Source organism: Balaenoptera borealis (assembly GCF_965194805.1).
Source record: "Balaenoptera borealis genome assembly, chromosome: 16".
Lineage (NCBI taxonomy): Eukaryota > Metazoa > Chordata > Mammalia > Artiodactyla > Balaenopteridae > Balaenoptera > Balaenoptera borealis.
In genome coordinates, this window is record NC_138872.1 from 53,142,844 (window position 1) to 53,431,201 (window position 288,358).

The following is a 288,358-nucleotide window of genomic DNA, read 5'->3' on the forward strand; positions in this document are numbered from 1 at the left end:
GTTCTTCCATGCATGAGCAGCAAAGGAGGGCCCTCCAGGCCTTGGCTGAGCCCAGCTGCCACCCCAGCCCCCCCCCGCCCCCGGCCACCAGGACCGCGGCCCCCACCTTTCCTCTGTGAGCAAACAATCAGAATCATGTCTTACAAAGAACAGACTCCAAAAATATATATAAATAAATAAAAACCTTAAACATTCTTACAGGGATCTTAAAGAACAGAATACATGTTAAAAACTTCAGTAATTTATATCAATTTTAAGCGGTACTTTATATACAATGGGGGAAAAAAACACATGCATAGTCCAAATACAATGTTGAAAACAGCATTTTCATAACAAAAGAGCTGGAACACGAAGTGTTAACACCATGTACATGAATTCAAGGACCACCCTTTTTGTCTGTTGCACACAGTTTATTTAACAATATGATATAAGAAATGAGTTGGTACTTTACCATTCTATACAGTGATTGAATCTTCTTGAATTTTCTTATTTATAGTAATTATAGCGCTTGCATGATTTACACTAGAATTGCTTTTCCTCATTTCAAGTTTCACATAGAAGAAAGAAAAGAATGCTTCTTCTCTATTAACATTAGCATGGTCTAAGAGAGTGATCATCCCTATTTTTTGTCTAAAACCAGTTTTATCAGAGAAACAAAGCAACAATTTCTACATCTGCAAGACAAGAGTTTGGCTTAAGCCAGTATGTATAGATAGATGTGTGTGTGGGTGTGTACGTGTGTGCGCTCAGGAGCCAATTCCTATCATCCAGGGGTAATACTTGGAGACGCCCACAGAGTTCACTATAGAAAAAATCTTCCCGCAACGTCAGAAAGTTATCGGGATACATTATAAGCTTGCATTATTTCAGGAATCAGTTTCTGAATATTATTTTTCTTCTCACTTTTAAACATAAATGTTTAAAGTCTTGAAAATACAAATAAAAAATATGAATATAATGAACTTGTTTTTCCCGTTAAAAAAAGGCATGAGTCACCAGCAATGACGACAAAAAGAATCCAAACAAAACCCCCCTCCCCCCAAAACAAAAAACAAAAAACAAAAAAAAAAACAAAAAGAGAGAGAGAGACCAGATATTTAAATCAACTGGTTTTTAACAAAAAAATATATTCTTTGTATTGTTTCTTTAAACAGCAATCTACCCTTCCATGACTTGGAAGTAGCAGTTCCATCTAGGAATAAAAAGAGCCCAGATGCCTCGATTTCAGTACAAAAGGTCCAAGAACATGAAAGGGAAAAAAAAACAAGTGATGCTCTCACAATGCTACAAACCCTCCACAAACTTTTCTAGGGTGTCTCCCGTGGTGTCGCCAACCAGGGACAGCTCATTGGACAACGCACTCCTGTTGGGGGTGTTCAGCTGGGGGAGCATTGCACTCTGTTCGGGGTTCCCCAAGTGTCCCTGATCTATGGAGCTGGCCATGGTGACTGCGAGTCCTGGGTGGGGGGAACCAGTCTGGGGCGAGACGTGGTGTGGTGAAGGCTGGGGCTGTATCCGTGGCGACGGGCTGGAATGTGGAGGCTGGGACTGGGGCCGCGGAGACTGGACAGGGGCCGGAGACCGCACCTGGCTACTGAGGGACGTGGCCATCTGCTGGCCGGGGAGGTGCGAGGCCTGCGGCTGTCCTGAGAGCATGTGCTGCTGGGGGCTCATGGGATTCGGCTGGCCCGGGGACCCAATCTGCTGCTTCATCTGCTGCTGCTGCAGAATCCGCTGCTGCAGGGCCTGCTGGATGTTGGGGGTGCTGTCTGCGCCCAGCCCAGGCTGCCCCATCTGGCTGAGCTGTCCCATCTGGGCCGCCATCTGGCCCATGGAGCTGCCCTGGATGGGGAGGTGCTGCTGCATCCGCTGCTGCTGCATGGCCGCGGGGTAGCCTCCGGGTCCCTGAGGCTGCTGGAACTGGCCGTGCCCCGCCATGCCCCCGGCCATGCCGGCACTGCCCTGCTGCTGCTGCTGCTGCTGCTGCTGCTGTTGCTGCTGCTGCTGCTGCTGCTGCTGCAGGAGCTGCCTTCGCAGCATCTCTCTGTACTGTGGGTTCATACTTGCCATGCTGGGGTTGTGCCCCGGGTTCATGATGTTCAGGGCCTGGCCCTGGGGGTTCAGGCCGCCCATCGCCGGCTGCTGTGGAGGCACGCCGGGCCGCGGCCCGCCGGCTTGCATGGCATTCAGGTTCTGCAGGCTGGGCTGCTGGTGCAGGCCGGGCTGGGGCTGCAGGCCGGGCTGGGGCTGCAGGCCGGGCTGACTGGCCACGTACTTGGCCGTGCGCTGTTTAATGAAAGCTGCCATCAGCTGAGGGTTGGACTTGAGGATGTTGAGCACCTGCTGCTGCTGCTGTGGGGAGCTGGGGGACTTCAGGGTCCGAAGCAGGTCCTGCAGGGCGCCGGGCGAGATGCTCCGGGGCGGTTGCACGCTGGGCATCCGCGGCCCGGCCACGGCCGGCTGGGCCTGCATGGACATCACGGGTCTGGGCATGCCTGGCATCGGCTGCTGCTGGGGGATGGGCGCCTGCTGCCACTGCCCAGGTGGCAGGCTGGGCACGACGGGCCCGCTGACCTGGTTGGGTCGGGGCACGTTCAGGCCCACGGGGGCCATCTGGCTCACCGGCGTCACCATGCCCGTGCGCCCCGGGGGCATGCCGTTGTTGATGTTCACCCGGTACAGGTGCTGCTGCTGCTGGGCCTCCCGCTCGATCTGCCGGGCCGCCTCTACTGCCGCGGGCGGGGGCTGGGCGGGGGGCGGTGGGGCCGGCACCTGGTTGGTGGGCTTCCCGGTGGACACCGTTGTTGGGGGCTGAGTCCGGGCCACACTGGGGAAGCCGGCTGGTGACATGTTCACGGGCGACGGCTGCGGCTGGGCGGGGGGCTGTGGCGTCTGGGGCGTGCTGGGCTGCTGCGTGGGGGTCCCGGGTGGTGCTGAGGTAGGGGAAGGCAGGCTCTGCTGAGGCACGTTGCGGGTGTTCATGGTGGCCATCCGCCGGCGCATGAGCTGGGCCTGCTGCAGGCGGTGCTGGATCTGCTGCTGGCGGAGCTTGTGTTTGATGTTGAGGCAGAAGGGCACGGGGCACTTGTTTTCTTGGCAGTGTTTGGCGTGGTAGCAGCAGAGGGCAATGAGCTGCTTGCACACTGGGCAGCCGCCGTTGGTCTTGCGCTTGCAACCCTTGGTGTGCTGCACCACCCGCTTCATCTTCTGGCAGGACGGCAGTGAGCAGTTGGCGTTGCGGCACTGGCAGGCGTGCACCAGGGACTGGATGCAGCGCTGGATGCTCAGGCGCCGCGACTCCTGGGGGCTCTTGGACTGTGGCTCACCCTGGCTGCTGCCCTCGTCGTCCAGGCCCAGCCCCCACTTCACCATCTTGTGGGTGTGGCTCTTCGTGTTGTAGCAGTTGATGCAGAGGTCGTAGTCCTGCGGGCGAGGACAAGAGACAAGCCAGCGTCAGCACGCGGCCCCGACCACCGGCTCCCCACCATCCCCACGAGGCTCACAGATGCCAAACGTGTCTGCTCCCCGGAACCTTCACTCCCGGGAACACTCCACAGCCCAGAAATTCCAGAGACCACCGGTGCACCTAGTCGCCCTCTTCTGGGGGCCCCTCTGCCTTCTCCCAACCTGCTGGCTCACAGTGTGTGCAGCTTCGTGAGCACCCCGAGGCTGGGGCCCCTATGCTCTAGGGCTGCTGCGGGTGCCCTCGGTGCATCCCCAGAGCTCGGGCGGGCACTGGGGCTGAGAGGCCTTTACCAGGAGGAAGGCCCTGGGCTCGCACCATAGCAACATAATGCCCCCTCCCCAGGTTTCTAAAAGCTGCACCTGGAGACGGAGACCACAAAGCACTAGATCTGGAGGATGAGCCCTGTGACCAGGACTGCTAACCTTCTCACAGCAAGGACGTGAAAATCCCCACAGTGGGAAATAAGAGAGAGGACAAAAGGAAGCTGGAGAGAGTGGCAGAGAGACGAAGGCATTATAGAGAACCTCTCTGCCCCCAGAGAGCACAGAGCTGCTGCTGTGGAGCGCTCGACTATGGGGACTATCTAGGCGTTGACACCAGCAAGGTGAGGACTGGGCAGGAGGGGAGTCTGACCATCTGCGGGGGGAGGCAGAGCACGTGATACCCCGTGCAAGTGACCCGTCTGTGCCAGGGACAGGCCGAGACCGCCGCAGAGGGGGTGCCGGTGTGGTCTGACCACAGGATCCACCAGGACAAGGGAGGAGGGGTTCAAGACCCCTGACCAAAGGGACCCAGCCTGACAGCAGCAGGGAACCCCGACCTCTTGGCAAGCCTAGACTGGGAGCACCAGAAGAGGAACCAGTCAGAATCCCAGTGGAACCAAAGCACCACCGTGCTCTCTTCTCTCTGCCCTCCCACCCTGCACCGAAAGGCCTGTGCACGTGCCTGACACAGAGCTGGTGTTAACGAAACACAACAAATAAAATAACAAAGTGCTTGTGATCATCTCCGCATCCTGGAAAGGTCAGCACAAATGTTGCCTCCCAGGGAAGCTCACTGGCTTCCCTCCGTCCCCTGAAGACCAGCTCCCCCGCACCCTGGACACATGCCGTTGGGACGAGGTCGGGACCAGGCTGCCCCGTGAGCAGACACCGGCTGCTCCTTGCCCTGGACGGCTGGTGCTAAGCCCCAGAACAGGCACAGGGCAGGAACCCCACCAACATCGAGAGAAACCCTCTCATTCGTGAACCCCAAAACACAATCTCAAAACCAACAGTGGACTAGTGGAGTGGACAGATGAGCATTCATCTGGTCATTTTCTCCCTAGAAAACGCCAACTGTCTAAGAGTTGCCCTGAAACACACATGCACAGCCCGAGAGCGCCGTGGGCCTTGCCAGCTCTGCCGGCAGCTCTGCGCGGGCAGGTGCCCCGCGCTCACCTCGCACACGGTGCAGTGCCAGCGCGTCTCCACGTGGTGCTTGCACTCGTTGCAGGTGTAGACGAAGCGGTCCTGGCCCTGGGTGTGCAGCTCCACCAGCATGCACAGCGTGGACCACTTGGAGCGCCGCAGGGAGGAGAACTCCCAATGCTTGTCCCGGGCCAGCGTGAGGAAGGCGTCCCGCCCATCCATGAGGTCACAGCTGAGCAGGGGGTCGGGGTCGACAATGGGGGGCAGCGTGTTGATGACGGGCCCAGCGTGGAGGTGGATCACAAAGAAGACCTGGGGGACGGCAGGGAGGAGCAGTGTCAGCCTCGCTGAGAGAAGGACCGAGCCGACTCCTGCTGTCCCCGGGGCTGAACTGCGTTGGTGACAAGCAGCGTGGTGTCGCCAGGCCGGGCCTCCTCCCCCTGCACTTGGTCCGCCCCCACCCCACCCCGCCCACCCCCACCTCTTTGTGCTTCTCCATCGTGGCATAGAGCTTCTGGGACAAGTCGTTGGACACGTTGGGCATGCTGGGCTTTTTCTTGTTGGCTCGGCTGATGCTGCTTTTATTCTTGTTGGTTTTCTTGTTGTTCTTTTTCTTGGCGTTCTTGCTGTCGCCCTGGCTGCCCTGTAATAAGACTCAGAGCTGTCGGCCCTGCCTAGCCTCCTGCTCCAACGTCCAGCAGGGAGACCACCAGCTCCTGCTGCGGGGGCTCCAGGGAGCTGGGCCTGAGGCAGGAGACCGCCGAGCAGACCCCTACCGGCCTGCGCACAGGCCATGTGCGTGGCTGTCAACACTGCTGCCTTCAGAGGAAACCGCTGAGGGGAAGGAGGTGAGTATGGAAGCAGGGCCCGGACTTGGCCAGGACTGAGTGGGTACAGTGGTGACAAACATAAAGCAAGCACTGCCTGTGCCACAGCAGCCGCACATCACATGGAGGCTGGAGGGAAGAACACACCTGGGATGCTAGTTGGGATCTAACCACTGAGGGGGTGGAAGCCGTTTCTCCTGGTCCTATGTTTTCTACTGGCTGGAGGCAGGCACTCCTCCTCGACGGGCACACAGCCAGGGCTGTGCCCCCCTCAGAGCCCCTCTGTGGCAGCTGGCCGGCAGCACAGACTCTCCTCCCAGCACCCCCTGAGCCCTGGATGCCAGTGCTGACTCAGGCCACCTCCTGTGCCTGGGTGGCCGTCCGGCAGAGGCAGAGGAACCTGGGTTCACTGATCGGCTGTGGTCTTTCTCCCACAGGCACTCCAAGTTTCCACTGAAATCCAGCCCACCCTTCCAGGTCAGCTTGAGGGAGGGACCTGCCGGCATCTCTGCAGTCCCTGAGGAGCAGCATCTCCAGCCCTAAATCACCCCATGTTCCAGGGGATGCCGGGTCCTGCCTCCAGGGAGGTCCAGCAAAAGGCAGGCAGAGAACGATGACCACAGCCCTTGACCTCTCCTCGGGACCCACCTGTGACATGAGTACTTGTCACATCCTCACCCACGCGTTCTCCATTTTGGAAGGGGCTAGGGATGCTGTCTTGCAAAAAGGACAAACCCTAAAGCACATGCTGCCTGGCACGAAGCAGCCATGCAGACATTCAACCCTAGACCCCTGGCTCCGGATGCTGGCTCCACATGCAGCCCCAAGCCCTCCTGAGGGCCCCAGGCCTGCACGGCTGGTAACAGGCATCTCGAGATGAACACATCTGCAGCTAATTCTTGACTTCTTCCCCCAAGTGTGCTCTCCCTTCCTTCTCCCCTTCAGGGAGACGCAGCAACACGGACTCAATTCTAAGGCCCCAGACCCAGCAGGCAGCCTCGATCCAGGATCTGCCTCATGCGCCACAAAGATGCGCCCTAAGTTCTGAGGTTGTTACTCTCAAAACACGTCATACGCTGCTCACTGCCGAGAGCTACGAATCCAACTAAGCCACCACCACCTCTTACTTGAACATGTGAAACACGGCACGGCTCGGGCTCTGCCACGTTCCCCCTCCTGCTGGAGGCTCCTCCTCCTGGATCTTCTGGGCTCCTCTCACCAGTCAGTCTCTGCTCAGATGCCACCTCCCCAGACAGGCCCTCCCAAAGGTGCTGCATCTGCCCTCTTCCCTCGTGTCTGTCCTACACCATCTCAGCATGCACCACACACTAGGACACACACCCCTTGAAGGCAGGGATGGAGACCTCTTTAGTTCCCACCGCACCCCTCAGGACGGTGCCCGCACATGGCGGGGGCTCAGTGACCAGAGTGAGTGCACAGACGCATGAACACCCAGTGAAGAGTGGGGGGCAGTTTACCACAAGGAGAGTGAATGAGGCCTGGCAAACAAGAGTCTCCTCCTCAAGTCATTTCTAAAGTGAACTGACTGGTTCCTGATCATGATACCCGTCTCCATCTCCATCTCTATCTCCAGCACCTCTTCTGGGCTCCCTGGCAGGGCGCCCTCCTCTCTCATCTTGCCATGTCTCAGCCCCGCTGTCCTGCCCAGAGATGCCAGAGCAAGCCCCTCTGTCCACCTAGTAGGTGATGTGTCTCCAGTTCGCCCAGCACCCAGTGTGGGCTGTGCCCCCAGGCCCAGGCCTGCCCTGTGGTGGGCGGTAACACGGTGAGGTTAGGTATGAAAACACCACCACAGACAAAGGAGGCCATGTCTTGAGAACTGAGCAGCCCACACTCACTCCCTGACCTGCTGTAGCGCAGCCTTTAGCACATGCGCTGGGGCCCTCCCTTGGGCTTTACCTCTGGGGTCTCACTGGCCGCGGTGCTCTCCTCCTTCTTCCTCTCTTCTTCCTCCTGTTCCAGCTCCTTAATGCTCTCCTCCAACACGTTAGGCCAAAAGTCACCCTCGAAATAGGGCAGTTCCTTGGCACTGGTGAGCCTGTCTTCAGTTGCTTGTTTGAAAATGTCCTGGAAAGTGAACAAGCACAGCGGTGAGATGAGTCGGGCTGGGTGACAACACTCTGGGGAGGGGGCTCGGGGCCACGACGTGGAGAGGGGACCGCGCACTCCTGAGGCGCATGGTTTCACAGGCTCTGCCGCCACTTCTCTTGGACTGCCAACTGCAAATCTTGACGGACAGCAGAGAAGTTGCTTCTTAGTTTATGATTTTTTTAATTTTTGCTTTCCAATACTCATAAGTAGATATAATTCTAACCCATGTGAGCACAGAGGGAGACACGTGAAGATGTGGGAGTCAGTGGTGAGGAGGCCCCCCACCCGCCCTCAGCGGTGTGGGCACCTTATAGTCATGGATGATGCGCTCGGCAAAGGCCTTGTCCAGCATCTTCTTGTACCACTCCTGCAGGCGCTTTGGCTTGGGGATTTTTTGATCCGGGGGGTGGCAATGGAAGATGTAGTCGTCTCCTTCACTTGGGGGACAGGCCCAGATGTGTCCTGTTACATACCTGCAGGACACACACACAATTCAGATGGAAGCAGTGAGCAAAATCATCCCTGCCTTTGAGGAGTAACAGCTGAGGAACACGGACCAAAGGACAGAAATAACTATGAAGAAAAACAACAAAAAAGAAATTACAAAATGCTTCTGGCAGAACACGTGAGAGGCCCAAGAGAGGTTCCAAACCATTGTGCTGGGGAAGGGGGTTAGGGTAAAGCCAAATCTCTACAGAGTGCAAACGCAGCCTGGAAATTGGCCCTACGGTACCTCCCTCTTGGGTGTGCATGTCAGGCAGGGGCTAACGCTGCAAGGGAACCTGTGACACAGGAGAGAGCCTGGGAAGACGGCAACGGGTCAGGCGTATCAGACGGCTTGTCCCCAGGGTGGATGCACTGAATTTCCTATCTACTTTCTCCTGCACATTGGAAAGGAAGTTGAGTATTTCTTTCTAAGGGGTTAAAGACAAAATAGATCTCATTCATTCTGCTCAAGACACTTCAATCAAACATCTCCTTTCCAAATTTGGGAAAGAAATGTGATCTAGAACGTAAGAAGAGAGACAGGAAAAGAAGTCAGACACAAGAGACCACATCTGGTAGGATTCCGCTTCTATGAACCGTCCAGAAAAGGCACATTTATAGAGACAAAAAGGAGATTAGTAGTCACTGGGGGCAGGGGTCCAAAAGGGATGAACAGCAAATGGGTGCAGGGATCTTAACAGGGGTGGGGGGGATGAGAATGCTCTGAAACTGATTTACCGTGACAGCTGCATTACTCGGTAAAGTTACTAAAAATCACTGAATGTACACCTGAAGCAGGTGAATTGTATGATACATAAAATATGCCTCAATAAAGTTTTAAAAAAACAAGACTAGAATGTGAGAAAAACACAGAAGGCAGGGAAAGCACATGAGCTGTGCTGGGAGCCCCAGACCCAAGTGGCCCAACAGAGCATCTGGCTGGAAGGGTGCTCTGGAGACCCCTGAATCCGTTTAAGGACATTAAAATAAAAACACAAAAAACCTTAAGAAATACTTGTGTTATTTCACAAAATACACAGTGAAAATTAAAAGCGGAGTTTTTATTAGTTCTGAATAATTTGAATTAAACTCACCCCAATTTCTTCACGTACTCTAAATATCCAATAAGGATCTCATGGTAAACAGCTGTTCGGAGGCATCGGGGTCGGAAGAAATGAATACTGTCCAGATAAGATATGTACACACGCCTGGGGGGCAGGGTGAGGAAGAAATTAATTGAAAGTTCAGGTTATCTCCCAAACTTGAAACCAAACACCAGCATCTAAAAAAAGCTCCAGAAATAAATTCTGTTTTGATAGCATTTACACTGGCCACAAACAGGACATAAGAAATCTGCCATCACCAAGCTCTGCTACCAATCAATAAAATAGAATTCAATTTCATCACTGAACTACGAAACAATGCCATCACTCACCACGGGGGAACCGTGGAGAGATCAGGGCAAATTAGGAAAAGCCACTTCTAATTCCTTCTCACCCAGATTCTTGACTGAACATGAAATAACTCTCAGCAGAGGTGTGACATTTTCATAAGTGCATCAAAGAGAAGCCCGGCCTGTGTAGCAGTCCCCACCCCCTCCTCCATTGGTTTACCTGCCCCAGGTAAGACAGGGGCAACAGCAAGACCAGGATCAAAACCCACGTGTGCTTACAACACAAAGCACTCTACAGTCATCAAAACTCTTCACTTCCCACTGGCTTAGCAAAAAACAAACTAACGAAACTAACTAGTAGTTCTCTAAGATGTTTAGAGCCTCGGTCGCTAGCACAACACGTGACACGCACCCCGAAGGAGCTAGAGGATTACCTTGTGTTTGGAGGGGGGCAATCAGAGCCATACTCTTGGACGTGCATCCCAAAGAAGCACACATCCACTCCATCAATTTCCTCAAAGGCAAAGAGTGCTTTGGTTCGATACGGGAAAGATTCAGACATTTCCCCAGAATCCACAAACCTGAAATAAAAGAGCCTGATGTTTGCATGCATCACCACCATTTACAAAGTGCTTTACAGGCGAGACCTGCTGCCGTAAACCCGCTCAGTGCAGAGAAGCTGGAGGCGAGGTCCCCCCTTCTGACCACTGGCCCAGAGCTCCTCCACTGGCCCAGGCAGCTCGGAGCCTTGACCCCATTCTTTGTGACACTGCTTCACTCAGACAGGAATTCCACCTCCCCTGATGAACGTGGGATACTGACAGAAGGGTGGCTACATGCTAACTGATGAAAAGCTTTCAAATTATGCAAACTCTAAAGCTTTGCCAGAAAGCAAGGCTCTGGTTAACCACGTGGGGTGCCCACTGGAACGTCTGCACACAAACCGTGACTTCATCCCGGGCTTGACCTCCACCGTCTTGTCTGAGCTGGCCACTACGCGGACAAACACCTCCCCGGCTTCAGGATGATTCTGTCGCCGCAAAAACTTGTTGACTCGGTCTTCCAAGTGGTTTCCCAACCGTGTGGTCTGCAGTCCTGCAAAGTCCAGCACAAGCAGATGAGAGGGCTTCGGGAGGGTTGAGGTCACAGAATCCACCTTTTTCAGTGTAGTCTGGTATTTTAAGGAGTAACATTCTCCAAATACAGAAGGGGTCTAATGTGTCCTATGAGGTAAGAAGCATTTTATAAAAGAAAGGTGGACCCTGGAATCTCAGGCATTCCACGCATTGAAAACTGTCAAATGCCCAATATTTCCATCTTCTTCTAACTGTAAGGGGCAGAAGAGACACAAAGGTGGACCCAAATCTGAAAGAAGATGGGCTCTGGGGTGAAGCAGGGGAGCAGGCACGAGGGAGCTGCACTGGGTCCACCCTGCCTCCTGCCCCACATGCCCAGCCCCTAGTGAGACAGAGATCTGGCCCTGGCTGCGCCCACACAGCTGCTCAGTGTCACAGCTGTGCCCCAAGGCTGGAACGCACACTTGAAGAACTCTTAACAGAAATGGGGAGCCTGCCACTGCTTTCCCTGGAAGGCAGGGCTGGCACAGCCTCACAGACAGGATGGCACAAATGCCCCTTCCTGCCCAGCTCTGATGAGAGTCCTGGTGCAGAGTCTGAGACAGCTAAGCTAGCATGCAGCCAAGGGCTACCTCGCTCTGCGAGCATTCCAATCCTGGGCGGCAAGGGACGCTGTCCCAGGACGGAGACCTGCCTGGCACCATTGCTGGTGGGCTCCTCCGCCCTGCCCCTCTGTACCCTCCCTCTCCCAGGGACAGGCCAGGAGTTACACAGCATATAAATACACATACAGTCATAGCATAAAAAAACTCTGTGCATATGGGGATAAAAGACTAGACGGGAAAGCTGCAAAAGGTTAACAGTGACTACAGATGACAGGATTTTAGAAGATTCCTTACTGAGGTTAAGAAATATCTGCAAAATTTAGGCTTTTTAAATTTAGTTTCTCTGCAATAAACATACCAATGGTAGAGTTTTTTTGGTATATAAATTATACCTCAATAAAAGTGATTAAAAAAAAAACTTAACAATGGCAATGAAATAAAGACCCCATTAAAAAATAAGAACTTTAAAAGCTATAAAAATAAGCGGAAGTAGAATTATGTTTCACACTCTGATACACGTGCACACTTTCCACAGCTGTTTAGTCATGCTCTGGATCCCCTTATTTCAACCTCCCACAGCTGAGATAACCATCCTGAGAAAAAGAGAATTAGGTGCAAAGGACTTAGACCATCTCATCTATTCTTTGTGAAGCCCAGAAGAAAATTCTCACGTTCTCACCCCCCTGTACTCCCGCCCATGCCGCTGCTGAGCAAGTTTTGTTCCCTCATGAGGTGGCTTCCAATCCAGAAAGGGAGGACACAGCTAAGAAGGGCCACCCTGCGCTAGTGCAGGGAGCTCCCCCTTCCCTTGTGAAACTACGATTACACACACTATGATTTTCACATAATGAATAGGAGTAAACCTTCAAAATTAGGTCTTTACGTTTTTTCCCCAAATTACCTGAATTACCTGTACTAAAAATACAGGTTTTTTTTTGAATTTTATTTTTTTTATACAGCAGGTTCTTATTAGTTATCTAGTTTATACATATTAGTGTGTATATGTCAATCCCAGTCTCCCAGTTCATCCCACCCCCCACCCCCCGCCACTTTCCCCCCTTGGTGTCTGTCCATAAATGTGTTCTCTACATCTGTGTCTCTATTTCTGCCCTGCAAACCTGTTCATCTGTACCATTTTTCTAGGTTCCACATATATGCGTTAATATACGGTATTTGTTTTTCTGATTTACTTCACTCTGAAAATAGTTATTTTATTTTTTTTTTAATACATTTATTTATTTTTGGCTGAGTTGGGTCTTCGTTGCTGCACGCGGGCTTTCTCTAGTTGTGGCGAGCGGGGGCTACTCTTCGTTGCGGTGCGTGGGCTTCTCACTGTCGTGGCTTCTCTTGTTGCAGAGCACGGGCTCTAGGCGGGCAGGCTTTGGTAGTTGTGGGGTGCAGGCTCAGTAATTGTGGCTCGCAGGTTCAGTAGTTGTGGCGCACGGGCTTAGTTGCTCCGCGGCATGTGGGATCTTCCCGGACCAGGGCTCGATCCCGTGTCCCCTGCATTGGCAGGTGGATTCTTAACCACTGCGCCATCAGGGAAGCCCAAAATACAGTTTTTAAATGAGACAATTATGACGGTCTGGTCACAAGCACCAAACTGAACGCCATGAAGAGGGCTGGAGAGGTGCTCCGCTGTGTCCCCTGAGAGAAGAGCCATGGGCTTTACACACGGGACGGCACCGTGTAAACCTGGAGAGCAGCCAGCACGTGCTCAGAGACTCAGTACTGGGGAAAGAAGGGCTGTTCTCATGCTGCGGTGCCATGCGAAGGTGTCCTCCAGACCAGCAAGTACAGGCACTGAGGGTGGGCATTTCTGCAGCAGCCCCTCCCACTGGACAGCAGGGCCCAGGCCACCCTCACTGTGATGGTGCCTTGGGCTTCCCACAGGGTGGCCACGTGCTTTGGTTTAGGTTCCCGTTTCCACTCCCCACAGCCCATCGTGCTGCAGCGGACGGCCCTGTACGTGCCTTTAAGCACATGAGCAAATATCTTTGTAGGAGACGTGCGTCAAAGTGGAACTGCTAAGTCTAAAAATGGACATTTTAAATTGTACCCCACCAGGTATATTTTTGACCATGGGAGCCTTATATTTCCCTTTATGTGATCAAATCCTTCAGCCTTTTGCTTTCTGACCTCTGGGCTCTATCTTTTTTAGGAAGGTTTTTCATAACTGAACACAGTAAAAACACTCTCTTACTCTGACCTCCAAAGCATTTGTAGTTCTTACTTTTCGTCCCTTTAGCCACCCGAGTTGCGTTGTGCATGTGGCGTTAATGGGGAGGTGGTTTTGGGTGGATAGTCAGTTGTTTAGTATCACTCTCTGCCCAGCAGCTGGAAGATATTTTCAATGCAGTTGTCCCTCCACACCCACAGGGGACTGGTTCCAGGAACCCCTCAGACACCAAAATCCAAGGATGCTGAAGTTCCTGACATACAATGGTGCAGTACAGAAGGCCCTCTGTACCCACAGGTCCCACATGCGTGGACACGGAGTGCCCACTGCACTAAGTCAGTGCAAATGACGCAACCTCTCTTTTGTGACCGACAGACACTTGCAGAGATGATGCTAATACACAATCAAATCAAAAACCAAGGGGAGACACACCACCTCTAAGGTCCTTTTCTGTAAGTGAAGGTTCTATATCTTTGAAGCTCATTTGCCAAAGGTCCACATATCCCTCTCCACCATTCTCTGGACACTAGGGGAGGGTGGGGGCTGGGCCAGCTCTCAGGTTCTCCTACCCGCCCCCCCCCCCCCTCGACCCCTCTCTCTTCTGGCCGCAACTGCTCTTCTATTGAAGCCTAGCTCTCCTGGCAATTTCTGTTTTGGTCACCAAAGCTCTGGCCCAGGAGATTGATTCTAAGTAGCTGACTGCTTTAGTGGCATCACTCAGAATGGATCCTTTAAAGTAGGGGTTCTCACCTGCATGCCCCCAACCCAGGACATCTGGTAATGTATGAAGACGTTTCTGATGGCCACCATTCATGGGGGGGGGTGGGGCGGGGAGTGTTACCAGCATTTAGTGGGCAGCAGCCTGCTGCTAAAATTCTAATTAAGCACAAGACAGCCCCCATAACAAAGACGTTTCTGGCCCAAATGTCAGTATAGAAACCCTGATCTAAAGAGAAATATTATAATAGCTGGTTAATTCATCAATATTTCAAAAGATTTTATAAGAGTGAGTTTAAGTGATAGGGTAACTGTGGATTTTGGTAATGACAGAGTTTGAACGTGAATTAACGCTGACTTGGAAGGCTTCAGAGGGGCTTCTTCCTTGCCTGCCACCCTTCCCTCCTGCCCGCGGACCTCTCCCTCCATCCCATCTCTCTTCTACTCCAGCTCCTCAGGTGGCCTGGCTCTTGCTGGGGAGCCCTAAGCGGTGTGCTAGTTGCCTGTCCTACTGGAGAGAAGTGAGAGCAGCAGCCGAGTTGACAAAGACGACACACTGTACACTTCTGAAAAGTGTCGTCTCTAAAAAAGTGAAGACTACCTATGAAAAGTTACTCCTATAGCAACAGGGCGCGCTCTCTGTTCCTCGCAGACACCAGCAGCCACTCCCAATGCGGCAGCGACACACCCAACCAGCCCTCGTGCAGACCAGGCTCCTGCCAGTCCTGGTGATGTTGGCTGATTCCCAGAGGGCCCCAGAGGGTCACTCTTCCCAACAGTGGGGCCCACACCTACTGATGGGCAAACAGCCGCCCCCGCAGGTACCCAGGGCTGAGTATGCCCAGGACGTGTGTGTGTTATTTCTGAGCTACTTGAGAAGGATCTGCTGACAAATTTTCTCTCTCAGAATTCACAAAGTTTACTATATGTGTTTTAGATGAAAGTTTCTAAACTTTCTAAAACACAGACTGATCATAAAGCTGACTTTCATATAAAGATCAAGGCAAATTATTCTCTTCAAGGGTAAGACAAAAAAATACAAAAACCCTTCCACAACTTACTCTTAGCACTGAATTTGTTTTCTTTACGAGTTCTGCCCGTTTTCTTCAAGCAGTTGTCGCACACAAAGCTGCAAAAAAAATAATGGGTGTGATCAGATTATATAAAACAGTATATGTTGCCAAACCAGTGAAATGCAGCATTAAAATACTTCGTTGGCAATTAAAATCGCATCATTATACAAAAGTGAAGAGGCAGACTGCTTTGATTCTACAATTCCTAAAGCGGGCAAACACTTAAGACTTAAATTTAGAACAAACTGCCATCCATCTAAATTGCCGGATTCTTGCTGACAACAATGAATGAAACGCAGTAGCAGCCAGCATCCTCCCCTCTACTCTCTGCATAACTGCTTTCCCTTTCCCGAGATCACAGGAAATCACCAGGAAATTACTCACCCTGAAGGCCAAATGATATCATAGTGGAGAACACAAATCTGATGCATCTTCCGGCCACACTCCTTGCAATCAACGAAACTAGAAGACAAAGAAAGTGCACTGTGACACACGGAGCCACATACATAATGGAGCTTCTACAGAGCCCGTGTGGTGTGCTCACACTTCGTCCCCTTGATGACTTCAAGAATCTGCAGCATTAATGCATCTCTTGACTAATTGAGCCGTATTTTAAAAAATGCATCAGTATGATATTTTCTATAGGAAAGACTGACTTTCTCCCTTTCTTTGTACAAATGCCTCTTTCCTCTCTTCTCCCAATCTGCTTTGCAACCAGAAGTGAAAATTTATTTCTAAAAATTGCTATGACGAAGGCCTATTTTACAGGTCAGTATTTCTGATATTACTACAGATTTTCAAGACCAGTGCTTGCTCTAGATGACTGCACATGCCTAAATGGACTTAAATAACAGAGAACAATACCGTCAGTGTTACAAACCCTTGTTCTTAAGCCCAGGCGCAGGAAACGTATGCTGAGTCAGTTACAAGGGTGGGAAATGACGGCCTTTCTTAAAGTAAACACTAGAGAAGTTGGGATGCACCACGCCACCTGCCCTCTGCACAGCTTCCGCCATAGCTCACCTGGGCCCTGTCACCTCACCTAGGAAACTTAATCGCCAACATGCTTGAAGGTCAAAACCTATTTTTTCAGCCATGCCCTTAAAGCCACCACAACTTATACCCTGTGGAAGGCTGAGGGGCTAGAAAGTACCACATTTCTCCAAACAGTCCTGGGTCCCGGCTCTTCCTGTCATGCTAGATGCCGGTCCCCGTAACCTGACGCCTGCTCTCACTACTGCTGCTCGAGTCCCTGGCCCCTGACCATCCTACTGCCCTTGCTGAGCAAGCCTTCCACCATAGATCGAGCCCAATCCAGCTTCTCTGCCCCTGCTCTGTCGGAGAAAAGGACACACAAAGGCAGACTGTGCAGAATGGCAGCGACCCTCATCGGCCATCCTCAGTGCTCTCTGCTGTCCTGCCCCAGCTGCTGCCCTTCCCAGTACACACAGGAGGGAATCCAGCACCCTCTGCCCCCTTGTCCTATGGGGCTCCATCCACGGTCCCTACATGCCCTGCCCTTGAGCTCACCTGCAGTGCTGCTGAACATCCCATGTCCTTTCATGTCTTTGTGTCTAGAATGCTCTGCCCACCACCCCCAACACCTGCTTCCAAATGAGTGTCACCTTCTCCACTGGGCCAGGGTCCCCCACTCTGGACTACCTTACTGCCTCCTGCTGCCTGTGCTATGATCTGTCTGTCCTACTGGAAGACAAACGGCTGGAGGACAGGCCCCCTTTATTCATCTGTGTCTTCCCCACTGCCTGGCAACTACTGCTTCAATGTAACGTATTCTGAAATTGAAAAGTGAGTATAGCAACTAACATAACATTGTAAATACTCCAGTATAAAACAAAAATTTTGGGGGACTTCCCTGGTTGCTCAGTGGTTAAAACTCCGCACTCCCAATGCAGGGGGCCCGGGTTCAATCCCTGGTCAGGAAACTAGATCCCACACGCATGTCGCAACTAAGAGTTTGCATGCCACAAATAAGGAGCCCACAAGCTGCAACAAAGGAGCCTGCCTGCTGCGACTAAGGAGTCCGCGAGCCACAAACTAAGGAGACCACCTGCCGCAACTAAGCCCCAGCACGACCAAATAAATAAATAAATATTTAAAAAATAAATAAATAAAATTAAAAATTTTAAAAAACTGAATATAAACCACAGAGAAACGGGAAAACTGTCGGGGAGGACACAATGTGAACAGGGAGACAGCCAGTCAGGACAAACAATCCACTGACACTAAAGAGACAGGGAGCAGGGAGCAGCCTCCTCATGCACCAGGCACTTTGCTAAGTAATCGTGTTCCCCCTGCAACCCCACCCGGGCACTGCTGGCAGGAGAGACTAAGTCAGCTCTCAATGGGAAGTGGAGTCTGTGTCTTCCGCCGGAAGCTGGGAAGTTGAGCCAAGGGAGGGGAGAACCTGTTTCTCAGCTCTGGACACACCACAGCCACATTTACCAAACTCCCAACAGTGTTGGAGCCTGTGCTCACCAAGCAACCCTGGACGGGCGTTCACCGCAGTGACAGAACAAAATGGGCATCTCCACACACTGGGGTGCCTTCAGGACTCGTCTTTGGGGACCGGGGAGGAGCCACCACATGGAAGGAGCTCTGAGGCCTCTTTAAGGGGTTATTACAAAGCAAAATTTACATACTGAGTATTCTCACTGATCACTGGAGGAAAGGAAAGTATCTGACAATGACCTTCGAAAATATACCATACCAAAGATGGTGACAAGAACATACAACACTGGGCTTCTCATTATTTATTTTTAAAAAGTGGTTTCTAAGAGTTTTTCTTTCTGAAATTTCCCTTTAAATGATACTAGCACCCCTCCACCAAATATTCCTACCTTTAGTCTCTAAAGATTCACACTAAGTGGCTTCTTAAAGACGATGACGAAGTTATGACAGAGATTCTAATAGAGCCAAAACATCCATCTAATCTTACATTAAAGGGTGTTAAAATTCAGTAGCTGGACAGCATGCTACAGAGACATACATCTTTTGTGTGAGTTAAAACAGAATCCACATCTGAAATAACTTCACACAAAAAATTCCACCCAGGGTAATATATTTATTTCCAGCGTCTTCTCCCGCAGCCCAACCATAAGGAGGAACTTTCCTGATCTGAAACTAAAACCTAAAAGTCAGAAAGAAAATAGCTGTATACTCACGGTTCAGGATCTAAGGTATCATTTTTCTTCTTTTCAAACTGATCCTTTGAAATTGTCCTTGTTTTTTGGGGGAGGGGGGAAAGGAAAAATGTTAATTAACTAAATTTATCTGTTGAGTATAAACTATAGGGTCTCTGGGATATTATTCTGTAACTAGTTCTTCACATAAAAAGTAAAATGATGGCCAGCTGAAATCTCAAGTAGATGTAATAATGGCATGAACATACAACATTTAATTCTATAGAAAGCACTACCTTTTATTTTTCTCTGCCTTCCCTGGAATATTTCCTCCAAACTATCATCAGCACTTATTACAAGATTTAATTTAAGGTTAGTCAAAATACAGTGGCAAAATTATGTTGAGATTCAAACCTGTTAATTTCTAATCAAATCTACATGGTGAATGACTGCTGAATTTGACCAACACTGGTATTATCAATTCTTCTAATTACAATATTCCTTCATTGACACAAGTCAGCATGTACTTGGGGATATTTTACTTATTCTTAAAGGGCTGACTATTTCATTTTTGTGGTACTTTTATTAGTGTATATATGAATTACTTGATTCACAGAATTATACAATCCAGTTATTAATCACACAATTGGACTAAAGAATTAAATTGACAAGGGATAGAAAAATAAATTGAATATGTAGAATTTCTGTCATTTTGGTTTATATATCTTACAGGTGGGTATGGTTTGTTGTGCGACTGAATAAAGTAAACTTGAGTTGCACAGTAAGTGTCCAACAGTGCTGGAAACTGTTTCAGTGGGAAGCCTTTTTGCCTTTGGGGGGACAGTCACACAGGAGACTTCCCAGAGTGGCAGGAATCACAGCAGAGTCAGGAGAAAAGAAAGACCACAAAACGCTAGCAGTCCTAGGCAGTTATGGTGGCTGGCAGGTTTTTAGGTATCTCGAGCATGTAAATGAGCTGACCATCCAATCTGTGGATTTGCTTTTGCTTTTTTCTCACCACATTCTGGCCATTTGCCTACTCAAAAGTAACTCCATCAGAGGATAAGCATCAGGGAGGAAATGGTGAACTCAGTGAGGGAATGAACAAACTAACTCATGCCTGTCCATGCTGGAGCTGTGAGCAAGAGTCCAACCTCCAGAGAGGAAGGAGATACAGGTACTCGTTGGGGTCTCACCACCTGGGTTCTGTTACCTCTGCAACTTAAAGGACAGAGGTTTCAGTGGAAGATCAACTAAATGCTACAGACGGGGTATACACACAAGACTCATTTTTGCTACTGCCAGTTAGTTCTGTGACTTGGGTTACCTGGTTTCTCAGGTGTAACTGAAAATTTACAATCTTCCCAAATGGAAGGTGACAGCCATTAGGAAAAAGCAAGTGTTTTAGAAGAAGAGATAGAGCAAGGTCGAGAGAGACCACTGCACTGCAGTGGGGGCTACAGCATCACAGTCTCAAGCAGAGGGAAGAATGTGCAAGTGGCGCTGGGATTCAGCTACAACAGCTACATTGTAAAATATGAATGTGGGTATAAGTAATATGAAAAATACACTACAGAAAAGTCACAGTGGGTGGCAGTGGTGCTTCCCTTTTAATCACGGATGAGAACAAAACAACAATTCAGAGTCACCCCCAAGAGAAATGACAGGATGGTACTTACGTCTGGGGTTGTGAAGGGTCGTCACCCAGGGTAACATTCTCCCCCTGGATCTCTGTGAAACACTTCTCACAGAAATGATACCTGTCAGCAAGAAGGCCATACTTGGGTGAACTGGTCCATGATAACACACAGCCACCCAAGCAACGAAGCCACCAATCAGAGCAGGGCAGATCACCACGACGAAGGGGGGGCGTTGTTGGTTGATTGATGGGTCAGTGAGGACAATGAAAGGAACAGGGGCAGGTGGGGAAGGGCAGGATTAGAGAACAGGGGAGGGAACAAATAGCACAGACATAAAGGTAAGACGCAAACACCAAGACAACACAGAGCAGAAAGCCAAGGCAAAGCATTGATTAGCATTCGGTCTCATTGCACACATCCCAGGCCATCATCACTAACAACGGGTTCGTCCAGCTCCAAGATGCAAATGTTTTCAAGGAGTTGTTAATACTAGAATTGCAAGGAGCCTAATTTTAGGAGTTTGGATTTTGTTATTACTTAGAGAAAACCAGATATAACTAAAGGTTTTGAGATGGAAAAAATTTACTTTGAACAAAACAGTCTGACAAAAGGCCTTAAAAAAGCAATTTAAACTGAAATAGCTTTTTTTCAAAATGGAAAATTTATGCTTGACAGCAATTCATAGATTTTATTTCCGGTATTAAGCCAGATCTTTAAAGGTATGAAAATGTTGAGCACTCAGAACTGGTTTTAATTTTCTCCTGTTATTTTTCACATGTTAATCACTCAGTTAATTGGGTTACAATAGAAATGAAACCAAATCCATATTCTAGACAAACATTTAACAGAAATGCAATCGGGGTCAAAGACTTTCCAGCCATTTATCAGTAAGAATATACAGAGAAAAACTGTGATATATTGTATAAACAATACAATATATGTAAATCCATGAACAGTCTTAAAATTCAATTCTAAGCTTCAATTTAAACTTTTTGGTATTGGGACCAATCATTCATCAATCTGAGATACTCAGTGATTTCTCTAACTTGGGGACAATCCAAGTTAAGCAAATTTAGAGACTTAATCTTTAAAGCACAATCTGCATTTGAGAAATTATCCATCACCCCAATTTCTTAGAGTATAGAGCCTGGGCTCAAGCTATCAAATAAGAACAGTTAAAATAAAAACTATTAAATGTTTGGAAAGGACACAAATGAGAAATCAACAAAAATGCAGGCTGATGCTGCATAAACAAGATGGGCACAAAGGAATACTGTAGAAGTAAACAAGCTGAATGAGGTGAATTACACAAGCAAAAGGGATGAGTACAAGGTACGACGGCAGCACAATAAAATGCGGTTTTAGTGCTCAAAACTATGTCTACAAGATGCCAAGAGGATTAGTGTTAAAGACACTGTGACGAGGCTTGGAGCGCCACACTGAACCACGTGGGCAGAAGGAGATGCGGCAGCTTGCAGCTACACACAGACACAGACACACACGCACACAAACACACATGCGCGCACAGCTACAAACAACTGAGATTCAGGCCACTGCCTGGCCAGTTTGTCTTCATTACCACTAAAATAGGTCCCCACAAGTTCTAATTCTAATCTTAATTAAACACATTGAGCATTCTGTCTGCTATATTTCACTGACTAAACACACATAGTGAATTAAAAGTATAAAACTTTAGAGCATGCACACATCTCAAGATTATTCAATTTTTCAGATTTGTTGATGAGGAACATGACAGATTCACTGTGTGTAGCAACTGGATTAATAAGAGTTTCTTGCTGGGACCAGTTTATTTAGAATTAATTCAATCAACAAAGTCTGCCAAGATTAAAAACTGACCAGGAACAAACAGATTAACACTGCTGTTTTTAAAAATACTTATCTCTTTCTCTGAATGAATTACAGTAATATTCTGGCTATTCACTATTTTGTAAATATTTTTATGGAGGCTTGAAATCATGTAGTAAAAGGAATTTCCATGTGTAGAAGGGCATGATCATCGCTGGCAAGAAAGAATTACACTATAGAAACTATAAACCAATTAAGCAGCAATCAGAACAATATGCAAAAAAAAGATACCCCTTCAACGCCAAATTGCTTCCTTTTAAAAAATGAATGAAAGTGTTCCAATTTATTATGATCAAACTCAGCCACTGTGGGCTAGCTCAAAGAGGACTACGGAACACACTGTGAAATTAAATTGCCATGGTAATTACATGTGAGTCTAAACGGTTTTAAAATCCTGGACAAACTAAACTCTTAGCTTTTATTCAAGCAGAACATCAAGCCTAGCAACATCTGGGGAACAAGAATCATAAACCCATCATTTTCCACTGGAGGAAACTGGCCCAGAGTGAAGCACTGATGGCTGAATGGCAGCCCCTGGGGTGGCTGCGGAAACCTACGCCCTCTGTGTATAACTAACTTCCATTCCCAAGAACCTCAGGGTCAGAAACTGGGAGGGACAGAGTGTCTGTCCCAGAGCAAGGCCAGAGATGTCAGAGAATCAAACCTGTTCAGGTGTAAGGGGAAAGGGAGGGGCCCTGGCCTCTCTTTAGCTCCCTTCTGATATGATGACAGCCCACTCATCTAGTCAAGTAGGCTAAAACCACTCTGGTAATCAGTGGATGACAGATGTTAATGTCAGACTTGCCCCTATCTTATACCTAGTCCAAACTTTATTCATCCTGGAAATATATAATGGTTCAGAGATTCACTTTTCAACCATAAGAGCCTAGATGACCTTCTGCCTTACGAGAAGGAAGCAGTTTGATGAATATGGAATTATAAAGGAGAAACACTTCACATAATCTGATGATGATGTACATCTGGGTACCTAAAGTTAGCACAATGTAAATAACTGCAGAGTTCATCTGTAAGGGTAATTTAATGTATGGAGTAAATTTTCAAATGCAGATTGTTGTAAGTACCATATCAGTATATATAAATAACTGGGATAATAGATAATATCTATTCTTATCTATCGATAATAAACTGTTAAAATTATAGAACAGTTTTCCCAACATGACTTACTTTCAAAATTTCCAAGTGTGGAAACAAGTGAAAATGTAACCATATACTAGCTTATCTATTAGTTTCACTTGTTTAAATGGTCTGTAGAATTTCCTATTCTAAGTGCCCAGTTTAGGACTATAAGTACCAAAACAATTATTCAAAAGAACACCATGGTGTTCATTAACAGTCAAGGTTGAGAATGAAAATGTAAGTGGTTGAAATGTCCATCGCAGAATTAGACCACTGCTTTCACAGACTCACAACATGGTATCTCTTCCAGTTCTGTATTCCAGGAAGCACACCTTGTGAGATTCAGCTGAGGAGCAGTATATGCTCACACTCTTAAAATGTATTATGTGTAAAAGAGAACTCCTTTATTTACGTTTCTACTCTTAAGGAAAACAGATTACTTTTGTGCAATAAAAATTAAGTCCTATATAGAAGTAATATTGGACATTTCAGAACTTTCAAAACAATCCTTTGTTTGCACCCCATCAACAAGCTCCTCTGAGGAGGCAGTAGTGCACGCTGATGCCATCCATTCTATCGAACTTGAATTGCTCTCAAGTGAAATATGGCCAAAATCTATGCAAATCAGCCGAGGCAGGGTCCAAAGGACCCAGGAACAGTGAAAAGCAACAATGAAAAGGCCCCCAAATTTAAGAGATGGTGGCAAGCAATCTGTTGTCTGCTCTTCCTTCTAGACCCAAACTGTGATGGGCACTTAGCAGTGGGGGCATTTTTCAGGGTATAGTTAATTTTAACCTGTTCTCTTAAAATTTCATAGCTGTATTTTGCACCTAACAGTTTCCAAAGCATTGTCTCCTTGTAGACTGACAACTAAGGGTGTCAGGAAAGGTGTTACTATGCCCATGTCATGGACAAGGTTAAGTTTGATACATTACAGAATGTGCAAAAGGTCATGGGCTAAAACTGTAAATGGAGGGGCCAGAGCCTCCAGAACAACACTTGTCACTATAGGAGAGATTCCATTTGGGCCACAGTATCATTTCAAACTTTTAGTTTTAAAATGCTTCTATCAATAGAAGAGCATGCTAAGGCAGAAAATGAATTCCAAATGTTAAAATATTTTCAGCAGGACGGCTGTGCCAGCTGCACTTCCAGTAGAGGTGCCTGTCCAGGGACACCCATCCTTCCCCTCAAACCAGCATTTCACTACGATAAGTGAGCTGGACAAGACTTAGAAATCTTATCTTAAGATATTTTTAGGTCAACAGTTCTTTTTTTTTAAAATAGAATTTTGATGGGAGTCGTTAATTACCTTGAATATGTTTTTTTTTAATTTTATTATTTTTTTTAATTTTAATTTTTTTGGCTGCACTGCATGGCTTGCAGGATTTTAGTTCCCCAACCAGGGATTGAACCCAGGCCATCGCAGTGAAAGTGCTGAGTCCTAACCACTGGACCGCCAGGGAATTCCCTAGATATTTTTTAAAAATTAAAATAAGTTTAAAAAACATAATCGGAAGAAAAGTAACTGCGAAATTCCAAATTATTCAGGCCTCTGCATGTACCTTTGAAAAAATAAAAAAGCCCTGTACTTATCTTCTTCAAAGTATTAGAACATATGTAATTACTATAAGCAAACAAGATAAAAATAATCAAAACATCAAACCCTAAAGCTGACATTTAATACTGGAACCTAAAAACAAAGAACAGGCATGAAGCCTCATCTTGGTCACATAAAGAATTTAGTTGCCAATTCATAGAATGGAGGCAATGTAATTGAATTTGACAAAGAATTACAACCTATGTTTCAAGGCAGGATGCCCTCATGCTATGGCAACATGTAGTCACTTAAAGCAATGGATACAAAGTAGCTTAATTTTCAAAACAACCCCCCAAACCAGGAAGTTGTAATTAGGTAAGGGAATCAACAACAAAAATTATTTTCATTCTTCCTCTACTTAAGATAGGAGATCTATTCTATAGCCATCTCCACATTTCAAGAGAATAGCAAATACTTCAAAAGCATACCTACTAACCCCAAAAAGGCCACCTCATGAAGGGAGTCATTCTTAAACTCAATGAAAAAACCAATCTCATTCTTACTGTGCTACCGATTAAAAAGAAAAAGTCTATGGTTTAAAATTTTTAAATGAATTAGAGCAAACACAAGTCTTTCCATCAGACTGTCCAGGCCAAATTAGCTAGGCAAATATTTACACACAGATTGGTAAAATACAATGTTTCAAATTTATTATCTTAAAAAAGGCAGTCAACCTTTGTAGAGTTACTCTCCACTTCAGACTCTTTCTCATATGGTTACATTTTGGCTTAACACATGTACCTGATCCAACTAGTGCAGCAAGCAGTTTGGAGCTTAAAATTTTATACTATACAAGCATGCTTTTAAGTTAAGAGACCATGGGCCTATCTGAGTGACTGAGAAACAATGAAATTTCGGCCCTTTTCACTGAAACTTCAGGAAAGAAATAATGAAATGTACCCAAGCTACAATCAGACAAGCATGCCTCGTCCTAAGACCTTCTTTTTCTCCCATGATTCAAGAAACTGCTCAAGGCTTACCTATTCTGATAGCTGTAGTAGGCAGCATCGCGAGGAATTGTACACAGCTGCTTCCCGTAGCAGCACAAAGTCTGTGGGGAAAACTCATACTGCAAAAACAAAGGAGAAAATACTAAAAATATATCCCATTTACTGTCATGCAATGCTCTGCCCAATATGGAGTTAGATTTAGCTAGTAAATTATTTGTTAGTATACTGGATAGTCTTCTAACGATTCTCACATCTATTTAAAGACATTTCTGGATACAATAGGACAGAATTAGTGTCTGAGAGACTTTTTTTTTTTTTAAATAAATTTATTTATTTATTTATTTATGGCTGCCTTGGGTTTTTCGTTGCTGCACGCGGGCTTTTTCTCTGGTTGCGGCGAGCGGGGCCTACTCTTCATTGAGGTGCGCGGGCTTCTCATTGCAGTGGCTTCTCTTGTTATGGAGCACGGGCTCTAGGCGCGCAGGCTTCAGTAGTTGTAGCACGTGGGCTCAGTAGTTGTGGTGCACGGGCATAATTGCTCTGCGGCATGTGGGAATCTTCCCAGACCAGGGCTCGAACCCGTGTCCCCTGCACTGGCAGGCGGATTCTTAACTGCTGCGCCACCAGGGAAGACCCTAGTGTCTGAGAGACATTTATTACAGATAGATGAATGGATACACTGGGGCAGCCCGGAATGCTTATTAATCCAAGGCCTTCCCCCATAAGCACCTCTAGCTTCAGATAATCAACTGTTTTACAAGAGACCAGACTCCATCTGGGTCCTTCTCAGTACACAGGTGTGGCCAAAATATTGAGTCTATTATATCATCATAATACCCTTTTTGGCTGGATTAACAAGGGTAGTTCATTTTCCAGAAAAACTTTCAACTGTACCTTGCGTCCACAGCAATATCCAAGGGATTGCATGACAGGGTCAATTTCTTGCTCAAAGACCTCTGCGAGCTTACTGCAGAACTTATAGACCCGGGATGTCTTCCGATTGTAGAGCCAGGCATTGTTGAACATGAGCCAGACGTCATCCACATACTGCCAGGGTTCCTGGTACTGCCCTGTATCCAGCTTCCGCTTGATGGTGGAAAGGTCCATGGGATTCTTCACAATGTCAAAATAATCCTGAAAGACAAAATGGTCTCAGTCTAGCAGATCCCCCAAATTCCAAATGCCCATCTTATCTGGCAGCTTTATCTTAAAATAAAATTGAAGAAAGTACCAGTATAACTTCCATTTCTAATAGTGAAAAATGGGACTTGAAAAGAAAACAACTTCTGATCTTCCTCTGATTTTATTATCTAATATTATAATTAATATTTTCAAGTGTGATCAAATTACTTCAAAAGCAAAGTTAAAGAAAAAATAATATTAAAAAACTTATTTAATAAAACATGTCTTATAATGTCAGATTTTAAAAATAAGATTTTGATCCACCGAACTAAAATGGTGAACATATTTATCAGACAATATGTTTTTCTAGAGATTCCATTCTTGGTCCTAGCAACCAAAATGAAATTCCAAGACAAACACAAACACAAAAGCAAAAATAGTAATACTGCTAAACAGAATCTGTTGGGTCACCATGGCCTTTGCAAGAGCACCCAGGGTTTCAAAGTGAGAGGCCCATGTGTTTTATAAGTGATGTTCACCAATTATTTAAATCCATTCCTGTAGAACACAGTCTTACCCAAATACAAAGCAAGGCTACAGAGGCTGTGCGCCCCAGGGTGTGCTCCCCCCATCTCACTGCAACCCTTCCATGGACCCTGGGGCTTATACGGAACAGGGGGGAAACACACATTTCAGTCAGTAAGACAAAGGTGTATTATTGTTTTGACAGAAAATATTTTTTTATATTAGGGAAAAAAATCTTATTTTTCCCAATTTTAAAAGATAAAATGAGTACCATGGATACCCATGAATTACAGTGGTAAAGTTATAATGTTTTTATGATATCGACTTACTGGAATTCCTAGGAGCTGGGGATCTACAGGCTGCCGAAAAGGTAGGGACTCTGGATCCTGTCGATACAGCGCTTCTAGGGTTGGCATCAGAGCCTGGCGCAACTCCTCTGGCTTAAAGACTGCAGTGAAAAAGCGCAGGAAACGACACTATTGACAAGGCACCCAGACTCTTCCTCCGTCACTTTTCAAATGGAAGCCTGGCTACTTCTGAGAAGGCCCAAATCATTTCCCTCCCAGCCGTGAAGCTTCCAGGAGTCGATGGACATTCTAAAGCTATGATTCAGGGATTCTGAAAACACAGTCACACTAGAGTTTTTAAAAACTGCACCCACATCATGAGGCAAAAATACCACACTGAGAAGTTTGCTTGTTCAACAAAAAGATTTCCGATGCCAAAACTTGGTTGGAACAGAAAAAATGAAGCTAACTTTCTAATCTGCCTCATTGATCAAATGGGTGGGTATAGAGCCATTTTCACAGGAAGGGGCCTTTCCTCCCCTGAGGAAACTTTTGTGTCCTTGGCTGAAGTAAACTCAAACCACCTGAGAGGAACGGTTTTGTATTACAACCTCACAAATAAATGTATACAGTAAGAGAGCTACAAAAATAAGTAGCTCTCTTATTTTCCCCAGAAGTTCTGTACTGTGTACCGTCCCCTTGCACATGTACTAGTGCCCATGTCTCCAACCTCTTGGCCCACCCATTTCCTATGATGCCTTCTGTTGTCACCAATGTAAGAACAAGCATTGGCTGCCAAATACATTCAGGACAGTCACTCATACAAACCCCTCGTGAGTTCTAAGAACATGGGAAACATGCCTGTGAAGGTGACACTGAGTGTCACGCACCCCCTCGCTCACATACGCTCCTGCCCACAGAAAAATGATCAGAGGCAACCACTGCAAAGAGGTTCTGATGACTTAGGTTCTAAGTGATGTGAGGTTTCCACTTTGTGGTTTTTTGAATTTTGAAAGACTTTCTACAACAGATACGTAACAAACTGTAATTTATAAATCAGACTAAAATACCATAAAAACCTAAAGTTCCCGTTGGGAAGTGGTATGCATTGAGTATATCGAGAGATGAAAACACTGGCTGAGAAGTTTCCAGAAACTTTATTGACATCAGAGCCAGGGAATACCCAGGTATCCTGACTGACCTCCTGAGGAAACGGCCTCCTGCTCTCCAGGACACATGGCGGTCAGCAAGCATGGGAGACACCCAGTGTAGACACTCCCATGCAGGTGCAAAGGCCTGGTCTAGGGAACAGATGTGCCCTGTGGAGCCTTGTGAAACACACACAAATCCTGCCTTCAGCTAACCTCTTTTCTTCCAGTCTGTTTTTACAGAGATGAAGCAGCGTTTGGTTTTCTTTGAATAACTCTTTATAAGAAGACAATTCCTTAGTTAATCAATAGCTTTTTTATTCTTCTAGACCAGGGGTCGCAAACCACGACCCACAGGCCAAATCTGGCCAGCTGCCTGCCTTTGTATGGGCCTGGGAGCTAACAATGGTTTTTAAGGTTTTTAAACTTTAGGGAAAAAAAGAATACTATTTCATGATACGTGAATTTACACAAGATCACTTTTTAGTCTGACAAAATAAAGCTTTATTAGAACACAACCATCCTTGTTGTGCAGGTGTCCATGGCTGCTTTCGCACCACAAGGCAGGGCTCAGCAGCTGCAACAGAAACCTTATGACACACAAAGCCTAAAAGATGCACTACCTGGTGGCCCTAGACAGTCTTCTGAGGCCCTTCTCCAGACCATCTCGTCTCCCAGTGCTGATCAAAACTAACATGGCCTTACATGTATCTCACTTTGGATGACCGTTCATTCATTCACTGAACATTTAATACCTATGCCAAGGAGAAGTCACTTTCAAACTCCTGTCTTTAACAACCACACTGATGTAATAAGACTCCAAATGAGTGGAAGTAGCAGTCAGAAGCTGTATTTGAAACAAGTTCTCTACCACTGATTAGTGTGGTGTGCTATGAGCAAGTCACTCCACTTCTCTGGCTCAAAACCTTCTCAGGACAATCAGGTGGGGACCACATCAGCAGTCCCCAAAGCATGGCCCACGGATACCTTAGGGACCCTCATGCAGTCTAATATGGTAGCCAGCAGCCATATGTGGCTACTTGAATCGAAATGAATTAATATTAAATAAAATTAAAAATTCACTTTCTCAGGCACACTTGTCACATGTCAAGTACTTAGGAGCCACATGTGGCTGGTGACTGCCATAACAAGAGAGTGCAGATATACAACATTTCCATCACTGCAGAAAGTGCAGATATACAACATTTCCATCTAGCACTGCCCTAGGCCTTTCCTAGGGGTCTGTGAAATCCATTTCCATGATCTAAAACAATTTTCATGATAACTCTAAGTTGTCATTTGCCTTTTGCACTGTGTGCTGACATTCACACAGACGGGGCAAAAACAACAGTGAATAAAATCACTAGCACTGCAGCATGACCAGGCCGCAGCTCCAAACTCGACTTCGTGGTCGCCCCGTTCTTTGCTGCTGCTGTGCATACACAGGAAAAAACGTCACCTGCACTTATGAGTGTCCTTGATGAACGAGTCAAAATTCTTACTTTTATTAAATCTCAGCCCTTGGCTACACGTCTTTTATTCTGTACGACAAACTGGGAAGCTGTCATAAAGCACTTCTGCTGCATGCAGTGGTTGTCTTGAGAGAAAGCACTTGTGTGAGTGTTGAGAGCTGAAGTAACTGCTTTTTTTCATGAAACACACAAAACTAGAAAGAATGGCTGATAGACAAGCTACAGGTACTCAGATCTGGGTATGTGACAGACATTTGCTCAAAAATGAACAAAGTAGGCCAGTTACAGTTACTTCCAGGACAACTGACGCTATGTGTTACCAATGATAAAATTTTGACTTACATCAAAAATTAGAATTTTGAAAAACCTGTATCATGCCACATGAGCTTGACAGCTTGTCCAAGTTTACACGACTTTCTGAAGAGACTCATAGTGATATTAATAAATGTGATTTTTAAAAATATCACATAATGAAGCATGCCAACATTTGGAAGATGAGCATAACTCAGTGAGCCAAATTCCCAGATGACCAAAGGACAGTGTTACCAAAAAAAATCATGCAATGGCAAAAGATCCATTCAAAGTACAAGACGGACGATGGATGCTAACGCCACAGAGTATGAGAAATTCAGGGCTATGGATTCAGATTTCCCACTGCAACTAGCCTTTAAGAAACTTCTACTTGTTGAGTTTTGGTGTAGCATCAAAAAAGAATATTCACAATGTCCTGAAAAGACTACTAAAATACTCTTCTCTTTATTAACTACTAATCTGAGTGGGTCTGGATTCTCCTCATGTACTTCAACCAAACGACAGAACACAACAGCAAAGGCAGAGGCAGATATGAGAATCCAGCTGCGTTCACTTAACTCTCCGAGTAACAAAATTGTAAAACACAATGTCATCATTCCAACTATTTCTGTTTTGGAAGTTATTTTTCATTAAAATGTGTTATTTATGGGTGCCATGTAACAGATTTATTTTTAAATAAATATTAAAAAAGACATCTAATAGAGTAAATAGTGATAGATGATCCATACAAACAAAAACTTCTCTGGGTTCCTCAACTTTTAGGAGTATAAAGAGGTCTGAGACCAAAAACTTACGGCCTGCTGTCCTCTATGATCTCCAGGGTCTCTTCCAGCAGCAAAACTATACAGTATCAGCCTTCCTAACACTTTTCTGCCATCTTTCCTAACTGGATCACCTGCAGCCCTGAACTACCTGAGCCCCGTCTCACATTTCTAACGGTCACCTGACAATTTGCTGACACCCTTACCTCCGTACTTTGGACACATCTCAAATAGATTCTATCCAACTTCCACCGTGAGCCTGGCTCATCCTGCTTATTTCAGAACCCAAAGTATCTTCACTAACCTGCCGCCCTCCCTCTTCCTGCTGCACTAGTCACTGGGTTCTACTCTCCCACCCCCTGACTTTGGGCACTTAGTTTCCTATCTGTATCAGCAGAAACCTACAAACTTCAGTGCATAGGGTTGCCATAGCGATAATTTCCCTAACATCAAGCTTCCGGTCATCTTCCTGCTGGAGTCCATCAGTGGTTGTCCACGGCATGCCGAGTAAAGCCAGCACCACCCCAGACAGGCGGCTCATGGGCTGCCCCTCAGAGCCCTGGTCGCTTCTCGTTCCTACCACAGACCCCTGTGGGCTCACACCCTGGAGTTCAGCTCACTGTCACCATTTCTAAAACTTGCGGAATGGCAGGCAAGAAGGATAAAAGAAGGGATGGAATTCCTTTTCTGCTTTAGCTTTTAATCCACAGAATGCAATCCCAACACAATGGAACAGCAGCACCATCCAGTGAGTTTACGAGAACATGACCTACTTTTTTTGCGAGGCTGAGAAGGAGAAGTGGACTGAGAGGCTGTCCCGTTGGTGCTACTCTCTTCTTCCTCTTTAGCTTCAACTTTCACTTCAGGTTTCTTTTCATCCACTTCCATTGGTTCCGACTTCTGCTCTGTTGTGTCTGTTTCTTCTTTAACTTGAGAAGATCCTTGTAAGTCCTCCTCCATCATCTTGAGAAAAACAAAATTACAGACAATGATATATGAATATGAAAGACCTTTATTCTAACTCAGTCTTATTGGAAGGCTCTTAAAAATCTCTATGGGCTTGTTAAAACCTTTCCCAAGTCAGAGCTGCACTGATCATTCCTTTTCTCTCCCACAAGAAGGGGTGGAGTGCCTGTTGAGTCACTTCAGTACAGCACCAGTGCATTACAGTCCTAAAAATTTAAAAATTTTTACATGCTAGATAGAGTGCTTAAAAAACTTGTATACACAACGTATACACCATTAACTGCTCAATAGTTTTACATATATTTCTAGTTTGGAACAAGAAGTGCCTCGAAAATTGTGGGAAGGATCAGAAATTCAACTGCTCAGAGGGCCAGGCAGGTGAAGCTAATGACAGCAGCAGGAGCTGTGGTGTGAGGCCGTGGGGAGCAGTGGACACTCTGGCAAACTAGAGAGCTCACGACCCATCTAAGAGCCACAGCTGGTGCTCCCACCTAGACTGCTGCCCCACAGGAACGCAAGCACAGTGCTGGCAGAGCTTCTCATTTTTCAAGAAAAGCCAGAAATCTAGAGTTTTATTTGTAATTTCCCATTTTAAAAATAATTGTGTGGGCCAAACAAAACACATTTATAGGCTGGATTCAGCCCACGGTCTGTCAGTTTCCAACTTCTGCTACAGGTTAATTAGTAAAAGAACACACCTCTTGTGCAGTCTAACTCTGCAGAATTATAAATGAATGAAGGACGGCAATGAAAAAGTTGCTGGATGATTTAAACATTTAAAATACAAGCCAGCGCTCTTCACTTGTGGTAAAATAAAATAAACCCATACCTCATATCTAAAAATAAATAACCAATCTGTTTTTAATCTCTTTCCAACGTGAACCACAATCGAACAGGATACTGAAACGGAAAGCAGGGACATCCACGGTGGACGCCTGGTGCCTCCCCCGAGCACACTTCAGTGATGCCTCTGTGTGCAGTACATCTATTCACTCCCAGGAGTGGCACCTACCGCAGCCCCAGGCTCTGCCTTGGGTTCACTGGCATCGGGCTCGGTGTCCTCGGTCTTGACCTCAGCCTTCATTTCCAGCATTGGTACATCGGGTCCTGGCTGCTGGGAGTTGGTTTCGGCGCTGGCCACTGAGGATGGAGTGGGGACTCTGTTATCAATGCTGGCTGCTGCCTGGGAAAGCTGTGGAGAAATCAAAATCATTTATCTCTGTAAACGATATAAATGATCTTAAACCCTGATGCTCACCCAACACACAGTTTCGCGTTAATCTTTCTCAATACTAATCTAACAGGCACCCCTATTCGAGAGAAATGAAGAATAAGCGTTAAAATAGGAGTTCCAGAGAAGTCAAAATCAGGTAGAAATACAACTGACTTCTTGCCAACAATGCAGAGATGGAAGAGCAGAGCTTTCTACCTTTTGATAGAAAATTATTTTCTGGGAATTTTCTACCTAAGTCACAGAACCTCCTATTTTAAATTTAATTCCTTCCAACAATGACATTAATGGTTATGGTAAAGGCTGAATAATAAATATATAAGTATATACGCTGTAGAAAGGGGAATAAAGTATCTATATGGAATAAGAATGTATAACTAGCCTGTTAATTGTAGGAACAGTGGTGGAGGAGTAAACAAACATTAAGAGAAGGAATCCCAGAAAGAATTCTAAATTTTCAAAGATTTACCCAATGGAGTTTTAAGTAAACAAACAAAAGAAACATAAAATTACAAAGGGATCTTACTTAGAGATAAGAAATATAAAGTAAGGATCAATAAGCACACTCCCTATGGAGAAATACAAACAGTAATGTCATCTTGGGGGTTTCTGTTGGGGTTCATTTTGACATTTTATAAATAAATATCCTCAGTCCCCACAAATAAAAGATAATGTATTTTAGGGGGAAGCAGGTTTTTAAGTCAGACTGATAAGAAAACAGACACTAAGACTCTGGTGAGAACTGGGAGAAGAATGTGGAGGTGAGCAGCAGCAGCCTCAGGCCCTGCGTCAGTGGGGACAGCCCAACCTAGGAGAGCACCGGACCGGGTGCTGCCAGCACAGCGTGGGACATGGGACACAGGACGTGCTGTGACCCTGCCACCTGCACCTCCCAGGAGGAGTGGGTAAATCTAAGCCACAGAAGTGTTAACCTGAGCATGCCATTTTGTCATGAAAAAGAAAGGGCTTTCAGCTGGAAAACAAGGCTGATAGGCAAGGTCAAAGTACATACAACTAGGAACTTGACTTGTTTACCAAATCCTCATCACTACTAAAACTCAGAAGACGTCAATCTAGGACAGATAATGGGGGACGTACTGCTCCTATGGACAGACAGCTTATAAATTCTACGGAGGACCCATGTATGAGTTCTTTTAGTTGTTGATTTCTACAAACTGATTTAACTGGGGAAGATAATCATGTCATGTCCTGCCGAACAGCCTTTGGAGCCAATGCTGGAAACAAAACACAGCTCGTTATGGTTCAATTAGAGTGCAGATACTTTTTGCAACTGCACCAAGGCCTGCAGTGACTTCATGACAGATTTTTTTTTTTATGGGCAAGTTCTCATCTAAGAGTCTTGGCCAGAAGACGACAGGCCGAGGGGCTCACCGGTGTGCCAGGAGGCTGGGTGTGCACAGGTGTCGGCTGCTGCTGTGACGACTGAGGGGTGGCCACGGACGGAGGCTGGACTGGGGTCTGAGGCTGTGGGGTCACCTGGGCCTGGGCTGCCGCCTGGACTGTAGGGGTGCTCTGGGTTTGGCTGGCACTGGGCACTGAGCCGGGAGTCGGGGTGGGAGTCTGCCCGGAAGACGACACAGGAGTTGATGGCTGGGTGGGAGCTGCTGGCTGGGGAGGAGTCATCCCAGGTGCCGCCGGATGCTGAAGAGACGGCATGCCTGCGGCCGTGGAAGCAGGAGGTGGAGTCTGGTGTAACGGTGACTGTGTCACTGGTGGGCAAGGCAGCTGGCTGGCCTGGGGCCCAAGCATGTTCAGAGGGTTAGGAAGAGCAGCACCAGGCACCTGTCCCTAACAGATGGAACAGAGTATGTTAAAATTATTTCCCCCATTTGAAAATGTGGCAATAGACTTAAAAGACTTAAATGTATGAAAATCTAATCATGGTTTCTTGATGAGGTCTGCTGACTGCACGGGAATGTTCCATTTGTAAAAAGTCATCGATCTGCACACGTATAATAACGTGCACTTGTTTCTCATGCTTTGATTTATATAAGTGTGGAAATCTCTGGCTTAAACAAACACATATACACTCCACTTACTAGCTTCGTGCTCCACAATATCCACCCACAGCTTAGACCACTGGAAAAGGTATTTGTCTTTTTTAAAAAAATGAGTTATGGAAACACTGAAATGTTTCAGTACAGTGGTTCTCAACTAGGGACATGTTTCAGAATTATTTGTGGACCAATTAAAAATCTATTCTGAATCATTGGTCTAGAGCAGGGATCTGCAAACTATGTAGAGTTCATGGCCAAATCCAGCTAGCTACTGGTTTCTGTCAGTAAAGTTTTACTGGCAGGCAGCTTCGCCCATTCACTCATATGTGAATGCGCATGTCTACCGTTGCCTTTGCGCCACAACAGTGGAGCAGAGCAGTTCAAACAAAGACCCCATGGCCCACCAAGCTGAAAATATTTACAGGACAAACCTGATAACCCCTGTCTGGAGCAACGAAATTTATGGAAATTAAGAATTAATTAATAAGTATTTAGTGAGTGAATCTAATGTAGTCACTGCCTTTTACTCAATGTTACTTCATGTTAAAAAATTAAATAATGAATTTTATCTCTTGGGGGAAGACTTGGCCTGTTTTAAACACATGTACATTTGTATACAGCAGCAATCTGGTGTACTCTAGCAATTAACAAAAGGGGGGAAAAGGCAGTAAAATGAATGGAAAATAGTTCTCACCAGCATTAGACTGAATAATTAAAAACACATTCAATAAGAAGAGAACTACTCAAATGATCCAGTTAGCCGGACTTCACCTGGGCAGTTCAGACAGACAGACAACAAGATACAAAGACCAAATCATTAAGAGTGAACTCATGGGACCTTTCCTCACTCCCTCTTTAAAGTCCAGTGTCTCTCAGGATCACACATGAAACTCAGAATTTACAATGCACAAACAAAAACCAACAAAATGACAACTAAAAACCCAAAAAACCAAAACAAAAGCACACAAACCAAAAAACCATAATCCATTCCACTTTTGTATGAAGTTCACCCCAAGACTGTATGACTAATTCCAAACAAGGTAAAAATAACGGAACCGAATGGGGGAAAAAAAAAAAAATCAAGAGATGCTAGTACATGAAATGTTTTGTCTAGAATTCTAATTTCTGTGAACTAAGACATGCTGAGGTCAGTGGGAAGCTGGGGCTACATCACTGTAGGTGGCTCACAGCCCCAACGTGAACAGTACCTGTGACACGCTGGCCTGGGCCGCCGGCTGCCCCATGCCCACGCTGTTCACGTTCAGCGCCCCGCTGGAGGACGGGAACTGGTTCTGTGGCAGGAACTGGTTCTGGGCAGGCGCCTGGGCCATCATGTTGTTGGCGTGTGTACCCATCATGTTCGGAGGCTGAGGCATTCGGGAAGGAGAAATGGCCATCTAAAAGACAATAAGCGTTACTGAGAGTTCAGAGGGCTTCAAGGGCCTGAGTCTTCAAGGTAAACTAGAAGAGACAGAGATCTTCAAATCCTCCTCCCTTGCAGGAAGGGACCCACCACTCACTAAGGCCTTCTGGCTCCCAGGCACTCTGCATGCTTTTCATGCAAGGTCTCTAATGAGCCAGCTTCACACTGTCCTCGGAACAGAAACCAATAGTATGCTATAGTTTAAAGTTCAAAATATGCCTTTTATGAGTTCTCTGAAGTGTTTAGAAGGCAGCCGCAGGAGAGGAAGTTCTGAGAGTCAACAGACGCTGACAAGTCCCTCTCAGCCACATATCTGAGGCTGCCAACCCCATCTTCCAACAAAGTCACAGGTGCCTATGATTTGTCATTTCAATAAAAATAAGTAATGGTCAAATAATTCTTGTAGTAATAAGGACAGAGAGAGAGAGAGAGAGAGAGAGAGAAAGAGAAATATGAAGGAAATAAAGCATAATCCAAATCCAAAGGAACAAGTACCACAGGATTCCCAGATGATCTACAAGTTTCCTGCTGAGAGAATTTTCCTTATTCGAGCAAGGCCTTCTCAGCACAGCTGAGGCAAATAGAAGCACTTACCCCTGGAACGGAGCCCATGCTGTTCATTGGGACAGAGTGGTTCATGGGGGACGATGCACGAGGTCCCATGGGAGCTTGTGGCAACTGTACATTCCCCAAGGATATTGGGTTAAATGAATTCATCCCTGTAAATGTACCCACAACGGTTCATTAGGAAAATCACTCACAGGAAAACAGAATGACAACTCACCAAATAAAACTCTAAGCCAAATAAATGGAACACACACACAACATATACAACTGAAAGGAAATCACTCAGTTAATCAGAAAAGATGGTTAAATAACAGACTGTTCATATCCAGAAAAGACGGCACCAATGCAGTGGTGGTGAGGGTGACAGGACGGGGTGGGTGGCGGGGCAGCATGAGCACAGGAAGGCAGACAGTCAGGTGAGCCGTGAGCACACGAGGCTGGGGCAGCGCTCGGCACCGAAGCGTCCCAGCGACAAAGCAGATGGGGGTAGCGTGGGAAGGCGCTCCCACCATCTACGGAGGAGGTCAGCTAAGGCCAGGGCGCCCGTCTGAGCCAACCCCTCAGAGCCTTCTGGAGCACCTGACTCCCATCTCCTCTCCTGCAGGAAGCCTGTTCCCATCACTCCAGGCCTCCCAGCCCTTTGGCTGGGTTTACATTTATTGTTAGAATCTGGGGTAAGACTCAAAACATGGTTTTAATTTTGCAAGCACATTAAGCATCTAGAAAGTGCCCAAGGGTTGGCAGTTCTCAACCTCAGCCTCCTCTCCGTGGACTGGAAAGATCTCACTTTCACAGCTACCTTGGCCTTTCCAGAGGTGCCACAGAATGAATGACACCTCACTAGCTGCCACGCGTCTCCAGACCACGAGTCTCTCTCTTTGTAATTTCCCACAATACTCTGTAAGCTCTGAGCTCAACATAAATGCTGGTTCAGTAAGTCTTAGGCCCGACACTGGCATTTAAAAGAATCCTTGAGGCGCTGCCTTAACACTGTGTAGCATGAGAGGCCGTCAAACAACATGTGCCTCCCTCAGCACCACCAAGAAATGTCATCCTAAGTAACTAGGCACCAGCACAGGCCCAGGACTTCCCAGGAAGCCTATAATACAAAAGTGTCCCACTCTCCTTGAGGGTTTTATTAACAAGAGAAGATTTTATTAAATAAAAGATGTACGAAGAAATGGCACCATAAAAAGTCCCTCTTTACAGACGCAGACATGTCGGTAAGCGGGGGGTGCGAGCGCGTCCCCAGAAAACGCCTTCCACTCTGCCCAACAGCCACCTCCTCAGGCCCCAAAGCAGCAGAGTCCTCCACGTCATCCCCGACACAGCACTCAGCCACTTTCCGAAGGCTCCACCTCTCTGACTTCGTGATTTCTTTCAGCCTTCATATCTAGTCCACCTAAACAAGTCCCTGAAAAGTTTCCTCCACAACATCAGTTTATCTACCAGGTCTTTATCAGTACGCAGTATGGTCACCACGGCTTTTAAAATGACCTCTTCTACCCTCTTGAACTACTCTACACACGGCAGCAAGGCCTTGCTTTGGAATCTTCTGGATAACGTCACCACCTTATTTTACAACCTGTAAAAACATCCTACTGTTCAAGTCTCAATTTGACAAGAGCCGTAAAAGCTTTGAAATGACCCTCACCCCCAAACTCCCAAACTAAAATGACTGCTTCAACAACCACCAATAAAAAGATTGCCAGTAGCACAGCCTGATGAGGGTTCTCTGAGCACAAACCCTCCTCGGCCAGCCGCAAGCAGGCATGGTTACCTGTGCTCACAGGGCCCAGAGTAGCCCCCACTTTCCTCACCTCACCACCCCCCCCAGTGCTCCTGCCCCAGGATGGGCTTGATGCTCAGAAATGTTCCGAAATGTTTCTTTGCCCCACCTACAATACAATGCTTTTTTTTGGAGACTCTTCCTAAGAAGAATGTCCTCTCTTGCCCATCAAAAAAAAAAAAAAAAAAAAAAAAAGTTAACTCCTACTTCTGATCTCCTTGGAGAGCTTTCCTGTATCACCAAACTTTCAAATGCAACAGATATTCATACTACCTGTGGACATGAACTCTGCTCATCAGCAAAAAGGAATGGAAGGAATAAGAGGAGGAGCTACAAAGAAATACAGAGGGAAGAGGACAAACCAATAAACTTTGTGGATGTAGAATGTTAAACCAAAATATGATTCACAACAATAGTTAAATACCTTGAGAAACCTGCATGCGATTCACTGGCAGAGGCATGGGCCCATCTATAATGGCAGGAAAAAAAAATGGGTTATTTAAAATAATCCTTGGGACTTCCCTGGTGGTCCAGTGGTTAAGAATCCACCTTCCAACGCAGGGGACGGGACGCGGGTTCGATCCTTGGTTGGGGAATTAAGTTCCCACACGCCGCAGGGCAACTAAGCCCGCGCGCTGCAACTACTGAACACGCGGGCCACAACTAGAGAGCCCACGCACCACAACCAGAGAGAAGCTTGCGCGCTGCAACAAGGAGCCCACACACTGCAGCAGAGGATCCCGCATGCTACAATGAAGATCCCAACGAAGATTCCGTGTGCCACAACTATGCAGCCAAAAATAAAATAAATAATTAAAAAAAAAAAAGTTTAACTTAATAATCTTTCAAACTTAAAGAGAAAACCAGGTCCAAAAGTGCTGTGCATTCTGATGCCAGCACACCCGCCTTTCCATGAGAGAGACTCAATGTCTAAACACAGGCCACTGCAGAAGGTCACAGCCACTACCACACAGTTTTCACAGCATAGGCTTCCAGAGAATATAATTCTATATGCTTAGAAATACACACCAAATGCAGAAGGAAAAACAAGGAAACAGACTAAGGGCTGGAAATGAAGTCCTTACTTGGAGGTCTCACAGGCTGTGCCTGTGGTATCCCAGGAGGCTGTGTCCCGGGGGCTGGTAAGGCTGGCTGGTTACCCAAGATGCCTTGTTTGTGTAAACGTGATCTCCGTTTTTCTTCTAGTTCTTTTTGTATCTTGTAGATTTTCTCTGCTAGTAAGTGATAGTACTCATCCTAAAAAGCAGTAACATTCAATACTAGTTATTTGTAAAAAAAACAAATGATCTGGTTTTGTATGTTCTAACAAACTAATGAACTTTAAATTAAGTACACTGGCACAGGTAAGCATTCAGCACTTCTGATAAACCAGTGCCCAGTGATGTTACAGGAGTTATCAGATAGGAGGTACTGAGTGCTCATTACATTCATTCCACAGCTGAACCTCTTCTTGGACACTCACTGACACTGGCAATAACACAGACAAGCACTGTGAACACTGCCGCTATAAAGTACACCCACGGATTAAAAACATTTTATATACCTCATTTACCGCTGTAGCGGAGACATCTGTACTCTGTAGTTACAGAACAAGAGAGTTGTACGGGGACCTCATGTCTTAACTGGGAAGTCTCCCTGGTCAGTGCCCTCAAGTGATGAGTCTACCAGACTACCAGATGTCCCCATTTCCAGACAATAAGGCAGACAGATGCAGTTACAGCTCCCATAGGTGCTGTGCGTGGCTAGAACACAAATGGCAACCTACCCTGCTGTTGGCAGACTCATACATGTCCCCTTCCACTTTCTTAGCGTAGGCCACCAGGTTCTCCATGCGGCGATCCTTCAGGGCTGCAGGGTCAGGTGTTGGGAAGATGGCTTGGACACTGAAAAGACAACACACACTCTCAATCTACTTTCAATACAATGTCTGTCCTGCCACTTTATATGTGACACGGAAAGAGAAGAAACAATCGTCTACCTATGGGCGCAATACACTGCTGACAGAAACCCCCAATCTCTCTCGCCTAGTTCATGAATACACAAATGAAGTCGCTCTCTGGAGACAATACTGACCTGTCAATTTATCTACAAGTCAAACACACCCATATTTTGCTATTAACAATAATAAGTGCTGGACCATCTCAAGAATAATACGATTTTGAATTCCTAATTTTTAAACTACTTATTATAAAAATTTTTGATTAAAATAATGAAGGAGAAAACAAATCTCCAAGGGTTGAATCAAGTTAACCTCACCTTCAATTTAACTTAAATAACTGGAGAAAGTTAACTATTAATTTCCTGTATGTTAAACTGTATGATAGTAGTGTCATGCCATCTGTATTTACTAGGCCCAAATTCCTCCAACTCTCAGGGGTCTCCACAAGTATAACCTTGAGCCACAAAATAAGGCTAAGCTTCTTAGCTAATCCCAGGTCCCTGGTGCATCCCAGAGCTTAGAAAACAGGCCTGGCCCCCTGCAACATGGGTCACAGTTCATGTCCCTCTGTAGGACCCACTGGGAAGGCAGGGTCTGGGATTCTCTGGCCTTCCTAAACAAGCATGTGACCCCCTTCAGCTGCTAGGTTACAATCACCTGGGACCCAAGAGAACACTCAGGAATTAAATCAGACATCGATGAAAATGCAAAACTGTCACATCGCCATCAGTCACAAAATGTTTCCACCACATGTGAATAATGGGCGAGGTGGCCACGTACAGTTTATGCACTAGATGGCTCCTCAGGTCCTGAGTGACATGTTCATGCCAGCCTTTCCGAACGCCAGTGCTGGAAGGAGGTGCTGCTGTGGGTATAGTGCTGAGGGTTCCAATGTTTCCAGAGTTTGAGCCGTCACTGATCAGTGGGCTAAGGAAAGAGTAAGATTTATCCAACTAAGGTTCGCCAACCATATGGAACTTTAAACTGTATTGGAAGGAAGGGAGGGAGGGAGGGAGGGAGGGAGGAAGGAAGGGAGGAAGGAAGGAAGGGCGGGCATCACACATTTAGAAAGAATCAAGAGCTTCCCGTGGTTACCAGTACACTTTCACGTGCAACTGTCACTCAGATAGGAGCCAAATCAAACACGGGTCTTACTTTGCGGCCCCAAGGGAAGTTGGAAGAGCTGATTCTGAAATCAAGTTTGGTGGCTGCTGATCTGTTGTTATTCCTCCTGATGGAATGTTCATTGGGTTATTTCCTTGAAAGACAAAAAGAAAAGAGATCAACCAACTGCTGAATTATAATATACACTTTAAAGTCCTGATAACAGATAAATAAAAAGTCACATATAAATAAATGATTCTTATAATAATAAACGCTATGGCAGGAACTCTGGGAGTTATATTTTCAACAACGGTGATCAAATTGTATAAATTCAGTTGCAATCTCCTTCCCACTGCACTTTATAACCAAAGAAAGGCATTTCTATGGAGGCTGGCTGGCATCATGAGTGCCCTGTGGCTGCAGAAAAAAACCAGAAATGATCCATCTGCAGATTCAGATTTTGATTCTGGTTTCATTAATATCATGACTTAAACAAGTAAGCTAACCTGTCACATACATGTTCATCATCTTTTTTTTTTTTGCATATCAGAAGGTAAAAATCATAGAAATTAAGTGCAGGTGAAGAAGATAAAAGGTCAACTTATCTACAGTATTCATTCTAAAGTAAGAAAAAGGTGAGATACAGAGAAGTTAATAGTCTTGTTCCAGATTATACCACCAATAGGAGTAGAGTTAGATTATAATGCAAGTTTCAGGGCTCCAACCCAGCCTCCTAGCCAGCAGGAGTTAGAGATGTATTAGGGTGATTATTTCCCAAAACGCAACAGATGAGATGTCTTTAACTGGACATTTTTAAGGTTAAAATATTTGATTAGGAAAAGAACAAAACTAGCACAACAACCTTGATTTAACTTGCTGACATAACTGTTTGGCTTAAGTCTGAGTTTAAAAGGACTATGCCAATTTGAAGAGAAACATTAAGGAGACAGTATGCAGAGACGGCAAGAACTGTGGAGAGGTGTGACTGAATGATGAAACACTGGCAATTAATGGGTTGAGATGACACTAGGAAACACTAATCCATGGAGAAGTCTGAGACAGAAGAGATTTTCTAAGATTCCTGTTAACCTGCCCATGTCCAGGCTGGTCACCTCCAGCCATGAGGTAGCCCATAACCAAGATGTGCTAAGAGCTGTACCCACCTTCAGGCTCTTTGTCAAATAAATGGTCTACTCAGAGTCAGTGCAAGTGGTACAACCCTAATTCTAACTTGTGAGATTCTGTATTCTGAGCCATATGAAATGCCCTTTATGAAAACTGTCCAGACAGAAGCAACAAAAATATTGGTTCATTTGCAAATGCTATTCATTTTACAAGCCTGTAACATCTTCAGTGCACCCAACACTTTAGCCGTTTCCTGGAAGTTTTTTATTTCAATCATTTAAAAGATATCATCACCATAATATATACATATATTAACTTGAATTTAAAGTAAAAACAGTAGCTAAAAACAGTAACTGAAAACAGCCTTGGGTTCCAGGAAGACTTGTCATTCCCAATGCTGCATGTGGACAAAGAAATTCTTGAGACTTCTTTCACCTACCCAGGGGGTTGAGAGTCCTCATCTGCTGGTGAGTTTGAGGCTGTGCTGGTTGCTGGCCAGGAACCTGAGGCTGCAGCTGCGTCTGGGGCTGGTTCAGGTAGGGGAGTCCAAGAGCAGCATACGCTCGTTGCATGGAGCTGGGGTCTATGGGATTTGGGTTACTTAAAGAAGTGGCATTCTGTTGGCCTGTGCCAACAGAACCAATTGTGTTTTGAATTCCACTAGCTGGAGACCCCAGGATGGCTATAACAACAAACAGACAAACAAAAAAGGTAAGTAAAAGGGAGAAGTCCGCAAATGATTTAAAAACTACTGAAAAGCAAGTAAAATTTTATCAGAAGACCACCTATGTATGTCACGAAGCACTGGAACAATGCTACCAGGAAAGGAACTGTGCAGAGAGAAGGATCCCATTCTATTCATCTATTCTGCACAGCAGTAGTTGAAGAGCAAAAAGCTGAAGAAAAATTCAAGCTTCTATGTTAGAAAACAACAGACCACAATATCAGTGATTACCTAATCAAAGTCATCATGTATTAAATCTAGAGACTCATAAAAGGTCGGTTCTGCGGAAACAGCAAACGTGTAACAACAGAAAGTTTCTGATTCTTTGGGGGTCATCAGCCACCACTGAGATGAGCTAAGGAGCCCCCTCCTGCTGCCGCTCCCCCAAGTCCTTCACTTCTCTCCTGCATAGGTACAGAAGGATTAACAGAAGGAGCAGAGGTGATACCTAGTTGGTCAGTTTTGTTACTTACTAATAACTTGAGATCTATGACACGACCTTCCAAAAAACAAAAGTGCACTTCCTTGAAACTGCGGCGTACAGTGACCAGCTAACACCACACCTTTCTCTCCTACGAGTTTCCTATGCAGGAGGGCACCATGCTGAGCTCTCTGCTATGTGAAGCTGTTCGAGAAATGCTGTACTTGACAGAGTGACTATCTAGCTGAAATGAGTGATGGACCGAGGCTTGGCGTCCCCTCAGCACCGCTGATACTCAGAACTGAGTATCAAGATGCTCGGCCTCGGCAGCCAACCTCGGCTCCCATGGCCTGGCCTGCGGCTGGCTCGCAGGGTGTTCTCTCCAGCTACCCTTCTTCCTGCCTGATCCCCAGAGACTAAAGGAAAAATCTGTGGCAACATAAAGAGCCCCATTTCCAAGGGCTTCAAAGTTAACAGAGATGGCCCCAAACATCCATCCGTCTGTCTGTCCATCCATCCATCCAAATGTCCTCATTTGCTGAGCACTCAACACATGGCAGAAGTTTTATGTCATACCATTTATTCTTATTCTTAAGGAGCTCCTTTCTTTCCAACTTCCTAAAACTTTATAGTCATGTCATAAACAGCAGCTTATAAAACTGATACTATAACATATGATCTCTGATACATAAACACTATCACAAAGCCTTTCTTTAAAATTCAATTACCTTATGTGTAATAACAATAGTCTCACATTACCATCAGTGCAACTATAACATAAACAACTCAAATACTTATCAGCGTAACTTAATTAAACCAAAATGTGTTAAAAAAAAAACAACTTGATAATTACACATTCCATACAATTAATTTTTCTAATAAGGATATTCAGATCTCAAACTCATTAATGCTCATTAGACACAATTACACACACCAAGCACCTCATTATTATAAATGAAAATCAACTCCCAAGGTACACTTTATGACAAGCATGTAGCTGAAATAAGTCATGTATACCTTATGAAAGTATTTTTTTCCTAATAGCTAATACTCCACAAAACTTTAAACACATGACATTGTACTCCTGAAACTGACATGCTAAATTTTCTAAAAGAACTATGATGTAAAAAGGAAAGTGATAATGGTAGGATGACTTATTTTTCTATCACCTTGTGGTGTAAGAAAGAACAGGCACAGACTACATTGATACACATATTGATCAACTGTGGAGGGAGAGGAATTTAAAGAAACAAGGTATACGTGGCCTTCCGTTTCTGGGTGAAGATGCATTAGCGACCACTTCTTCCTACTATAATCCATTCGCGTCCACACTTCCCCAAATGCCATCCTTTTAGCCAAAATTCCCCATCCTAGGACAAATGCCATTCCCAAGCCCAAGGCCACTTACGGGGCAGGCAGCACGTCTCGTGGAAGCTGCTGACATGGTCAATGCATTTTTTGTTTGTGTTAAAAGCATTTATGTCCTAAATGTAAACATTACTATATTTTTTATTTTCAAAGAAAACACATCTGAAGACAAGCAAGCATTTGGTAATTGACATTTCTAACAATTTAGAGACAAAGGAAAACAAAATACAAACAAATAAAAAGCGTCTCTAACATATATGCATGGCCCAATTTGAGTCCAAATGCTGCTATGAGATAACACAAATTATCTCATGAGGGTAAGGGAACACAGGCGTTTCCTATGGGGGTGACAGCTGATTGAAAGGGGTAAAAGCGCTAGATGCTCTAGCTCTCCGTGAACATCTGCTGGTGTCTTGGGCAGCAGTTAGTCTTCGCTGAATTCCCCCAGCGCCTCCTAGGCCTCTGCTTCTCTGGGCATCTGAGCTTCCTGCACTCTCTCGCTCACTCATTCACTCAACTTGCTGCACAGACTGCATGCAGACTGGATGCTGGGGACTCTGCGAGGCTCCGGGATATGCACTCACGGAGCAGAGGGTCTGATGGGAGAGCAACAAATTTCTCTGATAATACTGACAAATGTAAGGCTGCAGCTCTGGACCCCATATGAGATTCAATGGTGCTCATCTCCTCTTCCCTGCACGGTGCCTAAAGGGTGGACCAGTGTGCGATGCATCTGGATTCTTCCCATGTGGTGGCGTCCAGCACAGGGAAATGAGGTGCAGGTGAGCTGCGGCAGTGTAGCAGGCGCCCTCCCAGCACTGAGGGCTCTAGGGCCGAACAAAAATGAAAGGAGTGCTAAAACAGCAAGGCTTCATTTATCTGGTATCATTGAGAATGCAGCCTGCTGTACTGATGTTTACCCTTTTTTTTTTTGGCCGTGCTGCAAGGCTTGTGCAATATCCGTTCCCTGACCAGGGGGGGATCAAACCTGGGCCCCCACAGTGAAAGTGCAGACTCCTAACCACTGGACCACCAGGGAATTCCCATTTACCTCTTTAAATGTCAAAACCTCTTGTTCTTTTTACCATTTTTACATCGTTTTCTTTCTTAGAGCTCAATGCTATGTTTCATACACAATCCTTAGAATATCACATCACACAGTGTCTCAATACATCTCAAGACAGTGTGGGTTCCTCTCCCTTGAGTATCAGTCGGCATTCCTGCTACGTCAAAACACCCCCAACCCCTCCACTGGCACACCGTTCCCCTTCTGTTGCAGCTATACCAAGAGCCCATGACTTAGGAAATAAAAGGCCAAGTTTCATAGCTGGCTCTGCCCAGGACTCACCCACCACTTTTCAAGGCAGTCCTTCCCCAGTGAGCACAAAGCCTCACGGATAGGGTCCATGTACGCTATACACTGCTGCTTTGCAACATTCAATTCACCAGAAGTTCCAGTCTCCAGTCATTCTCAATAAAACTGTGCTCAATTTGGAAATCCAATGAAAACGGACACACTGAACTCCAAAGCTTTGTGAGGTTGGTGGGGGACATGCCACGGAGCAGGCAAAGCATCTACTACCTGGTCATCACTTAGATTTCCACTGAAAAAGCCAAGCTGAAATTTACTCAGACCCGCAGACGTCTCTGCAGAGCTGCTCCCACAGCACGGGGCTTCACACACGCTGTGCACCAGGACCCCCCTTCCTCTCCAGCATCTTCATGTGCACAGCACAGGGCACAATGACAAAGGGGAACACCCGAGCCCCAGGGCCAGGCCTCCCATCACAGACACCACCAAGCAAGAATGCACGCCCTGCAGCAGGTTTTCCTCAGAAGCCAACGACTCAGAACTGGCAACCCTGTGTCTCCCAGAAGAGCAAGGACAAAGCTATTCCGATGAAGTCTATCACCAGCGAAGGTTTGGTACTTAAATCAGGGCAAACAAGCCCAATGCTCTGTCCCTACAGCCAGAGGCTGCCCTGCCCCCTCCGCTCCCCACCCCTAGCCGAGGGCTGTCAGAGGTGGCTGAGGGTCTCTGGGGAGCCCTCAGGTGGAACAGGCGGCCATCCCACAAGTGCTCGCTAACCACCAGGCAGGCGTCTTGAGGGCACGTTTTAAGGAAGACTCAACACCCTGAAGGAATACATTTCAAACAATCAGAGGGGTCTCAAGTTGGAACACACAGCAGGGCCAGGTAGTGAGCATCAAGCCAGTAGAGGTATTCAAGTCACAGGTCTGGGGACTGCCGACTGAGACCCTGTGGAGGCTCACGTCGAGGTGCAGCCCAGGGCCCAGGCAGCCCTGGGCAGTGAGTGGGCTGGTGTGGCTCTGGGGCTGACCCTGGGGCACCCATTCTGACAGTCCTTCTGGTCTGAGTTGGGAAACCCGTGGTTTCCCCCAGAGAACAACTCACACCTTCTCAAAAGTTCCAAAACAGACACTCCGCCCTTGAAGGTATTCAGAGCAGCATGTCCCGATCACCTGGGAATTTGTTAAAATGTAGTCTAGTAACACAGGAGGTCTGGGATGAGGTCCAAGTTTCTGCATTTCTAACACACAACCTGGGGGTGCCCGTGCAGCTGGTCTGAGGACCACATGCTGAGTAGCAATAACCCCACTGATGAGGCAACACGAATTCAAATAGGGAATTCGGTCATGTGTTCCCACAGCCCCTGTCCCCGTTGCCACCCTGTACAGTACTGGAATTTACTGGGAGTCAGATGCCAGGACTGACATTCGGTATATACCTTGCAAAGTCCTAATTATTCAATAAAATCTTATTATCTCTATAAGGGATGGGTAACTCAAGATCAGTGATTGCAGAATCTCTTGAAAACAACTCAAGGAAAAATTAAACAAAATCTCAACACAGGCCAAAGAGGTCTGAGTTTCCTTTCAATGACCACTGTGTAGGCTCCACTGGTGATTCTGGCAGGTTCTCTCAATAGAGACATCAGTGAGAGAAGTTAGATAAGTAGGATGTGTGCACCAGGTAGGGTGAGCATCTGTGGGAAACTCTGCCTGGAAAGCACAGCCTCAGTGGACACAGGTGTGTCTCAGTCCCCAGGGGTCCTTACCACCCACTACAAACCTTACTATAGCACAGGAACCTCTGAATCCAGTCAGATCAGTGCCCTTGCAGGCATATCAGCTGTGCTGTCTAGAATGCTCTTCCACTGTTATTTTACTGAAATTGGGCTTCGCCCAGCCCCACCCTCCAGCACACTCTGATCCTCCCTGCCAGGACTGCTGATAATACTGACTTGCCTCTACCTCACTCCTCTGACTGATGCCACTGTCACATCATTTTTAATGTACAGCGGACCCTTAAACAATACGGGTTTGAAGAGCATAGGTCCACGTACACACAGATGTTCTCCAACAGCAAATATGACACCCACACATTGTCATCTGCAGATGCAGAACCAAAGACATGGAGGAACCAAACTGCCAATGCAGTGGGAAGGCCGTGGTTTGATTGACTGACTGACTGATTTATGCTGCGCTGGGTATTACCTGTGACGCGTGGGATCTTTTAGTTGCGGCATGCGGACTTCTTAGTCTCGGCATGTGAACTCTTAGTTGCTGCATGCATGTGGGATCTAGTTCCCTGACCAGGAATTGAACCCAGGCCACCTTCACTGAGAGTGCGGAGTCTTACCCACTGGACCACCAGGCAAGTCCCGGGCCATGGATTTTTGACTGTGCAGAGGTTTGGTGCCCCTAACCCCTGAGCTGTTCAAGGGTCAACTGGATATATTCTAACAGTGGAGCTGACTCTCAGCTGCTAGAGGGTCAGATCCACACTTCCTCTCTATTGCCTAAACCCCGTTTCACACATGATAAGCACAACTTGCTTCAGGAGAGGAGGAACAGCAACAAACATTTACAGAAAAGATATTGCTGCAACTTTCTTGCTCATCCTATCAAAGTCCTTTGTACTCACAAAACTATAGTGCTGGAGCCAAAGGAATAGACTCAGAGCAGAAACGTAATTTGAGAAGCATGTAAAAAAACAAAAAAAAAGAAAGCACTTTCATTTCTTCCATGAAAACTTGCCAAAACCTTGCATAAAGTTAGTCTACACCTTCTCTGTGACTTTATATTATAAAATCACCCTGGTAACACCTTACATTATGACTAGGAGAAACACTGTGGTTTACCACTTCTGAGAGCACGCACTGGATCAATTGTCACAACAGTCAGGCAGTTATAAGGAGTTTTAAAAAAAAAAAAAAAAACCCACATTCATTTTTCTTTTTCTTTTTTTTTAAACAAAAACCACACAAAGTGTTTCTTAAAAAGAGAAATCTTTACAATTGTCATGGCAATACATATTAAAAACCAAAAGAGCTCAGAAAATCCACAGCCCCAAGTTAAAAGTTAAGAACGATGTCTTAATTCATTACTCACGGAATTAATACTGTACAACCACAAACTCGACAAATGAATATTTTGGCACTTAAAAAGCCTATTACTAAAATACATCCTAAAACACAAGAAACTAACCATCACAACATACTAGTTAAAAAAAATGTTTTACACTAACTTGAAGGAAAACCAGACTGCATTCCACTAGAACTACTGTCCCAAATATCTGGTTCTAGAAGACCCAGACTCCTAGATCTTCACTTTATATAAGAGATGTCCTGGAAAATTGTGTATTAATTCAATTTTTGGTTAATCAAAGTAAAATTTAACTGATTTAGGAAAGTGACTTTTAAAGGAAGCTTAGTATGACCCTTCTGCAGGGAGGGAGGGAGGATGACAGGCCTGTGGCCCTGGACCATCTCTCCTGTGCCGTGGACACCCAGCCATGTGGGGCAGGCTCGTGAGGGACCCTCCTGGAAGGCAGGAGCTGGGCTTGTTGAGAGGAAAGCATGTGGGCTGCACAGTGCTCTGAGGAACAGTGTGCTTGTCCATCTTTCCTTGTGCCACATGGAAACAACCAGAAAGAAAAGCAGCACATGTTCTGCAGGCAGAAGTGGGGTCTGAGGCAGGTGATCAAGAAGAATGAGAGTAACGAACACATTAACGACAAACAGGGGAGCGTGGCAAGACGGCACAGATGAGGTGGAGGAAGATGAAGACGACGGTGCTGGAGTCACGGGGAGCAGCTCCAGCCCAAGGGGTGACACGACATCCAAGGGCACGGCCTATCTGCCCAAACTGAGGGACACACCCAAAGACCACAGTTTCACCTCGGAAATGACAGGAAGGGACTTAAAATTCGGGAGAGATGCTCATCCGTTCCCTGCTCTGATGCCTACAGGGAGCCCCTGGGAGCCTCACGCAGGCCTCCTAAGCAGGGCGCTGCTCAGCCGATCAGCTAAAGGCTACAAAGATAGACTGGAAAGATGACAAAACGACAGCACGGTCAAGATGCAGCCAGTCCTGGTGCAGAGACTCTCAATTTGTGCTGAATAAGCTGTTAGTTATGCAACTAGGTCTGGGAACTGCATCTCCAAGGAGGAAAACCTCCTAAACGTCTGCACGGGGGATTTTACCCTGACCCCCTGACTGACTCTTCTAGAACACGGAGTCCTCAAAACTTACTTTAGAGTAATTCCAAAAGAAGTGTCCAGTCTACTCCACCCCTCACCCCGAAGTCGCCGCCATTATAGTGACATGACACTCAAATCTTCAGATACTGAGTATCTGTCAAGAAACATGAAGAGTCATCATGTTGGCTCTCGGCTCTCTGAACAAAGCGACGCTCCTCTTTTGCACTCACTGCTCTGCTGTGACCAATTCTAGTGCTGGGGGTGGAGGGTGGGGGGGATTCCAAAGCGACCATGTCACTGAGCACATGGAGGACCTGTCTACTCGCTAAGCTGAGCTTCACCCTCAGGTCTCCACCTTGGTACCTCTGCTCCCACTATACTTTGCGGTTAGTAGTTTCTGCCCTGCTTCCTACCTACTCCTCTGTATTCTCTTTAGAAATAGCTTATCATCTCATCGCCAAGCTTCTCTACCCACAATGCTCACTTACTTTGTTGGTTTCGCTTGTCACTGGCATTTTTCAAAGGGAGGCAAACAGGACAGTCATGTCGTGTGCAGTTCTTCCAATGAGAGATGATTTGTCGTGAAGATGCACAATGGGCAACTATGACCAGAAAAACAACGAGATGTTATTTTTCTATCCAAATCGTCACGCTTTCAATTACACCTAAATTATAATGCCAGCTTCCATAAAAAAATGGTAACAAGTGTAACCACAGCACAGTGCAGGCAGTCCTCAACTTACAAACAGGCTATTTTCCAAAAAGTTTGTAAGTCAACTACTGAGAGTTCCAAACAAAAACTTCCCATAGAAGCAATGTTATGAATGATGGTGAATAAGGTTCAGCCCATAAATCAAAAACAAAACAAAAACTACTCGACCTGAAATACTGCACAACTGGATTGAAAGGCAGAACAAATAATAATTCTGCGATGTCACTGTTTACAATAAAAATCTTACATTATGTTTAAGGATGAAACCATCTAAATACTATAGCTGAAGAAATATAGACAGAAGCAAATGAGAGGTCTGTGGAGACTCTGACGGGGACGCTGGGCACTTCTCAAAGTACTTGAGAGGGCAGCTGTGCCTGGTCCCTCTGTCTTTATTTTTACTTCCATGTGAAGGTGCTGTCACTTCTTTCTAAAGGTCTAGCATGACCCTCCTCTGCTTTTCCATCAGGATCAGGGTTACACCTGGGACTCACAAATGTCACATGGGAAAGAGGGAGATCAGGGAGAGACTCTCCCCAAGGTTTAGGAGCACAAGTTTGAAGAGGAGGAAAGAGAATAAAGATTAAAGGAAAGTAGAGTTATTAGTAAGAAACAGTCTCTTCGGGAGAACTGGGGTGTCTGCTATAGAAGAGCAGGCGGGGGGCGGGGAGGGGCACGTGACTCGCCTGAGTCCCCCTCCTGGAGGGGAAGGAAGGAGTGGCAGGGATGATACGGTGCATAGTTCCCCACGTCACAGACAGTCACCCAGGACAACTTCACCAGTATCCCAATGAACCTCAAGACGAAAAGGTGGAGGAGCAAGGCAGTGGGCCCCTGGCAGTGTCGGCACACAAAACGACTGCAAGACAGATGCTCTAGGTTCTGGGAAGGGCGTGTGCATGCGTGCATGTGTGTGAGCTACACTGTCCAAAAGAAAACGGTGATCTAGACAGTTATGACGAAGACAGTGTCAAGAAGGGACAAAAGTCTTCCGTGAGAGAGGAAGGCAGAAAAGAACAAATGCAGGGCACAGCCCCAGCCAGCAGAAGTTCACAGAATATTATAAAACCAAATCGCCTTTCTCCTCAGCAGGTAAGTGTCCAAAGGCATCTGACTGGTCGGCGTGTGGGGACGTAGGTGGTGGGAACCTTATTAACAAGAGAGGTGCCTGAGAATAGTAGACAAATTTCGTCCTAAGCTCTGTCCCCAGGACTTCAGAAAATGGCACTTACCTTGACAGGCTTTCCCAGCCTGACAATGTGTCATGTGATTCAAAACATTTTTCATGGTTCGACAATGTGGGAGAGAGCAGGCCCGAACCTCTCCATTTGCTTGTTCTCGCCTCTGACATTTATGAGCGTGAAGCAGTAGAACCAGCTGCTGCTGTATCAGTTTGCGTTTTTCAGGATCTGCAGTAGGGCCCGTTGCAATTGCCTGTGTGGGTCCAATTCCCACTGATGTTTGCATCTGAGACTAAAATAAAACAAATTAATAAAAATATTTTAATAAGCTTTCAGAGTTCCAATTCACGTTCATTAATTATTTTTCAAACTAATGTTAAAGCTGATGGATAGTATCAGCCACAGAGAGAAGGCAGCTGATGAGGTTCTCTTTAACTCATTGGCAACTTTAAGGAAGATCCAGAGGCACAGAAATAAACCAACTCAGAAGCAAGGCTGGTTAAAGTTCACTTTTGTATGATCATCTGAGAGCAAGAAAGCGATTGCTTATTCTAAACTGTAATAACAAAAACCCAATTCACTCTACAATACATACAAGTGCACGAAAAGCTGTTACTACATGAGGTTCAACCATATGAAACTGTTGTTTCTCTAGGCCCAAATGACCAAACATTGGCAATTTCATATGATTCAACCTAATTAAGAAGATTGCCTGACCAATCACAACCCACTGCGAATATCTGATGGAGCATAAGAATCACAGCCACCCTTTGGATTTCATAATCTTGTGACCAGAAGGCCAATACTTGCAGCATTCATTACCTCTCCTAAAAGAATAAGACAGGACTTCCCGGGTAGCACTGTGGTTGAGAATCTGCCTGCTAATGCAGGGGACACAGGTTTGATCCCTGGTCCGGGAAGATTCCATGTGTCATGGAGCAACTAAGCCTGTACGCCACAACTACTGAGCCTGCACTCTACAGCCCGCGAGCCACAACTACTGAGCCTGTACGCCACAACTACTGAAGCCCGTGAGCCCTAGAGCCTGTGCGCTGCAACTACCGAGCCCATGTGCCCCAACTACTGAAGCCCGAGCACCTAGAGCTCGTGCTCCGCAACAAGAGAAGCCACCACAATGAGAAGCCTGCGCACCGCAATGAAGAGTAGCCCCTGCTCGCCACAACTAGAGAAAGCCCATGCGCAGCAATGAAGACCCAACGCAGCCAAAAAATAAATAAAATAAAAAGTTAAAAAAAAAAAAAAAGAATAAGACAGCACTTATCTTGAATACAACCACCCAGTACAACTGTTAATGTTTATGAAATGCTTTGCCTTCCATTAAAATTTCTACGCAGACATCTGACAATATTTTTTCTAAAAGTATTCGATGATCTGCTAAAGATTCAAAAATAGAGTTTAGCTGCTCTCAGCCTTTCAAAGTAATAGGCATGACCAACCACATCTCTAAACTGCAAAGAAAATGGAAAAGGTGACCTGTGGAGACCACCTTCTTACTCTTTACCAACTACCAACATTCTTCACACAAATTTACTAAAGAAACTTGTGAAATCAGAGAAATGTAATGTTCCTAATATGCAACAATATAATCCACAGTTCAGGGATTTCTAATCTTCTGCTCTGACAGTCACACTCCTGGCCTGATTTCACAACACTCAGTGCCTCCCATGAAGTACACCACCACTCTGATTTTCCAAATTAAGAATCAAAACTATACACCCGCAATTAGGGGAAAACCAAGTATAAAAATATTTCTTAATGAACCAAAGCTCATTTTTTAAAAGTTACAGGGTTTTGTGCTTTGGTTTTATCTTGATGAGAACTCAGAAAATAAGTGTGTACAAAATCCGCCTGGCTTTCCTCAGGAGCACAACCCCTGGAAGCCTAACTAGGATCCAAAGCAAAAACAAAGTTCAAGCTGAGAGGTCGAGCTTCCTGACTGGTAGAGAAAACAGCCTCTTTTCCTTCTGTCTATTTTTTCCCTGATTATAAAAGCAATATATGCACCCGGTAGAAAATGTGGAAAGCAAAAGAACTAAGGAAATAATTAACATGTGAAATCCTGACAGCCAGGAGTCCACTACTGAAGCGTAGACAGGTTTTTCTTCTTCCAGTCTTTTTTCCTAGGCACATGTGTACGTATGAACCATCTGGCTTCGTATTTACTCCAGGTTCTGTCCCATACCATTAAGTTGTAGTATGATGTGTAGTGAACATGTGGCTATACACTTGTTTATCCAATCTCCCATGATTGGGCATAAACTGTACCCTCTCCTTTTTTTCTGGTACTTTAAAATAAAGCTCCAATAGCCTGTGACTATGCCCCCAGCAGCATTCAGTATCAATGTTAAATGTTTCAGAACTGATCAAACTTATTCCCATGGACTAGAAAGTCCAAGTGGAAATCAATAGGAATAGAAGAATATGAGAAATGTAAGAAGATCCTTGTTTAGGTCTCTTCTGCATTTATAAAAATTTCAAACATATGGAAAAACAGAGAGGAAAGGATACCATTATCACATCTAACAAAATGAAGGATTCTTTTTTTTAAAAATAAATTTATTTATTTATTTGTTTTTATTTTTGGCTGTGTTGGGTCTTCGTTGCTGTGCCTGGGCTTTCTCTAGTTGCAGCGAGCGTGGTCTACTCTTCGTTGCGGTGCGCGGGCTTCTCATTGCTGTGGCTTCTCTAGCTGCGGAGCATGGGCTCTAGGCGCGTGGGCTTCAGTAGCTGTGGCACTCGGGCTCACTAGTTGTGGTTTGCGGGCTCTAAAGCACAGGCTCAGTAGCTGTGGCGCACGGGCTTAGTTGCTCTGCGTCATGTGGGATCTTCCCGGACCAGGGCTCGAACCCGTGTCCCCTGCATTGACAGGCGGATTCTTAACCACTGTGCCAGCAGGGAAGCCCGAAATGAAGGATCCTTTAATATCTGCTAATATCTAGTCCCTATATAAATTTCTCTACTTGCCCCCAAAATGTCTTTTAGAGCTGGTCTGCACAAATCAAGACGCAATTCAGACCCAAACCCTACATCTGGTTATTGTCTTTAAGGTTCTTCATCTCCTGCCACCCTCCCCCATTTTCTCATGGCACTGACTTGAAGAATCAAGCCATTTCTTAAAATACAGAAATGCTACATACAAAAAAAAAATATACAAAAATCTGGTAAAAATCTCAACCTTATGATTAAATTATAAAAGACTTTTTAAAGTTATTAAAAATTAACACATTGCTTCTCATCTGGGATGTTCTTAATATAGCATATTTTGAACTATACGTGACAGTATATTGAAACCTCAACATGTAGAAATAGCATGGCTGGAAACTACACAGCACATTCAAACCTTGGTCTATACTTGGTCTCTCTGTAGATGCTTAATAAGCTCTACACACTGCTTACATGTGTCTCAAAAAACATAATGGATGGTGAAGTTGAGTCTGCAGCAAAATGGAAGAGAAGACATGTCTCGTGTCCCTGTGTTTGGCCTTCCCCATATAACTCCATGTACTTGCTCAAGGCTATTCCAGTTTGCAAAGTGCTTACAAACTTAGGGAGCATTTAAGTTCCTCCTCTCTCAGACCAGTGTTCAACAAGACAGAAGAGGTGTATGAACTCCTGCAGAAATCTGTCAGAAGCAGCCTTCAGACTCTACCAACTTCCCTGCTCAGTCCCCACTGTCCAGGCGGGCATGGAGAATGTAAAAAAAGCACTTAGACAAGAACCTCCCTTTAAACATACAGAACAAAACCTGCATATTCCCCCCAAAGTAATTTATAATTTTATGCAACTATTTATTTTTGCAATAGCCAAGAAAATTTTGAAAAACAGTTAAGAATGAAGGAGGAATCTATCCTGCCAGATACCAAAACTATAAAGCTATAGATTTCTTTACATAAGTCTAGAAAAAGATACATGTACATATAAAATTAGTGTATTATACAGGTGGTATTTTAAACTGGAGGGTTGTGGTGGCAATCTTTGATCCGTGTATCACCTTAAAATATAAAATAAATTCCAGGTGAATTAAAGTGAATAAAGTATATTAAAATGGATAAAAATACTAGAAAAAAATATTTTTAGTATGACAATAAGAAAAACTTAACATAAAGAAAAACAGAGCAAAACTTAAAAAGTGAAAAACAGGGAAAATGGTTGTTTTTGAGAAGTGGAAACAGTGAGTCAAAAGATAGGGCCATTATTAAAGCTCCTTATATATGTTGCTAAATTGTTTTCCAGAAAGGTTGTGGCACTTTTTATTATATAAAGAACTCAGGGGACAAAAAAAGATACTACTACATTAAAAAGTTGGGCAAAAAAAAAAATGTACAGATACCTCACAAAATAAATAAACAACAAACATAAAAAACGTTCTACACCTCAGTGCCAAGACAACTCAATGGAGAGAAGAATAGCCTTTCCAACCAACAGTGATAAAAAGGATAGGACAACTGGATATCCACATGCTAAAGAATGAAGTAGGACCCCTTCTTCACATCATACTCAAAAATTAACTCAAAATGAATCAAAGGCCTAAATGTGAGAGCTAAAACTATAAAACTTTTAGAAAAAAAATCACAGAAGTAAACCTTCATGACTTTGGATTAGGTAACAGATTCTGAGATATGTCACCAAAAGCACAAACCACATCAATGAAAAAAATAAATTGGACCTCATTAAAATTAAAAGCTGTTATGCTTTGAAAGATACCATCAAGAAAGTGAAAGACAACCCAAAGAATGGGAGAAAACATCTGCAAATCATAGATGTGATAAGGCACTTGTATTAAAAAAACCCTTAAAACGGATTAAAAAAAAAAAAGAACCTAATTTTTTAAAATGGACAAAGGATATGAACAGACATTTTCCCAAAGAAGATATACAAATGGTCAATAAGCACATGAAAAGACGCTCAGCACTATTAGCCATCATCAGAACCACACTGAGGTTCCATTTTACACCCACTAGGGTAGCTACAATTTAAAAAACGAGACAGTAACAACTGTTGGTGAGCACGTGGAAAAACTGGACTCACACACTCTGTTGGTGAGAACGTCAAATGGAACAGCAACTTTGGAAAACACTCTGGCGGTTCCTCAAAAGGTTAAACCTAGAGTCACCATATGGCCCAGCAATTCCCCTCCTAAGCATATACACCCAAGAGAATTGAAAACATATGTTCACATTAAAACATGTACACAAATGTTTGTAGCAGCACTATTCCTAACAGCCAAAAAAGTGTAACGAACTTAAACGCCCATCAACTAATGAATGGAAAAAAGTGATATATCCAAAATGGAATATAATCCAACCACAAAAAAGGAAGTACCAATACATGCTACAACATGAATGAACTTTGAAAACATTGTGCTAAGTGAAAACAGCCAGTCACAAATGACCACATATTGTATAATTCCATTTCTATGAAATGTCCAGAATAGGTAAATCCATAGGGGCAGAAAATAGATTAGTGGTTGCATCTGGCTGAAGGTCTGGGGGAAATGGAAGGAACTTGCTAAAAGTACAGAGTTTCTTTCTGGGATATGAAAATGTTCTAAAATTGTGGTTGGCGGACTTCCCTGGTAGCACAGTGGTTAAGAATCTGCCTGCCAATGCAGGGGACACAGGTTCGATCCCTGGTCTGGGAAGCTCCCACATGCCGCGGAGCAACTAAGCCCATGTGCCACAACTACTGAGCCTGCGCTCTAGAGCCTGAGAGCCACAACTACTGAGCCCATGCGCCTCAACTACTGAAGCCCGTGCGCCTAGAGCCCGTGCTCCACAACAAGAGAAGCCACTGCAATGAGAAGCCCACGCACTGCAACGAAGAGTAGCGCCCACTCATTGCAACTAGAGAAAGCCCGTGTGCAGCAATGAAGACCCAACGCAGCCAAAAAATAAATTAATTAATCAAAAAAGAAAAAATTTTAAAAATAAAATAAAATTGTGGTTGGTGATGGTCGCACAATACACTGAATGCCATTGAATTGTGCACTTTAAAAGGGGGAAGGAACACTGTATGGGACATGAATTATATCTCAGTAAAGCTGTTTTAAAATGAGTTCTATCTCACTAATCAAAGAAATGAAATTAGAACAAAGAGGCATCTTTCACCTATCAATATGACCATGATAAAAAAAAATGGTGGGGCTTCCCTGGTGGCGCAGTGGTTGAGAATCTGCCTGCCAATGCAGGGCACACGGGTTCGAGCCCTGGTCTGGGAAGATCCCACATGCCGCGGAGCAACTAGGCCCGTGAGCCACAACTACTGAGCCTGCGCGTCTGGAGCCTGTGCTCCGCAACAAGAGAGGCCGCGATAGTGAGAGGCCCGCGCACCGCGATGAAGAGTGGCCCCCACTTGCCGCAACTGGAGAAAGCCCTCGCACAGAAACGAAGACCCAACACAGCCATAAATTAATTAATTAATTAATTTAAAAAACAAAACAAAACAAAACTTGTCTCATTGTTTCTGTCTGGATTCCTGGTTCTCAAAAACTTCCCTCCCTTCCCTCTTAAGAAAAAAAAAAAAAAATGGTATCAATGAGGGTACAGAGACAGCAATTTTCAGAGATTTTGGTGATAATGCAATTTAGTACGACTCTGGAAAGCAACATGTATCAAAAAGAAAAACGTGCATTTCTTTTGATCCAGTAGTTCTACTTCTTATAATTTATTATTAGGGAAGTAACCGGACTAGTGTGCTAAAATGTATGTACAAAGACAGCCACCACGCCTTGATTAAATCACTGAACACTGGAAAACTCCTAAATGCCTATCAAAGGTGGACTAATTAAAAAAAATTATGGCTACAGACCTCATGAAATCATATGCAGTCATGAAAAGTAAGGTGGACCTCAAGTGACCCCAGTCAAAGCCACATGGAACGTAAGGGCCCAAAGCCAAGCCCTATCCAAATCCTTGACCCACCAAAAATTGTGAGATACAGCAAAATGATTATTTGAGGCAAACAAAATTAGTAACAATAATAATGTAGACCTTCATGCTTTCATGAAAAGCTGTCTATAACATATTAAGCTACAAAGGAAAGTAATAAAATAGTACCATAAAGTCATTTGGTTTTTCTTTATTAACTTTATATTTTGTACCTGTTCTTAGAAAAACTTTGTTAAGATTATTTGGTGTAAAATAGATAGCTAGTGGGAAGCAGCCGCATAGCACAGGGAGATCAGCTCGGTGCTTTGTGACCGCCTAGAGGGGTGGGATGGGGAGGGTGGGAGGGAGGGAGATGCAAGAGGGAAGAGAAATGGGAACATATTGTATATGTATAACTGATTCACTTTGTTATAAAGCAGAAGCTAACACACCATTGTAAGGCAATTATACTTCAATAAAGATGTTTAAAACAAAAAAAAAAAAGATTATTTGGTGGTTATTTCTGGGCAGGGGTGGGATCGTGTTTATAATTATGTATTGTTTGAATGTTTTACAAGTGTCCACTATTTTTATAAACAAAAAACATTCCACTTTGCGGGGGGGGGGGGATCAGAAGAATCAGGAGAAAACAATGAACAATTAAATATAAAAAATAAAATTGTAAAGGTACTAGAAAGTATTAAATGAATATTTTGTAATGCAAAAGTGGTAAAGGCCTTCATAAAAATATGTAAAGCAGTGGCTCCTAACCAATCCCCAGTAAAGCCTCTTCAAATACAGATTCCCCATTTGTCCCTTCCAGAGACTATGATTCACAAATCTGGGGCGGAGCCAGAGGCATTTCTATTTGTTAAAGTTCCACAGGGGGTGCTTTATTATATTTAGCTTTCTACTTTTTAAAGATTTTCCAAAATGAACATGTATGTACTTTTACAGTTAGAATAAAACAAACCATTTAAGAGCAAAAGGGCCACAGGTGATTCTGATGTAGCGGCAGCCATGCATAACGGGAAGGCGCCAGGGCCAGGCCACTGTAATGGCAACCAACAAACTAGGAAAAATATCTGGAACACACAAGACAAAGCAAATAACACTGCAGGTATTATTCTTTTTCCTCTCCTTGGCCAGTCTTTATTTCTCAAGGACTTTGTGCCAGGCTCTGTGTTCAGCGCCCAACAGCATCAGCTCACTTAATACCCACCCCCCCCCCCAAGGGAGGACTAACTCAGGGCCCAAAGTGGCACTGGGCAGTGGTGGAGAGGGGGATCTAGCAGTAGAGTGCCCATCTTTTTTTTTTTTTTTTTTAAATTAATTATTTATTTTTGGCTGCACTGGGTCTTCGTTGCTGTGTGTGGGCTTTTTCTAGTTGCAGCGAGCAGGGGCTACTCTTTGTTGCGGTGCGCGGGCTTCTCATTGCAGTGGCTTCTCTTGTTGCGGAGCACGGGCTCTAGGCGCACGGGCTTCAGTAGTTGTGGCAGAGTGTCCACCTTTTAACCCTCCTGCTGCCCACCTTGTCAGAGGGTTGCCCACCTTGCTTTATAAAGCATTCTAAGAGAATCTAACAGAAAAACTGGCCAAGGACAGGAACTAAGCAACTCAAAAAATAACAGCATACTAAACATAAGTACTTTAATTCTTACCAGTAATCAAGAAATGCAAATCAAAATAAAAAGACACCGTTTCCTCCTATCAAAGGACAGAGTGATAATCCCCAGCCTTGGGAGCATCGTGCAATACTAGTGACCTGGTTCGTGGCTTTTGTTGGAAGGCAATACAACAGTATCCATTAAAGGCCTTAAAATATATGAAATTTGCATTTCAGTAACTCCCATCAGATCACATGCAATTCCTAATCATGGAAGGGGGAGGTTACCATGGTGCGGGAGTCACATTGGTGCAATCGTGACCCCCCCCACCCCTGCCTGTCAACATTTTGAACGATGAGTAACAGCAGGTGAACACAAAGCACACGCTCTAAGGGCTGTGGAGGGTACAGCCCACTCACCCCTTTTCAGTCTTTGCTAGATCTTTGCTCTTTGCATGTGTCACTTGTCACCATAACTCAACCATCATTTTACACCCCTGTCCATCACACGACCTTGAAACGCAAACATTTTATATTTATTCTGGTGTATTCCTTAATTTTTAAAGCAGTTTGATGTATTTTTACTAGGGTTGTGCTATTGTTACATAGGTCTGAGTAATCAGCCCCAACCCCATTTTTTAAAATGCCCTTTATTCTATCCTAAGGATAGAATCACAGATATGCACAAGGAGTATGTATAATAAAGTTTATTCTGGCATTCTTTCTAGAAAAGGAAGTTATTTTCCATGAAGCGTCCAAGAACAGATTATAATGTCTGCAAAGGACTCTGTAATGCAAACAGTAAGAAGCAGACACTGACCAAGACAGAAGAGGGAATGAAAGTGCTTCCTCCTGACACACAACCACTGCCCCCAATTCATGTCAGGCTGGGATTCCTAGAGATGGCCCTTCAGGATCAACCTGGCCCAGACCTTCTACATTACTGATGGAGTCCAGACCCACACTCCTCTGACATACTCCCCTGACCCACCTGGAAACTTTACTTCTCCCCAACCTCCACTTAAAAGTCAGAAAATGACACCAAAGCAAACACCAGGTGGGACAAAGCGTTGTTCTGCAATATTTGCTTGTTCTGATTCCCCCAGAAGGACCCTAGAACAGCTGGGTACACAAAGCTTTGCAGTCATAAAATAAAGAATATGCTCATTAAATGCAGAGCTATCAAACTAGGAAGAAGTGATAATCACCTGAGATGATAAAGATCAATTGGTAAGAAACAGAACATAGTTGTTTAGATAGAAGGAATATTGTTTCTTGTGTTTTCTCCTTTTTGCTTGGTGTTCGTTGATTTTTTTAAAAAATAAGATTACCTTACAATTTAAGATTTAAATTCAATAGGGAAATAATTTAAAATGAGCAAGCTGGACCAGAATGATTTCTAAGCAATCTTCCAAATCAGAAACACTGTGATTTCACAGCAGAAAACAAATGGCTAAGTCAAGAAAGAAAACTCGATGGGTAAGCCAGAGGGCAAAGGCACAGGACTGACAACTGGACAGACCCACTCTCTCCCCTACCCTAAGGTCACTCTTTCCGACCCAGAGAGTCAGTCTGCTATGGAGGGCTGAGTGGTCAAATGCACCTGTGCAAAGAAACCCTAAAAGGTAAAAGCTGCTGAATCTATTCCAACAGCCAAGGTGACAGGCCAACCAGACCAGCAGGTCTTAACTGAGTTAAGGGGTCTTCACAGCATCAGGTCCATTCACCGAATGAGAATTACCAATCTACTAAAAACTTTTAAGGAATAATCTTCCTGACCACCAATATATATGAACATATTCTTCAAGAACATTTATTACAGTAAGTTTTTGATAACTTGGCAAATTAATCATTTGACTGAAAAACTAGTTTTTGGTGACTTGAGCCTTAGGGCCATTTCAGATAATTGTGGAAAAAAGTAAAAAGAAGTTAGGGTAATTAGGGCTGCAAAAAGACTGTTGTGGTTCCTGGCTCTTCAGACACAGTATTGCACTTACATCTTTGGTAGCTACGACTATCTCCTTCCAGATCCATTAAATGTGTTATCTACTGAGTTCTTCTTCCTTTTAAAAAATAGATTTTTTATTTAAAAAATTTTTTTTAATTTTTTTTTAATTTTTTTAATACAATCTTTTAAGGTGTGTACTGAGTTCTTCTTAAAATGGTCACTTCATTTTCCAGAAACACCTGTATTTGCTGCTATCGAGCAGGCAGAAATTCCAGCACTAGTATGTGGTGGGCGCAGCTTGTTTAGGCATGAAGAACCTTCCTACCGAGTCTCTACTTTACATGAAGTGAGAGGGCTGAATGTCTCTGGAGATAATTTATGTTGTTTTACCCAGAAAGTTTCATTGAAGAAAAGGCTACGCTAATTAGACCCTAGAAAAGACACTGTTGGTTAATGGAAACTCATCTTGGAAAGAAGTTAAATGATCTTGATTGAGCACTTGCAATACATACAGTTGGTTCCTAATATCAAAGAATACTGTTAATTTTCCTCCATTTATAGTTTCCTGATATTCGCAACACATCATATTTTGTGCTTAGGCTATGTTTCCCAGCTGATATTTATTGCCAAAACAAAAGGGGATGAGTTAAAACAGTAGAAAGGATTTATACAGGTACTAATAAGAATTTTAGAACTAAAAGTTATTCTTCAAAGCCCTCACATACACATTTTCTCAGAGATCTTCAAGTTACAGGTGAAGGCAATAAGTTGAGAATACGAAAGGTAAACTCCTAAAATTACAAAAACACTTGGATGGCTAATAATTACAGGCAAGCGCTCACTTCCCAACCTTGTCCCCTGTTTTCCAATTCAATTACTGAGGCATAATTCATTGCCACAGAGTGATCTTCTACAGAAACTGCTCTCACAGTGAAGAGCTGACAAGACTCTTCACTCGTCGTTTCCAGACAAGGACGAGAGTGCCGGGAAGCCCTCTCCCCAGTCCTAGGGTTGAGGGAAATACTAGACCACCGGTGATTTTAAATTCATGCTTGTGAAGTACAAGGAGCTAGTGGACAATGGTATGCGAACATGAGCACCTCCGCAGGGCAACTAAAACTGTGAGATGAGCCAATCAAAGACAACAACAAAGAGGAGACCCTTGGGTTCACAAAGTTCCATCAGTTCAAGTCTTGCTCCCTCAGTGATCAGAAACTGGACATGGAGGACAGAAAATCATGAGAGAATAAGACAGAAAAGGTGGAGGGAGACAGGGAAGCCTTCTGAAGTACTGAAGTGGACTCAAGACTAACAAAGTAGCCCACTCCACAGTGGGGCAGCCGGGCATCAGGTCACTGACACTGCAGGGGACAGTGGCTCTCAAAGACTAATCTACATCAAAATCACCGGAGGAGCTTATTTAAAGCTGCAGTTCCAGTGCAAAAGAAAGAACAAGTCCACCTATTTGGCAATTATCCTGAACCGCCTTACAGGGAAGTAGGTGGCATACACTGGACAACTGAGAAAGAAAAAACCTAAGGTTTCACAAATAACAGTGACAGACAAGAACACAGATTCCTCACCCTCTTCTAAGAGATTCTGAACCAGGAGGACAGGGTGGGGCCCAAGAACCAGTCCCACTGATGCAGTGGGTCCACTGACACGCTGAGAAACAGAGAGAACTAACCCCAAAACACACAGCTTGCCCTGGAAGAGCCGTAGCTAATGGCACTACCCCACATCTTTGTTATTCTGGCAGGACACAGAACACAGTTCTACAACCCTCCTCTGCATGGATAGTCAGTACCAGCGACAGTTTCCTTCACTTTAGAGACATGAATCAGCAGCTGCCTGGGGGCCTCGTCCAAAGCCTCCAAGTTCAAATTCTCTGACACACGACCAAAATCCTAACACCATTCTCATGAGCTATTTTATTTTATTCTTCCGTGAGCAATTTTAAATAAGCAGCACTCCTGATGATTTTCCTCCATTACAACTTTAAGAATGGCAAAGTCTCCATAATACAGTTCTAAGTTTTTCTCAAAACAACAACGTAACAAAAAACCCCAACACGTATGAACTTTCTATTAGAAATAACGCTTGTAAAATAAACTCAAAATGGATTAAAGACCTAAATGTAAGGCCAGACACTATAAAACTCTTAGAGGAAAACATAGGCAGAACACTCTTTGACATAAATCACAGCAAGATCCTTTTTGACCCACCTCCTAGAGAAATGGAAATAAAAACAAAAATAAACAAATGGGACCTAATGAAACTTCAAAGCTTTTGCACAGCAAAGGAAACCATAAACAAGATGAAAAGACAACCCTCAGAATGGGAGAAAATATTTGCAAACAAAGCAACTGACAAAGGATTGAACTCCAAAACATACAAGCAACTCATGCAGCTCAATATCAAAAAAACAAACAACCCAATCCAAAAATGGGCAGAAGACCTAAATAGACATTTCTCCAAAGAAGATATACAGATCACCAACAAACACATGAAAGGATGCTCAACATCACTAATCATTAGCGAAATGCAAATCAAAACTACAATGAGGTATCACCTCACACGGGTCAGAATGGCCATCATCAAAACATCTACAAACAATAAATGCTGGAGAGGGTGTGGAGAAAAGGGAACCCTCTTGTACTGTTGGTGGGAATGTAAATTGATACAGCCACTGTGGAGAACAGTATGGAGGTTCCTTAAAAAACTAAAAATAGAACTACCATACGACCCAGCAATCCCACTATTGGGCATATACCCTGAGAAAACCATAATTCAAAAAGATTCATGTACCACAGTGTTCACTGCAGCTCTGTTTACAATAATAGCCAGGACATGGAAGCAACTTAAGTGTCCATCGACAGATGAATGGATAAAGATGATGTGGCACATATATACAATGGAGCGTTCGCCATAAAAAGAAATGAAATTGAGTTATCTGTAGTGAGGTGGATGGACCTAGAGTCTGTCATACAGAGTGAAGTAAGTCAGAAAGAGAAAAACAAATACCGCATGCTAACACATATATATGGAATCTAAAAAACAAAAAAAAAGGTTCTGAAGAACCTAGGGGCAGGACAGGAATAAAGATGCAGACGTAGAGAATGGACTTGAGGACACGGAGAGGGGGAAGGGTAAGCTGGGACGAAGTGAGAGAGTGACATGATATATACATTACCAAATGAAAAATCGATAGCTAGTGGGAAGCAGCCACATAGCACAGGAAGATCAGCTTGGTGCTTCGTGACCACCTAGAGGGATGGGATAGGGAGGGTGGGAGGGAGACGCAAGAGGGAGGAGATCTGAGAATATATGTATATGTATGGCTGATTCACTTTGTTATAAAGCAGAAACTAACACACCATTGTAGAGCAATTATATTCCAAAAAAGATGTTAAAAAAAAAATAGAAAGAAAGAACCCTTGTAGGAGACCGCAATGGGGAGCCCCACAGGAGACTCTGTGAGAGAAACTGATGATAAGGTCCCTTTGGTCACCAAACTTTCTTAGATTAGATAAGCCCAAGATGTGTCCCACTTCGAAACAGTGCTCCTTTAAAACAATCCCAGACCCATCATGAACGTCAGCAACGACCTAATTGACAAATCCAGTGCCAAATGATGTCTGAATTTCCCTCCTTCCTGCAAATGCTCCCTTGCTCTCCGTGTTATGACTTTTTCAGGTGAAAACGGCAAGAAGGGTAATGTCACCAAGGAATCAGGCGGCCTCCTCTTCCAGAGGACTGCCCTGGAACAACTCTCCCCCACTCCACGCACTCTCAGGCAAATCTCTCCTTTGAGAAGGTCCACATGGACCTTGAAGTCAGGCCACAGAAAGACAACCCAACTTATACCCCTGCCCAAACCTGTTCTTCTTTGTCAGTAAAATTTACATAATTTTGAAATTCTTATATCCATGTGAGCTATCCTAGAAAACTGGATAGTGAACATATATTTAATAGTTGTCACTCTTATTAATTCCAATTATGAACAAGTAACATCGTTAGTATACATACTGCGTCTTATTAGACCTAAAACTTGTTTCTAAAATACATCCTGATTTCAAAGATGCTACAACTGTGAAAAAAATTTGCATCTCAGAATCATGAAATACAATGTAATAATATGGTAAAAGTTCTAAGAAGCTTCAAAAATCTGTAGAAAGTTAAGAAATTACAAATAAAATGGCCAAAGACAGAGCTGCAACAAAATCCATGTGAAAATTTAGGGAGATGTGGTATTTGCTTTTGAATATTGTCCTGGGGATATATATGCCCTCAAAAGGACCCCATTTGCAATAGGGTCTCTGAACCTTTTGGAGCTCCAGGCAGCACATCCCAGAGGCAGCCCATAGACCGTGGTGATCAACAGGTCTCCATGACTATGGGCCACACTTAAGTCTCACGGAAGATGTTCCACGCTTCCTGACCGTCCCACAGATCCCCTGCATATTCCAGCGACGCTCTTTGGCCTTCATCTCACTCACCATCTCAGCAGCCACCATCTCTGCCTGTCCAAACGATCTCCTCTCTCGGCTTCAGTGACATCAGTCCCTTGCTGTCCCCTTTGCCAGCTCCTCCTCTGCCTGGTCTCTCTCCCTGTGCTCCCCTCCGAGCCATGGCACCCACTCCACAGCCCTTCTACCACAGCATGCTTACCGTCAGCTCCCGATGGACAGTGGCTGCCCTACTTGTATGTCCACCCATCTGCCTGGCCTCTTCACCTAGACATCTCACAAGCATCTCAAGAGGAGCATGTCTTAACCGGAATTACGAATGCCCTCCCCTTCATCACCCTTCTCCCAGTCTGTTCCTCCGCTAGCTCTGTAAATGGTCCCGCCTCCCACCAAGTCATCTCACACGGTGACCCCACACATCCACTCTAGTGGCAAATCTCATCTGGTCTCCTGTCCCCTCTGTAATCAATGGCCTCCAGGCCCCCATCTCCACTAGCCTAGAGCACTGCAGTGGCCACTGCCACCCATGGCCCTCCTTGAGACGGCTCCTGCCCAGCCCCCAATATCCACTTCACACCGCTTTCCTCTCACCCTTCCCACTGGACTTCTGCTGGCTCCTACACAAGCCAATGCTCTCCCAGTGCCCTGGGGTCTCCGTGGCATCTGCTCATCCTTCCAATCTTGCCCTTAAAACCCCCTATTTGGTGCGGCCTTCTCTCTGATGGCTCCACCTAAGTAGGTCCCTGTGTCAACCTCAACCTCTCCGTGCTACTCAGACCTGTTGGAGCAGTTTGCGTTTGTAATTATTTGTTTTCCATCACCACCACCCCCAATTTCACGAAAGAGGGGTGAGCTCTACGTAACTCACACCAGCACTCCAGATGCACCTGGGCTCAGAGAAGGTGCTCAACAAATGAGACGAGTTAAAGGAACGGCCACATCCCCTCGTTTCCTGAGCATCACCAGTGCTGCGGGAATCCTCTAGGAGAGGAGACAAGCACGAGTCCCTCGGCCAGTGACCAAGTGTCAATCGTCCCACAAAGAGCTCAACCAGGGCACCAGGTGATTCGGTATCAGAGTCCTGAGCTCAACTGTTTGGCATGCTGAACCTAGCTGGGCTTTAAAAGACCACTCCCCAAAGCATGACAAAAAACACAAATATGTTCAAGGCTCCAAATTTTTCTTTTTTTTTAATTAAAGAAATTTAGACCTTTGGTAACTGCTCTCCCTCACTGTACAAAAATCTCTGGGCTCCAAGGGGCCAGAAACAATTTAGAAAACTCAAGGAAGACAACAAAACATGTTTGAGGAACTGCAAATAAGGAATGTAAACACACCCCAAAGGGCTCGGAGCCACTAAAACATGACACCAGGACATACTGAAGAAGCTTTGGGCCTTGCAGACAAGAAGTTACATAGCCCTGAACGAACCTAAAGCCCTCAGACCCTCAGCCTCTACATCTGTAAAATGGGAGGTGAATGATGTCTTTCAACAGGCTGTCGAAAGAATAAGGTAAAACACAGGGTGAGAAAGCACTTAGAAAGATATTGGGCAAATTATGTGCACTTGCTGCCCTGCTTCTCTGTCAGTCCCCTCTGGTTCCTGTGCTGCGCCCAATAGCGTGAAGTCCGTGGCTGGGTCACCTGGCCTGGTGAAGCCTGCCCCGAGCCCCGCGGTAAACGTCTGAGGACTTCACTCCAAAGGCACCAGCTGCGGATCTCTCCAAGAGTCCACCCGTGCCCCTGTGGGAAAGTGGTGGCTAGGCTCCCATACACCAAGATACTTCCCCAGTTCACCATGCGGGTAGCCTGCTAAGGCCAAGGCGGGGGGAGGGGGGAGAGAACTGGTTTTATCTGTTAGACGTCACAGACAGAAGGATGAGATGTTACTGCTACTGCCTCCCCCAACCATTCCCCGGAGCAGGGCTTTCAACTGGGGCCAACTACAGGGGGGTCGGTGTGCAGGGCTGTGAGCATCGAGTGGGTGAAGGCCAGGGATATTGTTAAACATCCCACAATACACAGGATGGCCCCCACAACAGAGAAAGATCCCACCCCAAACGTCAACAGTGCCAAGGGCGAGAGAAGCCTTCCCTAGCCCAAAGGGCTCCAGCCCAGGCACAGGTGGAGACAACCAGAAGCCTCTTTCCAGTCTGGTCCGAACCTGCCCTTGACAAGCACACCACTCTCAGGAATTCAGTCCCCTGGAGCCGCAGAGGCAGGAAGAGGAACCTGCAGTGAAAGGATTCTGCCACTAAGTTGGGGGTAAAGGAGAAAGGATGAAAAAGTGGGCCTGGAGAAGATCTAAAAAAAGAAAATGGAAGAAAATGTTAGGTCAGGGTTTCTCAGACTACAAAACACAGAATGTCTGTGAAAAGCAAACACTCTTACTCTGAAGCCAAAATGTGCTCCAGGTCACTGACCAAACCCAGGTGACAATCAACAGTACTGAAGTCCACGCTACTGCCCTCCCAGTGAGGACTGGAAAAGGAAAGGCAGGCAAGAACAGGAAGAGCAGGGCTGGGGATCCTGGCCTGCCGCCCCCAGGGCTGAGAGGAGTCGTGTGAAGGGAGCAGTGGGCTTTGTTGTAAGTTCTGGGTCTGTATGGCCAGGAACAGGGCAATCCTGGCAACAAAAAGTTACTGGAAGGAGAGAAGCAGATCCAGGAAAGTTACAGGGGGATGATCAGAAGAAGAAATAAAGAAGTAAAAACTTGAAAACAGATCTCATTGCTTGTACCCTTTCTTTTTAAAGAAGGAAGAATGTAGCAAACTGAGAGCGAATCTGATTAGGATACCTCGGGAATCTGACTAGGATACCTCAGTATCACTCCCTTCTCTGATGTTTTTTTTTTTTGGCTGCGTTGGGTCTTCAATGCTGTGCACAGGCCTTCTCTTGTTGTGGTGAGTGGTGGCTACTCTTCGTGTGGTGCATGGGCTTCTCACTGCAGTGACTTCTCTTGTTGCAGAGCACAGGCTCTAGGTGCACGGGCTTCAGTAGTTGTGGCTTGCGGGCTCTAGAGCGCAGGCTCAGCAGTTGTGGCGCACGGGCTTAGTTGCTCCGCGGCATGTGGGATCTTCTTGGACCGGGGCTCGAACCCGTGTCCCCTGCATTGGCAGGCAGATTCTTAACCACTGAGCCACCAGGGAAGCCCCTTTTTCTGATTTTTAACAAAAACAAAGAGAAAGAGATCCAACTCTTCCTGCTTTCAGCAGCCTCAAAACTTCTAAGTACTGTAAGCAGTCAATTCCTTAGTTTTGGCAAACGTACCAAGATTACAGAAGATGTTAACATCAAGGGAAGCGGATGATGGAGATAGAGGAATTCTTGGCTGTACCTTTACAATAAATACTTCAAATTAAAGTTTTTTAAAAATCAAAAGACAAAAAGCAACTTTTTCTGAACATAATCCCCCAGCTGTCTTCTGAGCCTTCCCAAATCACTCTGCACAACTATGTGGATGGCAGCCCGGGCAGGGCAGGCCAAGGGGAGAGGAGAGTGGCTGCTCCAGGCCCTGACGCATCGCTAAAGGCACATCAGAGACGCAGAAGCCATGTATGCACGGTGAGGTCCGACAAAAGAACACACTTCCCCTTAGCGGCCGGAATTAAAAGAGATGCCATTTTGTGGCACAAAAGGAGCTATTTTCCCATTAATATCTGGGTTAGTTAGGTTGAGAGTTCCAAGGGTAGTTTCTATTTTATAGGTAGGAAATCTCAAGGAGAATGAAGACCTGTGAAACCATCTGTCAAGTCAGACAGGACACACACATCTCACAGACAAGGTACAGTTCTCTGAAGATAAATGTCCTTTGTAACAGAAATGGATGGACTGCTACTGACAGCTTCAACCACTAACAGACGGGAAGTGTAAAAAAGCCTATCTCTCCAATTCTCTTGGCTCTATTGCTGAATCAAGAGGGTGACTCTGGAGGAAAGTCAAAATGACTCACAGACATGAACCCTCTCCCTCCACATAGGGACCCCGGGAGGACTAGCTGAATCATCTTAACTAGCCCCTTACGGGCAGCTCATCACAGAAAATTAAACTCACTGAGAAAGCGTACGCATAAGAAATACAGGTTATTTTCCTTTCACCCATGATGCACTTTTAGTTGCAGATCTTCACTGTCAGCACGATAAAATCCACACACCAAAGCACCCACTGGAGACCCACAGCTCTGAGACCAAGGGCAACTTACCATGTTTGGCACGTTGGTGACTGAAGCATTCTTGATGTCTGCAGCGAAGGGAGGCAAGCTATTGACCATGCTCTGCTTGCCGGGCAGCTGAGGGTTCACTCCAGGGGCTCCCATCTGCTGCCCTCCAGTTTGACTAAAGGGTTGTCCAAATGGACTTGTGTTACCAGTCATTCCCATCTGAAACAAAAAGAGCAATGTCAGCCATCCTGACGCGACCACATATGAAAGGAAGAGCCTCAGAAACGCTCACTCTGACCCACTGAAGCAAAAATCGTTACTTCCTGTAAAATCTTCATTTCAATTATAAATTAAAGGCTCATTCTCAGGGTTCACAATTAGGATCATGAACAGAGCAACTTGCTCAAACAGCTACAGACTAAAGGCAGAAGACTAGTGAAGCTGCTCCCAACAACCCCATCTGTCCCCTCCTCCTAAATATCATCCCAAGAGCCAGCACTTTTCCACCCTTACCCCTCAGCCATACTCCTCACGCCAAGCCCCCTACCCTGAGAGTGGCACCGACCCATTAAGATCATTTGGAAAACAAAATCTTCCAGAATAACTGACAAAGGGGAGCTCCTTCAGTTTAATCCTTAATTACTCTATAAGTAATTAGTTTCTTTCAGCTACCACCCCCCAATCAGATTTAAGTTTCCATTAGTTCAAAATGCACAGTAGAAATATTGACAAAGAAATCATATAATGTCTGGGATCTGCTTTAAAACCTAGTGAGGCAAGGGGTAGCATCGATGAAAAAACGACTGGACAAACGTCGGTGACTCCTCACCAGGGGACAGGTGTGGGGGGTTGTTATACTAGCCCCTCTAATATTATACGTATTTGAAGTTTTCCATAATAAAGTCTTATCTAAATTACAGTGAAATAAAAGAAACTGTATAGTAGATAAAGCCAAGAATGGAAAGGAGGAACCCCACCTATGCCACGGAGTGGGGCAGCAAGCAACCACAGGAGTTAGAGATCCCCTCCAGTCAAGAGCCCCCGGCCAGGTTCCCGCCAGACCCCTCAGCTCTAACCTCCACAGGCATGAATCCGGGAATCCCCACAGTGATGCCCTGCTGCTCAGCCGCCCCCTCTGGAGAAGCAGAGTCTCATTACTAAGAGAGTGGCTTTTTTAGTCTGCCTGCTTTGCTTTCTCACGAAGTTGCAACAATCCATCTGCTGCCTACTGCCTGCTCCACTTTTCTGCTGTCCTGGTGCATTTGATGTTTAGAAACTGGGAGGAAGGAGTCTCCTGAAGGGAAGACAGCCCCTTCCCTAGGGGACAGAGTTTCCATTCAAGAAATCACAGCTCAGTTCTCTCCACCAACCTCACATGGTGACTGCACCAGCCCGTTCACACTGGTTAACTCACGTTCCTTCTATGGACCTTTACCTCACTTGAAAGATGAGTATCTTGCACAAGACAACTGCATTACTTCTTTCAGCTCTAAAATTCTAGGCTGCAAACAAACAGATGCTCAACACAATCGACCCTTTCCTGTTGAAATGTCCGCATAAAAACACAAATAAAATCAAACTACTGTAACCAAAAAGATCTTGTTCTGGCATTTTCATATGTACTGGTGGTTTCCACATATAGCCCTCACAGCGGTACTTCTCAATTTTTTGAAAGTGAACACATTCTAGCTGCCACTTTTGCCTTACTTGCTTTACTCGAGTAAACTGAAACAAATTTAAATTCAACTGAAATTCAAAGTCAACTTGAGAAGACTGAAACAAAAACAAATTCTTTACGAAGCCCACCAAGTAGGCTCAACTCTGAATTCAGATGATTTAATCAAGGCAAGACTTAATCAGCAAACTTTTAACATAAAGGACATTTCTGATTCTCAACTAGGTTCCTTCAGTTGTTATCTGAAACTCAGAAAAACTGAAGCAAAAATCTACATTTTCAGGAAGTGTTACACTAAATTAAGTCCACGTAATGATTACTTCTTGTAGAATTCTGCATAAACTCAAACACTGCTCTCAGAGCCCCAAGAATTTGGGGAAAAAACATGGTTATAATTTCCATTTCCTAAATTTCTTTTTAAAAAATTATTTATTTTATTTATTTACTTTTGGCTGTGCTGGGTCTTCGTTGTGTGCGTGGGCTTTCTCTAGTTGTGGCGAGCAGGGGCTACTCTTCGTTGCGGTGCGCGGGCTTCTCATTGCTGTGGCTTCTCGTTGCAGAGCACAGGATCTAGGCACACGGGCTCAGTAGTTGTGGCTCGTGGGCTCTAGAGCACAGGCTCAGTAGTTGTGGCGCACAGGCTTAGCTGCTCCGCGGCATGTGGGATCTTCCCGGACCAGGGCTCAAACCCGTGTCCCCTGCATTGGCAGGCGGATCCTTAACCACTGCGCACCAGGGAAGTCCCCCATTTCCTAAATTTCATTTAAAATTTCTCTACTTAGGACCAAACATGTCAGAAGACACATGCATCAATTTACTCTCCATGAATCCGTGCTCACAGTCAGCCAGCGTTTACCTAGCGCCTGCTATGAACCAAGCCCGGTTCAGAACACGTTCGGATGCAATTTTCCTACTTGTCATAGAGCTCGCTCCATGTAACCACCAACCTGATAAACAAGAAAAATCAATGTTGTTTTGGAAGTTTCTAGTACTGATGAATCAAAGTGGATGGCAGCTGGGGGGTGGGAAAGGAGAGGCAACTGTCCTTCCACTGACGCCAACTGTCCAAGGCAGTCAGCCCTTTGGTGTAGAGAGGGACATAAATACCAAGAGCTCAACGAGCTTCCAAAGGGGACCTGTGCGGCTCAAAGTTCACCAGCCCTGTTAAAAACGTCTAAGGCTCTGCGAATATTGGGACGGCGTTCACACGATCACCTTGCCAGGGTGAAAACTGGGTGGATGTGTGGTCTGGTCAGTTGGCTACTACTTGCCTGGTGAGCCTCTGGGACAAAGCACCAAAGTGCTGTGGACACTGACAGATTTCATCAGGAAATCGTTCTCACCTTTTCTTCTTGGCCATTCCATAGTGAAGGAAACCTCTCAACATGGTTTCAATCCTCATGGGGCAAGAACCAAGGTAAAGTCAAAGATCACAGACAGCAGGTAAGGAATGGCCAGCTCACAGGAGGCTATGTGTCTAAAAAAAAATTGGGGGAAAATCCCACCCTCAGCCTATGACAACACACTCCAAGGATGAACCAAAGCAAGTCACAGCCACCTTCAGGATCAGGCTCCAAAGTCAGGGCTCAGCTCCCTGGTCCAGGGCCAGTCCCTCCTTAATATCAGAGCTAACAGAGGCCCAGGTAAGGACAGCCCTCTAACAGGCCACCCAGCCACATCAGCCAACTAGGCCCCGTGGTCCCAACTATCCCCCAGCAGAGCCTGGTAGAACCGGAAGGCTGCTCCAGTCCTAGCCTGCAGTTTTGAGTAAAAACCCTTCACTTCTAGAGATGTCTAGATTTCTGATTTCCTGTCTGTATCTCTTCTCCTTTGATCAGATCGAACATTCCCAAGTCTAGCTAACACATATTTTTTAGCACCAACGTGTTCTTTAGCTCATGATGAAACAGTATAAATCGAGATGTTTGTCTAACTCCACTTAATAAAATCAATGTATTTCTTTTATTTTCCCAACAGTTACTTAGTAGCAATTTAGTAAACTTTATTTTCAACTGAAGTTTATCATATTTTGGTTTAAGGCTGCTACAGAACCAGCAAACAATCTTTTCAATAATATTCAAAAAGCAGAACAGCAGAAATAGGCAACTGTTCAGTTAATGGTGCAGTTTATGTAATATATGAACAAATTAAAGCCTACAGAATAAATATTTATATTCTGCCTCATTCAGCAACAGCCCATACATGTTAAGATATCCTTTCACTCTATTCTTCCAGAGCCCTTTTAAGCATTTAATTCAAGTTCAATCTTAGAAAACAGGAAAAGTTAACTATGGTAAGTACTGAAAAAAAGGCAAGCTCCCCCATAAGGAAATCTAAATTAAATAATGCTTTATAGGTCTACCAAGTATTCCCATGAAAACGCATTCTTGTAACCAAGTCTATCAATCAATCATTTGAGAACCTACTTACTCTGTTGTTTGTCTATCACTTCAATGAGACAATAAAGACACGTAAACTACAGTCCCTGTGTACCAGGGAAGAACAAACTAGGTAAGAAGGTAAAAAAGACAACCTCCCCCAAACCCCACAAAACTAGTGCCAGATCCTGAGGCCTACCCCCTGCCCAAGGATGGGATTAGGTATTAGCCTTGGCATGACTTTAAAGCATGAGACCAGACGAGGAAACCTGTCTTTAGGGTTTAGTTCAAACAAACCTGAACAATGCCTACACGAGCCTCATTATGAAACAAAGATAGTGTCCGCAGCAAATTCTGTTGACAGCACCTGGCCCATCAATCAAAAACTGCTGAAGTTCTGAGCTGTCAGGCAAGAAGGTGAATGACAGACATCACAGAAGAAGAACAGAGTAGACGATGCTTCTCTACTCTGACAGACACATACTACAGATATGCTATGGAAGGTTCAAAACAGGACACGACTCTGTGGCAGTATTTGTCATAATAATATTTATGACAACCCATCCTAAATCTATCTTTGGCACAAAACCAGGATGAAACTTCTTGCCTTCCTGGAACATATGTCTCCTCTGTGTCCTTGGGCCCCAGTACATAGTGGGTACTCAATTAGTATTTGGGGAAAGAACCAAATAAATGAACACTCCAAGAGACCCACTGCATCATGCAGCCCACCCCTCGGAACAACAGAAACCCCAACATCAGCCCTGAGGGCAGGGGGGGAATCAAAGAACCGTGCCCCAGTCACAGAAGCCAAGCACAGATAAGGGTCACCACTGGGTGTAGCGGGCACTGGGAGAGGCAGCAGAACAGGCTCCTTTCTGTTTTCTCAACAGTCACCACGAGGATCTCAGCTACTAGCTGCAATGGACAGGCTGTCAGTCCACTGGCCTGTGCTCAAAGGTTGAGTACAAAGAGCATATGCACTCGGAGTTGGTTTTACAGGACAAATGTGATTTTGTGCCCCATGACAGCACAGACGGGAGCCCGGCCTGGCTGTACAACAGGCACTCTGTGCTTACGTGCACTAGGCCAGCAAACCTTTGGCTTTGGTGCAAGGCCTCAGCCAGGCCCCAGCCCAGAGCTTCCCACTGGTACACTGCGATAATGGTCCATCAGCCTCCATGGTCACCTGTGGCTGCAAACGGCCTCCTCTGCTGACCTCAGTGTAGGACAAATATTTCATTTTCTACTTGTGTCATGATATGACAACTATCAACATAATAAGAGAACAAGCCGTGGGCTGCAAAAGAGCAGGGAGATTCTCTCCACCACACTGCACTAACCCGGAGAAGATCTCTACTACTTACCTAACTCATCTAATCAAATAAGGTAGTAATTGAAAACCCAAAGAACTAACTAGGGGTGTTAAGGAGAAGTAACAATGATCATGTAAGTTTCTCCCCAGAATAGGTTTCTAAATAGTAGCAAGCCAAGTATTCCTTTTCTTGCTCTTTTGTAGGAAAGTGGGACAGAGAATCCCTTTCTTTGCAGTTAGGGCCACCACAGGTTGTACCTCCTCTACCATCATCAGCAGCCCAAACTCCCTTGGGATGAGACAGTGGGCCTGGGCCTGCCTGGGCAGTCCATGGCAGGCAGGGGTGCCTGGGCGGAAACGTCTGTACACATTTTGTGTGATGTGCATTTTTGAGAGAAAAGGTCCATTATTAGATTCTCAAAAGGGGTCCTAAGATCCCCTAAAGATTAAGGATGCCTGCCCTTGGGGAAGGCAACTCCCTCTTCCCAGACCTCACACACCCCCGCCACATACGGGCCTTTCCCAGTAGCAGACTCCCGTCCAGAGACATCAACCACTCACGTAACAACCACCCTCACAAATGAACTCTCCCCAATTTCCATCTCCAAACATCCTCTTGAAATGCACACTCACAGGAAGGATCAGATCATAACTATTTTTGAGCTAAAAGCTTGATGGGGGACACACTGTGTGACCATTTGAGAATATCGGGAAAGGGAGGTAAGAGGGAAGATGTTCAGGACTGGAGCAGGACAGCCAGAAACACGCTTCCACTTCATGATTTTACTTAGAGTCCACCAGGGCTTCAGAAATGCTTCAAGTGGCAACAAATGTTGAGTTTGATGTGGTTTCAATGAGCCCACTAAACACGCTTTTTCAAAAGCTGAATTCTTCAGCAGTTTTCCTCACACCTTGATATACACTTAAAACCACACTACACAGCAGAGCAATCAGAGGAAGTACCGCCGTGTGTGTGTGTGTGTGTGTGTGTGTGTGTGTGTGTGTGTGTGTGTGTGTGTGTGTGTGTGTGTGTGTGTGTGTGTGTAACTGGTGTGATGCTGGTCAGGAAACAGACAGAAAGAAAACAAAATACGGCCTTTCACGATAAGCTTAGTAGGGACGATAAGACAGGTTAGAATTGTCAGCTGGAAGGCCTCAGAGACTTATCTAGTCAAAATTTACACTCCGTGGATGAGGAAACGGTGGCCCAGAAAGCTTAGGAACACAACAAATCAGCTGGCGAAACTGCCGTGATGCTCGCCCTGTCCTGCCCCTCCTAGAGGCGCCACCGCCGCTGCAGGCTCGTTGCCCCCTCGGCTCCTCCAGGCCCACCCGGAAATGCACTGCCCAGACTCGCACTGCCGAAAGGGACAGGCTCAGTCCACCAAGACCAGGCGTCAGCAAACTATAGCCCCAGGGCCAAAGCACCCCAATGTCTGTTTTTGAAAAAACAAAACAAACAAAAGTTTTATTGGAACATAGCCACAAATAAGATTTCATTCTTAGAGACAGTAGGACGTTGTGGTTAAGTATGGAGGACCTGGTCTGCGGGTGGCTCTGCCACTTGCCAGCTGTGTGACCTTCGGCAATTTACTTAAACTTCTCTGTGCCTGAGCTTTATCACCTGTAAAGTGGAGATGATAGCACCTCCTCTCTTAGGGTTGTATTAGAATTAAGTGGATTCACGAACATGAAGCACCAAGAAGAGCGACTGACGCGTAGCAGGTGCTACAGGTGCTGGCTAGTATGTTATTATTTGGCTTTGGGGGGGAATCATGTTACACTAGATGTAGTTTCTTTCCTAAGTATGCTTAGGACACTAATTTAAAAACTGAACATTTTTCAGAGACTGTGTGATGGTGGAGTGGTTCAAACAGGTAGGATCAGAGGGAGAAGCCAGCTGGGATTACTGGCATTTGATTATGAGACATTTGCAGAGACACATGAAATAAACTTGTGACAAAAACAATCTTGTGCATTCACCAGTTGTAGAAATACTTTTAACAGACAACTATGTTCAAATTGTCCTAGTAAATCACAAAATTTCCAGTTTCACTCTAGATTGTTTTCCAGCTTAAAAAATAATTAATACTCAGAACGTTCACTTGGAACTTAAAATAGATCATAAGCTGTAACAATATATGATCCAAATACCCTAGCCTAACCTTCCTGGGTTGAAATTTAAATCAAAACATCGAAGAATTGAACAAGAAAGAACATTTTCACAAAAAAAGAGATTGATGCGACTCCCACTTGCAAGCCGGCCACGACAAAGCAACGAATGTTCCATGTGATGTGGCTTCAACCTAACCTGACAGGTTTATTAACCTGAAGTTTTTAGCATCTTTCTTCACATGCTGGTACACATATAAAACCACAAATTCATATAAAGTATGTAAAAACAATACAATTTAGGATGCCATGAGCAAAAAGCTGCCAAATAATTTAAGAGTCACAAGTATTCACTCTTTTCAATGACCAAAAAAACCAAATGACAAACAAAAAAACAAAGCCAAAAAAAAAAAAAAAAAACCCCAAAAAACCAGAACTACCCCAGAGTATGGCCATATCATTTGTAAAGCCAAAAGCATTTTCTCCTGGCAACCTAACATTGTTGGGAGAAAGCCAAGAAAAGCAGTTTTCATGGAAAGACATGGCTGTGTTCAGCTGTCTGCTATCACCCGCTTGCTCTTGGAATCCTTCCAGTACCTCAACTTGGCAGATAAAGAGTAAGTAGAGATATGCAACAAATCGCAATGCCAACGCCATTGCCTGGCTGTCCAGTGTCACCTGCAGTAAGGGAACTGGGAATGAGGACCCTGGGCGTGTGAGCAGCCCGCCTCGCTGAACTCAACTCTCAGAAGGACGCCAGTTTTGAAAGCATTCAGGGAGATACACAGCCCCCAAGTCTGAACACTCTCCTTAGACTAATAAATTGCAACTGGAAGATGGGCAGAAGTATTTACTGACTCTCATGGTACTGCCCTTGGATGATATGTGAGCAGAATGTGACTTAGAAAGAACGGTGGAAACTCCTAGAAGGAAGGTGACAGGACAGCAGATCACTGCCAAGACCTCAGGCCTCATTTGTAGTTGCCCAATTGTTCTAGAAACTTCTAGCAACAAAGGCAGTGCCCTAACACTGTTGGTATCCCTCACAGGTCACAAAAGTTAGACACACCAGCTCTCCAGGGTACAGTCTGCATTAATTCACAAGCAAAAGCACCAGACCAAGGTCAGTGGGGAAACTAATCCTGACTCTGCGGCTAATCAGCTGTGTGACTGAGACAAACCTCTTGTTCCCTCTAAGTTTTAGTTCTCCTCAGCCGTGACACACGAAGCATTTAGATGACCACTAGGTGATCTTTAAAGTTCCCTGTGATGCTGAACTTCCCTGGTGGCTCAGTGGTTAAGAATCCACCTGCCAATGCAGGGGACATGGGTTCGAGCCCTGGTCCAGGAAGACTCTACATGCCACAGAGGAACTAAGCCCGCGTGCCACAACTATTGAACCTGCGCTCTAGAGCCTGCGAGCCACAACTTCTGAGCCCACGTGCCACAACTACTGAAGCCCGTGCGTTTAGAGCCCGTGCTCCACAAGAGAAGCCACCGCAATGAGAAGCCCACTTGCCACAACTAGAGAAAGCCTGCGCGCAGCAATGAAGACCCAACGCAGCCAAAAATAAATAAATAAATTTAGTTTTAAAAAGTTCTTTTTGATCCAAAAAGCTGGTGACTTTCTTGGTTTTAAACAATCAGCCCTTGAATTGTATGATGTCTGTACTCCTGGAAGGCCCACCTACCCGTAATGACAGGCAGATGGGGACACGATTCTGTGTGGCCATGTGCCGGCCCCTGGACTGGGAGGATCTCATTAAGTCTAGGCTCCCTGTGGGGTGGCCAGCGGCCTGTCCAGGAGACTGGGATTTTGTAGGGCGCTCCCTGCCACCCGCACTGCACAGGCCCCCATGCTTTCCACAGCTTCACATCCTCCACGCCATTTCCCAGATCGCGTTACAAGAAGTACCGCCAAGCCAAGGTGAGGGTGATAAAACTTAAATTGACTGCCTTCCCTAATTCTTCAAGTCCTAACATTTTTTAGGTGGGAAAGCAGCCTCTTTAGGATTGCATCAAAGCCAAGTCAAGTCAAGCCAAGCCCACAGTGGCTATGGAGAAAGAGGAAAGAGGAAAAGATGATAAAAGAGTAGGAGAGAAAAAGGAAAAAGAAAAAAGCATTTTATTTTATAAGGAATGAATCTGTAGAAAGACGAATTTTAATTTACACTGCAGCTCAGCTACAGCACAATGGAACAGAGAGCCAAGTTTTTAATAAACCTTACCCCAGCCCTCTACAGGGCAGCTCTCTCCTGTTAGGCCAAGAAGTACCCTCCTCCATGGATTTACAATCCACTTGAAAAATGATGAAACAGAGCAGGCAGAGGCGACAACAGAGGAACAAGGTGACGTCCACACAGATAATGCGGGAATTCAGGGGAAGGAGAGGTAAAGATGGGACCGAACAGGCAAAGAAGGCTGTAGGGAAGAGAGCCCATGATTATTTCTAGCAAAATTTAAAAGAGAAAGAAAGCTGACATTTAAGAGAATTTTGTTCTTCCTCTCCATTGGGGCAGCAAAACTAAACAAGTTCTTGTAACAGACAGGCGATCAGCTTCACTGCTGGGGCAGGAGGTGAGTCCCAGGAGGCAGGGTGAGGACACAAACCCAGTGTTTTCTGGGGCCTCCTCGGCTGCAAGAAAAGGAATGGAGAGGATGAAGTCCCACCCAGCTTATTAAATGCCATAAATCTCAAACCGTAAAACACACTCAAAGACATATCACTCTTTCAAATACATGTGGCTCTACTTCTAACCAAAAACTGAGTTGTGTAAAGTCCTAACAAAAATATACTTGGTATAGTAAAGTGTTCTTAGTCATGTCCACTGGTGCAGAGACATGGCTTTGAGGACACACAGAGGTACCTTAACACTCTACAGACGCTGCGCCTCACTCCTGAAGATAATGTAAGTGAAAGCACTTGGAAAATGAAAGTGCAAAATCAATGTAAGGCAGTAGCGGTGGCATTAAAAGTAAAACAGTTCTTTTACTATAAAAACTCACCCATTACTGACAAGGGGAAAATGTTCCTTGTACAACATTAACTTCTAAAAAAAGGATTAAAAAAAATATAATCCCTGTAACACACGCACACGTGCGCACACACACACATACACACAGAGCAAGACAGAACACCAAAATATTTAATAAAGGGCTTAGAGGTGGTTTTTATTTTTTAAACATTTTCTATATTATTCAAATTCTCTGCACGAAACATTGTTTTATCTAAGGAGGAAAAGTTATTATTTTTTTTAATTTTATTTATTTATTTATTCTTGGCTGCGTTGGGTCTTTGTTGCTGCACGCAGGCTTTCTCTAGTTGCAGAGAGCAGGGGCTACTCTTCATTGCGGTGCGTGGGGTTCTCATTGCGGTGGCTTCTCTTGTTGCAGAGCACCGGCTCTAGGCACGCAGGTTTCAGTAGTTGTGGCTTGCGGGTTCTACAGCGCAGGCTCACTAGTTGTGGTGCACGGGCTTAGCTGCTCTGCGGCATGTGGGATCTTCCCGGACCAGGACTCGAACCTGTGTCCCATCCATTGGCAGGCGGATTCTTAACCACTGTGCCACCAGGGAAGTCCCTATCATTATTTTTTTAAATAAATTTATTTATTTATTTTTGGCTGCGCTGGGTCTTTGTTGCTGCACGCGGGCTTTCTCTAGTTGCGGCGAGTGGGGGCTACTCTTCGTTGCGGTGCGTGTGCTTCTCCTGTTGCAGAGCATGGGCTCTAGGAGTGCAGGTTCAGTAGTTGTGGTGCACGGGTTTAGTTGCTCTGCGGCATGTGGGATCTTCCAGGACCAGGGCTTGAACCCGTGTCCCCCTGCACTGGCAGGTGGATTCTTAACCGCTGCGCCAGCAGGGAAGTCCCAAAAAGTTATTTTTAAAAGCCATTCTCTGCTCAAACATTATGACTGCCCACAGTGACAAGATGACACACTGTTGGGCTGCACACCTGTACTTAAAATATTAACTGCTTTTTCTTTTTTTTTAAATTAAATTAAATTAATTAATTTATTTTTTTGGCTGCGTTGGGCCTTCGTTGCTGTGCGCGGCTTTCTCTAGTTCCGGTGAGCAGGGGATACTCTTCGTTGTGGTACGCAGGCTTCTTATTGCAGTGGCTTCTCTTGTTGCAGAGCATGGGCTCTAGGTGTGTGGGCTTCAGTAGTTGCAGCACGCAGGCTCAGTAGTCGTGGCGTGCAGGCCCTAGAGCGCGCAGGCTTCAGCAGTTGCAGCACGTGGGCTCAGTAGTTGTGGCACGCAGGCTCTAGGGTGCGTGGGCTTCAGTAGTGTGGTGCGCAGGCTCAGCAGTTATGGCACACGGGCTCAGTAGTTGTGGCTCGTGGGCTCTAGAGTGAAGGCTCAGTAGCTGTGGCACACGGGCTTAGGTGCTCCGTGGCATGTGGGATCTTCCTGGGCCAGGGCTCAAACCTGTGTCCCCTGCATTGGCAGGCGGATTCTTAACCACTGCACCACCAGGGAAATCCCTAAAATATTAATTTTAACCTGTCATCAGACACTGAATAAAACTAGGTAGATCAAACTGATTATGACTGTCAAGAGATTACTCTTGGGTGGTAATTTAAATCAAATTCACCCCGGTTATAACATGGTTGGAAGTTGTCACACTTTGCTCTAATGCATTATACATGTGACCAGAAAAAAAGCCTGAATGAGGCTCAGCCACTCAGACATCTACCACTACTATTGGCAAAGAAGGCTGGAAGGAGGGAAAAGAGATGCAAACATAGTCAACAGCCAATCAGGATATAAAAAGCTGTATGTTGCTTTAGTAGCTTATGTTTATCAACAGAAATTTCGTGAGTGACTCCTGATACAACAAAGGCACAATTATCCTGCTACCTGAATCTTGGTTCATATTTCAGGCAGCAGGGATACCATTTCATCTCAATCTATCTGGTACCTGAGCTTTGGAGAGCAACAGGCAAGAGACTGGATCATGAGGGATTTACCAGCATGTGTTTGGCTCCCAGGTTTCGACAGTGAGGTACATTTACAGTTGGAAAGTACCTATTTCAGGAGTAGCACCTTTTCCAGCAAGATGATCCAACTGCTATCACATCTGCCCAACTCTCACTAAAGCCCACCTGCCTCCTAGCTCTCAGCTGTTAGCAATGATGCTCTGATCTTTGGCACACTGGAAGCTGAAAAGGCAGTGGTAATATACACGTTATCAATTATTAGAATGATGTCTATTAAGCATCTTCCAGAAGGGAGATACTACGGGGTGGTGGAGGTGCACAGCATGCAGGGCCACGTCCTCTCGAGCCCAAGGCAAGAGACACAAGCTACAAGGAAAACACATGTGCGCTGTCAGCAGGTGGCACCAACACTGACTGCTAAATGGAGTCTGAAGGGGGAGAGGGGGGCCCTGGCCCTGTGGGCAGACAAACCGCTCAGGTGGTCTAACTTGAGGTGGGTCTTGAGAAGTGGGCTAAATAGTAACTGTAATATTCATCAGTGACGGGTGCTGTTTGGCATCATCACCATGAATGAGAATATGGTAAGACATTTCTAGAAGGGGCCTGGGTATCCACTAGGCCTAGAGAAGTTACTCTTGCAGTTTCAAAGTCTCTCTCTACTCAGATATCCACAAAAATCGGACTAGATGACCAGCCACCTGGCTGGGAGGTGACTGATAGATCGAAGGTATTAATTAAAACGAACATCAATACTGGGAAAAGCAGGAGTAAGCTGGTTATTAATGTTGATAATTACTTATAAGAGGTAAGCTCTGTCTCTGAAGAGCATCACTTGCAAAATCAACAGACAGGAATGAAAGCTGCTATGACGTCTCCAATCAGATTCTGACAGACTGACCTGAGAGTCACCCAGATTCTGACAGACTGACCTGAGAGTCACCACCTTCCGTCTTCCGGCCACTCCCATCTCCGCACACCTTTCCTTCAATGAATCCACATGTGGCAGTAGCACAGCTAGGTGCAGCCACACCCTGACAACTTTAAAAGTACAACTGCCAAGCAGGCCAGCATCTCCCATTCTACAGCCAATCTCCAAGCAAAATGTGCCAAGTTCTCAGGGGAGAAAACAACGCTCTGAACCTCCCCTTGGTCTGTCCCTTATCTCCATGCCCCAGTGCTTTCCCCCATAGCCCTATCAGCATGGCCGCTCACCAATGAGACCACACACCCCTGCACACCATGCACAGAGGGCTGCTCAGACTTCCTGTTTCCAACTTAAATGGAAGAGCACATAGGAAAATGCTCTGAAAACCACAAAGCACTGTGCAATCTTGAGGTGCCTTTAAGATCTCTTTCCAAAAATAGAGCACAGAAAATCTCTAACATCAGACAGGATTCTCTAAAGTGAATAAATTTTCTACAATACTGAAAACAGACGGGCATACATTGTAACTTGTAATTTACAAGGTCAATAATTCCAATACGATGTATGAAGTTGGCATTTCCCAGTATTATCTATCTCTTGCCTTGTTCTAGGACTTAAGATGGTTTGTTTTCCAGTTCATTCTTCAAACACTGGGCAGAAAAACAGAATTAAACGACTCATTATTGAGGGCATGAAGTTTCCACTTGGTAATAACAAAGCAACCACGGCAATCATGCCATTTTTCAAAAGCTACAAACCCAAGTGCCACATTCTTACCTTAAAGTATACAATAATATGCACAGATGTAATTATACAGAACTATGGCTTTGGACTTACAATCCACTGATAATTACTTGCATCTCCTGAACAGTAAATGTCATCAACAACCAATTCATAGCTCTGATCTGGTGTTGTTTAGAGCACTCTGGACACTTGTTCACTAGAACATTCAGGAAAGGTGCTCGCTCACTCCTCAGCAGACAACAAAAGGGGGAAAAAAAGGAATTTTTGCACAGAATGCATTTTACCAACTGTAGCAAAGATGATCAAAGAAAAATAAAAAATGTTTGGGGGAAACTCCATTTGTGAGTAATTTTTATTTTAACAATTATTAAGACAAAAACCTCTTGTTTCTGAGATTCAGCTACACCCACTGCTTTAGGTTCTTGTAAAAGGCAAAGTTTTCAGAGTGTCATGTGTATACTCAAAAATCTGCACAAATACAGAAAAATTTTAATACAAAAAAATTAAAGAAGAATTTTAAGTCATATGAATAGATGTTAAAAATGAATCAAATCTATATGTATCAATTTTAATAATAACAAGTTTTTTTTAATGAGATAAATACGTATAGCGTACCATGTATATCGTGTATAAGACACTTAGATTTTTAATCTGTTAGATTTGATTTCATTTATTTTAAAAAACTATGAAAAAGAGACAAATCTCCCATGAAGCGTTCCAAATAAGTTACACAGACACCCCACCACAAGAGAGATAGAGCCCAACCCCACTCTTTAAGTGGGGGCTGTGCATGGTGACTTCTTTCCAAGAGGACAGGCTAGAAGGGGGAGGGAATGGAACAGTACAGCAGAGACACGAACTCAGCCAGGTAAGCCACACAACCATGTGATCAGCCATGATGACAATATGCACCCTTTGCCATGTGATAAAAATGGCACTTTAGGACTTCCCTGGTGGCGCAGTGGTTAAGAATCCACCTACCAATGCTGGGGACACGGGTTCGATCCCTGGTCCTGAAGATCCCACATGCCTTGGAGCAACTAGGCCTGTGTGCCACAACTACTGAAGCCCGTGTGCCACAACTACTGATGCCCGTGTGCCTAGAGCCCGTGCTCTGCAACAAGAGAAGCCACCGCAATGAGAAATGCGCAGCGCAATGAAGAGTAGCCCCCACTCGCCGCAACTAGACAGCCCGTGCGCAACGAAGACCCAACGCAGCCAAAATAAATTAATTAATTTTTAAAAAATGGCACTTTATGATCTTCCTTCCATAACCCCGTAAGTCTAAAACCCCAGTCCTACCACAATAAAAACATAAGACAAATCCCAATAATGGGGCATCCTAAATACACCTGACCAGTCCTCCTCAAAACTGTCAAAGTCATCAAAAACAAGGGAAGTCTAAGAAAATGTCACAGCCAAGAAGAGCCTAAGAAGACATAACAAATGTAATGTGGTATCCTGGATGAAATCTTAAAAAAAGAAGAAGGACATTAGGGGAAAATTAAGGAAATCTGTATGGATTTCAGTTAATAATAATGTATCAATATTGGCTCATTAATTGTGACAAATATACAAATATAATAATATGGGAAACAGTAATGGGGGGAGGAAGAAATATAGGAATCCTCAATACTATCTTCCAATTCTTCTATAAATCTAAAACGTTCCAAAAAAGTGTCTACTTTAAAAGTGAAAAGGGAATTCCCTTGGTGGTCCAGTGGTTAAGACTTGGCACTTTCACCACCATGGGCCCAGGTTCGATCCCTGGTCGGGGAACTAAGATCCCACAAGCCATGTGGTGTGGCCAAAATAAAAATAAAAATTAAGAAAAAAAAAACCAAAAACCAACTGTGAAGAAAATCTGAAAAATATCAACATGTGTTAATTCTGACTAACGGAAACAGAGATGTTGATTATATCGTTCTTTGGTGTGTTTTGAAAATTTAAAAACCCCAGAAAGTCACAAATGAAACCTTTCTTTGCTACAGTAGTAGTATTGTTTAAAAAAAATTTTTAAGAGACAAGATCACTTTAAAAAATCACATAAAAAGTAATTATAACTATGCTGGCCTCCCACATGGGAGGTAAACAATTTTTCACTAGCCAGAAAAATCAACTTCTTTATGGGTCTTGCAAAACTTGCTTGGCTGAATTACTATTTCAGATTGAGAGCCACAGCCCAATGAGACCACAGGCAAGGCCCACAGTATACATGTGTGTTTCCAGAAGGGTGTAAGCAGCAAATCCTTCTGTACAACAAAAATACTCCTGGGAAATTAGACTCACTCTCCAAGTTATCTATTCTATAAATTTTGTAGATGGGGGTAAAACCTGATCCATACACAGAAAATTAGGTATTATGCACTTCCCCGTCTTATGTTGAATCCTGGTATATTACAGACAAAATGGTGTAGTAGAAAAAATACAGACCTTGGAGTCAGACATGGATGGGTTGTAAGTCAAGTCTGCCACTTTCTAACATGTGTCATCTTGAATAATTTCCTGGGAGACAGAAAAGTGGCTCAGAATATTTTATTCCATGTGCAAAACAGATATGGCATGTACCTCACAGGATTATTAAACATGAGACGAATTGAGATCGTGTTGCAAAGCACCCAGTGCAGAGCCCAGTACAATCGGCACCCCAGCCCAGAAGTGTCATTCCTTGCCTGCTCTTCTCTTACCATAATTCAGAAAGAGTAAATACAGTAATTGTTATCCTTGTTCATAAAAGGATCATACTGAAATTTTATGTTATAGTCATTATGTAATTCTGAAAAAATGCCATAAGTATTACGTGGTAATCAACATAAAAACCCTAAATGTTTTAACTTGGTGACAGATGGACAGCAAATTACTGTCTACAGTAAACGTAACTCTTTCCAAAATATTGCAGAAACATTTTGGAGAAGTCAATCCTTGAAGTCATGCTTTGGACCCATTTACATAAAGAATGTTAGGTTTAGTACTTCCCAACTTTCTACACTGAACAAGGAAAGAAACAACAGATAACTTTTGAAGTGTGATATATCCAATCACCAATGGGCACCCATTACATACCCTAACTTACGCTCACACCATCAAGATGGAGAGACCTCCCAGTGCCTGGAGGGCACAGCCACAACAACTGCCCCTCCTAGAGCTGGTGAGAAAAGCAGACTCAAAGCACCCCACTCCCAAGACCTCCCAAAGCAGAATTTGCACCTTAACAAGATCCCCAGGTGATCTGCAAATCATTAAAGTTTAAGAAGCCGTGCCCTAATCTGTGTTAAAGTCTGAGAGACACGTTAATAGCTGGGCTTGAGAATGGTTCCTAAAATGTTTGCAGTGACGGAAAAACACCCAAGAGGAATACAAAGAGTGGAGTCAAATGTCTCCCAGAACAAATCCAACACTCCCTAAAGGAAGACAACAAAACTTATTCAACAACATATCCACAATATCCACTACGTAATCAAAAATTACTAAACATGCAAAGAGGCAGGAAAATGTGACCCGTAACTGGAATTATATATTTAAACAAACGAACAAAAGACTGCAAATGAAACAAACACAGAGATGACAAAGATGCTGAAATCAGCCTTCAAAAGAAGAGCAGGAAAGGAACAAAGAGAAAAAAAAAAGAACAATATGCAGAGGGACAAATAGAAAACAAATGGCAAGATGTGGACCTAAGTCTAACTGTATCAACATTTCATGTAAATAAACTAAACCCTCCATTTAAAGACAAAGATTGTCAGAATAAATTAAAAACAAGTTCCAACTATATGTTCGTTCCAAGAGACACACTTTAAATATAAAGACATAGACAAAAGGGTAAAAAAGATATCCTTTGCAAATATTAATGAGTGGGAACAGCTATGTTAATGAGACAAAGAATATTAATAAAAATAAAGAGAAACAAGTAGAATGATAAAAAAGCTCAATTCATCGGGAAAACATAATAATCCAAAATGCATATTCACTTAATAAAAGGGCATCAAAATACATGAAATACGTAATCAAATTTCATTCTACTTAAAGTAAAAATAGACAAATCTATAATTACAGTTGGATATTTTTAATATTCTCTCAGTAACTGATAGAAGAGACAGAAAAAACATCAGTAAGGACGTTGCCGATTTGAATACAATCAACTTACTCTAATTGACATTTACAAACGCTACACCCTACAACTGTAGGAGGCACACTCTTTTCGAGCATATCAGAACATTCATCAAGACAGACCATATGCTGGGCTATAAAACAAGTCTCAGTAAATTTCAAAGGACAAAAATCATATAGAGCATGTTCTCTGACCACAATGAAATTAGAAATCAATAACAAAATAATATCTGCAAAAATCCCCAATATTTGAAAATTAAGCAACACACTTCTACATAGAAACATGAATCAGGGCTTCCCTGGTGGCACAGTGGTTAAGAATCTGCCTGCCAACACAGGGGACACAGGTTCAAGCCCTGGTCCGGGAAGATTCCACATGCCGCAGAGCAACTAAGCCCGTGCGCCACAACTACTGGGCCTGTGCTCTAGAGCCCGCAAGCCACAACTACTGAGCCCATGTGCCACAACTACTGAAGCTCGCGCACCTAGAGCCTGTGCTCCACAACAAGAGAAGCCACCGCAATGAGAAGCCCACACACCACAACAAAGAGTAGACCCGGCTCGCCACAACTAGAGAAAGCCCGCGTGCAGCAATGAAGACCCAACGCAGCCAAAAATAAATAAATTTTTAAAAAAAGAAACATGAGTCAGAGAAGAAATTACAAGTAAAATATAAAAATATTCTGAACTAAATGATAATAAAAACCTATCAAAATTTATGAAATGCAGTGTAGACCAATCAATGATCTAAGCATTTACCCCAAGGGGTTAGAAAGAGCAAAGAAAACCCAAGTAGAAGAAAGAAAATAACAAAAAGAGAATCAATGATATATAAAACTGAGAATATTAACAAGTCAAAAGTTGGTTGTCTGAAAATACCAATAAAGTTGACAAATCCCTACCCAGACTGATCAGGGAAAAAGGAGAGAAACATAAAATTATAAATATCAGATTGAAAGAGGGGGCAATGGACATTATTACAGAGTCTGCAGACATTAAAAGGAAATTAGGGGAATGTTACGAATCCTTTTATGCCAAATAAATTCAAGACCTTAGACGAAATGGATAAATTCCTTGAAAAACACGAATTATCAAAATTAACACAAGAAGAAATGAAAAATATGAATAATCTGTACCTATTAAACTAATCAAATTATAATTTAAAACCTTATCACAAGGTAAACTCCAGACCCAGATGGTCTCACTGGTGAATTTTATCAAACATTTTAAGAAAAAATACTAAACTCAGAAAAGAAAGGAAGAGGGAACAAACCAGTGTAGTCTTGATACCAAAACCGTATCAGGACACTGCAAGAAAATTATAGACCCATATCCCTCATGAATATAGACGCATAAATCCTAAACAATATTCTAATAAATCAGATCTGGGACTTGCCTGGTGGCCCAGTGGTTAAGACTCCTAGCTCCCAATACAGGAGGCCCGGGTTCAATCCCTGGTCAGGGAACTAGATCCCGTGCGCCACAACTAAGACCCAGCGCAGCCAAATAAAAACAGGAGGGAGGGAGGGAGGACGAAAGGAAAATCCTAACTCGGTTTAAAAAATAAATAAATAAAATAAATCAGATCCAGTAGTACGTAAAAAGGTTAATACATCACGATCGAGGGAGGTTATCCCAGGAATGTATGGTTGGTTCAACATTCAGAAAGATGTACTTTACCACATTAATAGAATAAAGAAAATCCACCTGATCCTCTCAATAGATACAGAAAAAGTATTTGATGAAATTCAGCAATCACCTATGATAAAAAGACTCGGCAGACTACGTAGAGTAGGGGCCTTCTTCATCCTGACAAAGGATACCTTTAAAAGCCTACAACTAACACCATGCTTAATAAATGACTGAATGTCTTCCTCCACAGATCCAGAATAAGACAGGGGATGTATGCTCTCAACACTTTTATTAAACACTGAAGGTCTCAGGCAGAGCAGTAAAGCCAGAAAAATAAAAAGCATACCGATTAGAAAGGAAGAAGTAAAACTGTCTTTATTTTACAAGGACAACATGACCTAGAAAATTCTAAGGCATCCACCAAATAAGTAGAACTAACAAGTGAGTTTAGCAAAGTTACAGGATATAATGTTAATAAAGAAAAACCAATTATATTTCTCCATATTAGCAACAAACAAGTCAAACAATGACACAAAATCTAGAAATTAAACAGAAATGAAAATGAGAAATTAAGCAACCCAATTTTAATACTTACTATAAAGCTAAAGAAATAAACAGATCAATGGAATGGACTAGAACAGGGGTGGCAGACTTTTTCTGTAAAGGTCCAGTTAGTAAGTATTTTAGTCTTAGCAGGTGACCTATGGTTTCCATCCCTCATTCTTTTATTTATTTGTTTGTTAGTTTGTTTTTTAACCAATCGTTTAAAAACATAAAAACCATTCTTAGGTTGTGGGCCAGATCTGGCCCATGGGCTATAGTTTGCTGACTCCCAGACTAGAGTCCAGAAACAGACCCCTCCTTATCCAGTCAATTCCATTCCTAGTTATTTATCTAAGAGAAATGAAAATTTATATGTCCACACAAAGACTTATACAAAAATGTTCACAGAAGCTTTATTCTTAACAGCTCCAAACCGGAAACTACCACAACATCCATGAATAGGAGACTAGATAAGCAAATCATGGTATATTAATACAACAGAATACTAATTAGCAATAAAAAGAACTACTAAATTCAGGCAACAACATGGATGAATCTCAAACACACACCGTGAGCAAAAGAAGCCTCACCAAAAACAAACAAAAAAACCCACATTACAGAATTCCATTTATATGAAGTTTGAGAACAGGTAAAACTCATCCATGGTGAAAGAAATCAGTAGTGACAGCAGACATGGGGGTGGAGAGAACAGGAAAAGGGAGGAATACAAAGGAACTTTCTGGGGTAATGAATATGCCCTGTATCTTGATAAGGGTATGGGTTACATGGGCATGAGTTTTGACAAATCAAACTGTAACACTTAAGATCTGTGCATTTCACTCTATGTAAATTATACCTTTAAAAATATTAATAATGAAAGTAAAACGATAAAATATTTAAAAAATTAATACATGTAGGTCTTTAACCCCAGATCCTAATTGTTGACCTTTAGTTAGAAAGTAACAAAGCTGATTGGTTTTTCTTACAAGTATACTCTTCAAAGTAGTCACCCTGGAGACATCAAATCAAAGTACTCAAAGTTGCTATTATGCAAAACATTCATTCAGTTTGTGCTACAGAAAATAATCAGTTACAAAGTTAACTGGAAAAAAAAGAAATATAACTCCAACTTTGACTTTAAAAAGAGATAGATAATTATAGATAAAAGACTGCTAGGGAAAACATCAAAAAGTTAACACCAATTATGAACTGGGTGATAAGATTATGGTTTCGTGTCAAAACTTTCAATTTTTGTACAATCAACTATTTTTATTACTAGAAAATAATTCTCTGAAAACAGTAGAAAAGCAGTCTCATTATCACTTCAAATGTGATTATCTCAAATCCTTTATGTAAGAAAGCACCTAGCCAGCTAACTAACCAATCTTCTCTGAAAGTTTTTCAGTAAACCCAGACACTGTGCTAAGAACTATACATACACCGTCTCATCTAATCAGCACAATTCTATGAGGTAGGTATTATTACTATCCCCTCTTAATCTATACAATTCTCAAAGGCAGATCCTATTATTATCCTCATTTAAAAGACAAACAACTAAGACCCAGAGTGATTATATTATTTTCCCACAGCTAATAAATTAGTGGAGACTGAACTTGAACTGAGGCAGCTTACTCCAGATCCCAACCTCTGCTCTTAAGCACTTGGCTGTACTGCATCTGGGGAAGGCAGTTTGAGCTGCTGAAGTGGCTGCTGCTGCTACTAACGATGATGATGATGACGACAACAACAACAATCACAGGAGCAGCAGCAGGTCAGTACAATCTGCGGGTAAAGCCACTAAATAGACATATACAACCTCATTTAATCAAAAAAAATTAAAAATAAATTCATGGATAATTATCATGGGAAGTTCAGTACATCCTGAATCACATATTCTCCATTAAAGTCATGATACAATTATTGAGCCAGTACAAGACTGCTTAACATTTCTACCAAAAACCTGTGCCTGGGCTTCCCTGGTGGCGCAGTGGTTGAGAATCTGCCTGCCAATGCAGGGGACGCGGGTTCGAGCCCTGGTCTGGGAAGATCCCACATGCCGCGGAGCAACTCAGCCCGTGAGCCACAATTACTGAGCCTGCGCATCTGGAGCCTGTGCTCGGCAACGAGAGGCCGCGATAGTGAGAGGCCCGCGCACCGCGATGAAGAGTGGCCCCTGCTTGCCACAACTAGAGAAAGCCCTCGCACAGAAACGAAGACCCAACACAGCCATACATACATACATACATACATACATAAAAAGAATGTAAGCAGACAAGAATAGCATTAAAAAAATAAATAAAAAATTTTTAAAAAATTAAAAAAAAAAACCCTGTGCCTACAGGAGCTATATAATTATCACACAGCACACTGTATTAATTCAAAGCTTTCAACCTTTCCATTCTATAAACTGACCATTTACTTCCATTATGATCTTTTTCAAAAAGGCCAAATTAGGATTTACTTAATAAAAAACTTCCTTGTTTCCTTTGCATTATTTCAAGGATCAGATGAGATGACATTACATGAGAAAGAGAAAAGGATCAGACAAATGTACAGTATTATTTCTCTTGCTATTGAATGTTAGAAATTTCCAATTATCATTCCAAAATAGAGAAGGTGAGTCACTTATTCTGAACAGCCAATTTGGCCCTACTCCTCTCTTACTGACCATATGCGGCTAATCTATCCCTTCAGCACGCCAATTCTCGGAGTGTGGTCGCTGATCAGCACAACCACGGTCACCTGGGAGCTGGCAAGAGAAGCAGATTCTCAGGCCCCACCCCAAACCTACTGAATCAGGAACTCTGGGGAGGCCCAGCACCCTGGGTTAACAAGCCTGCAGTGCCTGTGCTGGACACCAAGTCTGAGAACGACCACTTTATCTTATCTGACCAAAATGTTGGTTGACTGGATCCAGGGGGGTCTGGATCTAAAAATCAAAACCTTCACCCCAGAACTCCCCTGATGGCACAGTGGTTAAGAATCCGCCTGCCAATGCAGGAGACACGGGTTCGAGCCCTGGGGCGGGAAGATACCACATGCCGTGGAGCAACTAAGTCCACATGCCACAACTACTTAGCCTGCGCTCTAGAGCCCATGAGCCACAACTACTGAGCCCTCGTGCCACAACTACTGAAGCCCACGTGCCTAGAGCCCGTGCTCCGCAACAAGAGAAGCCACCACAATGAGAAGCCCACGCACCACAACAAAGAGTAGCCCCCACTCACTGCAACTAGAGAAAGCCCACGCGCAGCAACAAAGACCCAACACAGCCATAAATAAATAAATAAATAAATTTATTTAAAAAAAAAAAACAAAACCGTTCACCCCTCAGGGAGAGCTCTACGGAAAGCTAGCTCCCCGTTTTCTGACTACTTTCTAAAAAAAGAACAATATTCAAAAAACCTTATAAAAAAATAAGCCCTAATCTAACCCCCTGTGAAGAAGGCTTACCACACAAACTATTTTGGTCCCTTATTTCCAATACATTACTTATAAGAAAGGACTGAAAGTATTTCTAAGGCTGTAAAACCATTTATCAACCTCAGAACTATAAAGAGTCTGGACCCCTTGCCCAGATACGTCACAATACCTTCCTCTTTCCACCAGTGTCTGGCTTCCCTCTGCCACCTTCTCTGTGCAGAGCAACAACTCTCAATACCTCTAGCCAGGAGAAGAACTTGAGTGTACGGCTTCCAATTCCCACTTAAATTTATCTTTATTTTTTTTAAAAGAGATTTATTATTTATTTATTTATTTATTTAATTTCTTTTTGGCTGCGCTGGGTCTTAGCTGTGGCACATGAGGTCTTCATTGAGGCGTGCGGGATCTTTCATTGTGGTGCGTGGCTCCTCTCTAGTTGTGGCATGCAGGTTTTCTCTTCTCTAGTTGTGGCACGCGGGCTCCAGTTGAGGCGCACGAGCTCAGTGGTTGTGGCACGTGGGTTTAGTTGCCCCGCGGCATGTGCGATCTTAGTTCCCTGACCAGGGATTGAACCCGAGTCCCCTGCATTGTAAGGCGGATTCTTTACCACTGGACCACCAGGGAAGTCCCCTTAAATTTATCTTTAAATATCTTTTTTTGCTTTCCTCCTAAAAGACAAGTGTTTGGGTTATTTTCTGTAGAAAACTAGAGCATGCTACCGAAAAGATAACATATGAGGTTTCCTACTGTTGAAATGGGGGCACACAGAATGAAGGGAACAGAGGGAGGCTGAGTAACTTTCCACCATCACACAGCATAGCCAGGATCGGATCCCACGAAGTCTGGCTAAGGGTCTCTTAAATCACTAACCCGTGCAGCTTGTTCTTGGATCAGTTTTACAATCTATATTTTAATAAAAATTCTTTTTATCCAGGCTTTACAATTAATTAAGAGTTATACAAAAATTCTTACAATTTTGGACTTTCCTGATGTTTGTGGTTATTTCTACTTTCTCATTCCTAATTTTGTGTGACTCAAAGAAAACATTTAAAATAGAAAACATAAGCCATTTCAACAACATGGCAATAATGTTAACATGGCATGATATGTTTAATGAAATAATTTCTCCTCTCCATTCTGTGTGCCTCCATTTCTAATCTGTAACATGGGAATTGTACCCACTTTATATTTTTTAATGAGAGTAGAAGTTACACATTTTGAGTTTTTCTTCAGAATAAAAATATATTTAGACTTTTCTAAAAGAAAAATATATTGACTCAAGAGACCAATAGTCTAATGGAGTATTGTCAAAGATCTTAAGTCACCCTCGAGGAAAAAAGCTTCAAGCCCATACAGTTGTACAGATGGTTTCTCAATTCTTCAAGGAACAGATCATTCAATTCGAAACTGTTCCAAAGAACAGATGTGAACAGCTTCCAAACTCTTTCTGACCAAATTAACACAACCCTGATATCAAAACCTGACAAAACACAAAAAAAGAACTACAGATCAATCTCACTGTTGATTAGTGAGAAGCAAAAATTCTAAATGAATGCTAGCCAATAAAATTCAGCAAAACATTAACTTTCAATTTCACAATTACAGAGATGGTTCAGTTGGATAGTAGGAAACCTACTGAGATAATTTGTCACATAAATAAAACAAAGGAGAAAAAAAAATCACAGGGTAACCACTATAGATGTCAAAAGGGAATTTGATAAAATCCAGCATCCAATAAATGAGTAATAGATTACACCCCAATTTTAAAAGATTGAAAACCAAAGCTCACATTATACTTAATAATAAAACACTACATACATCTCTATTTAAGTCAAATACAAGACAGGGATGCCCAAGAGCATAAACACTGGTAGAAATACTGCCAAGAAGACAAAAGTATCAGTAAGGCAAAAGATGACTGCCTACTAGGAAAACCCAAGAGAATCACCTGAAGAAATATTAGAATAAACAAGAGAACTCCATAAAGTGGCCAGATTACCAAATTGACATGTATATATCAACATCTTTCCTATATTAAAACAATAGTCAATTAGGTAATGAAATAAAACAACTCATCTCTAATAGCAACGATAAACCCATTAATACATCCAGAAACAAACTTAATAAAAAAGGTGTATTACCTATATAAAGAAAACTATAGTATGCTTCTGAGCAACATAAGACTCCATAAAAAGACAAACCTTGTATGTACAGGATAAGACAACTTGGAAAGCCACAAAACTGTTAGAATGTCAAAATCCCCCTTAAATGGTTTATAAAATTCAATATAATCCCAATCAAATCCCAAGACTTTTGTTTGATTTTTAGGAATCTGAAAAACAGTCCGAAAGTTTATTTGAAACAGAGGTTCTCAACCCCGGCTGCCATGAAAATCATCTGAGGAACTATAAACTATATCAATGCTCATGCCATGCACCAGAGATTCCAACTTAATTGGTCTGCAGTAGGGATGAGGCATCACATTTAAAAAAAAAACCCCAGGTAATTTTGATGCACAGACAGGGTTGAGAACCATACATCTAGAAGAGTATCTTATAAGGACAGCAAAGAAAAAACTGGATTCTTGAAAAAGAGTGAAAGGCAACTGGCTCCATCATATGTTAAAATTCATTACACAGCTAGGATAATAAGTTTCTGGCACAGAATAAATAAAGATCTATGAAACAAAAGAAAAAGTCCAGAAATAGACCTAAACTCTGTATATTTGAAAGCTGAATAAAATATATACCAAAAATGATGTCACTGCAGTGGGGGGAGGGGGGAGGGGAAAAGCTGGATTAGTAGTATCTAAATAAATGGTACTGGGATGACTATAATTTGGAAAAATGTATATAGCTAGATTTCTGTATCTCACTCAAGCCAAAATAAAGTCTGAGTTAAAGATCCAAGGTATAACGGGAAAAAATACAGAATATTTCATAATTTTGGAACAGAAATGCATTTCCAAACATGACGTAAAACCCAAAAGCCATCAAGAAAAAAAATGGATAAATTTGTTTCTATAAAAACTGAAAACATCCATTTGGTAAAAACTCCGGACTATCATATTGTTAACCTATGTGGCCATTCTCCTGGTAAAACAGACTTTAGTAAATAAAAAAGGGGGAAAAACTTTCACTCATTAAAAGACTTTAGCTTTTTTTTTTTAATTATAATATTTTCAGTCAAAAAATTGAACCATTTCATATTTTTAAATTATTATGCTTGATTTTGCTTCTCCCATCCTGCTTTATGCTTTTTGTTTCTAATTTTTTTGTCTTTAGACTTTAGCTTCTAATATACAAAGAATATAAAGAACACAAACCAACAAAAAAAAAATGGGAAACCATGCAACAGAAAAGTTGACAGAGAATATAAGCAACAGCAAAATACAAATGCCCATGAATTTCTGAAAAGACATTCTGCCTAAGAGACAATCTGCCTAAGAGAACGGCAAATCAGTAAAAGAATAGTATCAGTGTTGGTGAGAATTTGGGGCACAGGGATTCATTCACTTTGGTGAGGGTGTAATTTGCATAATGTTTTTGGAGAGGATCTGGCAATATCTATGCTTATCAAAAATGTCAATATCCTTTAATCCAGAAATTTCACCCCCAAGAATTTATCCAGCTGATACACTCAGCTGTACAAAGATATATATATAAGTCAAAAATTGTGATAGCAGCAAAACACTGGAAACAATCTAAATGTACAGATATTGGGGCACTAGTCCTATAAATTAAGATATAGCCAAATCAGGGACTTTCCTGGTGGTGCAGTGGTTAAGAATCTGCCTGCCAATGCAGGGACACAGGTTCGAGCTGTGGTCCGGGAAGATCCCACATGCCACGGAGCAACTAAGCAAGTTGTGCACCACAACTACTGAGCCTGCACTCTAGAGCCCGCAAACCACAACTACTGAGCCTGCGCGCCTAGAGCCCGTGCTCTGCAACAAGAGAAGCCACCGCAATGAGAAGCCCGTGCACTGCAATGAAGAGCAGCCCCTGCTCGCCGCAACTACAGGAAGCCCGTGCGCAGCAACGAAGACCCAATGCGGCCAAAAATAAATAAATTTATTAAAAAGAAAAAGAAAAGATATAGCCAAATCAAGGACTACTACTGTACCATAGCTAGTAAGAAGGACTGAGAGCTCTATCTAACATGGAACAACTTCCAACTTACGTTGTTCAGGGGTGGAAAGGAGGTGTATGTCTACATTTATACATGGTGGGGGTTGGGGGGGGAGACACAGAGAGAGATGTTATGCCATACTACTCTTCATGTTTAGAAGAGATATCTACATACACACACACACACACACACACACACACACACCCTTTCTACACCTCTATATATACAGACCATCTCTGGCAGGATAGATAAGAAATAGTTGCCTTTGGTGAGAGAATTTGGGAGAATCAAGGGTCAAAAATTAAGGGAGACTACCTTTTCAGTTCTTATCCTTAGTGCTATTTTTAAAAAATTTGGCTGTTAGTTGTTAAACCATGTGCATAATTACTTCTAAAAACAAAACGTTTAACAAAGTCTTTGACCCAGTAACCTCACTTTTCAGAATTTATCCCATGATGCGTGTGGATATGCCTACACAAGGATATATTCACTGCAGCACTGTTTGTACTAATGAAAAGTCAGAAACAATCCAAATGTTCATCATCAGAGGAGTACATAAATTATGGTGCATCACAAAATGCAATACCTTGCTATCAGTAGAAAAAAAGGAAAAATCTGCACACACACTGGCATGGAAAGGCATCCAGGGTATATAGTTATGTCAAACAGCAAGGTGCTTATGTACTGGGTTGGCCAAAAGGTTTGTTCAGTTTTTTCCTTTTTTTCCCCATAAGATGGCTCTAGTAGTGCTTAATTGTCTTTAACTTCATTTGAAACAATTTTGTTAGATTGTATTGTAAAAGCTGTCATGTCAGCGTGCATTTAAAAAAAAACATTAAAATTGGTGAATTTTTGTGTAGCCATTTTAATATTGAGGATGAAAGAAAAAAGCAAAATTTTTGGCATATTATGCTTTATTATTTCAAGAAAGGTAAAAGCGCAACTGAAACGCAAAAAAAGATTTGTGCAGTGTATGGAGAAGGTGCTGTGACTTGATAGAACGTGTCAAACGTGGTTTGCAAAGTTTCATGCTGGAGATTTCTTACTGGATGATGCTCCAGAGTTGGGTAGACCAGTTGAAGTTGATAGCGATCAAACTGAGACTGAGAACAATCAACGTTATATACCACACGGGAGATAGCTGACACACTCAAAATATCCAAATCAAGTGCTGCAAATCATTTGTACCAGCTTGGTTATGTTAATCGCTTTGATGTTTGGGTTCCACATAAGTTAAGCAAAAAAACCCTTCTTGACCATATTTCTGCATGTGATTCTCTACTGAGACATAACAAAAACGTTTCGTTTTTAGAACAAATTGTGGCGGGCAATGAAAAGTGGATACTGTACAATAATATGGAACGGAAGAGATCATGGGGCAAGCGAAATGAACCACCACCAACCACACCAAAAACTGGTCTTCATCCAAAGAAGGTGATGTTGTGTGTGTGTATCTCCCTTGGGATTGGAAGGGAGTCCTCTATTATGAGCTCCTTCTGGAAAACGAAACAATTAATTCCAACAAGTGCTGCTCCCAATTAGACCAACTGAAAGCAGCACTCGACAAAAAGTGTCCAGAATTAGTCAACAGAAAACGCATAATCTTCCATCGAGATACCACAAGACCACATGTTTCTTTGATGACCAGGCAAAAACTATTACAGCTTGGCCGGGAAGTTCTGATTCATCTGCTGTATTCACCAGACACTGCACCTTTGGATTTCCATTTATTTCGGTCTTTACAAAATTCTCTTAATGGAAAAAATTTCAATTCCCTGGAAGACCGTAAAAGGCACCTGGAACAGTTCTTTGCTCAAAAAAAAGTTTTTGAAGATGGAATTATGAAGTTGCCTGAAAAATGGCAGAAGGTAGTGGAACAAAACGGTGAATACGTTGTTCAATAAAGTTCTTGGTGAAAATGAAAAATGTGCCTTTTATTTTTACTTTAAAACCGAAGGAACTTTTTGGCCAACCCAATAGTTTGGTTCCATTTCATACTAAAAAAGAATCTGTGTTAATATATCTGTATAGATAGAAGTGGTTATCTGTAAAGAGAGAGGGGCTGCTCTCTTTTACTATTTAAATTATTTTATAGGAAATCTGCATTTCCTTTGTAACAATAATTTTTAAAACAAAATTACCTTTTTAAAAAAGTTTCTTTTCCCAAGTGCATTTAAAAATCTTATTCTGCTTAAAATGAACTTGTCTCTTACTCCTACTATTTGTCCACCACTATTAGTTCTTTTGTCCCAACCAAAGGCCATGACAACCTTTCAAAAATGCCAGTTCCCACTCCTCCTTCGCCATCAGCCTCTTCAGGGTACCTACAGGGGACAGAGATGGCTGCCCCCAAAGCACTACTGCGGCTCACTTTCCACACGGTGAGCACTAGCTAAGCGTCGTTTGAAAGAAAGATCACCCTGTACAAAGGAATGAAAAAGTTGGGCAGAGGAACATGGAGTGAAGAAGACATTATCAGCAAAGCCCAGACTATAGGAAACTCCCAGAACAAAAAAATAAACAAGCAAAACAACTAGATTCTCCTACAAATACGTTATAAGACTCCTAGAGATTAATAAATTCTTAAGAGCCGTATCAAGTGAATAAAATATAGGTTATTCAGAGCTGGGGGAAAAAAGTCTGTAATAACAAATCATGACATATGCAACCACTGGAAATCTGAATATTTAGTGGACATTGATGACATGAGGAAATCATTTATTTACTTGTGAGAGTGGCACTGTGCTCAGGTATGCCAAGTCTAACTTCTAGGAATATATATATATTCTATCAATGGCTCTCCAAGTGTGGTCGAGGGACTCAGTCCCTTTCAGGGGTCAAAACTATTTTCATATAATACTTAAGACATTATTTGCCTTTTTTGCTCTCATTCCCTTACAAGAACACAGAGGAGTTTTCCAGAGGCTCTGTGACATGTGATATCACTATACTTAACGGCTAATGGAATGTGTGCTTGTGTTTTAAAATTCTGTTTTAGTATCTAATGTGGCTAATATGGACAGATATATCCACGTTTTAAAGAAGTCTCCTTGGGACCCTCAATAATTTTTAAGATTACTCAGGAGTCCTATGTCTACTTTTGCCATGTGACTTAAATTCTCCAAAACAGTTTTTTGTAACTGGGCAGTGTGGACAAGAGTGATGAGTGAATTAGGAAGGAACAAACATCAATCTATCCATGAACCTTAAGCCCACAGAAATCTTTTCTCAACCCAACTCCGAAAGGCACATTCACACACAGACCCCTCTTCAAATGCCAGGGACAACTAAAAATTAAGTTCATATTCCCCCTTAATAACACTTCAAAAGAGATAAATGCAATTTTAACATTTGGAATTACTTCACCTTTACTTAAGTGAAAAAAAAATTCCTCTTCTTATCTAAGCCAGTCACAGGGTTCACAGCTGTCACCTAATGCTCGCATCAACCTTGTGGGGAAACTGTGCTCTACTGTGATCTCTCCCTTTCCCTTATTTGGGAATAATCAAATCCAAAGAACAGGCCAAACTGTTTTACTGTTCTGGAATCTGCTGTACCAAATACTGCCTGAAACAGGTGCACTGGTGGCTGTAGCTGAGAAGCCTTTTCTCAGTGCATCTCGGTGTTTGGCGCTCCAGTGGGATCAGCCCGCGCTCTTTCCCTTGTCAGCTCTCGCTTTCCCAGTGGTCTCCTATCTACCCTGGCATCTGCCTTCCCTGTTCTCCACATTCAGTTCCTACACGACACACCAGTTGCAAGGCCTTTCCCTGGAGCAGAGCTCTCAACCCCGCACAGGCGTCACACCATCTGGAGTCAGTAGCTTTGCACTTCTAACAAGCTCCCAGGTGATGCTGATGCTGCTGGTTTGGGGACCCCACTTTGAAAACCCTTGCTCTGAGTTTCCTCTGGGACCCGAGGCCCCATGCTGCCCCCTGGCTCTGCCATGTTATCTCTTCCCTGTTAACCACAGCAGGTAGCTGACCAGCTTGGAACCCAGCTTCTTTGTTGGTAAAACGGAGACTGTGACAAAAGACACTTCACCAGTTGGTTGTAAAAAGGGAAGGGCATGAAGAGTTAACGACTTGCTCGGCTGCGTGAAGTGAAGGTAAAGAGCCTTTACCGGATTCACTGATGCAACAAAAAGCTGATTCCCAGCAGAAGCTGCCTCTTTCAACCATGTGGTTCTATTTCCACACATTCTCCTCAGAGGCTGAAAACTGGTTATCAGTCCAAACTCATTCCCTAAGTTTCAACTGTCTGACATGCAAGCTAGCCTACCGCTGGTTTCTTCAACAATTCCCACTTTAAAGGCATGGGGCAGAGATCTGTATCCTGGAAAGAAGGGCACTAAATACCAAATCTGTCTCTTCCATGTGGGAGGGGCAGGAGGAAAGCCTAAAGGAGGACAGGAATGTGCCCCTGGTTAGTAGGAAGAATTCAAAGCACCGAAGCTCACTTACCTTGCTCATGCCTCCGGCTTGCGCTGTGTTCAGTCCTGCATGACTGGCCATTTGCGGTGAAACTTGAGTTAACGTCTCAGCCAGCACGCTGCTCGCGGCCCCCTGCATGGCCGGAGTAGCGTATGGCATTCCAGCTCCCCTTCCTCTGCCAGCAGCCCCAAGAGATCCATTCATGACTTGCGCCTGCCCTTGCTGGGCCGGGTTCATTAAACTATGGCCAGAGTTACTATTGAGGAGGCCTGGGTGGGTCTGGTTAAAATTAGCATTCATGCAGATCCCAGGTCCCGTCTGTGACGTGGCAGGGCTGCTGGTCACCAGCCCCACTTGCTTTTGTGCTTGCGGATTCAGTGCTTGGGAAGCAGGGGGAGTGGGCCCAGAGGTGCTGGCTGCCTGTTTGGGCAGGCTGGGGGCTGAAGAATCTCCCTGGTTCAGAGGGCTCTTGCCCATGGCACCCAGACTGGCCATGTTCGCACTGTTCGGCTGCCCCTGGGCCTGGCCTCCGAGGCCTTGTTGCACGGGGCTGCTGGCGCTCACATTTCCTATTCCTGGGTTGATACTAGAGCTGCTGCCTCCTCGCAGAAGCTCTGACAGTTGTTTATGTTTGGAAGCAGCATCTGGAACAAGGTTCCCACTGTTTAAAAGGCCTAATTCTCCTCCATTGGGGATCAGCTCATCAGGAAGATCATTTTCCAAGTCAAACAATGATCCAAAATCTAGAAATTAAACAGAAACGGAAATGAGAAACTAAGCAACCATAATAGCTCTCCAACTGTCATATGTTACTATGATCTTAACCTAAAGGGGCGTTTAACGTGGAACACTAGCACGTCTTAACGGTAACGTCAAAATGATCTGAAAGTTCATTTGGGAAAATAAAACAGGAAGAATATTTTTCAAATTCTGAAGAAGGGAAAGTTAAACAGAGATAAGAGGAAGGCTATGTAAAATGATAGATTTTATCACATATTCTAAAACAATAATTAAATAGTGTAGTATACGGCAAATGCAGATATACAAATTAAAGGAAAACAATGGAAATTTAAGTAGTTCACTGAATTAGGATGTTAAAATGCTTTACAAGAACTTATGTGTGTAAAATAGTAATTGGGCATCAGGTTAGACGAATAGTAATTTGAGGAAATTAAAGCCTAGCCTTAAGTGATTACATATTTGAAAGGTAAATTATCAAAAAACCCCAACCTTAACAGAAAATGAGATTTCTCAAAGTGCTGAAGCTACAGGAAATGAAAATAAAGACATACATAGAAACTAAAAATAATTGAAAGTAAAAGAAAATAGGAGCTTAAAAAATACTTGAATTATACAGAAAGGGTTAAGATTTACAGAAAGATTCTAAGCACACTGAATCCCAAGAATAAATGCACAATGGACATAAGCAGGTAAGTATCACAAAGGAAGATAAAACAGTAAACAAAATAGACCATCCTTCCTAGTAATCAAGCATGAAAATTAAAGCAACTCCTTTTTTCCAGTCTCTCTCAAAGTAACACTTCTCTAATGTGGCCTATATATGTCATCTCTAGTTCCTCACTGACCAAGCACTGTCCAACCCACAACAACCTGGCTATACATGCAAGTACAAAGGACAAGATATGTACAAATACATTCATCATAGAATTACCTGTAACATCAAAACAAATGCAAACAATACCCAGAGGTAGTTTAACCTAGTGGTTATTACAACTCTAGACCCATACTGCCACCATTTGAATGCCAGCTCTGCTTCTTGCTCCCCACTTACCAGCTGTGGGACCTTGGTTAAGTTAGAGTTTCTGTGCCTCAGTTTCCCTATCTAGAAACTGGGAGTGATAATGGCTACTACACCTCATAGGGTTGTTGTGAGGAGTAAATGAATTAACAAATGTAAAGCACTTAAACAGTGCCTGTGGATGCTAAGTGTTCAGAAAGTATTAGCTATTATTATTACTGTTATCCAATAACAAAGGTTTGATAAATTGCTGTATAATACTATAAAACACTATACATCTATTAAAATAATTATGAAGACTGTACAAATACAGGAAAATGTATGTTATGTAAAAACATGCAAATGGAAATTGTACGCAAAATAGCACACAGAGTAAGATTAGAACTAAAGTACGTGCATGTGGGCAGTAGCTGGAAAGTAATATGCCAAAAATAAGAGTCGTAATGGTAAAATGGTGGGGTGATGTGTCCATGTGGCTTTCTAAAGAATTTTTAAAAGCCTCTCCCCCCTCCCACCACCCACTTTTAGAAAACTGAACATCTTTTTCTCCATGGCGCAAACCCTTCTGACTGCTTCCCCCAACAACCTCCTCGGCTGGCTGGCCGGGATGTTCCTTTTAGGAAGGGCAACACCTTCTCAGGCAAGGAGCAAGAACCGCCACAATCACCTTCCCCCTTCCAGGTGACACAATCCCAGCTAAGGGAACTGAAGGCAAGTCAGCCAAGACAGTTCTGGAAAAGGTTTTCCTTCCTAATGGTAAGGGATGCTCAGAAAAAGATCTCTCTTTTCCTCACTGGATTTCATCATGGGACTGTGGCAACCCTCTTCAACCAGGAGAGGAGACGCTGTTCACACACTAAGGATGGCTGCAGAAAAAAATACAAGCACCTGGGTTCATGAAGCCACCTCTAGGCTAAATTATCCAACTCTGGAAGCCTCCCCATCTTCAGACTTCTCGTAATGAGAGAAAATACATTTCCTATCATTTAAGCCATTCTAGCTGGAGTTTAAGGTAACTTGCAGCTGAAGGCATCTTATCTCCATCATGTCTATGAAGTTCAAACTCCTTCACACGGCACATCAGTAGGTGGCCCCTGCCCACTTTCCAGCCCTTCTTTCCCAGGCACCTCCTGATGCACCTCCTACCTTCCAGCCACAATACCGTGAGCCAGCACATGTATTAGCAATCTTTTTTCTGGGTGCGCTCTCTCTCAGTCTAGAAAACCCCACGTCCAGCCCTCCCTCAGATTAAACAGTGACTATGAAGACTTTCTGTAGGCTGCCCCTGCAGAACTGACCAGTTCCTTTTCAGCCTCCTGAGTTCTCTGTACATACATGCCTCATAAACCACCTCGAACACATACCCATTTCTTCCTGCCTGACTGTAAGGGACTAGATACTCCTTGCAAGTGCATATACACATACTCTGTTTTGTAGAACCTGTGAGAGTAGCTGCAGACACCATGAGCCCTTCCTCCCAAGTACTTTACTGTGTGCCTCCTGAGAACACCCTTTACACAGCGCAATACATTTATAAAATTCAGGAAATTTAACATTGATACAACACTTAATATACTGATTGCCCTTACTCAGATCTGGCCAGTTGTTTCCCAAAATGCCCTTTATCACACTTATTTTTCCTGATCCAAAATCTGATTCTGGATCCCAGCGTACTTAGTTGTCATGTCTTTGTCTTCTCCTTTATTCTAGAAAGGTTCCTCACACTTTGTCTTTCATAACTCTGAGATTTCTGAGGAGGGTAGGTCAGCTGTTTTGTAGAATGCCCCTCAATTTGGGGTTGCTTCCTCACGATTACAGGACACTTAACTATGAAGAGACAACAGGACTCGACTCCTGGATACAGCAAACACCTCTGAGAGAACCACTGACCAGGGCGTGCTGCTGGCGACAGCCCAGCTCCTGTGTTTCCAGGTGGCTTTGTGGGTTCCATTCCACAGCTTTTATGCTATTGTATTGTCCTGAACCTGGAGATTCACTAAGATCTCCAGACACAAAGACCACATGAAATAAAGTAAGAACAAATGAAAACAACACTCCAACATAACTAACATTTCTGTTTGTTGCCTTCCAGGTTCTGTCCACATGTATACACATTTTTACTCAATAATCTCATAAAAAAAAAAAAGAAATCAGTGACTTCCCTGGTGGCGCAGTGGTTAAGAATCCGCCTGCCAATGCAGAGGACACGCGTTCGAGCCCTGGTCTGGGAATATCCCACATGCCGTGGAGCAACTGAGCCTGTGCGTCACAACTACTGAGCCTGCGCTCTAGAGCCCGCGTGCCACAACTACTGAAGCCCCTGTGCCTAGAGTCTGTGCTCTGCAACAAGAAAAGCCACCGCAACGAGAAGCCCGTATGCCACAACGAAGAGTAGCCCCCGTTCACTGCAACTAGAGAAAAGCCCATGCGCAGCAACAAAGACCCAACGCAGCCAAAAATAAATTAAAAAAAAAAAAGAAGTCAATGTATGTGTGTGCTTAATGTATTGCTTCTTAATCTATGAACGTGAAAATGAAACTCATTTAAACTAGAAAATGGAAGTCGTTATGATAGAGATCATGTTTCCTCCCTATCTGCCGGGGAGGAAATTAGGTGTCAAGCACTATAAACCAGAAGAAGAGACTGGGCTACTAATATTGTACACGTAAAGCTTGGAACAACCCGCTGACGCTCCCCTGACTGACTCTTCCAAGAGTCCCAAAGCACTTTTCCTAGGAGAGGGCAGACAGGCCAGGACAAGAGCAGGTAAATGCAGAAGAACATGGTCTCTAGTCCAGTGTAGGAACTGGAATCGGAAACGGAAATGCAAAAACAACACTCACCAGTGGAACATAGGAGTTCAAATCCTGTCTGAATCAATTAGCCCTGTGTCTTTGGGCAAACTGCTTAATCTCTGTGCCTTAATTCCCTCAACTGTAAAACAGGGACAATGGTACCCCAGGGCTACACGATGAAAGCAGGAAAGGAGTGCTCTGTGCCACAGATACTGGTTATTTTATTCTATCCTGCACAAAAACTTTCTTACCTTTAAAAATTCACCCAGCGTGCTGCCATTCTCCAATTGACTGATTTTCTTTAATGGTTTAGTCTTGTTCTAGTCCAAATGCACATGCACTTTTTACGTTTGTAGCAGGCATTATATCTGCTTGTGCTCACTTTTGGTTTTGGTTTTTATTGGTCTGCCACAATTTGTCCACCTTAACCACTTTTTCTCATCCTGTTTCAGTCCAAGCACATCTCACAGCTGTTTGGGCTCAGAAAGGGTTGACAAATTCTGCTATGTCCTCACCTGTGCAGTCCAACTCGTATGAACCTGTCTACAACCACATATATGACGTATGGCTCTTTTAACAAAGGGGTTGTGTAGGGCTTGAGGAAGGCACATCCATACCCACACCATCACCCTTTTTCTCACCATTACTTTCTCCTGTTCTCTAGTTCAAAACAAAACATTGATAAAAGAGAGCGAAGCAGGAAAGCCAGGCTGTTGCAACATAACACAGCTGTGCTTTCTACACACCAAGTGTCCCAACACACAGGTTGGGTAATACCAATCTGAATCATCGGAAGTTCCTAAAATTCAAGATTGAGCGCCACCACTTCCAATCCCAGGTAAATTCCTCTCTCTCCACCAAGTCACCGGGGGACGGACCCAGGAGAGAGCAAAGCTGAGGCTGAACGAGATTCGAGGACACCCCACTTTCCAGGGGTTCACCCTTAGCAGAAGACGAGCTCCGTCACACAGCGAACAGCAGACAGCCTGTCACACTGCCACCGCTGGGAACAGGAATTCTCTCTTCGGGGGCTTCCTGGCTGCACCCAGGAACTCGAGATAGAACATACACATTTGGGGGAGTCACCCTCCAGTCACCAGCTCCCTGAGGAACCACAAATGACTCTTCTTGGTTTGAAGGCACTTAGGGGGGGCGGGGCTGAACCTCTTCCCTCCCCTGGTCTCTGCCAGGTCTCACAGAGACCTGCCCGAGAGCCCCTTTCAATTAAGCTGACCTGAGAAAAGAAGCTACGAGCTCCCCAGTCTCTATCACACTCAGGCAAGGATGGGGTGCCCACAGCAGCAGCTTAGGAAGGAGAAAGTCAACCAAACTTGGCCCGCCTCAGGAACGGAAGGTCTTCATCACACGCAACCACGAGGGGCCTTTCCCTCCTAGACCACACACAGAGACCTTGGTCCAGGGGACGGTCACACCAAACACTGACACACATGCTGCAAGACCCATTCTTATGCATCACGATCAGAAGTCAGCATTTCACCTTAAACAAGGAATGAACTACTATCAGGTAGGCTGAAAAAAGCTTTTCATTTTACAAAATCAAATACCAGGCAAGTGACTGACTCAACCTGTCCAGTCAATAACATCCGAAAACAGTTTTGTTTGAAAGACTTTTTTCAAATGCAACAGCTAAACAAACCATCTAGAAAACACATCTTCCCTCAGGTTTTCTAAATTCTTCTCTTTCTGTCATAATACCTTATTTTCTCCTTTGAATTGCATTTGGAGCCCCAAATTCTCTGTATTGGCAGAACTGATTTTTCTCTCAAAACGTGTACAAACCAGGGCTTCTCTGGTGGCGCAGTGGTTGAGAATCTGCCTGCTAATGCAGGGGACACGGGTTCGAGCCCTGGTCTGGGAAGATCCCACATGCCACGGAGCAACTGGGCCCGTGAGCCACAACTACTGAGCCTGCGCATCTGGAGCTTGTACTCCGCAACAAGAGAGGCTGCGATAGTGAGAGGCCCGCGCACCGCGATGAAGAGTGGCCCCCGCTTGCCGCAACTAGAGAAAGCCCTTGCACAGAAACGAAGACCCAACACAGCCAAAAATAAATAAATAAATAATAAAAATAAAGGAATTCCTTTAAAAAAAAAAAGTCTTTAAAAAAAAAAAAAAAGTGTACAAACCAGTTTATCACACCTCGTATCGGCCAGAAGTATGAACTTTTCCACACTCTACAGACATAATGAATGAATCTTAAAATCATATGATCAACTTCTTGTTACAACTCATGAGGCTGTAAGTACCTCGAAAGCAGGGATCCTGTCTACCCAGCGCCTGCCATACAATGCTTAGCATATAGAAGGCCCTCAACAAACATCTGCATGCTGAATGAGAGAATGAATTACAGAGTGCCAGTTACAGATGATACACAATATCAATTTTAACAAGTTACTTGTCTAGCCAAAGATATCAAGTAGTAATCTTAGCATCTATTACTACTTTCCTAAAATAGAAACAAAGAACAAAATTCAACAATGAATTTTCTTGAAATGTTACATTGTTCTACTCATCGTTCTCTTTACACCTCTTTCCTGCTGCCTATCTTCCAGAAAACCAGCCACGTCTATTTCACTCTCTGGCTACACCTCAGCATCAATGACCCTCTATCCTATGGTAGATGCAAGGATTAAATGGCATGACGGAGAACGAGAGATGGTAGTGTTAGAAATAAACTACGTAAGAGTTTAGATGCTGTTTTGTGTTCATGTTTCTCTACTTCTGAGCATGAAACTCCCCTCCCACAGATATCCTCTCTTCTCCACTCATCCCTATTTCTATCTGCAGTCTTTATTCCCTGTGAAAAAGGTCTGCTTTCTTTAGAGTTTTTTCAGAATTTCTCTACATTTTCTTTGGCATTACTTGCACTATAACCATGACTACTTAAATGCTTCTCTTAAATCTTTCAAAAGCTGAGCACTTTTACTTATCAACCCTGGAAAACTTTATAAGAAGAATTTTTAATTCCTGAGTCAAAACTGGATACAAAAAAACTTGACCCAAAAAGGGTAATGCATCCTGAAACAGCTCACATCTAAAGATGAGGAATCCATAGAATGGTAGACATTTTCACAGGGTTATAAGTCTTAGATGACCTGGAGACCATTCTAGGTCTCTTCAGTGCATTTATTAATATATACTAATTAGATACTGACAACACAGGAAGCACAGTCTGGGGTAGTGAGAAAAGTACCCTGCCAGAGCTTAATTCAGGTCCATCTCTATCACTCACTCCTCCCTCCTATGTGTGCTTCCTCAGATCTAAACTGGAAATGAAAACAGTACCTGCCCCTAGGATCACTGATGAAGGAATTAAATCACACAATGTGTATACAGCACTTAGCCTGTCATGCAGTAAGGGCTCAATAAGTATTAGTCATTATTATCACTATCACTGTCCCATCTTCCAAAGTTGCTATGAGGACTGAACGATACACACACATCAAGGACTGGCACCCTATGCCTGGTACAGGGTTCGTGCCAACAATCATCTTTTCTGTAAGGTAAAGCCCTAATAATCTGACGATTCTACTACAATTAAAGCTTACTTTGCTTTGAAAATTCTTGGAGATTATGCAAATAAATAATGGAACAACTCTCCAACAATGGAGAATTAAATTTTTTTTAAAGGAAAAGGCACTGTTTTATTGGCATTTATGCCATTACAAATAAACTTTATCTAGGCATTTAATCAAGTTCCTAAAAGACATCTATTATTTTTTTTACAACAATTATTAGGAAATAATTAAAAGCAAATTCTTTCTAAAACCTTCTGTGATTAAGGCTTCTTTTATGCAGATACATAAATTAGTATAGAATGGGGTTTTATTTTATTCTAAACAGTGATTTTACATTGAACAAAAAAATATGTCCTTCCTCAAGATCACTATCTGCTTAAGAGTCAAAGTGGGGTTGGCTGGGCAACCCACCTCCTCCCAGGCCTTCCTCAGTGGGAGCAAGTCCCGGCTCTCAGGCCTTCGTTCTGTGCACAGCGGACTAGGCTCACTTGAAACTTGAATAAAAGGATTATAAGACAGCCCTGAGTGGAAGTTCTCTGTCACACTGGATCCTAAATCAGGAGAGTCCTGGAATTGCAGCCAGCCTCCTATCCTCATGTGACTCACTTAGAGGTTCCCGGGAGATGCCATTCTCAGAGAGCTAGGACAATTCAAAGTTTCCTGAGTGTGGTTTGTGTGCTGCCTCCCTCAGCCCTGAAGGGAGGAGAAAAGCCTCCCTGGGACAAAAGTGGGAAAGAAGGTACTGTCACAGCAGCAACCACCACTAAACCAACCATAAACCACCCAGCAGCCCCGAAACACAACCAGGTGGTTTGGAGTAGAAAGGGGCTCACTGTTCTCCACCATCACGGCTGAGAAGGGCACTGGGACCCAGGAGGCACTGCCTAGCCACCCTGCAACCCAACTAAAAGTCCTAGAGGAGGAGGAATGTGGGGGCTGAGCTAGGATTCAACCTCTGCACCCTAACCCCAGGTGCTGGGCCACCTCAGACTACCTGGCCACAGTGTAAGTACAGGCAAGCAGACAGCCAGAGACCAGGTCCCCTGGCCCTGGGAGCTGTAGCTGGCAGGCAGCAACACCAAGTCAGGAAGAAGGGGAAAGACCTTCTTCTGGACACAGAGGTGTCAGTGTACAACATATGGAAGTGTGTGGGCTATCAGAGAACCCACAACAGAAAATGAATGCATGAAGTCCAGATAGTACACCAACATCCAGACAATGAAATATTATTCAGCACTAAAAAGAAATGAGTATCAGGCCATGAAAAGACATGGAGGAATCTGAAATACACGTTACTAAGTGAAAGAAGGCAATCTGAAAAGACTAAATACTACATGATTTCAATTATATGACATTCTGGAAAAGGCAAAACTATGGAGATAGTAAAAATAATCAACAATTGCCAGGAGTCTGCTTTTTTTTGGGGGGGAGGCAGGGAGCTGGGGGAGAAATAGGAGGAATACAGGGGATTTTTAGGGCAGTGAAAATACACTGTGTGATATTACAATGATGGATAAATGCCATTGTACATTTGTCCAAACACAGAGAATGTACCAAACCAAGAGTGAACCCTAAGGTAAACTATGCACTCGGGATAATTACGATGCATCAATGTAGGTTTATCAACCGTATCAAATGTACCACTCTGGTGGGGGATGCTGATAATGGGGAGGCTGTGCATGTGTGGGGGCAAGGAGTATAGATGGGAAATCTCTGTACCTTCCCTTCAGTTTTGCTGTGAACCTGAAAGTGCTCTAAGAAAATTAAGTCTTAAAGGAAAAAAAAAAAAGTATGCCATTAGATTACAGATAAATCACAAGCAACTGAGAGGTACAAAATGATAGAGAATCACAAGCGGAAGAATAACTTGAGTATTTATCAACTATATTAATAACTAACATACAAAATATCCAGTGATGTCTATGCTGGGTTTAAGTGTGCTGCTTTTGAAGCTTTAAGGATCCACCAACACACAAGCTCTTGGAGGACAGTCTGATGATATGATCAAAATTACAAATGCATATTCCTTTTAATCATTAATTCCATTTTTAGGAATCTGTTCTATAGATATACACATAACTGTGCAGAGCTATTCATTAAAGCACTGTTTGTGAGGGGTCAAGATTGGAAACAGATTAAATCAATCATGGCACATCTCACATAACAAAACTAGCAACTACAGAAAGAGATAATAAGAAAGCTCTCCATGTGCTGCTGTGTACAGGTATGTAACCACGTGGACAGTATGCTGCCTCCAGTAAGAAGAAGGCAGGAAGGGGGCAAGGGAGCTAAGAATAGGCTGTCTGCTTGAAGAGATAAACCATGGAGGAGAGCACAGGGAAGGAGGGGGGCTCTCACTCTACAGCTTTGTGTCCTCTGATTTTTGAACCATGTGAGTGAACTTCCTGTTTAAGTAATTAAAGAAATTGATTTTTAAAAGGCAGCCCCTGGGGTGTCCAGGCCCAGGTGATTAGCTTCAGCCCAGGTGATAATACCTGGAATGCTTCCAGATGCTCCTGGCTCCAGCTGGAGTGTTTACGTTTGAGGATGAAATCTGAAATGGGTTCAATACTAGTTTAAAATATTTTTAATATTCAAATGAGCTTAAAAGGCAGGAAAATAAAAAGCACTTTAAAGAAGGATTTTTCAAAAATACTATTTTTTTCCTAAAGAAATGTGACAATCTACATATCATATTTTGTACCCAACGCAGTAGTAAGGTACATGTTGCTCGCGTCAGGAAAGCTGACATTATTTCAATGTACTTGGAGAAACATTAGTTGGCTGTCAGGTCTTGTAGCTTCCAGCACATCAATGAAGAAACCTCTAATAAAAGGATTCTGTTACCCACTACTGGGCATATACCCTGAGAAAACCATAATTCAAAAAGAGACATGTACCACAATGTTCACTGCAGCACTATTTACAATAGCTAGGACATGGAACCCACCTAAATGTCCATCAACAGATGAATGGATAAAGAAGATGTGGCACATATATACAATGGAATATTATTCAGCCATAAAAAGAAATGAAATTGAGTTATTTGTAGTGAGGTGGATGGACCTAGAGTCTGTCATACAGAGTGAAGTAAGTCAGAGAGAGAAAAACAAATACCATATGCTAACACATATATATGGAATCTAAAACAAAAATGGTTCTGATGAACCTAGGGGCAGGACAGGAATAAAGATGCAGATGTAGAGAATGGACTTGAGGACACGGGGAGGGGGGAGGGTAAGCTGGGACGAAGTGAGAGAGTAGCACTGACATATATACACTACCAAATGTAAACAGCTAGCTAGTGGGAAGCAACTGCATAGCACAGGGAGATCAGCTCGGTGCTCTGCGACCACCTAGAGGTGCGGGATAGCGAGGATGGGAGGGAGGTGCAAGAGGGAGGGGATATGGTGATATATGTATACATATAGCTGATTCACTTTGTTATACAGCAGAAACTAACACAACATTGTAAAGCAATTATACTCCAATAAAGATGTTTCAAAAAAAAAAAGATTCTGTTAAAAATCAGAGCTTGTGACAAAGGAAGTGATGACTGGACACCACACTAACACACAATCATATTCTCCCATCTTTGGACGACACCTCTAAGTTAATTTACACTTTGTTCAAATCATTCTTGCTAAAGGTCTAAAGGTTTTGCAACAGGAATTACCCAAAACTCCAGTTCTCACCATTTAACAGATTCCTCTAACCACAAATACTAAAGATGTTTTACTGTGGATCTGATTTACTTTTAAACTAGTTTTTCTTTCTTTTTTTTTAATTTTTAAATTTATTATTTATTTATTTAATTTATTTTTGGCTGCATCGGGTCTTCGTTGCTGCACTCGGGTCTTCTCTAGTTGCGGCGAGCGGGGGACACTCTTCATTGCAGTGCGTGGGCCCCTCACTGCAGTGGCCTCTCTTGTTGCGGAGCACGGGCTCCAGGCGCGTGGGCCTCAGCAGTTGTGGTGCGCAGGCTCAGTAGTTGTGGCACGTGCACTCAGCAGTTGTGGCACACAGGCCCAGCTGCTCCACGGCATGTGGGATCCTCCCGGACCAGGGCTCGAACCCATGTCCCCTGCATTGGCAGGCAGACTCTCGACCACTGTGCCTTCAGGGAAGCCCAGTTTTTTGTTTTAAAAATAATATATTTATGTTTTGTTTTTTTTTTTATTTATGTTTTTTTAAAAAGCATTTGGAAGACTATAAAGTGAAAGTGGAGAGCCCCCAGCCCCCCACTCCCAAGGAAAACAATTTTCAGGGATTTCCTTCTGAAAATACCCAATGGACACATTAGTATATATCTTTTTACCTCTAAAAAGGATCTAATTATCATTTCTGTTCTCCATCCTGACTTTTTATTTAATGATTCTCAAACTTATCTTCCATCTTAAATACCCATCACTCTCCCTCCCCAGATTTACAATGGCAAAGGACTCAGCTACTCCTCTTCTGAAGGACTTCTGGGTCACCTTTAGTGTTCTGCAATATCTAGATTAATTACCTAAATTAATAAAAAGGTCTGGAATTAATATGAATATTCTTAGAAGTCCTACCAAGCAACAGATTGATTTTTACCTTATCTATTGTACTTGGCGTACAAGTAGGTTGTTAAGCTACAGACATTTGTATGTCAACTAATAAGGTGGTTAATAAAAACCACAGGTTTAAAGAATCTTTTCCAGAAGCTGGGAAACCATAAACAGAACTTTGGTGTGAACCATGGTTGCATGATGTGCAACATGATGACAGTAACAAAACCTCTAATACTCTTCAAGATGAAATTACTTTTTAGAACTTCAATTCTTCCTATTTAAAAAGTGTAGGAAAAACACAAAAATCATTCTGTGTTATTTAAGTACAGCACCAAAACATTTTACCATTTAAAAAAAAAAAAAAAGGATTTTTAGAATGAAGCCTGCTCTTCAAATATTAATACTTCTTATAGCTCTGAGATATTTATCAGTCTGAAATGCACCTATAGTGGAACAACATATATAACATGTCACTTTGGGAAGAAGGAGTAAAGAGAGACGGCATGTGCTTACATACACAGCATATGTCTAGCATGATATACAAGAAACACTAGTTGCCTGTGGGGAGGGGAACTGGTTGACTACGTAAACAGGAAAGGAAGGCTTTTCACTAAAGTCTTTTGTACTTTTTGGAACCCTATGAACTCATCACCCAGTCAAAAGAATTAAAAAAAAAAAAACTTTTTAAAGAAGAATCACCTGTTGGTACAAAAATTTCCTAATACCTTAAATAAGAACACTACAGCTGACCCTTGAACAAGGGTTTGAACTGCACAGGTCCACTTATACACAGATTTTTTTTTTTCAATAGTAAATACCATAGTACTACATGATATGTGGTTGGTTGAATCTGAGGATGTGGAATTGTGGATACAGAGGAACCGCATAGGGAGGTCCCACAAATATGGAGAAATCGGTATACAGAGGGCAAGTTATATGTGGATTTTTGACTGCAGGGAAGGTTGGCACCCCTATCCCCCACACTGTTCAAGGGTCAACTGTAGTTCTGATTCTTAAGCTCCTTTTTGTGGGGTCTTTTTCCTCCCACAAACAGGGTTTGGGGAGAGAGAAGGCAGTTGTCAACTCTCCCTGCAGGTGTGAACTTATATGGAAAAATATACCTTGGAAAAAGATGATATAGCCTCTGGAGAACAAATCACAGTCACTTCCTCCAATTACCCTGGATGTGATGGGCTTCTAAAATTTTGTATTGTTTTTTAAGCTCTAAAAGGATGGTCTGGACTCCCTGGTCAGACACTGCAGGCTCTCCATGACTTACCCAGCCTGACTCCCCCTGCTAGTTTGTTCTGCAATGAGCTCCAGTGCCCTTCCTCTAAGAAGTTTCCCTGACCACCCAGCCTGAAGCATCTGGTTCCTTCCCATCACAACACTGATTTCAGTTCGCAAATAGACAGGCATTGGTGGGACTGCTGGACTGCCTGCCCACACCACTGCACTCTGAGTTCCAAGAACACGGGGCCCCCACTGATATCACCACAGCCTAGGAGTGTCCCACACATAATAAGCACATATAAAGAATTTGAATTATATAAGCGTTTTAATATTTGTTGAATAAAAGAATGGATAAATAGTGGTAGAGTTGAGACTAGAGCTCAGGCCCACCCGACTTCTCAGCACAGAACAACACCAGCAGTGTCCACATCTAAGAGGCAAGACCACGCTGCCTCTAAATGGTAGACTGTTGAATGTAAAACAAAAACAAAACTGACTTTTTGCAAAAAGTTTACGCGCTCAAAAGTGTGTACCTCCAGACCTCCACACTTGCTGTTTATGCTGTTCCCTATGCCTGGAATAGCACCTCACCCCGACTCCTGTTCATCCTCAGGTCTCAGTCACCTCCCCCAGAAGGCCTTCTAAGACCCTTAAGAAAAGACTCTGTCCTATGCCCCAATCATGGACCTCCTCTCCAAGGTACTCGGTCACAGCTGACGATAGCTGTCTCCCATGAAGGCAGACCCTGGACTTCCTGTGTCCCCACCACTAGATCTCCAGGACTGCCATCACAGTGTAACAAATATTTTCTACATGACTGAAAAATCCTAAATCTAAACCGATGAGTATTTTTGAAAATGCTTTCCATCTTTACAAGTTGGTCCCTTTAAAGGGACTTTGCCCTTTAGGTCATAAATATCTTAAAGAACACTCTAGACAAATGAGGTAAGTAAATGTACTCAGGGCTGTGCTGTCCAACACAGCAGCCAATAGCCACATGTGGCTGTTAACATTTACATTAATTACAATTAAATAAAATTTAAAATGTAGTTCCTGACTCACATTGGTAACAGTTCAAGTACTCACTAGCCACAAGAGCCTAGAGGATCCAGTACTGGGAGTGTGGGTCTAGAACATGGCCATCATCACAGAAAGTTCAACTGGACTTAGTATCAGGAGAACACTAGCGTTTCAAACAAAGGAAATGTCCAAACTCACTCTTACCATTGAGAAGGAACCCGTTTTTCCTTAACTTTCAGAGATTGAGAAAGTCACCAGTGTGAGCTAAAACACTGAATTATCTTTCAATATGATTTTCTCAGAGATTTTTAAAAGAGAAGTTCAACTCTGGGCGGGTTGTGCTCTTCAAACAAAAACCAATCCCAAGAGCAGTAAAGGCACAACCAAAATAACACAAAAATCTATCAATACTTTATGCCTTGTTACTTTCAATAAAAATTACTGATTAAATAAAATATAAATAAGATTTAATGTTAGGGGCAAAAATTCTTTGTCCACCATGGGGCGATTTTTACTAGCAAAATCCATAAATCACCACACCTAAAATATCTAGGAGACTGGAAAAACAGTAAACTCCAACTGAAGCAACTTCCTATTATAGAATCTGTAGAAAGAGAAAATCCCCACAATACAGGGAGGAGCTGAATCCATTCCTTTCAAGGTCAGTGGTAGCTGAATCAAAGAGGAAATTAAATTTCACTGCTCTTTCTTTCAACCAATTAACCTGACTAAACTGGATAGCGATTCAAAGGCCATTTTCTCCCCTAACTCTGTTCTTTAAAAAAGAAAGACCATTTTTATAGCTTCTCCATGTTCACCTTTTTCACTAAGTCCTAACCTAAATCAAGTCCCTGTTCTGAAACAATACGGGAAAAACAGTTCCGTTTAGACTTCAATTTTCCAATAAAGAACATTTTTTAACTTCAAACACAGACTGAGTAAAGTGTGTCAAACTCCTACCCATTTTGTGGGATTCCTGAATCTCCGCCTCTAATTCATTCCTTTGCAAGCTGGTACTGAGACTGCACCAGCCCTGGTGCTCTATGTGGAACAGGAAGGGGAAGCATCTTCCTGTGTACTCAGCAAGAAATGCCCATGGATCTGGTTCTGGGTCAGACTCCTCACCTACATCAGCCCTATCCTTACCAGCCCAAGGGTAGGTGACGTCTAGTACTTTGCCACACAATGATACAATAATACTAGCCGCTGCAACCGGCTATATGCCAGGAACCACAGGAGCCCAATATGCAAAGCTAACCAAAGTGAGAAGAAATGGAAAATTCTAGGGGGGAAAAAAATCCCTTTTAGAGATGAGACCCACCCTCCCCAACGAAGTTCTAATGTAAAGTCACTGGCCCAAGGCACAGAGCTGATGAGCTGGAAGCTGAGATCCAGTGTCCACTGAGTGGAGGCCAGGCTCCTTCCTCACTACCTGTATCCCAGTATAAAAAGCTCTGACATTTCCTTCAACTCTGAGTCATGGTTAGAAGGTTCTACTTTTAATCAAGTGACAAACACTCAAAATATTTTAATCCAAAGGAACTGGGTCAAACGCATACAGTCCATAACTGTCAAAGCAAACCCCAATTATTTGATATATTTCTATAGTTCCTGAGTGTTATCATTCAGTTTGTTATCAAATACCAAAACCCACTTTATTCAAATATTGTTCAAGCCTCACTCTACAGGCTATCATAAGAAACAGTAGCTTATTTTTCTTGCTATTTCATTGGTTATTCTAAGTACAAAATTAAAACACATATAGATGGTACAGTTTTTATAAGGAAAATTCAAAATATTTGGGGGCAGTGCAAAGGGAAGCTTTTGAAATATAAAAATATTTTGCGGGACTTCCTTGGTGGCGCAGTGGTTAAGAATCCACCTGCCAATGCAGGGGAGATGGGTTCGAGCCCTGGTCCGGGAAGATCCCAAATGCCGCGGAGCAACTGAACCCAGGCACCACAACTACTGAGCCTGCGAGCCACAACTACTGAAGCCCATGCGCCTAGAGCCCGTGCTCCGCAACAGAAGCTACCGCAATGAGAAGCCTGCACACCGCAACAAAGAGCAGCCCCCGCTTACCGCAACTAGAGAAAGCCTGCGCACAGCCACAATGACCCAATGCAGCCAAAAATAAATTAATTAATTAAAATAAATCTAAAAAAAAAGATTTTGCTTTACAACAGAATTGTATAATCCCGTTAAACAGCTACAACTATTAGGAAACACCTACTATATACACAGGTGTATTAGAAAGACTGGCAAATTAAGAGATCTTCAAACAGCAGCAGACGGGACATCTAGAAATAGGAAAGTCGGGTTTAACCAAGTGAAAATTTCTTCAGCATTAGATTTTACTATTCTTAGTGATGGTTCAACTAAATATTCTTTTGATTAATGGAAATGAAACATGGGGGAAAACGTTACATGGGATGATATCCAAGGTCTTTCTAAGGATAAGGTTTTAAAAGAAAGGAATTTGACTTCTAGACGTAGAGCTCAAAAATAGCCTTACTTCCCAAAATTAGAACAAGAAAACACCCTGAAGGCAGATTTTTCAAAGTCAGCAACATCCTGCATATTGTCTAAGAACTTGCGGGGGGGGAAAAAAAACCCACTTTTGCTTACTTCCATGCCTTTCCTAAAGATACCCTCCCACCCCAATCTGTGATTCACATCTCTTCAAGTCAAAGCTCGAGCTGGGCAACCTTGCACATGGCTCTTTTCCGGCACTACTGTCAGCAAATCACAGCCCCCACAGAAAGGTGAACACGCAAAAGCCCCCAACAGACACTGGTGCAAGCACTGACTTCCTGCATCAATGACTTGCTGCAATGTGACAATCCTGAAAGCTAAGCTCAGACTGAATTGGGAAAGTATGGCATCCCTTCCCCCAATTTATGCAAGAGCTGTGGATGCCACAGCAGACCAGGGGAGCCCATCAGGCATGGGACAGTCTTCTGATGAGGGACGCGCCACTAAGGAAAGGCCTCAGAGTGGGCTCAGGGAACACTGGGCACATTTGCTGGAAACCAGAGGGCATGGCCAGGAGTCTGAGAGCTTCTGAGAGACCATCTGGGACAACCTGAGAGGACTAGATGCAAGCCATGGGCTGAGATCACACCCATGGAGACGAAACTCTCTGAGTAGCCAGAGTGCTTTTCCCAACACACAGAAGGCACAGAAACCCAGCAGACTTCCCCAACCGCCTGGCTCCTTGCTCTGGCTCAGTGAGAGAAGCCCAGGGGGCACCACAGAACAGGAGCACTAAGGCCCTGCCTCAGGTGCCACCAGCACTTGGACACCCAGCCCTGGGCTTATGCACATGGAGCATTCAGTAAACACTGGGTGAATAAATGAAGCCTTCTTCAATTGCCCTTTCTGACTCATGCATTTGGGCACTTGATTACATTTTATATTCTTTTCTCAAGTTTTGCCTCTATGTCTTATCTTTGTCAACACAGTTCTAAGCTACTTGAAGGCATCACCAGAATCCTTTGTACACTGCTACTGCATAAGGGGTACCTCAGACTGAACTGTAATATACACAGTAAAGAAACAGAATCACATATTTGTTTGCTGCTTAAACAGTCCATGAAATACACTTCAAAATTAGTAAGAATTTTCAGAACATACCATACTGCTTAAGTTTTTGCAATTTTAAAATTTCATGGCCAGTGTGTTCCTACAAAAAAAATACAATTGAAAATGGAGGCAAAAATCAATAGTATTGATTAAAGAACTCCTGGCTATATACTGAATGTGCTACACTACAAAAAGATCTGCCTGCTTGTGCGCCTGTGTGGACACGCATACATGGCTACTACTGTTTCCAGAACCATCAGCAAACATGGCTACCAGGGTGCACCCGCTCTCCCCTGTCAGGACGGTGCTGGCACCAGGCACTGAGCACTCACTCCAGACCAGGCACTTCTCACACAGCATCTCATTCCACCTTCACCCATCACCCTTGGAGATGGGGATGGTCATCCTCTCTTTTTCACAGATGAGGAAACTGAGGATCCTCAGAGCACCAGTCCCACATTACATCAGGGTCACAAACTGCAGCATGAGGGCCAAACCACCTGGCTGCCGGTTTGTTTGTTTTTTTTTTAAATATGTACAGAATTGTTTTTTTTTTAATTTATTTTTTTTTTATTTTTGGCTGTGTTGGGTCTTCGTTTCTGTGCGAGGACTTTCTCTAGTTGTGGCAAGCGGGGGCCACTCCTCATCGCGGTGCGCGGGCCTCTCACTATCGCGGCCTCTCTTGTTGCCAAGCACAGGCCCCAGACGCGCAGGCTCAGTAGTTGTGGCTCACGGGCCTAGTCGCTCCGCGGCATGTGGGATCCTCCCAGACCAGGGCTCGAACCCGTGTCCCCTGCATTAGCAGGCAGACTCTCAACCACTGCGCCACCAGGGAAGCCCTGGCTGCCGGTTTTTGTAATGAGAGTTTTGCTAGTTTTACCGGCACACAGCTGCGCACATCTGTGTACATACTGTCCAGAGCTGCTTTCACGTCAAAATGGCAGCACTGAGTTAGCTGCAGCAGAGACCATGTGGCCTGCAAATCTGAAATTATGTCCTCTGACCCATTACAGAAAAAGCTTGATGACCCATGTATTTGGGAATGGTGCAAACTGCAAGCCCCTCTCTCCAAGCCTCACAGCCCATCAGCAAACTAAGGCTGGGAGGGCCCGCAAGAAAGTGCCTTGGCTATGCCCAATTTCTTCTGAGCACAAAACCTCTGTTGAGCAACATCTCTTCACATGCCCTTGGAATATACTTGAAATGCTGGTTTGAATGAGATAAAGAGGTAGTGTCCTGACTAATGTTACCCCAAGAACTAAAATGGCTTAAAGCAAGCTTTTCTAATCTTCAAAACTCACAACAAGGAACATTTCATCTTAACACGGGAAGGCATACTTTGGCAAAATCATTTTAAACTATTTTGTTTTCAAACACATTAAGTAAAAACACAAAGCTGGCACTTATGTAGCCCCAAATAATCACTTTGTTACACAACTATCAATACAATGGCACAAGTTAGAAGTTGTAAAAATACAGGCTAACAATGTAAGCATCAACTTCCAATAGTAGGATTAAGCCTAAGTCCCTTTACAAGCCATTCTCAATTATGTTTGAGAATTACAGAATCAAATTCAAGCTTTAAACAGCAATGATTCTCAATCTTTTGCTCTACTGTGAAGGCTCCCTTGGTGGGATTCATACTTACCTGCCATCCCCAAGGAACTTCAAATGAGGCCACTGTTCTCACTGCTCTCACAGTTATTCAAAAATCCCTACTTTTCTACTAAGTAAAAGCTAAGCAAAGTCATGAAAAGCCCTAGAAGTCTCTACAAAAACTCACGTTTCCTAGTTAGCCAGAACTTAGTAAAGAGATGAAATAACCTAACTGGTCCTCAATTACCCACTGCAATAAACAAGAACGTAGGACCAGTATAGGCCTTGGATAACACCCTGCTGCACCAGAATGAGAGGGAGGGGGGAGCTCCTACCCCAGGCCCCTAATAGGAAGAACACTCTCCTGTTCCATAGCTGCTGACAAACTTTCCCTACCGGGACTTAATTCACTTGCTGGAGTTATGCTACTGAAACTTGCTAAGTACTGTAGTCTCCCGGGTCCATGACTGAAGTAGATTCCATGTTTATGGATGTAGATTTATAAGATGAATTTATCGATTTACTTTAACGATCTAGGTTTGATTCTGGTTTTTACCCTTTATGTTATTTTGGGCAGATCACCTCTCTTAAGTCTGGTTCCTCACCTGGAATTGGCAGGAACAGTATCTTCCCTTCCTGCCTCACAGTTTGCTGTGAGGACCAAACTGAGGTGATGGGGAGAAAAGCACTCCGATATGTAAACCTAAAAGGTCATCATTTTGCCGTAAAAAGTATTTTGGTTGGTAACGGTATTTACACCAAGTTTCTTTAAATATAGTTTTCTCTTGCACTTAATGGGATTCACAGTATAAAATGTAATCACAACTGCTTAGGGGCATTTATACAGCACAGGATGAAACATACCTGTGTTCAACTTTCAGAAGACAGTCCTACAAAACTTTTTTATAGTATACCTGTTGAATGCAAATTTGGCTTCAAAAAAGCTGACCAAAAAAAGTCTACTGCTTGCCTAGATATTTATTTGTTCCACACTGTTAAATCATGAATCCCTGCTGCTGAAAGACACTAATATGCTGGTTTAATTTGGACATATTAAATAAAAAAGTTTCCAAAACACACAACTAAATATACACTGGTAACACAAAGTCCTGCTTCTCATAAAGGGTGCCAAGTAAAGGAAGATGACATTTGTAAAAAAGCGTTTACGCCTTCAATGTAAAACAAGAAAATGCTACTTCAACAACATCTGATACCATCAAATTCTGTGCCACTCCATAAGAAAGGTTGGGGTTGGGTGAAAAGTACTGCTTTTCCTTCTTCCTCTTGTTACCTTCCTTTGGGGTACATTCCCTATTTCTGCATCAGCTCTGCACGCTCTCCTCAGAAACCTTCCCTGACCTCCCCAGCCTGCACTGATCTCTCCCATCTGTCTCTGGTGGCAATGACATTTATCAGAGATGCCGCCTTACCTCACTGGAGTGCACGCACATACAAGCGCCCTGCAGGCAGCATCCTGGTTGGTAAGTGCCCTAGCATCAGGTATACTATTCTGCCCCTCCCGCACAACCGCCCCGGGGACTCAGCTGACACTGATGGCTCCACAGGCCAGTCCCCAGAGACATGCACTGCATCGTGACAGTCCAAGTCACTCTTGTTTCTCAGGCCACCAAGGCCTCCTCCTTCTCCTCCTAACCCTTCAGCTCTTCCCATGCAGAGCTCCCCTCCCTCAAATTTTATCACATGAGCATGGAACATACCTTGCTCTGCCTGGCCCAGTTTTATCCTAGAAGCCACAAACACACATCCCCTCATTAAAATGACGCTGTCTCTCTCAAGAATGTTATTCCCAGGTCTCTCCCCACTTTTCCATCTAACCAAATGCTTTCACTCCTTTGACTGGTGTAATGTAATTGCTTTAGTCCTTTATTGGCTTTAATATACATCCTTAAGATCTCTGTTTTAGACTAGTAGTTATAGGAGACAAGGTTTTACCTTTTTTAATATGCTCGATGATGACCCCTTCTGTGGCCCACCATGCTAACAGACCCTCTCACAATAATGTGATGGTGATGATGTGCAACCAAGGACCCAACATAAATATGATGGTGAACTTATTCTTTGGATTATTTAAACAGAACTGTTAAAAACTGATTTTTTTGTTCCACATTTATAAAAGAGCCCCAATGTCTTACAAGGATCAAAATTGGAAAAGAAGGGGAAAAAAGTGGTCAAAAGTAGAAAATCCTTTCTGATAAACTCTGTTGTGATTAGCAGCACATTAAGTAAATATGTGACCATCCAATAACAGAACTACCCAAAAGCCAATCCTTTGGGCACCATCTTGGAAACAGCTGAAAGTATATAGTGGGACAAGCCTTTTTGTTAAGTGTCATGTTACTAATTTGTCCTTCTTTATAAAACAAAATCTACAATAACATCATTCAACAACAGAAAAGCTGCAAAGCCATTCAAAAGTTACCAGTTTCAAAGGACAAGCTTCAAGGCTGAACTTGTCTGGTACGATCTACGTTTCATATGATTAAAGATTTTTCACTCAAACATGCCAAGATTAATGAAGCAAAGGAGATCTATTCTGCAGTAAAATCATAGTTTTTTTCAGGCAGTAAAATCAGAGCATTTAAATCTTGGTTGTTCCCACATTCCTCACTTCAGATAAGCCAATTTTACAAAATTAACATCAAACTCAACTCCTTATCAGTTTTTAGAAAGAGTACTATTAGTGACTTATATATCGTGAGACTTACTGATTCCTCCCCACTGTTTAACAAATTTATTTCAACCAGACAAGAATCTTATGACTGATTTGTTTAAAAAAAAACTGTTTCTCTCACTTCTACTTTAACTAACAGTCTAGGAATTGTATTAAAACTGAAGCCACAAAATTCAAGTTTTGTTTCAACAGTAGAAATAGATTTTTAGACCACCAGTATAAAAACACTAGTGGCCAGGCCCAGAAATATATGCACAAGCTGAACAGCTGTGTCTACTGCAAATCTGAAGGCATTGCTGCAGCAATATAATTCAATTTGGACCCATTCATTATAAACTGATTTTCAGATGCTGCTACTTCAAGACCGTAGTGGAGAAACACAAGCTGCGCTGGGAATCAAATCATTCACAGCAGCGCACAAGTTTTTATTTTACTGCAAAGGAGAGCTCTGAAAGAGGAAATACAACTAGTTGATAATGCTACAGTGAACCAGCCCAGAAGAAGCCAGCACTATTAAATGAACAAAAAACTAAAATACTTCTCTCAGGTAACTGATATGATTACCTAAGAAAGTTTCCAGGAAAGCTGCTTAAAAGAATGATTTATTCAGTACCCTGCTAAAAATTTTTTTGGGAAAAAACGTAATTCCTACATTCCTGAACATAATTTTTTAATATATATCTACACTGTAAAAACAACACAAGCGCCCTTGGAGACTGCAGCCCAGATGAATCTGCTATTTAACTTTCTTCCGAAGTCATACACGTGAAATTAAACACTCCACAGCAACTTTCATGACATCTTACTAACGAAGTTTGGGGTTGTGAAAAATGGAATGACTTAGGTGACCAGCAACAACAGTTTTCAAAATAACTACTAAGCATTTTCCCAAGGAACACATTCCAAGTAACTTCTAAGTCGTAGGCTGGCTGCTGCTAGGAGTGTCTTCTGGTCGCAGCCTTGTGAATGTGTTACCAATTCAGAAAACATTTCGGGTCCCCCTTCGGCTGCACTATTTCCTTTTCTCACTAGCAAACCTACCCTCCGCTGACATCCCTCCAGACAGCCACGCGTGTGTCGACACACAGCGGCAGAGGGAGGCGTACGGAATCACCACGCAGAACAGACACGCTCCACTTTACTTTTTCTCCCTGGAAGTACCACTCGGTCTCCACGCGAGGAGGGTTCACCAACTCCGGGCGATCCGATCGCACCCGGGCATGTGTCGCCCCACTCGGGCCCCATGACAGTCTTCCGACAAACTTCCCCCTCTGCGGCGCGGGTCCCGGGGAAGGGGCTGCGCGGTCCTCCGTTGAGTTCGGGTCCCCCAGGGGCACTCACCTCCGGGTGGGGCTTACAGCGACCCCCGGGGCCCCTACCCCCGGCCCGGCCCCCTCCTCACCTGTGCTGTCATTCGCCGAGAAGCCGGGCGAGCTGAGTTTGGCTCGTTTGGGGTTGGGCGGTCCGTCCAGCAAGTTTTCGGCCATTTTCACCTGCTCGCGAAAACAGCCCCGAGCGCGGTCCGCGGGGTCGGAGAGGGCTCCGGGGCGGGGGTCGGCGCCAGCCCCGACCGGCTGCGAGGGGGAGAGGAGCCGCGAGCCGCGAGCCGCGAGCCGCGAGCGAGCGCCGAGGGAGAGGGAGGGCGCAGGGCCGGGTGGGGGAGGCGGCGGCCAAATCTCAGCCACAGCAACAGCGCCCCGCAGCGCTCACCGCCCGCCCCCGGCCGCCGCCGCCGCCGCCGCCGCCGCCGGCCGCGGCCCCCTCATCCCCTGCCCGCCTCCCGAGCGCGACACTCCGCGGCGGGGGCGCCCCGGCGGCCCGGCGGTGCCCCCGGGCCCGGCTGGCAGCGACGGCGCCCGGCCGGGCGGCTCAGGCAGTCCCCGGGAACATGGTGCCGCCGCCGCGCCTCCGCCTCGCTCCCCCCCCGCGCCCCACTTAATTAATTCGCTCGCGGCCCGACGACCGGGGGGATCCGGGCTCCGCTCCCCGCCCGCGGCCCGCCGCCGCCGCCGCCGCGAGGAAAAACAATGCGCGAAGCGGGGCCGCCGCCGCCGCCGCGGCCCCCCCACCCCCCGTTCCGCCGCCGCCGCCGCCGCCGCCGCCGCCGCCGCCGCCGCCGCCGCCGCCGCCGCGGCTCCGGGAGGCCGAGCCGAGAGGCGAGCGGGGCCGCCGGAGCGGGCGCCGAGGGCCGGGCGGAGCGGGCCGGCCGGGCGGAGCGGGGTGCGCGGGCGGTTGTGGGGCCCGGGACCGGCGGGGCCGAGTAGATCGCGCTCGAAGCCCCGGTCGGGTCCGCGACAAGATGGCGGCTGTTGATTCCTCAATTAAAAAAAAAAGAAAGTTTTTTTTCTTCTCTTTCCAGAGCCTGAACGGGGAGGGGGAGGGGGCGGGGCACGCCAGTGCGTCACCCCCCCGCGGCGTCACCACGCACGGCCCCCGCCCCGCCCCCTCCACCTGCGCCGGCCCTAGCGGAAAGAGCCGAGCGCGCTCGGACGGAAAGGGCCGAAGACGCGGCCGTCGTGCGTCGTGCCGCCGGGCGGCGGGGCCGCTGGGCTGCCTGGCGGGGGCCGGGCCTGCGGGACGCCGGGCGTCGGGCACCGCCGCCACTTTTGTTCTGACGGCGACTGGGCGGCGAGGGTTCTGGCTACGGCCTGGTCGCGAGCCGGGCTCCCAGGCGCGGAGTCGGCGCCGGCCGGGCCCGCCTGTCCCGCAGGGCGACTCTGCCAGGTCCCGGCTCCTCATGCCCCTGCCCCGCGACCCTCCTCCGCGACCAGGCCTGGCCACTTCCCCTCACCGGATGCCAGCGATGTGTCGTGGCCTCTGCAGGTTACATACTGCTCTCGGGTCCGCCTGCGAGCGGGTGCAGATGGGGAAACTGAGGCAGGAAGTGGCAGGGCCGGAATTCGAACTCCCCCACGTGAAGTGAGGGGGGCGCAAGACTCCTGAGCCCCTGTTCCCCAGCCCGATGAGATGGGGGCCCCAGGTCCGACACCCTCACCTGCATCGGGAGTTGGTGAGCGCTGCCTCCCAGCCGGACGCGCTCAGCCTGCGCCCGGCCCAGAAGGTCCCATTACATTAGGGCTTAGGGCCTCGACGACCGGGGCGCGACCCCATCCCCACCCCAGGACAACCACCTGGACCCCACAGGTGTTCCAGACAGGTGTGGGGTCCCAGGGAGACCGGCCCGCGTGGCCACTCCCCGCAGGACAGTTCCACAAAATCTAAGGTGTTCACACATCTCAGCTCCTTATCTGCTTCTCACAACTTGCCAGCGCTTCATCCGAAGCCCTTATCCGAAAGGTATCACCAGCAACCTGTTTCCTAAGCTAGAACCCTGTGCGTCAGCGCCGACTCCTCCCTCTCTCCCACCCACCAAGCAACCTGCCTTCCCAGGTTCTTTACCTGGACAAACCGCTCTTCCTCCCCATCCCACTGCCCCAGAGGCATCTCGCATCTCCCGAGTGGCTACGATGGCAGCTTCCCACTTCAGTGTCCCTTGCAAACCGTATTTCTCCCCACGCTGCATCAGAGTTAACTTCTTGGAAAAACAGAGAAAGAACTCTGCTTGAAACAAATAGCTCCTACACATAGGAAAAAAAAAAAAAAAAAAGCCTATATATATATATATGTATATATATGGTCTGGGGAAAAAAAAGAACATATGTATAGTTGTTTTAAACATATATATGCAAAAAAGTGATTGTCTGCAAGTGTCAAGACTGAGTGATCTTTCTACTTTTTTCTCTTTATATTGTTCAAAATCTTGACTGCCCCCCCATCCCTCCCTTCCACTTTCCATTCTTCACTCCACCCTCACTCCCCGACACCCACGCAGCCACTAGGAAGTTCTTACCATTCCGACCTTTTTACATTTTTGCAAATGCTGTTCCCTGTGCTGAGAATACATATACCTGGCAAACTCTAACTAATCCCAAGACCCAGTTCAAATATCACCTACTCCAGGAAGCCACCCCAGCTCAGTTTTGGGCTCCCACAGCACTTGTGGGCATACTTCTGTGAAGGCATACCACACACTTTCATTTTTCATCCTTCATGTTTTTATTTATCCATCAAATATCCCCTGATAATCTCCTGAGGGCACTGCCACTGTGCTAATCTCTTGGGCAAAGAGTAAAGAAAGAAATCTCTATATATTTGACGAGGCCAAAGAGCAAGGCCTGGAAATCAGAAACAGAAACATTCAGGAAGTCAATTTGCACAAGAAGGCAGAAGGTGTTTAGAGTCACAGAGTAACACAAGACCAGCGGCATCCTACATCTGAAGGTGCCTTGTGTGTCCCTCTCACCCCAAGTCTGTGGGCCCCTTGAGGGCAAGAGCCAGGTCTTAGTCATAGTACAGTGCCCTGCAAGAGGTAGGTTTGTAAAATTTGATGAATGAATGAACACTGTCAGGTTCCCCTGAATCCTAGAGGCCTCCAGGACACCGAGAAGGATGGGCTCCAGCCTGAGGCAGCTTCAGGCCACTCACCCACAGAGGGGACAACGTGTCAGGTCACTGAGAGGCCACAGCCAGGACCTGCTTGGATCAATAGGGATACCACCTGGCCTTCAGAGTCCCTGGGTAAATGGTTTACACAACAGTGGGCCCATGAGCTCATGCCATCCCCTCACCCCCAGAGGGGGAAATTGAGGGCACCCGTCCCTGTGACCCAGAGGTAAGTGACCTGGATGTGTCAGGGCTGGGGCTGAAACACAGGTCTTCAAACCTTCAAACCCCATGTTCTTCCTACCTCACCACGCTCAACTCTGAAACATACCTGCTCTACAGACCTTTTTCTATCTCATTTGTATCCTTTTGTTCCATTCCTCTGGTATTTCTTGATACCTGCTTTTTCTTTCCTTTCTATGTCTTCTCTCCTTAGTCTGACTCCCATCAAAGAACACTGCACTCAGACATCGACAGCGGAATAGCAAGGAAGGAAGTATGGTTCCTGCCTGCCCACCCTTAGCTTGGGATCAAGGTCGACACAGACAAAAGGGACCCAGCACTATTGAGTGCCTTCTGTATGCCAGGCCACTCTGCCACGTGCTCCACTTGGATCAGGACTTCCCACAATCCTGGAAGGAAATATCATTGTCCACATTTTATTGAGGAGGAAATAAGGCCCCAAGAAGGGCCAGTCACTCAGCCACTAAGGGGCTCTGCTAGGTTGCAAACATAAGGTTGCCTCCTGCTCTCTCCATTCTCAGAGGCCGTGTCACCAAGGAATCCCCATTTACAGAATGCTTCAGGCCCGGGAGAGGAGGAGTAGGTAGAAATAAATCAGGAGAGATTTCCTGAGAAAAGTCCATTTGAATCCATCAACTGATGGATGGATAAATGCAATGTGTTATAGCCACACAATGGAATATTATTCAGCCAGACAAGGAATAAAGCACTGACACAGCTACAACATGGATGAACCTCGAAAATACGATGTTTAGTGAAAGAAGACAGTCACCAAAGACCATATATTGTATGATTCCACTTATATGAAATGTCCAGAATAGGCAAATCCATGGAGACAGAAAGTAGATTAGTGGTTTCGGGGGGCTGGGGAGAGGGGGAGACAGTGGATGGTCGCCAAAGGTTATGAGGTTTCTGTTTGGGGAGATGAAAATGTTCCAAAATTAATGGTGATGATGATTCACAACTCTGAACTGAAAACCACTGAAATCTACACTTTGGGTGAATTGTATGGTACGGGAACTCTCTCTCAATCAAACTGGTTCTTAACATGTCGGTTTGGGAAGAAGGAAGAGACAAGGAAAGACAGAGGGAGGCTGGTGCTCCCAGCAGAAGGACACAAGTCAGGACCAGTTGGGAGAGTGAAGAAGGGGTCTGCGTGGTGGCACCAAGTGAAAGCTTCCGGGGGGCGGGGCGGGGTTGGATTTGATGTGATTGGGATTTCCCAGTTGGGGGCTGAGGGATGAACCCAGCAGAAAGAAAACAGAGACCCAGATTCACAGACCGAACTGGAGAGAGAGGACGTTGACGGGGGAGAATTGAGGAATGTGCAGCTCAGGCTCCTGCCTCGGACCCCAGTGGACACTCATGCTCAGTGGGCCCCAAACAGAGGCCGCAACCTTGTCTCCACTCCAGCTCTGCGTCACGTGCTCCCCTTCCTGGGAATGGCTCCCGACTCTCTTCTGGGGGCCTCAGGGTAACTTCCCACTGTCCCCTTTCCTGAACCTTTAATCTCCCCCCTACCCCAAGGGCTTCTTTTTGTTTGTTTTGTTTTTGTTTTTTAATTAATTAATTAATTAATTAATTAATTAATTTTTGGCTGCGTTGGGTCTTTGTTACTGCGCACGTGCTTTCTCTAGTTGTGGCGAGCGGGGGCTACTCTTCCTTATGGTGCATGGGCTTCTCATTGCGGTGGCTTCTCTTGTTGCAGAGCATGGGCTCTAGGCACGTGGGCTTCAGTAGTTGTGGCAGTCGGGCTCAGTAGTTGTGGCACACGGGCTTAGTTGCACCGTGGCATGTGGGATCTTCCCGGACCAGGGATCAAACCTGTGTCCCCTGCATTGGCAGGCAGATTCTTAACCACTGCGCCACCAGTAAAGTCCCCACCCCACACCCTGGGGCTTCTTCTCCTCAATAAACGGGCAGCCTTCACAGTCAACCCTGATCCTGTCCCATCTCCTCCATTCCCAGTCAAGCTGCTTGACCCAGTTGTCTACACTGGCCCGACTCACTTCTCTTCTCCCAGGCACGATTTTTATTTTTATTCATGAAAAATTTCAAACCAGTTACAGAAAGTAATGTATAGACACTTGTGTCTATATTGTTAAGGTAGACAACGTTAACATTTTGTCACATCAGCTTCAGACCTTTATTTTACTTATTTATTTAAGGAATCACATGTCAGAGACAGAGCTAAAGCCCCCATTTCCTGCCCCTCTCCCCAAAAGTCACCACTTTCCTGAAGTTGGTGTATATGGTTAGATGTTTATTTTTACTAAGTCAAACCAAGTGGAATTGCCACTACTTGACTGTTTTTGATCCCCACCCCCCAACAAATTAATATGGTTGATCTAAATATGAAATGTGCATACAAGTTTTTCATCCTGCCAAATTGAAACTGTATTCATTAAACAATAACTCACTATTCCCTGCTCTTCCCAGCCCCTGGCAACCACTGTTCTACTCCAAGGTTCATCTGTGTTGTAGCGCATGTCAGAAATTCTTTCCTGGGCTTCCCTGGTGGCGCAGTGGTTGAGAATCTGCCTGCCAATGCAGGGGACACGGGTTCGAGCCCTGGTCTGGGAAGATCCCACATGCCGCGGAGCGGCTGGGCCCGTGAGCCACAACTACTGAGCCTGCATGTCTGGAGCCTGTGCTCTGCAACAAGAGAGGCCGCGATAGTGAGAGGCCCGCGCACCGCGATGAAGAGTGGCCCCCGCTATCCGCAGCTAGAGAGAGCCCTCGTGCAGAAATGAAGACCCAACACAGCCAAGAATAAATAAATAAATAAATAATTTTAAAAAAAGAAATTCTTTCCTTTTTAAGGCTGAATAATAATCCATTGTACTTATATGCTGCACTTTGTTTATCCCTTCATCCATTGATGGATGTCTAAGTTGCTTCCACCTTTTGGCTATTGTGAATAATGCTGAGTGTACAAATGTCTCAAGACCCTGCTCTGTCTTACTCCATTCAGGCTGCTAAAACAAAATACCATAGACTGGATGATTTATAAACAACAGAAATTTATTTCTTACAGTTCTGGAGGCTGAAAGTCCAAGATCAAGGTGCCGGCAGATTTGGTGCCTGGTGAGAGCATGCTTCCTGATTCATGGACGGCTGTCTTCTCGCTGTGTCCACACATAGTGGAAGGGGTGAGGGAGCTCTCTGCGGTCTCTTTTATAGGGGGCACCCCTAACCTCCTGAGCTTTTCAAGGGTCAACTGAAAGGTTCCCCCACCTCTATTACAGTGTTTCAAATTTAGAGATATCTAGTAAGGAGAGTTCCACCACCCCCTCTTCCTTTTCAAAGCTGTCTTGACTATTCTTAGCCCTTTACTCTTCTAGATGAATTTTAAGGTAAGTTTTTCCAGGACCATAAAAAAAATTGGATTTTTTATTGAAACTGCACTGAATGTGTGGATTAATTTGAGGAGAATTGCCATTTAAAATATAGTGAGTCTTCCAGAGGAACATGTCATCCCAACACTATGGGATGTAATCTGCAAAATCGAAACTCTGGGAAGCTCTGCAGGAAACGCAACTTGGACTTCTTTAACAAATAAATTTCAGAGAAAAAAGCATAAAGTAGATGAAGGGAGATCCTGCATATAAGAGCACTTAAGAAACATAACAGCCCTGATTCCAACAAGTTAAAATAATGAAACAATTGGAAATTGAAACACTGACTGGCATGAAATGATATTAAGAAATTAATGTTACATTTTTGTGTGTGATAATGATACTGTGATTATATATTTTTAAATAGTCCTTATATTTTAGAGGGATAGGCTGAAATATTTGTAGGTAGAATAATAGGATGCCTGGGAGGAGTAGATGGGAAAAGAGATGAAACAAGATTGGCCAGGAATTGATAGTTATGAAGGTTGAGAAATGGGCACTTGAGAATTCATTATATGATTCTGTATACTTTTGTGTATTTTGAAATTTTCATAATAAAAAGTTTCTCAAATATTGAAATATTGAGTCTTTCCATCCACAGACATGCTTCATTTATTTAAATTTTCTTCTGTCATTTAAAAAAAATATTTATTTATTTATTTTTGGCTGTGTCGGGTCTTAGTTGCAGCATGCAGGATCTTTCATTGAAGAGCGCAGGCTCTTGTTGCGGCACGCGGGCCGCTCTCTAGTTGTGGCACATGGGCTCCAGAGCATGCGGGCTCAGTAGTTGCCCTGCGCGGGCTCTCTAGTTGTGGCACGTGGGCTCAGTAGTTGCAGCGCGTGGGCTTAGTTGCCCCACAGCATGTGGGATCTTAGTTCCCCGACCAGGGATCAAACCCATGTCCCCTGCATTGGAAGGCAGATTCTTAACCACTGGACCACCAGGAAAGTCCCTAAATTTTCTTCTGTCTTGCAAAGTTTTATAACTTTTTCCATAAAGTCCTGCATATCTTTGGCTGATTCAACAAATTTGCCAATTACTTATTTACTAGTTCTAATCACACTAATACTTTCTCTCTAGAGTCTTTTGGATTTTCTATTTAGGCCATCAGATCACATGAAATGAAAACAATGAAATTTTGTTTCTCCTGTCCAATACTCAAAACTTCCATTTATTTATCTTGTTATACACTGCCAGTTAGGTCTTTCAGAATAATGTTGAATTTAAACAGTGATAGATGCATCTATGTCTTGTTACCAACCTGAATAAAAATAATGTTCTTGGTAGGTTTATTCATTCATTCCATAAGTACTCATTGACCAACTACTATGTGCCAGGCACTGTAGTTGGAATACAACAGCAAACAAATCAAAGGTCCTTGCCCTCACAGACCTTACATTCTAGTAGGCAGAGAGAAGATGAATATAATTATCGATTAAATTCTACAGCGTATGTTAGAAGGTGATAAACACTATGCAGAAAATTAATAAGATAGGTTAAGGATGATCCAGAATGTCAATGTGGGACAGGTGCAATTTAAAATAAGGTGATGGATGCTAATTATTAGAGAAATGCAAATCAAAACTATAATGAGGTACCACCTCACACCAGTCAGAATGGCCATTATTAAAAAGTTTATAAATAACAAATGCTGGAGAAGGTGTGGAGAAAAGGAAACCCTCTTAACACTATTGGTGGGATTGTAAATTGGTGCAGCCAGTATGGAGGTTCCACAAAAAATGAAAAACAGAGTTGCCATATAATCCTGCAATACTACTCCTGGGCATATATCTGGACAAAACTATAATTCGAAAAGATACATGCACCCTAATGTTCATTGCAGTACTATTCACAATAACCAAGACATGGAAACAACCTAAATGTCCATCGACAGATGAATGGATAAAGAAGATGTGGTACATATCTACTCAGCCATAAAAAAGAATGAAATAATGCCATTTGCAGCAACATGGATGGACCTAGAGATCATGGAAGACAGAAAGAGAAAGACAAATAACGTACGATAGCACTTATATGTGGAATCTAAAATATGACACAAATAAACTTATCTATGAAACAGAAAAAGACTCACAGACATACAGAACAGACTTGTGGTTGCCAAGGGGGAGGGAGAGTAGGGGTGGGATGAACTGGGAGTTTGGGATTAGTGGATGCAAACTATTACATATAGAATGGATAAACAACAAGGTCCTACTGTGTAGCACAGGGCACTATATTCAATATCCTGTGATAAACCATAATGGAAAAGAATACGAAAAAGAATGTATGTATATGTGTAACTGAATCACTTTGCTGTACAGCAGAAATTAACACAACACTGTAAATCAACTACACTTCAATAAAATAAATTTAGAAAAATAAAGTAAAATAAGGTGATGGACTCAGGCTTTGCTGAGAAAATGATATTGGAGCAAAGACTTGAAGGAGGGGAAGAGTAAGTGCCTGAATATACAGGGAAGAGCTCTCCAGATCCAGGGGCACAGAAGGAGGCAAGTGAGACTGGTGTGGCTGGGGCAGGCTGAAGTAGAAGGAGGTGAGATTATAGAGGAAATGGATGAAGGTGGGAAACAATGGTGGAGGTGTTGACTCCATTCTTGGGCCTCCTCCAATTTTTTTTCTTTTTTTTTGCTCATTTCCTAGAGCATCCTGACTTCAACCATACTTAGACTCTCTGCAGAACTTCAATGCATGAATACTGTTCCTTTCCATTGATCCTCACCCCCTTAGACTCCTCTTTCCCCCTCTAATGCAGCTTAAATTCCATGGTCAACTGTCACAAACACCACCCTGCCCACACGCTCGCTTTACCTCTCTCACGTTACTGTACTTGTTTGGCAAAACCACCACCTGGGTTAAACCCAACTCCCTGCAACTTCTTCATTTGCACCCGAGAGTTGAATGTGGCTGGGAAAAAAAGCACGTGCCCACATTGACTATTGTCCCTTTAAGTGATGATCACAAACCTCAGATGGGTGCTATGCCGCTGGGCAATCATACTGTAATTCTATAATCGGTCACTCTCCCACTTTCCTCTCCTCAAAACTCCAGCACCTGCTTCCCCATCCTCACTCCCCGCTGATGAATTGCTTCTTCACAAGAGAACTTGTACACACTCCCCAAAACATGTTCACCCATGAACTTGCATTAGTGCCCGTATATCTGTCTTGCTGGTGCTGATATCAGAAACCAATCCATCCACCTCTGAATGAGACCCACCTGTTCAAGCCCATATCTCCAAGAATTCTCTCTGACCTATGTCATCAACTTCCCCCTCTTTACTAGATCATTCTCTTCAGCGTATAAAAATGCTTTTACTTCTCCCACCTTAAAAAGGATCCCATTTCCCCTCTCAGTTACCACCATGTCTCAGCTCCATTTTGCTGCAAAACTCCTTTTGAGTTGTCTATACATGTAGTCTTCTATTTCTTTCCTCCAAATTAAAAAAAAAAAAATTTCCATTTACCCATCCCCCTTCTTATGTGATTGTCATATCTTTTACTTCAACATGCATTAAATAGACCTCAACTAACAATGTTATTTTTATTTTAAAGAGTCAATTGGTTTTAAGTAAATTATAAGAGGAAAACAAGATCTTATTTGCTGTTTCCAGTGCACTTCATTTCTTCCTGTACATCTGAGTTCCCACTGAAGATCATTTTCCTTCAACCTTTAGAAGGATATCCTTTAGCATTTCTTAACATTACAGGTCTACTGGCAACAAATTCTCTCAGCTTTTATCTGAAAATAAATTTGTTTCACCCTCTATTTATTTATTTAGGGCTGTGTTGGGTCTTCATCGCTGCATGTGGGCTTTCTCTAGTTGCGGCAAGCGGGGGCTACTCTTCATTGCAGTGCATGGGCTTCTCATTGCGGTGTCTTCTCTTGTTGCGGAGCATGGGCTCTAGGTGCGTGGGCTTCAGTAGTTGTGGCTCGCGGGCTCAGTAGTCCTGGTTCGCTGGCTTAGTTGCTCTGCGGCATGTGGGATCTTCCCGGACCAGGGATCGAACCCGTGTCCTCTGCATTGGCAGGCGGATTCTTAACCACTGCGCCATCAGGGAAGTCCCCACCCTCAATTTTTTTTTTTTAATTTTTATTTTACTTATTTATTTATTGGCTGTGTTGGGTCTTCATTGCTGCACACGGGCTTTCCCTACTTGTGGCAAGCCGGGGCTACTCTTTGTTGTGGTGCGTGGGCTTCTCATTGCAGTGGCTTCTCTTGCTGCGGGGCACAGGTTTTAGGCGCACAGACCTCAGTAGTTGCAGCACGTGCGCTCAGTAGTTGCGGCGCGGGCTCTAGGGCGCATGGGCTTCAGTAGTTTCGGCTCGCGGGCTCAGTGGTTGTGGCTCATGGGCTCTAGAACGCAGGCTCAATAGTTTTGGTGCACGGTCTTAGCTGCTCCGCGGCATGTGGCATCTTCCTGGACCAGGGCTCAAACCCGTGTCCCCTGCATTGGCAGGCAGATTCCTAACCACTGCACCACCAGGGAAGTCCCCCCGCCCTCAATTTTTGAAGGATATTTTTATGGATATAAAACTTGGGGCTAATGGGTCTTTTCTTCCAGCAATTTAAGGTTGTCTTTGCGTGGTCTTGCATGGTACCCTGGCCTCCACTACTGCTCACCAGTCATTCAGCAGGCATGCAGAATGCTGCTCCAAATATGCAATGTGCCTTTGTCCTTCCGATGCTTTCGAGACTTTTTTTCTTTACCTCTGGTGTTCAGCACTTTTATCCATGCTTGGAACAAAGGCAAGTTTATCCCTGTAAATTGGTGGTTGTACAAATCAAACCTGGGATATTTTCAGCCATTATTTTCTTGCTGTTTTTTTTTTTCTTTTAGCCATTATTTTCTTAATTCTTTTTGGTCTCAAAATGACTGTTTTTTCTTTCCGGGATTCCAGTTATATGGATGTCCAATTGCTTGATACTGTCCCTGAAGTTTTGTTCATTTTTCTTTAACCCTCTTCTCTCTCTTCTTCAGAGTGAATAATTTCTATTGTTGTGCCTTCAAGTTAACTGACTCTTCTGCCATCTCCAGTCTACTGGTTTTTTTTGTTTTGTTTTGTTTTATTTTTTGGCCGCACTGTGCAGCTTGCAGAATCTTAGTTCCCTGACCAGGGATTGAACCTGGGGCCCCGGCAGTGAAAGTGCAGAGTCCTAACCACTGGACCACTTTGGAATTCTCTCCAGTCTACTGTTAAGGCCATCTGGTGAATTTTTTTTTTTTTTTTTTTGCTTCATAATAATCAGTTGTTAGTAATCTGAACTGAGCAGGGTGTGGGGGAAATAGTGAACTCTCTAAGTGAGAGATGAGTGTTGGTGAGGATGGAGAGAAATTGGACCTTCATACACCACTGATGAAAATGTAAAATCGTGCAGCCACTTTGGAATAGTCTGGCAGTTCTTCAAAAGGTTAAACAGAGAGTTACCACTTGATCCACCAATTCTGCTCCTAGGTATATGTGTATACCCAAGAGAAATAAAAACATATGTCTATACACAAAACCTTTTACATGAACGTTCATAGCAGTATTATTCATAGTAGCCAAAAAGTGGAAACAATCCAAATATCCACCAACTGACGAATGGATGAAAAAAAATGTGGTCTATTCATACAATGTAATATTATTCAGCAATAAAAGGAATAAAGTACTAATACATGCTACAAAGTGGATGAACTTTGAAAAAAATGTGCTAAGTGAAAGAAGCTGGTCACATAGCACCATGTATTACATGATTCAGTTTATATGAAATGCTCAGAACAGGCAAATCTATAGAGACAGAAAGTAGATCAGTAGTTGTGGGGAATGGGGAATTGGTGATTATTGGCTTAGAGGTGCAGATTTCTTTTTGGGTAATGAAAATGTTCTAAAAATCTATTGTGGTAATAGATGCACAGTTCTGTGACTACCCTAAAGGCCATTGAATTATACACTTTAAATGAGTGAATTGTATTAAAAACAAATTATATACCAACAGCTGTTTGTTTGTTTTCTTTTAAAGGATCTCTCTGTATGTTGCCTTGAGAATAGACATGGGGATGGGGAGGGGCCAAAGTTGGAAGTAAGAATTCCAGGAAGGACCCTTAAGCTAGGTGGTAGTGGCTTGGTCCAGTGCTAACAATGGAGATGGTAAAAAGCCATTGGATTCTAGATGTATTTTGAGGGCCAACCAGATATCCCAACGAACTGGAAGCAGGGTGAGTGAAAAAGAGAGGGGTTAAAGATGACTCCAAATTTTATTCTGAGCAACTGGAGGATCAGAGTTGCTGTTAACTGAGATGGAGAGCTCTGGCTGAATGTGAAGCAGTTTGGGAGAGAATGTTCGGACTTGGATCTCAACATACCCATCTAGGTCTCAGTAGACACACTTTTTCAGGTTAAGATGGTCCCCTGTCTCATCCTTGTTTACTGAGGGTTACCCAAATGAGTGTTGAATTTTATCAAGCAGTTTTTCTAAATTTGAGATGAATATAAATTTTCTCCTTTCATCTGGTAATGCTGTGAAAGACACAAGTAGATTTTCTAATGTCAACCTTCATTCCGTTCCTGGAATAAACCTTACATGATCATAATTTGATCGTGAGTTTGTTTCCCTGTTGTTATCATTTTTAATCTACTGCTGGACTTGGTTTGTTAATATTTATTTGGGATTTTTGCATTGAGTTTTATAAATGAGATTGGCTTGTAATTTCCTCTATTCAAATTGTCCTTGTCTCATAGAATTATTTGAGCTGCTTTCCTTCATTTTTTTTTTCTTTCTGGAATAGTTTGTATGAGATAGGACACATTCATTCCTTGAGTGTTCAGTAGAATTCACCTATATGACAAATTTTGCATGTGTTTGTTGTTTTTCTATTTGTTTTTTTATGGATAGAATTTTAACTACTGAATCAAATATTATTATGGTTGTAAGTTAGTACACGTTTAAATTATTTTTCAAAAATTGCTTATTTTGGGGCTTCCCTGGTGGCGCAGTGGTTGAGAATCTGCCTGCTAATGCAGGGGACACGGGTTCGAGCCCTGGTCTGGGAGGATCCCACATGCCACGGAGCAGCTGGGCCCATGAGCCACAACTGCTGAGCCTGCGCGTCTGGAGCCTGTGCCCCGCAACGGGAGGGGCCGCGATAGTGAAAGGCCCGCGCACCGCGATGAAGAGCGGTCCCCGCACCGCGATGAAGAGTGGCCCCCGCTTGCCGCGGCTAGAGAAAGCCCTCGCACGAACCGAAGACCCAATACAGCCAAAAAATAAATAAATAAATAAATAAAATAAAAGTAGCTATTAAAAAAAAAAAATTGCTTATTTTACCTGTTTTTTAGAATATGGGTATGAAGTTATTCACAAAGCTCTCTTATTTTTTAAAAAATCTGATATAATGTTTATTTGTGTTTTCTCTATTTTTCTGTGTATTCATCAGTCTCACCAGAGTTGTGTCTACTTAATTTTTTTTATAAAACCAATTTTTATTTGGTTTTTGATCCACTTTATTGGTTCCTTGTTTTCTATTTCCTGCTTCATATTAAAAACTGTATCAACGTAAATGGCTGAACATCCCAATTAAAGGGAAGAAGTCGTCATACTGGGTGAAAAAAACAAGGCACAACTATGTGCTACCTACTAGAAATTTTAAAATTTATTTCAAATTTCTAATTATACTTTAGTTATAAAGACAAAGATAGCTAAAAATAGAAGGATGGGAAAAGAGCATGTAAACGCTAATCAAAAGAAAAGGTAGAGCAATATCTTATAATAACCTATAACGGAAAAGAATATGAAAAAATATATATATACACACGTGAATCACTGAATCACTTTGCTCTACACCAGAAGCTAACACAACATTGTAAATCAACTATACTTCAATAAATTAATTTTCAAAAACGAAAAACTAGAGTGACTATATTAATATCAGACAAAGTAGGTTTCAGAACCAGGAATATTACCAGGGATAAAGAGGAACATTTTATAGTGATAAAGAGGTCAATTAATTAAAACACATAATAAAACTAAAAGTATATGCACCATATAGCAGAGCTTCAAAACATATGAAGCAAAAAACTGATAGACCTGGAAAAATAAATAGAAAAATCCAGTTAGACTTGGAGATTTCAACATTCATTTGTCAGTAATTGATAGAGCAAGTACACAGAGGCTCAATATGGATATAGACTTAAATACCATGACCAACCAACTTGACTAAATTAACATTTATAGAACACTGTACCTAACAACTGTAGAACACATTTTTTTTTTTTTTTGGCTGCGTTGGGTCTTCGTTGCTGAGCGCAGGCTTTCTCTGGTTGCGACGAGCGGGAGCTACTCTTGGTTGCGTTGCGCGGGCTTCTCATTGCGGTGGCTCCTCATTGCGGAGCACAGGCTCTAGGCGCACGGGCTTCAGTAGTTGTGGCACGCAGGCTCAGTAGTGGTGGCTCGCGGACTCTAGAGCGCAGGCTCAGTAGTCGTGGCGCATGGGCTTAGTTGCTCCGCAGCATGTGGGATCTCCCTGGACCAGGGCCCGAACCCTTGTCCCCTGCATTGGCAGGCGGATTCTTAACCACTGCGCCACCAGGGAAGCCCTACATGTTGTTTTAAAACACCCATGAGGGCCCGCGAGCCACCACTACTGAAGCCCGCGTGCCACAACTACTGAAGCCTGCTCGCCCAGAGCCTGTGCTCCGCAACAAGAGAAGCCACTGCAATGAGAAGCCTGCGCACCGCAACGAAGAGTAGCCCCCGCTCGCCGCAACCAGAGAAAGCCTGTGCGCAGCAACAAAGACCCAACGCAGCCAAAAATAAAAATAAACAAAATAAATAAATTTATTAAAAAAAGTAAAAATAAAACATCCATGAAACATTCACCCAGATAGCCCATATTCTGGGTCATAAAACAAGTTTGAATAAGAATAAGAGGATTTAAATCATATAAAGTATGTTTCCTGACCATCATCGAAACTAGAAATAAATAACAGAAAGATATCTGGAAAAAACCAAATGTTTGTAAATTAAATAACACAGTCCTAAATAACCTATTGTTTCAAAGAAGAAATAACAGGGATATTGGAAATGTTTTGCACTGAGTGAAAATAAAATCATAACATATCAAAATGTGTGGAATGTACCTAAAGCAGTGCTTAGAAAAACTTTTAGCATTAAGTGCTTACATTAAAAAAGAGAAAAAAGGTCCTAAATCAATGAATTAAGTTTACACATTTAGACACTAGAAACAAAAGAGCAAATTAATACCAAAATAAGCAGAAAGAACGAAATAAAATAAAGATAAGAGTGGAAATCGGGACTTCCCTGGGGGCACAGTGGTTAAGAATCCGTCTGCCAATGCAGGGGACACGGGTTCAATCCCTGGTCCAGGAAGATCCCACATGCCATGGAGCAACTAAGCCCATGTGCCGCAACTACTGAGCCTGCACTCTAGAGCCTGCTAGCCACAACTACTGAGCCTGCATGCCACAACTACTGAGTCTGCGCGCCTAGAGTCCATGCTCCACAACAAGAGAAGCCACCGCAATGAGAACCTTGCACACTGCAATGAAGAGTAGCCCCTGCTCACCGCAACAGAGAAAGCCCATGCACAGCAACAAAGACCCAATGCAGCAAAAAAAAAAAAAAAAAAAAGAGTGGAAATCAATGAAAGAAAACAGAAATACAACTGAGAAAATCAATGACACAAAAAGCTGGTTCTTTGAAAATATCAATAAAATTGATAAACTTCTAGAAAAAAATTAAAATTTCCAATATCAGGAATTAAAGAGGAGAAACCAAACATACCCTGGTGAAAGGGATAATAAAAGAATATTATGAACAACTTTATGACAACAAGTCCAAAAACTTAGATGAAATGGACGAATTCCTTGACACAAACTACCGAAGGTCCCTCAACGTGAGATAGACTTAACTTCTATGTCTATTAAAGACATTACATTTGTAGTTAAAAACTTTCCAGCAAAGAACATTCCAGGCCCAGGTGTCCTTACTCATGAATTTGACCAAACATTTAAAGGAAAACAAAAACAAAAACACGAATTGTACACAAGGTTTTCCAGAAAACAGATGAGGAGGTCATTTCATTTTATGAGGTCTGCATTCCTCTACACTAGTATCAGGCAAAGATTACCAAAAAACTGGCAGGCCAATATTTGTAATGAACATAGACACAAAAAACAAATGTAATACATCATGACCAAGTGGGGAATGCCAGGTTTAACATTTGAAAATGAATCACTGCAATTAACATGTTAGCTGACTGTGGTGGGCCTGAAAAGGTCTCCCTAAAAGATGTCCACGTCTAATCCCTGGGACCTGTAACAGTAACCTTATTTGGAAGAAGGGTCTTTGCAGATGTGATTAAGTTAAGGAACTTGAGATGAAGAGATAATCCTGGATTATTCAGGTAGACCCTACATCCAATGACAAGTGTCCTTATAAGAGAAAGACAGAGGGATATTTGAGACACACATAAGAGGAGACACAGACGTACAGGAAATTGGTGCCAAGACAGAGACAGAGATTTGATTGACGCAGCTACAAGCCAAGGAACCCCTGGGGCAACCAGAAGCTGGAAGAAGCAAGGAATGGATCCTTCCCTAGAACCTTTGGAGGGAGTGCAGCCTTGCTGACATCTTGATTCGAGACTTCTGGTCTTCAGAGCTATGAGAGAACAAATTTCTGTTGTTTTAAGCCACCAAGCTTGTGGTAACTTGTTACGGCAGCCCCAGGAAACTCATACACTGACTAAAAAAGAAAAACCTTATGACCATCTCTTTTGATGCAAAAAAAATAATTGACAAAATTCAATACCTATTCATGATTTTTAAAAAAAGAAAAGAAAGGGACTTCCCTGGTGACGCAGTGGTTAAGAATCCACCTGCCAATGCAGGGGACATGGGTTGGAGCCCTGGGCTGGGAAGATCCCACATGCGGTGGAGCAACTAAGCCCGTGTGCCACAACTACTGAGCCTGCGCTCTAGAGCCTGCAAGCCACAACTACTGACCCCGAGTGCCACAACTACTGAAGCCCATGTGCCTAGAGCCCGTGTTCCACAACAAGAGAAGCCACCGCAATGAGAAGCCCGCACACTGCAACGAAGAGCAGCCCCCGCCCGCCGCAGCTAGAGAAAGCCCGCACGCAGCAACGAAGACCCAATGCAGCCAAAAATAAATAAATAAATTAATTAATTAATTTTTAAAAAAGAAAAGAAAAAGAAGAACTCCCAGCAAACTAGAATAGAAGGGGTACTTCCTCAACCTGATAAGAGGCAACTACAGAAAACCTACAGCTAATATCACATTTAGTGGTGAAAGATTGAATTATTTTCCCCCTTAGATTACAAACAAGGCAAAGATGTTCACTTTCACCCATCTTATTTAAGACTTTAATAGAGGTCCTATCCAGTGCAACAAAGCACAGACAGGAAATGAAATGCAAACTTTACTTCTTAAAGGAAGAAATAAAACTATTCAGAGATGACATAATTGTTTCTATACAGAATCCTAAGGAATCTAAAAAAAAAACTACTAGAACTAATATGTGAGTCTATCAGGGTTACAGGATACAAGGTCAATATATAAAAATCAGTAGTATTTCTCTATACTAGTAATAAAAAATTGGAAATTGATATTAACAATAACATTTAAAATAGCATTATCATATGAAATATTTAGGAATTAACAAAAGATGTGCAAGACACATACCCTGTAAACCACAAAACATTTCTGAAAAAATTAAAGACCCAAATAAATGAGGAGAGATACTGCTGTGATCTGAATGTGTCCCCCTAAAATTCATATGTTGAAATCCCAATTCCCAATGTGATGGTATGAGGAGGTGGGGCCTTTAGGGGGGTGATTAGGTCATGAGGGTAGCAACCTCATAAGTGGGATTAGTGTCCTTATAAAAGAGACCCCAGGGACTTCCCTAGTGGTCCAGTGGGTAAGACTCCACGCTCCCAATTCATGGGGCCCGTTCGATCCCTGGTCGGGGAACTAGATCTCGCATGCATGCTGCAACTAAGACCCAGCGCAGCCAAAATAAATAAATAAATAAAATATTTAAAAAATAAAAGAGACCTCAGAGAGCTCCCTCGCCCCTTTCTTTGTGTGAGGATACAATAAGTCTGCAACTAGAAGAGGTCCCTTGCCCAACAGTGCTGGCACCCTGATCTCAGACTTCCAGCCTCCAGAACTGTGAGAAATAAATTTCTGTTATTTATAAGCCACTCAATCTGTGATTTTTTTTTTGTTATAGCAACCTTAATGACAAATACCATGTTCAAGAATTAGAATATTCAATTTTGCTAACATGTCAATTTTCCCCAAATTGAGCTATGTATTCAATGCAACCCCAGCAAGACTTATAAAAAGGAACTCATAAGCTGTGTAAAAAATGTATATGGAAAAGTAAGGGGACCTAGTATCACCAAAATGTCATTCTGGCCACTGGGCATAGAAGGGATGGGAGGGACAAGAGAAGAAGGAAGGGCAGTTAGGAGACAATTGCTAACAACCCAGGCTAGAAACTATGGGAACAGTGGAAATGAAGATGGAGAAACATGGGCAGTTTTGAGAGAGGTTAAGGAGATAAATACCAAGAGATTTTGGAGATTAAGCATGGAAGTAGGGGGGATCAAGAATGGCTCCCAGATCTCTTATTTGGGAAAATGAGTGGATGGTGGAGATATTCATTATGATCGGGGACACAAGAAAACTAGTTTTGAGAAGGGAAATAATGATGTCAGTTTAGGGCATAATAAGTTAAAGGATCCTTTGACATCAATAAAAGGACACATCCAGCAGGAAGCTGCATACATAGGAGATACTCTGGGCTGGACGTGCACATTCAGGAGTTATCAGCAAAGAGATGGCAACTGAATACAGAAGTGGATGAAATATCCCAGGAGGTGTGTAGAGCAGGAACAGGGGACCCAAGGTCAACGCACGGAAGTGTTCTAAGCATGTGGAGAATGAGCTTAATGGGGATAAAGTATTAGGAGAAACTAGTTTGGAAGTTACAGCTTTAGTCTTGGTGCTATGGTGGCTTAAGACTAAGGCAGAGGGAGTGAAGTAGAGACACTTGTATTGATTCCAGTGATATTTAGGGCTTCTATTCAGGTATGGGCAAGGAGCTCCTATTGGATCAACCCTTCTGCAGATCACTACTGCAAATTCTGGACCAAACATTAAAAAAAAGCACCTACTTAAAGGCCCTGGAAGGAAACCAAAAACAATACTGGAGGGGCATCAACACTTGAAAGAATGGAACTGCATTAGATATTTCACATTTTTATGGTTTCTAGCCTGAGGGAAGGCTGCAGTAACCACCATTCCAGATGGTTAAAATTCCAATAGAAAACTCATAGCTCTATTGGTTTGAGGAACCAGGGGATGATTTGTGACAAGCACAGCTGCTGGAAAGGAAGGAGAGAAAACTTGGAAAGAACAGAAACAGAGATGAAGTGCTCCAAATTCTGCGTATAAGCTGCCCAAATCTTTGGCTGACTCATAAATAATGCATGCATTGGCACCAAGCTAAGGCTAAAGGAACTGACCTGAGGTTTCAGCTGCTGCCCACTATGGGGAAGACAGAGTCTGCAAACAGGATCCAGCCAAGTTAAATGCTGGCTTAAAAAAAATCAACACTGTTCGGAGGAAGATAACACGATTCAGAGTCCCTGCAATATATCATTCACAAACCAATCATACTAGACATACAAAGACATAGGAAAATGTGGCCCACTCTCAAAAGAAAAGACAATCAATGGAGGCTGAACCCCAAGATAAACAAGACATTAGAACTAGAAGACAAGGGTGCCATAGCAATTATTATAACTTGTATTGGCCATATAGGGCTGCTGTAACAACATACCACAGACTGGATGGTTTTACTATTGAAATTTATTTTCTTACAATTCCAGAGGCTGGAAATCCAAGATCAAGGTGCCAGTGGGGTTGGTTTCTCATGAAGCCTCTCTCTTTGGCTTGCAGATACCCACTTTATCTTTGCTGTGTCCTCACAAGTCCTTTTCCCTGTTCATGCACATACCTGATGTCTCTTTCTTTTCTTGTAAGGACTCCAGTCCTATGGGATTAGGGCCTCATTTAACCTTAATTACCTCTTTAAAGGTCTTCTCTAAACACAGTCAGAGTTGGGAGTTAGGGCTTTAACATATGAATTAGGGGGCAAAATTCAGTCCATAAAATAATTGTTCTCAAGGACAATATGTATATAAAGATATATAGATATATAGATATAGATAGATACTTATAGTATATGTAGATATATAAACACACACATTTAGGATATAGGATATCTCAGGACAGACGACAGGTACAGAAACCAAAAAAAAGAACCAAATGGAAATTCTAAATATAATTTAATTAAAAATTCATTGGATGGGCTTGAGAGCAGATCAAACACTGTAGAAGAAAAGATCAGTAAACTAGAAGATGGGACAATAAAACTACCCAAACTGAAGCTTAGAGAGAAAAAAAAAAAAGCATGAAAAATAGCCTCAATGACTTGTGGGACAAGATCAAATGGTCTAACGTGAGTAATTGGAGTCCTAGAAGGAAAGGAAAGAGAGGATGGACAGATAAAATTTTTGAAGAAATAATGAATGGAATTTTCCCATATTTGGTGACATACTCATAGATTCAAGAAACTCAGAAAAACCCAAGCTGTATAAACACAAAGAAAACTACGTCCAGGCATTTCAAACTGCTGAAAACCAAAGATAAAGAGACAGTCTTGAAAGCAGACAAAGAAAAGTGACACAATAGATACAGGGCAACAAGAATCTGGATGATACTGACTTCTCATCAGAAACAATGGAGGCCAGAGCACAATGGAACAATATCTTTAAATTTTTAAGAGGAAAAAAAAAATCAATCAACTCCAATTCTGTACCCAGTGAAAATCTCCTTCAACATTTAAGGTGAAATAAAGACATTTTCAGATAAAACTAAGAGAATCTATTGCCAGCAAAACTTTGCTATAGAAATGCTAAAGGACTATCTTCAGACTAAAGAGAAACTATATCTCCTGGAAAATTGAATTTTCAGGAAGAAATGAATGACATTGAAAATGGTATATATATGGGCAAATATAAAAGAATATTTTTCCTCTTAATTCCATTTAAATACATATAAATGTTTGAAGCAAAATTTAAAGGGTTGGCTTAATTGTAAAGTTTACAATGGGTGAAGATATAGCATATATGAAAACTATAGCATAAAGGATGGGGGAAGGGAGTAAATGGACCTGTATAGCTACAAGGTTTCTACATTTTGGGAGCAGTAGCATAAGATTAACTTTAAATAGATTGGGAAAAATTAAGGATGCACAATGCAATCCCTAGAGCAATTACTAAAGAAATACGGCACAGAGATATTGCTAAAAATATTCAATTAATAGCAAAAAGGCAGGAAAGGAGAAACACTGGAACAAAAATAGAAAGGGCAAACATAAATCAAATGGTAAAATGATAAACCTAAATCCAACCATAGAAATAAGTACATTATATGTCAATGAACTGAACACTCCAATTAAAAGGCAAAAGTGGTCAGAGATTATCATACTAAGTGAAGTAAGTCAAACAGAGAAAGACAAATATCATATGACCTCACTCATATGTAGAATTTAAAAAATGATACAAATGAATTTATTTACAAAACAGAAACATACTCACAGACATAGAAAACAAACTTATGGTTATCAAATGGGAAAGGGGGGAGGGATAAATTAGGAGGTTGGGATTAACATATACACACTACTATATACAAAATAGATAATCAACAAGGACCTACTGTATAGCACAGGGAACTCTACTCAGTATTCTGTAATAACCTATATGAGAAAAGAATCTAAAAAAGAATAGATATATGTATATGTATAACTAAATCACTTTGCTGCACATCTGAAACTAACACAACATTGTAAATCAAGTCTACTCCAATATAAAATAAAAATGAAAAAAAAAATTCTACAGTTTATAAATTTAAAAAAAGAGGCAAAAGTAATCAGAATGGCTTTTTTAAAAAAGCAAAACCCAATTATACGCTGTCTGCAAAAGCTTGACTTTAAATAAAAAGACACAGGTTGAAATTAAGTGGATGGAAAAAGATATATCGTACAAGCAAAGGGACATAGGCTGCAGCAGTTACATTAATATCAGATAAAACTGACTTCAAGATACAAATATTACCAGAAAAAAGAGGACACTTCATAATGATTAAAGGGTCAACTCATTGGGAAGGCATAAAAATCATAAATACGTGAACATCCACTTAAGACTTCCATTTGAAGATGTAAAACCAAACATATGTATTTAGCTCCACTCCCTCAAACACCCTACTAAAATACTAAAATATATATTGCATTATTAAAGAAAACCCCATACCTACAAAAGGTATAATGATTTCCTACTCACCCATTACCTAGATTTAACATTTATTCATGTCATTCTATATTCATTTCTCCCCCCACCACAAAGTATCTTAAAATAAATTTAGTTTTTTAAAATTTTAAGTGGTTGCATTTTACCCAATAAAGGAATTTGTAAAAAATTAAAAATGTATAAATTCAATAAAATTTTTAGAAGAAAAACAGGAGAAAATGTTTGTGATCTTGGGTTAGTCAAAGAGTTCTTATATATGACAACAAAAGCACAATACATAAAAGAAAAAAATGATCAATTGGACCTCATTAAAATGCAAATCTTTTGTTCTTCAAAAGACACCATAAAGAAAACAGACAGGCAGATAACATACTGGGAGAAAATATATCCAAAATACATTTATGTTAAAGAACTTATATTCAAATAAAAAAATTAAAAATAAAATAAGATAAAAACAAAAGAAAAAAAGGAAAATAAAAAAGAACTTGTATCCAGAATATACAAAGAATTCTTACAACTAAATAAGAAGACAAACAGTCCAATTAAAACTGGGAAAAAGATTTCATTAAATATTTTACCAAAGAAAATATACAAATAACAAGTGAGTATATGAAAAAATGCTCAAAACCATTAATCATTAGGGAAATGCAAATTAAAGCCACAATGAGATAAAACTTCATACCCACTACTGATGTCTATGGTAGAAAACAAACAAAAAACCCAAACAATAACACATGGTGGCAAGGATGTAGAGAAATAGGACTCATGCATTGCTGGTGTGAATATAAAGTGGTGCAGCCGCCTTGGAAAAACAGTTTGGCAATTTCATATAAAATTAAACATATTCTTAGATGTGACACCAGAAGCACAAGCAACAAAAGAAAAAAAAAAAAACAGGTAAATTGGACTTTATCAAAATGCAAAACTTTTATGTATAAAGAACACTATCAACAGAGTGAAAGGCAACCCTCAGATTAGGAGAAAATATGTGCAAATCATTTATCTGATAAGTGATTAATATCCAGAATATATAAAGAAATCCTGAAACTCAACAGCAACAAAACAGACAACCCAATTAAGAAATAGGCAAAGGATTGGAAGAGACATTTCTCCAAAGAAAATATACAAATAGCCAATAAACACATGAAAAGATGCTCACTAGCATTAGAAATTAGGGAAATGCAAATCAAAACCACAATAAGATACCACGTCACAACCCTTACGATGAAATATATATATATTTCACACAACAGCATATATACACAGTCAAATAAACTAAAAAGTAAAATATGTTCTATCCTCCTACCTTAACAAGTATACCTTCAGAACTACCTGGAAGGCCAGGTTCTGATATAAAATACTCAGACTCTCTGGAGTTCTGCTCCAGAACGTGGAGGTGTGGGGATTTCTGGCCCCTGCTGACCTCCCCTCACCCACTCTCTTTTTCTTCCAGCTCTTGATTCATCCCACACCACGAGGGGCCTCATGTGCATGCACGTGGGCACTCCAAGCTCCAACCCTGTCTCCCACAAAAGGGTGTTTCTGGGCCACTCCATAGGCATAAAGTTGTGAACAATTTGTAGTGTGCTCTGTCCCCAGGACAGATCTAGAGAAGATGCCTGCATGGGTCCTGGAAATGGACTTTGAGCTATTTGGGCAAGGAATTCCAGGTTTCCAGGTATGTGCCTAGGTTACTATCAGGGCATGGGCTCTGAGTTGCCCAGTGTGACTTCAGAGTGCAAGGTGAAGGCCAATCAGAGTAAGAGTGGATACTGATGAGATCACAGCATCCCTTGATGGAGAGCAGGCCAGCCCCGTAAAGACATTCCCATGACCAGCACCGTGTTGCCCATGTATGAAGTGGCGCCACAGCTCTGAATGGTGATGATGAATTCAGACAGCTGATGCCCACTGAGCGCTTACTGTGTGCCAAGACAGAGCCTAGCGCTTTCCACACCTTATCTGGTTTAATCCTCTCAACAGCCCTGGGAAGTAGATGTTATTCCCATTGTTCCCATTTTACAAACAGAGCACCCAAAGCTTGGAAACTTATTCAAGGGCAGGCCCAGCTGACCGGAAGTCAGAGCATCTGGTCCCATTACTGCAGAGAGGCAGCTCCTCAGGGGTGTGAATCTGATCTTAATTGCAGAGCTGGGAGTGACCAAACAAGTTCTATCACATACCATCCCCCACCCCCCCACCCCGCAATGCCCTCTCGCTCTTGGAAGACTCCACAAGCACCTCCTGCTGCTGGACGGAGGGCAGGAAGAGGAAGAGCCCAGCCCCACTCTGCTGAGCACCTGAGGTCCGCTGGGTGGGTTGGTCCCTCCGGCCTTGAGCCAGTCCTGACCCAGACCACATTGCTGGGCAGCATCTGGACTCGTGCTTGTGTTTGAAGCTGGGTGTTTCCCTGCCCCAGTAGGGAAATCTTAGCTTGGGGCCTAGGCTGGGCCCATGGCTGGACTGAGACATTTTTGGAAACATAAGTTCAAGCTAATGGGTCTGGCCCCACCAGAAGCTAGTTGCAGAGTCCAAGAAACTTCTGAAAAAGTCCCCCTCGGCAGCATGGCACCAGAGGAAGAACTCAGGCTCTGGAGACCTAGGCTCTAATCCCACGCCTGCCACTTCCTATAGTGTGACACAGGGAAAGTTCATTAAAGATTCCCAATCTGGGAATGTAAGTTGGTGCAGCCACTATGGAAAACAGTATGGAGGTTCCTCAGAAAACTAAAAATAGAATTACCATATGATCCAGTAATCCCTTCCTGGGCATATACCGGACAAAACTATAATTCAAAAAGATACATGCACCCCTATGTTCGGAGCAGCTCTATTCACAATAGCCAAGACATGGAAACAACCTAAATGTCCATCGACAGATAAATAGATAAAGAAGATGTCATACATATATACAATGGAATATTACTCAGCCATAAAACAGAACAAAATAATGCCAATTGCAGCAACATGGGTACAACTAGAGATTATCACACTAAGTGAAGTTAAGTCAGAAAGAGAAAGACAAATACCATATGATATCACTTATATGTGGAATCTAAAATATGGCACAAATGAACCTATCTACAAAACAGAAACAGACTCACAGACACAGAGAACAGACTTGTGGTTGCCAAGGAGGAGGGGGGTGGGGAGAGGGAAAGATTGGGAGTTTGGGATTAGCAGATGTAAACTATTATATATAGGATGGATAAACAACAAGGTTCTACTATATAGCATAGGGAACTATATTCAAAATCCTGTGATAAACCATAATGGAAAAGAATATTTTTAAAAAAAGAATGTCTATGTGTATAACTGAGTCACTTTGCTGTACAGCAGAGATTGGCACAACACTGTAAATCAACTATACTTCAATTTTTAAAAAATTAAAAAAAAAAAAAAAGATTCCCAACCTGGGACGGGAGTGAACATGTCTACTGTGGTGGTTTTAAAATACGTCTGCAGGGCTTCCCTGGTGCTGCAGTGGTCAAGAATTTGCTTGCCAATGCAGGGGACACAGGTTCAATCCCTGGTCCGGGAAGATCCCACATGCCATGGAGCAACTAAGCCCGTGCGCCACAATTACTGAGCCTGCGCTCTAGAGCCCATGCACCACAACTACTGAGCTTGCGCTCTAAAGCCCGCGAGCCACAACTACTGAGCCCGTGTGCCACAACTACTGAGCCCATGTACTGAAGCCCATGTGCCTAGAGCCCATGCTCCATAACAAGAGAAGCCACTGCAATGAGAAGCCTGTGCACCACAACGAAGAGTAGCCCCCACTCTCTGCAACTAGAGAAAGCCTGCACACAGCAATGAAGACCCAACGCAGCCAAAAATAAATAAATAAAATTTAAAAATAATAATAAAATAAAATATGTCTGCAAATCCCTTGATATTCTTCCCTTCAAGAGGTGGACCCTAGTTCCCCTCCCCTTGAGTGTGGGCTGGACTTAGTGACTGGCTTCCAACTAATAAAATGAAGCAGAAGTACTGGCGCATGACCTCGGAGACCTGGTCTTCAAAGGCACCATGGCTTCCTGCCTGCTCCCTCTCTTGCCCTTGCATCTCTCCCTCTAGTGGAAGCCAGCTGCCATGTCAGGAAGAGAGGCACACTGGTGAAGGACTGAGGTCTCCAGCCAACAGCCATATGAGGGCACCATCTTGGAAGAGGACCCTCCCACCCCAGTCCAGCCTTCAGATGGCAGCAGCCCCGGACAACATCTTGACCACAACCTCATGAAAGACCCTGAGCCAGAACCACCTAGTGAAGCTGCTCCTGAATTTCTGACCCATGGAAATGGTGACATAATCAATGTTTGGTGCTTTTAGCCAGTACATTGGGGGTATTTTGTTACACAGCAGGAGATTACAGATATATACACTCATCTCAAGTATTTGTCAGGATTCACTGGGATAACAGACACGAAGTGCCAGATGCCTGATGGATGCTGAGTCTGATTAGCTCCTTTCCACTCTGTGGTCTCGGCAGTCCCTTCCCCGTGGGGCTAAGGTTTGGACTGTGGGTTATGCCCACTCAGGGGCCAGCCCTCCAGCAGGTTCCTGGCTTCTTTCCCTTTCCCCGCCCAGCAGGCCTCCTGGCCATGCCCACAATAGACACTGTCACACTGGAGGAGGACTGCTCTCTCTTTTATACAGAGAATCAAACAAATTGGTTGGCATCCAGTTCAATCCAAATCCTGTGTCAATACTACGTACCAGCCTCGCCCCCCAGGTTCACCTTCCACACAACAGCACAAGTGGGATGACCAAACTGTAAATCAGTTCACACCACTTTTTGCTTTAAACCCTCCAGCAGCTTCCCTTTACCCTTAGAGTAAAAATCCCAACTTGTTACCATAGCTACAAGACTCCTGTGATAGGCCCCACCCCCACTGTATGATCGATTATTATGCTCCAGTTTCTCATCTTCCAAATGCCATTCAAACGTGCCAAACCTCTGCACGTGGAACATTCTTCCACCAGACCTTCACAAGGCTGCCCCCTCCCCACTAGTTTGAGCTCCACTCAGTGTCCCCTCCTTAGAGCCCCACCCCAGGCCATGTCCACCACATTATCTTATTTCATCCTTTTTATCACCAGCTAAAATGACCAGTTGCCTTGCTTATTGCCTGAAGCCCACCTACTGCTGGAGAGCAGAGCTTTGCTCTGATTATTCTAGGGGCTGGAATGGTGCCCAGAACCCAAGAGACACTGGATGAAGGCTTGTGGGCCAAATGGCTTCTTGAACATCAATCAAATTCCCTTTTGAAAGCTTTGGAGGCATCTTTCTTCATGAGGAATCCTCTGGAAAATCCTTCCATAAAGGGAATGAATCACCTCCAGACTTTCTAACAGCGGGTCATACCTGTATCATAATCATCTTAATCCAGGAAGGCTCTTGTTAGGGATTTTGAAATGCCAGTGTTCTGAGAGGCAGTAAATCTTTTTCTGATTTGGTTCCAGGTAACGTACAGGGACTGGAACACCCTGATTTTTTCCCCTTGGCTGGATTTTCATGTGGATCTGCCTGGCGAGCTGTCCTTTGCAAGGAGCAGAGGTCCAAAGACCATGTGGCTCTGTGATGCAAACCTTTTCTCCACCCCCCAGGAGGGCAGGGACCGAGTAAGGGACCACCTGAAGAAGCCAGAATGTTCTGAGGTCCTGGAGGTTGGAAGAAGGGAGGGCACCCAGCATGGGGCTGAGTGGGGCGTGGCTCAGGGATAAGGACCTACTACAGGGCCACCCTCCAGCAGGTGAGATGGCCGTGGCCTCCAGGGCCAACCAGCAGAGGACTCTGCTTGTTCCTGCTTCCTTCTAGGACCTGGGGGAGCTGAGGGGCTCACGGAGGACCCTGATGCTAACTGGTCTCCTTGCTTCTCTTGGTACCAACCACAAACAGTCGTCTTCTACAAATAAGATCGCATCATTCCTCTGCTTGAAGGAATCACTCCCCTTATTCTCAAGACGCAGACCCATCTATATGCTGAATCTCCACCTCCAGCCCCAGTCCCTGCTGCTGGCCGCAGTCACACTATTCCCAACCCTAGCCATTTCTGTTCCCTGAGCCACAAGGCTGTTCCCGCCACGTCATCTCCTGAAAGAGATCATGCAGCCCTCCTGCAGAGTCCAATCCCTACCCACTTCACCGTCTCCCATTCCTGTCCTGTGGGGGCCACAGCACTGCCACGGCCTTAGCTCTTATGTGTGGGTTTGATTACTGCAGTCCCAGGGGGCGGGGATGTTGCCTGTCCTCCTCACCCCTGCACCTGGAGGGGAGCGGCCCTGGCACTCAGCAGACACTCAGACCACACTGAGTGAAAGAAAGAATAGGAAGCTCTAAGGGCCAGGCCAGCATGGTTGGAAATGCAGTGAAAATGACAGACGGGGCTGGAGAGCTGGGTGAAGAGCATTCAGGCGAGTCTTGGGCTCTGTCTCCAGCGGGTGGATGTGTGTGAATGGAGCAGGGTGTGTCCAGGAGTGTCCCACTGGCCAGCATCTGGGGAAGCCACATCCCCAGTCTCCCTTCACCCAGACAGCGTGCGGGGTGGGTGTGGTGGGTGGGGAAGGCCTCACTGGATCTGGAAGGAGAGAAGGGGCCCAGCGTGGTCTGGGGATCATGGCACTCTGATGTCCCCGGCTTTGCCCAGGGGAGAGGGAGAGCTGGGGAGAATGGAGAGGATGAAGGGGTCAGGAGGAAACGGTGTGACCCGACAGGTGCCCTGGGAAAGCGGCCGAATGCAGCTGCTTGGACTTGAGGTTTTCTGCCACTTTGTGTGGCTGAGCATGGGGCACCCTGTGTGTCCCCACTTCTGGGTGTAGAGCCAGGGCGGGAGCAGCAGCTTCAGCGAAGAGGCGTGAGGTCACCGCTGCTGCAGGGGGAGGGCAGGACGCTCGGGGTCAACCACACCAGTACCCAAGGGGGCAGGTGGGACCCGGGTAGGTAAGGCGTGGGCAGGACCAACCAGAAGGGGCCCAGCCGCGGCAGGGGAACAGGGTTCTGGAGACTCCCTCCGGACCAGGCATGCCCTTTATTGCCTGGATTTAGGGAAGTCCAGGGAGTGCCTGGGGAGGGGGTGGGGTGGCTGGGAGGCCATGGGAGCATTCAGATGTTAATGCCTGGACCAGCCCTGCCAGTGTGAGCCAGCTGAAGTCAGACCCCACCTCAGCAGGTCAGGCCCGGCCCTAAGTGGCCACAGGTCTTCTCTGTGTCCAGCCACCCTGGCCTTCCATCAGTCCCCGGAAGACACTGTGCTTCCTGGGGCTCTGGTCCCCAGTCTCTGCTCTCTCTAGAACCTCCATGACCCCCAAAACTCCTCCTTATCCTTCCAAGATCAGCTCAGCCATCTCATCCTCAGGGGCTTTCCCTGGCCCTGAGGCCAGTCCAGGTCCCTTGGTCCCCACCGAACACTCATCCTTCCCAGGGGCTGACTTTGCTGACACGCATCTCTGTTCCTAATTCCACAGGGATGAGAGTTTCCCACGGACTCAGTCCAGAGGCTCGGGATCAGAACTACTGTTGCTCACTTCTCTATCGTCGACATCTCATGAAACATCCACTGAATAGATGAGCAAAGGAATGAGTGGACCCAAGACGCCCACCCTCATGTGGATCTCATCACTCCCTTCTTGGCTATGAATTCAGGTAGTGGGTACCACTCGTGTGGTCAGGAAAACATGGCTTCTCTGAGGAGGCTGGGATCTTAGGGGTGCCCTCCCACTGTAGCAAAGAGAACCCACATGGTCTGGCTGCGAGGGACACAAGATCCTGCCTGAAAATACAAGAGGCAAAGTTGCGCCCCCAGGGGCCAGACCTTTGAAGTGGAAACTGAGCGCAGTGGAAGGTTGCCCAGGCTGTGCACTGCTGCGCTGATGGGACCTTTTCAGCACAGACATCTCCTCCTGTGGCTCACCTTTGAGCTCCTGTCTCGCAACACATGGGAGAAATCCACGTCTTTGTAACACACTTGGCATTGCCATGGACCGAACAACCGGCTATTTGATTTTTCTCTCTATTCTGTTTGACTATTTTACCAGGATTTTTCCCCCTCTAGAAATACTTAATCTTTCCCAACTGGCTGGAAAGGTGGTCAAACAAACAAAAAGACTGATAAACAGGGATTTAATTAAAGGCATGGGCTACATCAAAAAGCAGTGGCATTTCATCCTTTCCTAGCGCCATACTAAGACTAGAGAGCTTCTCTTATTCAGCTCTTCAGTTGCCTAAACTGGGAAGGCTTGAGCTAGGTATTTCCCAGGATGTACCCCCATCCCCCACCCCTCCACCCCCCCACCCCTGGGAGCTGAACGCAAGTCTGGAGGGGGTGGAAGCACAGAGACTAGCATTCCCCCCCTGAATTGTCGCAAAGGGCGATCCTCACCTGCCACGAACAGCCTTGGGCAGAGCCAGCGGGTCCACACGCTGCCAATCATCGCACAGGAAATAAGCTTGCTGGCCGACCCCTGTGCACATGCCCGGGAGCAGCGCCAGAGCCCACAGAGCGGAGAGGGCTGGGAGGAAGCCGGCTCGCAGAACTAGGAAAACCTGTTCTGTGTGGGAGAGGCTGTGTAGCAGGGAACCCTGCGCAGAGGAGGAGGGGACTCCCGTGGAGGATTAAGGTGGTCTTTGCTCACCTGATCCCATAACTCTCCAGCAGGGAGATGGGTAAAAGCACATGCAAATTGGGTGAGATGCAAGCGTTTCACGGGGAAAGGCAGAGAGTCTTAAGTGTTAAAGCACCACCTGTGAAAACTGCCCCTTAATGGGAAAGCTGAAAGGGAGAGCAAATTCTAACAAGGATGGAATTGAGCGTTTGCCAGTCTTGCTGACAACGATTCGGAAACGTCTTTCTTTCTGCAGAACGAGCTCAGTGGGTTCCCCTCCGTCTGGGTGGATGAGGGTGATGCAGGGAAACCGAAAGTAGAACCAGAAGGAGAAACAAAAGGCAGCATTGTTCTTGCAGTAGGTCACTTGTCATCAGGAAACACAAATCGGAGCCACGGTGAGACACACTTCACACCCACTAGGGTGACCATAATGAAAAACACAGGTAACAACAAATGCTGGTGTGGATGTGGACATATTGGAACCGTCACACACTCCTGGTGGAATGTAAAATGGTGCAGCTGTCTTGGGAAACAGTCAGGTGATTCCTCAAAAGGTTAAACATAGAGTCACCATATGACCCAGCAATTCTACTCCTAGGTATAGTCCCAAGAAAATTAAAAACATTTGTCCACACGACAACGTGCATGTGAAGGTTCACAGCAGCATTATTCACAATAGCTCAAAGTGGAAACAACTCAAATGTCCATAGGCTGGTGAATGGATAAATGCAGTGTGGTCTAACCACACAGTGGAATATTATTCAGCCATAAAAAAGGAATGAAGCACTGACACAGGCTATAACATGGAAGATCCCTGAAAACATGATGCTCAGTGAAAGAAGCCAGACACAAAGGACCACATATTGTAGGACTCCATTTATATCAAATGTCCAGAACAGGTAAACCATGGAGACAGGAAGCAGATTAGCGGTTGCCTAGAGCTGGGATTGGGGAAAGGGTGGATTAGGGAAATGATGTATTAAGGGGTGTACAGTTTCTTTTTGGGGTGATGAAAATGTCCTAAAGATAACTGTGGTGATGGATGCACAATTCTATGGATATACTAAACACCACTGAACTGCACATATAAATGGGTGAATAGTACAGCATATGAATGACATCTCAATAAAGCTGTTGAAAGGAAAAGGATTTTGATGGGCCAGAGAGTCTCTTGTCATCTGTGTGGGGGGATCTCCTGTAATCCCTCCAGCCACCACTAGGTCTGTTGAATGACTGACCTAAGCCAGACCTGGCGAACAATAAAGGATTTTCTTATCGTACGAAGTGCATGAGATAAAGGTACAGATTCCACCCTGAGGCACCCATAGAAAGTGAGGATTAGAAAAGAAAATGGGGGACTTCCCTGGTGGTCCAGTGGGTAAGACTCCATGCCCCCAATGCAGGGGGCCCAGGTTCGACCCCTGGTCAGGGAACTAGATCCCACATGCCACAACTAAGACCTGGCGCAGCCAAATAAATAAATGAATAAATAAATATTAAAAAAGAAAAGAAAAGAAAATGGCACCTAAAAGTTCAGAACTAACAAGAATCCACACATAGTGAGAGTGCAGTGACCTTCAGTAATGTGAGATCCTGGCTCGTCCTGCAAGGCTCTGTCCAGTGGGCTGCGTCTTTCCTGCAGCTCTCTAGGTTCCCGTGTTCCCAGTGTACTCATTACAGCATCACTGCATGTCTTGTTCTCTGGCTAGTGGATAAGCTGAATAAGGGCATCTTCTCCAGGAGGCTCTAAACTCCTTCAGGACAGAGATCTATTATTTATTTATCTTTCAATACTTGGTGTCTCTAAAAAATAGTAAATCACATACAGTAGGCACATATTAAATACTTGCTTAAAAAAAAAAAAAGAGAGGCGGGTACTTCTACTTCCACTAACAATGGTCTAGGTAATTGGTAAAATCCTGCCCAATAGAAACAATCAAAAAGGCTGCACAAAATATAGAAAACAGTGAAGAGCGAGCAAGACTGTGAGGACACTGGGCCAACATCCAGGAAGACGAGACATCTAGAGAGGCAAGCCTGGCATCATGGCGGCTCTCATCCAGGGCTGTTTGCTGATCTGAAGATGTGGCTGACAAGTTGTGCTGTGTGTTTTCCAACTTCATGGGGCTGTAGGGAAAATATCAGAATCCAGGGCCTGTCACTGGTGGAGGCCATGGGCAAATAGCCCCTGGTTTGGACTGATTTCAAAGAGCAGTGCATTTGGAGAGAGGGTGACCTGGAAGTGACACAGCTGCTGCAGGACTGTAGTCCAATGGCAAGTCACCAGAGAGCACAGACAACGAGGTCCCACATTGCTAATGTCCCCAGGCACCCAGCAAAGGAAAAAGTCTCTCTGGAGTAAGGTAGCATCATCCCAGGCCCCAGAATATCCTACAAGTAACTTTTCAAATACAAAATCCAGGGACTTCCCTGGTGGTCCAGTGGGTAAGACCCACGCTCCCAATGCAGGGGACCTGGGTTCGATCCCTGGTTGGGGAACTAGATCCCGCATGCATGCTGCAACTAAGAAGTCTGCATGCCATAGCTAAGAAATCCACATGCTGCAACAAAGACCTCACATGCCACAGCTAAGACCTGGTGCAGCCAAAAAAAAAAAAGTCATAAATGTGTTTATGTGAAACTTGTTTTTGAACATGATGCTCTTTTTTTTTTTTGAACATGATGCTCTTGAGAAAACTTTTTAAGAGAGGAAAATATGTTTACATGAAGAGAAAATGGTTTGCGTTGGCAAAAGCCTAAGGAGGAAAAAAAAATCTATGCTAAAGTCCTGGTTAATATAACCTCTAACCTCCCAGTAGAAATTTTAGCCTAAAACCTAGGTTCAGTCTAATGCCACTGGGAACTGAACAATGGATTTCCTTGCATCTCTCCGGAGAGCACTAACTGGGTTTTTTGTAGGTCACAACATACAAACCAGGAGGAGACTCAAACTCATGGCTGGAGGAAGGAAGTATTGCTAGCAGAAGTCATTGATGAATCAGCTTAGAGTCAGCATTGGCTGAAAGAGAAAACTGAGGGATTCGGATAAGGTCATGTGTGCCTGCCTGATACCCCAACTTACTCCCCACTGACTTGCTCCCTGCTTAGGTGAAGGGGTGTGTGTGTGTGTGTGTGTGTGTGTGTGCGCGCGCGCGCATGTGTGATCGGTAACTTCTCTCAGTACATACTGAGTTTGAGTTCCTATGATCAACCTTGAGTTAGTACTCAGATAAAACAATCTAGAGTGAAGTATGAAGAGAAAAAAGAAAAGAGAATATAGTGGAAGAGCAAAGACGTCCCTTATACGGAAAGAATATCTAACATAAGTTTTATTGGGGTTTTAGGAAGAGAGGAGGAAGAATGAAGCAATATTTGGATAAAATAAGCTGATAATTTTCCAAAATTGATGGAACACGTCAATCTGTAAATTCAAGGAGCCAAATAAATCTCAAGCAGTATAATTAAAAAGAAATCCATACCTAGTACAGAAACCCCCAAATGAAGAATTTTAAAAGTAGCCAAAGAAGGGCTTCCCCGGTGGCGCAGTGGTTAAGAATCCACCTGCCAATGCAGGGGACACGGGTTCGAGCCCTGGTCTGGGAAGATCCCACATGCCACGGAGCAGCTAAGCCCGTGCACCACAACTACTGAGCCTGCGCTCTAGAGCCCGCGAGCCACAACTACTGAGCCCGCGTGCCACAACTACTGAAGCCCGCACACCCTAGAGCCCGTGCTCCGCAACAAGAGAAGCCACTGCACTGAGTAGCCCGGGCACTACAACGAAGAGTAGCCCCCGCTCGCTGCAGCTAGAGAAAGCCCACGCGCAGCAACAAAGACCCAACGCAGCCAAAAATAAACAAATAAAATGAATAAATTAAAAAAAAAAAAAAGTAGCCACAGAAAAACAAAAGATGACTTTCAAAAGTGCAAGTTTTGCTGAGTTTTTAGCAGCAACAGGAGAAGGAGAAGTAGTAGAATTATATTGTCAGTGTGTTGGAAGTAAAATTAACAACACAATAACAGTAACCTGGCCAACACAGCTTCCTACCTGGTGAAAAAATATTTCAGTAAAGGGAATTCTAGGGTGTTTTTCAGGCAGAAGAAAAATTTGTCCTAGAGGGGAAGTTGGGGATAGAAGAAGGAATAAAATGTCAAATGTGAGATTAAGTCCAAATGAACATTAACTTTACAAGACAATGTCTTTTTTGGCTTATGACACAGAGAGAATGAAAATTCAAAACAATAAAATCATCTAGCTCAATAGAAAACAAACAACCCAATCAAAAAATGGGCAGAAGACCTAAATAGACATTTTTCCAAAGAAGACCATACAGATGGCCAAGAGGCACATGAAAAGCTGCTCAGCATCACTAATTATTAGAGAAATGCAAATCAAAACTACAATGAGGTATCACCTCACCAGTCAGAATGGCCATCATCAAAAAGTCTACAAATAATAAATGCTGGAGAGGGTGTGGAGAAAAGGGAACCCTCCTGCACTGTTGGTGGGAATGTAAATTGGTGCAGCCACTATGGAGAACAATATGGAGGTTCCTTAAAAAACTAAAACTAGAGTTACCATATGACCCAGCAATCCCTCTCCTTGGCATATATCTGGAAAAAATGAAAACCCTAATTCAAAAAAGATACACGCACCCCAATGTATCATAGCATAATGTCATCTGCAGCAACATAGATGGACCTGAAGATTATCATACTAAGTGAAGTAAGTCAGACAGAGAAATACAAATATCGTATGATATCACTTATATGTGGAATCTAAAAAAACAAAAAAAGATACAAATGAACTTATTTACAAAACAGAAATAGACTCACAAACATAGAAAACAAACTTGTGGTTACCAAAGCAGAAAGGGTGGGGAGGGATAAATTAGGAGTTTGGGATTAACAGATGCACATTACTATATATAAAACAGACAAAAAACAAGGACCTATTATATGGCACAGGGAATTAAATTCAATATCTTGTAATAACCTACAATGGAAAAGAATCTTAAAATATATATATGTACATACATATGTATGTATAACTGAATCACTTTGCTGTACAACTGAAACTAACACAACATTGTAAGTCAACTATACTTCAATAAAAAGTTGCTTGTTTTGAAAAAATAAAAATAAAGCATCTAATATGGGAGAAGTGTAAATGTTCTAAATGCATTGATTTTTCTAGGAGAGAAGTAAAGGTAATAATTCCTATTGGGTGATAAGTCAAGGCTGCATATTGTAATTTCTAAAATAATCACTAAAAAGAATGGTAAAAGCCTGAATAAATATCAAACCAACAGAGGAATAAAATGAAATTTTAAAAACTTGGGACTTCCCTGGTGGTCCAGTGGCTAAGACTCCACGCTCCCAATGAAGAGGGCCCAGGTTCGATCCCTGGTCAGGGAACTAGATCCCATGTGCCGCAAGAACAGTTCGCATGTCTCAACTGAAGATCCTGCATGCAGCAATGAAGATTCTGCATGCCACAACTAAGACCTGGTGTGGCCAAATAAATAAATAAATATTTTTTAAAAATAAAAAAAATTTAAAAATTAAAACTCAACTAAACTACACCTAGGCAAAAAAGAGATAAGGGAACAAAGAACAGGTGAGATGAGCAGAAAGCCCATCAGTAAGACAGTAAAATCATTGCATTAAAGGTAAGAGGGTCAACTACTCCAGCTAAAAGACAAAGATTATCACACTGGATAGAAATAAAATCCTATATATGCTAAGTACAAGAGACACATCTAAAACAGAGGGATCAAGAAAGATTGCAAAGAAATGATGAAAAAAATCATATACCACTGAAATACTATGAGGATGGCTGGTGTCACAATCCTAATATCAAACAAATATACTTTAAGGTAAAAGCATCACTAGAATTAAAGAGTGTCACTCTATAATAATAAAAGAGTATTCTAAATTTGTATGAACCTAATAACATGATATATAGAGTAAATGTAGACAGAATTATATGGAGAAACAGACAAGTCCATAGTCATAGTGAGATACTTTGACATACTTTTTTCAGTATTTAATGGAGTAAGCAGACAAGAAATCAATAACACTATAGAAGATTTGAAACAACATAATTAACAAGCTTGACTTTATGGACATATATGCAGCAACTGAAGAATACATTATTTTCAAGAAGATATAATCCACTTTAAAATTTGACTATAGGGGACCTCCCTGGTGGTCCAGTGGTTAAGACTTCACTTTCCAATGCAGGGGGTGTGGGTTTGATCCCTGGTCAGGGAGCTAAGATCCCACATGCCTCTGGGCCAAAAACCAAAACATAAAATAGAAGCAATATTGTAACAAATTCAATAAAGACTTTAAAAATGGTCCACATCAAAAAATCTTAAAAAAAAAAAATTGACTATATGCTGAGCCAAAATGCACATTCCAACAAATTTCAAAGGATTGAACTAAAACAGATAATGTTCTCTAATCACATTGCAAATAGCTTAAAAATCAGTAACAAAAATATAATTGGAAAATCCCTGTATCTTTGAAAACTACACTTTTGAGTAATATGCTTCCAAAATACACTTTTAAATAATGCATGGTCTCTGAAGAAATAAAAATGGAAATTAGAAATTATTATTTTTTTTTTTTAACATCTTTATTGGAGTATAATTGCTTTACAATGTTTTGCTAGTTTCTGCTGTATAACAAGGCGAATTAGCTATATGTATACATATATCCCCATATCCCCTCCCTCTTGCATCTCCCTCCCACCCTCCCTACCCCACCCCTCTAGGTGGTCACACAGCATCTAGCTGATGTCCCCCTGAGATGCAGCTGCTTCCCACTAGCTATCTATTTTACATTTGGTACTGTATATATGTCAATGCTACTCTCTCACTTCGTTCCAGCTTACACTTCCCCCTCCCAGTGTCCTCAAGTCCATTCTTTACGTCGGCGTCTTTATTCCTGTCCGGCCCCTAGGTTTGTCAGAACCTTTTTTTTTTTTTTTTTTTTTTTAAGATTCCATATATATGCGTTAGCATACAGTATTTGTTTTTCTCTTTCTGACTTACTTCATGCTGTATGACAGACTCTAGGGCCATCCACCTCACTACAAATAACTCAATTTCGTTTCTTTTTATGGCTGAGTAATATTCCATTGTATATATATGCCACATCTTCTTTATCCATTCATCTGTTGATGGACACTTAGGTTGCTTCCAGGTCCTGGCTATTGTAAATAGAGCTGCAATGACCATTGTGGTACATGACTCTTTTTGAATTATGGTTTTCTCAGGGTATATGCCCAGTAGTGGGATTGCTGGGTCGTATGGTAGTTCTATTTTTAGTTTTTTAAGGAACCTCCATACTGTTCTCCACAGTGGCTGTATCAATTTACATCCCCACCAACAGTGCAAGAGGGTTCCCTTTTCTCCACACCCTCTCCAGCATTTATTGTTTGTAGATTTTTTGATGATGGCCATTCTGACTGGAGTGAGGGTGATACCTCACTGTAGTTTTGATTTGCATTTCTCTAATGATTAGTGATGTTGAGCATCCTTTCATGTGTTTGTTGGCAATCTGTATATCTTCTTTGGAGAATGTCTATTTAGGTCTTCTGCCCATTTTTGGATTGGGTTGTTTGTTTTTTGATATTGAGCTGCGTGAACTGCTTGTATATTTTGGAGATTAATCCTTTGTCGTTTGCTTCATTTGCAAATATTTTCTCCCATTCTGAGGGTGGTCTTTTCATCTTGTTTATGGTTTCCTTTGCTGTGCAAAAGCTTTTAAGTTTCATTAGGTCCCGTTTGTTTATTTTTGTTTTTATTTCCATTTCTCTAGGAGGTGGGTCAAACAGGATCTTGCTGTGATTTATGTCAAAGAGTGTTCTGCCTATGTTTTCCTCTAAGAGTTTGATAGTGTCTGGCCTTACATTTAGGTCTTTAATCCATTTTGAGTTTATTTTTGCATATGGTGTTAGGGAGTGTTTTAATTTCATTCTTTTACATGTAGCTGTCCAGTTTTCCCAGCACCACTTATTGAAGAGGCTGTCTTTCCTCCATTGTATATTCTTGCCTCCTTTATCAAAGATAAGGTGACCATATGTGCGTGGGTTTATCTCTGGGTTTTCTATCTTGTTCATTGATCTATATTTCTGTTTTTGTGCCAATACCATACTGTCTTGATTACTGTAGCTTTGTAGTATAGTCTGAAATCAGGGATCCTGATTCCTCCAGCTCCGTTTTTCTTTCTCAAGATTGCTTTGGCTATTCAGGGTCTTTTGTGTTTCCAAACAAATTTTGAAATTTTTTATTCTAGTTCTCTGAAAAATGCCACTGGTAATTTGATAAGGATTGCATTGAATCTGTAGATTGCTTTGGGTAGTATAGTCATTTTCACAATGTTGATTCTTCCAATCCAAGATCATGGTATATCTCTCTATCTGTTTGTATCATCTTTAATTTCTTTCATCAGTGTCTTATAGTTTTCTGCATACAGGTCTTTTGTCTCCTTAGGTAAGTTTATTCCTAGGTATTTTATTCTTTTTTTTGCAATGGTAAATGGAGTGTTTCCTTAATTTCTCTTTCTGATTTTTCATCACTAGTGTATAGGAATGCAAGAGATTTCTGTGCATTAATTTTGTATTCTGCTACTTTACCAAATCATTGATTAGCTCTAGTAGTTTTCTGGTGGCATCTTTAGGATTTTCTATGCATAGTATCATGTCATCTGCGAACAGTGACAGACTTACTTCTTCTTTTCCAATTTGTATTCATTTTATTTCTTTTTCTTCTCTGATTGCCACGGCTAAAACTTCCAAAACTGTGTTGAATAATAGTGGTGAGAGTGGGCACCCTTGCCTTGTTCCTGATCTTAGAGGAAATTCTTTCAGTTTTTCACCATTGAGAATGATGTTGGCTGTGGGTTTGTCATATATGGCTTTTATTATGTTGAGGTAGATTCCCTCTCGGCCCACTTTCTGGAGAGTTTTTATCATAAATGGGTGTTGAATTTTGTCAAAAGCTTTTTTCTGCATCTATTGAGATGATCATATGGGTTTTTAAAAAATTAATTAATTTATTTATTTTATTTTATTTTTAACATCTTTATTGGAGTATAATTGTTTTACAATGGTGTGTTAGTTTCTGCTTTATAAGAAAGTGAATCAGCTATACATATACATTTATCCCCATATCTCTTCCCTCTTGTGTCTCCCTCTCTCCCACCCTCCCTATCCCACCCCTCTAGGTGGTCACAAAGCACAGAGCTGATCTCCGTGTGCTATGTGGCTGCTTCCCACTAGCTATCGGTTTTACATTTGGTAGTGTATATATGTCCATGCCACTCTCTCACTTTGTCCCAGCTTACCCTTCCCCCTCCCTGTGTCCTCAAGTCCATTCTCTAGTAGGTCTGTGTCTTTATTCCCGTCCTGCCCCTAGGTTCTTCATGACTTTTTTTTTTTTTTTTTTTTAGATTCCATATACATGTGTTAGCATACAGTATTTGTTTTTCTCTTTCTGACTTACTTCACTCTGTATGACAGACTCTAGGGCCATCCACCTCACTACAAATAACTCAATTTCGTTTCTTTTTATGGCTGAGTAATATTCCATTGAATATATGTGCCACATCTTCTTTATCCATTCATCTGTCGATGGACACTTAGGTTGCTTCCATGTCTTGGCTATTGTAAATAGAGCTGCAATGAACATTGTGGTACATGACTCTTTTTGAATTATGGTTTTCTTAGTGTATATGCCCAGTAGTGGGATTGCTAGGTCGTACAGTAGTTCTATTTTTAGTTGTTTAAGGAAGCTCCATACTGTGAGATGATCATATGGTTTTTATTCTTCAGTTTGTTAATATGGTGTATAACATTGATTGATTTGTGTATATTGAAGAATCATTGCATTCCTGGGACAAACCCCACTTGATCATGGTGCATGATCCTTTATGTGCTGTTGGATACTGTTTGCTAGTATTTTGTTGAGGATTTTTCATCTATGATCATCAGTCATATTGGCCTGTAATTTCCTTTTTTTGTGACATCTTTGTCTGGTTTTGGTATCAGGGTGATGGTGGCCTCATAGAATGAGTTTTGGAGTTTTCCTCCCTCTGCTGTATTTTGGAAGAGTTTGAGAAGGATAGGTGTTAGCTCTTCTCTAAATGTTTGATAAAATTCACCTCTGAAGCCATCTGGTCCTGGGCTTTTGTTTCTTGGAAGATTTTTAATCACAGTTTCAATTTCAGTGCTTGTGATTCATCTGTTTATATTTTCTATTTCTTCCTGGTTCAGTCTCGGAAGGTTGTGCTTTTCTAAGAATTTGTCCATTTCTTCCAGGTTGTCCATTTTATTGGCATATAGTTGCTTGTAGTAATCCCTCATGATTCTTGTATTTCTGCAGGGCCAGTTGTTACTTCTCCTTTTTCATTTCTAATTCTATTGATCTGAGTCTTCTCCCTTTTTCTCTTGATGAGTCTGGCTAATGGTTTATCAATTTTGTTTATCTTCTCAAAGAACCAGCTTTTAGTTTCATTGATCTTTGCATTCATTTCCTTCATTTCTTTTTCATTTATTTCTGATCTGATCTTTATGATTTCTTTCCTTCTGCTAACTTTGGGGTTTTTTTGTTCTTCTTTCTCTAGTTGCTTTAGGTGTAAGGTTAGGTTTTTTATTTTTCTTGTTTCTTGAGGTAGGATTGTATTGCTATAAACTTCCCTCTTAGAACTGCTTTTGCTGCATCCCATAGGTTTTGGGTCATCGTGTTTTCATTGTGATTTGTTTCTAGGTATTTTTTTTGATTTCCTCTTTGATTTCTTCAGTGATCTCTTGGTTATTTAGTAGCGTATTGTTTAGCCTCCATGTGTTTTTATATTTTACAGTTTTTTTCCTGTAATTGATATCTAGTCTCATAGTGTTGTGGTCAGAAAAGATACTTGATACGATTTCAATTTTCTCAAATTTACCAAGGCTTGATTTGTGACCCAAGATATGATCTATCCTGGAGAATGTTCCATGAGCACTTGAGAAGAAAGTGTATTCTGTTGTTTTTGGATGGAACGTCCTATAAATATCAGTTAAGTCCATCTTGTTTAATGTGTCATTTAAAGCTTGTGTTTCCCTATTTATTTTCATTTTGGATGATCTGTCCATTGGTGAAAGTGGGGTGTTAAAGTCCCCTACTATTATTGTGTTACTGTCAATTTCCCCTTTTATGGCTGTTAGCATTTGCCTTATATATTGACGTGCTCCTGTGTTGGGTGCATAAATATTTACAATTGTTATATCTTCTTCTTGGATTGATCCCTTGATCATTATATAGTATCCTTCCTTGTCTCTTGTAATAGTCTATTTTAAAGTCTATTTTGTCTGATATGAGAATGGCTACTCTAGCTTTCTTTTGATTTCCATTTGCATGGAATATCTTTTTCCATCCCCTCACTTTCAGTCTGTATGTGTCCCTAGGTCTGAAGTGGCTCTCTTGTAGACAGCATATATACAGGTCTTGTTTTTGTATCCATTCAGCCAATCTAGGTCTTCTGGTTGGAGCATTTAATCCATTTACATTTAAGGTAATTATTGATATGTATGTTCCTATTACCATTTTCTAAATTGTTTTGGGTTTGTTTCTGTAGGTCTTTTCCTTCTCTTGTGTTTCCTGCCTAGAGAAGTTCCTTTAGCATTTGTTGTAAAGCTGGTTTGGTGGTGCTGAATTCTCTTAACTTTTGCTTGTCTGTAAAGGTTTTAATCTCTCCATTGAATCTGAATGAGATCCTTGCTGGGTAGAGGAATCTTGGTTGTAGTTTTTCCCTTTCATCACTTTAAAGATGTCCTGCCACTCCCTTCTGGTTTGCAGAGTTCCTGCTGAAAGGTCAGCTGTTAACCTTATGGGGATTCCCTTGTATGTTATTTGTTGCTTTTCCCTTGCTGCTTTTAATATTTTTTCTTTCTGTTTAATTTTTGATAGTTTGATTAATATGTGTCTTGGCATGTTTCTCCTTGGATTTATCCTGTATGGGACTCTCTGAGCTTCCTGGACTTGATTGACTATTTCCTTTCCCATGTTAGGGAAGTTTTCAATTATAATCTCTTCAAATATTTTCTCAGACCCTTTCTTTTTCTCTTCTTCTTCTGGGACCCCTATAATTCGAATGTTGGTGTGTTTAATATTGTCCCAGAGGTCTCTGAGACTGTCCTCAATTCTTTTCATTCTTTTTTCTTTATTCTGCTCTGCAGTAGTTATTTCCACTATTTTATCTTCCAGGTCACTTATCCGTTCTTCTTCTTCAGTTATTCTGCTATTGATTCCTTGTAGAGAATTCTTTATTTCATTTATTGTGTTGTTCATCATTGTTTGTTTGCTCTTTAATTCTTCTAGGTCCTTGTTAAGCGTTCCTTGTATTTTCTCCATTCTATTTCCAAGACTTTGGATCATCTTTACTATCATTACTCTGAATTCTTTTTCAGGCAGACTTCCTATTTCCTCTTCATTTTTTGGTCTGGTGGGTTTTTACCTTGCTCCTTCATCTGCTGCATATTTCTCTGTCTTCTCATTTTGTTTAACTTACTGTGTTTGGGGTCTCCTTTTCACAGGCTGCAGGTTCATAGTTCCTGTTGTTTTTGGTGTCTGCCCCCAGTGGGTGAGGTTGGTTCAGTGGCTTGTGTAGGCTTCCTGGTGGAGGGGACTGGTGCCTGTGTTCTGGTGGGTGGGGCTGGACCTTGTCTTTCTGGTGGGCAGGGCCACGTCTGGTGGTGTGTTTTGGGGTGTCTGTGAACTTAGTATGATTTTAGGCAGCCTCTCTGCTAATGGGTGGCGTTGTGTTCCTGTCTTGCTAGTTGTTTGGCATGGGGCGTCCAGCGCTGGAGTCTGCTGGCCGTTGGGTGGAGCTGGGTCTTAGCATTGAGATGGCGATCTCTGGGGGAGCTCTCACAAATTGATATTACGTGGGGCCAGTAGGCCTCAGGTGGTCCAGTGTCCTGAACTCGCCTCTTCCATCTCAGAGGCTCAGGCCTGACACCAGGCCAGAGCACCAAGACCCTGTCAGTCACATGGATGGAAATACATTTGCTCTTGATTCCTGCATGTTCCTGGCCTGTGAACCTGCTAGTGTTGGAGGGTCTCCTGCAGAGGCGGGGGTGGCTGTGGCTCACCGTGGGGACAAGGACACTGGCAACAGAAGTTCTGGGAAGTACTCCTTGGCATGGGCCCTCCTGGAGTCTCTAGAAATTATTTTGAACTAAATTATATATAATGAAAAAGTGCAGTACAACAAAATTTGTGGATTAAAGATAAAGCAGTGCTTGGAGGAAATTTATAGCCTTAATTGCATATTTTAGGGAAGAAAAAAGGCTGAAGTATAATGAATTAAGCATTCATTTCAAGAGGTTAGAAAAAGAATGGCAAAATAAACTCAATAAAAGTAGATGAGAGGAAATAATTTAAAAGTATAAATAAATGTAAAAGAAAACATACAACAAAGAAGCGACAAAGCCAAAACTGAAAAAACCAACGAAATCGATAAACCTCCATTGAGAATGATTAAAAAGAAAAGGGACACATAGCAAGTACAAGAAATGAAAAAGAGGCTTTGCTGAAAAAATAAGAGGATATTATGAACAACTCTGTGCCAAAGACTTGAAAATTTAGGTGAAATGGACAGATTCACAGAAAAATACAACCTAAATGACACAAGAATAGAAAATCTTAGTCTTATGATGATTAAAGAAATTAAATCTGTAATTTTTAAACATCTGATGATGAAAATTCAAGACCCAAATGTCTTCACTGGGGAATCCTACCAAATACTGAAGAAAGAAAAGATGCTTACTTATGTGCCTCTTCCAGAAAGCAGAAAAAGATTCAGCAACTAATTTTGGGAGGCTTGTATACATTTTATACTAACACCCAACAAGAACAGTACAGTAGTCCTCCCTTATCTGCGGGGATCTGTTCCAAGTCCCCCAGTAGATGTTGAAACCATGGATAGAACCAAACCCTATATATACTTTGTTTTTCCTATATATACACACCTATGATAAAGTTTGCTTTAGCAATTAGGTACAGTAAGAGATTAACAACAATAACTAATAATAAAATAGAACAATTATAATAGAACTGTAATAAAATTTATGTGAATGTGGTCTCTCTCAAAACATCTTATTTTACAAATTTAATGCCTCTTCCATCTTAACTAAGCACTTATCATGCATGATGGCTGTAACTCTTACAGTTTGAGGTGAGACAGCAAAATAGCATGAATTTACTTTTCCTTGTTCACAATTTCATGGATAGAAGATTCATTCTTACCATAGATCTTACCAGCCTCAGCGTACAATTTTCTTCCTTATTAAGTCGAGAACTTTCGCCTTTTCCCTTAAAGGAAGCATTTTTTTGGCTTCTCTTTGGCATATCTTAATTGCCAGCATCACTCCTCTTATACTTTGGGTCCACTATTAAGTAAAATAAGGGTCACTTGAACACAAGTGCTGGGATACGGTGATAGTGGGTCTGATAACTGAGTCGCTACTAAGTGACTAGCAGGCAGGATCCACTGGACAAAGGGATGATTCATGTCCCAGGCGGTACAAAACAAGACATCATGGTATTTCATCACACTGCTCAGAATGGCCTGCAATGTAAAACTTATTAATTTCTGGAATTTTCCACCTAATATTTTTCGACCATGGTTGACCATGGGCAACTGAAACACTGGAAAGTGAAACTGCATATATGGGCAGACTACTGTACCAGAAAGAGAAGATACAGGTCAATTTCACTCATGAGTATAGGTGCTAAAATCCTAAACAAAATAAAACAAAGCAAATCAAGCAATATATAGAATGATAATACACCATGATCAAATTGGATTTATCCTAGGAATGCATGTTGATTTAACATTAGGAAATCAATTAATAGAGTTCACCATATTAATAGATTAAAAGAGGAAATGCATCATCTCCAGTTTGCAGGAAAAGTGATAAAACTTGACATCCATATACAATAAAAACTCATAGGAAAGAATGAAACTTCCTGAATCTGATGAAGGACATCAATTTAAAAACCTATCATACTTGGTAAATATCATACTTGGTAAAAAGTTGAAAGCTTTCTCCTTGAGATTGTGTATAAGAAAGCTCATGCCCATCACTTCTTTTTTTTTTATGACCATCAGTTCTTTTTTTTTTAAATATTTATTTATTTATTTAGCTACGTCAGGTCTTAGTTGCGGCATGCAGGATCTTTGTTGCCTGACCAGGGGTCAAACCCGGGCCCCCTGTATTGGGAGTGCAGAGTCTCAGCCACTGGACCACCAGGGAAATCCCTATGACCATCATTTCTATTCAGATTTGCTGGAGGCTTTGGCCAGTGCAGCAGGCAAGAAAAAGAGAGAAAAGTTATAATGGTTGGAAAGGGAAAAAAGAAACAAAAACCCAAGACAGTCATTATTCTCAGCTAAGGATTCTATATGAAGAAAATCCAAAAGACTCTACTGTAAATATTAGAATTAATAAAGGATTTTAGTAAGGTTACTGGATATAGAGTCAATGTACAAAAAGCAAGAGTGTTTCAATAGTAAACATAAAAATAAATTTAAAAGATACCATCTACAATAGCATAAAAATATACATGCCTAAAAATAAAACTAAAAAAAAAGATATGCAAAGACTTCTAAATAGGGAGGGATAAATTAGGAGGTTGGGATTGATACATATACACTACTATATGTAAAATAGGTAATCAACAAGGACCTACTGTACAGCACAGGGAAATATACTCAATATTTTGTAATAACCTATAAGGGAAAAGAATCTGAAAAAGAATATATATATATATATATATATATATATATATATATATATATATATATATAACTGAATCTTTGTGCTATACACCTGAAATTAACATGACGTAAATCAACTACTAAAAAAAAGTCTATGCTAAAGTATATTCACTGAAATAAAATGTCATTAGATGTGTGTTTTATACGCAGTAAAAAAAAAAAGCAGTATGAGTTGATACCAATAAATATTTGTCTTCCAAACTCCCAAAACATAAAAAAAAGACCTCTAAATATAAAACTAAAAAAAAAAGTACTGCAAGAAATTTTAAAAGATCTAAATAAATACATTTATGGATAAGAGAACTCAATAATAAGTACATCAATTCTCAAACTGATCTGTAGATCCAATGCAATCCTAATCAAAATCTCAAAGGTTTTTTAAAAATAGAACTTGACAAGCTGATTCCAAAAAATGGAAACGATTCAAAACAGTAGAATGGATAAATAACCTGTGGTATATCTAAAGGATGGAATGAAAATGAATTAACAATGTACAAAACATGAATGACTCTCAAGAAGAAACCACACACACACACACACACACACACACACACACACACACACTCACGCTCAGCCATAGGATTTAGGAATGCTTGTTTTGGTGGGAAACTATAGGTAAATACAAAGAAGAGATTAAACAAAAATTAGGACGGGAGTGAAGATTTGTGAAAGAAAGAGCATACAGTGTGTTCTGGAGTGCTGCCAGCATTCTGTTTCTTGACTTGGATAGTGGTTGTACAAGTATTTGCCTTATGATTAGCCATTGGGTAGTACATTTTTTTGTTTTGTGCACTTTTCTATGTGGGTGTCACTTTTCACAATGATTTTTGAAAGATATAGAATATTTGTTTTCCCCACATCAGGGAGGCAAAATGAAAGCAAATGTAAAATCAGCAGTTGTTCAATGAACTGTAACATGACAAAGGCTATAAGATAGTGGCCTGGACTAAGTCTAGGATTGCTGAAGGCTAAGAATTTGCTGTTGTTTATTCAGCGCTAACAGTGGCAGAGCGACTCTGACTGGCACAGGATCACCAACCAGGAACAGGGAAGACTCCATATTCCACCTCAGCCTGGACAAAACAAATATAGCGCTACCCAGCTCCCTGTGCTCTGCCTCTGGGCATGCTAAGAGCCCTTTGCATGACTAAGCTGGTATCTTGAGTATTTAGAGATCAAGACAGGGAGTGGGTTCCTTGAATAAAAGGCATGAATATTCAGATTTCAGGAAGGGTATACTTCCATTATAAATTAATAAATGACACTGATCAAATTGTTTAGTCTCTATGGGCTTGTACAGTATGATGCAATTTCCTAGAAAATTAATAACATTGGGTGATCTGATAAAACTGAATTCTTGAACCTGTATAGTAGAAGCTCAGACCTTGGTCCCAGCTTTACCCATCAAATGTACATAGTAAGTGACCCAGGTGGAACTCTCAGCCAGTGTATCTTATCTTGCATCTTATCTCATCTCATTGACATTGGCTGGTTATTACACAGGGCACACCTGGGAATAGAGCTCTACCTGGGGAGAACCTTAGACTTGGAAATAACCTCTGTGGGGAGGAATTCCCCAATCCTTATATTTTACTTAGGGAGGAAACAGGGCTCTATAATAAAGACATAATTAAAAAAAAAACAAAACTATAGACCAATATCCCTCATGGATACAAACCCAAAAATCCTCAACAGAATGATAGCAAATAAAATCTAGCAATATATTCAAAGGACCACAACCATGTGGGATGTACCCCAGGAATATAAGTTTAGGTCAACATTTGAAAGTTGATGCGGGAGAGGGAATGCTCCTTGTTGTATCCAGGTGTTGTGTGTTATTAAGAATGGCTCTGTGCTTACCACGTGCCAGGCCCTACGCTGAGCAGTTTGCACAAAAGGGCAACAGATTGGACAGGAAGAAATGTGCACACCGGGCTCCCGGGCTCCATCCTTTCAATTCTGAACTCTGGAGGTGGGGCTGGGGTGGAGGTATATTTGTTTGCTTGGGCTGCCAAAACAATTACCCCAGACTAGGTTCCTTAAACAACAGAAACCAATTTTCTTACAGTTCTGGAGCTTGGAAGTCCAAGATCAAGGTCCCCTTGGCTTTCTCACTCTGTCCTCACGTGGTCTTTCCTCTGTGATTCTGGCTCTTCTTATAAAGACCCCAGTCGGATTGGATTGGGGTCCACCCTAACGGCCCTCATTTTGAATTAACGTCTCTTTTAAGACCCCATCTCTAAATGCAGTCACATTCTGAGGTATTGGGGGTTAGGGCTTCAACGTATGAATTTGGGCGTGACACAATACAGCACATAACAGGGAATGAATTCAGATTTGGCCCCTCTTGGATAGGGATGTCTAAGGACAGAGCCTTTACCCTTGACTAGTTGAGGGTCAGCTCAGAATAACTGGTAGAAAGATCAGATCAGTTCACCTGTTTTGACATTTTGTAGCTGCATAACCTGGGATGAAGCACTTAAAATCTCTAAATTTGACACAATGTCCCCTCACCTAAAGGGGAACATAGTCTTATCCCATAGGGCTGTTGGGAAGAGCATATGGACCGACATTATTATATCAAAGTGTAAGGCCGTGTTCTTAGTCGTACAATAGAATCACCCCAGCAAAAGTGGAAAATACTGATGCCCAGGCCCCCGCGCCCTCTCCCCCCCCCACCCCCCCAGTTCAATTAGTCTGGGATGGAGCCCAGATACTTACCCTTTAAGAAGTTCTCCAGTGATTCAAATGACCCACCAAGGTTAAGGGGCTGCATGAGCATCCCAACAAGTTTCCAAGGATGGACTAGGGGCTGGGGGTACTCTGTGTACTTGGACTTTCGGAGCTGGAAGCCCCCCTGGATGTTCTCAGGACCACTCCCTCCTGCTTCTCTACAAGAAGAAACAGATGCTGGAGGACTGAGGCTGGACCAGGACCTTGTCCACCCCTGCTCCCAGTCCAGCGCCTTTCTCGCCCCAGGCACTGCGCGCCAGAAACCCCTGCAGGACGCGGGTCAGAGGCAGCGCGAGTGCAGGGCTGGCTCTGAAATCCGGCTATTCCTCCTGCTTTACTTTATCCAGGGACCTGGGACTCAGGTGCTCAGGATTGTGGATGGTGGGGCAGAGCCCCGCCAGGAGGGCCGTCTGCGGGCGCGGCCAACGCTAGGTGGCGCCCGAGGGCCGGATCTGCCCTGCTCCCTGAAGTCCTGGGGGCGCTGCGGATCCTGGGGGTCCCGCTGCGCTGCTGGGCAGCAGAGCTTCGCTCCTTGTGCTGCCCGGTTCCTCGCCTCTTTCGAAGCACTGTCGGGAGAATTACGTGCAAGGACTTCTCAAGACCTAGCCCTTGCCCGACCCCTAGAGAAGATGGACTGCATGTTACCCTGCTTCCCTCTTGCCTTCTCTCACTTGGGGGGGCCTGTTTTTTTCTGGTGAGTTGCTCATCTCTGTTAGCAAATCTGGAAGATTCTTCAACGTTTTGCTGCTCAACGCGTGTCACAGAGGACTGTCGATTAGTAAGAAAATCACATTTTTAAAACACAGGAAACGTATCAGAACGAAGTCAAAGAATTTTCTCCACTCAAGTGTTTGGATAGCAGCGTCACAATGAGGACCCTGAGACACTGTAAAATCCTGACTCAAAAAGGATCCACTTTTGTTCAGAGTTATTTTCATGTAGAGTGCTTTATATGTTTTATAACAATTTTAGAACCAGGGACCCATCACTGTGGTTGCTATTTAGAGTAGCCCCTCCCTAATGCAGAACATCCCAGAAAACCCAACAGCGAAACACATTTTGGAGTAAGGTGTCATCTTGAAGTTCTAAATACTTAAAATATTTCCTTTTGAGAAACTTGAGTTAGCTTTTGCAAAATGGTCTTTCTCATGTTACCAGTTATTTCTTTTTCTCCCTCCCCATTTTATATTAGGAATTTCTTCAACTAACACTTATTTGCCAATCTCTGAGTCAGACCCTGGAAATACACAAACAAACAAACAATAAATAGGAAACAGTCCCTACTCCTAGGAAACTCACCATCTAATGGGGAGGAGAAAAGGTATGTAAATAACACCAGCACCATGAGCTCAGGGATGTTATGGAAACGTGTGTTCAGGGGACACATAAAGGAGCAATTCATTAATTTTTTCTTTTTTCATTAATTTTTAAACTTTGTATTATGAAAAATTTCAAACACAAACAAAAGTAGAAGGAATAGTATAATGAATCTTCTCTGCCTGTCACCCAGTTTACAAAATTATCAACATATCACCAATCTTGTTTCATCTGTGCCTTGCCACCTTGCTGGTAATTTTTTTGTTTACAGTATTATTAAGGTATGATTATATACCATAAAACTCACCCCCGGCTTCCCTGGTGGCGCAGTGGTTGAGAATCTGCCTGCCAATGCAGGGGACACGGGTTCAAGCCCTGGTCCGGGAAGATCCCACATGCCGCGGAGCAACTGGGCCCGTGAGCCACAACTACTGAGCCTGCGCGTCTGGAGCCTGTGCTCCGCAACAAGAGAGGCCGCGACAGTGAGAGGCCCGCGCACTGCGATGAAGAGTGGCCCCCGCTTGCCGCAACTGGAGAAAGCCCTCGCACAGAAACGAAGACCCAACACAGCCATAAATAAATAAATAAATAAATAAAAATTAAAAAAATAAAAATAAAAAATAAAACTCACCCCCTCTAAATGTACAACTCAATGAGTTTTAGTGAGTTGATAGTTGTGCAACCATCATCACAATCCAATTTTAGAACATTTCTACTATATCCCAAATTTCGCTCGTGATTATTTGCAGTCAATCCTCATTGTCATCCCTAGCCCTCATCAACCACTGATCTTCCTTCTAGCTCTGTTGACTTGCCTTTTCTGGACTTTTCATATTCATGGAAGTACTGTATATGTGGTCTTTTGTGTCTGGCTTCTTTCACTGAACATCATGTTTTCAAGGTTCATCCGTGTTGTAGCTGTGTCAGTGATTCATTCTTCTTTATGGATGAATACTATTCCATTGTATGGATGGGCCACATTTTACTTACCCATTAGTAATTGATGACACATTTGGGTTATTTCCATTTTTTGGCTTTTATGAATAATGCATCTATGAACAGTCACATTCAAGTAAATGTGTGGACAGATGTTTTCATGTCTCCTTGGTAAGTATCTAGAAGCGGAATTACTGGATATTATGGTATGTTTATGCTTAACATTTTTAAACTCTGCCAAATTTTTTTTTCCAAAGTGGCTGTACCATTTTAAATTCCCATCAGTAACATATAATGATTCCAGTTCTCCACATCCTTGCCAACATTTGTTATTTCTTCTTGATTATAGCCATCCTAGTGGGTGTGAAGTGGCACCTAATTGTAGGTTTTTTTTTAAGTCTATTTTATTTTATTTATTTATTTTTGGCTGTGCTGCCTGGCTTGCGTTTCTTAGTTCCCCGACCAGGGATTGAACCGGTGGCCTCGGCAGTGAAAGCACCTAACCACTGGACTGCCGGGGAAGTCCCATCTAATTGTAATTTTAATTTACATTTCCCTAATGAATGATAATGTTGAGCACCTTTTCATGTGCTTATTGGCCATTTGCATATTTTTGTTGAAACGTCCATTCAAACCTTTTGTCTATTTTTAAAAATAAACTTTTAATTTTATTATAGTTTTAGAAAAGTTGTGATGAGAGTACAGACTGTCCACATCCTTCACACCCAGTTTCCTCTGTTACTAACATCTGACGTGAGTGAGGTACATTTGTCACAATGAACTAAAGTTCACATTTTGTTCTGCTTTCCTTAGTTTTTACCTGAGGTCCCTTTTCTGTTCCAGGGTTCCATCCAGGACACCATTTAGTTGTCGTGTCTCCTCAGGTTCCCCTTGGCTGTGACAGTTTCTCAGGTGTTTTTTTTTTTTAACCTTGACTTTTGATAACCTTAGCAGTTTTGAGGAGGACTGGTCGGGTATTTTGTAGAATGTCCCTAACTGGGATTTGTCTGGTCTTTTTCTCATGATTAGAATGGGGTTATGGGTTTTGAGTGGAATTCCTCAGAGGTAAAGGGCCTGTTTATTCTGCTCCAGGTGACTTAAACAGCAGAAGTTTATTCTCTCACAGTTCCTGAGGCTGGAAGTCTGTGCTCAAGTTTTCAGCTGGGCTGGTTTCTTCTGAGGCCTCTCTCCTTGGTTTGTAGACTGCCACCTTCTCCCTGTGTCCTCACATGGTTGTCCTTGTGCCTATCTCTGTCCTAACCTTCTCCTCTTATAAGGACACCAGTCATATTGGATGAGGGCCCATCCCAATGACCCCATGTAACCTTAATCATCTCCTTAAAGATCCTCTCTCCAAATATGTTCACATTATGAGGTACTGAGAGTTAGGACTTCAATATATGAATTTTGGGAGGGACACAGGTTAGCCCATAAGAGTGCCGTTCTCATCATATTGAGGGTCCGTGCCATCAACAAGACTTATCACTGTTGACTTACCACCTTGATCACCTGGCCGAGGTATGTTGGTCAGGTTTCTCTGCTATACAGTTTTCCCTTTCTTTTCCTTTTCCATACTGTGCTCTTTGGAGCAAAATCACGATGTGCAGCCCACACTTAAGAAGTGGGGTTTATGTTCTATGAACCTCTTAGGGGTAAATCTTTGTGACTTTGGTTTTGGCAATAGAATCTTAGACATGACACTAAAAGCATAGCAACAAAAGAAAAACTAGATCTATTGGACTTTATCAAAATGAAAAACTATATCAGTGGATATTATTAAGAAAGTGAAAGGACAACCTATAGAATGGGAGAAAATATTTGCAAATTATCTATCTGATAAGGGTCTAGTATCCAGACTATATAAAGAACATAACAACAAAAAGACAGAACTCTAGCTTTTACAAATAAACGCTGTAATGAAGAACCTTGTGCACAAGGTATTTTGCATGTTTGAGCATATCTGCAGAATAAATTCCCAGAAGGGTGTGTGCTTTTCTAATTTTGACCGCTGTTGCCAAATTGCCGTCCATTGAGGGTGTACCAGACAGATCCCCAGCAGAATTTATTTCCAAACCTGCTCTGACATATGCCAACACTGACAAGAATGCCCAATGCAGTGTTATTCATCAAAGCTCCAAACTGGAAACAGACCAGTGACCCTCAGCAAGAGGATGGAGAAATAAATCATGGTCTCCTCATACAATGGAATAATACAAAGCAGCGAAAAAGGGCAAAGTTCTGCTACCCACGAGGTGGAGGAATCTCACAGGCATGTCAGTGCCTGAAAGAAACCAGATGCAAAGCAGTGCTTCCTGTGGGATTCCAGTGAGATGAATCAGCCATAAAGTTGAAAGGAAGAGGCAATCTACAATGGTAGAGATCAAAACAGGGGTTCGCCTTGGATGGTGGGGGCTTTGATGACACGGCACAAGATTGTCTACTGAGCTGCTCAATATGTCCTCTACCTTGATCCGGGTGATAGGTAGGTAGGTGTAGAAATACATAAAAACTCACCAAGCTATTTGTGCATCACTGATGTTACATCTCAATAAAAAGAAAAAAAGGCTTTTTTTAAAAAAAGCGCCAACGCTGACGTGGAAACAGCAGGGCCCGGGTAGCAGGGAACGTCCTTGGAAAGAAGGGTCGCGCAGCAGGCCCTGTGTCTCTTCGTTCCGTCTTGTCCGGCTGCCGGCTCCAGGTGTCAGGAGGGGAGGCTTGCTGCATCTCCGCCATCCAGGCTACACCCCCACAGCTCAAGTGCAGGGGGGCTGCTGTCTCACTGCCCTGAGCCACCTCCCCCTGCCCAGACGGCTCTGCACCAGCTGTGGAGCAGCTGCCTGGTTATTTATAGCCTTGGGCTCCGCATGAAAGGAGCCTCTTTCAGTGGCTCCTTCCTCCTGACTTCAGCTCTGCTCCTGAGTCGCTCTCCCCCCACCCCCCACCCCAAGCTTTAATGTTTCTGGAACATTCCAGGTCCCACTGCTGGGCTACATGTCACTGTTGGGGGGGGTTCTCCCCTCCAGAGCCGATTCCTGGGGCTCACCTCTCCTGACGTGGCCTCAACTCTCTAAAGGGCTTTTGGATGGGATGAGAGAGCTTATTTCTCACAGACTCAGGCCAGGCCCCGGGGTCTTGGACCCTCAGCTGCCAGGCTGTCTCTCTGGGTGAAGGAACAGCCACTAGGAGGCTGAGGAGGGCTCGGTCCCTTCCCAGGAAGTGCGATGGTGGTCCTGGCCTCTCCCCTTCAGGGTCTCCTGGGCCTCTGGCTAAAGAGGCCGCCAGCCCATCCACCGAGCTTCTCCTACGCCTGGTGTAGGCCTCCTGGCTCTGGGCCTCCTCTGCTGGCCGTGTCCTGCGGGAGCTCCAGGGTCCAGGAGAGCTCGTTAGGGGCTAAACCCTCACCCCTCATCCCACCCCTCTTCTGATGGGGCCTGATGGCAGCGTCCTTCAGGAGCCTTGAGTCTTTTCTCCAAGCCCTGCTAGGCCCAAGTTAGTCTTGTTCTTCTTCTCGGAAAACTAGGATGCTCCGCCCCGTCCCCCCACATCGGAAGGGTGGTGGTGCGGCACCTCGCCAGCTGCGGAGGGAACGAACCAACCCCAGTGCCTTCCGTGGTTCAGCTTGAAACCGGAACGGGGAGGACCCCCCTGCCTCCAACAAGGTGTTAAACTCCAGCTCTCCTCTGTCACCAGCGGCAGGACACTTAACTGCAGGAGATGGGTTCTGAAAACATGATCCAGAAATGCATTTTAAAAATCAAATCCACTTTAAAGGCAGTAAAAGCATTTGCCTGCCTTTCCTCTCGCTCGCTTTCTCCCTTTTTCTTTTCTTTTCTCCCCGCCCCCAACCTTCCCTCTCTCTTTCCTTTTCTTCTTCCTTCCATCTCTCTCTCTAACCTTCCTTCCTCCCCCCCTCCCTTCCTTCCTTCATAAAGTGAAGGATCCCCTCTAACGGGGCGGGGGTGGGGTGGGGAGAGCAGGTCAGGGAGGCCAGATGCAAGTGGACGTCCCTGGGCTCAAGCTGAGTGATTGATGACCCCAGGAGGTGGGATCGCTCAGTTATGTGGGCTGAGTGGCCAGACTAGCAGGGAAACAGTTTGTTCCAGAGCAGAGGAAGCTCCCTTTCTCCGCTGAGGGTTTTCGGTGGCCTGCGTGCAGCTGACCTATCAGGATCCCCCTCAGGCTCAGCCTGTGCAGAGCGTGTGGGGGCCAAGGAGTTATTGGCGGAAACACAAGAGCAAAATTAGCTTTTGTCCTTTGAGTCTGTGGCTGCCTGCCAGCGTCTCCTTCCAATAAGAACACTCTCATTCTCATTCTGGAAGTTTTTGTCAGGTTTATTGCAAACGAAGGGGAAAGCAGACAGAAACAAAGTGACGTTTGCTGAGCTGGAAGGATTGTTTCTAAATCTATTGTCCAGAGCACACCAATTGCCTTTCCCTGGCACTCGCCTTGGTGAGGGTTTGAACCCACGTCAGAGATGGCCTTGTTTTATGACCAGCCTTGGGTCCCCATGCTTGTGCGTGTCTCTGCGTGCATGATGCGTGGGCATATGGCCGATAGATGGTGAGGACCATGGTAAGCCACCACTGGAAACATATGCAAGACAGATGAGCGCTAAATTCACAGGATAATGGAGAATTCTAATGAATTTCACTGGCATCAAGTTTTTATGTTCCTGTAAACTTCTGAAAGCCATGAAATTAAAATGACTACCTCACAACAGAGTAGTTTAATTAAAAAAAAAAGAAAGCCCTACAAAAAAGCGAACTGATAAATCAAAACTCAAACTAATACCCTTCTAAAAATGGAGAATGATACCCTTCAATTTTAACATTTGTTCCCAGATCCCTTTGGCTATGAGAGTTTGTTATATAAGGTACTTTCCTGTTTTCCAGAAGAACGTTTCCAGAAGAACACAGCCTCAGTGTTTTGGCTGCGTCTCTCCAGGTGGTGATGGACAAGGAATGCCCGGTCTCTGACCACACAGGGAAGGTCTGAGGGGCCACCAGGTGACCATTTCAGTGTCAGGAGAGCCACCTGGCTGGAAAGGCCCCTTCCAGGGCATGTAAAGGGATACTATTTAAAGGGATGCTTTCTTATTTTCACACGAGCTTGATAACTGGAAAAAAAGAGGTGAGCAATGTTTCCTTCGTGGACAAAAACACTTAGCCATCAGGGCATTTGTTAATATGCACATTAAACACCTTTCTCCCCCCCGCCCCTGCACATCACTAGGTTGCTAGGAGGGTAAGACTTTTCTCTTTCTAGATGGTTGGTCTGACTTTAAAAACAAAAAAAAGGCAGGTCTCCTCCCAGGAGGAGTGCAGCTTCTCTGTGTATCGTGTTTGCTAATCAGCTTCACAAACCTGTCTACCCAACACCAGCTAAAAAAGTCAAGCTCAGAGTCAAGAATTATATACTTCACAGTTGGTGCAGGAAATCTGACCCAAACACACAGGGAAAGAACATTCTATGATTCCTGGGCGCCTCCGCTTGTGGGCTCGTTTTCAGAATATTCTTACAACCCATGGAATTGGCCATGATGCTTCTAAGTGAAAAGATTGGGAACTGGGCCAGTGACTAAACACTTACTTTGGATTTGTACTATTGATCAAAAAAAAAAAAAAAAAAAAAAAAAATCACTGGAAAAAATGAGCCCTTTTCTTCTATTTTGGCTCAAAACAGTCCAAAGAAAACAAGTTTTGGTTCACTCCTGTCCATGAGCTCAGCTCAGGGTTGAACAAACTCCAGAGAAATCACGGAGAAAGCTTGCCACTCCCCCATCCATGTTTCTTAGCAGGGAGGCCTCTCCGGCCCTTTCAGCGTTGGGAGACACCCCCAGGGAGGGGGGCTTCTTTGCCCTCTTTCTCTACTTGCCTGTCTGCACACATTCTGCTGGAGGAAAGGAGGTACTGAACCTTCCAATCCCAAGAGTGCACTCGAGGTCCTGAACATTTGCAGCCACTCTCTGTTCTGAACACTTCTTTTCAAGCTAAAGGTTGCTGACAGAGGCCAGGAGGGAGGCAGGCTGGGCCCAGGCTGCAGCACCTTCTCCCCGAAATGCCTGCATCTGGATTAAAATGCAATGACCAGCTTGCGACCCCTTGGGCTGCACGGTGAACCCACACACCATGAGCTCTGTGAGTGGCGCTGCCTTAAGGAGAGGTCTCAGGAGTCTCGCAGATAAATTCAGTTTCTGGTTGATAATTTATAGTCAGCACATCTTCCACTTGAAATTGTGCCATGCCAAGAATAAACAAACAACAAGATTTCAGTTAATTATACTGTATTTTAAATTATTTCCCCAGCTTCTCTGGATCTGTAGCGTGATGTTTTCTCTGATACAGTAAAACATTTTAATGTACAACAGATTACAAGGTCTGTAGTGATGAATTAAAGATAATGGGCTTTTTATCTATATACAGATACAGCTTAATAGTTCACAGATACAATTCTTCCTGTTTTGGGTTGTTGACAGAACATAAGCAGTTTCTTACATATGTTTAAAATTTACAATTAGGCTCCTTCCCTTTATCTGAAAGGAAACGGAGTTCCCCTCTCAGCAGTGCTTTCATCTTGTGGAAAAGAGGTGATGGGAAAGTGCAGATGAGAAGAAGGTTGGAGGGGAGGAAAGGAAGAACCACAAGCAGTTTCTAGAAAACATGACGATTAAAAAAGGAAACTATCCATGCTTCTGCAACGGAAAGCTGATTTACACTTTTCCGTGATTGCTTTCTGTATTCCACGACAAGCAAGGGGCCACGTGCAAGAACGACCGTTCTAGGACGGAGCGTGCAACCACCCATGGCCAAAACGCTGCTGGAACAAACCATTGTTGCCCCTTCGTGGTGATGCAACACCGTAAACAAGGAAAACACGCTCTGGCGACCTGTCAGGACAAAGCTGTCAGGATGGGGCGATGCTGACCTGTTGCGTTACATCACACCTCGGGAGCCTCACAGAACTGGTTTTGGTATGAGGATAAGTGCATGGATTGAGACGGTGGGCATTGATGTTAGTAACTGGATCATCTCAGGGGTGGCTCCATCCTAAAATGCTGTCTGTTACAAACCATGAAAACGACACGGGGTTTCCTAGAGGATGTTAAGGCTTTGGGTTTTTCACTGGTGCTCATTTGTGTGTTATTGGTGCTTCGGTTGGATGCGGTAGCGTGAAGAGGGTGTGCCCGTGGAGGCCCTGTCTGGCACACCCCATCCAATGGCTTACGATGCAGCTGCAGTGGTGGCACCCAAGGGGCTGGGCCCCTGCTGTGTTAGGTCACTGAACGCTGGAGACCCCACTTTGCCGACATCCACTTTTCTGGGTGTTCCCAGCAGGTCCTCTGCTCTGTCCTGACCTCCCCCAAGTCCAAGAACCGCTTTAGAGTCCCCAGGACCATTGGTGGGATTGGCAGGGGTATCTGTTTGGCTTCCATGCTGGTCTGAGAGTCTGGCTCACTGCTGCCTGGGCCAGCCCAGGACTGGATGGATGAAGAGCCTCTTTGTGAGTCTGGATCAGGCCCAAAGTCCCAGTTCGCTGCTCTGGCAGCTTCTTGAGGCTAAAACCAGAAGGGACTTGCAGACGATCTTCTGAAGGGTAGTGGGTGCCACAGGCTTGCCCAGGACTTGGTGGCAGTTTATGGTGAGGGTTTTGGAGTGTCTCAAGCTGGGCCAGTGCATGAGGCTGCCTTCCTGCACTTCAGAGGGAAGAGAGAGAGGAAGGCCAGTCTCCTCCCGGCTGCCAGACTGTCTCAGGCACATGGGATGGTCACGCTGGCACTACAGAGCTCCTGCCAGAGGTCATCCATGGGGCTGTTGCTATGGGAACAGATGCGGGACGTCTTGTGTTTGAGTTGGTGACAGAAACCACCAGTCAGGAACACAGGCAAACTCTTTTGGAGGCCCGGTAACTACTGAATGGCTAGTTCACAAGAATATGCTAGGTTTTCCCTCAAAGCACGCAGGTCTGTTCCTATTGTAATTCTGCCAACAAAACAGACAGTGGCAGAAGGAGATGAGGAAATTTGGAAACGAGATGCTTAAGGGATTGAAGCGGCTACATAAGAAAAGTGAACTGAAGAATTTGGATCACTATCCATGTGATTCATGCAATAAATTCATTTTGTCTCATTTGAAATATTTTAGGCAAAAGGATGCTTTTATCCTAAATTATCTGGATAAGTGCTTCAAATCTCTCTTTTTTTTCCCCAAAAAGTTTTACCTTATCTTCTTAGATTTAGGTTTTAGTTGAATTAATTTCCTGAAAGTTCACATAAATCACATTCTTCAATATTAAAAAACAACCAACCAAATCCAAAAGCTCTCCAGGTACTACAGTAGATTAGGACCTTTAGAAGTCTCTGGAAGTCCTTGACTGAAATTTTTGGAAAGTACAACCTGTCATGCAATTAACAATAGAAATAGGAGACCAAGGGCAACATTTAGCCACGTTCTTCTGTGCTAAGCGAACACTCTAGATGTATCTGTGATGCCATCAGAAGTCTTTACTCTTGAGGAAGAAGAGATATCACTCCAGCAAATCAGAATTACAAAAGAAAAATTCCACCAACTCACCATGTTATAAGACTTGCTTCTAAACTATTGGCTTCCTTGCTCCTTTGTAGTCAACAAAGTCGGTTTTTTGCCCAAGGTCCCCAAATTGGCATAGAAATTGTGAATTATGTTTTATAGTTCAAGTTAAATGGCCAAAAAATATTTAGTTATTTTCTTTCCCCTCTAATACTTCCCTGAAATTCTGGAGATGTGCAGCTACACAAGGGCATTTTAAAAACAACTTAACGTTACACATAATAACAAATTTAATGTGGAATCAACAGTTGGAGAAAAAAACGGATCTTGTGTTCAAGGTACCTGATCTAGTTCTGTTACATTAGCAAGATGCACAGGACACCAGCATAATCTGTGTTTTATACAGATCTTTCCCAAGGCACCAACGTGTTGTAAACTTGGCCTCAATTCCCTGATGGTCTTGGTTAGCCGATGGACACAAGTCCATATAGACACTTGAATAATTTGAAAACTTTTCCATTCTAAGCAGACACTAGACAATACCTTAAACATTCCACACACAATTCAAGTATCCCGTCTTACAAAAAGAAGGGGAGAGGGAGAGAAGGGGAGATGGATTTACCTTGTCGGTCACTTGCTGACCTACTGTCTTAATCTCACCATTTAAATGCACCATGTCTCACCCCACCACCTGGATTCTCTGTTCTTTTCTTGCAAAGGAAGGGGGGCCAAGCCATGAGATGGTCTGGACCAGCAGCATGCTCTGTCTCTGGCTGTGCAGCTGGGAATCGCTGGCAATGACTGGCTGAGGGGGGCAAGCTGCTCAGCTACGCTGAACCTGAACTTTCGAATCTGTTGGACAGGAAAAACCACCTCTGCCTTCGGTGAGGCATCGTGAGGACAGAAGGGGTTCCAGGTGTCTTGAGTTCCTTGGCAGAAATCTATCATATAATGGGAGGCTGCCTTATGTGTAGAGGCACATTTGCAGGTGTGAGAACTGAATTTCGCAGCTGAAGAGTTACTTTCTTTAAATCAATGAAGTGCCCGCTCGCCGCGTTGCCATAGGTTTATCTGTACTCCTGAAGTTTGGGAGTGAGGTAACACAGCACTGAAACCTACTTGGGAGGTCAAAGGTGATGGTAGAATGGAGGTGGTGGCCGTCCATGAGACGGGGAGACCAGAGCTGGGGACCTCAGAGGGTGGGAACCTGGCAGGATTTGAGATGGATGCCTTGGGTGCGAGGGTGTCTATGCCACGGGACTCCAAGGGGAGCGTGTGAGGCCATGTCACCCCCATTCTGCTCCTTTCTCTGGAATCACATGGACAAGTCCAAACAATTCCCCCTTTCTGCTATCAGTCCTCGCCCTGTCAACCTAGAGGGCAAGAATTTTGTTTGCTGAGAAGATCAAGAAGCCCAGAGGAAGACAGAGAAAGAGCAGCTCTGAGAAGACTGCAGCCTGCTGGAGGTCGCTCGGAAGGAGGTGGGGTCAGCAGAGGCTCTAGTCCTCCAACCCCCTGCAATTCCGTGGGGGGGCCGGGGGGGGTGGCAGGGAGACCCTTCACTGGGGGTGTGGTTCCTGAAAGGCCACCACCAGCCCGGTCAGTCCAAGCCAGTGCCTTGTTCTGCTCAGCTCTGAGACCCTCGAGCTGGGACCCCAGTCGCCATCAGGATTGTTTTAAAAATAAAATATATGACCATGTGGAGTGGCCCCTCTCTCAGGGAGGGACCAACACAATATTGGTGCAGTTGTTTTCCCTGAATGGTCCTCATCTGTTGCTCTTTCTTGAGAGACTGAATATTCCATAAGACCATGAACACGAAGATCATCTCTGATGGGGTACAGACGACACTAAGGAGCCACCGTTTAAAAATGTCAACAAGGAGAGGGATGTCTCAAAATTCCCTTCTGTTTCCTGGTGGGATTCCTAACAGGAGAGCCGTCGGGAAAAACAGTGACTAATCACAGGTGCTCCTCAAATATTCTCAAGTATCACAGCACTGTCACCACCTAAGTGAAAGGAGCTTTGGCACATAGTAGGCTACTCAGTAAAACACCATCTGATCGTTATTTATCTGTTGGAAAGAATCTGATGAACTTTGTCTTTATATTGAAAAGTTCTTTGAGTGGCTCTTCAGATGTACTTAGGTAACTCACACATTAAAGTCTAAAATATAATTGGATTGGAAATGCATATATAAACAAGCAGCATTAACCTGTTTAATCACGTTTCCAATGGAGAGTCCAGAAGTGCTTGGAAACCTCACCTGCAGATACTTATAATTAAAAATCACCATTCCTCCTGTTATTGTAGATCATGGGTATTGGATTTGGATCTAGGAACACGAAGTGGGTTTATTTTGATGTGCATTTTTTTTTCTGGAGAAAGGAGCCACAACTTTCATCAAATTATCAAAGGCTTTGTGAGCCCAAAAAAAGGTTAGGAATCACTGCTGCTGATGACTGAGGTTTCAGGAGGCACTCAGATTGCTCAATACCTGATTGCGTAATTTCTTTCTCTTTCCGACTTTCAGGCCCAGAAGGGATGTGAGAATTCCCCACGCTTAAGTTATTCTGACATACAGTAACAACTCTTTGGAGTCGTGTTATTTAAAAACGAATTTTTACAAAGGAACAGTATAAAAATAGACACTTGGGAAGATTTTGAGTTTACGCCTACATGGTGTGCAACTCTGTACTTTTTCTTAATCACTTCCTCTCACTTATCTCCTGCCCCTTAGCTTCCTCTCCCTGGTACTTGGGATCCATCCCAGGCGGCCACAACGACAGATTCCCACAGCAGAGAAAAGCAACCACGTGTGAAAGAGATTTTGGATAAAAGTAGATAACTCGTCTCCAGCCCCTGCAGAGGTCAAGTGAATACCATGTGATCACCACACTAAACGACACCGTTGGACTACCTGGTGGGGCCCAAAGCCCCCAGTTAAACAGAGACACTTATCAGGCATGATATTCCAAGGGCTCAGAGATCACTTCCCAAGAAACCAGAGAAAAGGCCAGCCCTCAACTTGGGTAAGGTCGATTCTTCATTACACTTATTTTAAAACTCTCCCTAAAATGAGAGTGAAAAGATTAAAAAAGAATAGATGAAAGAGAAACCGTAAGTGATAAGTCCTGAGGTTTACTGCAAAAATTAGAGGCTGCCTTTTTAGACTGTTTGAGAAGCCCCCGAAAGTCCCTGGGGTGTCCTTTCTAGTAGAGAAACGCAACAAAGACAGCTATTCCCTTACCTCTGGAAGGTTCCTAGGGATGCCTGCAGCGCAGACTCAGAGGAAAGAGCGCCCTCGTCAACAAGCAGTGTCCTCACGGGTACCAGGCTCCAGTGGAGGATCACCTAGAAGCTGGATCCCTCAGCGCTGATGAGCAAGGCCTGGGGCCACATCTGCATCCCTTTTGCTGAGTCGACAAGAGGGTCCTGTGCTTTGAAATTGCACATAAATACTGAACTCTCCAGGAAAAACCCTGGGGGAAGAGGCTCTAACCCCTAGCAGAGCCAGCGTTTGGCTCCAGATTTGGAGGTGCTGTGAGCCCCTATGACATGTAAAATGGCATGTGTGTTTTTCGGCAAAGATGCTCTGTGACTTTAAACAGATTCCGAAATGGATTTGTGACTTCCCCATGATATGGGCACCCCAGGACTCTGTAAGGAAGAGGCTATGCAGGCACATCTTTTCAGAAAACTTACTTCATTTTCTCAGTCAGTTGCTGAAGATATTGCGGGAAAAACTATTTAGAAGGTCTAAAAAAATCAGGATGTGGTCGCAAGCAAAATTTGTCCTGCAACCTGCTTCTGTTCCATGTAAAAATAAATAATTCTCAGCCAAAGTTCACTGTAGCAGATATGTCCATTTAAAACACACACACACACACATACACACACAATAAGAGTTTTTAGTTGCCTTGTTTTCAAAGTCACAATGTAAAAGACCTGCAAAGCTTCCTATTTCAGCCACAAATGGCAGGGAACAAGGAGCGTCCTAGTCTCGGAAGTGGTAACGATCTTGTCGATGAGGAAATACCAGACATCAAATATTGAGATTTTAGAGTATTTTAATGTCCATTTCTTCAGTGGGTGCATTATGAAATTATTAGGATTAACAACTTAAAAAGGGTAGAGCAAAGGAAAGATGGGGAACGCAAACAATTGGTTCTCGTGGATTTAATTTCAGATTCTAGGCATGACATGATTTTTCGAAACCACCACCAAAAAGCGCTTACTTCGAAAGTCTAGAAGTGCAAACGCGGACAGATCTTTGGAAACTACAAATCACTACAGCCCACATAATGGGGAAGCACGCGGCCCTTTGGCTCTCAATGTCAAGTGCAAATGTGCAGGTGTCTCCACAGCGCAGTCAGGGTAACGGAGCCGTGAGCAGCCTCCAAGCTCCATGAGGGTTTCATAACTGATGCTCTGCATTTGTTTGCATTGAATGCAATTATGTGTGCTTGTTTATATGTATTTATACATATATAATTTGATCTGACCTGAGGCCAAGAAGAAACTAGCAATTGCAACTCAAAGCAACTATTTACACACATTCAATTCTGAAGTATTGCTTCCTGCCCTAAGTTCACAGGAGGTATTGCTGCTCTGAAGAACGCCTCCACCTAATTGGAAGCGCCTGAACCCGCTGCTCAGAAGCCCGTCTGTCTTCAGCCACCGTCTGCTCAATGCCCACGGAGACAGAGGCCTGGCGCTGCGGCTGCAGGCACTCCGTGGTTCTGTGCTGAGGTATGCTTCCAAGCAGGGGCTGGGAAGGACCCGGGTCACTGGTGGCCCAAAGAGAACATCTGTACTGGTTGCTTAGGAAGGCTCGCTCGGGGTGTTTTTTTAAAGACAATTTAAACCGTCCACAAAGGCTCCCATTTGCACAATGCTGAATTGGACAGGTGGACGTCACCACTCTCTCCCTGCGTCCGCAGCCTCTTGGCTTCCCAGGAATCGCAGGAGGGGAAGGGGAAGAAAAAACGAGTTTGATAGGGAGGAAGCGTGTGCAGAGATGAACTCTATGGAGCACGTTGTGAGTGAACAGCAGAGACACGGGGAACAGCAGGAAGCGCCCAGGCCCCTAGCCGCCGCCAAAGCTGCAGAGCCTGGAGCCAGATGGCAGAGGGCGAGGCCCAACGTCTTAATACTGATGGAAGGAACCCCTGACGTGCCCACAAGCCTGACAGACAAGCAGAGCACCAGGTAGTGTTTTTCAGAAAAAATAAAAATAAAATCTCTGCAGGATTTTATAAGAATACATTCTTTAGAAGAGGTAATGTCACAGTCATCCTTTCTCTATTTCTCTAGCATTGGAAGACCAACAATCGGACAGTAAAACCTGAAGGCAAATCTCCCTGGATGTGGAGATCCTGGCTACAACTGCACTGCCGTGGTCCGTGCCATGCATGTCCCTGGGGAGCTGGCTGATCAGAATCAATACTTCATGACGCCGGAAAGGGCAGATTCTGTACGTATTTGGCGAGGAGTGATAACAGGACTTAATGCAGATGTGAAAGCTACACAGAGATTTACCAGTGAAAAGAAAATACACAGGGCACATCGGTGAAGACCTTACACAGAGAAGGAGCCAGTCCTCAAATATCCCATGAGCTGCAGCCACCTGAAGAATGAGGTGTCATATGACTATGACAGGGCAACTCTGGCCTGAGTTCAATTCTACATAAACTTCAGACTCAACGTGGCAAAACGTAATTACAAGCAGGATTAGCAACAAAGGGCACAGAAGCAATTTCCTTGGGTTTTCTGTACTTCCCCGGTTCCACACCTCATTTGCATCCAGATGATTCTGTCCCTACTTACAGGGTAAGAGCTCCATCTAAAGAGGGCTGGGATCCACTCACCAGGCTCAACCCCACCACAAATGGGCCCTGCACAGGCTAAGAAGAGGAAAGGATGGAGAAGCTTCCTGAATGTGGAAGCCAAGCGCTGCCCGCGGCCCTGGTGCTCTGCCCAGACCTGCTTCACAGCGAGCCGGTTCTGATCCCACCCCTTCCGTGAGCAGACCCCCTGGGTGGGGGGCAGAAGCAGGGCTTTTGCTTTAAAAGTGGTGGCCGAGGGCTTCCCCGACCCAGAGTGTGCAGGCCGTGCCCACCGGGGTCCTGCTCAGCCCCTGGCAGGGGAGGCGGCCCAGAGTAGCTGAAGCACTAACGGCCACCTTCTCATCCTTCTGCTGTGCCCTCTGTGACCACACTCCACCCCCCCAGCCTAGTTCCCTTCCCCAGACAGAATGACCTGGCAACCCTCCCCAAGACACACACGTTTCCTGATAAATAAATAAATAAATAAATGCAACCCTTGGATGTTTATTTTGCGTTTCCTCTCAGTTGAGTCAGCTTCCAAGACAAGCCCCTCCGCTCCAGCTGGAAGACCCCTTGGGGCGGGGGCAGAATGAAAAAGGGCTTTTAGATACCTGAGGCCTGGGTTCATGAGCTGTGAGGCCGGTAAGCATTTGGAATCTCGGCCTGCACGAGGAGGAAGCCCTAAAGCTGCTGGGTGTGGGGGGCGGTGGGTGCAGCCACAGCCCCTGAGGGCCTAGAAGGCACAGGTCAGGGGACACCGGTGTCCTGGCTGATGGCCCGCTGTGGTCCTCAGCCTGCGCGCCCCCAGCATCCCCGCCCAGTGAGTTACTGGCACTTGATCTCAGAGTCATGAATGCAAGTGTGTGTGCGTCTATGTGTTTACATAGAAAGGTCAGGTCACTGGAAAAACACTAGTACGTATACAGAAAAAAACCTCAAAAACATTGTATTAGCAAAAAAAAAAAAAAAGTGTCTTGTGAGAAAAAGCAATAAAAATAATATTTTAACCACAGCTTCTGTTTTAACGTCCACCACCACCCAACGCCACACCCTGGCCGCACCTTCTCTGGACTCCAGGCCGCGCCAGCCCCTGAAGGCACTTGTTCTCCACACTGCTGAACGGTCACACCAAGGGGGAAGAGGAAAAAAATGGATGAAAATGAACCCTGAATAACTGTGATCCACACAGAAGTTAGGGCTGCAATGACCACAGGACACCATGTCTGGGGACGGGAACTGTGGAACCTGGACGGACAGAGCACCGCGGGCGGCGCTGGGCCGCATCACGCCCTCTTTGAGACGTTGAGCTTGGTGAGTTCATTGGCTTCCTCCACCCCCGCTTCTTCACAGTCGCTTTTCTCTATGGCTTTGCTGAACCTACACCTTTCTTCGGCTTTGATGGGCTCCTTCCAGGGCCTCTTAGAAGATGGGTGAGTGTCCCTGGCCTGTGTGTTGTTCTCGGAGCCCAGGGACACCTGGTCCGGGTTCTGTACGGAAGGCACCAGGTTGGTGATCTCGTCCGTGGGGGAGCGTCCGATGCTGCCGTCCACCTGGACTCGGATGTCGGGGGAGATAGAGAGCTGGTGCTGCGGCACCATCCCATTGTCCGTGCACTTGGGGTACAGGTAGGTCTTCATCTGGCCTTTGCCCTTGACGTTCACCGTCCCTCTGTAGTCGAAGTCGTAGCCCATCTTGCTCAGGACGCGGTAGCTTTCCTCACTGACCTGGATGCGGCACTCCACCCCCGTGGTGTCCATCCTGCTGGCGATGTTGACCGTGTCTCCCCAGATGTCGTACAGCAGCTTGGTGGTGCCAATGACGCCCGCCGTCAGGGGCCCATGGTTGAAGCCCACCCTGAGCTTGAAGTTGAACCAGAGCATGTTATTGTTGAAGTCGTCCACCACGCGCATCATCTCCTTGGCGAACTCGAACAGGATCTGCAGGTGCTCCTGCGGGTGGCTGCCGTCACGGCACTGCGTGGCGTTCAGCCCCGACGCGGCCATGTATGTGGCCCCGATGGTCTTGATCTTCTCAATGCTGCTGTAGTCCGGCTTGCTCAGGAGCTCGTCGAAGTCCCCGATCAGCTCGTTGAGGACCCGGTAGCACTCCTTGCCGCCCTCGTAGTTCTCCTCGTAGAACTCGCTGAAGTTGACGATGCTGGCGAAGATGACTCCTCCGTTGTCGTGGTTCTTGGAGTAGGTCTGGGAGACCTTCAGCTGCTCGGCCACGTGGTAGGGGATGATGTTTCTCAGCAGCCAGTCGGCCTGGTCCCTCATGCTCTGGATCTTAGTGCGGTGCAGGTCCGCCTCCACGTCCCCGTGGTAGTGTAGGCGGTAGCTGACTTCGAATTCTCGATTCAGGAACCAGACCAACAAGAGCAGGAGGAAGAAGACAAGAATCACCTCCTGGCCGATCAGGCTGGCTGGGCTCCTGCTGTCGTGCGGCAGCGAGGCATTGCATGGATTCCTCTCGGAGCTGGAGAGGAAAGAGAGGACAAAGGACGTGCCTTCTGAAATGCATCTTTAAGGGAAAGGTTACTGCCCAGTGCTTCCAGGTTCTGAACCAGCCCAGCTAACCAGCATCCTGCACAGAGTTTTGTGTAGCTCAAACCTTCAACCACCTGCAGCTGCAGAGTGACCTGTTTCTGTTTAGAAAGATGTGGCGAGATAAAGAGTCACTCTTGTAAGATTCCTGTAATGAGTGCTTTGTACTTGCTTTGTTTTTCAGAAGTCTTTAGCTCCTTGATTTTTAAAATATTTTTTCCCAACTTTTTATTTTGAAAAATCTCAACCTTACAAAAAGGATAAGAGACTAGCAAAACAAACATTTGTATACCCTTCTCCTGGATGCAACAATTGCCAACATTGTGCTACTCTGCTGTTTCCCTCTGTCAACACAAACTGCACACACGCACACACACTCACACAGGCATACTTTGCTGAACAGTCTGAAAGCAAGCTGCAGACATCAGGCCACTTCAATTCTGAAGAGTTCAGTACGAATCTCCTAAGAAAAAGGACGTCTCCCCATGGAATCACACCACCACTGTCACACCCAAGAAATTTCACGTCCTCTGATACACTCTGATATAATTCCCCTGCCCCCTCCCTCCCACCCGCCCTGGGGTTAGTTCTGTTTTGCCAAAGTCATTTAAGATAACTTTAACATTTTTAAAAATAATATAAAATGTATACTTTTAAGAGTAACACACTGTAAGAAACTCAAACAGTATAAACAATGGAAAATAACTGTCTTTCCGGTGAGGTAACCTTTCTGTTGCGCACTATTCTAACACACGGCTGTGCTGTAACAACCAGTCCCCTGCAGAGGGCGATCGGCTGTGTCCATCTTTGACTACTAGGAACGAGGTTACAGTGGATATTCCCGAGTGTCTTTGTGCATATGAATGAGCCTGTCTGTGGGATAAACTCCTGGAAGTGGAACTGCTGAGTCATTTAAAATACACTTAGAATTCCATTAGAAATTTCCAAACTGCCCTTCTAAGGGCTGAGCCCATTTCTATTCCCTCTGATGACCAAGTCTGCTTGGTCTGTTCTGCAGTTCCACGGCACCGAAGGGGCACAGCTGGGACCCCAGGACTGAAGATTAGCGTGGGTAGCAGTCTCTTCTAAAGTTTATTCTTCAAATATAATTTTTTCCACTTAAAAATACTACAAAAAAAAATACTACATACTCATCATATAAAATTTAGGGTGAAAGTAGAAAGAAAAAAAGATTCACCCATCATCACACCATCCAGAGGCGATCACTGTTAATGTTTGCTGAATTTCCTTCTCGTCTCTCTTTTATCTGTTTACAATGCTGTGATTGCTCTGCTCATGTAAACTGTACCCTGATGTACGCTAAAATGCACAGAGCAGGCCGCTAGATTTTACATAACAATGGTCTGGGTCACTTATATGAATATAACTATATATGGAACAGATGGACCCTGAGTTTAGAGAGTACCATGGCACAGAAAGCTCAATTCTACCATCAGAGTGTTTTTTAATGAATTTTACTGTTACCTGTACTTAGGCATATTAAAAATAATGAAACTGACCAATCTGGTCATAACGCCTTCCATGAAACACAGTCACAAAAGCCTGGCTTTGGAGTAACGACGCCGGGCTGGCCCCCCACAGAGCTCTGAGACCCTTGGGCAGGTCACACCATCTTTCAGGTCTCAGTTTCCTCACGAGTAAATTGAAGATGGGCTGGAGTATCGCTAAGTCTCTACCAGCCTAAGGGTCTGTGCAGAAAGGGCCTGAGGCTATGTCTGTAGAACCAGCAGGGTGCCCTAGGCTGGCATCGGGGAGCCTGGATTTGGGGAGGGTTCCCACCAGTCCTTGATGAGAGGGGCTCACTGTGCCTGGACTGTTTGTACAAACAACGCGGTTTATGCACCTGCCCTCCTTCCGAAAATCTGAAATTTTGGTACATGCCAGGCAGAGGGTGCCTATGTGACCAGCCACCAAGAAAAACCCTGGAGTCTCTGATGGGCTTCCTGGGAGGGTGTTTCACACGCGCTGTCACAGCTCATTGCTGGAAGAATTAAGTGCATCTCATACGACTCCACTGGGAGAGGACTCTTGAACGCTGTCGCCTGGTTTCCTCTGGACTCCGTCTCATGCACTTTTGTTCTCTGCTGATTTTGCTCTGTGTCCTTTTGCTGTAATAAACTACAGCCACGGGTACAAACATGTGCTGAGTCCTGCGTCCTCCAAGTGAATGATCAAACCTGAGGGTGGACTTGGGGACCCTGACAGAGGTTCTATGGCTTAATGCCTAAGAACCAGGAACCAAAAATGGCCTCTATGGCAAGATGCACCACACTTCACTCATTTATTTTGCCAACTGTCATTTAAACAAATGGCAGTACTTACTATGAATCTAAAGTACTAAACAAAATAACTATTTTAGATACTAAAACAGATCTATGTCCAGCCCCTCAAGTCCTCTGGTTGGCTCAGAGTAGGGAGAGAATCTGGAGGGAGTGAGTCTTCTCTACATAAGCCCATCTCCTTGGCTTAGGAGTTGACCTTTCCTCCAGTTTCTCCAAAGTGGTAACACTGAGGAACAGCCTCTTTATTAGGAGACGTCACCAAGGCTTAAGGTCATCCTAGAACCAGGCATTGTAGAACCCGGTGGTAGAACTGGGTGGCACGTCTCAGTTTCCTCAATTGTGCTGTAGCTAAAGCTGGCAGCGTGGCCTCAGTCTGGGATGGGCACAGGCCAGTGCCCTCTGGATGGAGCAGGGGAATACGAAACGTGGGCGGGTGTGACAGGGAAAGGGAAACAACTGCACTGCTTGCTTTTACCTTTGCTTAAAAGGAAGGGTCCTAATGCACAGGCTGACATGTGCCCAAGGGGCTGCCTTGCAACAGAAGATCTGTAACCAGCGGATGAGAGAATTATTTCCACTCTACAACCTGTACTTCTTATTCTACTGCAGAAGGGACAAGGAAGGCGATGGTTCTACTCCTGAATTCAAATAGTAAAGGTCAGTCCCAAAAGGAGGAATTTTGTGACTAAATGCAAGAGATAACTTAATAGATGGACAAATGGAAGTCAGAGTAAAATACAGTACAGTTCATTATCACGGAAAAGAGGGATTACAAAATAGAGAAAAATGGAAAACAAAGACCACTCGTTGTCCTAGCCAGCTCAACATGGGATGCATTAAAATTCTGGTATATTTCCATGCCATTTAAAATCTATGCCTAGGATGGGGGCGGGATGCACCAGGAGAAGGCATAAGGGGGCTTCTGGGTAGTGTTCTATTTCTTGATCTGGGTGACAGTTAAATGGGTGTGTTCACTTGTGAAAATTCACTGAGCTGTCCTCATGATCTGGAGGCTTTTCTGTGTATGTGTTATACGTCAATAGAAAGTTAACTTAAAAAAAGATGTTAGGTGCTTTGCTACTAAATCTTATAATTGTCAGTCATACACAGAAACATCTGTATTCTGTTTTCGTTCCACTGTCACTTTAATTCTCCTTCCCAACATCTAAATGTCCACAGATATTTAATGTTTTAATTGTAGAAACAGAGAAAAAAATCATCACTCATCATTAGATCGTAAGTATTACATGTCTTACTTTTTTCATATACAATGAAATAACTAGCTGTAGCTATAAGACCTAGGTAATTTCACATAATAAATGAAAAATGAAAACCATAAATGCTTTCTTTCCACATTGCTGCATTTTAACAGTTGTAATATTTGGGTATATGTATCATAATTTAATTAATTTCTTTTTTACTGACAACTGAAGTTGCTGATGAACTTTCAATATTATCAATCACAATGATCAATATTTTGGGGCATGCAGCCTTTACCAAATGCTGAATTATTTCCTCAGCAGATAAGCAAAAACAGAATTATTAGTTTAAAGGTGATGGACATTTTTATGACTATTTTTTATAGATTGCCAAGTTACTTTCCAAAACTATTGTACCATTCTGAAAAGTAATGAGGCATGGCAGAAAAAGCATGGCCTGGTAGTGAGGGAGGCCAGGGTTTGAACACTGCCAGTATCCATAGGCAGGTTCCTTCGCTGAGCTTCAGCTTTCTTATCTGGAAAATGGGGACAAAGTTACCTAATATATCAGGTTATTGTGTAGATTAAACAAACTTATATTAAACACCATCAATTCATATATGTGCCACACCCTGGCCTACACTGGGTATTCACACGGTAACATTTTGAAGGTACGATTTGAAGATCAGAGGGAATTCTGTAGTTATTTAATAGTGCAATGACTTGGGTAGTAGCCTATTTATTTTCTACTACATTTCCTCTTTTGTGATTTTTTTTGTCTTTTATCTAAACAGGTCTTAATTAGCTCTTTACATAACAGTCTCACAAATATTTTTCTCAGTCTGCTTTTATCATCCCCTCAGTCAGTCTTATTTTTTTGTGCGTGTGGTTCTATTTATTATTTGTAAGATTGGAAAGTTATCTCTGTCTTAGAGGCTTGAGAACTGCTTAATTTTATTTTTTCTAGATGTTTATATAGTTTTATATAATTTAAAATTTTTTGACTTCAATTTATTTAGAACTAATTTTGATGTTTATAGTAAAGCAAGGGTCCAACATTTATTTGTTTCAAATTTCTAGTCGGTTATTTCAAAATATTTTAGGGAATAAATTTTCTTTGATTTGTGAGATCTCCTTTGTAACATTCTAATGTCTTATATAAAATTAAACCAAATCTAACACAGGAAACCCTCGCTTTTTGAAAGTTCGCTTTTCACCACTTTGCTTTGATGAAAGACCTACATTAGTACCTGTTTTTGCTAATGAAAGAAATCTGAAGGGGATTTTTGCCTTTAGAAAAAAAGGCAAAGGGCTTCCCTGGTGGCGCAGTGGTTAAGAATCCACCTGCCAATGCAGGGGACACGGGTTGGAGCCCTGGGTCGGGAAGATCCCACATGCCGCAGAGCAACTAAGCCCATGCGCCACAACTACTGAGCCTGCGCTCTAGAGCCCATGAGCCACAACTACTGAGCCCATGCGCCACAACTACTGAAGCCCACGTGCCTAGAGCCCGTGCTCCGCAACAAGAGAAGCCACCACAATGAGAAGCCCACGCACCGCAACAAAGAGTAGCCCCTGCTCGCCGCAACTAGAGAAAGCCCGCGTGCAGCAACGAAGACCCAACACAGCCAAAAATAAATAAATAAAATAAATTTATAAATAAATAATAAATTTTTAAAAATTAAAAAAAAAAAAGAAAGAAAAAAAGGCAAAAAGCAAAACTAATGTTCAGCATTTGTTTTGCAGCGAGTGTTACAGAGGCAGCGCCATCCTGAGCGGCAGGAGCGGCCCCGCCAAGCTCCTTCCCAGGAACCACACTGCGCATCGCAGCATCAGCCGCCACAGCTCTGAACTGTGTCTGTGAGCATCTGTGCTTTACCTCAACTTACTCTGTGCCTCCGTTAGTGAGCTGTGTCCTAACGGAACTGCTTCTTCGCTTTTTGGCTTACGGAAGTTTTCACAGGAACGCGCTACCTTCAGAGAGCGGAAGAAACCTGCCTACGTCTTTTTTTTTTTTTTTTAATTAATTAATTAATTAGGCTGCGCCGGGTCTTAATTACAGTACTCGGGATCTTCGTTGCCACGTACAGGATCTTCAGTTGCGGGATCTGACCAGGGATTGAACCTGGGCCCCCTGCATTGGAAGCATGGAGTCTTAACCGCTGGACCACCAGGGAAGTCCCCTGTCTATGTCTTAACAATTATTCATTTTCCCAAAGATATTATAAGTATGAACTGATATTTTAACAAATAGATATCTTCCACTTACTCTTTTAAGAATGCATATGTTGTTCTTTTTAATTCAAGATACAACTGTTTTTCAGGAAACTTAGAAATAACCAGCAGTAATACAGTTACACTCATTTATTCAGATATAGGCACAATGTTAAAAGCTTACCTGAAATTCTGTACTGCATCCAGGTGTGAAATTACTATGGAACTGAAATTAAAATGCAGAAAACTATTATTATAAAAAGCAAAGAGGGCATTATACAAAGCAATCCGAGAAGAGTTTAAATAAAAACAACTTTCCTATTTTTAAGGTGGAGATCAAGGTAGAAAGTTAAGGATAGTAAATTTCAATTATAATTTTATGCTGTGTGTTAATGAAGAATAACAAAATGGTAAAGACAACGATGTAAAAGCCTTTATATCAGCTGTGGAAAGTAGGCACAATCACTCAAAAGTGAAATCAAGGAAGAGTCTCTAAGGCCTTCATTTTGCTGTTAAGGACTTATCTATGGTGTCGTGTCCTACAGGCTAGAAACTTCAGTCATGTTCAAACAGTGAAGTCTACTGACAAAGGATCAATTTCAAAAGGCCCCGCTGGAGGTGTTGGCAGATTACTTACTGGAGAAGCCGGACTTTGCTATTGGTGATGCCCAAAGCAATCAAACCCCAATTTTAAGACATTGAAAACACACCTAACTAAAGACCTCTCTCTTGGTGCTGGGGAAGGTACCCAAGACACCCAGCCCCATTCTCTCCACATGCTGCACAGCTTCCTCTGGGGTCATGTTACCCAGCGTCCACTCAGGCCCACAAATCACCCAAACCTCTCCACCCGGGGCAAGTGCCCTGATGCTTTGTCCTTCAGGTCCCCCAGCCTTGCTCCCTGCAAAGGGGACGTTGCAGAGCAGCTCTCCTGGGCAACAAAGGCCAGTGAGGGCTCAGAGCGGCTTTTTTGATTACAGGAGGTATTAAATGACTTCACAGAAAAGGAAAGAAAAGCAAGAGCTACACACAAACTGTCCTCTTCTCACCCTGTCCAGACGTGACTGTGACACTGCTGTAACCCATGTGTCTGTGTCCCCTCAAAGCTGGAAGAGTCCCCCAACCCCAGCTTCACAGGAGTTGAGTTTATGTTTTGTCCTCCCCACATGTTCCCTACCCTGGGTTCGGCTCAGCAGTGACAGGGTGGACGGGCTGAAAAGATTCTGCGTGAATGCGGGTGTACTGGGTCCAGCAGAGATTCAACCACCAGCCCTACCTCAAGACCTGCTATTTGATTTCTCGGTGAAAAGGCGATGGATGGGTTCCCCATCGCTACGGCTCTCTAGATCCAAGTGGAAAAGGCCCGCACCAGTGACTAAATGACACTGTGAATGGCTGATGGGGTATTTGTGTTGGATCTAAAAGGTTAAAAGTCAGACTGTTGAATTTCATGCTCTTGGGAAAGAGCTTTATAATGACCATAATTCCAGAAGGCCGCACCTTCAGAAAGGAAAAATGACACTTTGTTTTGCTTCAAGTGATTTAACTATTCATTAAAGTTTCCTTTCAAATGCTGAATGACATTTCTATTTCCTTTTTGATCTTAATTTGCAGAGAACTTGAATATCTTTCATGTGGTTATTATTTTATTAAGTAAACTGAGGAATGATACTCACCCTGTCCATTACTGACCACTGCTTTGGTAATACCCAAAATGCACTATGGCGATTTCATCTGATATTGAGACAAATTGGACCACTTTCTACTTTTGAGTTTACTAAAGCAATGGTTCTCGGCAACAGTAATACCATTCCTAGGGGGCATTTTGGAAACACTGGGGGTCCCTCTGGTTGTTTGGGGAGCCAGGAATGTTAGATGCCCTGCAAAGCACAATAGAGAAATGTCCCATGTAACTCTGAAATATCCTGCTAACCTAAACCCACTGTAATTTTAAATAAATGATTCTTTAATATGTGCTAACATAAAACATAAGCAGTTACACAAAAAGTCCAACATTTAGGAGAAGCCTGTTATAGAAACAGAAGCTTAATGGCTTTGAGACATTCCCCTGAAATTTCTGAATAAATTACTCACCGTGTGCACTCTGTTATCCAAGGTATCATCGTATTTCCAACTACATATTTAGTTGAAAAGGTTAAAAGCCACAAAACCAGTTGCAAATGTGCAACAGGTAATTTCAGACTCATTTTAACAGCTAAGAACCAAACGTGATTTAATTCGTAGAACACATGAAAGGTAGGGGTCTTACTGGATTTCATTAACAAAGGATGTTTTAAATACAGCACCTATCATTGCCATCCTCTATATTTTAAATTTTAAATTCTTTGTAGCACAGCAGTAAGAACACATCCTGTCCCCAGGGGTCTTCACAAAGCTCCTGTTTCTTTTCCTCACACCATCTGTGAGAGGGCTTTTTTTTTTTTTTTTTTTAAAGATTTTGTTGTTGTTGTTGTTGTGGACCATTTTAAAAGTCTTTATTGAATTTGTTACAATATTGCTTCTGTTTTATGTTGGTTTTTTTGGCCGCGAGGCATGTGGGATCTTAGCTCCCCGACCAGGGATCGAACCCACACCCTCAGCAGTGAAAGCTCAGAGTCCTAACCACTGGACCGGCAGGGAATTCCCCCAAGAGTAACTCTTAAAAGTTCTCATCACGAGAAAAAAAAATTTGTGTGGTGATAGATGTTAACTAGACTTACTGTGGTGATCATTTCACAATATACACAAATATTAAATCATTACATACTGCACCTGAAACTAATACGTTCTGTGTCAATTATATTTCAATTAAAACAAAAAGAAAAAGTGAGAAGGAGAAGAAGAAAGGTGGTCCTGCTGTGGAGGGCATTGTGCACGTACCTGTCAGGGCAGAGGGAGACGTAGAGCAGCAGCAGGGGCCCGGCCCCGACGACTGTGGCCAAGGAGGACCTCATCCAGGAGCTGAGCTGGCAGAAGTTACAGTAGTGCACCACGGTGATCAGGACAGCTGAGCCCGTGAACACGGTGGACTGCAATGAGGGGCAGGCTCGGTGAGGACCCCAGCCTCCCTCCTTGCCACATGGGCTCACCTGCCGTCCCTCCACCTGGGCACCCCGAGAGCAAACGACACGCTCACTTACCTGTCCTTCTGTTTAACAAAATATCTGGTGGTTTCAGGGACAGATCATAAATCATTAGATTAATTACCAGAGCTTTCGGTTACAAGTCTCACTGGCACTAAAATTCCTCTCCTGACGTGTGCAAATTGCACACGTCACGTTGGAGGAGAGGAAAGGTAGACTGCCCTGGTTGAGAACTTCCACCGTGTAACCAGTTACCTCCCAAAGCCTGTCCTCCAGGCACCCTGCTGTGTGTCAGCAGAAATGTGATTTGGTTTTAAGTATCAAATGCAGCCAGCCCGCCCAGTACTTCATGCTATACTCGCTGGCACCAAAAATATAATCTTCCACAGCAGGATGAATTCACTCTTTATGGGATTTAACTTGAATGCTCCTTCCCTGATCAACAGCAGCTGATCCAGGTGCCAGTCAATTGTTTGTGCCAGTTCTGCAGACTAACGTCATCTTTTTTTTTTTTTTTAACTTTTAAAAAAAAATATAAAGTATAGTTGATGTACAATAGCACATTACCTTGTATCATCTGGAAACATGGGTCAGATGCTTCTTTGTAAAACGTGTAAGAAAATAACTGATTTGGGGGACTTCCCTGGTGGCGCAGTGGTTAAGAATCCGCCTGCCAATGCAGGGGACATGGGTTCGAGCCCTGGTCCGGGAAGATCCCACATGCCACAGAGCAACAAAGCCCATGTGCCACAACTTCTGAGCCTGCGCTCTATAGCCCGCAAGCCACAATACAGAGCACGTGTGCCACAACTGCTGAAGCCTGAGTGCCTAGAGCCCATGCTCAACAAGAGAACAAGAGAAGCCACTGAGCAGAAACAAGAAGAACTACAATCCTGCAGCCTGTGGAATGAAAACCACATTCACAGAAAGACAGACAAAATGAAAAGGCAGAGGACTATGTACCAGATGAAGGAACAAGATAAAACCTCAGAAAAACAATTAAATGAAGTGGAGATAGGCAACCTTCCAGAAAAAGAATTCAGAATAATGATAGTGAGGATGATCCAGGACCTTGGAAAAAGAATGGAGGCAAAGATCGAGAAGATGCAAGAAATGTTTAACAAAGACCTAGAAGAATTAAAGAACAAACAAACAGAGATGACCAATACAATAACTGAAATGAAAAAATACACTAGAAGGAATCAATAGCAGAATAACTGAGGCAGAAGAACGGATAAGTGACCTGGAAGACAGAATGGCGGGATTCACTGTTGCGGAACAGAATAAAGAAAAAAGAATGAAAAGAAATGAAGACAGCCTAAGAGACCTCTGGGACAACATTAAACACACCAACATTCGCATTATAGGGGTCCCAGAAGGAGAAGAGAGAGAGCAAGGACCTGAGAAAATATTTGAAGAGATTATAGTCGAAAACTTCCCTACCATGGGAAAGGAAAGAGCCAACCAAGTCCAGGAAGCGCAGAGTCCCAGGCAGGAAAAACTCAAGGAGAAATATGCCAAGACACATAGTAAGCAAATTGACAAAAATTAAAGACAAAGAAAAATTATTGAAAGCAACAAGGGAAAAACGACAAGTAACATACAAGGGAACTCCATTAGGTTAACAGCTGATTTCTCAGCAGGAACTCTACTAGCCAGAAGGGAGTGGCATGATATACTTAAAGTGATGAAAGGGAAGAACCTACAACCAAGATTACTCTACCCAACAAGGATCTCATTCAGATTCGATGGAGAAATCAAAAGCTTTACAGACAAGCAAAAGCTAAGAGAATTCAGCACCACCAAACCAGCTCTACAACAAATGCTAAAGGAACTTCTCTAAAGGGGAAACACAAGAGAAGAAAAGGACCTACAAAAACAAACCCAAAACAATTAAGAAAATGGTAATAGGAACATACACATCGATAATTACCTTAAATGTGAATGGATTAAATGTTCCAACCAAAAGACACAGGCTCGTTGAATGGATATAAAAACAAGCTGTGTATATATGCTGTCTACAAGAGACCCACTTCAGGCCTAGGGACACATGCAGACTGAAAGTGAGGGGATGGAAAAAGATATTCCATGCAAATGGAAATCAAAAGAAAGCTGGAGTAGCAATACTAATATCAGATAAAATAGACTTTAAAATAAAGAATGTTATAAGAGACAAGGAAGGACACTACATAATGATCAAGGGATCAATCCAAGAAGAAGATATAACAATTGTAAATATTTATGCACCCAACATAGGAGCACCTCAATACATAAGGCAAATGCTAACAGCTATGAAAGAGGAAATAGACAGTAACACAATAATAGTGGGGTGCTTTAACACCTCACTTACACCAATGGACAGATCATCCAGACAGAAAATTAATAAAGAAACACAAGCTTTACATGACACAATAGACCAGATAGATTTAATTGATATTTATAGGACATTCCATCCAAAAACAGCAGATTACACTTTCTTCTCAAGTGCACATGGAACATTCTCCAGGATAGATCACATCTTGGGTCACAAATCAAGCCTTGGTAAATTTAAGAAAATTGAAATCATATCAAGCATCTTTTCCGATCACAACGCTATGAGATTAGAAATAAATTACAGGGAAAAAAATGTAAAAAAACACAAACACATGGAGACTAAACAATACGTTACTAAATAACCAAGAGATCTCTGAAGAAATCAAAGAGGAAATCAAAAAATACCTAGAGACAAATAACGAAAACACGATGATCCAAAACCTACGGAATGCAGCAAAAGCAGTTCTAAGAGGGAAGTTTATAGCAATACAGTCCTACCTCAAGAAAGAAGAAAAATCTCAAATAAACAATCTAACCTTACACCTAAAGGAACTACAGAAAGAAGAACAAACAAAACCCAAAGTTAGTAGAAGGAAAGAAATCATAAAGATCAAGGCCAAAATAAATGAAACAGAAACAAAGAAAACAACAGCAAAGATCAATAAAACTAAAAGCTGGTTCTTTGAGAAGATAAATAAAATTGATAAACCTTTAGCCAGACTCATCAGGAAAAAGAGGGAGAGGACTCAAATCAATAAAATTAGAAATGAAGAAGAAATTACAACAGACACTGCAGAAATACAAAGCATCATAAGAGACCACTACAAGTAACTCTACGCCAATAAAATGGACAACCTGGAAGAAATGGACAAATTCTTAGAAAGGTATAACCTTCCAAGACTGAACCAGGAAGAAATAGAAAATATGAACAGACCAATCACAAGTAATGAAATTGAAACTGCGATTAAAAATCTTCCAACAAACAAAAGTCCAGGACCAGATGCCTTCACAGTTGAATTCTATCAAACATTTAGAGAACAGCTAACACCCATCCTTCTCAGACTCTTCCAAAAAATTGCAGAGGAAGGAACACTCCCAAACTCATTCTATGAGGCCACCATCACCCTGATACCAAAACCAGACAAATATACTACAATAAAAGAAAATCATAGACCATTATCACTGATGAATATAGATGCAAAAATCCTCAACAAAATACTAGCAAACAGAATCCAACAATACATTAAAAGGATCATACACCATGGTCAAGTGGGATTTATTCCAGGGATGCAAGGATTCTTGAATATACGCAAATCAATCCATGGGATACACCATATTAACAAACTGAAGAATAAAGACCATGTGGTCACCTCAACAGATACAGAAAAAGCTTTTGACAAAATTCAACACCGATTCATGATAAAAACTCTCCATAAAGTGGGCATAGAGGGAACCTACCTCACCATAATAAAGGCCATATACGACAAACCCACAGCAAACATCATTCTCAATGGTGAAAAACTGAAAGCATTTCCTCTAAGATCAGGAACAAGACAAGGGTGTCCACTCTCGCCACTATTATTCAACATAGTTTTGGAAATCCTATCCTTGGCAATCAGAGAAGAAGAAGAAATAAAAGGAATACAAATCAGAAAAGAAGAAGTAAAACTGTCACTGTTTGCAGATGACATGATACTATACATAGTGAATCCTAAAGATGCCACCAGAAAACAACTAGAGCTAATCAATGAATTTAGTAAAGTTGCAGGATACAAAATTAATGCACAGAAATCTCTTGCATTCCTATACACTAACAACAAAAGATCAGAAAGAGAAATTAAGGAAACAATGCCATTCACCATTGCAACAAAAAGAATAAAATACCTAGGAATAAACCTACCTAAGGAGGTAAAAGACCTGTAGTCAGAAAACTATAAGACACTGATGAAAGAAATCAAAGATGACACAAACAGATGGAGAGATATACTATGTTCTTGGATTGGAAGAATCAATATTGTGAAAATGACTATACTACCCAAGGCAATCTACAGATTCAGTGCAATCCCTATCAAATTACCAATGGCATTTTTTACAGAACTAGAACAAAAAAAATCTTAAAGTTTGTATGGAGACACAAAAGACCCCAAATAGCCAAAACAATCTTGAGGGAAAAAAACGGAGCTGGAGGAATCAGGCTCCCTGACTTCAGACTATACTACAAAGCTATGGTAATCAAGACAATATGGTACTAGCACAAAAACAGAAATATAGATCAATGGAACAGGATAGAAAGCCCAGAGATAAACCCACACACCTATGGTCAACTAATCCATGACAAAGGAGGCAAGGATATATAATAGAGAAAACACAGTCTCTTCAATAAGTGGTGCTGGGAAAACTGGACAGCTACTTGTAAAATAATGAAATTAGAACACTCCCTAACACCATAAACAAAAATAAACTCAAATGGATTAAAGACCTAAATGTAAGACCGGACACTATAAAACTCTTAGAGGAAAACATAGGAAGAACACTCTTTGACATAAATCACAGCAAGATCTTTTCTGACCCACCTCCTAGAATAATGGAAATAAAAATAAACAAATGGGACCCAATGAAACTTAAAAGCTTTTGCACAGCAAAGGAAACTATAAACAAGACGAAAAGACAACCCTCAGAATGGGAGAAAATATTTGCAAACAATAAACGGACAAAGGATTAATCTCCAAAATATATAAACAGCTCATGCAGCTCAATATTAAAAAAACAAACAACCCAATCAAAAAATGAAGACCTAATAGAAGACCTAAATAGAGATTTCTCCAAAGGAGACATACAGATGGCCAAGAGGCACATGAAAAGCTGCTCAACATCACTAATTATTAGAGAAATGCAAATCAAAACTACAATGAGGTATCACCTCACACCAGTTAGAATGGGCATCATCAGAAAATCTACAAACAACAAATGTTGGAAAGGGTGTGGAGTAAAGGGAACTCTCTTGCACTGTTGGTGGGAATGTAAACTGATACAGCTACTATGGAGAACAGTATGGAGGTTCCTTAAAAAACTAAAAATAGAATTACCATATGACCCAGCAATCCCACTACTGGGCATACACCCAGAGAAAACCATAATTCAAAAAGACACATGCACCCCAATATTCATTGCAGCACTATTTACAATAGCCAGGTCATGGAAGCAACCTAAATGCCCACTGACAGACGAATGGATAAAGAAGATGTGGTACATATATACAATGGAATATTACTCAGCCATAAAACGGAACGAAATTGGGTCATTTGTTGAGAAGTGGATGGATCTAGAGACTGTCATACAGAGTGAAGTAAGTCAGAAAGAGAAAAACAAATATCATATATCAACGCATATATGTGGAATCTAGAAAAATGGTACAGATGAACCAGTTTGCACGGCATAAATAGAGACAGAGATGTAGAGAACAAATATATGGACACCAAGGGGGGAAAGCAGTGGTGGGGGTGGTGGTGGGATGAATTGGGAGATTGGGATTGACATGTATACACTAATATGTATAAAATAGATAACTAATAAGAACCTGCTATATAAAAAAATAAAATTCGAAAAAAAAAAAAGAGAAGCCACCACATTGAGAAGCCCGCGCACTGCAACGAAGAGTAGCCCCCGCTCTCCACAACTAGAGAAAGCCCGCGTGCAGCAACAAAGAACCAACACAGCCAAAAATAAATAAATAAAATAAATTTTTAAAAAACCTGGTTTGGGACACCAAGAGGGGTTGGAGAGGACACAGGTCCACCAGGGAATCTCCCCAGGGCAGCCCCCGGGCTGACCTCCCTGCCCGCTCCTCTGTCCGAGGCAAGTCTTTTAAAAAGACAAGTTCAAAGGACTGACAAAGAGTTTGCGCCTCTTTAAGGGCCTATATTTAAATTGCTGTCCCAAGCCATCAGGCTTATATTTTAAAAAAGTGATCAGGGAGTCCAGAAGAGCACCAACACAAAATCACCAAGATTTTACTTACGTGTATGTTTGTCTCAAATTCGGAGGTGACATGTGAATAGACCGCGAGGGCGGGGAGGGACACCAGGATGGCCCCGATGAAATGGCGCGGGAGCCAGCCGGCTATCCACTCCAGCAGGCGCTTGGTACAAGCCATCACATCCTCCAGGAAGAACACCATCCTGGGAGCGGGGGGAGAAAGGAGAAATGGGGTATCTGTGGGTGGGGGACCCACAGCCCGGGCCACTCCCAACCCTGGCCTATGCTGTGGCCTCTGGTGTGGGCGGTGGGCAGAACCCCCGCCTCCCTTATTTTTGATCAATGGCAAGTAAACTGGACTCACTCAGCTCACCATACCATATTTTAAGGTTACTTGCTGCATTCGGATAAGATGTGCTTGTAAAAGACAAGCATAGGCCTCTGTGAGTCTAAATGGAGCATGTAAGGACCAGGCAGGCAAATACTAACAGGTCCCGAAAAAGGTCACCCGTCACCTGTTACTGCCTGCTTCTAGGGAGGTCTCAAGTGGGTGGTTCAGGAGGTGTTCGGAATTTTGTGGGGCTTTTTTGGTGCCTCAATGGTTGCAGGCGCTACTGGCACCAACGGGCAGGAGCTGGGGATGGGTGATGTCCCGTGATGTAAAGCGAGGCTCTGCCCTGAGCCCCACATGACTGCTACACACCCCCTGGACAGAGAAAACCTGCTGACGATGACTTCAGCCTAGAGCCTAATTGCGTTTCGTTTACAAACATAAAGTGGTTTCTGTGTGGCAGTAACATACACCGAATTTTCCAGGAGTGCAGCCACTGGGTAAACCAAACAAGATTACCCGTAGTTTTATTTGGGACACCACCAAGAGTCGTCAGCATCTCAGAAACCACATCACAGGCTCCTGGGGCTCATGCCACCAAACCTGCACACCCATAACAGTCCACATTGGGAGCTGTCATGTTATCAGTGCACAAGGGCAAACAGCTGACGACTTTGGCGTGGCTGCCCAGGTGGCGACGCCCTGGCATATTCGAGGTGAAGCGCTACACGTATATTATTTTAAATGGCTTTCTTGCCATTTCTCCTTCACATTGGAGTGATGGCATTTCATTGATTGCTTCTGAAATTGTGTGTATAGGTGGGCTATACTTCAGGGTAGGGATGTGGCATCATAAAACGTTTTTCATGGAGAATGGGGAGCTGAGTGCGTGGGGCCGAGAACTGCTGCTCTGCAGGAAGAAGCCCTGGGTCACCAGCAGCGGGAGGTGGAGGAGAGGGCACTGGGGGTCTGCCTCCAGAGGAAGACCCATGCACACAGCCCCCTCTAAAGACACCTCGGTGAGGGTGCAGGCGGGGCAGGCCCACTTCCCTTGCCTTCAAAGGCACAAAGCCTGTCAAGGGCCTCTCGCATCCACCCAGGCGTCCACACCTTCAGTTACCAGTGTAGGTCCTTATCGACGTAGGGTCCCATATCCACCCGCAGCAGGGCCAGAGGAAATCCCCTAGGCCCCGCCCTCTCCTGGGCAAGGACATCACACCAGAGGCTCGGGCAGGAGCAAAGTGGCCCTGCAGAGACGTGGGTGCTCCGGGCACAGCCAGGCCTGGCGTCCTCATGGCCTGCAGTCCTCTGCAGTCCTTAACATGGCTTAGCCCAGAGTTTTTCAAATTGGGTCCGAAGAACAGGGAACAATCATGTAAAGGGTTCTTTAGAAAAGATATGGAGAAAACGCTTGCCTCAGAGGGACTAAGAGCCTTAACCAGTTGTGGGCCCCGCATCGGACAGAAACTCAGGGCAGGGAGGGGAGTGACTGGAAGTGGGTACTGGCTTTTCTTTGGGGTGACAGAAATGTTCTAAAATCATATGGTGGTGACGTTTGCACAAGTCTGTAAGTTTATTAAAAATCTGTGAATTGTACACTTATGAGTGAACTTATTATTTGTGAGTTATATCACAATAAAGCTTGTTTTAAGAAGAAAAAAAGACTAGGGGCCAGAGGATGCCTTGTTTTGGTCCCTTAGGGTGTCCCCAGGCCCAGGGCAGGCCCACAGAGGGTGCAGTTCGTTTGGAAGTGGGTCCCAGGCAGCTCGTGGAGACATGGATGGAGGCAGGCCCAGGGGAGGGCTGTGCTGGGGAGGAGTCACTTGCTGCGGGCAATGCAGCTCCACGCTGGTGGCGAATCTGGGGAGATGGCGAGGATGCGCCTTAGAGTTCTCTCCACTGGGAGGAGGAGGAGGGAAGGGAAGAGCCCCTGGCAGCCAGAGAAAGCCCTTGGCAAAGGGCTGAACGGGCCTCAGTGAGGAGTTGGGGGGGAGGGGGTGAGCGTGGAAGGGAGGGGGCAGGTGTCCAGCTCATCCATTTCAAAGGGAGGGATCTTGCATTTGGGAGTATCAGGGCCAGACGTGAAGCTGTGGTTTCCTGTCCTGGGATGTTGGGGAGGAGTAGAAACTCAAGGTCAGGGCCCTTTACCCCATTTCTCTCCGATCCCCAGTGTGGGGCTGTCCTGCTGAGAGGACAGGGCTGGAGGAAGGCGGTGGGCCTGGTGCAAGGACCCAGCATGAGTGGAGGCCCTGTTTGTATCAGTAGAAACATTGTGAGCTTCCTGAGTGGGGTGGAGCCTGAAACTGAAGGCAGGCTGGGCTGGTGCGGAGGGCCCAGCCTCCCAGAGGGACTTTGCTGTCTCTTTGGACACTCTGTCCGTTTTTAAATGGGATGACTGTCCTTTTATTATTGAGCTAACATTCTAGATATTAGACCCTTGTCACGGATATGATTTGCAAATACGCTCTTCCATCCTGTAGGTTCTCTTTCTCTTTGGGGTGAAAAGTGATGATGGTGTTCTTTGAAACATGAAAGTTTTAAATTTTGATGAAGTCCATCTTAACTATTTTTTCTTTGGTTGCTTGTGCTTTTCATGTCGTATCTAAGAAAGCGTTGCCTGATCCGAGCTCATGAAGACCTGGGCCTGTGCTTTCCTCTAGGGGTTTATGGTTTCACCCTTACATTCAAGAGAGGCACCTGCTGATGTGCTGGCAGCCCCCTACCAGCTGTACCCTGTACACCTACCTCTTTTCTTTCTCTGCCCTGCTTTCTTATTCCCTATCTTCCCACTTTCTCTCTTTAAGTATCTGATTTGGGAAATCAGCAGACTAGCTGGTGGCATTAGGGCTGCAGAGGACAATGACCCACTGGTAAGGTGAGTGCCCACCTGTGCTGAGGGCCCGGGTTGGTGAGGGAGGAGCCAGTGAAGCAGGCTGGGGGAGGGAAGAAAAGAGGACCGTCCCCGAAATGGGTTATGGAGACAGCTGTTCCACCAGCAGAGGGAGCTAAAGGCTAACAGCTGGGCAGCCCTGCAGGTGGGCCTTTACCTGACGGAGACCACGAGGGACAGGACCTCCAGAAGCAGGGCTGCTCCGAAGACCACCAGGGCAGCCGGCGGGGGTGGCGTGGAGGCGGCCCCGTACTTCAGGAAGCAGGTGATGGAGAGAATCAGAAACACTGTTGTTGACAGAAACACATCCAGGAGGGAGCTGAAGGTGGCACTGGCAAAAGTCTTCACGGGAGAATTCTTTATAACCTGTTGGGGGGAGTGTGAACAGATGCTGCTGATGTATCCTCCTGGAGAAGTATAACCCAGGCGGAAAAAACAGTAGATGCTTGCTGAGCACTTGCCTCCTGCGGACCAGGTACGGGGTGAGTAGTGCTTCAGGCAGGCCGTCTCCTACCCCACCTAACAGTGAAGAAACTGAGGCACAGAGAAGTGAAGAAACTTGTCCAAGGGCACACAGCAACTGATTACAAACCAATTAAGTTCTCACAGGCATGTGACGCCCTGAGCCTGAAAGGCAAGCTATCCACAGGCAAAGTCAGTGACTCTGCATCTGTAGAGACAGTAGCAGGAAAGCCACATGCTAGAAGCTTCCACTCAACGCTGGGTCCCAGGCTCAGGGTATGTGAAAGCTGGCTTCATACAGAAGTAGGAGGTCAATAGCAACAGTGACAGCAAGAGCCTTCTCTGGGCCTGGACGCTGTGCAGGGCTCGAGGGCAGGCATGAAACAACCCGCTTGGGGGCTCATGGCCTAATGGTGGGACAGACAGGAGTCTGAGATGGGTGGTGTCATCAGTGTAACAAAGCGACATGCACATCATGTCAGGAAATCACGGGAAGGAGGGAGAAAATGACGACAACACCAGAGTCTGAGAGAGACTGGTTCCAGGCACCATGTGGACCCTTTGGGGGCACGACCTCAATCAATGTTCACACAGCCCTCAAGGAGGAAATGCTCCCAATCTCAGGGCACAGGCTGGGAGGCTGAGGTGAGGTGGCCACTCGAGGTCACACAGCCAAGGAGGAGCCCGGCCAGGGGCTGTGGCATCTTGATCATGTCACCTACTGTCCCTGTGCCTCCATTTCCTTATCTGGAAAGAGGGATAAAATGGGACCCTGCACTTTATGGGTACTGGGGATGCTTAGATGGGAAATCACAAAGTGCGGCAGGGGCCTAATGTGGGGGCGGCTTGGAGCCTCTCACTGTTTCTGCATCGCTCCCGTCCTTGCCAGCTGGCCCTGTGGTTCAGGGATAGTGTCCCACCTGCTCCCCAGGCCTCCGGGCTCATCTACTCCCATTACCTACAACTCAGCCACGTGACCTTTATACAACACAGTCTGACGGTGCCAACTCCTGTTTTGGATCCTTCAATGGCTCCCCTGGCCTTTAGCATAACGTCCACAGTGTGGGAAGCTGTCATCGGGCCCCTGCCCACCTGCCACTTCCACCCCGTCTGCCAGACAGAAGCGCCCACAGCTCCCTGGATGCACCCAGGCTCTGTCTTATCTCCAAGGTTAAGTTTGCAGGTGCTGGCCCCCCTCTGGAACGTTCCTTAATTCAAGTTAATTGCTAGTCCTCCCACTAACACGGGCTCCTTCTGGGCCCTCAACCTGGGGTTGGTGTGCTCTGTGGCCATTACGGGGCCCCTGGGTCTGGATTTTCATTTCTGCCGAGTTACTGCTTCCCTGTGTCTGTCGACGCTACACCCCAGCCCCAGGAGCAGGACCCGGCGGAGCAGACGCTCAGTGAGCATTTGGTGACCTGTGCCCTCCGCTGGGGAGGCTCTGTACTCAGCACCGGGAGTGGGTGGGAGCTCCTGGCCCTGAATCAGGCGGGTGCCCAATCCTAGCGACGGGATCTCGGCCACTCGGCCTTTCCTGGCCTCGGCTTTCTTTTGGTAAAATGGGGATAATCATAAGCTTCCTTGAAGGGTTGCTGTGAGGATTAAGGTTGCTGTTTTGCCTTAAAGGCACCAACCAACCAACTCCCAAGTCCACGAGAGGAGCCTCGCCTGGGGTATTAACGGATATTCACCACCCAGGAGGCTGACGAAACTCAACCCCACAGGCATGAACTGCCCTGTCTGGTTCACCAGGACTCCTGGGGTTGGTCAGGGCCTGGATGTAACAGACACTGAGGGATGATCTGCTGGATGAACGAATGGAGTCGAATGAGAAATCCTTCTGGCTCTGGGGTTGGGAGGGTATGCATTTTTGACCTTGGAGCACTAAGCTGGGTTAGATTTGGGAAAAATGCAGGGAGCTGGCTTCTTGGAACTCAAACCAGGCTCTAGGTTCTCGTATTTATTCATCGTTTCCACCAAGCTCTACTGAGCACTTGTGGGTGTGGGGACTGGATGCCACGTAGAGTGGAGATGAGAGACAGGGTCCTGCCTCCCAGAGTGGAGAGTCCAGGGGGAGGCATACGATTCAACAGTCCCACAAGAAGAGATTACAAACTGGGATGCAGCTGCGGAGAAACAGTATAACGGGGGAAAAAAATCCAGTCTGGGGTCTGGGAAAGTTTCTTAGAGGAAGTGATGTTTGGGCTGAGAGTTACAGGACAACAGGAGTTAAGGCAGGGGAGGGGCAGTGGAGGAGGGCTCAGCACCAAAGCAGGCGGGAGAGCGGAGCAAGATGAAAGCCCTCTCAGCTCTTGTCCCATTTCAGTAGGAAGAAAGCCGACAGGGAACAGGGGGAGAAATTCTGCTTGAGAGCAGAGAATAGGTGGGGCTGGAGCTCCCCCATCACCCCTCTCACCCGGTACTAGGCCTCCAGGGGCTGGAGCACGGCCAAGGGCGCCTGGGGATGCACCAGCTGCGGAGGAGAGGGACCGGGAGATGACAAGCCTGGGTTGTTGTAGAGAGATTTGGGGTTTTCTCCCTTGTGGAGATAAATTCACATACAGGTGAAATTTAGGGCTTATGGACTGTGGGAAATCAATATGAGCCGTCAATTTCCTGTCACTCAGGAAAACAAAAATGGCCTCCAAAGCACAAGACTAATTGTGAACTGTGCAGTGAAAATGACGCATGTCTTTGGTGAAATTATAAGGAGCCACGCACCTCTTCTTGATAGCTGGTCCTGTAGGCTTGTTCTAGCTCCTGATCCAGGAAGTTCAAGCTGAACTGATTAATGGGTGGCTTAAAAAAATAATCTTTCATCAGGCTAGAAGAGACGATAAATGCAATCAATCAATGTGCAGCACAATCGTTATATTTATTTTATCAGAAGATCACAGTTACCTACTGAAACGCCATTTGTGAAGCGTGTCACAAAAGCTGTACCTAAAAGTCACCATACAATAGACATTGCTCAACTGCCCCTTTTAGAACATGTCTCTGGAAAGTCCTTCATGCTTCTAAACATAATCCCATTTTAGGTTTCACCTCCACGAAAGAATGCCCATTCACCATTAATATAACACACATCATCAGAACCGTGCTTTTGAAAACATCTTCCTAACGTCCAGAATTAGAATAGAAGGAGGCAGCAGCTTTTTTGTTCCATAAAATGATCCCTTCCAAAGGACCAGCAGATCCCTGTACTGAGCGTACTTATGTTGATTTGGAGGCTTCCTTGCAAACATAATTCAGAACCGGCTGTCCTGTCACTCAGAGTACTGACAGTAATTACCACTGTCACCGCTAACAGGTTGTTATCACAAAATTGTGTTTATAGTTAGTGTAATTTTGGTGCTATTGTCACATATGCAGATTGCATGTGAAACCTGAAAAATGATAATGCTCAATGATTTTAATAGCAGAGAAATCAAGCCTGCTTTACGTGACTCTTTCATTCTTTTATGGACTGCTAGCAAATAGTCATATCCTTTTTATCCTGCAGAAAATTACTATAAATTTAAGGGAATGTTAGCATAATTTCAGAAGGCAAATGCAGATGTGGGATGTCTCTCTCCCTCACATAATAACTACTAGAATTAAATCTGATGATATATGTAAAGAGCCTATCATGTGCCTGACACACAGTAGGGTTCACTGTAGTTCCTCCTTTCCCTGAAGCAGAGTGGGCTCTCTTTTTGTGCTAAGTGTGCAATACCTTACTGGGCTCTCAGACTTAGAAAAGAGAAAATTCTATCCCCTAATGTTGACCCCCTATCCTCCCCTCCACTTGGCAAGTATGGACAGAGGGAAAAACAACAAAGCAGCTATAAGAAGGAAATGTAATGGTTTCATTTTTGCAGTCAAGTGGCAGGATCCACACTATAAAATGTACTGCTCATTTGAGATTAATATTGGGAGGTTCCACTTCTGGGACTGGAGATTAGCTCCTGTTAGATCAATCGTCTCTCAGATAACAACTATAAACCCTGAACAAAATATAAAAACAACTCCTGGAAGGCACTGGCAATTGACCAAAGCAGTAAGAAAATGGAGGAAAGCCACACTTGGAACAGGTTGAATTTCTTGTGGGGTATTTTTTTTTTCTTTTCTTTTTTGCCTAAAGAGAGTCATTGGTCAGCACCACATGTAGGATGGCTAAAACTCAGAAAAACTACAGTTTTACTGACCTGGAAAACCAGAAAATAGAGTTTAGCATGCCCACCAATGGAAAATGAGGTTGGACATTCCAGAGAGAGAGGACCAGAGAAGGGGGAGCCCCAAATTCTGCATATAGGCTCTGCTCGAATCTCTGGCTGACCCTTGAAATACACATGTGCATGGCAGACTACAAGCCTAATTAAGGCTGAAGGAATAGTGGCTGCCCACCTCAGGGTAGACAGAGTTCGGTGTTTGAGTTCAGATGAGTTAACTGTCTACTAAAACAAACAAAAAGTTGATATTCTTCAAAGGAATGTAACAGAATCCAGATTTTCTAACCATTGTACATAATGTGCACAATGCAATTCAAAATTACTAGACAAACAAGGAAACAGGAAACCATGAGCCATCCTCAACAAAAAAGCAATCAATAGAGACCAACCTGAGATTACCAAGAGGTTGAATTGGAGGTTGGGGTTTATAATGTATATGGATATAATACATGTGAAAACTGTAACATAAGGAATGAGAAGAGAGTAATGTACCTATACAGTTGTAAGATTTCTACATTTAAAATGAAATGATACAGGGACTTCCCTGGTGGCACAGTGGTTAAGAATCCGCCTGCCAATTCAGGGGACACAGGTTCGAGCCCTGGTCCGGGAAGATCCCACATGCCACGGAGCAGCTAAGCCCGTGCACCACAACTACTGAGCCTGCACTCTAGAGCCCACGAGGCACAACTACTGAGCCCTTGCGCCACAACTACTGAAGCCCACATGCCTAGAGCCCATGCTCTGCAACAAGAGAAGCCACCGCAATGAGAAGCCCGCGCACCACAACGAAGAATAGCCCCCGCTTACTGCAACTAGAGAAAGCCTGCATACAGCAACGAAGACCCAACGCAGCCAAAAATAAACAAATAAATAAATTTATAAAAAGAAAAAAAGTGAAATGATGCAACATTAACTATAAGAAGACTATAAAAATAAAAGACTGCCTAGAGCAACCATTAAAAGAAAAATAATGCAAAGAGGTATGGCTAAAAAGCAAATAAATATATTAAAATATAATAAAAAAGGCAGAGATTGTCAGAATGATTTAAGGAGCAAGACCCAAAAGAGATGTATTTCAAATATAAAGACCCAGGTTAGAATTTTTTTAAATGGAAAATGATGTAGCATGCAAACAGTAAGAATAAGAAGGCTAGAGTGACTATGTTAATATCCGATAAAGCAGTCTTCAAGACAGAGTATTACTGGGCACAAAGAGGGACACTTCAAAATGATAAAAGGATTATTTACCAGGGATATATAACACTCATAAATGTGTATGTACCTAAAAAAGAGCTTCAAAATACCTGAAACAAAAATTGTCAGGACTACAGAGAGACACAGACAATTCCACAACCACAGCTGGAGATTTTAACATCCCTATCTCAATAAGTGATAGAACAAGAGACAAAAAAGTCAGTAAAGAGACAGATGATCTGAACATTACTGCCAACCACGTGGACCTAATTGAGGTTTATGGATCACAACATCCTGAGAATGCAAAATATGCATTCTTTCAAACGCACATGGTATGTTTACCAAAACAGACCACATGTGAGACCACAGAACAAGTTTCAATAAATGTAAAAGGAATGAAGTCACATAGTGTATGCCTTTGACTGCAATGACATTAAATCAAACATTAATAACTAACATATGTAAATACCGTTTGTCACTAAAAGGAGCCAGGGCTCTTTGGAGAAACGGCTGATTCCTGAGCTGGGGCAGGGAAGATATAAAATGAGCCTGTTGTGCTGGAAAGTAAGAAATCACTCAAAACAAATGAAGGAGCCGTGTCGAAAGGACACAGGAGCCAGCCTGAAGGGAGGCTCCCAAAGGCCAGATTCGGGACAACTAGAGCATCAAACTCTAATTAGGACAGTGATAAATGATGTCCTGTTAAGTAAATCAGGACTCCATGAGGGTTTATATGGATTTATAAATCTATAGATGGATACATTAAGTAATAAGTGGGGAGGAGCTCTTCTTTACTGCAGAATGCCAAGCCCCAAATGATAAATGCACAGTCAGCGCTGAAGCAGGAAAACTGCCATTTTGACCAACATAGTAAAGACGGTTTCAACCAAGAACCATCAATGGAGATTAAGTCTAGGGAAGTGTGGTGAGGAATGGGATCTTTACATGATCTGAAAGCATCTTCCCACAGATGGCCGACTAGTCACAGGGAGAAAATGAGTACAGACTGGAGAAGTTGGCAACACTCGCCCAGCTGATCAACATCACTACCCCTGATGAAGGTCAAAGGGGGCACCATGGGCCTCTGGATCTGGTGCCTGAGAAGACACGTCACCTCCATGGGATCTGGACACACAAGCAGCCTGGACAGAATCGTGAGGAGATGTCACACAAATCCAACTTCAGGAATATCTTATAAAAGAGCCAGGCCTGCATGTTTCAAAAATGTCAATGTCATGGAAGATCAAGAATGGCTGAGGAACTGCCCCAGATTTAAAGACTGAAGAGGCCTGACAACCGAATGGTGCAGCATGTGATTCTCTACCGTGCTATGGAGGACACGTGGGACCACCCAACAAAACCGGAATAGGAACCGCAGACTGGGTAAAACACCTCATCAGTGTTAAATTTCCTGAAGTAGGTAGCTATGATCATGTGCAAGAACACCCCTGTTTTCAGGAAACACAGTTTTAAGGGGTAGAGAGCACGATGTGTCTAACTTACTGTCAAATGGTTCAGAAAAAAAATAATAAATTTCACAGGGAGAGAGAGGAGAATAAAACAAGCAGAGTAAAATGTTAAAAGTTGGTAAATCGGGCAAAGGGTGTAAAGAGAATCTTTTGTATTATTCATGCCACTTTTCTGTAAGTTTCAAATTATTTCAAAATACACTGACAATGGAAGGCAAATGCGTGGGGGGGTGAGGTGACTCAGAAAAGGGGGAGCTTCTACCTGCAAATCTTTGCTTTGAGGCAGGTGGCTGCATCTTACCTGTCTTCCTTGATAACATCAACAAAATGGGCATCCGTCTTCTCCCGGATGTTCTTGAACCTCAGCGGAAGGAGGGCTGACTGGTCCAAGCTCACACCTGTCCACCTTCCCTTCTCCTGTAAGATCTCGCACAGGGAGGTCTGACTGTTGGTGAGCTTCTCCTCCGGGGGAGGGCTCAGCAGTCCGTTTTGCGTTTTGGAACTGGGTCCTCCAGAAGCCTGTGTCAGGATAAGGGGGTGGGGGCAGACACAGAGGCTGAGGCGTGAGATGCAGCAGCACTATCCCCCATAACACGGCCATACTGGAGCCCCCTGGACTGCGCCCCGCACACCACAACCTGCACCTTTGGATCTCTGCTCTAACCCGAGCGCTCTGCCTCTCTGCCGGTCTGCTTCTCCCCATTCCCCCTGGCTCCTCCAAACACACCTCCAGGCGCCCAGGACAGTGGTGTCATGGGAAGAGCCGGTAAGGAGGTCAGGGGGAAGGCTAAGGCAGGAGTTGGGGAGGCTCCCAGAGTTTCCTGACCACAGAACCAGCATTCCAGAAGCCAGGAAGACTCGAAGGAAGCGCAGGGGTGGATCCAGGGAAAGGAAACCCAGAGCTGTAAGGGCTGCGGCTTAAGAAGGGGTGACTGATTTGCATTTCTCTAATAATCAGTCACCCCAAGCAACCTAAATGTCCATTGACAGATGAATGGATAAAAAAGGTGTGGTACATATATACAATGGAATATTACTCAGCCATAAAAGGGAATGAAATTGGGTCATTTGTAGAGATGTGGATGGACCTAGAGTCTGTCATACAGAGTGAAATAAGTCAGAAAGAGAAAAACAAATATCGTATATTAATGCATATATGTGGAATCTAGAAAAATGGTACAGATGAACCTAGTTCCAGGGCAAAAACAGAGACACAGACATAGAGAACGGACATGTGGACACAGTGGGGGAAGGGGAGGGTGGGATGCTTTGGGTTTTTAGGATTGACATATACACACTACCATGTGTAAAACAGATAGCTAGTGGGAACCTCCTGTATAGCACAGGGAGCTCAGCTTGGTGCTCTGTGATGACCTAGATGGGTGGGATGGGGCGATGGGAGGCGGGCTCAAGAGGGAGGGGATATATGTATACATACAGTTGATTCACTTTGTTGTCCAGCAGAAACTAACACAACATTGTAAAACAATTGTACTCCAATTAAAAAAAAAGAAGGGGTGACTCGACACAAACGATGTGGAACGACCCAGCATCATGCAGGCTCGTGGGCCAACGACCCGAGGGTGAGGATGACAGATTTGCACCTCCCTGGAGAGTCGCCTGACTCAGAAGCTTGCTTGGAGGCTCCTGGGTCTGGTCTCCAGGCGAGACTTCTCTGCACTGCCCTTGCTGCTGGCCTAACCCAAGCCCTCCTCACGCCCCACCTCTCACCCTAAGGGTTCCCCTCTTCTCCTTCCACATCCACATCCCACCAGCCGTTGAGTCCAGCTTCCAGCCCTGCAGGTCTCACTGCCCGTCAGGGTATCCCATGCAGGTCAGCATCCATCCTGCTCTTTATCAGTCTGTTCAAAACCCAGAGGACTCGAAGGTATGCAGTGGTGTCACCCAAGAGGAGTTGCCCTCGGAACTGAGAAGCTGACCAGACAGGATGTCCTCTCAGGTGGGTGCACCAGGAGAGGCACTGACAGGGACCACAGCCCAGAGCGGGTTACCTTGGTGCTGTTCTTGGGCTCCTCCTGACAGCCATTCTGGACTGCTCCGCCTTCGGCGCCAGCTTCCAATTTGGGAGCAAATGTGATTCTGCACGACGGGCAGGTCTACGAGAGAAACACAGACCGTAGGAGCTCACTCAGGCAACATGACCTCACTACGTGATTCAAACAAGTCAGCTGCTGTTGCAATTTGCTGTCACACAGAACGGCGCAACCAAATGGAAGGCTTACCAAACCACTCAAGATGAGTTAAAAATGAACTGGCTGGGGCTTCCCTGGTGGTGCAGTGATTAAGAATCCGCCTGCCAACGCAGGGGACACAGGTTCGAGCCCTGGTCCATGAAGATCCCACATGCCGCGGAGCAACTAAGCCCATGCGCCACAACTACTGAGCCTGCGAGCCACAACTACTGAGCCCACGCGCCACAACTACTGAAGCCCGCACACCTAGAGCCCGTGCTCTGCCACAAAGAGAACCCACGGCAATGAGAAGCCCGCGCACCGCAATGAAGAATAGCACCCACTCGCCACACTTAGAGAAAGCCCGCGCACAGCAACGAAGACCCAACACAGCCAGAAAAAAAGAACTGGCAGCATGAAAATGGAAAATAAACCACACAAAAACCTGTATGTGAATGTGCCCTAACAGCTTCTACTTTTTAGGAGAAACAACTCAGATGTCCATCAGCAGATGAATGGATCAAAAAAATGGGGTATATCTACAGAACAAAACATTACTCAGCTATCCAAAGGGATGAAGCACTGACACACACAACAACGTGGATGAACCTTGAAAACTCGTTCAGTGAAAGAAGCCAGACACAAAAGGCCACAAATGGTGGGATTCCATCTGTATAAAATATCCACAAAAGGCAAATCCACAGTGACAGAAAGGAGATTAGTGGTTGCCAGTGGTGAGGGACACAAGGGAATGGGGAGTGACTCTAACCAGTGTGGGGTTTCTTTTTGGGGTGATGAAAATGTTCTAAAACTGACCGTGGTGATGGTTGTACAACCTTTCAAACATACTAAAAACCACCGAATTATACACTCTAAAAGGGTGGATTATATCTCAATAAAGCTGTTGTTAAACAAACTAGCTGCCAACCCACACTCAAACACTAAGCGAAGGTTCTCAAGCTCTCTGTGAAGGTGAGCTGTTCTCATAAAGCAGGACAATCGGAGGGACGAGCTTACAGACCCAGCCCTTCTTATTCATTTGCAGGAATTAGCTGACCTAGAAAAGACAAGGCAAGACTCAACACCGCCACATATAGTACAACACAGGGAATACAGATAGTAGTTTACAATAACTACAAATGGAGCATAACATTTAAAAATTGTCCATCACTATATTGTACTTCTGTAACTTACATAATATTGTACAGCAACTATACTTCAATAAAAAAAAAAAAAGTACCACCACAGATAGTAGAAAGGGCAAGGCTTTCGTTTCTCACAAACCAGGGTTCAAATCCTCGATTCCTTACTGGTTTGGAGACCCCTGTTCAAATCCCTCACCTCGGTTCTCTCCTGTGTGAAATGAGAGTGAAAACACTTTTCTTGAAGACATATTGTAAGGATTTATGAATACGCATGTAGAAAGCCTAGCATTGCTCCTGGCGCTCAGTGTATCCTTAATAAATGTGCTCTTATTATTAATATGATCTGGTAATCTAGACCACTGAGATAATCAACCACCACTGAGATAGCAACTGACAGCATCCAGGGGAGAAGACAGACTTATTAGGCTTCAAAAACAATTTCCTAGCGTAAGAATCGTTAAGCACTGGAATACACTGTAGGAGGCTAGATATTGTTTCAGAAATTTTAAATAATAAAATTTAAATAAAATAAATGTCACTTAGTGCCTTAGGGCAAGGATATAACCCAGATCACATCCTAAGTTAGATTTCAGGCCTGTACTGTATTCAATAAAAGAAATAAAGATTCTAAAGAGTTGTGTAATTTGGGAATCTGACGCAATGCACCCATTAAATTCGAATGTTCGTATTCATTCAAGAAGTGAAAATATACGTGCCAAAAGAGCTAGCCAAATCAGGGAGTATCATGTCCAAGCAAACAGCAGTACCTAGGTAAAATCTGCTTGTAGCTCGGAAAAAACTGGCATTATTAACAGGGGCAAGATGCTCTAATTGTCAATGGCATACAGTAAAATTATTTTAAAGCACCTCTTGGTATTGACTGAGTTAAACTTCAGAACATGTTGCCAATGGGGCCAATGATCTTCTCAAATGGAAAAAAAAATCCACTACCACACACATGAAGTGACTCCCCCACCCCCAGAAAAAAGTGCGTGCGTCCACGTGACAGGCCAGCAAGATTCCCAAGGTCCTCCCTAGCAGGTGTGTGTGTGTGTGTGTGTGTGTAAATGGCTTTGGTGGTGGTAGCGGTGGCAGGCTTGCTTCTCTAGGGAAACACAGCCTTTTCAGGGGCCAACTGATGGCCCAGGGATAGGATGGATACAGCCTGGAGCGGCAGGGGTGGTGTGGAGGGTTGAGACCCTCTGAGCCAAACCCTTAGGCTCCAGGGACTGTCTGTCACCAATCTCGTAAAGACACGATGGAATAGTGAACAGATTCTCTGACCACTTTTTTTTTTTTTTTAAAGTCTTTATTTATTTATTTATTTTATTTTTGGCTGTGTTGGATCTTCATTGCTGTGCACAAGCTTTCTCTAGTTGCGGCGAGCAGGGGCTACTCTTCATTGTGGTGTGCGGGCTTCTCATTGAGGTGGCTTCTCTTGTTGCTGAGCACAGGCTCTAGGCGCACGGGCTTCAGTAGTTGTGGCACGCAGGCTCAGTAGTTGTGGTTCACAGGCTCTAGAGCGCAGGCTCAGTAGTTGAAGTGCACGACCTTAGTCATTCTGCAGCGTGTGAGATCTTCCCGGACCAGGGCTCGAACCGGTGACCCCTGCATTGGCAGGTGGATTCTTAACCACTGCACCACCAGGGAAGCCCTCTCTGACCACTTTTCAAACGTTAAGTCTACAGAACAAGTGTAACACAGTGATTAAAGGCACGGGTTTTGAAATCAGACTGTCACAGACTGAATCCTTGTTCTATCACTTAATAGTATGGGAATCTCTCTGAGCCTCAGTTTCCTCCTTTGTTAAATGGGATTGTATCGTAAGGGCAGAATGAGGAGACACATGTAAGGCCGGTCAGAGGTATTTTATAGCTACTTTATTTATTTATTTATTTATTTTTTGGCTGTGTTGGGTCTTCGGTTCGTGCGAGGGCTTTCTCTAGTTACGGCAAGTGGGGGCCACTCTTCATCGCGGTGCGGGGACCGCTCTTCATCGCGGTGCGCGGGCCTTTCACTATCGCGGCCCCTCCCGTTGCGGGGCACAGGCTCCAGATGCGCAGGCTCAGTAGTTGTGGCTCACGGGCCCAGCCGCTCTGTGGCATGTGGGATCTTCCCAGACCAGGGCTCGAACCCGTGTCCCCTGCATTAGCAGGCAGATTCTCAACCACTGCGCCACCAGGGAAGCCCCAGAGGTATTTTAGATCAGCTCTAATCCCATGGCACTGACCTCCTAGAATGTTGAACTGAGAAGGATGATGAGGCCACGTCCTAGCCCCGAGGGAGGGGACCCACGGGGGCGGGCGATGTCTGCCGTGGGTGAGGGCTTGCGTGTGTGAGCGTGCGTGCATTGACCACACTTGGCTCCACACACGCCTGCAGTGTTGGGGAGTGCTCAGTAAACACTGGTCCTTAACACTGAAACATCGGGTCACTATTCTCTCTGGTTCTGAAGCCGGTGCATACAATCATTTAAAGTCCTTGATCACAGACTGGACAGCCACCGGGCGTCTGCTCTTGCCCAGCCCTGTGTTTTCAGGCATCTCTTGGCATCAGCTTGCTCCTAAGGATCTTCCTCTCCTCAAGTACACCTGATGCACTTGAAGAACAGGCCATCTGCTTCTTAGGAATTCCTCACGGTGTGCTGGCTTTGCATATGGATGATGTTTCATGCATTTAGAGCCACAAATATGCAAAAGTGACTCTCAAACCTATCGGACACCAGAGAACATACACCCGCTGCAAAGGAGTCCCTGGACAGGAGTCAAGGCCACCCCAGTCAGACACTGCATCCTCTCTCTGACAGGTCTTGGCTGTGAAGGAAGGGGTGGGAGGGCCAGTGGGGACTGGGACTGCCCGTGGGGACCGGGCTGATCTCAGGGGGCCGGGGGCAGGGCTCTTCACAGATGGGCCGCTCAAGGGTACACCCTTTTGGCAAACAGAGGCTGCGGGGCCTGTACCCCATTCTAATGCACGTCCCGCAGAGCTGCCCACAAAAGAACCTCAGGGAGCAAGGACGTGTGTTGTCAGAGCCCGGATGCTCACAACGGTCTAGGAGACTGTGCTCAGGGAGCCCCGGGGTAGAGCAGGATCCGTGAGGACCTCCTAATGGTCTGAACGGTGCTCACTCCGCACACTCACAGCAGCTTCATCCAGGGAGTGGGGACCCGGGGGCTGGGGAGGATGCCAGCTGTGGACCCAGGCCCTCCTGTGGCAGGGTGGTTCCTGCAGCACAGGGACCCAGCAGCAGATCATTTCGTTGTACTGTGAAGATGTGGCTCTTTGTCATTCTGTTTCTTCCTCAGCTACTTTCCTTTTCTGGGGGAAACTGTACTGATTCTAACTTAAAAACAAATGAAACAAAAACTTTAGAGAAATCTGTCTGCCCTGATGGAAACTTTCTCATATCTCGACATTCCCTCGATCTGTAGGGGGAGCCTCTTGTGCTCCACGGGGGTCCCGCCAAGCAATGGTGGGACGGTGGGTGGGTTTGTCCACCCCCTCCCCCGAGCAACTTTCCTTTAACTATTTCCAGCTTCGTTTTAATCAGGTTAAAACGTCTCACATACTGGTTTTTGCCAAGCAGATACCTCTGTGAAATGTTGCCAACCCATTAAAGGCCCGTCTCTCCCCCTGAGCAGCTGCTGTCATCTCAGACCCCAAGAAGCCCTTACCAGGAAGAGGGGTTTAGATTCTGGGGACTCTGCGGGGCACGCCCAAACTGAGCAACTGACTTTTAGGGCAGCCCCTCTGCAGACACAGTGGGTCAAAGCTACTGTTCTAATGAGGGCGGCTGCCACGATGTGGAAACGCCTCAGTGCCCAGGACGTGCCAACGAACACTGTCAGGTCCTTATCCACGCCATGCCCACGGTCTCGTGCACCTGATCTCCATTAATCCTCATATCGACGCTGCAAGGCAGAAGTGACTGTCAACAGCGGGGGTCAGACTGCGGGGCTCCTGGCCCCTGACCACCATGCAGCCTCTCTCTGGCCTCCTTTCCTGGCACAAAGAGGACCCAGGAATAATCCTGGCACTTTGATCTCCTCTGCCTTGTTCCCCTGAAGTGACCCAAGCAGTTATGGCCACCTCCTGGTTCCTTTAAGTGGCACCACTGGATACCGGCACCAAGGGGAGCTTCACCAAGACCAGCTAAGGTCTCCAGGACAGAGGACTCTCCGAGCTAAGGAGTGTGCTGGCTGTTGCCTGGGAAACCCGAGATCCCCTGGAGAACAGCCAGGAGCAAACTCTTCATCTTCCCAGATTACCCACGCTTCCCCCCATCTCGGATGTGGGCTCTGGAGGGAAGATTATAACGATTTCTCTAACACGCTTGGGTGCCTTTGCGTTTGTTTTTAACACATTTCAACACATACACCCTACATCCTCTTCAGAATACATGGCACTGAGCTATAAAATAGTTTTTTCTTCAAGGCTATTTCTCTTCACAAGATAAATCACTTCTAAGCCAACAGCTGTCCTTTTTTCATAACTGTCAAGGGAGGGAGCAGGGAAACCTCTTTTCTGAGAAACGAGGAGGAAACAACATCAGAAAAGTCCCGCTTTGCCTGGTCAGTCTGCTGAACATGACTACTGAGCGAGCTGTCCTCAGACCAGGAGGAGCATCCCTTGCTTCCCAAACTCGAAACCCAAGTTGAACATGGCAGACAGGAGCATGTAGCCAGAGCACATACGACCTACTGAGGCCCATTCTGAGTTCTAAGCTCTTTCCTGTATTACTTTGTTTAGTCCTCACAAGCACCCAGGAAACATATTGTGAGTAGCCCATTTTACATAAGAGGGAACTGAGGCATAGAGAGAAGGGACTGGCCCAGAGTCACAGTTAGAGAATGGCAGGGGGACAACGCCCTTGACCCCAGCCACACATGTGACATCTCTGCGCGAACAGGGACAGCCTGCCGTGCGGGGCAGAGGCCGCCCCGGCTGTGACCTGCCACGGGCAGGCCAGGCACCCTCCCCAAGCTAGCGGATCGGCACAGGCATTCACACTCCCAAATAGATGACTTCTGCTAACAAAATCCTAGAGGAAAGTAGAAGCCGGATATTAGAGGAAAATAGAAACGGTAATTATTACAGAAAAAGAAAGGCATCCAGAAGCGATAAGAACAGAAAAGTGGACAGCCTGCGAATACTGGAGGCAAAACAACAAACAAACAAAACACACACCTGTAAAAACCAGGTGCAAAATCTCTAAGCCACAGAGTGTAGAACCACTGAAACCTCATAGATTCCTGAGCCCTAAGCGACCTAAGTGAGTTTAATAATCGAGGCTGATAAGACAAGAAAAGTGTCACCGTGGTGTGGTAAAGTTCCATCAGAAAGTCAAAGGAAGAAGATGTTTGGTATTTGGGGAAATTTATTTTATGTGCAGTACTTTACTACCTGATGATGTCAATTAAATGAGCTGAACTAACCTTTCCATTTCAATTCACACGTAATATATAACAATAACAAGCATATTTATATTACATAAAAATAATATAAACATAATATTTTATACATATGTATTAAAATGTTTCATTTTGAAACAAGTTTAGACTTAAACAGAGTGGGAAAGACAGTTCAGAGAGTCCCCATACGTCCACCCCAGCTTCCCCTAACGTTACTTAGCATCTTATATGAACCGTGGCCCAGTTACCAAAACTTACCAAAACTAACAGATTAACACTGGCACGGTACTATTAACCACGCTGCAGATTTTACTCAGATGTCCTTTTCCTGTTCCGGGATCCCATGCACATTTAGTCTCCTCCAGTCTGGGACATTTTTGAAGTGTCCTGGTTAGGTATTTTGTAAAATGTCCTTGAATTTGGATTTGTCTAATGTTTTCTCACGAGTTGACTGAGGTTTAGGATTTGAGGGAAGAAACCCACAGAGGTGATATGCCCTTCTCTGCACGTACCACAGGGTGGGGGTGGTACATGATACCGCTGGTTTTCTTAATTGTGATGCTAACCATCATCATTTGGTGAAGGTGGGCCCTGCTAGGTTTTCCACTGTCGAGTTACTAGTCTTCCCTTTCTTTCTTTATTTTTTGGCTGTGCCGCATGGCTTGTGGGATCTCAGTTCCCCCACCAGGGATTGAACCCTGGGCCACGGCAGTATAAGCCCGGAATCCTAACCACCAGGGAACTCCCTAACTATTCTTCCCTTTAAAATGAATAAATATCTAAGGGGAGATGCTTGGAGGCTATGCAAATGTCCTGTTTCTCCTTAAACGTCTACCTGCTGATTTTAGAATTCACTGATGGATCTTGCCTGTAGTACTTATTACTGTGATGCTCTAAAGGTGATTTTTCTTTCCCTCACTCCTTCTACAATCTATTAGCTGGAATTCTTCTATAAGGAAGAGTTGTCAATTTATATGTGATGTGCTTCCTCCTAATTGAAGGAAACACACACACGTCTCAAAATATAGACACAACTTGAAAAGTCCTTTTTAAAAAAACTTACTTTACATCCACATTTCAGAGCAGCCTTCAGATTACTATTTACTTATTTGTGTTGCAGCTTTATGGAGATATAATTCACATACCATACAACTCATTATCTAAAGTCTATAATTCAATAGTTTTTAGTATAGTCACAGAATTGTGCAGCCATCAACCATCACCACTATCAACTCAAGACAACTATTTACAATAAATACTTAATGTCTAAACTACACACACACACACACAGAGAGAGAGAGAGAGAGGGAGAGAGAGAGAGAGAGAAAGAGAAATCTATTACTTTTTCCATCTATAATAAAAAGGCCCTCACTTCCTCAAACTGAACTGACTAAGCCTATTCATAATGATTTTACATACAAATAACAAGGAGATAAGAGAAGTGATCATTTTCTTAGAATCATTTAAAAAGCCATAGCGACTGTCACAGAAGGGTGTTCCTAGGGCAAGTGACCTCAAAGGGAAAGTATAACCCTTGTGAGACAGGACAGGCCCTCTCTGAATCCCCGCATGTGGGTGAATCCACTTTATCAGCCTCATATCACCAACTGTAAACAGGGAGAAACACCCCATGAGCACATGCCCTGGGTTCTGAATAAGGGATTAAGGCAAACTCACGAAGATCAGCCAAGCAGGTGCATCCCACGGAGGTCTTTCAGGGATGACATAAGATGCTCTCACAGCTCACGTGGCTCAATGATTAGGACGGATGTGATAAAACACCATCCACATCTTTGGTTTGCATTTCTTTGCTCTTTGCAAACACGTCAGCCTGGCTATTTTTATTGGCATGCGCAGTCTCCCTCCATCCGTCACCCACAGGGTTCATGATAAATGAGCAGCAGACACCACAGCAGGGCTGGGGCCACACAAAACAGGTTGCACGTGTGCCGTGTCTACATCCCTTACAGCAACGATTAGCTGCAACAACTGAAGGACCCCCTTCAGCTCAGAGCAAACAGGGACCTTCCCGAGAGACTCAGTGACTCCTTGTGGGCGAACCAAACAGCGCCTCCACCTGCTCCTGTCCTCCCTGCTCCTTCTGCGGTCAGCATCCGCCACTCCGTGCGGACTGAGTGAAAGTGCGCTCCAGGGTCAGCTGAGCTTCTCCAACCCCAGCATTCGCGGCGTGACTTCAGTTAATCTTCACGACAGCCCTGAGAAATTGCCATTTCCCTGTGGCTTACAGCCATGAGGTGACCTGTTCGACCCCAAAGCCAAGGCTTTGAGATGGATCCTCAGCTTTAGGTTCCAGCCTTTCTGAGGCACCCAAGCCACCTTCCGTGACACTGACGTGGCGAGGCCTTGTCTCCTTCCCTGGCTCCCTTCTTGCCTCCTCACCCCAAACCCTCCGGTACCTCTGCAGCTCAGCCCAGAGAGCTGAGTGCCACCATTCTGGTGGGACCCCCCTCCCCCCAGTATGTGACGTCAGGTCCTTCCTGAGGAGCAGCTCTCACGACCAGCCACTCAAGAAGCCAAGGCTTAGGTGTGAAGGGTTCCCTCTGACATATGACCTCAAGGCCAAAGCCCTTGACCTCTGCCATGACTACTGTTTCTTAGCAGGTCATCATAGTACTCAGACTATTTATGAAATATCAGGTGGCAATTGTCCAGCTGTGAACTGGGAGATAACTTACAGACATACAGGGTATGTGTGCCAGGAGCGGAAAACAAGTGCTTCATGGGCATCACCTTGGTTCTGCCCAGGCTTCCAGTTCAGCCCTCAGTCTAACTCTGCAGAGCTACGTGTCTCTGCATGTCATTAAAAAACTAAAAACATAAGCCAAAAGAAAGTCGTAATTATCTACTACATGCCAGGCACCATGCTGGACCCTTTGGAAAAACTTAAGTTATGTAACAAACAAGCTCTGCATTCAAATAGATCAGAGAAAGGGGCATAAGAAACAAGCAAGTATTTCAGGTTGCGTATGTTATAACCAAGAGGTACAGACTAACTGAATTAAGGCTTCAGAGATGGGGTGGCGGCATCACTAGCTAGAGGAGTCACAGGAAACTAAGGAAGCGCACGGTGAGAAAAGAGGGGAGTTTATGGGGACAGGGAAGCGATCGCACTGCAGGCGAGAGCAGCAGGACCAAGCCTCTGTGGATTCACTCGAGAATTTACAGAACACCTTTCCTCTAATACCTTGGTTCTTTCAAGGAACTAAGGAAACCAAGGTCCTCTAAAACCGAGTTCTCCTGCTGAGTTTATGATTAATCTCTCTGTCCCAAACTTTATTCCTTTTCTTGTCCCCTCTAACCTCAACTCTGTGCTAACTAAACACTCCTCAGCCAGAGTCAGGTGACTAAGATGGCTATCATCAATAACATCGCTAACGCACTAAACTGCTGTTGTCGATCTCACTGTTAAGGTACAAACTCAGGTTGTTTCTCCAGGGCAAGATGAGCAGCAGACCCCCCCATCCATGGACCACCTGGCCTGAGAATCGTAAACCAGAGACATCCTGACTCCCAAAACTACGATTAAGAAATGTCACAGAAATGTCACAACACGATGATTAACCCTAGCTTCACTGTTCTTCCCCTCTTTAACTCAAAGACCAAGCTGGAGTGGATCTGAGGCTTGTCTCCCACTCCTTTGCTTGGTGCCCTGCAAATAAACCCTGACTTTGCTGCAGACACCCACTGTCAGAGTTAGGCTTTCTGCACTGTGGGCAAAAAAGCCCTTTTGCTTGGTTACAAAACTCCTTCCACTAGATAAGCACACCCCCAAAAGGAACAGCTTGAAAGAAGAAATCTTTGGTCAAGAGGCCAGAGAATGCTGCATACCACTTCCCTCTCTGGAGACCTATCCATGCATGTTAGCATGCTAAAGTCTCTGAGAAGGCCTGCAGTAAAGAAACCCCTTCAGTGTTGTTTTACCCATATTGACTTGACCACAGAACACTTTTTCCATACTGGACGCCCATTTCCATCCTGAGAAACTACTGTTCAAGGGAACCTACTTGGGGAATCCTCCTTAGACCAGGCCTCTTCCACTGGTCAGGGCTTCCGGCGCTGGGCAGCAGGAGGAGGGAGATGTGGGGAGACAGAAATCCCCATGGGAGTCAACTCTTGTTGGCTGCGGCGGCAGCAGCAACAAAGGGAAAGAAGTCTGTTGACAGAAAGAGTCAACAGATCCTGGGAAAGGATGAGGAGGAACGCGTCTGTGATGCAGCGAATCAGAACAGCTCACTGTGGTGCAGACAACATGGAGCAACAAACCAGTGGCACACATGAGCCACCGACACGCTTGTGGGATAAATCTCCTCAGAGAACCTGGAGCAAGAGACTGCGATTTCACTTTTGTATTGTTCAAAAACTCTTACTTGAGGGAAGGCCTTGTATGTCAGATTATAATCTATGTAATCTTTAAAGCAGACCTCACTTTTCTGCCTTTCAAGTCTAGGATGACGGTTCATAGCGATTCACTTGCTTCCCCGGTGCTTATGCCTCTCAGCCGCCTGCCCTGGCCTGACCTGCACCCAGGAACCAGGGCCCAGAGCAGGGTTGTGAGGAGGGACCCCAAGTGGCAAAGCCTGGCATGGAGACTGGGCCTCCTATCTCCTCATGCTCCTTCCACTCCAACCGTGAATCCCAGGAACCCTATGCTTCAGAGGCGTCCCTCATCTCAGATGTCCTGTTATCCCCCAAACACCATCAAAACACCCCCAAAATTATACTTCATATCCACTCATCTTTCCCTCCTGGAAGGGGCAGAAAGATCCTTTTTTATTTTTGTTTTTCTCGAATTCCTTTTGGTAAACACAGTTAACTTCATAGATCACAAGATTATTTGGAAAATTTATACATGGCAATAGAGTATGCTGAATAGTTTTTGCCCAACCAGATCAAAAACAAATAAATATATAAATAGGTTTATGACTAGAACAAGAAATGTTCCGTCGGGGGGAGAGAAAACCTTCTTAAGGCAATTTAGCGCAGAATGCCTATCATTAACACTGCAGGTGTGTGATACAGTGAGGTCCTCAAGGGCACACGCCCTCATGGATAGAAACACACACACACATCACCTAAAGTGGCAGACAAACGCAACAAAACATTTATTTTTGGCTTTGAGCTCTATTTCTCTACTTGACTACAGCTCAGTTGGAAGCCTGAGGAAACAATTTCTCCCCAAATAATAAGGCCGTATTTGGAAGCCATGTTTTTGCTCCCCTCCCCACTTAGCTCTTCCCGGCCCATGTTCAGTGGTAGCCTGTGAGCAGGGGGCTCCTCTTTCTGACTCCTGCAAGACAGCAGCCCGGGCAAAGAGTGCATTAAGTGCATATAATGCCTGCAGGCATTAAGGAAATTTCAGCTACATCGCTGCTATGCATGTGCCAGAGAGCACGGGGAAGGACAGGGTCTAATACCCTATCTTCAACAGGTGTGAGTTTACCCTTCCCCGCTAGGGGACATCGGGTCATGTCTGGAGACCTTGGTTGCCACGCTGGTAAGAGAGGGTGCTACTGGCATCTAGTGGGTGGAGGCCAGGGATGCTGCTCAACACCCCACCATGCACAGGACGTCCCCTCCACAAACAGTTCTCTGGCCCAACATGCTGATGGTGTCGAGGCTGAGAAACCCTGCATTAAGTGAACAAAGCACACGATGAAAACGATATGTGTGTGCTGTCCACAAACCTGAACACAGGAACCGCACACAGTGCCTGGATGAGAGACACCATGAAGTCCAGCACAGTGAAGTAATCTGGACACTGCAGCTGAGTGCCCCATTATGATGCCTTCAGCTGAAGTACCAAGATCGCAAGCTTTCAACTCTGTTAATGATGTGGATAGGCAGGAATGTACTGGATTACAGCCATACCAATAGGCCATCGTCCTGACCAAACATCACTGTGTTACTTGAGAGCACAAAACAGTGATGTGGAACTGTTTTAACCGTCTCTCTCTTTAAAAAAAAAAAAAAGTAAACGGCAAATATTTAAACTGTAAAAATAAACAAGAGGTATCAGTGGGGGAACTAAATCAAATGTGAAATCTGAGGAACAACTCACATGCCAGAGTGATTTCGCATGCCCAGGGTCCATCGTGTTAATTCCCCGGTAGTTTATTGGGACAGAAATGGGAGCATCTATGCAGCCACCAGGAGATCTCTGTCCCAGTGATGAAATATTATAATGTTCTTGGCAAGCCTGCACTCTTCCAATGATCTACAGCACAAGATTCACCCACACCAACAAGATTTAAAATAATCATAAAACACTGAATTTCAAGAGATGTTTGAGTATTTGAGAAAGTGGTCTCTGAAATAAGATACAAACTAGCCCTCCAAGCAAGATACTGGGAGAATCACCTTTACTCTTATCATTTATCATTAGCTTTCAGAAATCCCAAAAGACATCATAGGTCGCAGAAAAAGAAAATAATAACTCAAGTGAGAAGCAACTCTATGCAGTGTAGAAAGAAAATGGAGGTGCATATGTCAAAAAAGCAAAGATATTAAAAATGCAAAATGCTGCTAACTTTATACTAAATTTAAAAATCATAAAAACCAGATGGAAGGGCATTCCAAGTCGTCTGCCATAGACCCGAAGGCTGTTTATTATTTCACATGTTCTATTGCAGAATTAGTATCAAGTTTTAGAAGTAGGAAAAAAAAAAAAAAACTAACCTTAAGGTTATCAAAGGTTTTGACAGTCTGCGCCAAGTCACTGACACTCCCTGGCGATGCTGTCCCCTGTCCCCTAGGGCCTGAGGACACCCGTGAGCCGTCAATGACCTCAAAGCCAGAAAGCAAGGCCTCTGAACAGCTGCAATGAGACTCCTTCGCTCTCTGACCCGCTATCAGGTATGTCTTCAAACCTATGGATAAAAATTACAGTCAGCACAGGTGGACACCAGCGTTGGTCGAAACGCAGCTCCGTCTTGCTCTCTACGCAGGACACGCTCCTAGAAAGTTGAGAGTAAAGTGAAAATGAGAATAGGTCATATTTTACTACTACTCCCATGACCTTTCCAGAGATGCGCAGCCTCAGGGAGAACGACTGCCTCCAAAACACACCATGTATTCACGCTGTGTTTTCTCTGAATGGAGGCTGCATGCTTCATCTTCTGGGGCTGAAACAAGGGTTTAAAAGTCCTTCCTTGGAAGGGTCACGTGGCCTCTTTCTGACGGCAGCAGAGCCCACTGATTGCGGACCCTATACATTTCGTGGGTTTGTTTCTATCTGTAAATACCAGTCGCCAACATTCATAATGGTCAGTCTAGATGTGAGGGTGACTACAGACCATGTTACCTACGTCAGGCACTGTCAACCACCATGAAAAGGGAGACCAGAATGTGCACGAGCAGGGGAACTAAGCCCTCCCTCGATTCAGACTTATCAAGTATCTCTTTTCTGTTGGATCCAAACATTCACACAGCAGGAACATCAGCTTTTTTTTTTTTTTTTTAAATATTTATTTATTTATTAATTTGGTTGCACCGTGTCTTAGTTGTGGCCAGTGGGCTCCTTAGTTGCGGCTCGCCGGCTCCTTAGTTGCGGCTCGCCGGTTCCTTAGTTGCAGAACGTGGGCTCCTTAGTTGCAGCTCCAGGGCTCCTTAGTTGCAGCTCGCCAGCTCCTTAGTTGTGGCACTCGATCTCTTAGTTGTGGCATGCATGTGGGATCTAGTTCCCTGACCAGGGATTGAATCCAGGCCACCCACACTGGGAGTGCGGAGTCTTATCCACTGCGCCACCAGGGAAGTCCCAGAACATCAGCTTTTTGTCAAGCTGCAGTCTACGTGAATTTTATTCTCTCACAAAATCCCCACTGTAAAAAAAAGTTGGTTAAATGGACTATTAACCTACAACTTTACAATCCCCATTAAAGGCTGAAGTAACAATATATGCTATAGCGTTAAGGAGCTGTAACAGGTGGGCTGGGCCCTGCTCCTGGTGTACAGGACTATCTGCTGGGAGGGGAGTAAGGAGCAGCTTTTCCAGATGGAACTCAAGGGCTTTCTGAAAAAGAAGCAAGCCTTATTTAAAGAAATCCATTGTTAGTCCTTACTGGAATTTAACCAGACTACGAATTTATGAAAGGGAGTGACAATGTGATTTATTCAATAAACATTTATTTTAGGCCTGGTGTATGCTGTACACAGAGAATAAAATCAGAACAAAGCAGGATTCCCTCTTAAGGAGTTTAAGCTTCAGCAGAAGGTGGTAGAGAAAAGGCATCATGGGACTTCCCTGGCAGTCCAGTGGTTAAGACTTCGTCTTCCAATGCAGGGGGTGCGGGTTCCATCCCTGGTCGGGGAGCTAAGATCCCACATGCCGTGTGGACAAAAAACCAAAACAGAAAACAGAAGCAATATTGTAACATGTTGAATAAAGAAATTTAAAAATGGCCCATGTCAAAAAAAATCTTAAAAAAATAAAAGACTCTATATACTATCTACGAAAATAAAGTACATTTAAAAAAAAAAAGAAAAGAAAAGAAAAGCCATCATGGAGAGACCCAATCAAGAGGTGACATGTGTCTGCGCTGCTGGATCCATACAGTTTCTCGCACTCAGTACATATTTAATAAATGCTCTAAAATTAATTAAGCAAATAACCCTGGGACTACTTAATCAGTAATCCTTAATCATTTTATAATTAAACCACCATTTCATCACTTTATCTTTCTTCCTCTCCCTCCCTCCTTATAAAATACTGTATAGCGTACGTTTTTAGGTCAACCGTTCTGAGAATTTGGCAAGAGTCCCAGGACACCTAGAGACATCCAGGAGTGTAGCCAAAACACAGGTGGGATCCAAAGACTGAGATAAATAATTTTAGATGCTAACTGACCCCAAAAGAGATTGTTAAATGCTCACTCTTAACTAAGGTCCTGAACTTTCATGTATTTTTTTCCAACCAAAAATATACATCCCAAATGATATATAGGATCAATCACAGTTCTGACTAGCTACATGTATAAACTTGAAAGGGAGGCATTAACTAGAATACAACAGAAGGGTAAAAGCAGCTTTGTGTGAATTTCTCAGACTCTGTTACAGAAAACACTGAACTGATTTTATCATTTCGCCTTGGGAGAGTCAGAAAACACAAGCTCTGTGGGCTGAGGAGAGAAAAGCCCTACTTCTGACCTGCCGTGGCATCTCATCCCTGGCTTCGCCCAACCAGGGCATGAAGAGGCCTGGTCCCTGGAGCTGCTGTAACTAGTCCCTCTCGAACTCCCGGGTGTGGCAGGTAAGTCACCTGCAGCGGGTGGGGAGGGGGGCCCGGCGAGCACCCGCAGCCGCTGCAGGGGCTGCCTTGAGGAACAGACAAAGGAAGGGCGTTTTTTGGATTGCAGGGGTGAGGAGCTGAGGCTGCAGGGGAAGGTTTTCCATTGTGTCTGTAGCTGGCCCCGACCCCAGAACTGCATTCCCATGGGGAGGCCGGCAGCTCGGGGCTCCCCTGCCCGGGGCTCTGCACCCCTGGGCCCTGCTCCCAGTCAGCTCTCTCACCCCCAGGAGGGGTCCTCAGTCAGGGAAGCACTTATCCCCTCCCCGTATGGCTCCTTGGGCAAGAGCAGGTGAAGGAGGCCTTTCCTGGAGGCGTGACAACTACAGCAGAGAAAGGGCTGAGCCTGCAGCCCCGCAGGGCCACGAAGACGTGATGATGATGCAGCCAGTCCTCCAAGCAGGAGTGCGCCCTCCACCTGGGCATGGAGCCAGCTCCGCAGCACAGGCTCTGATGCCTGCCTTGGGGTTGGCACCCCTGAGGTTTGTCGTTGCTGCTTTGAATTGTGACTACTGAGCTGCCGCTCATTGCTCAAACATTTATTAAGTGCCTCTGTTTACCATGCACTGTGAGGGTGCTGAGGGGACAAGCGTGAACATGGCAGCCGTGACCCTCCCTGTATGGGGCAGCTCCTGCAGGGGGATCTCGGCAGCAAGTGGGTACGCCTACCCGGTCCAGGACCAGGAAGCACAGGAGGGTGTATCTCACAAAGACTCAGAGGTTTGGGAAGGCCTCCTGGGTGAAGTCCCCTCCACGTTGAGGGCTACAAGATGAGGAGAGGCCAGCCCAGCGAAAGCCACCAGGACCAGGGGCTGGGACAGCGTGGTCAGGCTGTGGGTGTCACCAGAAGAGTCGATGAACCGGACTCCAGAAAGGGAGCCTTCAGCAGGCAGAGTGGAGGGATGGAGGTGAGTGTCGTGTGGCTGGAACAGAGAACATGTCGGGGGCGGCGGGGGAGGGGGGCAGAGAGGAGCTGAAGTCCGTGCAGGGCACCAGGGAGACCAGCTCCAGGAGCCTTCACTCTGGGGGCAACAGGGGTGAGGAGGAGTAACGAGCAGGCACCAGGCTGAGGAAAGGCCAGGGAGCCCTGGAAACACCAGCCACAAGTGGGTGGTGAGGGAGTCAAGGGACAAGGGAGGTGGGAAATAATGGTGAGACCTACTCCTCTCGAAGTGCGGGGGCAACAGGCAAGGCTGCCACGGCAAGCACGAGTGTAACGGGTAAGGGCGTGTGGCTTCCGGGGAGAAGCCCTGGGATTCAGGCTCTGTCCCTCCTAAACGTGTGATGCTGTGAGATACTTCATGGCTCCACATCTCACTAAGAATAGGACTCACCCCACAGGGCTGACTCGAGGATTAAATGATTAACACACGTGAAACCTTCACGGCAGTGCCTGGCGCACAGTAAAAACTCAGTAACGTTAGCTATTATTATCAATGTGGGTGTTTGACCTGCTTATCGCTGGGAGTCTTTTTTATGCTCCTTCTATGTACAAAAGCATTTGCAGGACTGTTAAATCAATAACTGCTCCAAATTTGTTCCGAACTTGAAGTTTTCTTTGGGTAGCTCCTAACAATCAACCTGTATTAGTAACACAGCAATGCGAGTGTTCCAAAGGACAAACGCACAGATGTGTCCATGGCAAGCAAAAAATCGGTGAACAAATTAAGCAACTTTTAATTTATGCTTCAATATGGAAAGTTAGATTTAAAGTGAAATGTTTTGCCAAAACTGGAGTGATATCAGTAATGATAAAGTCAGACCGGATATGAAAGGTCCCAGGGAACGTATCAGGGCCGGGTGACTGGCTGCAGTCAGGAGAGGTCATAAGACATAAGGATTTAATGAGTAACTACACACATGGACCTTGGGGTCCAAGTTCGTTAGAATGGCTCTTTTAGAGCAGAAAGTCAAAAGGCAGCTAGATTATTTATTTCGTTAAGTATAGTGTAAACAGGAGAACAATTAATAAGGTTTCTTATATTCTTTCCTGGTAATTGACTTTAAACCTCACTGGCACAGATGCCTTTCATCGGCTTAATTCACAGCAGGTGGAGAAGTGGGGAAGACGGTTCCCATGAGCTCCTGTCTGACGGAGGCGTTGTCTGCAGCTGTGTGTGCCCGGGAGGCTGACGTGGTTAACAGTCTTAACTATAGCATCAATTCTTCGAGGAGAAAAACTGAGCCTTGCACACAACTTGTGTCTAGTTTTCGTGAGCTGAGTGTGATATGAGTGAGTGCCAAAGTCCATTTTGGAAAAGAAAGACTATTCTGGCCTTTTTATCACGGTCTTTTTCTGCAGGACTCTTGCTTTGGAGGGCGATACCCTCAATCCAAGAACCAAGGGCCCGAGTGTCAACCCAACAGAAAGAGGAGAATAATCAGGAAGGAAAGAATGTCTGGAGGTGTGTTGGGAGTTAGCAGCGTGACATAGCAAACGCCTGGGAGCTTGCATCACTGATGATCTGAAACAATCAATATAAGGGAGGCAACCAGTTTGGGCCGGTTCACAAACCAAAGGGTCTAAAAACTTATTCACTTTGTAATGAATTTTTCCTTCTAATGATATCTGTAATGGCCGAGTAGCATGAGGATTATTTAAACTAAAATGTAGTCAGTCAATACGGAAAATAAAGATTAAAAGCGCTCAATCTTAATCTACCAAATAACCAGGGCCTAAAAACTATAGATATGATATTTCATCATTATCTATTGCTTCTGCTTAGGAAGACCAAAAGTTTTGGTGAAAAAAAAAAAAAAAAAAAAAAAAGCATTTTCCACCTTGTTAACATCAAAACACTCTGGATGGGCCTAAGTCCTCTCTGCTCCTATGTGAAACAATTAATCACAAGGAGGTGATCCGTCCTCGTTTTCCCAACACTTGACAATAAATCACAAGTTCCGACAGCAAATGGCTGTGGGTGAAACTTAACCTTCTTCTTAAAAAGTGAAGTCCCAAACAGTAAAATACGAGACAGATTAACCCAAGCAGGTGAAAGAAACAAAGGGTGGGCACCACGCCTGAGTGGCTTGATCTTGACTACACCTTTAGCCTAACCAACAGACTCTTTCAAGAACATGCACGTGCGCACGCCCACCCCACAGCTGCTCCTGTGGCGGGCGTCCTCTGCACCAGCCTCCATGTCTCTGCAGGAACGGGTACATGTCACGGCCAAAGGTGAGTGACTGGGCAGTCACCTCGTGACCACGTTCCCCTGAGCTGTCTTCTTCTGAACTTTCCTACTTGACATGAATAAGGGCTACCCTGCTCAATGCTCAGAACTAATGCTGGGAGAGTCCAGTGTAACTGCCTTCAAAGACCCACTCCTCCCACCTCTAAAAAACTCCCGAATTACGGTTTAATACCCAGGCCTTCAAAAACTATGAAACGAGTTCTTTTAAAGGTAGCATTTGGCTGTTTATGGAAACAGGCTGCCAGGTACTAACCAACTCATTTATTCATTGGCTCATTCACACATTCACTTACCCAGCAAATGAAACATTTATTGAGTACCTACTAAGGGTAAGGACCTGGGCTGAGTGTTGAAAGAAATGGATAGGAAAAAGGAATGCTCTGGTGTTAGCAACAGTGCGGATGAAAACCGTGACCCAAAATGGAAATACCAGTCACCTAATGATGACCCCATTTCAAAGGGCTGCTGTGAGGATTAAATGAGTTAATGCTTTTCCTTAGAGCATCTTCAGGAACACTCAGGAGTAACTCAGAGTAGACTGAGGAAGGGCATGAAGTAATGCTCATTAAGAATTACATGGGAGGATGGGAGGCTGGCAGTGAGGGAGAGAACAATGAGTAAGTGATGACGCATCGACAAGAAGAGAGAATCATGTGAAGTCAAGTCTGTGTGCTGGCGGGATGTTCGCAAGTGACAAAAGGCGTTTTTACAGTGAGTTTTAGAAAACAAAAGGAAAGTGAAGGTCTATGATAACTATCTTGGAATACTGTATACAACAGAGTTGAAATAATCAGAAGAGACTATGAAACAAGACAGCTAGAAGGAAGGGTGTCGGGAACTGAGACAGACTAACAACTAATAAACTGTTATTCACCAAATGTTAACCCAGAGAGTGGTCATCAGACACAAGAGAGCACGTCAGATCACATCTGGAGCAATTACAGGAGGAGCCACAGACCGTATTCTTTTCCCTGGAGAATTGAGAAATAACAGTTAATTTTAAGATTTTAACTTAAGTTAAACTAACAGTTTAAAAATTAATAATTAGGGACTTCCCTGGTGGCGTAGTGGTTAAGTATCCACCTGCCAATGCAGGGGACACGGGTTTAAGCCCTGCTCCGGGAAGATCCCACATGCCGTGGAGCAACTAAGCCCGTGTGCCACAACTACTGAGCCTGCACTCTAGAGCCCACGAGCCACAACTACTGAGCCCACGTGCCACAACTACTGAAGCCCACGCACCTAGAGCCCATGCTTCGCAACAAGAGAAGCCACCACAATGAGAAACCCGAGCACCACAACAAAGAGTAGCCCCTGCTCGCTGCAACTAGAGAAAGCCCGCGCGCAGCAACAAAGACCCAATGCAACCATAAATAAATAAATAAATAAAATTTTTAATTAATAATCAATTTTAAGAGTGGCAGATTTATGTACAGGATAGACAATGGAAAACAGATTCTAGAAAGAAGATAAATCAAAGACTCAATTTAAAATCTGGGAATAGGTGGCAGCTAAATAATTGAAAAATGAAGCCAAAAAAAAGGGAATACATCAAAAATAGAAATAAAGCTATAGGATGCTACGTGAAAGAAGCCAGTCACAAAAGGCCACATACTACATAATTCCATTGATATGAAATGTCCAGAATAGGCAAAAATCCACAGACACAGAAAGTAGCCAAGTGGTTGCCAGAGGTTTGGGGGTTGAGGGATGGGGAGCAATTGTTAATGGTACAGGGTTCCTTTGAGGGGTGATGAAAATATTCTAAAATTAGATTGTGGTGATGGTTGCACAACTGTGAATACTCTAAAAACCACTGACTTACATACTTTGGAAGCATGAACTGTACAGTACGTTAATTATACCTCAATAAAGCTGTTTTTAAAAAACAAAACAAAACTATGCAAAGATCAAGATGTAACAGTCCTGAGATTCAGAGGACAAATGAAAAAAAAAAACAGTAAGAAATACACTATCCTTGGGAATTCAGAGTAAAGGAGTAGGCAGTAGCAGGTAAAAGAAAAATGTTACAAATAAAGGCTTGGAAACAGATAATGTAGTAGAGCTAGGATGGAAAAACATATAAATAAGAAATAAGGCTAAATAACCTTGAAGAACTAAAAATTCAACATGGCATGAGTTCAGAAGTCTGGGAGAGATTAAACAAAACAAAACAAAAGTTTGACCTTCAGGAGATATCTCCAAGTATCATCAAATTTGCAACACTCACTGCTGCAGGCTAGTCCAGAAGAGCTGGCCCGACACCCAGGCTGTCTTCCTAGATCACCAACGCGATTCCCCCCCAGATGACAAGCGCTCACCGCGCTGCAAGGCAAGGCTGCCAGAGCACCAGGGCTGCAGCCTCACCGCAACACAGTAGAGGCAGGGTTCTCCCAGCTGCCCCAGTACTGCTGCTCCCCTCTCACCCACCAGGACTTTCACCTGCAAAGGGCAGGGGCACCACCACCAGCGACACTTCCTGGGAGCATCTTTAGATGGGAAGAAAGGCAACATAGACAACCTCACCCAGAAACTTCGTATTATGCAAAAAAAACAAAAACAAAAACAAAAACCACAACTCTTACCATTCCTGACTAGCCTTTCCTGGGAGTAACCGCGCCTTTACCACCTGTTCCTTCGTGGAAATGTTTATCCAGATTCTGGCTGGCTCCCAAATCACGTTTCCAGCACAGTCACACGCTTGCTGCGAATTTCCTCACTTTCCAAGTCAACCAGTTTTCAGGTCACATCAAAGTTTTCTCTCTTTTGATGAGTGCCTTGCATACTGGCTGGAACACTGCCAGAAACAATTTCCCAAACTGCATTTTCTTGTTCCCATAGGCAGACTTGCTCGAGCCACAGAACTGGGAAACCCAAACCTCTCCTTTCTGATCAAGAAGCAATATCTTCTTAGATATTTCCAGTTCCTCTAATTTCATTTCAGCACTGGAGGTGGTCTTTCTTTCTTAGACCTTTTTCAGGAGAATCAAAGCTGTGTTTGTGTGGTATATTCTTAAGAACCTGAAAAGTGTTGCTGGGCGTCAGACAAGAAGTCGAGGGCCCATCCCTCCACTCAGGGTCACCGGCCAGGTGGTCCCCTCTTCCTCTCTAGCCTCACACTGTTAATTCCTGCCTCAAGAAAATCACAGCTATGTTGTAGACTCTCACAGAAGCAAAACTGAAAGTGAAACCAAGGCAGTGAGTAGTGAGTGCCCACATATGAGAAGAGGTCGAGGGACGGTCCATGGGGCACATCGACATGCAGAGATGTGACTTATATAAAAACGTGACCTGGGGCTGCAGTCAACAGCCCCTCATTCGCAAGAAGGGGGTGGATGAGTCTTGAGGAGTCCCCCGTCTAAAGGCGGAGAGTGAGGAAGACCCTAAAGGAGAGGCAGATGCGGGCAGAAGGCCAGGGATTCAGACTCCCCAGGAAGGAGGGGCAGACACTCCAGCAAGCAGGTCCCTGCCCCGTAGAGGTGCTGGCCCCAAACCACGTAGCTGAGTACTTGGAGAGAAGGAGGCATGAAGAGCAGCTAGTATCACAGGGAAAGAAACAAGAAAAAAACAAAGTGTTATTCTGAATAACACTAGACCACTGTTAAAAACACAGAAATACAGCTTGAGGAGCTAATGTAAAATGTGGTAACAACAGTTGATAACACTGTATTATATAACTGAAATCTACTAAGTGAATAGAACTTAGATGTTTCCACCGGAAAATAAAAAAAGATAAATACGTGAGATGATGAATGTGTTAATTAACTAGATGAGGGAATCCTTTCACAATGTATACATGTATCAAATCACAATCTACACTTTAAATATCTTACAATTTTGTCAATTATAACTCAATAAAACTGAAAAATTTTATGGAAAAAAAAACACAGAAATACACCAAAATATTAACAGGGCAACAGGATTATGGAAATTCACTTTCTATATTGAATCTTCTTATTTATATTTAAAATAAGCATAAAGTTTTGAACTTATTACAAAATATTTTAGACATAGAAACATGTAAGGAAAAGTAAGCTGAAGACTCGGAGTCCTTCCAGTCTAAGGAACAGATGGTCGCCTGTACCATCCAGATTCCCTGCAGGCCTTCCCCACCACACCCCTCCTCCCGCACAGAGCACAGAACTATCCGGAACGCCACGGCCACAGGCTCCTCCCCACGTGTTTAAGTTTTCACTACATACGTACGTAATGCTAAACAATACACAGCATTAATATGTGGTTTTTTTTCTTTACCTTTACATAAATGACATCATTTTACAAGTATTCTTTTGAAAGTTGCTCTTTTTGGTCCAGCAATATGTTTGAGAATCATCCATACTGATACATGTGATCCACATTCATTTATTTTCAACACTATGAAACGTCCCACTGAATAAATACACCATGATTCAAAAAAGAAAACCTCCAAGTATTATGTTAACACCAATGATAAACTCTGTGTTCTGTTAAAAATAAGAAAGAAATATGATAAATCAATAGGGTAAAGACATGCTGAACGCAAAAATACCACCGATTCAAAGAATACATCATAAATATACATTTAAGAATGAAATGGGGCTTCCCAGGTGGCACAGTGGTTGAGAATCTGCCTGCGAATGCAGGGGACACGGGTTCGAGCCCTGGTCTGGGAAGATCCCACATGCCGCAGAGCAACTAAGCCCGTGTGCCACAACTACTGAGCCTGCGCATCTGAAGCCTGTGCTCCGCAACAAGAGAGGCCACGATAGTGAGAGGCCCGTGCACTGCGATGAAGAGTGGCCCCCGCTTGCTGCAACCAGAGAAAGCCCTCGCACGGAAACGAAGACCCAACACAGCCAAAAAATAAAAATAAAAATGAATTAAAAAAAAAAGAATGAAATGGAACTTGTGAAGACTAGTAAAAACAAAAAAAATCAGGAGAGGAGCTCAAGGATGGAAGAAAAGTTGCTGGAAAAAAGTCAAAGAAATCAAACTCAGTGAAGATGTTAGGCCAGGCACCACAAAGATCACACTGAAATGGAAAAAACGAAATAGGGAGATGAGAGGAATACAGAGCTCCTCAAATTGTGAGTTAACGAGGTTGAGAGGTGCCAATTCCATTACCCTGGTTAAAAAGACCCTCGGGACTGCTGTAGTTAGGTCATATGCCTGCCACTTTCCCAAATGAAGAAATGGACAGAGTGTCCCAGGGAAGAACTCCTGACCAGGCTGACTCAACCCAATCAGGTCAAAGGCTCAGCAGTATGGCTCCACCTGACTTTTCAGCCATACACAGCTGGGCTGGGAGGAACTGGAGGAGAAGGTTCCAGACGGTTCCAGAAAGCTGAAGAGGCTTTCGGGGGGTTGATGAGATAATACAGGAAGTGGACTATTGGGAGGGTGTAAAGAATGTGGCCCAGGGCTGTCCAAGAGAACTGTCTTTGACGACAGAAATGCCCTACGGCTGTCAGTTCAGCGGCCACCAAGCACTTGAAATGTGGCTCATACAAGTGAAGAACTAAATTTCTTTTCTATTTTTTAAAAAATTTATTTTATTTAATTTATTTATTTTTGGCTGCTTTGGGTCTTCGTTGCTGCACGCAGGCTTTCTCCAGTTGCAGTGAGCAGGGACTACTCTTCGTTGTGGTGCGCGGGCTTCTCGTTGCGGTGGCTTCTCTTGTTGTGGAGCACAGGCTCTAGGCCCGCAGGCTTCAGTAGTTGCAGCATGTGGGCTCAGTGGTTGCGGTGCATGGGCTCTAGCGCGTGGGCTCAGTAGTTGTGGCGCATGAGCTTAGTTGCTCCACGGCATGTGGGATCTTCCCGGACCAGGGCTTGGACCCATGTCCCCTGCATTGGTAGGTGGCCTCTTTTTTTTTTTTTAGTATTATTAAACTATTATTTTTAATTTATTTATTTATTTATTTTTGGCTGCGTTGGGTCTCTGTTGCTGCGCACGGGCTTTCTAGTTGCAGCGAGTGGGGGCTACTCTTTGTTGGGGTGCATGGGCTTCTCATTGCGGTGGCTTCTCTTGTTGTGGAGCATGAGCTCTACAGCATGGGCTCAGTAGTGTGGCGCACGGGTTGCTCCACGGCATGTGGGATCTTCCCAGACCAGGGCTCGAACCCATGTCCCCTGCATTGGCACACGGATTCTTAACTACTGCGCCACCAGGGAAGCCCAGAACTAAATTTCTAATGTTTTCTCATTATAACAAGTTTTAAATAGCTACATGTGGCTCACTGCTACCACACTGAACAGTGAAGATCCAGATCCTTCCTTATTGGGAAACAGGAATGAATTGGCAACAGAAAGCTCCTTCTTATCTTTACCAACTAGAGAAGAGGTATAAGAACCATTAAAAAAAGAATGGGTGGAGCAAAGAGGAAAACTAAATGTGAAACCAATAAGCATGAACTTTTATTTATTATAGATGACATTTAGTAGCAAAGACGAGGGGCAAATTACCCTGTACACTAAGAGCAGGGGTAGCCAATTGGAAAATAGGGTAGAAACAGATACTCTAGCAAACAAAATGGTAGACAATCTCTAAGAATAAGAAAACAGGAGAGGACTCCCCTGGTGGTGCAGTGGTTAAGAATCTGCCTGCCAATGCAGGGGTCACGGATTCGAGCCCTGGTCCAGGAAGATCCCACATGCCACAGAGAAACTAAGCCCGTGCGTCGCAACTACTGAGCCTGCGCTCCAGAGCTCGCGGGCCACAACTACTGAGCCCGCGGGCCAGAACTACTGACCCCCCATGCCACAACTACTGAAGCCCATGGTGCCTAGAGCCCGTGCTCCGTAACAAGAGAAGCCACCACAATGAGAGGCCCATGTACTGCAACAGAGTAGCTCCGGCTCACTGCAACTAGAGAAAGCCTGCGCACAGCAACACACCCAAAAATAAATAAATAAATAAATAAATTTATTTATTTAAAAAAAGAAAGAAAAAAGAAAACAGGAGAGCTTGGAAAGATTGAACATTTTCCAATAAAAACTTAAAATGGTTTGAAAATTTGATTCAAAAATCTAATTCAGAGCCCATCTGTATATAGTTCAACCTTGCTTGACATGTATTATTCCTAAAAATGTTTTTAATATCAATAGTTTTAAGATGTGTTGTATTTTCCACTTTTTATACACTTTAAATTGTACTGCATGATTCCTAAAAGCAGTCTGTAAAACGAACACTGAGCTCTCTGATCTTTCACACCCATTAAAAGCAACACATAGTAAAACACACCACTGAACAGATTACCATTTCGTGGGGGTTCTCTGTCTCCACCAGCCTGAATGTTGAACTAGGCACGTGGCCATGATGCTAATGGATTTGGCACAAACTGCTGAGGCCAGGCCGGAGAAGGCGTCTCACGAGCGGTATCACTGTACCGGCCTTTCTGCTGAGGCCCAGCCCCAGGCAAATATGTGAAGCAGATAAACTGACCGGTCGCCTCGGCCAACCTTCCCTCTCTTTCTGTTCCTCCCGGGTCCCCTCCGCCCTGCCACCTGCTGTCTGAATGTCCACCAGCGTCTGCATGATCGAGGGCCTTGGGGTGCTGTGACATCACCCAGGATGAGAGAGAGGAGGGAGCCCTGGGGACCACACCCCTGCCCCCTGCTCCCATGAGCTGCCCGCAGTGGTCAAGGAATTCACCCCTGCAGCTGACTGATCTGCACATTGTGCCTTCCTGACTCGAATGCAGTGAAAACATCTGGTCCCCAGTCAAAGCCCAGAAACTCCTGTGTCACCAACATCCAGGCACAGTTTCTGCCGGGCACCGCAGGAGGGGGCCTCCACGCCGAGGGCAGGTCCCAGCGTAAAGCTGTGCCTCCTCTGGGATCATCACAAAACATGGCATTTCCGCTGGATTCTCTGAAATACTTTAAATTCCTTGAGGACCCATAATGACACCTTCTGGAGACCAGATGGTGAACCATGGGTTCTCAACCTGATCAGACCCAATGGCCCCGTGTTATCCCATTTTTATTGCATACTTCATTTGCAATGTCCTCTTTACCCTCCTGAATAAAATTAAATTCATGGACCATACATAACCCTTCATCACCGAGACCACCAAAAACACCTCTACCAATCTCCTGCTGCGTGGCCTTGCATCAAGCCGCCTTAGGACACAGCAGGGGGAGCTTGGGAAAGTGAGTGCTGGGCCACGGCAGGGCCTCTTGCCCTACAAGCAGCCAGAAGTTCCATAGTTCTCTTCCCACACCTCCCCCTGCCAAGAGAGAACCAGCTGGAAGGATATTTAAAAGACTGAAGGGACTTCCTTGGTGGCACAGTGGTCAAGAATCTGCCTGCCAACACAGGGGACATGGGTTCAATCCCTGGTCCAGGAAGATCCCACATGCCGTGGAGCAACTAAGCCCATGTGCCACAACTACTGAAGCCCAGGTGTCTAGAGGCCGTGCTCCGCAACAAAAGAAGCCACTGCAGTGAGAAGCCACGCACCACAACGAAGAGTAGCCCCCGCTCCCCACAACTAGAGAAAGCCCACGCGCAGCAAAGAAGACCCAACACAGCCAAAAAAAAAGAAAGAAAGAAATGAATAAAAAAATAAATAAAAAGACTGAAAATTCCACAGTGCTGTATGTGCATCTATTACAAAATTGTATACGTAACATGTGAGTGTGTGTGTATCTGCAGCAATTTTAAAAGGAAAAGATTTCGGAACATGTCCTATTCATTCTTTCAGCAAATAATGAGCTCCTGAAATCTGCCAAGAATGAGGCTAGGCCCATTATAAATGCTCTTAGTACCGTACATTGCCTCTGTCTTACTCATCTGAGTACCGACAGCACCCCAGCACCCGGCTGAAGGCCTAGCACACAGGGCATTCAAACGCGGCAAGAGCTGACCACACCCCTACAGCAGTGGTCCATTTGCATAGCATGAAAAGCAAGCGAGGGCAGAACAAAGTACTGAAAGTAGTGTACCTTCTCGAACTATATAGTAAACTTTCCTTTTTACACAATAGGAACAAAAAGTTACTTGTCTACTGATTCTATCTGAGCACCTGCTATATGCCAGGTGAATGCTAATGACAAAACTGTGAGCGTGACAGATAATTGTCCCTGACCCCAAGGAACTAGAAGTAGGAGAGTAAACAATAAACCGCACCTCACTGAAGCAAAGTGGGAGAGGAGGGTGGCCCGGGTGAGGCTGGAGTGGCAGGCAGGGCTGCAGCCGTCGGAAGCAGCCTGAGTTGGCGCTGGGCCCCTGGAAGGCCTCAGCGGAGTTTTAAGCATGGGTGCACACAATCCAATTTTCTCTCTTTTTTTCCACTTTAATTTTTTAAAAAACTTTTTTAATTTGAAGTAATTTTAGACATACAGAAAAGTTACAAATAAAGTACAAAGGAGTTCCCTTCTATTCCTCACCCCACTTGTCCTGATGTTACTGTTGTCTTATGCTACGTCAAACATAGAACAATAATCAAGAAAAGGAAGTTAACGTTGGTACCATACTGTTAGACTATGGACTTTATTCAAATGTCACCAATTTTTGGTCTGATTTCTCTTCCAAGATCCTACCCAGATCCTGGCTGGCTGGGGGTAGTGGATGGCTGAGAGCTGTCGAGAGCATCAGCGGGACTCGTCCTGAGGTTGTTGCTGTGACCCAGGCAGAGGGTAAGAGCAGCCTGGCCTAGGATGACTGCAGGGTAGAAGCAAGCAGATTCCCAACACAACGTCCAGGCAGAACTGAACAGGACAAGCCAACAGGCTGGACGTGGGGGTGAGCAAGGGGAACAAAGCGGACTCCCCAGGTTCTGCCTTACTCCCTGGCTGAGAAGGACCAGGGCAGGTAAAGGTTTGGGGGGCAAGATTAGAAGCTCAGTTTTGGACTCTTTAGTTCTAAGATGCCTGTGAAATTCCCAAATGAAGACGTCCAAGAGGCAGCCACACCGTCCCAATCAGAGGGGAGATTCAGACTAGAGAAGGGATGTCGCTGCTACACCCATGGAGAGGACGACGAGAGAGGAGGGGCCAGGAAGTAAGCCTGAGGACCTCTGATGTCACGAGATGGTGGGGGAGGGGGACCCAGCAAAGAAGTCCAAGGAAGACAGTCAGGCAAACAGGATTCTGAGGAAGCCAAGAAAGGAGAGTATCTCAAGAAGAAGGAATGGGCCACTGTGTTGAATGCTGCTGAGAAGTGATCCTGGGTTTGGTAGCACGGAGACTGGCAGTGCCATGCCAAGTAGGGATGCACCTGAGTGGCCAGACTGGGTGGGTTGGGTGGAGAGTGGAGAAAGCACGTGTCAATCCTTCGGAGAAGTCTGGTCATGAAGTGTGGCAGAGAAATGAGGTGATGTGGCATCCTGGGGGGATCTGTGCAGGGCGGAGATGCTAGAGAATGTTGTGGACTGAGGGAGTGGTCCAGAGAGATTAAAGGTGCAGGAAAAGGAAGGCAGCTAGAGGGGCAACGTTGCTGAAAAGGGGAGAGAAGATAGAACCCATAACTCAAGTGAAGGGATTGGGCATTATCAGAAGGAGGCAAACTTCTTCTGTAAAAGAAAGAAGAAAAAAACTAGACATAATCATTTGTAGGCTTTCCGGGAAGGGAGTGTATTTGGTTTGGCGGGAGCGGAGGCAGAACAGTAGGACTCTTGAGGTCTGGCTGTGGCTGAGAGGATGTCACGTCGGGATGTGAGGTTCAGGCTGGGATAGATGCTCTTGAGGGAGAATATCTAGAGTCATCAAGGTGACAGTGCTACCAGCCAGACAAACGGCAGTGGGAGCTGGCTCTTCCAGAACAGCACTCCAAGGCAATGAAAGAGCAAAGGCAAAAGTGAGGCACTTAAGCATCTGTTGAATAAATATATAAATAAATGAATGAACAGATGAGTTGATGTGCTAATTAATCAACTCACAAAGTGAAGCCTGTTTTGAAGGCAGAGTGAGAGGAGATGGGAGAGTGGAGTAGCGTGATGTGCTATGGATGCCTCGAGGAGAAGTGCGTGAAGAACTCGCACCATGAACAGTGAAACAACAAACAACCCAATTTTATATTTTTAAAGGCAAAAAGGTCTGAATAGACATTTCTCCGAAGAAGACATACAAATGACCAATAATGCATGTGAAAAGATATTCAGCATCATTAGCCATCAGGGATACGCAAATCAAAACCACAATGAGATATCACGTCACACCCATTAGGATGGCTACAATTAAAAAGACAGACAGGGACTTCCCTGGTGGCGTAGTGGTTAAGAATCCGCCTGCCAATGCAGGGGACACGGGTTCGAGCCCTGGTCCGGGAAGATCCCACATGCTGTGGAGCAACTAAGCCCATGCACCACAACTACTGAGCCTGTGCTCTAGAGCCACGAGCCACAACTACTGAAGCCCACCCGCCTAGAGCCCGTGCTCTGCAACAAGAGAAGCCACTGCAATGAGAAGCCTGCACACCACAACAAAGAGTATCCCCCACTCACTGCAACTAGAGAAAGCCTGCGCACATCAATGAAGACCCACCACAGCCAAAAATAAATAAAATAAAATAAATTAATTTTTTTAAAAAGCTTTAAAAAAATAAAAAATAAAAAAGACAGACAATAGAAAGTGTTAGCAGGGATGAAGAGAAACTGCAATCTTTATACACTGCTGGTGGGAAAGTAAAATGAGGCAGCTGAACACTCCAGCAATTCTTCAAAATGCTAAACATAGAATTACCATATGATGTTCGAATTACCATATGAGTTCCCAGTGATTCTACCCCTAGGTAAATGCCCAAGAGAAATGAAAACACATGTCCACAAAAAAACTTGTAAACTAATATCATAGCAGCATTATTTATAACAGCCCCAAAGTGGAGATAACCCAAAGGTCCATCAATTGATGGTCTATACATACAACAAAATATTATTCAGCCATAAAAAGGTATGGAGTTTTGATCCATGCTACACCATGGATGAATCTTGAATCTCATGCTAAATGAAAGAAGACAGTCACGAAAGACCACGTATTGTATGATTCCATTTCTACGACATGTCCTGAAGGAAAATGAGGGGAAAGCTTGTTTTACAGGAATCCAACAGGTCTTACAAAGCTACAGTGGTTAAGACAGTGGAGTATCCACACAAAGGCAGACAAATAGATGAAATGGCAAAGTGTTCAGAAATAGACTCTCACACATATGGACACAATTTATGACAAAAGTGACACTATGGAACATGGGAAAAGGATGGCCTTTTCAAAATCAGTGCTCAGCTCAGACTGGATATCTGTTGCTTCCTTTACAGCCAGCCCCAAAGTCCTGGGCTGGTAAATATGCACATGCAAAGATATTCAACATCATTAGCTGCTTAGGAAATGCACATTGAAACCATGAGATATCACTACACACCTATTAGTATGACTGAAATGAAAAACACTGACAATATCAAGTGCTAATGAGGATGAGGAGCAACGGGAACACTCATATGTTGCTGGTGGCTACACAAAATGGTACAACCACTCTGGAAAAACCTGCAGCACTTACTTATAAAGCTAAACATACACTGACCATGTGCCCCAGCAATTCCAATCCTGGCTATTTACCCTAGAGAAATTAAACCTATGTTCACACAAAATGCTGTATATGATGTTTACAGCAATTCTATTCATAATTTCCAAAACCTGGAAACAACCTAAAACGTCCTTCAGTGGGTGAATGGATAAACACACAGTGTTAGATCCACAGGATGGAATACCATTCAGCATTACAAGGAATGAACCACAGATACATGCAACAACTAAGATGCAACAACTTATACTAAGTGAAAGAAATCAGTTTTAAAAGTGTATATACTGTTTGGTTCCATTTTAGTGACATGCTCCCAAAGGCAAACTACAGGGGTAGATAAGAGATTAGTTGCTTCCAGGGGGACAGTGGGGGCAGGAGGTGGGTCTATAAAGGGTCAACATAAGGAAAAGGTTTGAGGTGGGTGGAGGTGAATCTGTTCTATATCCTGGTCGTACTGGTGGCTACAAAATCTATACATGTGTTAAAATTCATAGAACTGTACACAAAAATATCAATTTACAAATGACAATTTGAAAAATAAAATTATACAAAAAGGAACTGCCACACAACACTGCAGTTCCAATCCAAGTCTCTACTCGTGAGAAATGAAAACATCTATCCACACTCAGACCTGGACACAGATGTTCAGAGCAGCTTTATCTGTTACAGCCGAGATGTGAAAATAATTCACATGTGCATCAGCAGGTGAATGGACAAACTGTGATCTAACCATCCAACAGAACTTGACCCAGCAAGAAAAAGGAACTGAATACTGATCCACGCTACAACACGGGTGAACCTCAAAGACAGGACACTAAGTGAAAGAAGCCAGATGCAAAAGACCACATAGTGTATGATTCCAGCTATATGAAATGTCTAGAAAAGGCAAATCTCCAGAGACAGAAAGTGAATACACAGGTGCTGGGTTTGGGAGCAGGTCTGCCTGCAAATGAGCATGATGGGCCTGAGGGGTGATAAAAATGCTCTAAAATCAACTTTTGGTGATGCTTAGACAATGCTATAAATTTTCTAAAAATAAGTCAAGTGTACGCTTTTTTTTTTTTTAATTTTATTTATTTTATTTTATGGCTGTGTTGGGTCTTCGTTTCTGTGCGAGGGCTTTCTCCAGTTGTGGCAGGCGGGGGCCACTCTTCATCGCGGTGCACGGGCCTCTCACTATCACGGCCTCTCTTGTTGTGGAGCACAGGCTCCAGACACGCAGGCTCAGCAATTGTGGCTCACGGGCCCAGCCGCTCCGCGGCATGCGGGATCCTCCCAGACCAGGGCCCGAACCCGTGTCCCCCGCATCGGCAGGCAGACTCTCAACCACTGCGCCACCAGGGAAGCCCCAACTGTACGCTTTTAAGAGGTGATTTTTGTGGTGTGTAACTTACACCTTGATAAAACTGTGCTCAATTAGATATTCATGTTTTTTCATGAAAACTTGGCCCCTACTTCACAGAATACACACAAAAAATTAATTCCATGTGGATTATAGACATAAATTTGAAAAGCTAAACAATAAAGTATTTAGGAAACAAAAGAGAAGAATAATTTCATGACCTCAGAGGTCGAGGAAGGTTTCCTAAACAGGACACAAAAAGCATTAACCTAACAAAGAAAAAGACTGATAAAATTCATACTAGGTTGAACCACATGAAATTGCCAATATTTAATCATTCTGATCTCTAAGAATGGCAATTTCACAGTAAAAAGGCAAGACCATAGTGGGAGAAGGCACTTGCTTCACTATAACTGACAAAGGGCCAGCAGCCTGAATATAAAGAGCTCTGAAAAATCAATAAGAAAACCAAACCAAACAAAACCAGACCACTCAGTGGAAAATGGGCAAGAAACTCAGACAGACACTTGACAAAAGAACAAAACCAGATGGCCTGCTGACGTAAGAAAAGGCACTTGACCAGGGAAACGCAAACCAAATCAGAGAATCACAAGTTAAAGCTACCAACAGAAACCCCACACGCCAACCAGAGTGGCTAAAATCAGACAGACTGACAGCGCCCGTGAGGACGCGGGGCAGTGAGGAGCTGCTGGTGGGAGGAAAAGTCGGCAAATTCGCAAACTGTTTGGTATTATCTGTCTATTAAAGTTGAAGATACTCATACTCTATGACCCAAGACTCCCACTCCTGGATGGTTGTTTACCCAACAGAAGTGCATGCAAGTGTCACCAGGACATGGCACAGAAGTGTTCACAGTCATTCTGTAGGAGCCAAGATGGGAACCATCCACACGTCCATCAACAAGACAGAGAGACAGACAGCAGTACAGACACAGAGAACACCTTTCAGCAGTGAAAATGAACAAACTACAACCATAAGCAACAGGGATGAATCCCACAAGCATGATATTGAGTGACGGGAGCAGCCCCAAACGAGTACATACTGCAGATTCCATTTATATGACATCTAAACACAGGCAAAAACAATTGATGGGGCCAGAAGTCAGGATGCGGTTCCTGCAGGAGGAGGGAGTGAGTAGTACTGAGGGGCGCACAAGAGGGTTCTGGAATGCTGGCAACATTCCATTTCGTCTGGGTGCTGGGTGTGTAGATGTGTCCATTTTGTGATAATTCTTCAAATGTACACTTATGATTCGTGCATTTTTATTTATGCATATTATACGTCAACACAGAAGTTTGTTTTAAAAAACAGGCATCCGAAGTCTTCAAAACTGCCAATATCATTAGAGACAAAAAAGGCTGGGGAACAGTTCTAGATCAAAGGAGACTACATGGATGTGCAATGAACAATCCGATCCCAGACTAGACCCTGGATGAAAGTAAGAAAAGCTCTAAAAGATACTACAGGACAACTGGGGACATCTGACTATGAATGACACATCTGCTAAGAGTATTGTGTTACATTTCTTGATGCAGTAATTCTGTCTATGCAGGAGAATGTCCTCGTCCTGAGGAGATACATGCTAAGGAATTTAAGGGGGTAGGGCCATAATGCTTGCAACTTACTCTCAAATGGTTCAGTGGCTCAGGAAAGAAAAAAGAGGAGATACACACATACACATATACACACATATGTACACACGCACATATATATATACGTATAAAGGGCATGTATATGTATACACACATATATAAAGCACATATGTATTTGTGTGTATAAATATATACATACATTTATATAGAGAGAAAGAAAACAAATTTGGTAAAATGTTAACAATTGGTGAATCCAGGGGAAGGGCATATTAGTATTCATTACACTATTCTTTCAACTTTTCTGTAGGTCTGAAATTTTTCAAAATAAAAATTTGGGAAAAAAGCAAAAGCGAATCAAAAATCTGGCAAAACCAAACAACCTAAGCCAAGTGTTTAAGGAGGCACACTGGGTAAGAAAACCACAAAGAAGAGAAGAAGTAGCCCCCAGTAAGGGCCAGACCATGGTTACCTTTGGCAGGGAGGGGACAGGATGGGGTGTCTGGGCAGTGGCAGTGTTCTCTTTTTTAACCTGGTCAACAGATACAACGGTGTACACTTTAATCAGACCGTACGTGTATTTTATGTAGTCTTCTGTAGCTGTGTCATTTCATGATTTTTACAAAATTGTGGTTTTACAAGAACAAAGAGATTGAGCAGGGTAGAGCTATGTGTGCAGCGTGAGAGAAGCAGTTATAATCAAGCTGGAGGAAGAGAGAGCAGCTCAGCCACTCAGCTCCGGCTGCCACGGGTTCTGCCACCACACTTTGCAGGCCCCACTGTGTAGCTGCTTCTGGCATGGCAGCTTCTGGCGTGGCAACACAATCATAACAGCATTACTGCCTCTTAGCTGCCAAATGTTCTCATGATTTGGTTGCTATGAAAACACACCTAACTTACAGTGAAGACTGATTTATTAAAGGTGTTGCAAGATGGTGTTTTTTTTTTTAATGAAAAAAAATTGTCTCCCAGGAAGTCATTTTCCCATAAATCACAAATAAAAACTTAGCAAAAAATATTTAAAACTCCCATAAGTTTTGGTCCTTAATTCTCTTCTCCTGATATTGCTACAAAAATAACTGGAAACAAAATATTTATTGTTTACAGCTGCTTGGAATTTAATTCCAAACGAGTTGGTCAGCAGACTCATTTACTGCAGAGCTAAATCTGCAAGATTCCATGTTGAGGACAAATCGTCTCCACGCACAAAACGGAGGAACCCTCAACAGCTTCTCACCGAAGTCATTCTTGACAAACGACAATAGTATGTGTGTTCCATTTCAGCTCACAGACTCCAGCGCCAAGCTGCTTGGGTTCAGACCCCAGTTCCTCTACATGCAGCCTGTGGAGTCTTAAGCAAATGACTTCACCTCTTTGTGCCTCAGCATCTTAATCTGAAAGGACGTGAAAACAGCACCTCCTTGACAGTGTTGTTCTGAGGATTACACAAGCAAATACACACAGTGTGCTTAGAACCAGGCCTGGCACATACAGGCATTATACAAGGGTCTGTTCAAAGGGAAATGGCCCAACAACCAAACCCAGAGAGTGTGGCCAAAAGGATCACAGATGACGTGAAGAACGGGCTCTGGAGAGGTGCACACTCCTCTGGAACCTGAGAACATGGGTTCTAGCATCAGGCCGTCTGGCTTTAGGTACTAATTTTACCACCTTAAAACTACCTGTTACTTAACACTCTCTGTGCCCCAGTTTACTCGTTTGTAAAACTGGAGCAGTAAAAGTTACGAGCTTGCAGGATTATTGTGAGAATTAAATAATGTATGGGAAATGCCTGGCATGTAGTAAACACTCAGGAAATGTTCGCTTCCTCTACTCTCATACCAGGATATCTGCAGTCTGCCACCCTAGACAGTACATGGTGCTGTGTACCTGATTCTGACCTATTTGCAAGTTAGATTATCATTTGGTGGATAGCTTGGATGAAGACAGAGAGAAGCTGTTCATCACAGATGCAGATGGGAGGACCAACCAAAGACGCGTGGGTGTTGGAGGAGCTGCTGTCCCTGCCAACAAGGGAAGCCAGCAGGTCAGGACAGTGAGCTCGATGCCCCTGCACTGACTTTCTGAGTGTGAAAAGAATGCAGCTGCTACTTCACTTCTTCCTTCCAGATCTTGTGCAAATTGTCCCTTGTGGCCCAAGCTGCATACAGAGATCTAACTTAGCAAAGCTGACATGTGAATCCACTACAGTCCACCCCTGTCAACCTGGCACCCATCCATATATATACATACACCTCTTTTTAACCATAATCAACTTCCAAATGAAGTCAAGGGTAAAATCAGGCTTCCACCTGATGTTATGCAACCATCCCTCTTACAGCCAAAACCATGCTCACCCTCTCTCCAAAAGAATCTAGGTTTAGGACATTAAGCAGTGCAATTAGCTCAAACTAAGGTGGTTTGTTGTCTTGCTGTTGAGGTTTCTCTTTCTTTTTTCATTCTTTCTTAACCAAGAAAGCCTCTGTAGGAGCAGGGAAGTTACAAAGTAATACTCTCCAGAACTTTTTTTCACTCAGCTTTGAAGACAAACACTTGGTGAAGTTGCTGGGCACTATCATATTCCTGGTTTCTTCCTTCCTTAAAAAGAAATTGCTCATTTGGGACGTCCCTGGCCATCCAGTGGTTAAGACTTCACCTTCCAATGCAGGGGGTGCAGGTTTGATCCCTGGTTGGTCGGGGAGCCAAGATCCCAACATGCCTCGCGGCCAAAAACCAAAATATAAAACAGAGGCAGTATTTTAACAAATTCAATAAAGACTTTAAAAATAATCCACAACAACAAAAAAAATCTTAAAAAAAAAAAAGAAAGGAATTGCTCTTTAAAATGACATTCAATTAAGCAAACATTTTAAGGAGGGTCTACTGAGTGCAAGATATTGATTCCAGGTTAAATAAAGTATTAAAACAAGCCTTTTACCTGCTGATTGAATTGTCTTTAATAACTGTGCTTGTGTAGCACTTTTCATTTCCATTCCCTCATTTGATGTTCCGATGAGATAGGTGAAATAATCCTGCCTCCAATAGAGACGGGTGCGCAAAAGTGGCGGGGGCAGTACCTAACCACAGGGGTCAGGTTTAAGTTGGAGGTAAATATCTATCCAAAATGTCCGGATGGAAAAGACCACGTATGATAAGACAGAAAAATAAAAGCTCAGAGAGGAAAATCACATACGGAGCATTAAAGACCAGCAGTGTCATAACACTTCCCGAGGAACAGGGGGTTCTAGGACAAGGTTGGATAGGAGCTCACTCTCAGTAAGAAGAGAGCTGCCCCCACTCATAATTCTCTGTGTTTCTATCTTATTTTTTCCTTCTAAAAAGCTATGCTCTTTTCTAAATTTTTAGATCTATTGCCAAACTCAAGAACACTTGACTGAAACAGCATAGAACTCTGAAATCACAAATAAAGTACTAGCAAATTCCATCTTCATGTTCTATCATTTTACTGCTGTGCTGGTACCAAAAAAAAACGATGTGTAAAGAAAAAGCTGATGATTTGTGAGTTTAAAGTTTCTTTTTGTTTTTATTTATCTCAATTCATTTTAAGAAAGAAAAAGAAAAAATATATGACCCCCCCATTATTATCTGATTATTTTATAATCTTATATACAGACATAAAGCATCATTACAAGAAAAGGCACATACCAACGGAACAAAATAGAAACCTGATTTCCTTATTTTCTAATAATTTGTAGTCTTTGATTCTTTGCTTAGAACTTCTGTTCATCACAAAAGGAGCACATTAACAATGTGCTAAAAACCTTTGTGACTTTGGGCAGGGCACCGAAGTTCCATGGAACTCAGTTTCTCCCTTTTAAAAAAATAAGATAGTTTAACTAGAATCATCTAAACTACAAACGCCTTTTATTAATTCTTTTAAAAAAGGATTCATAAAATAAATAAAATTCTACAATTTGATGGAGCCATTTTTGTCTAAGATGTTTAGCAACGCCTGGCAAAGGAAATCTAAACAAGGGCTCCTGAACAGTAAGGCCTATTTTAGAGACTTGGACTTCTCTATCATAAACCTATGGAATCAAACTGTTGACAATCTAGCCACCAGTGACAGCACAGCTCAGCATCAACAAATGTATTGCATTTAATCCTGGAAACAGAGGCATGCAGCTGTTTTTCCTGGAAATCAGCTTTGTCTCTGGATATTCACAAATCCCAATTTAGAAGGCTATTTGAAGAGAAACAGCATGAGAGTATCACTTTCAAACCTTAATACTTTTAAATAATGTTTCTCGATTGGGAGCCTGCATCTAAACCCTACCAATTTTCCAGGACCTCGCTCGGAGGCCACTCCAGCCCTGCAGACAGGCGGATGGACTCTCCATCCTTCTTCTGTCATTCCCAGAACAATCCATCTCTCCCCAGACAAACATTCTTCTCCCCAGCATCACAGTGGTTGGCTCCTGGCTCCCTTAACTGACTATAAATTCTCTGAGACTGCACTGGCTTTGCATTGTTCGTGAAGCAAGCACACAATAAACATTTGTTAAAATAAACTCGTATAAATTAATATAATCTTCTTAATTTAAGGGCATAAATATAGATTACAAAATCATTATAAGTGACTCCGAACAAAGCCCTGAATTGAAAAGCCCAGTTCCATTTTTTAGATCCTTTGACGACATTTAAGGGGAAGTTGAGGACAAAAATAATACCAAAATAAAATGGTTACTGAGAAAAAAATCAAAGTCTAGGTAAGAATAATCAGTTTGAGCTCTGTTTTAATTAAGGAGGAGCCAAGCAATTTTGCTTCCCAATTTTCTTGATTCGTGTAAGAGACCTCAGATAATAACTAGCTTTGAAAATCCTTATGAATTTGCAATTCATGTGAATTATGAAACTGAGGCTAAGCTTTAACTATCCAAGGTCACCTAAGTAGTCAGTGGCAGGGCTTAGCCTGAACCATAGCACATGCATTTTCCTGTATTTCCCACGTTTATGTTAATCAACATACTTTGCACAGATTCATGTGTGAGCACAGCTACATTTTTCATACTAGCTTTGTAAATAAGGACAAAATGGTATCAGCCAGGCAACTTTGTTGCTTGTGTGTGTTCACAGTGCATGTGTATTTTAAGCACTAATGATATAAATGAAGAAACCAACAATGTTTCCCCTCATCCAGGAGGAATCAATAATTCTACATGAGTAGGCTAGTGGTCACTTCCAAAGCCACATTAAATGTGTGTACTTCATGGGAAAGGGTTGAAGTTAACTGTCCTAATGCCCTTTCATTTAAATCTAGGACACGTGCCTCTCAAATAAGAGCCTCTAAAAATTCTAGGCACATCATCAACGTAGATAATCTTAAACCAAGACTCTTTACTAGTCTCCCTTATCAAGGTAATATTTCTCTCCAGTTAATGACCAGGGGATTTATATGTATCTGTTACAAAGTCACTATGTAAAAAAATCTTGTTGTTGTTTTTTTTGGCAGGGGCCGGGGGGAACAACTAGATTGATAAAGAGGCTTCCTTTGCAACCAACTCACTTCTGTGTGGACCCTGAGACACATACTGGTGTTCATTCAGGATAGAAAGTGACATGACATGGGTGTCTACAGTGACAGTCCTTTAAAGCTTTGCCTGCGGGAAACTGAGAAGCTGCTGTGGGTTGAAGCGTTTCCCTGCAAGAGCAGCCAGGTGACCACAGTCCTACCCCCTCCAACACACACTTCTTTAAACATAAATAGCATTTTGGACGTCTTTAATTCTTTGCTTCCAACACTGCACACATGAAGGTTCCAGGACTGGCAGACAGCCTTTTTTCCTGAACAGTAGGGTGGGAGATGGGTCCAAGGCTACCCACAGACTTTGCTGACAGTGTCTGAAAACCGCAGAGCGTATTCTGAGAATACAAGAGAAACGGGCCTTTGTTTTGGAATGAACTCGCATCCCCTCAAGTGTTCGCCATTGTTTAAATTGCAGATCTCCCCTAACTTACCCCTGGACCTCTCACCAGGCAGCAAGGAGGCCTCTTGGTGACAGCGGCTCTCAAGCCGCACTTCTGTTCTCCCCAGGCCCCACCCTGATCCACCTGGACTTGTAATGCCATCCTCCCCTCAGCCCCACGGGAGGACCCAGTTCTCCACAGCGTTCATCCTGGATGGAAACAGGTCTGAGGCTGGGAAGGGTGCCAAGCAGAGATGTTTTCATTGGTTTCTATTCCCTGTCATTTTTCAGGGAAAAGGAAACACCCAACGATCAGAAATTGTCAGGCAGACATAAAAGAGATTTAATTAATCATAAATACTCCTTTAAAGTTGTATTTGCACTGCCATTTTAAAAGGAGATAACACTAATAACATGAGAATGAAGTCTCTGTTAAAGGAAAGTGACGACATATTGTTCAAATTTCAATTACTTCTTTGTTCCACACTGAAAAACCATCCTCAATTAGTTACACACACTTACTGGGAAACACAGCGGTTCATCCCTCTGTCACATTCTCGCCCTTCTGTAGTTTATATAACTTCTCTTTGTTCAACAAACCGCGGTACAATGTCAAGATGGAGTTTATTATGAAAATGGATCCATTAAAACCTATCTAAGAATAACACAACACTACAATTCTGTGATTTGAAAAGGAGGTGAAAGAAACGCCAGCACACCCTCTAGAACGGCTCAGGCTGGCACCTCGCCCCACCTCCAGAGGAAGACCAAAACGGGAATGACGAGGAGCAGAGTCACGGCCATGGCCTCCTCCCTGCCTTCCTAGGGCCCATTTCTGCCCTTTAGAGATAAACTAGAAATTCCTTGAAGTTAGGAACGTGTGTTATTATTCACCACTCTCTCTTCCTCAGAGAGTGACTCAGTGTCCTACACGGAGCAAGTGTTCGGTAATGCTGGTTGCCCACCATTACCGAGTGTTTCCACTGACCCTCCAGCAGGGCCGCTCCAGCCCCCAGATCACTCATAACCCTGGGGATCTCAGGAGGCACCTGGGCAGGGCCTCTGGTCACTCACTGGATAAAACCCAATAACATCCCCATCAACTGAAACCCCTGGTCTCCAGACCATGACTCAAAGCCCAAGCAAGTGACCAGAAACTCCCTGAGGCCATCAGGACTTGAAATGACCAAGGGTCCTATATCAGTTATGACTCCAATAAGGAAATAGTAATCCCGGAACGGAAAGATTTTACATACACGGAAGCAGGGGGCCCAGGGAGCAAAGGTCGGGAGAACGCAGCACTCACCACGAGGCGTTACAGACAGGAGCTTCCAGGAGAGCCGCTGCCGGTGTGCCACCTGCCACCTGTCTGCTTCAAACACCACGGACGACCCAGCAACTTCTCCCCCGCCTCCCACAGCTGAGCAGAACCTAACCTGGAGCTACAGCAAAGGACCAGGGAAATACAGCTCGAAGCTTTCGCTGCCATAAGGGTACAACTTGGAAGGGCAAGCATCTAGCTGGCTACACCCAGCCAGGCCCAGGCGCCCTGCTGGTGCTGAACACCACCCCCCATAGGCGTTCTTGACCTCATCAGACCCAAGCCAAGCTCAAGGATATCGGCTAACAAAACACTGAACACTTTCTGCCAGATTATCCTCAAAAACAGTCACTGGAATCTCTGCAGTAACTCTCTAAGCCTCTTCTGAGCTTAAACTGAGTACAGACAGAATTTTCCTCTGACACGCCAGTAAACCCGGCCCACACTTCAATCCAGCTCTGCCAAGGAGCTGTCACTTCCACGGGCCCCTCACCAACAGTGCCAGCTGATTCTTCCAAGTGTCAACATCTTTGGGCTCGACTGAGACATAAATACTGATAAAGAAGACCTTTTTCTGAGCTTATGTTGGATATGTTTTTCTATTCAGGCCACCACTATAAACAACATCCCTAGACTAACGGAATGCCTTTTTGTAGCAAAAGTTAGACTTTAAAGTACATGTATTGCTCGCTGGCACAGGCTGGGGGAGTCTGCCCAGCACTGGAGGCACAGGGGCAGGGGACACCCCTGGGCTGGGGAGTTAGTGCCAAGGCCTAGATGATGCATCCATAAAAAGACCAGTTACCTACGAGGGTACTGATCAAATAAATGTATCACAGATGATGGGAGAGGAGAGGTAGGACCAGGGGAAGGGGGAAAGTGAAAATGAACCATGTGATCTGAACTGTAATTGGACACATCATGCTTTTTATAGCTACCTCGTTAGATAGAGAACAATAAATGTACATGTGCACACATGCATGTAACTATATACTGTACGCATGTGTGGAGGAGAGTATACACACACGTGAGTTTCCTAACTACATCCACTGAAAAGGCTTAGTTGCCATAATGTCCCAGTAGCCGTGGACATACAGAGCACTCAGAACTTGCTTTCTAGAAACTATCCTTGGGCTTCCCTGGTGGCACAGTGGTTAAGAATCCGCCTGCCAATGCAGGGGACACGGGTTCGAGCCCTGGTCCAGGAAGATCCCACATGCCGCGGAGCAACTAAGCCCGTGCGCCACAACTACTGAACCTGCGCTCTAGAGCCGGAGAGCCACAACTACTGAGCCTGTGCGCCACAATTACTGAAGCCCGCAGGCCTAGAGCCCGTGCTCTGCAACAAGAGACGCCCCTACAATGAGAAGCCCGCGCACAGCAACGAAGAGTAGCCCCCTGCTCACTGCAACTAGAGAAAGCCCACACGCAGCAATGAAGACCCAACGCAGCCAAAAATAAATAAATAAATAAATAAATAAAAACAAACAACTATCCTCCACTCAAAGGAACCAGAGCTTATTGGAGAAATGACTGACTCCAAGGCTGGGGAAAAGAAAGATCAAGATAAGCGTGAATGGGGACTTCCCTGGAGGTCCATTGGTTGGGACCCCGCTCTTCCACTGCAGGGGGCGTGGGTTTGATCTCTGGTCAGGGAACTAAGATCCCACGTGCTGCGCGGTGCAGCCAAAAAATAAAAAATAAAAATATAGTTACATTAAAAACAAAAAAGATAAGCCTGAATGTGTTGTGCCAAAAAAGTAAGGATGATATAGACACGTCAAAAGTACACAATGGCTCCCACTGGCCAAATCTGGGACAATCTCAGCATCAGAGTAGACAATGACAGTAATGGATTATAACCCAATGAATAAAATAAGATCTATAAGTCTGCTGCTGGGAAGGGAGGGAGCAAAGAAGAAAGAAAGCTCTACCTTACAGTGGGACACCAACCAATAAATGCAAAATAAATGATGTGACTAGAAAACTGCCCTTTGGTAACCATCACACTAATTGATTCAGCTAAGACACATCAAAGGATGCTAAAACTCGTGGGTAAAAGTTTAATGAAAAACTGCCTCGTAGCCTTACATAGCCTCAAAATATTTCCCATCAAATAGTTATTTAATAACTACAAAAGGTTAATTAATTAATTTTACAGTGAAGAAACCTGGCAGACACCTTCTCAACTAATGATAACTGCTAACTAACATCTCTGGAAATGGGACAAATCAAAATTGTGTGCTCTCCTATTACGAAACACCTAGGAGGATGCAGCCCCAATTCTGCAGTCCTGCCAGACAAACCCAAACTGAGGGACATTCTACAAAAGTAACTGGCCTGTTCTCTTCAAAAATGTCAAGGTCATGGAACACAAAGACAAGGAACTGTTCCAGATTGAAGGTGACCAAAGAGCCATGACAAGCAATGTAACATGTGAGCTTGGGTTGGCTCCTGGGCCTATAAAGGACATCATTGGGACAAGCGGCAAAATGTGAAGGGGGTCTATGGATTGGGAGGTGTACGGTAACAACGTTCACTTCATGACTTGGGTGGGTGTACGGTGACTACACAGGAATGTGTCCTTGTTTTTAAGAAATACACAGGGAAATATTTAGGGACACTGTCTACAATCTGTTCCCAAATGGGTCAGAGAAGAAAGAACATGTGTGTGTAGAGAGAGACGAATGTCACAGAACACTAACATTTAGGGAATCTGGTGAAGGGTTGGCACAGGATTGGTGGGGACCCCAGACACCCCAACCACACAGTTCTGGTCACACCCACTGGGGGCAGCTCTTAAGACAACCCACTTGGGCCGGCCGACTGGACTGAAAGGCGTGTCAGTAGTGCCTCTTTTACCCCAAATGCTAAGTGGCATTTGATCATCTATGCCAAGAGTAGAGACCAGGACACCACAAACTCCTAAGGGAAAGGCCGTGTCGTTTATCTCTGAACCCCATGCCCACACCACATTTAGGCTCTTATAAATGCTCAAACATTGGGTGCTCAACCAATATGTGTTGAATACAAGCTCCTTGTGTGGGCCGAACAGTGTCCCCCCAGATTCATGTCCACCAGAGCCTCGGAATGTGGCCTTATTTGGAAATAGGGTGTTTGCAGATGTGAGTAGTTAAGGTTCAAGATGAAATCACAGTGGATTAGGGTGGGCCCTAACTCCAATGAGTGTCCTTACAAGAGACAGAAGAGGACATGCGGAGACACAGAGAAAGCCATGTTAAGATGGAGGCAAGATTAAAACGCTGCATCTACAACTGGGGAACACCCAGGATGGCCAGCAGCCCCAGGAGCTGGGAGAGAGACCTGGGACGGGTTCTCCTGAGTCTCCAGAAGGAACCAACCCTGCCCACACCTTGATTTTGGACTTCTGGCCTCCAGAACTATGAGAGAATAAATTCCTGTTGTTTGAAGCCACCCAGTGTGTGGTACTTTATTACAGCAGCCCTGGGAAATGAATATACTACTCAAAAAATATGTAAAATGGCTTTGTCAACAATACTAAAATCTCACTTAACATGTTAACTTAATTAAGGTAAATCACTTTAACGTACTCGTATCTCAGCTAAGTGAATATAACACAGCATCTTACACCACATACCACATAAGCATCGTTTCTTTATGACACTGAGCAGCTCTTAACCTGCCCTGGGAAGAGTAGAGACTGTCAGAGGTGCACGTTGGATTTATTTTCCTTAAGAGACAAACTGATTTCTAAATTACTGACAGCCTACTATATGAATGGCACAGTTTTAGACATTCTGACGTGTTACAAATAAACCACAATAAAAACTTCCTGGAATAGGGGTTAAAATGTGGGAATGAACACGATATTTAATAGGCATGCATTTCCAGCCATGAATCATACCACACACACAGCACAGTGATATGTAAACCTCTCATGTAGAATTGGGCCATGTGAAACTTTAAAATGCAGTGAAGTGGCCCAGCTGGCCACCGTTACTAAATGAGCACAAATCTCTCTGTGATTTAGGGTAGAGACAGTACACACATTTGGATTAGAGGACTGGAAATAGTTAAACTATGCAGAGCTTCTGCAGAAAACACAGTTGCTGTTTTTTCAGTTTAGTCAGTGAAACATAAAATAATATTGATGTCTGAGAAGGGCTTTCGATGGGAACAGCAGCTCACATTCATCAAGAGAGCACTTACCCTTCCTCCAGAGCATTTCACGTGGAGCCACAGGTCTATTTATAACGGCTGGCACAGGGCACCACAATGGGTGATTGTATTGTGCAGCTGTTTGTGTGTATCAAGAAGGGTGGCCGTGGACAGCCTGCACTTTGATGTTTCCCTTTTTTGGAGATTTAAAATAACATTTTAAAAACTGCCAACCAGCAAGGTCACGAAATATTTTTGGATGGCACGGGAACGAGTGCACAGTTGCGGGCCCTTCAGATCGGTGGCCTGGGACTCGGCCAGCGAGCCCGATTGCACAACATCCGCCACCGCCAGCTTTGCAAGTTATTTGCCTGGGAGCGCTCACAGACTACCCCTTCCTGGTAATGAAAGTGCAGTTGACACATCGGCAGAGGGTCTCCCTGACAGGGAGGACCCAAGGGGATGAGGATTTCCCTGGCAGCCTCGCTTCCTGTAGCAACCACTACCTCCAGGCCTTTTTGCTGCCCTCACCCCACAGCTCCCCCAAACCCTGGCCGTACCAGCTGCATTTTCTCCAAGCGCTTTCCACTGACACACCACGTATTTCTCTAAGATGCGAGTCCGTGTTTCAACTCCCCCATTCTACACGTATGGTCCACAAAAGCAGGGACAGGGCAGTGTGTTTGTTTTCTTCACTGATGGATCTACAGAACCGAGACTCGGGCCTGGCATGTAATATTTGCCAAGTGCATACTCGTAAAGTGACTTAATTTAAGTAGCAGAGACAGTGGTTTCAGGAAGCACATGGGAATCCTGAGGACCAGTGTTTGAGTCCAGAATTCTCCCCCTACCACAAAGATTCCAGTTTTGTTCACACATTCACAGCATGCAAAAACAGAAATGGACTTCATAAAACACTTGATTTCCTCAAACTGTGGTAGGACGCAAAGACTAATACCTCACAGGGCTCGATTCTGAAGTCATATTCATCCAAATTGTATCTCTGAAACTCTTAAGAGCACTGCTCATCCATCCGGCAAACCTTCCTGCTGGAGGTGTTAGACTTGGGAAACACTGATGCTAATGAAAAGCGTGCCCCTAATTCAACGAGTATTAAAAGCATCAGGTTACGCAAAAGGGACACTGTACTGTGTACAACAAACGACTCCTGAGATTTTAGTCTTTTTCAGGGTTTTACCTCAGTATATCATGAAAACCTAACGATTTTAGGTAAATAAAATTCAACTCACCACTCAGAAATTCTGGAAGGTCAGGAAGAGGCAGAGATCAGGGCCCCAGTGGAAGGGGAGGGGGCACAGGGCAGAGGGAGGAGGGAACACAGTGGGGGTGTCCTGGGGGATTCTACCGAGCCTTCCTTCCACGCTGTACAGGCACAGCCAGGCTCAGAAAGCTGGTTCTACTCAGCAAATTCACAGGTGAGGAAGCCTTTAGAAATGCTTTTTTGGGGAAAAATTCACTAGCGGAATAAAGGTGTGGCTTCCTAAATGTGAGTAACTCTTTATCAAAGATGCCTGAGTAGCGATAAAGCCCCCTGCAGGTATGGGCAAGATGACTGGCTTACTGAGGATCCCAGGCAAACGGCTTTGAAGCCACTTCTTAACCCTTGATGACGAGCAGTGTTTGAAACACACAGGCAGGGAGCTCTCTGTCAGGGCTTGGGAATATGAAAGTCGACAACCAAGAGATAGCAGGTCAAGTTCCCCCAAAGACTCTTCTTTTCCCCCCAGAGGTCATCTTCAGAAAAATCTGCGATACCCTGGATTCTTGAATAATTTCCTCAATATCAGAGCTCAAAACATTTACAGAACACCTGCCTCGTGCACAGCTGTTTTCCTACCTGCACAAAAATTCTGTGGCTCCAAAGCAAATTTAAAAGGGGTGTTAGTCCTCCCAGGAGTTAGAACCAGCCCTCAATGTAAAAAGCAGAATTCTGACCTCAAAATTGGTCTCCTGGGAACACCGGGCGGCAGCATATGATCTGCGATGACCAGACCAACAGACGCCCCAATTCATCTCTGCATCAACAGCAGGCATTCAATGCCATGCCTGCACGTAGTGGGTCCTCAGGAAACGTACTTCATTGTTATATGGAGCACAACGAAGGCCAGAGACGTGCAGAGCTTTACATGTTTTCATTATCAGTCCCACAAGCTGACAAGCAGTCCACACCCCCCTTGCCCAGTCCCTACCCCTGTGATTTCTGAAGTTGCCTCACCACAGCAACCCCCGCCCGCTTCAGGCCTGGGAGGAGATGAGCACCAGTCCAGGAAGACCTGCTTTGAGGGCCACGGCCAGTGCTGACGCGGGGCTGGTTCCAGCAGAGCTCCGCCTAAGACCTCAGTTCTTTCAGGTCACCTGCACGGATGAAACCCACCCCAACCTTATTCTGCTACTATTTTACATCTATCATAGGTTTCGGCAGATAAAATAACATGATTTTTTTAAACTGATGCTTGTTTTCTCATTTAAAAGGCAATAAATATATATTTTTTTTTCTGGAAATACCTAACAAAGGGAAAAGTATAGGGTAGTGAAAAAAATAAAGATGATCAGCAACCCCAACCGGAGAGATCAACCCACTCTTAACTTCCTCACTTCCTTTCCACCACTTTTAAATAATAGCTTTATTGAGATAAAATTCACATACCATACAATGTACCCATTTAAAGCACAGAAGCTGGTGATTTTCAGTGTATTCACAGAGCTGTGCAACCACTGGCACGGTCGACGGAGAACGTTTTCGTCGTCCTAAGGAGAACGTTTTCGCCGTCCTAAGAACAAACCCTGTGCCCTCCAGCAGCACACACTCCTCCTGTCCGCCCAGCCACTGGCCTCCTCCGCATGCCTCCCAGCACCAGCCCGGCTCCTCAAACCCGTCCTCCAGCGACTGCACTTCCACACCCTGCCGTGTAGGGAAGTCTCGACTCCACTCAGAGGTTTAACTAATTCCGAAGCTGCTGCGAGAACATATGAGGCCCCACTTAACAATATCCTCTCCTATCTGAAATGTCACTGTTAAGGGGTGATTCCTTGTTAGTAATAAAAAAAAAAAAAAAAAAAGATGATGACGACAAAGACTACAGGAGGAGGGACACGGAAGCATTTGCTATGCACTCCAAAGTACCAAGCATTGTTCCAAAGCACATTACACAAAGAATCCCGCTACATCCTTCTCACAGCCCAGTACAGCACGGACTGCTACCAGCCTCACTGCAGAGACAGGAAAGCCAAGGCCTGGGAAAACCAAGGTCACAAAGGCTTAGAAGAAAGAAAGCTGAAATTTGAACCCCGAGCAGTGTGACACCGGAGCTCAGGCCCTTAACCCTGCACCACACTGCCTCTTCCTTCACAGAACTCTCTAAAATGCAGTCATGCCAGAGTGACATCACAGGGAAAATGGTTGATGGGCACTTTCCTGGAGAGCCTGGGAAGAGATACGCTCTCGGTGGGATAAAGGACGGGGGTTGGGACACTGTAGAGAGGGGACTAGACAGGCGAGCGCTATGAGAAGTGCAGGCAGAATTAGGGCTACTTAAAATACATAGATCATACCAGTCTTAGTATTCTGTCCTTGCCAGGAGAGGGCCCCTAGTCTCCTTTTAGTCAAACTAATTATTGCTAATTAAGTTTATCTCCTTGAATCAAGGAGCTAAAAGTCCCTGAATTAAAAACCGTGTGGCAAAGGGTAAGGGAATTGTGTGGTGAGGGGATACAACCAAAAATACAATGACTAAAGTAAGGCTTTGGTCTGGAAAGCAATTCACTAACTTATCAGCAGTGGCTACCTTTAAGGATGGAAACAGTGAATGCTTTTCATTTCCATTTTATACATTTCATACTGCTGTGTTTTTATAACAAACTTATACCACCTAGGAAGTTGGGGGGAAAAAGATATAAAAAGGCAGGTTGGGGGGAAGGGAGAGAACTTCTGAAATAATAAGTGAGGAGCTTGGCAAAACTTCTCCAAAAGCAATGAAAAACTGGACAAATTTGTCAAAAGCAACCACTTCAGGAATGGAAATCAACCGAAGGCATACAACAAATTGAGAAGTATTCACTCAAAAATAACTACAGAACCTTGCGCCCCAGCAGTGGATCTATGGCATTTTAGTCTGGTGTGCTCCACCCCTCACCCCAGCTCCATCAACAGTGTTGGATCCACCAGGGCAGGACAAGCTGTGAAAACTGGTGGCTCTGTTGCTGTGGGGGATGACTGATGTGGAGTAGAGCACATGCCCAAGGGCACTATCATAAACAACAGTGATCACAGAAAATTATACAAGGCCAACATCTCCGCGAGCCTTAGGTCACAATACTGACTGGGATAAGCAACAGGCCAGCAGACTAGCCAAAAATACATTACGTACATGCATAAACAAGAGAGCCATAGTGGGCAAGGATAAGCTCCTACATGTCCCTGGTGTCCTCAAAGGGTACACACATGCAGGAGAGACCAGAGAGGGCCCTAGCTATCTACTCATCCCTGGTTGAAGTGAGGCCTAGCACCTGCACAGAGGAGGCAGAAGAAGGTCTGGCAGAAAGTAAACCAAGGCAGACCTGTAAATGGCCTGAACTTTGAGCACATTCCTCAATGCACACACAGATCCACTGCAGAATGATGAAACTTTGCCAGCTTAAGGTGTTTAAACTAACTCTGAACAATCACTGGCTGACCATTATGCTATGGTGACCCAGGGGCAAGCCTTAGGAAGCCAGGCTTAAATATAAAAACAAGAAAAAAAAATGAACAGGATCAGCAGCAGCTGCATACTGCTAAGAAGAGAGACTCTACAGAATTAACCATGCAAGTCACAAACAAAAAGCAACAACAACAAAACTGGATTTTGTCATGGGTGATCAGAATCTGGAGTTGCTATATTATGTGACCTAAAATACCTAGTTTAAAAAATAAAATATGAGACATGCAAAGAACATAAAAGTACTGTGAACTATACTCAGGAAACTATACTCAGGAAAAAGAGCCATCAATAGAAACTCTAAGGGGGCCCAGATGTTGAACTTAACAAAATTCAAAGCAGCAATTATAAACATGGTCAAAGAAATGAAGGAATCTGTGTTCAAAGAAAAAAGGAAAGTATGAACACAACGACTCATCATATAGAGAATATCAAAAAAGAGATGGAAATTATAAAAATAAACCAAATGGAAATTTTGGATTCAAAAGTACAATAAATGTAGTGAAAATTCACTAGAGAGGCTCAATGGCAGACCTGAGATGGCAGAAGAAAAAAAGCAGCAAAGTTGAAATTATTCAATCTGATGAAGAAATAAGAAAGAATGAAGAAAAATGCACAGCGCCTCAGAGACATGAGGGATACCATCAAGAATATCAACGTACATGTAAAGGAAGCCCCAAAAGGAGAAGACAGAAAAGAGCAGAAAAAATATTTGAAAAACAAAAAGCCAAAACTCCCCACATTTGATTTTTAAAGAATTGATCCTCAGGGACTTCCCTGGTGGCGCAGTGGTTGAGAATTCACCTGCCAATGCAGGGGACACGGGTTTCAGCCCTGGTCTGGGTAGATCCCAAATGCCGTGGAGCAACTAAGCCCATGCACCACAACTACTGAGCCTGCGCTCTAGAACCCATAAGCCACAACTACTGAAGCCTGTGCACCTAGAGCCTGTGCTCCGCAACCAGAGAAGCCACCGCAATAAGAAGCCCATGTACCGCAATGAAGAGTAGCCCCTGCTCGTCACAACTAGAGAAAGCCTGCACACAGCAACGAAGACCCAACGCAGCCAAAAATAAAATAAATAAAATAAATAAATTTATATTAAAAAAAAACTCAACAAATGAATTAAAATAGAACCCTAGAAGATATCTACTTAACACAAAAGAAGACAGTAAGGAGCAACAGAGGAACAAAAAAAGATGCAAGACAGAGAAAACAAATAGCAAAATGGGAGAAGTAATCCAACCATATCAATAAATCCACTAAATGTGAGTGGGTTAACCACTCCAGTAAAAGGCAAAGACTGTCAGACTGGATAAAAAATAAGAACAAAGCAACAAGGATTTACTGTATAACACAGGAAATTATACCCAATTATCTTGTAATAACCTATAGTGGAATATAATCTGCAGGAAAAAAACAAAAAAACTGAATCACTATGATGTACACCTAAAACTAACACAATATTATAAATCAACTACTTCAATAAAAAATAAATAAAAATTTTAAAAATTTAAAAAATAGAAACAAAATCCAAATATATGTTGGCTACAAGAGACATAAAAAGGTCGAAATAAAAGGATGGGAAAAGAAACTATGCAAACAAAACCATAAGAAAACTGCAGTAGCTATACTAATATTAGAAAAATCAACTTTAGGACAAAAAATGTTGTTAGACAAAAAGAGAAATTTTTATAATGATAAAAGGGTCAATTCATTAGGAAAATATAACAATTACATACACATAAATACTTAAAACAGAACTCCAAAACACATGGAGCAAAAACTGACAGAACTGAAGGGAGAAACAGACAACTCAAAATAATATTTTAATTGATATAACAACTAAACAGAAAATTAGCAAAGATATATAAGGCTTGAACAACCAACCTGACCTGACATTTACAGAACACTTCCAGCAACAACAGTGGAATACACATTCTTTTCACGTGCACATGTAACATTCTCCAGGGCAGACAATAGGCTAGGTCAAAAAAAATAAGTGTCAATACATTTTAAAGGATTAAAATCATGTAAAGTATGTTGTCTACCACAATGTAATCTAACTGGAAATCAAGAACAGAAAGAAATTTGGGGGAGCCTCAAATATTTGGAAATTAGAAAACATGTGTAAGTAATTCAAGAGTCAAAGAAGAAATCACTTCAAACTGATTGAAAATAAACATAGCAGATCAAAATTATGGGATACAGCTATGGAAAGTACTGAGAGGGAAATTTATTACTTTTATAAAAAGCCTGTAGGGAAAACAGAAAAGTCTCAAGTCAATAACCTAAGCTGCCACCCTAAGAAACTAGAAAAAGTAAAGCAAATTAAAACCAAAAGCAGTAGAAGGAAGGCATGAATAAATATTAGAGTAGAAATCAATGAATTAGAAAAAAAAACAGAGAAAATCAATGAAACCAAAAGTTCATTCTCTGATCAGGAACAAGGCAAGGATGTCCATTCTCACCGCTTCTAGTCAACATTGTACTGGAAGTTCTAGGCTGTGCAACATGGCAGGAAAAGAGAATTTTAAATATACAGATTGGAAAGGAAGAAGTTAAACTGTCCTTATTCACATATGACATGATCCTGTATATAGAAAATCCTAAGGCATCTATAAAAAGAAACCTACTAGAATGTGAGTTTTAGCAAGTTTACAAGATACAAGATCAATATCCAAAAATCAACTGTTTTTCTATATACCAGCAATGAACAATCCAAAAATGAAATTAAGAAACAATTCTATTTACAACAGCATTAAAATTAATAAATATTTAGGGATAAATTTGATAAAAGAAGTGCAAAATTGTACACTGAACAATATACATTATTGTTGAGATATTAAATAACATCTAAATAAGAGGAAGGAGACAGACACTGTGTTCTTAGATTGGAGGTCTCCCTATTGTTAAGATGGTATTTCTCCCCATACAGAGCTACAGATTCAACACAATCCAGTAAGTATTTTTATAGAAATTGACAAGAATGGCCATGAGTAGATAACTGTTTGAAGCTGAGTTATGGGTACCTGAGTTCACCGTACTATTGTCTTCACCTTTGTATGCTTGAAATTATCCATAACATGGCGTTTTTTGTTAAAAAAAAAAAAAAATTGGGACTTCCCTGGTGGCACAGTGGTTAAGAATCCGCCTGCCAATTCAGGGGTTTGAGCCCTGGTCCAGGAAGATCCCACATGCCGTGGACCAACTAAGCCCGTGCACCACAACCACTGAGCCTGCTCTCTAGAGCTGGAGAGCCACAACTACTGAGCCCGTGTGCCACAACTACTGAAGCCCGCATGCCTAGAGCCCATGCTCTGTGACAAGAGAAGCCACTGCAATGAGAAGCCCACGCACCACAACGAACAGTAGCCCCCACTCACTGCAACTAGAGAAAGCCCACGCGCAGCAACGAAAACCCAAAGAAGCCAAAAATAAAAATAAATTTATTAATTAATTTTTAAAAAATTAGCAGAGCTTCTTTCTTTTTGCTAGATGGGATGCTGCCCAATTCATCAATCACTGAATAAAGCCAATGAGATCTTTAAAATTTTTTTTAAAAAATTAACAACTAATTTGGGGCTGCCTTAATTCTCCTCACTCTTCACCCTCTGCTTACATCACTCACCTATAGGTTGATCCTTGCTTGGAGTCCACACTTAGTACACATGGCTAGTGGCTGCGTGGGTGGGGAAAACTAAGAGGGCAAATACACAGAGTGACAAAGGAAGAATAAGTGAAAGATCGGAAGCATTAGTGACAGGTGTTCCTGTAGTCTAGTCTGTCACCAGGCTTAAATTTTTGGCAGTTTATAGCCACTCCACAACCGCAAGTGTCAATCTCTAATGATCCACGTGCCAGACTGGAAGCTACCAGAGTCGGCTATAAAATGCCCCTCTATTGTTATGTCAATTGCACAGTAATTTACTTGGATTTGAGCTAAGTACAAATTAGTGGTGCTCTAAGATCAAAGCATCCAGGGCTTTAACGTTGTCATCTTCACTGCCTTGCCCCACCCCATCCTGTCTGGAACACCTGCACATTCCTTTCGCTTTCTTCCCAAGTGCACACCCTAAAGCCCTGGCTGAAAGGGAAAGTAAGCTGTGTTTTAGTTTCCTCCCAAATATTTGGTGCTTTCCAATTTTCTTTCTTTCTTCCCCAATGGAATAATACTTGACATTTGTTACGCATTATTCACCTCCTCTTAAGATCCTTACAACACCACCACACCACAGATAGGGAAGGTATTAAATCTGAAATAATGGTGAAGTCCAATGTCACATAGCAGCATAGCCTCCTGCCCAGGCCCATGACTTCAACAAGCGGGATGTGTTTTCCACTTCCTGCTGCTGCCTCCAAGGCACAGGGGCACTTCCTAGCAACAGATAAGGGGGCCTATCCTAGGGATGATGGGTAAGAATTTGCCTGAGTATCTGTGAGGGGCAATTGGGAAGTTCCATCTACATCTCATCATGGAATCCCCCTTACAAATTTATAAAAATATACAATCTTGAAGTTTTAAAAAGTATTAAATATTTCTAATACATAATACCCCACAAATCTTTTGTCTGGAAAAAAAAACACACTTGGTTTTCTCATCTTGATCTACTACTGCAAACTTCCCTCTACTCCTTGACTATATTTTAATTTTCTCTCCCTAGGCTAGAGCAGTAGTTTTACTTTTTAATGACAGAGATCATATGTCAAATAACATTTCCATGAGACCCATGAAGAGGTGAATATCACTCTTTAGAATAACAAATAATTCATATAAAAAAACTTAGCTTCAAATAGGAGCAATTTCAAAAATGCCCAGTTAAACATAATCTTGTCCATCCCAACTTTCTCATTTACATACAATTCAAAGAAAGAATTTGCTTTTCCATAAATTTCCATTTTCTTTAGAGGCAGAAAAGATTCTTTATTACATCAAAGCAAATGCAACTTTACTATTCAGTTTCCTTATCTGTTATACAATTAAACTGAAATTCATCACCTGAGACAGAATTAGAGAAAACTGCTGCTAATGCTTAGCTCTCATGAAAAAGAGTTTTAAGAACTGACAACCTTTTTTTAAAATGAGAATAACGGGTGGGAGGGGAGGGATTGAAAAAAAACGCACCCCAAGTTAGAAACATGAACTCCTGCTCTAAGCGCAGGTTTTTTTTAAAAACTGGGTTTATGAAACAGATTGAAACAATATTTATAACCAACATTACTTCACAAGCAGAGTAAAATACTGATTTTTAAAATCCTTCTTCTTGTACCATGGCTATTTTTGTGTTGGCCAAGCAAGTCACTTCCTCTCCCCAGGCTTCTAACAATGAACACAATCTGACAGCATTACACACACAACAACTCCACTGTAGACCAAGAGGGTTCTGGGTCAAACCCAAGACTTAAGGTTCAAATTAGGATAGTTATCAAATTAAGATAGTTCTGGCTCAACTGAGTCATCCTGCACAGGCAGCTGAGTCAATTCAAGGCTAAAATGCCTGCTCTGGGGTAACCCTGCGCAGCTCAGAGGGCTGTACTTAGGGTCTGTCCTAACATAATTGGACCCCCAGAGGAGTCCCAAAACCAACACAGCCTCCAGGTGACCCTCACAGCACGTTAAGTCAGGTCCCAAGCTGACCAAGAGGATGGGATCTCTGCCACCAGCAGTGAGATGTCACCTCCCTAGACACACTCTTCCTCGTGAGCTAACGTATGCAAATATTTACTTTGTGAGTTTGTACATCTTCACTAAGTGAACAGAATCAACTCTCTGGACCTGTTTTCGGTGACTGAACTAAGTCTACTGTTACACCTTTGGTGAAAAATTGATTCCTTCTTTCATTACATAGGCTAGAGGGAAAAAAGATAGCAGAAACAGTTTTTTCCCCTTTCACTTTTGAAATTTGAAGGTGTTTAAATTAGAATTTTTCTATTTGTGGGGAAAATGTCTTTGGATATTATGATTTATAATTCAAGAAGCTTAAGAAAGAAAGAATGTATAGAATGTGATACTTTCACACCAGGACACATCTGATCCACACCCAGTGTAGAGCCAGGGTTTATTCTGAATTCACTTTTCCTCACCTATGCCTTCAACATGCATTTCTGCCACTTAGGGTAATTCATATAATTTTTTTTAATTTTAATAGTTTTTTTTGCTAATAAAAGTAATACATGTCCACTGTAGAAAAAAACTGAAAAGTATAAAATATAAAATTAGAAGTTCCTCTAATCCAACCCTAATGACAACCACTATTTATAGATTCAGATACATCCTTCAATGCGTATCATGATCTCTGTGTACACATACTCTCAAATACATCATTTTATAGAAAATGAAATCATGTTTCACATATGGTACAGTCATTCGCTTTTTTCAACGGATAATTGATGATGGCTATTTTGCCCACATTGGCACACAGAGATCTACCAGTTTCATACAAATACTGACAAGTATTCCACTCTATGGAAAGACTGACTGAATTTACACTTGATAGAAACTCAAGTGATTGCCAGGGAATTCCCTGGTGGTCCAGTTGTTAGGACTCCATGCTTCCACTGCAGGGGGTGCAGGTTTGATGCCTGGTCAGGGAACTAAAATGCCACACAGCGTAGCCAAAAAAAAAAAAATAAAGAAACTCAAGTGATTTCCAGGCTTCTGTTGTTACAAGTAAGATAGTAACCTAGATCCTCCTAAATTCATCTTTGCACACTTACACAAGTATTTCCATATGGTAAAATCCTAAAAGTAGAATGTCATGGTCAAATGGTAAAATTTGGAAAGATATTGCCACATGCCCTCCAAATAGTTTTTCTCAGTTTGTACTTCCAAACACCGATAGTGTTTCAGGGCACCTGATTTCCCTGTCCCCTCACCATCAACAACTACAACCAATCTTTTAAATCTTTGCAAATGAAAGAGTTTAAACATTTCTTATCATGCTCATTTCAGTCTGCTCTTTTGATTATCAGGGAGATTGTGCATTAGGTCCTCCACGTTACCAGCTATGTGACCCTGGCAGGTAATTAATCTCTCCATGCCTTTTTTTCCTTCTTTGTAAAATAAGAATACGACTAATGTCTTTCTCCTCGGGGAACTGTAAAGATCTAATGAGTAAAGGCATCTAGGACACTTAGCACAGAGCCTGACACACAGTAGGAATTCAACAACATTGTTGAACAATGAATAAATATCATATTCTATCACGGAGAGTTGCCAGAGTAATCTCAACAATCACCACTGCTGGGAATTTGAGTGCTATTCACTTTTTGCTATTATCAATTGCACTATCTTTGGGTAAACTGCTCTTTTGTTTTTTTAGAACCATTTTCTAAGGCTATTCGCCCAAGATTTAAAGAGTGTTGTAGTTCTTGCTTCTATTCTTTAGAAAAAGTGAACTAGCAACAATATGCCACCCAACGGGTTTTATGATTTTTTTTCTGATTTAATAAGTAAATAATGGTGATTCAAAGCATTCTTATTTGTATTCTTTAAATTGCTAATAAGGATACACATTTTCCATATTGTTCATTATTCACAGTTTGGAAAATAAGTCTTTAACAGTTATAATTTTCATGTATATATGTTTCTCCAAATTATGACCTGAAAAAATCCTTCTTTTACAAGTAGTAACTGGAAAATTGCATATCATCAATTTATAAATAAACATACACACATCTGTATTTCCTATATGTGACTTTTCCCTATCAGTAAAAAAAAAAAAAAGACATAAGTTAAAAATTTAAATAACATTATCTTATAAATCTTATATAATTTCTGAGCTCAACTTAATTTCTGAAAAATAACCAAAGAGAAGTTTTTTTTAGAAAGCTAGAAAGAGTGTCATTCCACATTAATAAAAATTAAAACCAAGATAAGTTACAAAATCACAACTTTTCTTGAATCCAACAAAGAGGTAACGCCACAAGGCAACCAAGTAGCCTAAAGTCCTAGACCCCTCTCACACATCAAGAGGAAGGACAGGTGGATTGTCCTACCAGTGGCAGAGCCGAAGAGAAGGACATGCCTCCCATACAAATGGAATCTAGTGAGACAGATGGACAACATGCATGACCAGCCTGAAAATTAGAGCAGAGAGATGGAAAGGATGAGAAAGAATCAAATGGAAATGACAGAAATAAAAAGCACAGCATCAGAGACAGTACCAGAGGCAGACTCACCACAGCTGAGGTAAGAATCGGTGAGGTTGAGAACAGGTCAACAGAATCCCAGAAGAAAGAAAGAACGGAAGGAAATATTTGAAGAAATAATAGCCAAGAATTTGTCAAACATAATGAAAGGCATCAAACCACAGATCCCAGAAGCATAGAGGACCCCAAGCAAGATAAATACCAAAATCACATCACATCCAAATTGCTGAAAACTAAAAATGAGGAGAAAAATCTTAAAAGCAGCCACAGCTGGGGTAAGAAGTGGAGAGACTACATTCAAAGGAACAAAGGAGAATAATTACAGCAGACTTCTCTTCAAAAACAATGCAAGCTGGGCTTCCCCAGTGGTGCAGTGGTTAAGAATCCGCCTGCCAATGCAGGGGACATGGGTTCAAGCCCTGGTCCGGGAAGATCCCACATGCCGTGGAGCAACTAAGCCCGTGCGCCACAACTACTGAGCCTGCCCTCTAGAGCCCGTGAGCAACAACTACTGAAGCCCGCATGCCTAGAGCCCATGCTCTGCAACAAGAGAAGCCACTGCAATGAAGAGTAGTCCCTGCTCGCCGCAACTAGACAAAGCCTGTGCGTAGCAACGACGGTCCAACGCAGCCAAAAATAAATAAATAAAACAATTTTAAAAAAAAAAACAGTGCAAGCTAACAGACCCACAGACTTCGAAAACAAACTTATGGTTATCAAAGGGGGAAGGTGGGGGGGAGGGATAAATTAGGAGTTTGGGATTAACATATACATACTACTATATATAAAATAGACAACCAACAAAGACCTACTGTATAACACAGGGAACTCTACTCAATATTCTGTAATAACCTATATGGGAAAAGAACCTGAAAAAGAATGAATATATGTAGATGTATACCTGAATCACTTTGCTGCACACCTGAAACTAATACAACATCGTAAATCAACTATATTCCAATATAAAATAAAAATTAAAACAAAAACAATGCAAGCTAAAAGCCAAAGGTGTGACACCTTTGAAGTACTGAAAGAAAAAGATTCAACACAAAATCCTATACCCTGAAAAAATACATTTTAAAAATTAATGTGACAGGAAGAGATTTTGGGATTAGCAGATGTAAACTATTACATAGGATGGATAAACAACAAGGTCCTACTGTATAGCACAGGGAACTATATTCAATAGCCTGAGATAAACCATAATGGAAAAGAAAATGAAAAAGAATATATATGTGTAACTGAGTCACTTTGCTGTACAGCAGAAATTAAACACAACATTGTAAATGAACTATACTTCAATAAAATTTTAAAAACTTAATGCGAAATAAACACTTTTTCAGACAAACAAAAGCTGAGAGGATTCATTCCCAGAAGACCTGAGCCATAAGAAATGTTAAAGGAACGGACTTCCCTGGTGGCAAGTTAAGAATCCCTGGTTAAGAATCCACCTGCCAATGCAGGGGACACGGGTTTCATCCTTGGTCCAGGAAGATCCCACATGCCGCGGAGCAACTAAGCCCATGTGCCACAACTACTGAGCCTGCGCTCTAGAGCCCGCGAACCATAACTACTGAGGCCGCATGCCACAACTACTGAAGTCCGCACACCTAGAGCCCATGCTCCGCGCAACAAGAGAAGCCACCACAATGAGAAGCCCACACACCGCAACGAGAAGTAGCTCCCGCTTGCTGCAACTAGAGAAAAAGCCTGCGCAGTAACGAAGAGCCAACGCAGCCAAAAATAAATAAATAAATAATAAATATAAATTTATAAAAAAAAAGAAAAAGAAATGTTAAAGGAAGTTCTTCAGTCACAAGATGAAAGAAAGAAGAGAAAGAAAACTAGATCTACACAAGAAACTAAGAGTTCCTGAACTGGTTTTAAAGAAGAAAGTCAGGAAAAAATTAATTAAAATTTTAAATTCAGTTCATCAATCACAACTGGCCACTTTTCAAGTACTAAGGAGTCACATGCGGCTGGTGGCTACCATACTATACATTACAAATATAAATATTTCTGTTATTGCAGAAAGTTCAACTGGAAAACACTGCTCTAAAAGGTAATTTATTATCTAAAGCAAAAATAACAAGAACGTATTATGGGGTTTACAACATATATAAAATATAGTAGTATGACAATCATAGTATTAAGTATTATAACAAGGTTGTTATAAAGTGGATAAAGCAGTATAATATCTGAAGGCAGACTGTGATAAGGTAAAGATATATACTGTAAACTTTAGGCAATCGCTCAAATAGGTTAGAAAAAGGGCTTCCCTGGTGGCCCAGTGGTTAAGAATCCGCCCGCCAATGCAGGGAACACGGGTTCAAGCCCTGGTCTGGGAAGATGCCACATGCCGCGGAGCAACTCATCCCGTGTGCCACAACTACTGAAGCCCGTGCACCTAGAGCCCGTGCTCCGCAACAAGAGAAGCCACTGCAATGAGAAGCCGCGCACCGCAACGAAGAGCAGCACCCGCTTGCCGCAACTAGAGAAAGCCCACACGCAGCAACGAAGACCCAACACAGCCAAAAATAAATAAAATAAATAAATTTATTGAAAATAAATTAACAATAATAATTTAAAAAATAAAATAGGTCAGAAAAAGAGATACAACAATTAAGTTAATAGAGGAGACAAAAATGGAATCAGAAAAAAATACTCAATCCAAAAAGAAAGAGGAAAAAGGAACAAAGAATATACAGGACAAGGCATAATACCTGTTACCAACAGCCAGATTATACACCAAAAAAGGCTGAATTTTAGTGTATGTAAATTATGCCTCACTAAACCTGACTTTTATTTTTAATGAGAGAAAAAAAAATAATCAAGGAGTCTTTGTCTTGATACATTAGTTAATTTAGGCCCCACAACAGAGGTAGACTTAATATTTATTTCACTATATGTACAGAATCATTTTATATTTGAAAAGTTCTAGGCTGCCTCGCTGACTGCGAAGTTCCCAAGAACTGTGCAAATACAGATATCCCTTGCTGGTGATCACACAGCTTATAAGCAGTAAAACTAGGAATCAATTTAAGTTCAGATTCGTCTAACCCTCAAGTCCATTCTTCAACAAAATCCAACAGGATTCTGAATTTGAAGAGTTTATGAATCGAGTCACAAATGCATTTAAGAACCAGCTCTTGCTAAAACAGGGCAGGGGTCTTACAGGATTCTTTTCCCCAGTATTGGTATTGAGAGTGCCTGCACTTCGCAAACACACTTCTGGTGCACTGGTCAGCCTAACGGGGTGCCCAGCTGAACAAGTAAGACATGAGACTGGAAGCAGACCAGTCAACGCAGGTGCCGTGGGTGACTGCTGTCACACGCTCACTGGTTGCTGGA

The 288,358-nt window shown here is 43.9% G+C and overlaps 2 protein-coding genes and 1 long non-coding RNA gene across 11 annotated transcripts in view; all 3 read right to left on the reverse strand.

Moving 5' to 3' along the window:
- Positions 1-225: 225 nt before the first annotated feature.
- CREBBP (CREB binding lysine acetyltransferase) lies at positions 226-129,635 on the reverse strand. Of its 8 annotated transcripts, none has more exons than XM_082362040.1 (31): positions 128,985-129,635; positions 104,853-105,565; positions 72,511-72,687; positions 53,451-53,691; positions 51,995-52,108; positions 43,926-44,168; positions 42,413-42,515; positions 42,038-42,184; positions 41,084-41,201; positions 40,383-40,554; positions 39,722-39,766; positions 37,536-37,660; positions 36,727-36,915; positions 34,998-35,309; positions 33,282-33,461; positions 32,077-32,266; positions 27,653-27,771; positions 26,571-26,810; positions 25,707-25,795; positions 20,163-20,273; positions 18,526-18,582; positions 15,728-15,805; positions 15,332-15,399; positions 10,638-10,788; positions 10,128-10,274; positions 9,395-9,508; positions 8,122-8,287; positions 7,623-7,790; positions 5,357-5,518; positions 4,906-5,187; positions 226-3,423 (listed from the first exon to the last, which is right to left on the reverse strand). In XM_082362040.1, the coding sequence occupies exons 1-31, from the start codon at positions 129,067-129,069 to the stop codon at positions 1,285-1,287; spliced, it is 7,245 nt and encodes a 2,414-aa protein (XP_082218166.1). In that variant the 5' UTR covers positions 129,070-129,635; the 3' UTR covers positions 226-1,284. The 8 variants fall into 8 exon arrangements, with proteins under 8 accessions (XP_082218166.1, XP_082218165.1, XP_082218164.1 ...); XM_082362039.1 differs by having other exon boundaries at positions 20,163-20,243; positions 34,893-35,309; XM_082362038.1 differs by having other exon boundaries at positions 34,893-35,309.
- Positions 79,823-88,983, reverse strand: LOC309614201. Its single transcript, XR_014236070.1, has 2 exons — positions 85,817-88,983; positions 79,823-85,785 (listed from the first exon to the last, which is right to left on the reverse strand). It is a non-coding gene; the product is annotated as an uncharacterized lncRNA (long non-coding RNA).
- A 64,458-nt stretch (positions 129,636-194,093) lies between the features above and the next one.
- ADCY9 (adenylate cyclase 9) overlaps positions 194,094-288,358 on the reverse strand; it is a 121,947-nt gene continuing 27,682 nt past the window's right edge. The window contains exons 3-11 of one of the 2 annotated variants that reach the window (XM_082362070.1): positions 239,504-239,694; positions 226,072-226,176; positions 224,361-224,578; positions 219,904-220,006; positions 216,878-217,086; positions 213,543-213,702; positions 207,009-207,157; positions 204,313-204,354; positions 194,094-198,344 (exon numbers count right to left, since the gene is read on the reverse strand). In XM_082362070.1, the coding sequence (XP_082218196.1) occupies positions 197,153-198,344; positions 204,313-204,354; positions 207,009-207,157; positions 213,543-213,702; positions 216,878-217,086; positions 219,904-220,006; positions 224,361-224,578; positions 226,072-226,176; positions 239,504-239,694 (2,369 nt within the window). In that variant the 3' untranslated portion in view covers positions 194,094-197,152. The remainder of the gene's footprint in view (positions 198,345-204,312; positions 204,355-207,008; positions 207,158-213,542; positions 213,703-216,877; positions 217,087-219,903; positions 220,007-224,360; positions 224,579-226,071; positions 226,177-239,503; positions 239,695-288,358) is intronic. The other variant, XM_082362071.1, reaches the window with a different exon arrangement.

Coding starts and splice junctions, on each gene's coding strand:
- CREBBP (XM_082362038.1), bottom strand. CDS start 129,069: ATGGCCGAAAACTTGCTGGACGGACCGCCCAACCCCAAACGAGCCAAA. Junction 72,688..104,852: donor AAGCCGGAGGCATGAGCAAG/GTAAGTGAGCTT, acceptor TTTTTGTTTCAG/ATGGGAATGACTGGTAACAC. Junction 36,916..37,535: donor GCATGGGCTCCGTTCCAGGG/GTAAGTGCTTCT, acceptor ATTGTCTTTTAG/ATGGCCATTTCTCCTTCCCG.